Source organism: Podarcis tiliguerta (genome assembly GCF_965153285.1).
Source record: "Podarcis tiliguerta genome assembly, chromosome: 4".
Lineage (NCBI taxonomy): Eukaryota > Metazoa > Chordata > Lepidosauria > Squamata > Lacertidae > Podarcis > Podarcis tiliguerta.
Window position 1 is genome coordinate 10,749,917 of NC_139537.1, and position 288,358 is coordinate 11,038,274.

Consider the following 288,358-nt stretch of genomic DNA (forward strand, 5'->3'; position numbering starts at 1 on the left):
CCTCTAAGGAAGGTTAACAACAGGAAGATTTACAGGAACTATTGGAAAGACTATTCAAGGCAGCAGAGATATGAGATGATCAGAGCGCCCCCCCCCCCGGAACTTGAAGCATGGGAAGTCCCAACAAAAAAAAAAATAATTTCGGCAGAATATTTGGACGATTTGATATGTATTTGTATAATTTGGAACATTCAATGTGATTTGATTGGATTGTTAAAATGGGAAACTTAATAAAAATGATTTTTTTAAAAAAAGTCCAAACTCCTCCTCCTCCTCCTCCTCCTCCTCCTCCCCTTCTTCTTCTTCTTCTTCTTCTTCTTCTTCTTCTTCTTCTTCTTCTTCTTCAGGCCCAGGGATAAAATTCTGATGAATGGTGGGGAAGTAGGGACCCAACGTTTTCCTACTAGCCTTCAACCACAATTCTGTGGGGAGGGTGGAACAGGGTGGATATCCACATGGCAAATTCTGTCTCAAGGAAAGGAGAAATGGATCTGGACCATATTTCAAAGTGAATCAACTGATTTGGCCCCTGCTTTGTATGAGTGTCAGAAAGGCAGGTATCAGTCAGATGATGTGCTTCACAGAGTATTGTGACTCAGTTGAAAATATGCAGGCAAAAAATGGTATTCTTGTGGGAAATGCATAGAAAAGCTTGCCAAAAAATATGTATTTTAGAGGAAGTGTTCTGAGCCCCACAGTGCTGTTGGGAGGAAGGAAGAAATTGGGAGGAAGGAAGAAATTGGGTTGGGGGCTGATTAGGAGGAATCCTTCAGGGCTTGCTATGTGAGTCCCACCCGGAGTAGCTATGGGATGGCCCAAGAAATAAGGACATGCTAAAAAAATCAATTCAGTTCCCATTTAAAGGCAAACCCTTTAAAGGCAAACCCTTGCATTTCTCTGAATTTCCAGTGCACCTTTCCAGTCCAGTTATGTGTACAATGTTACATTCACTGGAGCAAAACATTCATAAATATGCATGTATTGGAGAAAGCAACAAACAGAAATGCATACGATTTGGGAGAATCGTTTTGCCAAAACAAGGGCACCAGGCAAGCTTGCATAGAAATGTGTGTCTTGAGAGAAACTTGCACTAAAATGATGATTAATTCTCATGAGGGCTTTTTGTTGATGTGGCAGTGTGAAGAACAGAATGTAAGACTGCAAAAATAAGAAACCGAAACGGACGGATTTATTCAACCCTACCTACAAATCCTACCTACAAATAGGGATGCGGGTGGTGCTGTGGGTTAAAGCCTCAGCGCCTAGGGCTTGCCGATCGAAAGGTCGGCGGTTCGAATCCCCGCGGCGGGGTGCGCTCCCGTTGTTTGGTCCCAGCGCCTGCCAACCTAGCAGTTTGAAAGCACCCCCGGGTGCAAGTAGATAAATAGGGACCGCTTACTAGCGGGAAGGTAAACGGCATTTCCGTGTGCGGCTCTGGCTCACCAGAGCAGCGATGTCACGCTGGCCACGTGACCCGGAAGTGTCTCCGGACAGCGCTGGCCCCCAGCCTCTTGAGTGAGATGGGCGCACAACCCTAGAGTCTGTCAAGACTGGCCCGTACGGGCAGGGGTACCTTTACCTTTACTTACAAATCGGAACCAAAGTTATTGGTTCAAATTTCGCCTCTGCTGCAAACCCGATAGATGGCTTCTATTGAGCTACTTCCTCTTGACTTTGGTCACGTCCCTCACATCCAATTTGGGAACAATATTGCTGGTCAACCTTGCAGGACTGTTGTGAGGACCCACGACTTTTAACAACCAACTCTTAATTCAATTTCACATCAGTGTTTGCACCAGACAATTGAAAGGATTGGTTGCCTTCACGTTTCCCAGCTCCTCCTGCCGCCGCCATATGATGAAACCCGCAGCATCCCTTTAGCTTTTCTTAATTGCCTTTTCCCCAATCCCTAAATTGACTCTTTATAAACAGATCCAGGACTCAGACGCTGCAGCCCCACGCTGGGCTGATCTGCTACCTGTTTATTATATGCAATTAGAGAATGCAACGGTGACTTTGAAGTGCCGAAGAAGCCTGAGGAATGCAGATATATTGTTCCCAACTCATTTTCAACATACCTACACACCGAGGCCTGTAATTTTCTTAATCTTCTTAGACCTTCTTGCTTCTCTCTCTACAACCTATTATTATTATTCTCCCACAGAATTAGATAACACTTGCTCTCCCCCCCCCCCCCAAACTGACTCTTGGTTATACGTTGCTGGAGAACAGAGAGAAATGAAAAGGCAACTGCGTGGGTAAGATTCTGCATTGGTGGGATGTTTTAAATACCTTTGAATTTTTTTTAAATTTTAGTGACTTTTTATTATTATTAAACAAAGGTCACAATTCCTCCAGAAGCTTTTATGGAGAAAAACCTTTCCAATTAACTCTATCATACTCTCCAGCATTTCTCTGATGAAAATAGGGATGTCCTATTTAACAACAACAACAACCCTCTTCTTCTTTGGCGATCCCTCGTAGCTGAATAAGATTGTCTTCCATGGACACAGTCTAAACAGTGAGTCCGTAAGTCACCTTGGGGGCCAATTCTGGATCCACACATCCTTCCACAGTGGGGACATTGGTTTCTGGGCAGGAGTTGATCACAGTGAAGGTTTGCCAAGCATGCCTTCCTCTTTGCACATTTCTCCCTTGCATCCTGAGTTCGAGTGTCTTCAAAACTCATAGCACCTTTGGTAAGGGCTTTTCTTCAATTGGAGTGCTCGCAGGCCAGTGCTTCCCAGTTGCTGGTGTTTATACTACATATTTAGATTTGTCTTGAGAGAGTCTTTAAACCCTTTTGTTAACCACCAGCATTAAACCTTCCATTCTTGAGTTGGGAATAGAGTAGTTGCTTTGGAAGACGATAATCAGGCATCCGCACAACATGACCAGTCCAACAAAGTTGATGTTGAAGAATAATAACAGCACACTGCCTGTCTGACTGAGTTGCCCCAGCCACATAATAAAACATTAAAGGTAAAGGTAAGGTACCCCTGCCCGTGCGGGCCAGTCTTGACAGACTCTAGGGTTGTGCGCCCATCTCACTCAAGAGGCCGGGGGGCAGCGCTGTCCAGAGACACTTCCGGGTCACATGGCCAGCGTGACATCGCTGCTCTGGCGAGTCAGAGCCGCACACGGAACGCCGTTTACCTTCCCGCCAGTAAGCGGTCCCTATTTATCTACTTGCACCCAGAGGTGCTTTCGAACTGCTAGGTTGGCAGGCGCTGGGACCGAGCAACGGGAGCGCACCCCGCCGCGGGGATTCGAACCGCCAACCTTTCGATTGGCAAGCCCTAGGCGCTGAGGCTTTTACCCACAGCGCCACCCACGTCCCAATAAAACATTACACAATATAAAAAGCTTCCCTAAATAGGGTTGCCATCTGATGTCTTCTAAAAGTCAGATTGCTGTTTATTTCCTTGAAATCTGATGGGAGGGCGTTCCACAGGGAGGGCGCCACCACCGAGAAGGCGCTCTGCCTGGTTCCCTGTAACCTCACTTCTCATGGGGAGGGAATCGCCAGAAGGCCCTCGGAGCTGGACCTCAGTGTCCGGGCAGAACGATGGTGGGGGTGGAGATGCTCCTTCAGGTATACTGGGCTGAGGCTGTTTTGGGCTTTAAAGGTCTGCACCAACACTTTGAATTGTGCTCAGAAACGCAGTGGGAGCCAATGTAGGTCTTTCAGGACCGGTGTTATATGGGCTCAGTGGCCACTTCCAGTCACCAGTCTGGCTGCTACATTCTGGATTAGTTGTAGTTTTCAGGGAAGAGAAGTTTAATGGAGAAGGGAGTGAGGCTGGAAACCCTTCCTGGGCTCTGATTTTGATCCAATCCGTAGAAGAATTCAGGACTTCTAAGCCTCGCTCCTCATACGAGTGGGCTTTTGTGAACTATTTAAGTTCATTCCTGAGACTGGCAGCAGAGACCCACCCCCCAAACCGCCCAGTTTTGCAATAACTCAGCGAGCGGCAGATGACTGCAATTTCTCCCATATCAAACGATCAAAACCTCCCAGAGATTTGGCATTCAAAATAGCCACCAATGCAGAACATCTCAAATTTGCCAAACATGGCTGATCTCATTTTGGACCATTCAGTGAAAGCCTATTAAATATACATTTTTGCAGTGTCCATTAATCATGGAAAGACCTGCTTTGAGTTACTCAATCATCTGACATAATGTATTCTCCTCCTGCACCTTGGGTGAGCAATCAAAGGGAGATTGACTTTCTTCATTTAGTCAAATAGATTTATCTGAGCCATGTTTCAAATGACTAGATTAAGCGGGGTAATGCTTATTCTTTTTGTCAGTAGAGGGGAGGAGGGAAGAATCCATTCAGTGCAAATATTCCTTTGATTTCAGACTAAGAATCACCATTAAAAGTATTAGGGTCCTTTTTCTGTTGTTCTCGTTGTCTCTCCTTGTACTGCAAACTAGTGACTATTCATCACGTATGCCAACTTTGCAAGGGAGAACAAGCAGACTCTGGACCAAAGGAACACCTTGAAGGTTGCTAGCAAATGCATCACTGGAATGAGAGGCTTTTGGAGGAACAGGCCAGGGGAGGCCAGTCTTCAGCAGAATTAGCACTAGGGTGCAATCAGATTTGGGATGCTGTCAAGTGAAGCTGGGGCTTTAAAAGGCTCAGTTGTGGGGTGCCACGGATAGAGGAAATAATAATAATTTCATAATACTATTTCCCAGTAGTGATGCATAGAAGTGAGAGCTGGACCATAAAGAAGGCTGATCGCTGAAGAATTGATGCTTTTGAATTATGGTGCCGGAAGAGACTCTTGAGAGTCCCATGGACTGCAAGAATATCAAACCAATCCATTCTTAAGGAAATCAGCCCTGAGTGCTCACTGGAAGGACAGATCCTGAAGCTGAGAGACTTCAAAGAAATGTGCCTGGCCCAAGGTCACCTCATGAGAAGAGAAGACTCCCTGGAAAAGAACCTGATGTTGGGAAAGATGGAGGGCACAAGGAGAAGGGGACGACAGAGGATGAGATGGTTGGACAGTGTTCTTGAAGCTACTAACATGATTTTGACCAAACCGTGGGAGGCAGTGGAAGACAGGAGTGCCTGGCGTACTCTGGTCCATGGGGTCATGAAGAGTTGGACATGACTAAATGACTAAACAACAACAACAACAATACTATTTCATTTTGATTATTCCCTTTTCTTCTGAGCCTATAGCCTGCTAAACTGAAAATGCCTGTGTCTGCCTTGTAAAGTACAGAACTAGTTGTTTTCAGGTACTGCATGCCTCAAATGTTCATTCCAAAACACCAAAAAGAATAAACTGTTACAATCTATGGTATCCATTTGTTTGCACGGAAGAAAATTGTTGAGGCATGGCAATTGTGATTAATCTTGGATTGCTTTGTAGACAGACGAAAGCAGATATTGGGAGACATTTAATGAATGAGAAAATTAGTCAAAGTCTTAATAAGGAAAGACATTTAAAAAATGATTATAGTGGTACCTTGGTTTACGAACTTAATGCGTTCCGGAAGTCCGTTCTTAAACCAAAACCATTCTTAAACCAAGGTGCACTTTCCCTAATGAGGCCTCCCGCCACCTGTGCCCTTCCACTGTTCGGATTCCATTCTTAGACCAAGGTAAAGTTCGCAAACCGGGACACTACTTCCGGTTTTACGGGGTTAATAAACCAAATCGTTCATAAACAGGGCTGTTCTTAAACCGAGGTGCCACTGTATATATAATCATATGATTTTGTGATGAGGAGCTAAATGATTTTGATTGGTTCAGCATAGTGGTGTTGAGCTGCAACTATGAAGACTGCTGAGATCCTTTGGTGAAAAGAAACCACATGTGTAATCTGGAAGAGTATAAGAAACATTGCTTTGCATGTAGCTCTTTGCACCCTTCTCTTTATTTTTGAGGCTGACCCTATGCATATTTGTGTTTCAACAAAGGCCTATCTAAAGCCCTAAACGGCCTCGGCCCAGTATACCTGAAGGAGCGTCTCCACCCCCATCGTTCTGCCCAGTGCCAAGGGCCTTCTGGCGGTTCCCTCACTGTGAAAAGCCAAGTTACAGGGAACAGGGCAGAAGGCCTTCTTGGTAGTGGCGCCCACCCCTTGGAACACCCTCCCATCAGAAGTCAAGGAAATAAACAACTACCAGACTTCTAGATGTTTAATAGACTGTTGTATTTTAATATTCTGTTGGAAGCTGCCCAGAGTGGCTGGGGAAACCCAGCCAGATGGACGGAGTATAAATAAATTATTATTATTATTATTATTATTATTATTATTATTATTATTATTATCATCACTTGGAATCTGTATCCTTTTCTTTTGGGGTTCTTCAAGGGATGCCTCCAGTCTAGAAACACCTTTCAAATTTCTCCAGTGAAGAACAATTCCCTGGCCTTTAATGATCTCCAAACATCTGTCCCTTGAGGGGGTCGGCCCACCCTGCCTCACCGTAGGGAAAGCACTTTTTGAAAAATGAGTGCTAGAGATGCCGTTTGAAGCTGTGTGAGTGAATGTTTAATGGCCGGAATATGATTGTGGGAAGGAAACCTTTGCCAAGAATTGATTTCCTACAAACAACCAAGAGAACTTGTTTTAGGCATTCATAACTCCATTAGTCCCAGTGATCTCTGCAGGTGACGAGTGCAATTAGGCTGCTTTGGGAAGCCTGGTTATTTCAGCATGTCATTTAAATAATAGCATGGGTTGAAAAATATGGCGTATGACTTGAGCTCCTGTTCAAGGCCCCTGCCAAACTTATAGCTCCCTGTTTTTTTCCTTCTGCAAGTGACACACTACATTCCAGTCATAAGCTCAGTTCCTAATATTTCCACATCAGTTTGCGATTTCTTTTTGAAGTCCGCCTGAAATTTCCCCAAATTTCCTCTGAATATACACTTATTTGTGCATTTATTTTTGCATAGCAGTTTTGCATGCTCTTTTCAGTAATATATTCATACATGTACACATTTTACCTGGGTATATGCAGTTTTGTACTGCTCTGCAAAATTTGGAGACGTAAAACGTTGAAAAAATGGCTGTGTTTCAGTTTGTGTTTTGTTTCATAAAGAGCAAATTAGGAAAGTTTGCCTTTAAATGTGAAATTTCTCCCCACGTTTCAATAATTGGCCTTCTCAGGGAGGGCAGAGGGCTGAATGCGAAACACCCACATTTTGCATAAAGGTAAAGGGACCCCTGACCATTAGGTCCAGTCGTGACCGACTCTGGGGTTGCGGCGCTCATCTCGCTTTACTGGCCGAAGGAGCTGGCGTACAGCTTCCGGGTCATGTGGCCAGCATGACTAAGCCGCTTCCTGTGAACCAGAGCACGGAAACGCCATTTACCTTCCCGCCGGAGCAGTACCTATTTATCTACTTTCACTTTGACATGCTTTTGAACTGCTAGGTGGGCAGGAGCAGGGACTGAGCAACGGGAGCTCACCCCGTCGCGGGGATTCGAACCGCCGACCTTCTGATCAGCAAGTCCTAGGCTCTGTGGTTTAACCCACAACACCACCCGCGTCCCATACATTCTGCATAGTGAATGCTTAAAGCCAAGTGAATCAGAGCAAACCCCAAAGACGTTGATGAGACTTATAGATTCCAGACCCTTTTATTTGTTTCTGTTCTAGTTTCATTGCACTTTAAAAGACAATTAAATGGGGCTATTTAGGAGTTAGTTTAATGGCCTCTGCAATAGTATACTTCCCAGCACCCGGTCATAGTCAAAAGCTTTTCCTAAACTGTGTGTATATCACCTAGTAAAACTTTTGTGTACTTGAATACAACACAGAGATCATTTCAATGAATGTAACTGCTGAGGGTGCAGCGTTAATTACAAAATTGCATGGGATGCGGGTGGCGCTGTGGTTTAAACCACTGAGTCTCTTGGGCTTGCCAATCAGAAGGTCGGCGGTTCAAATCCTGGCAAGGGGGTGAGCTTCTGTTGCTCTGTCCCAGCTCCTGCCAACCTAGCAGTTCAAAAGCACACCAATGCAAGTAGATAAATAGGTACCGCTGCGGTGGGAAGGTAAATGACATTTCCATGTGCTCTGGTTTCCGTCACAGTGTCCCGTTGCACCAGAAGTGGTTTCGTCCTGCTGGCCACATGACCTGGAAAGCTGTCTGTGGACAAACACCGGCTCCCTCGGCCTGAAAGTGAGATGAGCGCCGCAACCCCATAGTCGCCTTTGACTAGACTTAACCGTCCAGGGGTCCTTTACTTTTTTTACTAATTACAAAATGTTCTTGGCTTCTTCTTCTTCTTTATGAAATATTTTTATTGGATTTACAAATACAAAATGCAAATAAACACAAACTATAAAAACAAATGTGTATAAAGAGATTCTCCAGATCTCGAGACTTCCCCTCATCCCCTCCATGGGATCTCATTTTAAACATCTACAACTGCATATTCATCCAATTTTTATATCAAACCATATTATCAATAATATTTTTTACACTACAAGTGAGTCAAAATCCTACTCTTGTTTCCATCTGCTTACAGTGGCCTCCTAAATAACTAATTTTTCCTATTCTTTTGTAAAGTTTTTTATCCTCTGGCTTCTTCTTCTTTTGCTTTTGGAAGAAAAAGAAGAAGAGTAAAAAGAACAAAATCACTTGGACAAAGAGATGAAAGGTGTGTGGGCCAGATGTAAATAAAAGGAGGTTACATTGTCTCAGTGATTCACAATCCATTACAAAGACTCTGCCCTATTATCCATTGGCTGAGGAGGTCACCATCAAGAATGCTGACACAATGCACTAAATCCTGAGGAATCATATTAAGGGGAAAGGCGCTTTAATGGACTAAACAGTTCTTTGGATCAAGAGTAAATGAAGAGACGGTGGAAGAAGATTGGAAAAAAATATATAAAAAATTATTTAGAGAAATATTGTATAATTAATGAATGTTAGGAAATGTTGGAATGAAATTACATGACTTTAGTAGAAATATTATAAGGAGTTAAGTATAAATAAATTTTAAGGTTTTGATGGTAAGATGAGGTTAAAATAAAGTAAGATAAAATGATAGAAAGCAGTGAAAGACGGAAAGGATTTGCTGATATAATTAATAACTGGAATACAAAAATGGGAGGTGTGAGGAGGTCGAGGAAATAAGTTAATGAAAGATAAGGATAGTTATTGGATGTGTTTTTAATTGTTTTTGTGTTTTTTTGTGTTTTGATGTATTGTGGGGTTTTTTTTGCTCTCTTTTTATGTAATTTTTTATTCTCTTCTTTTCTTTCCCCCCCTTTTCTCTTCTTTTTTCTTTTTTGTGTAACTTTTAAACTTCTAATAAAAATTATTTAAAAAAAATGTTTTGCACATCTTTGCAAAGTGTTCCGTGCAGATGAATACAGGTTGAATTGGATTGGAGTAAAAACAACCACCACTTTTCTAGTGTGTCTGTGTTTGTGTGTGATGAATTTTATTGTCCAGGTCAAAAACATGACTCTGCTTTCAGTCTGCCCTCCATGGGGCAGGGGGAGGTCGTGGCTCAGGGCCAAAGCATCTGCCTTGCATGCAGAATGTCCCAGGTTCAATCCTGGGTATCTCCAGGTAATGGCTGGGAGCGATTTCTGCCCAAAATCCCAGAGTGCCCTTACCTATTAATGTAGACAATACTACTCGAGCCAGATTAATGGCCTGACTCAGCATAAGGCAGCTTCCTTTGTCTCTCGCCCTTACCGCACTGTTTGCAAAACTATTTGGGTATTTCCTTGCATTTCTCAATCACACAGTTGCCCTCATTTCTGAGCACAGTTCAAAGTGTTGGTGCTGACATTTAAAGCCATAAACGGCCTCGGCCCAGTATACCTGAAGGAGCGTCTCCACCCCCATCGTTCTGCCCGGACACTGAGGTCCAGTGCTGAGGGCCTTCTGGTGGTTCCCTCACTGCGAGAAGCCAAGTTACAGGGAACCAGGCAGAGGGCCTTCTCGGTAGTGGCACCCGCCCTGTGGAACGCCATCCCAGCAGATGTCAAAGAGAAGAACAACTACCAGACTTTTAGAAGATATCGAAAGGCAGCCCTGTTTAGGGAAGCTTTTAATGTTTAACAGACAACAGCATTTTAATACTTCCTTGGAAGCCACCCAGAGTGGCTGGGGAAACCCAGCCAGATGGGCGGGGTATAAATAAATTATTATTATTATTATTATTATTATTATTATTATTATTATTATTATTATTATTATCTGCAACATCCCCATGCAAGCATCATTTGATTGGCTATACGGTCACAACAGGATCCCTGATTGAGTAGGAATGCTTAAGGGTAGCCCTGGGGAAAATAAGGGCACTAGCTGTAGTTGTAGCTGTGGTGGGGACAATATTACCATTCTAAGAGAACAAGGAAGGTGTTCACGGTGATTTCTCGCACTTCTTTTTCTAGAAAAGTAGCACTATCCGATTCTATTACAGATTAAGTGTGAACTGTCAGTGTTCGAAAAAGAAAGGGTTCTGACCTCCTTTTCACTCCTTTGCCTAGTCCTCAGACCTTAGTTGGCACAAAAGAGTCTTTGAGAAAGAGTATTCTTGCAGAGTATTGCTGCTTTTATTCATAAAAAGTCTTGTTCTCCACCCATGACTGACAGCTTTTACACACACCAAACGCAACCGGCTTTCTACCATCCAACCAACCCACACTCAACACTAACATTGACCACTCTGTATATACAGGTACAATTTGGTGAAAGGTTGCATGAGTCATTGTAGGCCGCTGACTCATGCTGACTTAGGTCTTTAGCGTTAAAGAATGGCCAGTTTTTAGCAGTGACATGAACTGGCTCCAGATTTACCACATGTCAACTGTAAACACCTGTGTGGAAGGAAAGAAGTGCACAGTGCAGAGGTGAATGAGGCCCTTTTCCTTCTGTGTATGCACTTACTACTGTATTCTTCCAGATGCACTTCCATACTTAAAACGTAAAGGACCCCTGACAGTTAAGTCCAGTCGTGAACAACTCTGGGGTTGTAGCGCTAATCTCACTTTACTGGCCGAGGGAGCCGGCATTTGTCCGCAGACAGTTTTTCTGGGTCATGTGGCCAGCATGACTAAGCCGCTTCTGGTGAAACCAGAGCAGCGCATGGAAATGCCATTTACCTTCCCTCCAGAGTGGTACCTATTTATCTACTTTGACGTGCTTTTGAACTGCTAGGTTGGCAGGAGCTGGGACAGAGCAACGGGAGCTCACCCCATCGTGCCCATGAGCTCTGACAATACTTCCTCCTTGCCTGGATAGAGGATAGAGAAGGATGCAGGTGTATAGCCTAAAATTAGGATTAATTGCTCTGCCCACGTTGACTCCTGGTCCTACCCCCCCACTGGAAGGTACCCCAGAAAACTATGCAGCCCTCACATTGAAAATGCTTCCCCACTGCCTAACCAACACAGGACAGGCAAGGCTACAGGTTGGAAAACTCCAGACAACTTTGCTGCACAAATGTAGGGGAAGCAGAACTTTAGAAAACTTCTCTTCTCGACGCATCTCCTGTGCGACCTCTCAGTCATCCTTAGGGAAGCTGGTTCTTAATTTGCTTGACTTTTAGTTAAAGAGCAACTCAACTTGGCAATCAATTCCTGCCCTTTGGGGATTGCTTGCGGTAGGTTTCCCTGTGCCTTTAATTTGTGCTATTTCTATAAAGACAACTTCAGGAAATTAGCACCAAGTAGATCCCAGGCATTAAATCACGGAGGATGAGAATCAGAATAGGGCTGTGGAGACTTGTCTAAATTCTCTGTTCGTTATGCTGCAGAGTTATCCTGTTCAGTCATTTCTACTGGGTAATAAGAGATCGACATCAGGTGGATGGGTAGAATATTGTTATATTATCTATTGCTTGTTATTGTTTTAATTAACTCACTGTTATACTCGGTTGGATCCGTGCTCTGCTCCCACTAGTGGGAAGGTCAGCTGAGAGAAATTCTAGTTGCTGGTATGTGGAAATATGGCTATTGCCAATTTCCCCATTCCCATCTAACATCTAGGGCCACTTCTCATAGTGTGAGAAGTAAAGCTGGGAACTGCAAAGGGAGGAGGAAATTGCCAAATGTTGTGTGAAACTGCGCCCCCCACATCAGCCATTTTGCGGCTGACAGCCACAGCAATTCCTAAACATTAAAAATATTGCCACTGACCCCCCCCCCCCAAAGTTGGCAACCCCTGCCATTGGCCACCACCTTATATTATACCAATCTCCTTCTCCCCCGCCACAGATCACCCCTGAAATGTGGGAGCAAATTGGTTTAAAATTATATATTGGGGATTGCCTGAACCCCTATATCCCAGCTCAATAATTGAGTGTCTCTGGCCATTCCCCGAGTTGGTGAGGCTCATTTGACAACAAAGAGAAACCAAGCCTTCAGTGTGATTGGCCTAGTCCTGTGGAACACCCTGCCACTAGATATTCGGCGGGCACCTCCTATGCTAATTTTTAAATGCCTGGTGGATTCCCCCCCCCCCTTCCACCAGGCCTATGCAAGCAATTAAGTGTACATCGCCCACAATGGTCTACTGGTGTTTAATTTTAATTCTTTAATTTTTTTATAGTTTTATTGTTTATATATTGTTGTGAACTGCTGTGATATTTATGCATGATACAGCGGTATATGCATATTTTTATGAATGAATAATGGATTGAGCAGATTTATGAAGCAATGCTCTCTAAGCACATGAGCAGTTGGTCAAAGGAATATGCTCTGTGGAGTTTCCTTCCTTAGAGAGTTCAAGGGATGGGGTTGTGTAACAGCTCTTGGTCTTGCTCCAGGGACTGGCAGGGTGCTAACTTAGGGTAGCTGTTTGAACCGTATAATTTGTCAGATCTCTTCTAAGTAATTATTTGCTGAGTTCCTCTCCCCTATCTCATGTTGCAATTAAGTATTTAAATCATTAAAGTAATTCGAGCATTTACCTTTTGATTTCCGAGCAACACAGCCATTTATAAAAATATTACCTGGGATAGGAATAAAACCTGACAAAAAAGCAATTAAATTTGCTTCTAAAAGAGACGAATTAGCCACTTAAAAGTTATATGAAAAATGACTCCCCACCTCATCCCCGCTGAATAATTTTAAGGTGCAAAATGAAATTAAAATCAAGCGCTCAATGTATCTCTAAAAACAGAACCTCGGGCCCAGGGGCCAAATGTGGCCCTCAAAACTGTTCTGTCTGGGCTTCAGGACTCTCCCCAAGTCACATCCGAGCCACACCTTTCACCAGCCCTGCTTTGCACCTTCCTTGAGTGTTTTGCTTTGGTTGAAATATGTCCTGGAATTCCAAAAATTGCCTGCCAGGTTGATTGGATGGAGGGTGGTGAGGGACAAATTTCAAGTTCATTGCTCCATCCACTTTCGCCACTGGCCCTGCCCAGAATTGGCATGCAGAACCTATAAGTCTCAGGAACTGGCTGGTTGGGAAAGAGTGGTGGGTGCTGCCCACCCAAGGATGACTCAGAGGAAGAAGACTTAGACCTAGCAGAACAGTGGTGGGATACTGGAGGAAGGAGGGAACAAGCTGCGAGATGGTAGAAGCAGGAAGCATGTGTGATTATGGGGAGTCAGAAGACAAAAGTCTTTCAAGGACAGGTGGGGTGCCGAGGTTCTCAGTGTGAGTTCAGACTCTGAAAGACAGGACAGAGAGGAGGAGGAGGAAGAGGAGGAAGAGGAGGAGGAAGAAGAGGAGGAGGAGGAGGAGGAATTTGGACTTGATACCCGCCTTTCACTCCCCCTAAGGAGTCTCAAAGCGCCCAACAATCTCCTTTCCCTTCCTCCCTCACAACAAACACTCTGTGAGGTGAGTGAGGCTGAGAGACTTCAGAGAAGTGTGACTGGCCCAAGGTCACCCAGCAGCTGCATGTGGAGGAGCGGGGAAGCGAACCCCATTCACCAGATTACAAGTCTACTGCTCTTAACCACTACACCACACTGGCTCTCAACAAGACACTGTTTCAGCTTCATATCAGTCCAAAATGAGCTCTCCTGCTCCCTCCACACCGAGAACACAAAGAGCATTGCATTTTGCTGAGCAATGGGCCAGACATGCCCAGAGAGGAGGTTTCTCCTCCTTGCCATAGCTTACGTCTGCTTGGGAGGAGTCCAGAGGAAGAGGGCTAGAGAGTGAAGGACAGGCCAAACATCAGTCCCAGCAACATCTTCTCCAAGGGCAGTTTTGTTGTGGGCCCCTGGTCATACACCATGTTTTTCCATCCACGCAGTTATTGAAATGACATGTTGAAATAACTATACAGTGGTACCTTGGGTTACAGATGCTTCAGGTTACAGACGCTTCAGGATACAGACCCCGCTAACCCAGAAATAGTACCTCGGGTTAAGAACTTTGCTTCAGGATGAGAACAGAAATTGCGCAGCAGCGGTGCAGCGGCAGCTGGAGGCCCCATTAGCTAAAGTGGTGCTTCAGGTTAAGAAGGTTAATATGTGCATTTATCTCCTTTTTTTGGTGGGGAAACAGCAGCAGAACCACTTGGAAGGCTGGGGACTTCCTGATCCACCTTGTTAAAGGGATAGTCCAGCTCTGAACTTTCTGGGTCTATTTGTTTCATTATTCAGGGTGAACATAGAGGTGATGAATGCCCCTGGAATGCCATTTGAACTCCAGGTACACTTTGCTAAGATGTTGCAACAAAGAACAGTGTAGTAACTGCAGCAATCAGGAACATAGAGGAGATATTGATGGAAGACCTAATTACTTATGAACATGCCAGAATGGAAATGCTAACAAGTCATTACTGGAGGAACTGTAATTACAATGCATTGGTTCAAGTACCCAAAACCTGATTTTCATTTTCTTTGGGGAACAAAGGTCTCCGTAATGGATAATCGGTTAAAAACCCTCAAAAGGAAATTGATGCCATCAGTGGCTTTATTAATGCCGACAATTGCATTCAGGTCATGATGCCTGTGGAGTCCATAAATGTGTGTGTGTGTGTGTGTGTGTGTGTCTGCTTGTTTGCATATTGAAGGCTGCAATCCTGTATACACTTACCTGGGAGTAAGCAACACTGAATTCTGTGGGTTTTACTTCTGAGTAGACAGGTAGAAGCCTGTACTGTTAAAGGCCCCATGCAACGAGTGGTGTTCCTATAAATGTCTACTCTGAAGTTTGTTCCACTTCGTGTGGTGTGATGTCTCCTCAAGTGAGTGTGCATAGGATTGCATGACATATTTAATGTCGGGAAGACCTGCTCAAATCCGATTCACCATTATAATGTGTGATCTGTAGGTATCTGGAACAACAATTTGGAGTCTACCGTGCCCAAGGATTAAGGCTTTCTGCGAGACGATATATAATGAAATGAAAAAGGTATTTAAATATACCTTTCCGAAGAAACCAGTGGCCTTCCTCCTGGGCATGGTCGGCCATTTGGTGTTAAAGAAGGACAGAACTTTCTTTATGGATGCTACAACAGCAGCAAGAATACTTATTGCAAAGTATTGGAAGACACAAGATCTACCCACCCTGGAAGAATGGCAGATGAAGGTGATGGACTATATTGAATTGGTGGAAATGACTGGCAGAATCCGAGACCAGGGAGAAGAGTTGGTGGAAGAAGATTGGAAGAAATTTAAAGACTACTTACAGAAACATTGCAAAATTAATGAATGTTAGAATGATGTTGAATTGAAGTTAAGTGGTTTTTAGTAATAATGTCATGAAGGGATATGTAAAAACGGATTGTTAACAGGTGAAAATTCAAAGTTATAATATATTAAGATCAAAGATAAGGACAGAGGTAAAGAAGGAAAGGATTTGCTGAATAAATAAATTGAACCGGAATACAAAGAGGGGAGGTGCGGGGACGTCCGGGAAACAAGCAAATGCAAGATAAGTTATGAAGGATCAATTGTTTTTAATTGTTTTCTATTTTTGTATTTTTTTTCTTTTTCTTTTTTCTTTTGTAATGTTTTGAAAATCTTAATAAAATATTATATATATATATATATATATATATATATGCAGGTTTTGGTGTCCTCGGGTGTCTTCCCGTGTAAAAGTTGGGGTGTCTAGGCGACGTTTCGACGAGGTCTCACTCGTCATCTTCAGGCTGGTGCTTTCGGCTTCTTGTTACTGGAACAAGAAGCCGAAAGCACCAGCCTGAAGATGACGAGTGAGACCTCGTCGAAACGTCGCCTAGACACCCCAACTTTTACACGGGAAGACACCCGAGGACACCAAAACCTGCATTCCTGTACCCGTGAAAATCTACGAAAGCATATATATATATATATATATATATATATATAAAACTATATAACAATTTGGAGTCCACATTAGGTTCTAAACAGATCAGGCCTCTAAACCAGGGCACTATGTTCAGAACTTGGAAAATTAATTTTGGAAAGGAACTAGTTGTAGGTGAGTTTCAACATGTCTGGAAAGGACTTTGGTTGGCCAATTGGGGAGGGTGGACAGCAGGGTGAAGCCTTGTCACTAGAACCAAGTGCTTGTTTACATACCCTCCAACATTTCTCTGACAAAAATAGGGATGTCCTATTCAACAACAATTCTACTGTTTATACTCTGCCCATCTGACAGGGTTGCTCCAGCCACTCTGGGAGGGTTCCAACATATATAAAAATATAATAAAACATCAAACATTAAAAAAAAACCCTTCTATATACAGGGCTTCCTTCAGATGGCAGGGGGACAGGGGTGTCGCATAACTCCATAGCCTCCAGGTAAAGGTAAAGGGACCCCTGACCATTAGGTCCAGTCGTGACCGACTCTGGGGTTGCGGCACTCATCTCGCTTTACTAGCCAAGGAAGCCGGCGTACAGCTTCTGGGTCATGTGGCCAGCATGACTAAGCCGCTTCTGGCGAACCAGAGCAGCACACAGAAACACCATTTACCTTCCCGCCAGAGCGGTACCTATTTATCTACTTGCACTTTGACATGCTTTCAAACTGCTAGGTTGGCAGGAGCAGGGACCGAGCAACGGGAGCTCACCCCATCGCGGGGATTTGAACCGCCGACCTTCCGGCTGGCAAGCCTAGGCTCTGTGGTTTAGACCACAGCGCCACCCACATCTATTAACATATTGCCTGGCAGTGACTCTCTAAGATTCCCAACGGGAATCTTCCCCAGTCTTACCTAACAGAATTTAAGACCTTCTGCATGCAATGCATGTGATCATCCACCAAGCTATAGCTTTCGCCCATAGGGATCTATGGAACACCCTGGCAAATCTAGCTTAATCAAATCTCTTTTCACTGCCCATGAAATTCCTTAAATGCTTCGCCTGAGGAGAAAACTGCCATAAAATTTTGCTTTATATGAAATTTGGGGACAAGTCAGGACAGTGTTTTAACGCGCAGCTCCTTTGTGTTCTTTTAAAAATATTGCCTAATATACATTTATATTTAAAATGAAAACCCTATCCAACCATCTTAAGCTTTAGACAAACACAGTTCTTTAATTTTGATGCCTGCGAAAACAATTGTACAGTTTGAAAACGACAGAGCTGGAAAGCGGCTAGCGCAACATAACTACAAATGTGCTTTGTTTAAACACAGCCATCTTATCAGACAAGTACTCAATTATCATCTCCATTTGAAAATATCTGAGCCTTATTTGCTCGGAGCAAATATTAATTTCAGCACGCATAATGGACCAAGCTGAGGATTGTGAAGTTCTGTTTTTAAAAAGGTTTGGAATCTTTCAGACAATCAAGCTGGCAATTCTGATTATTAAAATGGCTTCCTGCGATGATTACCGAGAAAGACGTGAGGCTAAGATCGCTCAGCAACTCTTGCCTGTTTCTTAATCTGTAATTACTATAGTTCACACTGAGTTTCCTTAACATCTGATGCTAATGCGGAGGGTCCTGCACAGGCAAGGCACCTGCGGAAGTGTTAAGAGAAGTTAATTTTTGTATATATGAGAATATTTTCAGATAGATTTTCAGTGTGTTAGAATCCAGAGAAAGGGGATCTAGTAGAGATAGAAAGGTGCAGAGAAGAGAAACCAGAATAATTAAGAGGGAGGAATGACTCATTCCTCTAGCAAATAATTGTTACAATGCCTGGGGCAACAGAAGAAAATGCAAGTGATGGGAGACAGGAGAAAGATGTATACAATCAGGGCCATCTTTGCCAGGGGGTGCAAGGGGTGCAGTGCCCCCAGGTGCTAAATTCTGGGGGGTGCCCACTGCTGAAGCCGCCTAAGCTCTTAACCACAATCCCTGGGTGATTGAGGTTGATGGGTCATTTGTCAGTGTTTTTGAAAAAAAATATATGGAAAAAGGTTCTGACCTTCTTTGCCTGGTCCTCAGACCCTAGTCGGCACAAAGAGTTCTTGAGAAAAAGTACTTTGCGGAATGCTGCTTTTATTCTAAAAATCATCTTCTTCTCCAATTACGACCAACAGCTTTTATACATATCAAACGCGTGACACCATTTCCGTTCTGTTTTATGGAAGAGCTGCAGAATCAATGTACCCGGTGGCGCCCCTAGTGGTGTCTTTCATTTTCTCATGATCTCAAAAATGGAAGGAAGAGTTATCGCTGCCGCTTTTTATTTTTTCATGTTAGTGGTTTTCACTGTTCTCTTCTCAACAGTTTGCTTGCTGCCCCCCTAAAAAAAGCTCAATAACTTTGACTTGGCCCCCACCCAAAAAATACATACATAAATAGCGAGGAGAAAGTGAAGAGGGCAATTTTCCCCTCCTCTTATAATACCACATCCAGGGGGGTCATATAATGAAGCCAAAGGATGGGAGATTCAACACGTGCAAAATGTAGGATTTCTTTACATGGCTAAACTAGTAAATGTAGGATTTCTTTACATGGCTAAACTAGTAAAAACCATAAGCATAGCTGAATTATGGAATTTGCTACCATAATATTTGGTGATGGCCACCAATTTGAATGACCCTGCAATGGGATTGGGCAGATTCATGGTGGGCAAGGTAACTGTTGACTACTAGTCTTCCTAGATCAAATATGGTATGCCTCAAAAGGGCTTAGAATTTAATTTCATTAGAAGCGTATCTCCAGTCGGACGAAGATAGGAGAGAAGCTGTGAGCTTGCCAAGAAGTTGATAAGGTCCATTACTGAGTTATTTGAAGTTCGACAGCTTGATCCCCCTCCCAGGGCAAAGAGAAAGATGGTGAAAACTGGAAACTGATTGGGACCATGTGACTTTTGTAGCTGTAAAACAATGGAGATCCTCTGAAACAACAGTGGGACACTAGCACCACCCAAGGCATGCTGGACAACAACAATTGTCAAAAGATAGACCAGGCTTCCTCAAACTCGGCCCTCCAGATGTTTTGAGACTACAATTCCCATCATCCCTGACCACTGGGCCTGCTAGCTAGGGATCATGGGAGTTGTAGTCCCAAAACATCTGGAGGGCCAAGTTTGGGCTAAAGGAGTAATGCAACAAAGGGACTATCTCCTTACGGGATAGATTCCACGTGTACAATGGTACCTCGGGTTACAGGCACTTCACGTTACATACACTTCAGGTTATAGACTTCGCTAACCCAGAAATAGTACCTCGGGTTAAGAACTTTGCTTCAGGATGAGAACAGAAATCGCACGGCGGCGCAGCAGCAGCAGCAGCAGCGGGAGGCCCCATTAGCTAAAGAGCTACCTCAGGTTAAGAACAGTTTCAGGTTAAGAACGGGCCTCCAGAATAAATTAAGTTCCTAACCCGAGGTACCACTGTATATACTTTTGTAACCTAAGTCTGTCTTCAGGGATCCATCTGTGAACTGAATGTGTGTGCGTAAATTTGTTTTATACTTTTTACACAACTTTGTGTCGTGTGTATTCTTTTTAAGAGGGAGTAAAGGGAATCACCAGGAATCCTATATTTAGAAGCTTAAACAAGCTTGCAACAAGCTAACAACTGTGCGTTTAAAGGGGAATGTTTAAAACTCTGCTAAGTTATAGAACTTACTAACACAAGTTAGGAAAGGATATTAATAAACAATATATCCTCTCCTGCCTCCCTGAACATTCCCACAGGGAGGAGGCACTTCTGAAGCACCTTCCTCACTTGCCTTAAAAGGCTCACCTAGGCCACTGCCCCTCCTTGCTGCTTGCTTGCTCACTTGCTTGTCTTCTGTTAGTCATGCAAACTACAGTGTGACAACAGCCTTACAATTCTATGTATATAGGAAGATCACGTGTGTGTCATTTTAAACAACTATCACACATGCATACTTGATATTTAAATACTGCATTGACCAATCTGGTGCTCTCCCCCCCCCCAAAAAAGAGGGGGAGTTGCAGAATCCACAAAAAAGTATAGATTTCCTACAAAGAGACACAAAACTTTGATTCCCGAGTATGCTAAAGCTATACAAGAAGTGCTGGCAAAGGCAGCAATATCTAATCATATGATGATATATGTTGCTGTGTATTTAAAATGAATAGAAATTGGTTGGTAACCTCTGGAAGTTGGAAAAGGTCCAGTTCAGTTGATTGTTGTTGTACATATATGTCTGCTTGCTTATTAGTAAAATATTTGTTCTAAATTATTACAGTCATACATCGGGTTACAGCCGCTTCAGGTTGCGTTTTTTTGGGTTGCGTACCGCCAAAACCCGGAAGTACCGGAACGGGTTACTTCCGGGTTTCAGTGGTCGCACATGCGCAGAAGCGCAAAATCACGCTTTGCACATGCGCAGAAGTGCCAAATCGCAACCCGTGCATGCACAGACGCGAGTTGCGAATGCTTCGGGTTGAAAACGTGCATCCTGCATGGATCATGTTCGCAACCCGAGCGTCCACTATACATTAATTCTGGAACTTTATATAGACAATAGTACATGGTACCAGGAATGAAATACTTTGTGTGAAGGTATGATGGGACATTTGGAGACTCCCCAGCTGACTGGGGTTGATGGGAACTATAGTTCAAAACACCTGGAGGGTGTCAGGTTGGCAAAGGCTGTACTATATCCTCTTCAAGTGAACATCTTTATGTGCTGTTCTGTTAGCCCACACCAGCTAAATCCAAGATTTGCATGTAATGATCCACACAAGATTAGCAGTAAGTTGATCCACCCTTCCTTCTGGCTGATTGATTGATTGCCATAATTCTGGAGTATGGGTGGTTATGAATTATTCGTCCCCTCAGGGAAAGCGAAGTAGAAAGGGTTATAAAAACAGAGCCCCAAACCGTAATGCAATCTCTCCTAAGTGTGTGTATGTGTGTACACTAAGTGGCATTACCGAGAGAAAGCGGGTCACGGCAAAGGAAATGTATGTCCATTAATAACACAAGATAACAGCAAGGTTAAGACAACCCAGCAGAGGTGAATTTCTGAGCTTCAGAAAATATCCTGAAAAATAATGAACTCATCATTGGAAAGTGCCATTTCTCGGACAAGACATTATTCCCCCTTTTTGCTGGCAGAGTGGTGGTGCTTTTTTCAGCCTGAGGACTATAATCCCCTCGGGTGCACCCTACCCATGAGATATAATCAAAGAATTGTAGAATTGGAAGGAATGTCAAGGGTCATCTAGTCCAACCCCCTGAAATTCAGGAACCCTGACAAATGGCCTAAAAACTGCCAATGAATGAGGTAGTCTGTTGCACATATGAACAGCTCTTACCACCAGATGTCTACCTCCAACACCCCTCTCCTTTCATAACTTTCTAATGCAGTTCCTATTCTCATAAATGGATGGACTGATATACCTTAATATCAGCAAGACAAAGGAGATGGTTTGGACTTTCGGAGGAAGAGAGGAGATCTAGTCCCGCTGTACATCGGGGAGGGCTGTGTGGAGAGAGTCTCTTCCTTTAAATTCCTAGGAGTTTATCTCAGTGAAGACCTTACTTGGAAAATAAATACAACCCAGGTGGTTAAGAAAGCCTCAGAATATTGTGAAACCACTATGTCAATCAACATTTGATGATCTCCTTCTACTGGTCAACAATAGAAAGTGTCCTTTCATACTGCATCACAGTGTGGTACGCTGGTTTGACATCATCTGATAGGAAGTGCCTACAGAGGGTGGTGAATACAGCACAATATATTATGGGCTGTCCCATGAATCCGCTGGATGAAATAGTGGAAGAACATTGCCTCAGGAGAGTGAGGAAAATTCTCAGGGATGAGTCACCCCCTGGCCGGCACTTTCTTGATCTCCTGCCCTCAGTCAGAAGATATAGAAGCATGATTAGTCACACCAACAAGGTAAAGAACAGCTTCTATCCGTGGGCTGTTAGGCTGCTGAATTAAAAGATAACAACAGGGCAACTGGCTTTCGGGTTTGGTGGGTGTGCGTCAGTAAACGAGGGGAATTAAGACTAAGAGAGCTGAGTGGGGGGTGCTCATGTGATCTCACTGTATACAAGTTGTACAAGTGACAATAAAGTATTTCAATTTCAAGAAAAGGCAGGAGTAATGCTCATCACAGCAGTAGCAAATTCAGAAGTAAGTCTCATCATGGTCAGAGTTTTACATCTAAGGAAGTGGGAACGAGATTGCCATGTCGAGCCCTGAAACAGCACACAAGCATAGAGCCCAGGTAAGAGAACCACAAGAGCTTAAGGAATTTGAGCCAGCCCCATTTAATACTTTCTCCATGACAGACAGGGGCTGCCTGTTCTCTTTCAAAGACAAACTTATAAGCTAAAAGAGAGAGAGAGAAATCAATGGCAAGTTGAATTTGTGCCTTGAGTTCTCTGACATATCACCCATTTAATGAAAGGATTTGACCGGTCAGAGCCACACGCAATAAATACACCACGGTTTACACGCTCCCATTTAACAAGGTCATTTTGAAATGATCCATCAAGCACGTCGTGCAGGTGCTTTAGGAAGATGGAAGGAAATGGAACATTTCACGCAATGTTCCTTGACCAACAAAAATGTAGGAAATTGCCTCAAGGGAAGAATGAAGGAGAACCTTAATCTGAACGGCATTGGGCATGGAATGGGAGACCTTCCTTTTCAACAGGAGTGGGGAAGCTATTTCAGCCTGAATACCATTTCCCCCTTCTGGGTAGCTTTCTGGGAGCTATGGGCCATTGGTGGCCAGAGAGAAAGGCTGAAGTGGGCACAGCGATGGATGGAAATGTTACCCTTGTGCAATAGGCTAGCTCCAAGTCTCTCGGTTTCTCCCTCTCTAGCCTTCATCCAGGCAAGCAAGAAGCAACATCAGAGTTCAAGGACACATCCGAACCAGGTTAAAACAAACAAACAAACAAACAAACAAACAAACAAACAAACCCTCAAGCATGGAACAAAAGGAGGCAGGTAAGGAGAGTCACAAGGGATGCGGGTGGCGCTGTGGTCTAAACCACTGAGCCTCTTGGGCTTGCCGATCAGAAGGTCGACGGTTCGAATCCCCATGACAGGGTGAGCTCCCATTGTTCTGTCCCAGCTCCTGCCAACCTAGCAGTTCGAAAGCACACCAGTGTAAGTAGACAAATAGGTACCACTCCGGAGCGAAGGTAAACAGTGTTTCCGTGCGCTGGTCTGGTTTCACCAGAAGCGGCTTAGTCATTCTGGCCACATGACCCGGAAAAACTGTCTGCAGACAAACGCCAGCTCCCTCGGCCTGTAAAGCTCGATGCAACCCCAGAGTCGTCTGCGACTGGACTTAACTGTCAGGGGTCCTTTACCTTTTTAAAGGAGAGTCACAGGGGTCAGATATAAAAGCCCGGGAGGGCTCATTTGGGCCCCATGGCTGTGGTCCTCATCCCTGGTTTAATACATTTGTATTGCATGATACCACATTCTGATTTCTAGATCACATGAGAAAGAACTGTAATGGGACACACACACACACAAACACACACAGAAACACACACACTGCTCCGAAGTGCAATAAAAGGCTAATGAACAATTAAATGCGATGCCATTTCCACGGGCTGTTGCATTGATTTCCAGGGTACCGCTTTACCAGAAGTGTGCTGATAAGTGGCATGGATTTCAGAGAATGAGGACTAAGATGAGCAAATGATTGAAAACATTTACGTAAGAGGGGATGCAAGTGAGGTTGATAGGAGATAGGCTAGCATATGGGACTCTTATGTGGTGCGTTCCACAGGCCAGCTGAATCTGTGAATGGCATCATTTTAGGGGTGGGAGCAAGTTATTTGGTTAAACAAGAAGAACTCTGGTTTACATATCTAGAATGTTATGATCAGCTCTCTTTGGAAGCAGTAAGAAACTACAAATTGGCAAAAAATGTACAAATAAAATACAAAGATAAGCTGGAGGTGCAAACAGGTTGAGGGAACAATGTACCATATGTGGTGGGGGTGTTCAAAAATAATTAAAAAATGGGATATCATTTATGAGGGATTATTTTTTTTGCAAAAAAACCCCCAGAAGCCTTTCTTCTAGGCATTTTGACAACAGATATCCCAATTGATAAGATAAGAGTATTCCTATATGCAACAACAACAGCGAGAATGTTGATTGCTGAGGATTGGAAGGCAGAGAAAACTTCAACATATATAAAAACATAATAAAACATTAAACTTTTTTTAAAAAAAAAACAACAACACACCCTTTCTTATACAGGGCTGCCTTCAGATGACTTGGGGGTCAGATGAATGCATACCCTTCAACATTTCTCCAGTGAAAATAAGGACACCCTATTCAAAACTACAGTAAAGGTTCGCTATCTATGCTAGCATTCGATTGACATTGGAGAGAAACTGAGTTGAGAAATAAGACCAAGGGTACATATTGATATAGGAATGTGTTAGATAAAATGTAAAGAAATATACAATAATAAGAGTACATTCATTTGACAAAAAGGAATATACAAGGGGATAGACAGGAAGTCCAAAGTGTTGGTATATATATGATTTTGGAGTAGTTTTTTGCCCTGTTTTTCTTTTCTTTTAGTATATAAACTTTGTACAGTCATACCTCGGGTTGAAGTAGCTCCGGGATGAATATTTTTGGGTTCCGCTCCGCGGCCACCTGGAAGTAACGGAGCGTGTTACTTCCAGGTTTCTCTGCTCGCACATGCACAGACGCTCAAAATGACATCACACGCATGCATGGAAGCGGTGAATCGCGACCCGCTCAAACATGGGTTGCGTTCGCTTCAGGATGCGAACGGGGCTCCGGAACGGATCCCATTCGCACCCAGAGGTACCACTGTATACATGTTGAAAATTATAGTATAATAAGCCTTGTGATGTAATATGATGTTTACCAATGTAATATAAGAACTTTAATAAATACATAAAATTCAAAAAAGAAAAAAAGGACATCCTACCATACCCTTCAACATTTCTCTGATGAAGATACGGACGTCCTAAGGAAAAGCGAGACATTCCAGGATCAAATCAGAAACCGGGATGGCTTCTATAAATCCAGGACGGTCCCTGGAAAATAGGGACACTGGGAGGGGCAGGTTGTGGACTCTCCTTCTTTGGAGGTCTTTAAGCAGAGGTTTGATGGTCATCGGTCATGGATGCTTTAGCTGAGATTCCTGCAGGTGGCCCTCGGGGTCCCTTCCAACTCTACAATTCTATCATTCTAAACATTGTTGTTGTTGTTTAGTCGTTCACTCGTGTCCGACTCTTCGTGACCCCATGGACCAGAGCACGCCAGGCACTCCTGTCTTCCACTGCCACCCGCAGTTTGGTCAGGTTCATGTTTGTAGCTTCGAGAACACTGTCTAACTATCTCATCCTCTGTCGTCCCCTTCTCCTTGTGCCCTCCATCTTTCCCAACATCAGGGTCTTTTCCAGTGAGTCTTCTCTTCTCATGAGATGGCCAAAGTATTGGAGCCTCGGCTTCACGATCTGTCCTTCCAGTGAGCCTTCTAAACATTAGGAAGTATTTTCCAATGGTAAAGGGCTGTTTGACAGTAGAATAAACTATATTGGGAAGGTGATGGAGGAGAGTCCATTGGGAAGGTGATGGAGGAGAGTTTTAGGTTTTTAGACAGAGGTTGGATGACCACCTGCCAGGGATTCTTTAGCTGCGATTCCTACATTGCAGGGGGTTGGATTAGATTACCCTTAGCAGAGGAGGAATTAGGGGAGTGCTGTTGGCTCACCTGCACTGGGTGCCAAGCCCAGAGGGTGCTTCAGGGAATGCCACAATAATGATGAACAACAGAAGGCGAGAGGCAGGGAGCGCCAAATTTTGGCATTGCACAGGGCACTGATGAAATTTTAATGCCCAAAGTCCGCCAGTCCCTTTAGCATCCCTTCCAGCACTTCAATTCTAGGACCGTATGACTTCCATATAAGCTGAACTTGTGCTGAATTCCTGACCTTGCAGATGTTAAAATAACCGTGTGACTGTTAATGATTGATAAACGTTTTAAATAAACAAGTAGAAACTGTTTAGAACTTTCTGTTTTCACCATTAAAATCCGATTGTGCATTCATTCTGAACACTATATGAAGGCACGCTAATTGACTCATTGCATCACCAGGTGATAATGTATAAAAATCTATTTGTTAACTGACATCTCAGCTGTGAAATGAATCAGATGAGAGAAGGATTTGAGAATTTTAACTAGAGCCGAGCCAAATTTTCACAGGTTTTAATTTTCGTCTTGAAACCGGCACGTTCGATGAGGGGAAGGGATCCGAATCACACAAAACTGAGGAAGTGTTTCTTTGCTGCTGATTAGTCCTGAATACTAATCACAGCTCAGAGAGGGCTCAGGTGGGCTTTAAATACTTCAAGACACTGCATAGTCCAGAATTATGACGACACCTCCAGATAGTGCTGAGGATCCTGTGGATCTTGCTGGATTCTAATGGGCAGATTCATTGGGGCAACCAGTTTAGGATGCAGCAGGTCTTTGACTCACCTAGCAGATTCCTGGCACAGCTGGGCTCAGCCAGTCCCTGTTAGTATTTGTACTGGGGCTGCCTTTGTTAGGGAATGTATTTTACAAAGAATAAATTGTACTGGGGGGTAGAAGAAAACCTATGTAACAGCTGCAGAATCTTGTGACTCCAATTAAGGTCACAGGAATGTTTAATCATTGCACTGTTAATTTGCTAACTCTCTTTAAAAGTGAGTGAGCGTGTGTCTTAGACAGAAGGGGTGCGGGTAAAGGTTGGCTGGTTGTCTTGCTGTTGTGGGAGTAAGGAAACTTCAAGCAGTTACTGTGTCCAGGAGAGTTTGTGGAGACAGAGAAGCTATGGGCTGATCACATATGTATTGCTACAAAGGAGTTTTGGAAGCAAGAAGCAAGAAAACCCTCTCTTGGGCTCAAAGGAGGTCAGCACATTGTACAGTCATACCTCATGTTACGTTTGCTTCATGTTATGTTCTTTCAGGTTATGTCCCATGGTGACCTGGAAGTACCGGAAAGGGTTACTTCCGGGTTTTGCCGCTCGGGCATGCGCAGAAGCACAAAATGGTGTCACGCACATGCACAGAATTGGCGAATTGCAACCCGCGCATGTTGCAACTCTTTTCATGTTGCGAACGGGCCTCCGGAACGGATCCCGTTTGCAACCAGAGGTACCACTGTATTGGACTCGATGTGCATAAACACTACTGCTTGTTAATAGTTGCCATCCTGTAAGTAAAGAGTCATCTTCAAGGTCTTGTGTGTGGAGTCTGCTTCATCACTAAGGCTTCGAGGGTGAAGCCATGACTCAGCAAAATAGCTAACAGGCCCCCAACCTCAGGTTAGCCAAAAACAAATCAGCATAACTTTATCACCCCAGCTGAGTCTGACTGAGGCTGGTGTAATTTCCCCCAAAAGAATGTGCAGGGGAGGATGGACTTGGGCTGGACCCAAAGCCTTTTCGGCTCGGTAACATGATCTGGCAACCAAGCATATCCAAACACTATCTTAAAGACTTGCTTCCCCTCTGTCAGGCTCAAGCTTAGCAGCAACAGCAGCAGTCCCATCACTGAACAGGGTTTGGATCAGGCATCACCTTATCCTTAACTTACACCGCCATGCTTTATGCCCGCTTTGGGTGCAGAGGATTGCCTCCTAAGTCCCATAATTCCTGGTCACTGGTCATGCTGCCTGGGGCTGATGACTCCAACAATGTCTGAAGAGTCACTTCCTTATGCTACCACATGGGACACAGATGGCGCTGTGGGTTAAACCACAGAGCCTAGGGCTTGCCGATCAGAAGGTCGGTGGTTCGAATCCCCATGACGGGGTGAGCTCCCGTGGCTCGGTCCCTGCTCCTGCCAACCTAGCAGTTCGAAAGCACATCAAAGTGCAAGTAGATAAATAGGTACCGCTCTGGCGGGAAGGTAAACGGCATTTCCGTGCGCTGCTCTGGTTCGCCAGAAGCGGCTTAGTCATGCTGGCCCCATGACCCGGAAGCTGTACGCCGGCTCTCTTGGCCAATAAAGCAAGATGAGCGCCACAACCCTAGAGTCGGTCACAACTGGACCTAATGGTCAGGGGTCCCTTTACCTTTACCTTATGCTACCACACAGAGAACTAAAGGACCGAACTAAAGGACAGAACATTTGTAACACAACTTCCTTTTCTTGGAGGTCTCTGATTTGGTCAAATGATTATAATTTTATTACCAATTACTTAGAAATGTCCTATAAACAGTGGCTCCTTCTTGGCCACTGTTCACATGTGGAAGTGAAGCTTGTTTTAGCCTAGGGATTTCCAATCCACATAGCAATGAAACACAGCTAGTCTTCTTTTCGAATGGCATATCGGGTACAGTTTAGAGAAGCATTCTCGTAGTCAGTGAAGCCATCATATTACGCTGTCAATATCAGCATCCCAGAGGGGATGGGCTCCCTCTCTCCAGTCTTCATTTGGACATACCCCTTTTATCCAAAACAGTTCTTTCCCACGGTCTAAGCCAGAATGCAAGATAATACAAATGTATGATTGGCCTGGGGCCATCATGGATAGCCATTTAACGTTCCTTGTCCACATCACTTGCATTTGACAAGCCAATTTCACTTGAAATTTAGAAATAGACTAACTTTCCTCTTTTACTCTTTAATTTACACCCAAGGTGTACCACCACTAACAAGAAAAGAGATACCCACGCATGCGACGACAACTTCTCATTTCTTGCTTATTGACAAATGCCACGTTCTTTTCTCTTGCTCCATTCAACTGTGACCTTTAAAAGCTCATGCCAGGCTTTTCAATCAAATTAAATATTTTCAAGCAATCACCGCATCCTGCTGATCGAACACAGCAAATTATGCTCAATGTGGAGAAAGTAGATGGAGATTTCTCTCTTGTGCACACTTTTCTTAACACCCAGAACTCCAGCAACTAGAATTCGGAAGCATAAAAACCAACTCCTGGGGCCCAGGTCCCTTCTCCCCCCACCCAAGAAAATAATTGATGGGCTCTGCCATTCAAATGGTGTGCATGCACCAAATCTTGTGATTGATTATGCAGGATGGGGCTTACCTGCCCACCCGCCAATATTTTATTCAAGTTGGCACCCCTGTTCAGAAACATTGCTGCCTCCAACAGCTGCCTCCAACTCTTCCAACAAGACTTTTAAGTTTCAACCTTTCCAAGTTCGTATCCCTATTTTAATTGTTTTCAAGAAGTTTTTAGGAAGGTTGAATCTTTTTATTACTTGCTGCTGTTTGCCACCCTAGGCTCCTTTGGAAGAAAGGGCAATATATAGGTTGAATAAATAAAATAACACAGTGAATTAGGAACCGACCGGCTTATAAACATTTCATTCAAAGACTCTCTTTTTTTATTAGATCACCTCTAGTCTTACAATTTCCTGCTAACAATCTAAAGAATGATTGACTTTTGTGGGTGCAATTACTTCCAGTGGCACAATGAGATAATTTGAAACCCTGGAAAGAAATGGTCTGAAGTGGTGTGCCACCACACTAGCTTCCCGGCAGGTGAGTTGCTGTTGTGGGGAAAGAGGTGGGGAAGATACCATGCTGTGGGGAGGTCAGCAGGGCACAAGCACACCATCAGGGAGTGCCCCTTCCTGATTGGTTAAGCAGCAGCAGCAGTCCACCTGCCAGGAGATTTGCATAATGGTTCCGTCTCCACGTCTCTACTAAAAAGTAGAGACATCACCTTGCCAACAAAGGTCCGTATAGTAAAAGCTATGGTTTTCCCAGTAGTGATGTATGGAAGTGAGAGCTGGACCATAAAGAAGGCTGATCGCCGAAGAATTGACGCTTTTGAATTATGGTGCTGGAGGAGACTTTTGAGAGTCCCATGGACTGCAAGAAGATCAAACGCATCCATTCTTAAGGAAATCAGCCCTGAGTGCTCACTGGAAGGACAGATCGTGAAGCTGAGGCTCCAATACTTTGGCCATCTCATGAGAAGAGAAGACTCACTGGAAAAAACCCTGATGTTGGGAAAGATGGAGGGCACAAGGAGAAGGGGACGACAGAGGACGAGATGGTTAGACAGTGTTCTCGAAGCTACAAACATGAATCTGACCAAACTGCGGGTGGCAGTGGAAGACAGGAGTGCCTGGCGTGCTCTGGTCCATGGGGTCACGAAGAGTCGGACACAACTGAACGACTAAACAACAACAACAACAATCCGTCTCCACCTGGCAAGCTGCTTCTGGGAGTGAGGCTTTAGATGGGCTTGTATGCAGCACACAAAGAACATTTCTCTTCTCTTCAGCTCCACCATTCCATGCTCTGCAGCTTCTTCTATGTCCCTGAACTGATCTGTCAAGCAGTTGTTATGTTCTTACATCACGTTCGTCCTTTGACAGCTACTATGTAGTGAGACCAGTCAAATGCATAGATAAGGAGTGAGCAATCGTTGGCCCTCTGATGTTATTGGAGTTCAGATCCCATCAGCCCCAACCCAGAGGCCAGTGACAATTGGAGTTGTAGTCCAATAAAATTCGAAAGGCCCCATGTTCTCCATCCCTTATGCAGATCACTTTGCCTTGCAAAGAATGCATTCGCCCTCAAGCTTTTAGGAGTGATCCTCATGGAATCATCCTCACACGAGCATCTGCTTAGAATGGAAATAAATGAAAAGCAATTGAAAGAACGCCTTGACTCCTCAGTACTTGGCCTTGGAAAAGAATGTGTGTCAGAGCTGGCTCCGGGTCCCAGCTCACCAAGGACCAACGCTAGCCGGTAGTACAGTATCAAAGTCTTTATTGAAGAATAGTGTCCATTTACAAGTCTCAGCGTCCCAGCTCTACGTCTGAGCTTTAGACCGGCGAAGCTCTATCTGGATCTCCGCCCCCTGTGCACCAGCTTAACACTCTAATCTTACTCCACCTCTTCCTTCTCTCTCTCTTCCTCTGGGTCTTACTACCCCCCGGTGTCTCTTCCCTCCTGGACTCTTCTGACGCAGAGCTTGACCCCTCTGACTCCTCCCCCTCTCTTCGGCGGGCTTTAGGACCTGGCTCCCTACCCGGGCTGCTCACCTTGCCGCCCTCCTGTACATTTGAACTTGGCGCGCGCGCGCGTTTAACTTTCCTGATGACCGTTTCCTCGCTCCCTGACGAGGGTGTGGCCACTCCTGCCTCACGTTCTCCCTCTGCCTGCGCGCTCCCTGATCCCGATGTCTTGGACTCCTCCCCCCTACTGCACTCTGGGGGGGAAGCTGGTCCGGATTTCCAGCTGCTGCTCTCTGAGTCCCCTCTGGCCCCTTCTTCCCGAGGTGTCCCCCTTGCCCTGACCATGGGGGCCCCTTTCTGTGAATCCTCCGAGTCACTGGAGAGACTCAGAGACCTCGGACTACTGTCGTCGCTGACATTTCCTTCAGACTCCTCCCCCTCGCTCTCCGTTTCCTGCCTCTCCTGCGACTCTTCTCCTGAACCCCTGACATCCATCCCCCCCTCGAAGCCCCCCCTTCCCCCCTCCCCTTCCTCCGGCGGGGGTGCTGGGTGCTCCGTCGTTGTGGGGGTGAATGGTGGATACAGTTCGTCCCCCGTGGCGTGCATCCAGTTAGAGAAATCCGGCTCGTCCTCCATGTCTTCGCCGACCTCGTCCTCCTCTGCTTCCATCTCCGTGCCGCCATGCTCAAACCCCACGTCCTCCCCCATCACGTCCATGTCCCTCTCCCCCTCGTTCCCCTCTGGGTCCGTTGCCTGCCAAGGGCCCCTCAGCCACCTCTCTTCACCTCGATTGTCCCACCAAAAGGAGCGGTCTGAGGCAAACCCCGAGGGCGAGCCCTCCGGTGAACGTGTTTCTAATGCTGGTTCTTCGTCCGAGGTGAATCCCTGGAACGTGCTGGTAGAAAGCGTGGGTGTGAAAAGCCAGTCGTCGAAATACTCGGCTGGCATGGGCCTGTGTGGGAACAAGGCATGAAACTCCTCTTTGAGGAGTGGCTCGTCCAGGGCATAGTCCGGCACCCAACTGTTGGCGCTGGCCGGGGTACCTTCCCTTGCGAGAAAATATTCTACTCCGTCTTCCCCCCATCTCGAGTCCAAAATCTCTGTGACCTGGTTGATGGGTTCCCTACCTGGCGACTCCCTCCTTGGGGGGATCTCCCTATACTGGTCTGGTGCCGTGCCCTGCGCCTGAAATCGGTGAGGTGCTTTGTAAGGCGTGAGCACCGACCTATGGAATACTGGGTGCATTCTGGATCCTTCCGGAAGTGTCAACCGGAAGGCCACCGGATTGATCTGTGCCTCAACCAGGTAAGGTCCTAGCTGCTTATGTCCGAGTTTCTTCTTAGCTAAGGATCTGGTCGGCACTGCGTGGGCCGCTAACCACACCCAGTCACCCACCTGTATGTCTTCCCCCACCCTTCTGTGCTTGTCAGCCTGCAGTTTGTATGCGTGCTTTGCAAGCTCTAACTGCCGCCTAAGCTGCTCGTGGACTTCCTGCAATTCCGCCGCCAAGACTTCCGCTGCCTGTGGCTCCCCCTCCCCTAGTCTCTCCAATCCCGGGAAGGTTCTGGGATGCCTCCCGTTGTTGGCGAAGAACGGCGTCACCCCTGTGGACACGTGCTTCGTGTTGTTGTAGGCGAACTCAGCGAGCGGCAGGTAGTCCACCCATGTCGTCGGCTGTTGATTTGCATAGCATCTCAGGTACTGCTGCATGATGGCGTTGACGCGCTCCGCTTGTCCGTTGGTCTGCGGGTGTCTCGCCGACGCTAGGTTGATCTTGACGTTCAGGAAACCCATCAGCTTCTGCCAGAAGCTCGAAATGAACTGGCGCCCCCTGTCGGACAAGATAGACCGTGGCAGTCCATGCACTCTGAAGACGTGGTCTATGAACAGTTTGGCAGTCTGTTCTGCCGTGGCCACCTTCGCGCACGGAATGAAGTGGGCCATTTTAGTGAACATGTCCACCACCACTAGCACTGCCGTTTTACCCCTCGAGCTGGGTAAATCCGTGACAAAGTCCAGTGCCACCCTCTCCCACGGTTCGCTCGGGGTCTGCAGCGGTTCGAGCAGTCCCGCCGGAGGTTTGTGTACTGACTTGGCCCTTTGGCAGGTGTCGCACCTCGAGACGTACTCCGCGACTTCCCCCCTCATCTTGGGCCACCAGAAATCTCTGGCAACGAGTTCCGCCGTCTTCTCTTTGCCGAAGTGCCCGGCGGTTGGCGCGTCGTGTAACTGTTGCAGCACTTTCGCACGGAGCTCATCTCCCGGTACATAGAGTGCTCCTCTGCGGATGAGCAATCCGTCTCGTATTTGGAACTCGTCGTTTTTCACCGTGCCCTTGCGCACCTCCTCCATCTTGACTAGAGCGAAGGAGTCCTCCTGCAGTGCTCGACGGACCGCCTCTATGTCCACAGTAGCAGAAGCGCACGCCCAGGCTTTCTGGGCGAAAATGTGTTTGGCCGCTGCTGGCGCCGCTTCTTCGAGGTATTGCGGCTTTCTGGACAGTGCATCTGCCATGATGTTGTTGTCGCCTGGGATGTATTCTATCCTGAAGTCGAAATCCGCAAAGAACTCCGCCCATCTGATGTGCCGCTGGTTCAGGAACCTTGCCGTGCGCCAGTACTCCAAGTTCTTATGATCCGTGCGAACCTGCACCGTGTGTTTGGCCCCGATGAGGAAGTGCCGCCACGCCTTGAATGCTGCATGAATGGCCAGCAACTCCCTGTCCCAGATGGTGTAGTTCTGCTCTGACTTGCTGAGCTTCCTGGAGTAGAAGGCACACGGGCGCCAGTCCCCCTGTGGGTCCTCCTGCAACAGTACGGCGCCCACGGCTCTGTCTGAGGCGTCCATCTCAACCCTCAGCGGTTTGCCGGGATTCACATGCAGTAGCTGCCCTTCGGACGAGAAGAGACGCTTGAGGTTCTGGAAGGACTGCTCCGCTTGCTCCGTCCAGATGAACCTCTTCTTCTTTGAGCTGAGCGTGTCGGTAATGGCCGCTGTCTGCATCGCGAACCCCTTGATGAACTTGCGGTAAAAGTTGGCAAACCCCACAAACCTCTGGACCTCCTTCCGATTGCGCGGGCTCTTCCAATCCAACACCGCGCGAACCTTGGCGCTGTCCATGGCGAGCCCCTTGTCCGACAGCTTGTAGCCCAGGAAATCCACCTCCTTCCTGTCGAACTGGCACTTCTCCAGCTTGGCGTATAGCCGATGCTCCTGCAGTCGCTGCAGAACCTCCTTGACGTCCCCCTCGTGGGTCTCCTCAGATTCTGAGAATATCAGGATGTCGTCCAAGAAGCAGACGCATTTCTTGTAGAGAAGACCCGCCAGGACGTGATGCATGAACGCTTGAAAACAGTGGGCGCCATTTTGTAAACCGAAGGGCATAACTCTGTATTCATATGTGCCCAGGGGCGTGAACATGGCAGTCTTCCACTCGTCCCCCTCCCGTATGCGAATCAGGTTGTACGCCCCTCTCAGATCCAACTTTGTAAAAACGCGTCCTTTCCTCACCGTTGCAAGCAGGTCATCTATTTTGGGCATTGGAAAGGCTGTGGGCTTGGTCTTTGAATTTAAGAGCCTGAAATCCACTACAAGTCTTTTTTGGGGCGTGTCCTTTTTCTTCACAAAGAATACAGGACTGCCCCCCGCTGCCTTCGACTCCCGGATGAAACCGCGCTTCAAGTTGAGGTCTATGAACTCCTTGAGCTCCTGCAGCTCGTCTTCAGACATGGAATACAGTTTCCCGGCTGGCAGCGTCGCCCCTGGCAGGAGGTCAATCTGGCAGTCATAGGGCCTGTGGGGAGGCAGCTTGTCCGCTTCCTTCTCGCAGAAAACCTCCAAAAACGCTGCGTACTTGCGTGGCACTGCTTGCAGCGTGCTCAATTGTAGCTGCGTGTCTTCCCCTCCTTCTTCCGGGCTATGAAGAATGCAATGTTCCGCGCAATAGGAGGAACCGAAGGTCAGTTGGCGTTGGTACCACGCCAATGCTGGACTGTGCCTGTGCAGCCAACTCATGCCCAAGACTACCGGCGTGCCTGACAGTTTGGTGACGTTGAAGCTGATGACCTCTTGGTGGTTCCCAATCCGCATCACCATTGGTTGCGTTTGTTGCACCACCTGCCCCCCTAACAAGTCTCTGCCATCCACTGTGACAACCTTCAGGGGCAGTGTGGCTGGCAGCAGTGGTATATTGTGTTGCTGAATAAAATCCAGTCCTATAAAGTCGGCGTTGCTGCCGGAGTCAATGGTGATCGGCACTTCCAGAGTGCTTCCGTTGGGCAGTTGGAGAGACGCTGTAAGCTGCACCACTGGTTTGGGTGGGAGGGGGTCCGTGGGCTGCAAAATCTCTGGGGATTGTTTCATTGATTTGTCTGGCTGGACCCCAGTACCTCTTCCTCCAGCCAGACTCTGTCGTTTCCCTGCTGCGTTGCTTCTGTCACTGTTGCCGATGCTGCAGTATGCTTGTGGAGCCTCTGGGGACACTCTTTCGCCATGTGTTGAGCACTGTCGCAGATGTAGCACTTCCTGTTCCCTCTAGGAGGCTTCGGTTTGACTGCTCCCGGCGTGAGGGCTCTGGTAGCTGACTGAGCCCTGGCACCTCCGAGTTCCATCGGTTCCTCTCCCCCTCCCTGTGAGGGCGTGGACTGCGCACGCGCTGCTTCTTTGGGATAGAAGGGAGGTGCTCTGGCTGGTGCCCTTCCCCAACGTCCTTCTTCTCTGTTGTAAGGACGTTCCTCCACATGCACCCCGATCTCCAGAGCCCTCTGGACCACTTCCTGGGTGCTCCTTGGCCTCTCCCCCCTTCCAATTTCAGCTTTTACTTCTGCATGCAAGCCCTCCCAAAAGAGATCTCTCACTGGCGCAGAAGCTTTGTCCCATCCCAGTGCATGAACCAGTCCGAAGAAACGCGTATGGTACTGCCTCACGCTGGCTTTGCCTTGCTTAAGTCCATGTATGTCTCTCCTGGCAATATCAACGTCTATCTTTGATAAAAAACACGAGTCCATAGCTTTAATGAAAGCCTTCGCGGCTTGGAGCGCCGGATCATTGTCCCTCCATAAATTTCTCAGCCACGTTTTGGCTTCACCATGCAAATGGGATAGGATAAACCCCACTTTCTCTCTTTCATCTCTAAAGTCTTTGTCAAGCAGATCCAGCGCAAACAACAGGTCTGCTCTAAAGTTGGGGTACTGCTGTAAACTCCCGTCAAAATGGGATACAAGGCTGCCTCCCCTCTTTCCCAATCCAATGCCCTCTGCTCTGGATCCAGGTGGCCCCTGTTTGGAAATCACGTCCAATCTTACTTGGAGATCCCGGTAGGCGCTACTCATTTCCTCCTCTCTTTTTCTGGATGCAATTACCTCCGTGCTGAGTCGTGTCACAGCTTCTTGCAGGGCTGATATCTGCTCTTCCGTCGTCATCTTGCCTGAGTTTTGTGAGCTGGAAGCACCCCTCCTCTGCCCTCGCTGCGTCAACTCACGTGGCGAGGTTCTTGGTGCCAAAACTTTAAAATTTGGAGATAGAGCTTACTGTCAGAGCTGGCTCCGGGTCCCAGCTCACCAAGGACCAACGCTAGCCGGTAGTACAGTATCAAAGTCTTTATTGAAGAATAGTGTCCATTTACAAGTCTCAGCGTCCCAGCTCTACGTCTGAGCTTTAGACCGGCGAAGCTCTATCTGGATCTCCGCCCCCTGTGCACCAGCTTAACACTCTAATCTTACTCCACCTCTTCCTTCTCTCTCTCTTCCTCTGGGTCTTACTACCCCCCGGTGTCTCTTCCCTCCTGGACTCTTCTGACGCAGAGCTTGACCCCTCTGACTCCTCCCCCTCTCTTCGGCGGGCTTTAGGACCTGGCTCCCTACCCGGGCTGCTCACCTTGCCGCCCTCCTGTACATTTGAACTTGGCGCGCGCGCGCGTTTAACTTTCCTGATGACCGTTTCCTCGCTCCCTGACGAGGGTGTGGCCACTCCTGCCTCACGTTCTCCCTCTGCCTGCGCGCTCCCTGATCCCGATGTCTTGGACTCCTCCCCCCTACTGCACTCTGGGGGGGAAGCTGGTCCGGATTTCCAGCTGCTGCTCTCTGAGTCCCCTCTGGCCCCTTCTTCCCGAGGTGTCCCCCTTGCCCTGACCATGGGGGCCCCTTTCTGTGAATCCTCCGAGTCACTGGAGAGACTCAGAGACCTCGGACTACTGTCGTCGCTGACATTTCCTTCAGACTCCTCCCCCTCGCTCTCCGTTTCCTGCCTCTCCTGCGACTCTTCTCCTGAACCCCTGACAATGTGGGTTGCTGCTAAAGTGAAATCTCAACCTCTCCCATTGTGTACAAGCACAAACAGAGAGAACACATTGCTGCCGTTCCCCCTCTTTGAAAGGCAGGCTGGAATGGAGAGAGACGGTGGACGCTTCCATTAGAGATGTCTTGTCGAAATCATCAAAGTACATATTTGCCATTCATTGTAGCGGCGTTTGCTCTAACGTGTTCTATAAATAGAGTATGTTTACAAGGAAGAACTCAGAAGCAAGGTCTGTTTGGCCATTATGGCTAACAGGTTGCAATCCAAGTGAAGAACAGCAAAAAAACATCGTACAGGGGACTTTTCTTATAGTAATATTTCACCAAAGTACGGGAACATGTGCAGTGCTTTTAGCTTGACCTTGAAAGAGTCTAAAGCAGAGCCCAGCAAGATTATTTGTTCAACAAATGAGCCTCAGAAGCACATCTGTCTGAAACCCTGGAGAGATACACTTGCCAGTCAATGTGGACAGGACTGAGCTGGTTGGACCAATAGTCTGACTTCAGTATAGAGCATCTTCCTATGAAATCATCCTGAGCTGCCTTCTGCTCGGATGAAAAATTGTTCCATGGATCTGAAGGGCGGAGCAAGTAGAATCTCTGGCTTAGTGAGATGGAACAGGCCAGAGTAATGGAGTATTCCACTAAGTTTTACTCAGATTAAATTGATTGAAATCAATCCCAGTACATTTCCGAGCACAATTCAAAGTGTTGGTGTTGACCTTTAAAGCCTTAAATGGCCTCGGTCCGGTATACCTGAAGGAGCATCTTCACCCCAATCGTTCATCCCGGACACTGAGGTCCACTTCTGAGGGCCTTCTGGCAATTCCCTCACTGTGAGAAGCCAAGTTACAGGGAACCAGACAGAGGGTCTTCTTGGTAGTGGCACCCACCCTGTGGAACGCCCTCCCACCAGATGTCAAAGAGATGAACAACTACCAGACTTTTAGGAGACATCTGAAGGAAGTCCTGTTTAGGGAAGGTTTTAATCTTTAACAGACCACTGTATTTAAATATTCTGTTGGAAGCCGCCCAGAGTGGCCGGGGAAACCCAGCCAGATGGGTGGGGTATAAATAATAAATTATTATTATTATTATTATTATTATTATTATTATTATTATTATTATTATTAGTGACTTAGGGGCAGAAGCATAACAGGTGCTTATGAAAGTCAGTATACAGTCACAGGAGGTCCACTTCCCCTTCAGCATCAGCTGCTCTGCCTAATTTTAACAAATTATCAACAAATTTAATTCAAATTTAAAAACTGACTTTCCACTCCACTACCTTGATGACTTCCAACCCTTATTTGCATACGTTTCCAAATTACATTTCGAAAACATAAAATATTTTAGCTTTTTGTCCTTTACAATAGTGTTCTGTGCCAGGGCGCATGACTGAGCTGAATAGGCTTAGGATCCAGCCTAAATCTCCCTGCTCCCTGCTCCAACCCCAGCCATGCCCGTACCATGCCCCCTTGGCGGGGGAAGTTACATTGGCTTCAGTTCAAGGCCTCTTTAGAATATGGTTTTCATGACCGGAATTGAACTCTTGACAATGGAAATTCTAGAGAGGGACAATAGTAGGCTGTGTCATACTTAAGTGAGCCCAGCCGTGTTGTAGATTGTACTTTACTGCCCCAGTCTCTGAGGTTGCTTCTCTTTTTAGAAATACTGTCTTTGAAACCTCTCGCATTCAGTTAGAAAGGTGCTTAGCATTCTCCACGACTGGCTAAGCTGACATCAGACTCCTTTAAAGCCTTTGATCGAGTTAAGTGGCTCTTCTAGGCTGATGGATATCTAAATTTTGCTCCCAAATTTGTAGGGGCAATATAGCAACAACTCTTTTTTAAAAAAATCTTACTACCCTATATATAAAGACTTGTACATGGGAGCTTCTTAGAGGCCTATTGGTTTGTTAGTGTGGTCAGAGGATGTAACTGATACTGCTCTGCGGCTTGGAAATGTGTTGTAAGTTTTTCTACTTTGGAGTATGTTATAAATAAAAATGTATATGTGTGTAGTGCATTGAATAACACCACGACAGTGATTACAGCGGTACCTCAGGTTACATACGCTTCAGGTTACAGACTCCGCTAACCCAGAAAAAGTACCTCGGGTTAAGAACTTTGCTTCAGGATGAGAACAGAAATTGTGCTCCGGCGGTGCGGCGGCAGTGGGGGGCCCCATTAGCTAAAGTGGTGCTTCAGGTTAAGAACAGTTTCAGGTTAAGTACGGACCTCCGGAACGAATTAAGTAATTAACCCAAGGTACCACTGTATCTATATTTCATCTATATCTATCTATCTATCTATCTATCTATCATCTATCTATCTATCATCTATTTATCTATCATCTATCTATATCTATATCTATCTATCTATCATCTATCTATCTATCATCTATCTATCTATCTATCATCTATCATCTATCATCTATCTATCATCTATCTATCTATCATCTATCTATCTATCTATCTATCTATCTATATCTATCATCTATCTATCATCTATCTATCTATCTATCTATCTATCTATCTATCATCTATCATCTATCATCTATCATCTATCATCTATCTATCTATCATCTATCTATCTATCTATCTATCTATCATCTATCTATATCTATCATCTATCTATCTATCTATCTATCTATATCTATCTATCTATCTATCATCTATCTATCTATCTATCATCTATCTATCTATCTATCTATCTATCGATCATCTATCATCTATCTATCTATCTATCTATCATCTATCTATCTATCATCTATCTATCTATCTATCATCTATCTGTCATCTATCATCTATCATCTATCTATCATCTATCTATGTATCTATCTATCATCTATCTATCTATCTATCTATCTATCTATCATCTATCTATCTATCTATCTATCTATCATCATCATCTATCATCTATCATCTATCTATCTAATCTATCATCTATATATCTATCTATCTATCATCTATCTCTCTATCATCTATCTACCTGTCTTCTATCTACCTGTCCACCCATCTACCTATCTATCTATCTATCTATCTACCCAGATTTCTTTTCTGCAGTCTCCTTGGGACACAGGATTGTATTCAGTGAAAGTCCCAATGCAAACCGAACCACTGAAATCAATGGGTACAACTAACCTACATTCACTGATTTCAATATGCTTACGCTCCATGGAAGAAGAAACATTGGATGCAACCCCCCGATTTCCAACTCTCTAAGGACCATTATATTTTCCTGTGCACTTTGTAAGATCACAATACATCTATTTGTCTGTCTCTCTCTCTTGCTCTCACCAAGCAGCCATCTGACATGGTTACAAATTTATGCATCCCAGAAATATCATTTCCTGCCATATTTATAGTAATTATGTCAAATGGCAAATTTAAAGCATTTGATTTGATTACTGCTGGTTTGGGAAAACACACGGTTTGATCTAGTCACAAGCTGTAATTACTGTATGTGGAATGCAATCACATGGAATATTTTTACAATAAAAAGGTTGGGAAAGTGATATATATAAACGGTGTGAATTCGAGGGCAGAGGAAGAAAAAGAGCCTTAAAATTTTCCCAATTGGTTTGGGCTAGGTGATGCCATCAAAATATTGTCTTATATTGTGTTATTTTTTTTTTCTTCCCCATGCAAACATTAGTCAGTAATTTGTCATTAGGGCCGCTGGGGGATTCATTCATCCCAATTCAGCAAAGGACTATGTGAGCAATGCAGTAGATTTCCACAGAATGGTGTGTGCCATGCAAAAAGGTCGTTGCACCTATTCTGCTCTTTCCAGATCCAGCAGCTGGAGCTCTGTATACATAACCCTTAGAACAATGCTGGAGCCCCTGTGATTGGCCATTTGAGACGATGAGTGACAGCGGCCTCAGTTCCATCATTCCTGAATAAATTGGCTGACCCCACTTTTGTGAAAATGGCTGCATTTCCGCAGCCCCATCTATGCCTGGAGGTGTTATTTTTGTACTATGTCTTTGCAGTACAGTGGTACCTTTGAACAGCTTAGTTCACGAGCAACTTGGAACCCAAATGCTGCAAAACCAGAAGTAGGTGTTCCGGTTCTTGAACTTTTTTTCGGAAGCCGAACCTGCTCTGTTTTGAGTCCCCCTGTGTTTCCTGTTGCACTGCTAATTCCCCCCCTCCCCCCATTGTTATTCAAGCCTTCCCTTTCCGATTGCAGTGTTCTAAGGTGATATTTGGAGCTTATATTTGGTACTTTTGTTTTTGCTATTTATTTTGAGTTTTTTTGTTTGAGGCTTTTTCAGTTAATTTGTTTTTGTGACTGTGTGGATCCCAGTTCAGCTACTGATTGATTGATTGATTGATTGATTAACTGTGTGACTGCATAGATGGATAAAAGCCCCCCATCCAAACGACTATCATCAATGCAGTTAAGAATTATTAATTTTTTTTTTTAATTTTTATCATCTACAATACTGTTTTATTTATTTTATAGTACAGCACATTGATTATTGCTTTCATTTTATGGATCAATGGTCTTGTCAGAGGTCAGCAAACTTTTTCAGCAGGGGGCTGGTCCACTGTCCCTCAGACCTTGTGGGGGGCTGGACTATATTTTGAAGGGGGGGAAATGAATGAATCCTATGTCCCACAAATAACCCAGAGATGCATTTTAAATAAAAACGCACATACATACAGCATACAGCTTCCGGGTCATGTGGCCAGCATGACTAAGCCGCTTCTGTTGAACCAGAGCAGCACATGGAAATGCCATTTACCTTCCCGCTGGAGCGGTACCTATTTATCTACTTGCACTTTGACGTTCTTTCGAACTGCTAGGTTGGCAGGAGCTGGGACACAGCAACGGGAGCTCACCCCATCGCGGGGATTCTAACCGCCGACCATTTGATCAGCAAGTCCTAGGCTGTGTGGTTTAACCCACAGCGCCACCCGCGTACCTTTTGAGACTTACACCAGTGTAAATTATATCAGCTTAGGCTATGCTGGCTGAGCCCTGACTGAGCCACTAAAGCCCGAGACCTGCTGAATCCAAAATCTCTCATCCCAGCATATCTTGGGTTTGGATCATGTTGCTAGTCTCTTTTCACATTGTTACAAAAACATCCCCAAGGGAGGATTTGAACCAGAGACTCCCCAGTTCTACCCTTAAAGCACTGCCCCAACTCTCTTAGGTTGGACTGGAGTAATCAGCAGTCAAATTCGAGTTTATTAACAGGGCAACTAAGTACAGGCTAGACAGCATCTTAAAAAGCAGAGACATCACCTTGCCAACAAAGGTCCGTATAGTTAAAGCTATGGTTTTCCCAGTAGTGATGTATGGAAGTGAAAGCTGGACCATAAAGAAGGCTGATCGCCGAAGAATTGATGCTTTTGAATTAAGGTGCTGGAGGAGACTCTTGAGAGTCCCATGGACTGCAAGAAGATCAAACCGATCCATTCTGAAGGAAATCAGCCCTGAGTGCTCACTGCAAAGACAGATCCTGAAGCTGAGGCTCCAATACTTTGGCCACCTCATGAGGAGAGAAGACTCCCTGGAAAAGACCCTGATGTTGGGAAAGATGGAGGGCACAAGGAGAAGGGGACGACAGTGGACAAGATGGTTGGACAGTGTTCTCGAAGCTACCAGCATGAATTTGACCAAACTGTGGGAGGCAGTGGAAGGCAGGAGTGCCTGGCTTGCTCTGGTCCATGGGGTCACAAAGAGTCGGACACGACTAAACGACAACAACAACAACAACAAAGTACAGGCTGCAGCCAAACAGGAACATCGGAACATAAAGTATATTTTCATACAGTTTTGTTTTTTACCTTTTAAGTAAAACAAACACAACCACCACACAAACCGCCACGGAAATGAGCTGAACTGAACCTGAGATTGGAGAAATAGGAAACTGAGAGAAACTGAAACTGGCAGATCCATCCATCTCTAAATTAAAAGAAAAGAAAGGCGAAATGAGAGCCTTTTCCTTGGGGTTGATATATGTAAAAGTAACCAGCAGGTAAGCCCATTACTGGAGAGCTTGTGAGCTTTCTCATCTAACTTCAACACTGGCCGAAACCTAAACAGGATTATTAAACCATTTTGCCCTCCATTCTCCACTTCCCTCTTCTATTATGATGATGAATTCTTGCCCATAAAAACATAACACAAATTGGAGATCAGTGCAGCCACAATCTGTCTGGATTATATGAGGTGCCCTAAAGGTCATATTTCTACCTACATAAAAAAAAAAATGAGGTGGATTTTCATTACCTCCCAAGTACACATCAGTCAGTGATACGGCATTAAAAGATTCCACCATGGAGAACGCTAGAATGGTACAGACAAGTGTCAAGGCAAAATTAAAATTGAATAGCCACCTGGAGAGACTGTATGGCTTCCTACTCTAAAAGTAACCTTTTACAGGACGCCTCGCCTTGTAATCAAGGGACGGAAGCAATGGCCTTTCGCATACAAAAAGAGCCTACTTATCTGGACATTTTTATATTAAAAAAATGTGTTCCATTGACCTTTCGAAATCAGCAGGTCAAATCCTATCAATTGTTGGAGCTGCCTAAATCACTCATTATATTTTTAACTTCAGATTGACAAAGGTAATTTGGCATGCAGGCAGGTTTTACAGGAGGAGGAGAAGAAAAAAATGCATGAGTAATAGAGCAGGGGATACTCTCAGGTGAGGGGAAATTGAGGGGGGGGGACTGGGGGTGTGGGCCCTGAACTGGATCTAATGGTGTGCAGATATAAAGGATTGGTTTCTCACCAGTGGAAGGTGGAGGCACGCCTATTAGGGCAAATGGGGCACTGATCCACCCACCTTAGTCTGCCCTCAGCCAGCTTCCTCCTGTCTGCCTTCTTGCAACCAGTCCTGAATGGCTCCAAGCACACCAACTCCAGGGGGGCTAGGTGTTCTTGGACCCCTCAAAATCTCTGCACAAGGGACCAGGTCTCCTCAATGTTGAGGGAGTGGAGAATTCTCCTGACATTCAGCCTTCTGACCATCAACCTCCTCCACAAGCCCAGAGAACCAGTGATGGACAAGAAGGCACGTTGAGCTCAACTGCAGGGTCACATATGATTTCTGAAGGACCAGCACTCTGGACTGACCCTTTGAGGAGCCCAGCACACTAGCGCCACATGTTTGTGATGTCACACGTGCATGATGTCAACCACATAATATGCGGGGCCCCGCAATGTTGGGTGCAACTGAGCACCTCTGAGTAGCTCACATTCACACCATACATTCAAAGCACTATGATACCATTTTAAACCCTTATAGCTTCCCCCAAAGAATTCTGGGAGCTGTAGTTTGTTTATGGTGATGAGAGTTGTCAGAAGACCTCCCTATTCCCTATTTTCCAGGGATATCCCTGATTTAGAGAAACCATCCCGGTTTCTGATTCGATCCCGGAATGTCCCGCTTTTCCTTAGGATGTCCCTATTTTCATTGGAGAAAGGTTGGCGGGTATGGTGTGATCTTACCCCCTTGCTGGCTGAAGGCAATCCTGTATAGGGAAGTTTTTGAAAAAATGTTTAATCTACATGGTGCATAGAGAATAACTTGCACCTAAATATTAGCAAGACAAAGGAGATGGTGTTGGACTTTCGGAGGAAGAGAGAGGAACTAGTCCCGTTGTATATTGGGGGAGGGCGTTGTGTGGAGAGAGTCTCTTCCTTTAAATTCCTGGGAGTTTACCTTAGTGAAGACCTCACCTGGAAAAACAATATAACACAGGTGGTTAGGAAGGCCCAACAGAGACTCCATTTTCTCAGGGTCTTGTGAAAGAACAATGTTAAACAACAATTGATGACCTCCTTCTACTGGTACTCTCATATTGTTTCACAGTGTGGTACATTGGCTTGCCAGCCACAGACATAAAGTCTTTACAGAGGGTGGTGAACACAGCACATGATATCATGGGCTGTCCCCTGAGCCCGCTAGATGACATCGCAAGGGATCGTTGCCTTAGGAGAGCAAGAAGAATTCTCAGGGACGATTCACACCCTGGCCAGCACCTCTTTAATTTTCTACCCTCGGGCAGGAGATATAGAAGTATAATCAGTCATACTAACAGGCTAAAAAACAGCTTCTATCCGTGGGCTGTAAGGCTGCTGAACAGAAAATAATATAGTGCAACTGACTTTCGGGGTTGGTGTGTTGTGCGACAAGCACACAGAGTGCAATGAGACTGAGTGTTTGGGGGGAGGCTCAGTTAATTTCATTGTACACAGGTTGTACATTGACAATAAAGGTATTATTATTATGTTTTTATATATATTGTAAGCTGCCCAGAGTGGCTGGGGCAACCCAGTAAGATGTGTGGGGTATAAATAGTAAAATTATCATTATGGAATGGGACATTCCTATTTTCATCGGAGAAATGTTGGAAGGTGTGTATTCCCCTCACAGAGCTACAGTTCTCAGACTGTCCAACTTCCTGGGGAACTCTGGGAACTTTAGCTCTTTGGGGGAAATCAGGGTCTTCTGACACCTCTCAGCTGCCATAACAGACTGCAGCTCCCATAATTTTGGTGGGGAAAGCTGTGGTTGTATCATGTTGCTTTAAGTGTATGGTGTTGATATGGCATTGGTCTCTGTGCCTTCTCCCCAACCATCACCAGCAGGTACCAGCCACCACTGCTGTTAAATTTGGATGCTACTGTGCTGCAATTGGGACGTGGGTGGCGCTGTGGGTTAAACCACAGAGCCTACGACTTGCCATTCAGAAGGTTGGCGGTTCGAATCCCAACGACGGGGTGATCTCCCGTTGCTCGGTCCCTGCTCCTGCCCACCTAGCAGTTCGAAAGCACATCAAAGTGCAAGTAGATAAATAGGTACCGCTCTGGCAGGAAGGTAAACGGCGTTTCTGTGCGCTGCTCTGGTTCGCCAAAAGCGGCTTAGTCATGCTGGCCACATGACTCGGAAGCTGTACGCCGGCTCCCTCGGCCAATAAATCAAGGTGAGCGCCGCAACCCCAGAGTCGGCCACGACTGGACCTAATGGTCAGAGGTCCCTTTATCTTTACTGTGCTGCAATGCCTGAAGATTGAGAGTTGGCAGGGAATGGGATATTATTTAGTGAAGGTTCTGGTGCTGGTAGGGAGTGCACATGGACACTGTTTTGGCTACATAAGGACAAGCACTCAGAGAATTTGAATATGTTGATCGTTTTAGGTAAACATTGTAAACTGCTTGGCCAAAAGGCAGGATATCTATCTCTCTTTCTGTGTGTCTGTTATCAATATCCATATTTCAATAAACGGAAAAAGGAAGAGCCCTAGCTTTAGAATCATAGAATTGTTGAGTTGGAAGGGAACCTGAAGGTCATCTGGTTCAACTCTCTGCAGTGCAGGAATTTCAGCTAATGCATCCATGACAGATGGCCACCCAACCTTGACTTTGAAACTTCTGCTTTACGTGCAAAACATCCAATTTCTGTCATCTCCAGGTAAGGCTGGCAAAGACTCCTGTCTGAAACCTTTGGGAGCTGTTGCCCATCAGGGTAGGACAGGGATAGTCAACATGCTGCCTTGCAGATGTTCCTGGACCACGATGCCCAACTTTCCTGAAAAAGGGCCCTGCTGTAAATAACTGATGGAAGGTGTAGCCTCCTGAGAATATATGGACAGTATCCCATTGGCTACCACTGGTGTACAATGGAATATTTGGCCTGGCTTGGTGTAAGATAGCTCTCTCTATGTTCCCAAAGTTGCAGACAGATGTATAGTGCATTCCAACTACTATCAAGGTAGTTTAAAAGATAAGGATCAGGTCGGTGGCTCACCCATCTAGTCCAGCATCCTGTTCCCGCAGTGACCAACCAGATACCTATGGGACATCAGTAAACAGGACCCGAGTGCAACAGCACTGACTCCACTTGAGGTTCCCACCAACTGGTAGACAGAGGTATACAATATTGGAGGTAGTACAGAGACACAATGGCTGGTAACTACTGATAGTCTTATCTGCCATGGTTCTCCCTCAACCCACCACATGGCTCTGCCCACTGGTCAAAGACATGCTTATCCTTATTATCCATCACCACTGAGGTTCTTCTAAAGTTCTTCTAAAGTCAATTGTCATGGTAAACTTGGAAGGATTGTTGAGAAGAACAGAAAGGGGCTAGCACTCTTTCTCATGAGTATTCAAGGCACATCTTGAAAAGGCAGCAATAAGTAGATGGCAAACTATTCCTCTCCACATCTAACACTTGGGAGGTTCTGAATATATATATATATATATATATATATGCTTTCGTAGATTTTCACGGGTACAGGAATGCAGGTTTTGGTGTCCTCGGGTGTCTTCCCGTGTAAAAGTTGGGGTGTCTAGGCGACGTTTCGACGAGGTCTCACTCGTCATCTTCAGGCTGGTGCTTTCGGCTTCTTGTTACTGGAACCCATATATATATATATATATATATATATATATATATATATATATATTACACACACACATACTTGTTTAAAGTTTAGTGACATCTTTGTTTCCTTCCCCTTTCAACCCTAATTGGTTATGTCTTTGGTATAATTCATTAATTATGAGAAACCTTTCCAATTAATTAAGAGGTGCCGTTAGCACAGTATGCAACGCTGTAGCTAAATTAATTCATTAATTCTGGGAGCGAGAGAGGAGGGGGGAAGAATGTTTTTTGGTTTTTTTTTAAAGCCCAAATGTGACCCTCCTGGAGCTCTCCTTAATGTTCCACACCAAGTACTGTAAAATGTAACTAATTAGGCAAAAATGGCACATCCCATCCATTATTGTGGAGTCAGCTTGTCATGGAAGCCATCTGTCCTGATCAACCTATCTGGGATCGCAGGTTCTGTTCTCTCCATCATTGACAACAAAGGCATGTGTTCAGTTAACTACCTTGGGTTTTTCCAAAAGCTAACATGGTAGACCCAGCTCCTGAACACTAGGGATGTCTGATAATTCCTTCAGAAATGGCACAGGGAGAGGAAATTTCTTGCAACTTGCATGTTCGGGGTTAGGAATAGAAATTTCTTGCAACTTGCATGTTCAGGGTTAGGAATAGAAATCACACCACTTGATATGAGTGGTAGAATCATAGAATCATAGAGTTGGAAGAGACCACAAGGGCCATCGAGTCCAACCCCCTGCCAAGCAGGAAACACCATCAGAGCACTCCTGACATATGGTTGTCAAGCCTCTGCTTAAAGACCTCCAAAGAAGGAGACTCCACCACACTCCTTGGCAGCAAATTCCACTGTCGAACAGCTCTTACTGTCAGGAAGTTCTTCCTAATGTTTAGGTGGAATCTTCTTTCTTGTAGTTTGGATCCATTGCTCCGTGTCCGCTTCTCTGGAGCAGCAGAAAACAACCTTTCTCCCTCCTCTATGTGACATCCTTTTATATATTTGAATTCACAGGTATTTTTTAGTTCGCAAACATTGAATTTATGTTGGACTTCTGACATCCCCCCCCACAAACGAAATGCATTGAAACTTATTAAGTAATTAATTGCATAAGTTTTGGCCACAGCAGACAGCGAGATAACATAATGTAGGTTTTGGCAGAAGCAGAAACATAGCAGAAGGGAAACAGTGTTGATAGTGTTGAGGAACCCAGGAAATCACTTCTTCCTTACTTATTTACTGAAGATAAGGGGAGGAAAACAAAGTCAATCAGCAAGAGTTGGAAGAGGGTTTCAAAGCCATCTAGTCACAATATACTTGTGAAACATATTTCATAGATATATACCCTGCATTCCCACGATACAGGTCAGGTGTGGGGGACTGTTTCCAGCATGAGGTTCACATTCCCCCAAGTCACATTCGCAGGTCACCATGCCAGTGCTGGTGGAGTCACAGCGGGAAGAGCAATCGATGTAACTCGTATCATTGTAAGAGACGCTGCATCCCAGATATGCAGAAATCATAGGTTTCAATGCACTCACCTCTCCATACAGGTGAGCAAGAGGCATTATCAGAGTCCAAGGACACTTTTCAGCCAAGTGAAAAGCCCAACCAACAAACAAAAGAACCCAAACACACTCAAAAAGGGTGTAGAGCAGGCTTCCTCAACCTTGCCCCTCCAGATATTTCTGGCCTACAACTCCCATGATCCCTAGCTAGCAGGACCAGCGGTAAGGGATGGTGGGAACTGCAGTCTCAAAACATCTGGAGGGCCGAGTTTGAGGAAGCCTGATGTAGAGCAAGGCTGGTGAGTGGTGTGGTACAGGGAGAAGGGAGAGCCTTGGCAGAGTTCTGAGCATCACACAAAGAAGCCTGTCTTGGTCTTCATGATGCACAAAAAAACACATCACCCCTGGAAGCCCTTGCTGCCCCTAGAAAGAACCCTGGCTACCAAATTCAGTAGCACAGCAGAGAGCAATGTCCAGGTCAGGTCCAGAGAATGACATCTGTCACACAGTTTTCAGTAAACCCCTGGCTACAAGTTGGTGGGAATCACAAGTGCTGAGAGTGTCTGTTGTGCTCAGGTCCTCCTTACAGGCTACCCAGAGTCATCTGGTTGGCCACCATGAGAACAAGATGCTAGACTAGAAGGGACACTGGCCTGATCCAGCAAGCTCCTCTGACGTTCCCAACTGCCTTGATGGTAGTTGGAATGTACTTTGCATGATACGTTGTTGTTGTTGTTGTTGTTGTTGTTGTTGTTGTTGTTGTTTATTGAATTTCTATGCCACCCTATACCCGGAGGTAATCGGCTTAGGAATTTTCCCAGAGCTTGGTTAAGCAAATGTCTGGGTTAAGCGAGTACTGGGCTTGCATGCCAATCCCTAAAATCTTTTACTTTTTAAAAAAATCCTATCTGTGGTTGTTTGTTTAGCCAGGGCACAATTGAAAAATGGGTGAGATGTTAAGCTAATTGAATGTGGTGCGATCAACACCTATGAGCTAATTTAGATCAATCTTTTCCCTGAACATTCTCAAGGAATACTCCTAAGTGCTAACCTATTTCCAAATCAAATTTGCTCATCACAAGTTCACTTGCACTTCTATTTAAATTGTACCCACTAATTAATTAATTAATCAGGGAAAAAGCAGGTGGTGGGTCAACTCAGGCTGTGATCGAAAACCCCTTCATGACCCAGCTGGGGAGAATTTGAACTGGGCAAAAGGCAAGAGCGGCAGGGCTGAGCATGTTGCAATGTTTTCCCCCCACTCCTCAGATGCATTCAGCCCAGTTGGGGTTGGGATTGTCATGTAATAATAATAATAATAATAATAATAATAATAATAATAATAATAATAATTTATTTATTTATACCCCACCCATCTGGCTGGGCTACCCCAGCCACTATGGGTGGCTTCCAACAAAATATTAAAATGCATCAAACATTAAAAGCTTCCCTAAACAGGGCTGCCTTCATAGGTCTTCTAAAAGTCTGGTAGTTGTTGTTCTCTTTGACATCTGGTGAGAGGGTGTTCCACAGGGTGGGTGCCACTACTGAGAAGGCCCTCTGCCTGGTGTAAGATCCTTTAATGCATAATTTACAACTCACCAAGCTTGTTGTGGATATTAATGGAGATGGGGAGAAGGAAATATGTGTGAGTGTGGTTGTGTGTCTGTTTAAATTCCAACAGATTCATTTAGTCCATTGAAATTGTCGAAAGTTTCACCTAGAAACCAATGACTTAAAAATAATAATAATCTTACATTCAAAGGCACCAAGTTGCCCCTAAGATTTTGGGGGCCCAGCACAGGTCACATGTGTGTGATGTTATGTGAGTGGTGTGGTGTGATCTCATTGTTAGAATTCCTGCTCCCTGACTGGAGTCATGGGATTGTTGTCTTTCACATCACATGTTTTGACTCCACAGAGTGGGAAGTGACAGAGACAGGATGTTTGTGTTACAGTACTGTGTTCCGTGAAGTGGGACTATTGTCCTTTGTTCTTTTTCTCTTTGCTGCCTGATGCTAGAGAGAGAGGGAGCCATGTTGCAGTGCTCCATGTGTGTTTATATGTAAATAAAGTAGACTAGCCAAAATGCTGAGTTGCTGAGGTCTGTCACGCAACTGCGCAAACTCTTTTGATCCCTAAGTGTGTCGGTGTTGGTTGGCATTGGTTGCTGTGATGTTCAGGCTGAAGAAAGCTTTTGAAGCTCCCGAACGATCGACCAGGAGGGAGGGAACATGCCAGTTGGGCATGTGTCTCTGCCAGGGTCCTACTCAAGTGACAGTTGTGACTTCTGAAGAAGGTCAAGCCCTTTGGAGGAGTTAGCCACTGAAGCTGTACTGTGTTAACCTCCTCCACCCACTCAACATTGAGGGGGCCCAGTCCCCTTCCAACAAATACTTAAGGGGCCAAAGACACCTTGGCCCCCTAGAGTTTACTTTTATATCCAACTCATGGAATCGAAGGCAGGCTACACGTGGAAGGATCCCAATCCATCACCCATTCAGACATTGACCAGATCATACCTGCTTAGCTTCACCAAGGTGGTGGCCTCACAAATGCTCACAGGACTGTTCTTGAAGCGATCTCTTTATTTTTATTTAAGCCACCATCAAACAAGATTAAAGGTTCCCATCCGTCATCTTTATCATTGCCCCTTTTGGAATGATTTAGATGAACAGAACCAGATCTTTGAGGAGAACGAAATCAGCAAAGGTGCCAGCTAATTAACAGAGAGGAGGAAGGATTATTTGTGAAGGTCATACAGGCTAATATTATAATTTCAGAAGCACTGGAAGTAAATATTATCCTTGGATTACAAACTGAAACTTCGTTCATTTTGCCGTGGTTTCCCTAGTTGAAAATGCTGCTGGGGTGAATTTCTAAAGTTAGCAATCTCTGTTTGATCCTGAGAAAATGAAATGATGATTTTAAAAAGTGAGATCACAGAAGGGAGACAACTGCTTTACTTCTACAGTAGAGCTGCATGTAACAGTGGCTCGGAAAACCCAGCCAGATGGGCTGGGTATATATAAAATTATTATTATTATTATTATTATTATTAGGTTTAAGACTTACTTTTTTAATCAGCTTATTTGCACTGTATTCTGCATAGCTCTTTAGGGGACTGAGTTGTGTGCTTGCTTTGCTTTCTATGTTGTTCTGCCTTCAACAACCTGATGCCTGTCAACCCAGAGCTACAACGCTGTACACCAGGTAGACAAAAGCTGAGCTAGTGTAATAGATTGTTTGCATTCTTCTAAGTCCCGAATTTTGGTCCCTGGACTGCCAATGGTCCACAAGCTCCATTCAGGTGTTTCATGGAACACTGATAAAAACAGACAGGAGCAGCAGGTGTGAATGAAGGATGCAGCGTATATTCTGTCATTCATAGAACCTGCCCAGAAGGTTGAGTGGAGAGAAATACACACTTGAGAGGAGTGAGGGAAATAAGGAGTAAAGTTAATGACAGGCTAGGATTAAGGAGACATTTAATCTCAATTCAATTAGAAATCATGTAGCACCTAGCAGGGTACATTGCAGTTGCTACTAAAAGGCAGAAAAAACATTAGGCGGTTCACCAAGACCCTCAGCAATCTTCACTTTAAAGGTTTGCCAAAGACACCGGCGACTGTTTCATTGTTAAGCACAGTGGTAGCTCGGTCTACGAACAGTCCTGTTAACAAACTATTCAAGCCAGTGTGGTGTAGTGGTTAAGAGCAGTGGACTTGTAATCTGGGGAACCGGGTTGGCGTCTCCGCTCTTCCACATGCAGCTGCTGGGTGACCTTGGGCCAGTCACACTTCTCTGAAGTCTCTCAGCCCCACTCGCCTCACAGAGTGTTTGTTGTGGGGGAGGAAGGGAAAGGAGAATGTTAGCCGCTTTGAGACTCCTGAAGGGGAGTGAAAGGCGGGATATCAAATCCAAACTCTTCTTCTTCTTCTTCTTCGGGCAACGAACTCCCCAAAACCGGAAGTAGGTGTTCCGGTTAGTAAACTTTGTCTCAGAAGACGAATGGTGGAAGGTCACCGGTGGCGGGAGGCCTCAATCGGGAAAGCTCGCCTTGGTTTAAGAAAGCTTTGGTTTAAGAACAGATTTCCGGAGCGAATTAAGTTTGTAAACCGAGGTACCACTGTATAATGGGTTAAATCACACAGAAACAAAAAAATGTATATGTATTAAAGAAGGTTTGAAATAGAAAATAGCTAAATGTGTGTTGCTGGCACTGGGGTTTTTCCACTAGTTAATGATTGCCTGTTGATTGTTTCTCTGCTCTGTAGGGAGTAGTGAACCTTTGATCATGTGATGAAGGTATTGAGTTGCAAACTTGCCATCTTGAAAGGGTGGTGGCTGTTAGGCTTTCTCTGAACATGACAGAGAACAAAGCATGTAATAATGGCTCTCCTGAAGGGAGTGCAAACAGCCAGGAGGATGGAAAGCAGGCTGCAGAGAGAGAGAGACCTTTGCGTATACGTCTGATTGGATTATTTCATATTTTGTAAGATGCTGAGCCTGTGCTGGGCAGCACAAGGCATTGTATGGATATTTTTGATGCACACTTGATGTTTTAATTCTGTTATGAAGAAAGTTCTGCTAGTGAAATTTGAATAATATTTACATGGGATGGGACACTGTTTCATTTCCAAAGGAGTCAGTTCTTAGACTTCCAGTCGCTTCAAACTGTACAATGTTTAATATCCGCAACATCATCCACCCGCAATAGACAGCTTTAGATGAGGTGAGGCTGTCAGCTCTGTTACTATACTAAAGGGTTTGCCAACCACCCACCTGATTGCCTAATTAAGCCCACCTGGCCTTCCCATTTGGCCCACAAAGACATTTTGGCCAAACCATGCCTGCCTTCCCTACACCCGATATCATATATGACAACAGCTGTGGGGCATGTAAAGATGGGGCTGGTCTGAAAATCGTGTCTGCAGGTACCACTGATCACTTTTAAATAACCATTCTTGCGATAAATAAAGGCTAAGCAGTACTGTAATGTGTTTGATTCAAAGCCCGTTTGAGATTCTTTTGGGCAGGAAATTTCCATAAGGGTTGGGAATAAAACTGGCCCATAGCGTAACACCGTTTTACAAAGCTATGGTGAGCCTGCACTTGATGGTTCTAGACACCTCACACCTCCAAAGGAGGTGAGTTTATAGTTTTAAAACTGTAAACTTAGGCATGGCACAGAGGAAGTGGCCACATGACCTGGAAGCTGTACGCCGGTTCCCTCGGCCAATAAAGCAAGATGAGAGCCGCAACACCAGAGTCAGTCACGACTGGACCTAATGGTCAGGGGTCCTTTTACCTAGGTAAAAACCACATGGCCAGTCCCAATTTGCCAAGTGGAAAAATTCCTACCAGGCCCCTTAAGGGCGACCAACCGAGGTCCTTAGCAAGAAGCCCTCTGGCTCTCGCCTCTGTTTAAATGGTCCCGGCCATGCCCCCTAGCCAGCGGATTGACTGGCCGGGCTCTGACATGGCCAGGATCCCCCGGGCAATGGGGGACTAAGTCCACCGCCCCCAGTAAGGAGTGGGTGGCCACACGGACCACCGTAACTCCTCCCCACTGGGAAGTGGAGCGGATTTGCTGGAAACTGCAGGAGGGAACAGTGCTTAGGGCTCAGGACCTTCTTGGGAGTTTCCCACAGGGTTCTGAAGGAGATGAGCCACTGGTCTGCTCTAGCCAGCTGCTCGTATGTTCTTATGCCTACCCATGCGTACCTGCCCCCAAAGTACTGACCCATCTTTGTGTCTGAGTGGTTGGGAGGTGGGGTAGGAGAAAGAAGCATTAGCAGTAGGAAGATGCTGCAGTCCCTGGCTACCCAGACATTTCTCTGTCTTCTCCAGGAGTCCTTGCTGCCCGGGTCCAGCCACAAAATTCAGCTGCTGTTTGCTGTGCACATAACCAGACTGGACCAGTCTGCATATTCTGTGTGGCTTTGCTCTCCTTGCAGACTATTTGGGACTCCTCACAGCATCTGGCCCCTGTACAAATTACTCATGTTTCCTGTAAGAGCTGACCCGAATATGCTTCACTGGTCAAGTTCAACCATCAAATTAATTGCTTCACCCTCTCGACTCACGAAAACCCCCCCATCAGCTCCTGCCATCCTCCCCAAGTCTCAAATTCTTAATTGATTTTGCACACTTGCGTACACCCAAGGGGATGTCCAGGATTTGCAAAATGAGCATTGTGCGCACCAAGTGTGCTTACTTCGGTGATCACGGCCAGATAGGAGGGAATTTATCCAGAGGAAATTCTAGATGCCTAAAGAGGGAGATATGTGGGTTAGACCCATATGAATGCATCAAAAATGGGTTAAACCTTATACGCCGGTGACAGTCATTCCAGATGTGGAGTTTTGCCCCTCTTTGCTTGCTTCTGAAGTGGATAAAAAGGGATTACTAACATTTGCTTCAGTATTAATCTTCTGGCCCTTAATAATGTCCAGCAGATGTGGCTCGACTGCATATTACGTAGTAAATGGAATAAGAAAATCAACACAGATTGATGGCGCCTTTGTTCTAAGCATTTTGTGGCATGATTAAGAGAGTTGGTTCTTTGAAATACAAGGGGGATGCAACTTGGGAATGTAGGGCACCGAGCAAGATGGGGGGGTGTGCCCTACCGTTCATTACATTACGTACAGAAAGTGGGATTATTTGCAGTATTTGATTTGATGTGACAATGTTATCTGGTGCCTAGTGCTACAGAAAATATTTGTAACTTTTTATTCAAATGCCTAAAACAAACAAAAAGCATGTCAGCTGTATTACACATGGCAAATTGTAAAACTTGAAAGCCTTGTTATCACCTCATGGGCTTGCCCAAGCAAGGAAGATTCATCATTTGCCCTGGTGCTGTGGCAGTTGATGTCATCAGCCCTGCTATGTGAAAAAAACATGTTCTGGAGCTACACTCCTAGGAAAAGTAAAAGAGATCCACCAATCTCTTACTCGGCACTGTTTCCTTGTTTTGATGCTTGCTTGCAGCCATTGTTCTCAGTATGCTGTTCTTTGTTGCCATCATTTCACCCTCTCTTGAACAAAGGTTGCCTGCTATCATTTAGGCCAGGTGCTGTTAGGGTGTGTGCATGCTAATAAAGCATATTAAAATGTTAACGAACAGCATTTGTGGATGCACATAAAAATTTGGCCTGTCTTTTTTTTAAAATAATAATAATAATCCCATGCTGTTTTGTAATGCACATGAAGTCTATTTATATTTCCTCTGAGCATTAAAATAACTGCTGTGCATAAACCCAGGCAGGACATGGGTGGAGCTGTGGGTTAAACCACAAAGCCTAGGGCTTGCTGATCAAAAGGTTGGCGGTTCGAATCCCTGCAACGGGGTCCCTGCTCCTGCCAACCTAGCAGTTCGAAAACACGTCAATGTGCAAGTAGATAAATAGGTACCACTCCGGTGGGAAGGCAAACAGTGTTTCTGTGAGCTGCTCTGGTTCGCCAGAAGTGGCTTAGTCATGCTGGCCAGGTGACCTGGAAGCTGTACTCCGGCTCCCTCGGTCAATAAAGCGAGATGAGCGCCACAACCCCAGAGTCGGCCACGACTGGACCTAACGGTCAGGGGTCCCTTTACCTTTATAAACCCAGGCATGCCTATGCAAGGTTAGCTCAAGGTGACCTTACTCCCAGGTAAGTGAGCATTACAGCCTTGCAGCAGCATCCTAACTGTGTCTCCTCAAAAGTAAACCCCTTTGAATTCAGTGAAGCTTATTCCCAGGCAGTGCTTTTTTCCAGTTGGACCTCACCGGAACTCAGTTCCGGCACCTCTCAGGTGGGTGCCATTGCCATTATCACAAGGGAGGTGTTCATGGTGAGTTCTGGCACCTCTGTTCTAGAAAAACAGCACTGCTCCCTGGTAAGCGGTTATAAGATTACAGCTTTTTTTTGGGGGGGGGGGTGTTTCTTAGCAAATGAAAGTGACTGCTTCATTCAGGATTTCTCTCTCACACACAGGCAGTGGCAGATATTTCTGAGCATGTCATACTGAAAAGAAGAGTGCTTTTCAGTCACTAGGAATCAAAAATCCCTGCCCCAATCAATAAGTAGTGGCAAATCATTATTAGCTGCAGCAGTAGTACTTGAATTACTTTATTTTCCACCCACCACAAGTGCTTGTGATTGGCTAAGCCAACTAATGGTTGGGGGGGGGGGGAGGAATAGAATGTGAATCTCATCAGGGAACAAAGGACATGAAATATTTCCAAATGGCAAATAGCCCATAAAGGCCCCATATTTTAACACAGCTGAGTTTATGGATTTGGATTTTGAAGAGTATAGTGCTTGTTGAATCGTTTCATTGGAGGTGTGTGGGCTCTTTAATGAACCCACTGGATTTAACTACCTGGCTTTATGAACACACTTTCCTGGCAAGGAGCAATCCTTTCTTAGTCCAGTGGGAAGTGCTTACCTGGGCTGGCCTACTCGTGAGGCAAAGTGAGGGGACTGTCACAGAGGCAGCAGATCTTAATTGTCCACTAATGCTGCTGCCAACCAAGCAGTTCGAAAGCACATCAAAGTGCAAGTAGATAAATAGGTACCGCTCCGACGGGAAGGTAAATGGTGTTTCTATGCGCTGCTCTGGTTCGCCAGAAGAGGCTTAGTCATGTTGGCCACATGACCCAGAAGCTGTACACCGGCTCCCTCAGCCAATAAAGCAAGATGAGCACCACAACCCCAGAGTCAGCCATGACTGGACCTAATGGTCAGGGGTCCCTTTATCTTTACCTTAATGCTGCTGCCATGACAATGATGGCTGAGGCATGCTCTTATACCCTCCAACTTTTCTCCGATGAAAAAAGGGACTTCCCATTCCACCATCATCATCATTTTACTATTTATACCCCTGCTCCCTGACTCGGTGGCTTACATACAGGGCCGGATTTAGGTTTGTTGAGGCCCTAAGCTACTGAAGGTAATGGGGCCCTTTCTATGTCCAGCTGTCCTTTGTCAACAACAAATTGTCGCTGTTTTTTGTGTTGAATACATGCTATATGGTGATTTATGGACCTAATATGTATCTAAGGCCATTTGCACACAAGATATGTATTTTATCAAAGTAATTGTTGAACTGAAATACAATTAAGAAGAAGTATATTTTTGAGAAGCCCCCAAGAGAGTGGGGCCCTAAGCTATAGCTTGTTTAGCTTATATGTAAATATGGCACTACTTACATATATAAAAACATAATAAAACATTGAACATTAAAAAAACTTCCCTATACAAGACTGCCTTCAGATGTCTTCTAAAGGGATTGCATAACTCCATACCTGCCAACATTTCTTCAATGAAAATAGGGACGTCCTAAGGAAAAGCAGGACATTCTGGGATCAAATCAGAAACTGGGATGGCTTCTATAAATCCAGCACTGTCCCTGAAACTAGGGACACTTGAAAGGTCTGTTCTGTGAGTGGCACATCTGCCACCTCCTTGGCACCCCCCCCCCACCTTAATTCCGCTTCTACAGAGGGCTCCTGGCAACTAGGAGGTGCTGCTGGTCTCCTCCCACCCTTGTTCCCTATGTAGATGTTTATTCCCCTCTTGCTCCTGATGTAGATCTTCACTCTCTCCTTTTTCCCTGCTGGGGGGCACATTTTGTGGTTCGTCTCAGGTGCCAAAATGTCTTGGGTTGGCCCTACGATACGATAATCTTTCTTGTCATTGTCCCATACAGTACAACGAAATTGAAAAAATCTACATCAGACAATCAAAAACCAACAAACCTACTATCCCAGCTATCCCAGCTTGGTTAACCCCCTAAAAACTCTGATACCCCATAATTAAATACAATATACTCCCATAGAGACTACCTTACACTGTGTTTAAAACCAAAATCGCATTTGGATAGAAACTGTTTCTCAGGCGGCTAGTCCTAATCTTTATAACCCTGTACCTTCTTCCAGAAGGCAGAAGCTGAAAGAGATCATTTCCGGGGTGCGCACTATCCTGCACTATCTCTGCAGGTTTCTTATGGCACCTGGAAGCATAGATTTGATCCAAGGTGGGAAGAGTGCACCCAATTATTCTCTCTGCAGTCTTTACAACCCTGGACAGCGTTGTTTCCCCCCTGACCGTGCAGCTCCTAAACCACACACATGGACCATGAGTTAATACACTCTCAACAGTACAATGGTAAAATGCCATCAACAGGTCCTTTGAGAGATTATTTTTCCAGAGGAATCTCAGAAAACATAACCTCTGCAGTGATTACACGCTGGAGAACACACAGGAAGACAGTGATAGGGCCAGGATTGTGTAGGTGAAAACTGGAAGTCTCTTGCACTGGTGCCCAGATTGAGTCCTGGGGGCCTGATTGGCAGGCCTGGAGGGCCGTATCTGACTCCTGACTCCTTGCTGTTCGCCAGCCTGGTCTTAGGATCTGTCCAACTTCTAATGCTCCATCCCAAATCCATTCCCAAGCGCTCAGCACTGTTCATGCTCAATTGCCTCAATTGTGGATACTTTTTTTGTGGGGGAGAGAACAGAGCAGTTCCTATGGGCGGACTAAGGCAAAATGCCAAGCATGCCCTATTGCTCATGCCTGCTTTGCAGCCCCTGTCTTCAAAGCATCATCTAACGTGCTGCTTTTCTCCTCCCGATACTTATGACAATAGTAAGCTAATAGACTCGTGTCTCAACAACGCTGACCTTTCGTTGGTCTTGATCCTTTTGTCAGGGAAAAGATGCCGTGCGTCGCCCTGCTGTATAATTTCGTCAGTGCCTGACAGTCTGAGCTGCCTCCGGATGAGGGAGAGCTTATGCTTATGTCCCTGCATTGTTGCCCTTTGATTAACTTCTGACTTTTGGAGGCACTTTCTAAAACAAATCCTTCCCGGGGAAAATTGCTGGGTGAAAAAACTTGCGCAGCAAAACGCCCAGCTTCTGTGAAAGCCACCAGCAAGGAGCCCATTGTTCGAAGACTTAGTGCAAAGAGATGGAAAGGGAGTATATTCTCTCCTCTCTTCAACCCTCTCTCAGATTCAGCTATTGAGTCCCATCAACAGAAGCCCCATGCAAGGATTTCTGTTTGGGCAATGGAGTTTCCTCATCTCCTCCCCCTATCCCCACAATTTTATTTGTTTTGCTCTAGTAGGGTCATGAAAACCCCCGAAACATATAGCCACTACAATTAGCCACGAGTAGCTTCTTGATCAGGGAGCTGGGCATGTTTAGCCTGGAGAAGAGGAGGTTAAGGGGTGATATGATAGCCATGTTCAAATATATAAAAGGATGTCACATAGAGGAGGGAGAAAGGTTGTTTTCTGCGGCTCCAGAGAAGCGGACACGGAGCAATGGATCCAAACTACAAGAAAGAAGATTCCACCTAAACATTAGGAAGAACTTCCTGACAGTCAGAGCTGTTCGACAGTGGAATTTGCTGCCAAGGAGTGTGGTGGAGTCTCCTTCTTTAGAGGTCTTTAAGCAAAGGCTTGACAACCATATGTCAGGAGTGCTCTGATGGTGTTTCCTGCTTGGCAGGGGGTTGGACTCGATGGCCCTTGTGGTCTATTCCAACTCTATGATTCTATGATTCTATGATCATTAGAAGAGCTTGCTGGTTCAGGTCAGTGGCCAAGCTAATCCATGTGGTAAGAATTTAGTTGTACACCACTGTGTTTGTTACCCAGGTGAAGGACCACCTCTGAAATAAAACACAGAAACAAGGAAATCAATTCAAGTGCAGCATCCAGGAGGGACCCAGTGTTTATAGTAGCTATTGCAATAGGGCATAGCACTTTCAGCGTCAGATAGGGTTTCTTCTTTATGGACTAGAAAGCATAAGGTTGTAAAATGCAGGCCCACAGGAAACTTAAGAGGTCAAATGCAATTAAAAAGCGATCGATCAATCAATCTATCAATCTATATTTCTTTATTCTTTGACGATCACTCGTAGCCGAGTAAGATCGTCTTCCATAAACATGATTCTGTTCCAACGCTCAGCTTCATTGGATGTCCTGGTGTTGAAGGAGAGATCCTTCATGATTTCCTCCCTGATCTCCTTTTCAAAAGGAGATCTAAGCCAATGGCCACCATTTTTCCCTTTCTTTGTAAGACTTGTGAGGAGATCCGAAGAGCCCTTCTGAAGCAGCCATTGTCCTGTCTAGCCCGGCATCCGACCTCTGAGAGTGGCCACCAACATTTCTTAGGTAAAGAAGACATGAATCATAGAATCATGGAACTATAGAGCTAGAAAGGCCATCTTTTCAAACCCCTACAATGCAGGAATCTTTGGCTGCAGCAGCACTCTCTCTCTCAGGATCTCCTGCAATCGGCATACTATTTCTGATACTGTTGGTAAAATACCGTCATCAATGACTTTATTGTCCACTCCTTTGTCTAATCCCCTTTTAAGCTGACGGATATGTGGCGATCACACAGGGTCCCGGGACGTTTAACGGTCTATTGATCCCTGTGCCACCACTGTGATCGCTTCCCCGCTGCCACCAACCAGTTACTCTCTGGTAAAACACTGAGTCCAGTCAGTTGTTAACAGTGAACCAAAAAAACAAGTTTATTTTACAAACATTAACAAGTTTATGGTTTCTCAGATAATATTCCTGTCAGTATCTTAACTTTAGTTTCTTTACCTTCCTAATACCTTCTGACTGATTATCTCAACTGTTTGACTGACTCCTCATAACAAATTCTATCACTCTCTCACACCAGACTAGCCCAACCCACAGACTTATCTTCCCTCTCTCGTCTAATTCCAGACTGCCTTCTCAAACACTCCAACTCCTCTCAACAAATTCTCTCTGTGCTTAAACCTTATACATAGTTAACTCTGCCCCTTGGGTTCACATTGGTTAGTCATTTTACAATTAGTTAACCCTTTCCCTATGAACCCAGTATGATGATGATGATGATGATGATGATAATAATAATAATTTTTATTTATACCCCGCCCTCCCCAGCCAAAGCCGGGCTCAGAGCGGCTTATAAGCAATAATAAAAACAAGTTGAATGATTACAACTTAAAAACGAAATTAGAATACAACATTAAAATATTGAAACATTAAAATATTAAAAAGTAGCCTCATCGCAGGAGGAGAAGGAAAAGAAAAAAGAAAGAGAGGGAGGGAGGGAATCAAATTGGCTCCAAGCCAAAGGCTAGGCGGAACAACTCTGTCTTACAGGCCCTGCGGAAAGAAATCAGGTCCTGCAGGGCCCTGTTCTCATGAGGCAGAGCGTTCCACCAGACCGGAGCCAGTGTTGAAAAGGCCCTGGCTCTGGTTGAAGCCAATCTAACTTCCTTAGGGCCTGGGACCACTAGGGTGTTGCTATCTATAGACCTTGAGGCTCTCCATGGGGCATACTGGGAGAGGCGGTCTCATAGGTACGAGGGTCCTAGGCTGTGAAGGGCTTTAAAGGTCAAAAGCAGATGTCACACACATAGGAGGGCAAACGCCACAGGCTATTTCACTACATGCTCTCTTAGCACATGGAATTCCATATTTTTGAACTAGGACCTAGATGGCTGACTTTTATTATTTTCATTATTATTTATTGAAGTTCTACACCGCTCTTCATCCGAGGATCGCAGGGCGGTTTATGATATAAAAACACAAAACTACATCTTGGCTGCGATTATGCATCATGATACCATATGCTTTGTTGGAGGCTGTTGTTAATTTAATCTTTTGCTGCTAGTTCGATATGATGTGTTAGGTTTCCTACTGCAAACTGCTAAATAAATTGCTTAATGTGGGTTATGAAGTTGATATTATTGGCACTGGATATTGCTAACTGACCTATTGGTATGTTTCATGCACATTTGCACTCTTGACGAGTTTTAAATGAATTGTAAGTGTTGCAACATCAATGGTGTTTTGTAATGTATTGTTTTTATTATGATTTGCATTGTACTTAAATCGTCTTCTGTGAATCACTTTGCGTGCAATGTATTTATGAGAAATGCAATATATAAATAAGCTGACGGTGTCAGAATATCTTTTTGGTGTCCAGCGTGCATATTAATTTGTGGCAAATGCTGACTCTAGATACTTTCGTTGAATATTCTTATCATTCCACCCATTTATGTTTTCAATTTTTATTTCATTTCGACCCAGTAAACATTTCTATTTAGTAAAAAGAGCAGAAAGTAATCAAAGTAGAATTAAAGACTCCCCCCACTCCAATAAAACAAACAAACTCTGGGGTCCAGAATAAACCAGCTAGGAGAAAGACAGCAATAAAATGACAACAACAGTCTTAAAATGCTTTCCCCTGAAAGCTCAGGACAATAAATAGTATCAAAATTACAATTTAAAGCAGTAAAAGGAGCAGTCGGGTGGTAACTTTACAAACAAGATTGTCAATGCAGCATAAAGTGCTGCAGCCTTCAAATGAAGGACTAACAACCTGGACAAAATGAAATGTCTTGGTTCAGCGTCATCAAAGCAGGCACCAGGTGAGCATCCTTGGGTAGAGAATATCAAGGATGGGGTACCTTAACAGAAAAAAGACTCCTCCCCCTCTTTGTCATCCACCCAGTTGCCATCCACCTGGAAGAAGAGTCTTTGTTGGCCATCATAATATATCTAGTCAAAAGAATGTGGGAGCAAGTAGTCGTGAGCAGGGCCGGATTTAGATTTGATGAGGCCCTAAGCTATTGAAGGTAATGGGGCCCTTTATATGTCCAGCCGTCCTTTGTCAACAACAAGTTGTCGCTGTTTTTTGTGCTGAATATATGCTATATGGCAATTTATGGACCTAATAGGTATCTCAAGCCATTTGCACATATTTTATCAAAGTAATTGTTGAACTGAAATACAATTAAGAAGTATATCAATAGTGAAATAATTATTAAGCTCTAACTTAAAATGATTTTTTTATTCGTAACAAACTTAATAATGCAAACACATTGGCATTTGGCAATAACAAAGGTTCCTTTAGAAACACAATTTGCAAAGACTCATAATCTAGCCTCTAGAAACTTGCTGTAACATGAAATAATAATGGGTGTAAATATACAATGCAAACTACTAATAATTATAAATAGCAGAATAGAGGCACCCTATATATAGAAAGGAGCAAACCAGTGATATTTTAGGGAGCAGGCTAGCAGTCAGGACCCATTACTTACATCATAGGAGCCTACACAACACTGTTGTTGTATGTAGGTTTTATTTTATTTGCTTTTTATCTTTTATTTTGGAAATGTATATCCAGGTTTTTTTCCTTTAATTTTTTTTGGGGCCCCCAAGAAAGTGGGGCCCTAAGCTATAGCTTTTTTAGCTTATACGTAAATCCGGCATTGGGATGCGGGTGGCGCTGTGGGTTAAACCACAGAGCCTAGGACTTGCTGATCAGAAGGTCGGCGGTTCGAATCCCCACAATGGGGTGAGCTCCCGTTGCTCGGTCCCTGCTCCTGTCAACCTAGCAGTTCAAAAGCACACCAGTGCAAGTAGATAAATAGGTACCGCTCCAGCGGGAAGGTAAACGGCGTTTCCGTGTGCTGCTCTGGTTCACCAGAAGCAGCTTAGTCATGCTGGCCACATGACCCGGAAGCTGTACGCCGGCTCCCTCGGCCAGTAAAGCGAGATGAGCGCCGCAACCCCAGAGTCGGCCACAACTGGACCTAATGGTCACGGGTCCCTTTACCTTTACCTAAATCCGGCATTGGTCGTGATACACTATACTTGCCTAAGAAACCTCACATCAGTGTGTAGCTGACAACCTCCTGCATATTCATCTCCTTTTTCAACCAGCCTGTTTGATGGATACCTGGCGGAAGCCTAATTGCAGGAAGGGGAGCACAAAACAGATTTACAAGAGCTAACAGGCCACTGTCTTACCTCTGACACATTTCAATTAAAGTATTACATGCAGCTTAGTCCCTAATTGGTATTTCAGCAAAAGTGCTGACAACCCTAATGCTGCCTTTAGGATTGCTAGGATGTCTCCGGTTCCCCCCAGTTCCTTTCCTCCTCAGCAGCTGTCTTTCAAGCCATAAAATACAAAACATCACACACTGCACCACAAATGTCCCTTTAAAAACCCACCCAGACCCCCAAGGATGAAATACAGCCACTTGATCTGTTTGTTGTGCCCATTCCCCATTTTGGGTGATAGCTTTTGATCATACGCAAGCTAGAGATGGAAACAAGTCTTCTTAATTTCTTGGAGCAGGCAGCCAAATAATCTGTCCTGCTCTTCTTAAAATAATACAGCATTCAGCAAAACAATCTCTTGGCTTTCGATGGTGGAAAGATAATTATTTTCATTTCATGCAATAGAAAGGGGGGGGGGTGAGATATGGTGTTGAAGGTTCTTCCTCTTCCTAATAAGTGCTACCAATAGGCAACAGCTTTGTAAATAATGTTGTGAGGTCAGGGGGGGTCAGGCTACATGATGCCCTGAGCTCCTTCTAATTCTTGGGTTCCTGTAAAGTATTCTGCTTTATTTAGCAAGGATTATCTCCACTCCCCACATATGAAAGTTACTGCTTCATTCATGATCACAAAGGAACCTCTCAAATGTCAAATATTTTTGTTTTGATTTAACACTTCATCCTGAAAAGATGGATTGTTTTCAATTGTACGGAATCACAATTGTCAGCCAGCTCCAATCAATATGTAGAGGCAAATTATTATTATTACTACCACATGAATTACTAATTTGCTATATTTTCTATTCACAAGAAGTGCTCATAATTTGCTGGCAGAGTCAACCAATGGAGAAAAACAGCCTAAATCTCATCAGGAGACAAAGGGCTCCAAGTATCAGCAATGGCAAATAGCCTATAAATGGTGCTTATTTTAAGAAAGCTTTTATTATCTATTTACATGGGTGTACTGGCAATATAGAGGATGGGGAGCAAAAAGAGGAATGAATAGGGATATTTTGAGGCAATCAATCTTTGTGTATTCTGATACAAATGGACCTGATCACCACCTCCCAGAATAATGTGGGGATCAAAACATAATTGTGTTTTGGATTTTGCATTTCTGCAAATTTTGCAAGGTAGTTCTTGCTGAGTAGAAGTAGGGTTGCCATATTTCAGGAAGTGAAATTCCGGAAACAAAAGTTGTTGTGCTTTTTTCAGCCTGGCCCAAAGTTGTAGAACTTTTTGGGCAAACTCACAGATTTTCACCTGGACACTGTTTCCGATTGTAGTGTTTCATGTAAGCCCGGGAAATTCCAGATGCAAGGCAACCCTAGTATAAGCAACTTTGTGTGCCTGCAGTCAGTGGAGCAAAGCATTGAGATTGTACACTTCGTGGTTTCTATCTAAACACCTAAGCTCTGCACCTTCCTCTTGCTCTCCCTCTCATCTTCCTCTCTCTTGCGTGAGGATGTCATGAAACAAGTTCCAGTCATACAGCTTAGAATCTCAAGCCATCCTTGTGAATAAGAGGAACTGTAAGTACAGAACCTTTTTAAAAAAACCAATGGGACCCTTGAGATTTTTACTTTTCCCTTTTAAGCAATGCTAGTAGTGTGTGAAAAGAAACGGAACAGGTGGTGTGAGACTGGGTAACTCAAGGCAGATCAAGCTTCAGTGGAACTCAGTAACTTAGCTTCATTGGTTTCAATCTGAGTATGACCTAGTTGAACGTCACCTACAAATCGGAATATGATTTTTTATGCATTCTTTCTTTAAAATGCAGATTAATGCATAAGCAGGGAAGTATGGGCATAAGAAGGGATGCAGGTGGCGCTGTAGGTTAAACCACAGAGCCTAGGGCTTGCTGATCAGAAGGTCGGCAGTTCAAATCCCCACGACGAGGTGAGCTCCTGTTGCTTGGTCCTTGCTCCTGCCAACCTAGCAGTTCGAAAGCACGTTAAAGTGCAAGTAGATAAATAGGTACCGCTCCGGCGGGAAGGTAAATGGCGTTCCCATGCTCTGCTCTGGTTCACCAGAAGCGGCTTAGTCATGCTGGCCACATGACCCAGAAGCTGTACGCCGGCTCCCTTGGCCAGTAAAGCAAGATGAGCGCCACAACCCCAGAGTCAGCCACAACTGGACCTAATGGTCAGGGGTCACTTTACCTTTACCTATGGAAATAAGAATTAATGCATGTGAAAGTGTCATGGACCGGAAAATAAATGAACTATCCAGCTGTATGAACGAACCAACGGAACTGAATGTGTGGTCAGAAATTCCAGGTTGAAAAAGGCAAAAGAGGTTTTGCAATACAGTGTTTCTGCCTGAGAAACTTGGCCGGGCAATCTGGAATCCCAAAATCCAGGGAGAAGTTTGGGTTAGGAGAATTCAAGAAGCATTCCCTGATTATGGTTTAGTGATGAACAGGGCAGGTGCCTCACAACATCTGATTCTTAAGTGCCTAAGGTTAATAATAAGGTTGGCCACTGGACATGTGAGAGTAATGCATTTTTAGATGGGATCAGTTATGAACTGGTGCAACTTCTAGCTTTGCTGTACTCCCAATGATACTCTCAAGAAAATGACCAGCCCTAAACACCTGATTACACTGTTGGAACATGCCTGGGGGGCACACGGATTGAGACAAACCTCTCTGGGTGTCTTCCTTATGAAGCGCAGCTTGGGATGTCCATAAATCTTCAGTCCCGGCACGCTTCCAGTGACACATATCAGAAGACTATGTGCACGCTCACTCAGCAGAGTTCAGCAGAAATGAAGTGGAGCATCTGTGTGTGCATTCTAAGTATTTATTATGGTGTCTCTCCTCCTTCTTCCCCGAGAGAGAGAGAAAGAAAGGACAAAAGTACCGTAGAATGGAAGAGATAAGACTAGCTTCCATTCTCACACTTTCCAAGCCTAGAAAGTAAACACAGACATGTGATATAACAATCACATATCCAGCAACAGTGGAGTGAAATGCTAACATACACCTCAATCCCTTCCTGATCTGGATCCTCTCTGCAACATCATGCTTCTTCCAGGAAAGGTGAGTGAAACCTGGAGAAGACCACAACCAGGCTAGGAAAGGCTCACTTTTCAAAAAGGTCACCATGACCTACAACTGATGGAAAGTGCAGTGCCAGAACATGAATTGGTTGAGGATGAGACGCGGGAAACCTCCTTGGTGGAGCAACCACTCCCAGCCAAAGGACACAACCTTGTCACTCAAAGGATGAGTTCCCTGCAGTTCTATTTTCTAACTGGCCGTGCAGAGCCAAAGACTGCAAAATGAAACAAGGGCCCACACAGCTAACTTCCTCCAGAGACGTGGTACCAATCCCACTCCAAGTCTAACCTGCTCTCCTAAAATTTAGACCTGCCCCCCTAAAAAAGGTTTGACCACTCTGAAGAAGAAGAAGAGTTTGAATTTGATATCCCGCTTTATCACTACCCTAAGGAGTCTCAAAGCGGCTAACATTCTCTTTTCCCTTCCTCCCCCACAACAAACACTCTGTGAGAAGAGTGGGGCTGAGAGACTTCAGAGAAGCATGACTAGCCCAAGGTCACAGAATCACAGAATCACAGAATCATAGAGTTGGAAGAGACCACAAGGGCCATTGAGTCCAACCCCCTGCCAAGCAGGAAACACCATCAGAGCACTCCTGACATATGGTTGTCAAGCCTCTGCTTAAAGACCTCCAAAGAAGGAGACTCCACCACATTCCTTGGCAGCAAATTCCACTGTCGAACAGCTCTTACTGCATGTGGAGGAGCGGAGACGTGAACCTGGTTCACCAGATTATGAATCTACTGCTCTTAACCACTACACTACACTGGCTCTCTCTGAACTCCCCCATCCCCCAGAAAATGGGTAGATCACTGCCAGCATTTTTCTCTGGGAGTAGATCGCAGTCTCTTGGGAGTTGGACATCCCTGCTGTATCTGATTTAGTAGCAGGACCCATGGGAACTGTCCAAGGACCTGTACGCTCTCTCTGCTTGAATTGGGCTCTTGACTCTGTCGTGTGGGACTTGCTCTCAAGGAAGTGTGCGGAGAACTGTAGCCTAAATATCTTGTTCCCCGCAAGGCAAACACACGGCATTGTCTTTTCAGTGGACATTGTGCCTTTTCGTTGGGAGACGAATTGTTCAGGGCATTGTCAATTTTTACATGTAGCCTAATGTAGCTTGAATAATACTTCAGGGCTGCGGGAACTCACTGATCTATAAAATGCCTTAAAATGGGTAATCATTTTCTAATGAATAGATGTTCTTTCCCCCCCAAAAAAAGTGTGAAACAGAAATACATTGCGGTAACGTTAGGGGGTACTGATTTAGTCACATTAAAGTAATGAAATTCTGATTTATGTCAAAGCATCCTTTGGAGGCAAGGTATTTTAAGGATGTGTGATGTTTAAAGTGACACTTGCCGAGTGAGTTATGCTTGCCCTCAAGAAAAGCCCCAGACACTTGGAACTGCCCTCAACTTCAGATTTGATAAAATGGGGAGGGGGTGGCTAGGGACTATATGCCTCATGCTTCCGCTTTTTCATTCTTCCATCCTTTGTAATTTCAGAAGGTGAACAGGAGTTGAAAAGGCTGTGTATGTGAAACTTCCCCTTCTTTTCTGCAGGAGCTCACCTTAGGGTACTTCAGTAGAGACTTCGGCCTATTGTTTCCCACCAAGTAAAGTGATTCTACAAGCAGGTAAAATAAAAAAGATAATAAAACAATAACATTACAAAAATAAAAATGTATTAAAAACAATTTAACAATATAATGCAATATTAATGGGGCTACCAAAATGCCCACTGAAGTGTTAAAAAATCTCCCCCAGATAAGACCATATGTCAGAGCCCAAAAACTTTATGTAAATATCTGAAGGGCTTTCATATGGATAATGGCACAAACTAGTCTACTGCTGTTCTAATGGATTTAAATTACAAGAAAGAAGATACTGGCTAAACATTGGAAGTACTTTATTTAGGTAAGAGTTGTTCAAAAGTGGAATGTGGCAGACTCTCCTTCATTGCGGCAACTAGGCTGGTGACTGTGAGCGGCCACCGAGACCACATAACACCGGTCTTGAAAGACCTACAATGGCTCCCAGTACGTTTCCGAGCACAATTCAAAGTGTTGGTGCTGACCTTTAAAGACCTTTAAAGACCTTGGTCCAGTATATCTGAAGGAGTGTCTCCACCTCCATCGTTCTGCCCAGACACTGAGATCCAGTGCCGAGGGCCTTCTGGCGGTTCCCTCACTGTGAGAAGCAAAGCTACAGGGAACCAGGCAGAGGGCCTTCTCGGTAGTGGCGCCTGCCCTGTGGAACGCCCTCCTATCAGAGGTCAAAGAGATAAACAACTACCTGACATTTAGAAGACATTTGTAGGCAGCCCTGTTCAGGGAGGTTTTTAATGTGTGACATTTTGATGTATTTTTAATCTTTGTTGGAAGCCGCCCAGAGCGGCTGGGGAAACCCAGCCAGATGGGCGGGGTACAAATAATAAATTTATTATTATTATTATTATTATTGGAAGTTTTTTAACAGAGGTTCCAGCTGGCCCTTCCTTCCCAGCACAGGACCATTCCACCAACAACTGCATTGTGGGAAGGATCCTAATGACTATAGTGACATTGATGTTTTCTATAAATGTATTATAATATTTCTTATATTAAATAACAACACCCTAGTAGTCCCAGGCCCTAAGGAAGTTAGATTGGCTTCAACCAGAGCCAGGGCCTTTTCAACTCTGGCTCCGGCCTGGTGGAACGCTCTGCCTCATGAGACCAGGGCCCTGCAGGATCTGATTTCTTTCCGCAGGGCCTGTAAGACAGAGTTGTTCCGCCTGGCCTTTGGGCTTGGAGCCAATTTGATTCCCTCCCTCTCTTTCTTTTTTCTTTTCCTTCTCCTCCTCCGATGAGGCTACATTTTAATATTTTAATGTTCCATTATTTTAATGTTGTACTTTACTTTTGTTTTAAGTTGTAATCATTCATCTTGTTTTTATTATTGCTTGTAAGCCGCTCTGAGCCCGGCCTTGGCTGGGGAGGGTGGGGTATAAAGAAAAAATTATTATTATTATTATTTGTCAGGGGTTCAGGAGCAGAGTCACAGGAGAGGGAAGAAACGGAGAGCGAGGGGGAGGAGTCGGAAGGAAATGTCAGCGGCGACAGTAGTCCGAGGTCTCTGAGTCTCTCCAGTGACTCGGAGGATTCACAGAAAGGGGCCCCCATGGTCAGGGCAAGGGGAGTGCCCAGGGGGACACCTCGGGAAGAAGGGGCCAGAGGGGACTCAGAGAGTAGCAGCTGGAAATCCGGACCAGCGTCCCCCCCAGAGTGCAGTAGGGGGGAGGAGTCCAAGGCATCGGGATCAGGGAGCGCGCAGGCAGAGGGAGAACGTGAGGCAGGACTGACCACACCCTCGTCAGGGAGCGAGGAAACGGTCATCCGGAAAGTAAAACGCGCGCGCGCGCCAAGTTCAAATGTACAGGAGGGCGGCAAGGTGGGCAGCCCGGGTAGGGAGCCAGGTCCTAAAGCCCGCCGAAGAGAGGGGGAGGAGTCAGAGGGGTCAAGCTCTGCGTCGGAAGAGTCCCGGAGGAATGAGACCCCGGGGGGTAGTAAGACCCAGAGGAAGAGAGAGAGAAGGAAGAGGTGGAGTAAGATTAGAGTATTAAACTGGTGCACAGGGGGTGGAGATCCAGACAGAGCTTCGCCGGTCTAAAGTCCAGACGTAGGGCTGGGACGCTGAGACTTGTAAATGGAGACTATTCTTCAATAAAGACTTTGATACTGTACGATCGGCTAGCGTTGGTCCTTGGTGAGCTGGGACCCGGAGCCAGCTCTGACAGTAAGCTCTGTCACAATTTTAAAGTTTTGGCACCAAGAACCTCGCCACGTGAGTCGACGCAGCGAGGACAGAGGAGGGGTGCTTACAGAGCTCACAAAACTCAGGCAAGATGACGACGGAAGAGCAGATAAAAGCCCTGCAAGAAGCGGTGACGCACCTCAGCACGGAGGTAATTGCATCCAGGAAGAGAGAGGAGGAAATGGTTACCTCCTGCCGGGATCTCCAGGCCAGGTTGGACGTGCTTTCTAAACAGGGGCAAACGGGATCCAAGGCAGAAGGCATTGGCTTGGGGAGAAGGGGAGGCAGCCTTGTATCGCATTTCGACGGGAGTTTGCAGCAGTACCCCAACTTCAGAGCAGACCTGCTGTTTGCGCTGGATCTCCTTGACAAAGACTTTAGAGATGAGAGAGAGAGAGTGGGGTTTATCTTGTCCCATTTGCATGGGGAAGCCAAAACGTGGCTGCGGAATCTATGGAGGGACAATGATCCAGCGCTCCAAGATGCGAAGGCTTTTATTAAAGCAATGGACTCATGCTTTTTATCAAAGGTAGACGTCGATATTGCCAGGAGGGACATACATGGACTTAAACAAGGCAAAGCCAGCGTGCGGCAGTACCATACTCGATTTTTCGGACTGGTTCATGCCCTGGGGTGGGAAAAAGATTCTGCGCCAGTCAGAGACCTCTTTTGGGAGGGGTTGAATGCAGATGTAAAAGCGGAGATTGGAAGAGGGGAGAGACCAAGGAGCACCCAGCAGGTAGTCCAGAGGGCTCTGGAGATCGGGGTGCATCTGGAAGAACGTCCTTGGAACAGGGAAGAAGGGCGTTGGGGAAGGGCACCAGCCAGAGCACCTCCCTTCTTTCCCAGAGAAGCAGCGCGTGCGCACTCCACACCCTCGCAGGGAGGGGGAGAAGAGCCGATGGAGATAGGAGGTGCCAGGGCTCAGTCAGCTAACAGAGCCCTAACACCGGGAGCAGCCAAAACGAAGCCTCCTAGAGGGAACAGGAAGTGCTACATCTGCGACAGTGCTCAACACATGGCGAAAGAGTGTCCCCAGAGGCTCCACAAGCACACTGCAGCCTCGGCAACAGTCGCTGAAGCAGCTCAATTGAAAACGCAGCAACAGTTAAACGACGGAGTCTGGCTGGAGGAAGAGGCACTGGGGTCCAGCCAGACAAGTCAATGAAACAATCCCCAGCACTTTTGCAACCCACAGACCCCCTCCCACCCAAACCAGTGGTGCAGCTTACAGCGTCTCTCCAACTGCCCAATGGACGCACTCTGGAGGTGCCGATCACCATTGACTCCGGCAGCAACGCTGACTTTATAGGACTGGAATTCATTCAACAGCACAATATACCACTGCTACCAGCCACACTGCCCCTGAACGTTGTCACGGTGGATGGCAGAGACTTGTTAGGGGGGCAGGTGGTGCAACAAACGCAACCAATGGTGATGCGGATTGGAAATCACCGAGAAGTCATCAGCTTTAACGTCACCCACCTGTCGGACACGCCTGTAGTCCTGGGCATGAGTTGGCTGCACAGGCACAGCCCAGCATTGGCGTGGTACCAGCGCCAACTGACCTTCGGCTCCTCCTATTGCGCGGAACATTGCATCCTTCCTAGCCCGGAAGAAGGAGGGGACGACCCGCAGCTACAATTAGGCACGCTGCAAGCAGTGCCGCGCAAGTACGCAGCGTTTTTGGAGGTTTTCTGCGAGAAGGAAGCGGACAAGCTGCCTCCCCACAGGCCCTATGACTGCAAGATTGACCTCCTGCCAGGAGCGACGCTGCCAGCCGGGAAACTGTATTCCATGTCTGAGGACGAGCTGCAGGAGCTCAAGGAGTTCATAGACCTCAACTTGAAGCGCGGTTTCATCCGGGAGTCGAAGGCAGCGGGGGGCAGTCCTGTATTCTTTGTGAAGAAAAGGGACACGCCCCAAAAAAGACTTGTGGTAGACTTCAGGCTCTTAAATTCAAAGACCAAGCCCGCGGCCTTTCCCATGCCCAAGATAGATGACCTGCTGGCGACGGCGAGGAAAGGACGCGTTTTTACAAAGTTGGATCTGCGAGGGGCGTACAACCTGATTCGCATACGGGAAGGAGACGAGTGGAAGACTGCCATGTTCACGCCCCTGGGCACATATGAATACAGAGTTATGCCCTTCGGTTTACAAAATGGCGCCCACTGTTTTCAAGCTTTCATGCATCACGTCCTGGCGGGTCTCCTCTACAAGACATGCGTCTGCTTCTTGGACGACATCCTGATATTCTCAGAATCTGAGGAGACCCACGAGAGAGACGTCAAGGAAGTTCTGCAGAGACTGCAGGAGCATCGACTGTATGCCAAGCTGGAGAAGTGCCAGTTCGACAGGAAGGAGGTGGATTTCCTGGGCTACAAGCTGTCGGACAAGGGGCTTGCCATGGACAGCGCCAAGGTTCGCGCAGTGTTGGACTGGAAGAGCCCGCGCAATCGGAAGGAGGTCCAGCGGTTTGTGGGGTTCGCCAACTTTTACCGCAAGTTCATCAAGGGGTTCGCGATGCAGACGGCGGCCATTACTGACACGCTCAGCTCTAAGAAGAAGTTCATCTGGACGGAGCAAGCGGAGCAGTCCTTTCAGAACCTTAAGCGTCTCTTCTCGTCCGAAGGGCAGCTACTGCATGTGAATCCCAGCAAACCGCTGAGGGTTGAAACAGACGCCTCAGACAGAGCCGTGGGCGCCGTACTGTTGCAAGAGGACCCGCATGGGGACTGGAGACCGTGTGCCTTCTACTCTAGGAAGCTCAGCAAGTCGGAGCAAAACTACACCATCTGGGACAGGGAGTTGCTGGCCATTCATGCAGCATTCAAGGCGTGGCGGCACTTCCTCGTCGGGGCCAAGCACACCGTGCAGGTTCGCACGGATCATAAGAACCTGGAGTACTGGCGCACGGCAAGGTTCCTAAACCAGCGGCACATCAGATGGGCGGAGTTCTTTGCAGATTTCGACTTCAGGATAGAATACATCCCAGGCGACAACAACATCATGGCGGATGCACTGTCCAGGAAGCCGCAATACCTTGAAGAGGCGGCACCAGCAGCGGCCAAGCACATTTTCGCTCCGAAAGCGTGGGCGTGCGCTGCAGCAACCGTGGACTTGGAGGCGGTCCGTCGAGCACTGCAGGGGGACCCCTTTGCACAAGCCAAGATGGAGGAGGTGCACAAGGGCACGGTGAAGGACGACGAGTTCCAAGTACGAGACGGATTGCTCATCCGCAGAGGAGCTCTCTATGTACCGGGAGACGACCTCCGGGCGAAGGTACTGCAGCAGTTACACGACGCACCCACCGCCGGGCACTTTGGCAAGGAGAAGACGGCAGACCTCGTTGCCAGGGATTTTTGGTGGCCCAAGATGCGGGGGGAAGTCGCGGAGTACGTCTCGAGGTGCGACACCTGCCAAAGGGCCAAGTCAGTGCACAAACCTCCGGCGGGACTGCTCGAACCGCTGCAGACTCCGAGCGAACCGTGGGAGAGGGTGGCCCTGGACTTTGTCACGGATTTACCCAGCTCAAGGGGTAAAACGGCAGTGCTAGTGGTGGTGGACATGTTCACTAAAATGGCCCACTTCATTCCGTGCGCGAAAGTGGCCACGGCAGAACAGACCGCCAAGCTGTTCATAGACCACGTCTTCAGAGTGCATGGACTGCCACGGTCTATCTTGTCCGACAGGGGGCGCCAGTTCATTTCGAGCTTCTGGCAGAAGCTGATGGGTTTCCTGAATGTCAAGATCAACCTAGCGTCGGCGAGACACCCGCAGACCAACGGACAAGCGGAACGAGTCAACGCCGTCATGCAGCAGTACCTGAGATGCTATGCAAATCAACAGCCGACGACATGGGTGGACTACCTGCCGCTCGCTGAGTTCGCTTACAACAACACGAAGCACGTGTCCACAGGGGTGACGCCGTTCTTCGCCAACAACGGGAGGCATCCCAGAACCTTCCCGGGATTAGAGAGACCGGGGGAGGGGGAGCCACAGGCAGCGGAAGTCTTGGCGGCGGAATTGCAGGAAGTCCACGAGCAGCTTAGGAGGCAGTTAGAGCTGGCAAAGCACGCATACAAACTGCAGGCTGACAAGCACAGGAGGGTTGGTGAAGACATACAGGTGGGAGACTGGGTGTGGTTAGCGGCCCACGCAGTGCCGACAAGATCCTTAGCTAAGAAGAAACTCGGACATAAGCAGCTAGGACCTTACCTAGTTGAGGCACAGATCAATCCGGTGGCCTTCCGGTTGACACTTCCGGAAGGATCCAGAATGCACCCAGTATTCCATAGGTCGGTGCTCACGCCCTACAAAGCACCTCACCGATTTCAGGCGCAGGGCACGGCACCAGACCAGTATAAGGAGATCCCCCCAAGGAGGGAGTCGCCAAGAAGGGAACCCATCAACCAGGTCACAGAGATTTTGGACTCGAGATGGGGGGAAGAGGGAGTAGAATATTTTCTCGCAAGGGAAGGTACCCCGGCCAGCGCCAACAGTTGGGTGCCGGACTATGCCCTGGACGAGCCTCTCCTCAAAGAGGAGTTTCATGCCTTGTTCCCACACAGGCCCATGCCAGCCGAGTATTTCGACGACTGGCTTTTCACACCCACGCTTTCTACCAGCACGTTCCAGGGATTCACCTCGGACGAAGAACCAGCATTAGAAACACGTTCACCGGAGGGCTCGCCCTCGGGGTTTGCCTCAGACCGCTCCTTTTGGTGGGACAATCGAGGAGAGGAGAGGTGGCTGAGGGGCCCTTGGCAGGCAACGGACCCAGAGGGGAACGAGGGTGAGAGGGACATGGACGTGATGGGGGAGGACGTTGGGTTCGAGCATGGCGGCACGGAGATGGAAGCAGAGGAGAACGAGGTCGGCGAAGACATGGAGGACGAGCCGGATTTCTCTAACTGGATGCACGCCACGGGGGACGAACTGTATCCACCATTCACCCCCACAACGACGGAGCACCCAGCACCCCCGCCGGAGGAAGGGGAGGGGGGAAGGGGGGGCTTCGAGGGGGGGATGGATGTCAGGGGTTCAGGAGCAGAGTCACAGGAGAGGGAAGAAACGGAGAGCGAGGGGGAGGAGTCGGAAGGAAATGTCAGCGGCGACAGTAGTCCGAGGTCTCTGAGTCTCTCCAGTGACTCGGAGGATTCACAGAAAGGGGCCCCCATGGTCAGGGCAAGGGGAGTGCCCAGGGGGACACCTCGGGAAGAAGGGGCCAGAGGGGACTCAGAGAGTAGCAGCTGGAAATCCGGACCAGCGTCCCCCCCAGAGTGCAGTAGGGGGGAGGAGTCCAAGGCATCGGGATCAGGGAGCGCGCAGGCAGAGGGAGAACGTGAGGCAGGACTGACCACACCCTCGTCAGGGAGCGAGGAAACGGTCATCCGGAAAGTAAAACGCGCGCGCGCGCCAAGTTCAAATGTACAGGAGGGCGGCAAGGTGGGCAGCCCGGGTAGGGAGCCAGGTCCTAAAGCCCGCCGAAGAGAGGGGGAGGAGTCAGAGGGGTCAAGCTCTGCGTCGGAAGAGTCCCGGAGGAATGAGACCCCGGGGGGTAGTAAGACCCAGAGGAAGAGAGAGAGAAGGAAGAGGTGGAGTAAGATTAGAGTATTAAACTGGTGCACAGGGGGTGGAGATCCAGACAGAGCTTCGCCGGTCTAAAGTCCAGACGTAGGGCTGGGACGCTGAGACTTGTAAATGGAGACTATTCTTCAATAAAGACTTTGATACTGTACGATCGGCTAGCGTTGGTCCTTGGTGAGCTGGGACCCGGAGCCAGCTCTGACATTATTATTATTATTATTATTATTATTATTAGCTGCTCTGGAAGCAGAGGTGGATTATGGGGAGTGTGGATTGATGACCTTGAGAACATAGTTGTGTTAAATAGGGGCAGATGGTGTGCTTTGTTGTTGTTGTTCAACAACGATCTGATTACCAAGGAGGAATCAACCTGAATCCACATTAGGGTACGACCCCATCCTCATCTTTTTGGCACCATGGCTGAAATCAGTGAGGTCTTCTTGGGACAGAGGCAAATAACAATTGGCTTGTGTGGAAGAAATCATGCTTTCCAAATGGGTTCTTAGCCACCTCTGCCTTGCACTGGCCAGAATCCATGCTTGACAGCCTCAATACAATAATATGGCCAATGCAATCTGAATCGGTTGGACATCCGGTATGTTTTTCAAAGGCGGCCCGTCCAACAACACTTGCAATGTTGAGCAAGAAAGGTTACAGGCGGAAACACAAAAGGAGAAAAAGTGGGGCAGGGGAGTAGTTATCAGGTAACCCAGGCCAGGTTGTCAGGAGTAGCAATAAGATGTTTAAAAATGTTAATAAGATGTGGAAGCAAGGCTTTCAGTGGGGCTGCCCCTGCTTTGTGGAACAGCATCCCTCACAGGGATACTCACAGACAACCTCTATTTGTAGTTTCCAGGGAAAATTGAAGAGATGTTTGCTTCAAAAAGCTTTTCCAGCTGGATGATTTATTGTCTTTTCAAGGTCTCTGCCTTGGATGTGTGCGCTGCTTTTAAGCCTGTCGTTGCTCTTATTGTGCACTTGCAAATAGCTTGATACGAAAGGTAATAATAATAACAACAAGAGCAACAACAATAATGGAAAACAACCACTCTCTCTCTCTCTCTCTCCCCTTTTAGCTGATATGTTCTGATTTTATTTCATTTGAAATAATACAGGCAACCCAACTGATTAGCCTTCCCTGCGATCAAAGCAGATAATTGGAGGAGGGGGGCAGTTACCGTACAGAATTTTTTACAAGCTATCATGTATTAAATGCTGTTGCTTCTCCTGCCCAGGTATTCGAAGATCACAAGCTACTTCAAAAGGGCAGGTGCCCTGACACTGTTGGACAAGACCCTTGCTGGGAATGCACTCCCCTCCCCCCTAAGTTTTCTAAAGGCCTACCGAACTTCCCTTCACACTTAATTACTCTCAATTGAGCCCTCCCACCTATGGAGAGGTTGCACTCTGTCGTTAGCATGCATGGTGGGATAAGATGTCACACTGTCGGCTTCCAGAACTAATTGGCGCCGTTGCCCCATGCAGCATCTAGCCCACCCACTCAGTGGAAGAGCTTGGATCTCGTACCATCACTGCTGATTTAGCCCACCCACCCACCTCCCATAGCATTTTGACTTAAGCTTCGCCAGTAAAAGAAGAAAGGGAGAGGGAGAGAGCAATTTAAATCATTTTCAAAGTTATCATCAAATTATGAGGATGAAGAGGATGGAACTGGAGGGGAGCCATGTTAGGATCACCTAGATCCTTGGAAACCAGATTGAATAATACTTATTATTAATAATATTTTTTTATTTATATCCCACCCATCTTGTCAGGTTTCCCCAGCCACTCTGGGTGGCTTACAACATATATAAAAACACAACAAAGCATCAAATATTAAAACAAAAACAAAATATCCTATACGAGCAACAAACCAACCAACAAATCAATAGAAGCCAATGATAACAGCAACAATAATAGCAATAATAAACAGTTTGCAGTTATACTGATATTAAAATAACCACCAACCCCAACTAAACATTTATCCAACATCAACCTGACAAAAACAAAACAGAGGAACCAAAATTCGAACTCCAGTGGTGCCCCGCAAGACGAATGCCTCGCAAGACGGAAAACCCGCTAGACGAAAGGGTTTTCCATTTTTCAATGCGCTTCGCAGGACGAATTTCTCTATGGGCTTGCTTCGCAAGACGAAAATGTCTTGCGAGTCTTGAGATTTTTTCCCGCTCCCCACCCCCTTTTTCTAAGCCGCTAAACCGCTAATAGCCTTTTAGCAGCTAATCCGCTAAGCCTTTAATAGCCTTTAATAGCCGCTAAACCGCTAATAGCGCTAATCCACTGATCTGCTGATAGGGTTGCTTCGCAAGACGAAAAAACCGCTAGACGAAGAGACTTGCAGAATGAATTAATTTCGTCTTGCGAGGCACCACTGTATTAAAAACATTTAAAAACATTTTAGCCAGTTGCCCCAACCCAAAAGCGCATGCATGAGAATGTGGGGGATTTCTAGATGTGAATGATCTGACTTCTAGCTTTGATGTTGTTGCATCTTGATGGCACATTGCAGCTTATATCATTGGAAGAATTGAATGCTCTAAGCTTTACATACAGTTGATACATTTTCCCCCCATTACAAGAACTCTCCCCGCCCCGCAAAAAAAACAAAACAAAACCTGAAGGCTGTGGGTTTTTGTCTGTAATGTATGTTCTTTCTCCCACTGAAGGACCATTATCAATTCCATTCATACATAAAAGGCATTAACAAGAGTGTATAATGAACAAAGTGCACTCCTTTTCAGTAAATGGCCTATTGATTTCCAGCTTTTCATGTGAATCACACCACTTGAAGAGCACATCTTGCTCAAACTCGCTTCCTCTCTCTTTCTGACCATGCATATTGAAAAGAAATAGTTTCTCTTCTTTACGATACCCGCCAAGACAGAAAATAAATATTGACTGTCCTGTGTGCACCCATGGCTTTAAAAAACAAACGTGATCATGAGTCTACTGAAGCGAGAGCAGCAGTCGTGGGGAACAACACTGGGATAACTTGGTAGGGTATAGTCAACTCTAAGCCATCCCAAGACATCTAGGCCAGAGCGAAGAAAACAACATCCTGCATTCCACTGTACTTGTTATTGTTGTTTAGTTGTTTAGTCATGTCCGACTCTTCGTGACCCCATGGACCAGAGCACGCCAGGCACTCCTGTCTTCCACTGCCTCCCACAGTTTGGTCAGACTCATGTTTGTAGCTTTGAGAACACTGTCCAACCATCTCGTCCTCTGTCGTCCCCTTCTCCTTGTGCCCTCCATCTTTCCCAACATCAGGGTCTTTTCCAGGGAGTCTTCTCTTCTCATGAGGTGGCCAAAGTATTGGAGCCTCAGCTTCAGGACCTGTCCTTCCATTGAGCACTCAGGGCTGATTTCCTTAAGAATGGATAGGTTTGTTCTAGGAGTTGAATATTACTTCAGCACTGGTGATGGGACAGCAGGAGGAATGGGTGAATCTGCCATTTCCAGCTTCAATCTTTTGCACATTTTCTGAAATTCCCTTTGCCAACATTTGCACATCTCTACCCCTGTAAAAATCCTCATTTCTCCCCAATACACAATTCCTCCCCCAAGCAGTTTCCCCTAACGTATATTGACATGTACAGTGGTACCTCGGGTTACAGACACTTCAGGTTACAGACTCTGCTAACCCAGAAATAGTACCTCAGGTTAAGAACTTTGCCTCAAAATGAGAACAGAAATCGTGCGGCGGCGGCACTGCAGCAGCGGGAGGCCTCATTAGCTAAAGTGGTACCTCAGGTTAAGAACAGTTTCAGGTTAAGAACAGACCTCCAGAACGAATTAAGTTCTTAACCCAAGGTACCGCTGTATACTTACATGTTGTATGTTTGTCTATTTATTTATTAATTACTGCCCTTTCACTCCAAGATCACGGGGCGGTTTACGCTATAAAAACATACACAAAGATATATAATAACCAAGCAGCAACACACACTCACACCCCACAACACATTTAAGAGGTTTAAATGGTCTGGTTATACAGTGGTGCCCTGCAAGACGAATGCCTCGCAAGACGGAAAACCCGCTAGACGAAAGGGCTTTCCGTTTTGGAGGTGCTTCACAAAACGAATTTGCTATGGGCTTGCTTCGCAAGACGAAAATGTCTTGCGAGTTCCTGTGGGGTTTTTCCCCTCCCCCCCTTTTTCCCAAGCCGCTAAGCCACTTAACAGCTGATCCGCTAAGCCGCTTATCAGCTGATCCGCTAAGCCCGCTAAGCCGCTAATAGCGCTAATCCGCTAAGCCGCTAATGGGCTTGCTTCGCAAGACGAAAAAAACCACAAGACGAAGAGACTCGCGGAACGGATTCTTTTCGTCTTGCGAGGCACCACTGTAGTATCCTTCAGGTATACAGGACTGAGGCCATTTAGGACCTTAAAGTAAACAACTCCTCTAAATAGTTAAACGACTGTTAAAAGTCACAGAATCTCCCTCACTTTGGCTAGTAAGGCAATTCTGTAGTTCCATGTTGATGCATGGACTTTCTCCTCGAAGCTGTAGCTAATTCAAGCACTTATCTAAGATGTATGAAATTAGTTCCCATCTACGAGCTCTGTTATGAGCAGTACCCAGAAGCGCTGCTTTCCAAGAAATGTATCAAATTGAGCTGAACTGAATGTGTGGAGACGGCAAGAGAGATAAAATTGCTCAAATGCAGCTGAGTTTAATGTCTAGAATTGGGTCTTTGGGGAGGCTTTCAGAACATCTTCGGGCTGGAAAGGACTTGTGTGCCAAGGCCCCATGACCCGCAGATCCCTAATGGATCCTACACGGCCCCGGCAATATGGCGGCCGATATTTGTCTGCAGCAAGCTCATATCAGAGAAGAGCATGGAAACAGGGTGGGTGGGTTGGGAGATCTGGCAAAAGGGTGAGAGAGGAAGGGCCCCCCAGCTGCACTGTGGTTAAATCTCCTGCAGCCACACCCCCTACCAGCACTGATTGGCCAGCAGGGCCACACTGGGTGTGGCCCCGTGCAGTGCCGGCGACACAGCTGGGACTACATGGGGGGGGGGCTCAACTCTCTGCCCCCATGCCAGATCACTGCAGTCCTGTATGCCTGGCCACAACACTATCCACTGGAAAATGAGAACAGACTTTTCCCTCTGGGTGTGGTGCTGCATGCAAATTCTCTTCCAACTCAAGCCTTTGATCCCATCCATTGAAGAAGGGCAATTGGATTTCAGGATCATGACACTGCCCACCCAGCGATGGTGGGGTCTCTACCATGGTGGAGCCCCACCCCCAAAAAGGAGAGGGGAGGCGTTCCTCCTCTCTGTTGACAGGAGCTGGTGGAGAAGCAACTACAGTGGTACCTCGAGCTACAGACACTTCAGGTTACAGACGCTTCAGGTTACACACTCTGCTAACCGAGAAATAGTACCTCAAGTTAAGAACTTTGCTTCAGGATGAGAACAGAAATCACGCGGCAGTGGTGTGGTGGCAGCGGGAGGCCCCATGAGCTAAAGTGGTGCTTCAGGTTAAGAACAGACCTCCACAACGAATTAAGTTCTTAACCTGAGGTACCCCTGTACATGTTACACTCCCTCACCAGCCATCAATTTAGAAGGCTGAATATTGCACTCGAAGGCCAACCTCAGAATGACCTGGGCAGAAATGTCACAAAACAAACTACGCTAGCGGTAGTCCTGTGCTACTGCTTGATCATGGGAACCTTTCCATTTCTCTCTTTGGTTCGCTTTCATTTTGTCCTGATATAGAGACACATTTTGTTTCTGCAATGCTGTTCTGCCTCTGTTAAAAAAATATTTCTTTCAGACACTATGCAGGAGAGCAGCAAATGTCTTGGAAGATCTGGAAAAGCCCCCCACCCCATGACACAAGTGCACACATTAAACCAATGTTGGAGACACCCACACCCACAGGCCCCACTGCAGCAGCAAAGTCCTGTCCACCACCACTGGTTCCACACCCAACATCATTGCCCGCCTGGGCAGACTTGCAGGCAGTCGTGACAAACAGGAACAGTATCCTGATACAAGGTTGGATGGCCACCATTTTAATTAACCACAATGCACTGGTGCACTCTCACTCTGGAGCACCATGGGATATTTTAAAGTGGCAAATGGCTTTCATCTGCCCATTGTCCCTTCCCAAAATCCGGCAAGCGCTTATTGGGCTTTGAGGAGATGACCTTCTTGGCTGTTCATCTGGTGCAACCACATTACTCTCATTGCCCTAAGCCTGCCCCAGCCACCTTCCTTGGGGCAACCTTTCAGCATTGATTAGCAACACCAAAATATATCCCATAAAAAGCCATGGTCTCCATCTTCATTTTAAAAAGGAGCATGCATCAAATTCCCAACCACCAGGGCTTGTATGTGCAATTTCCCTGGTGCTATTGGACAGAAACGTCCTCCTGAGATATTGACCTATCAGAAGCATTATCCATCTTCACCTGGTGGCTCAGGGGACATTGGCCAATGCCACAAAGCCTTTGGAGTGAGTGGAATTAGGGACAGTGATGGAAAGATTGACTGTTTGGGTTCTTTTAAATTTGGCATTTTTTTCCATTAAGATTTAACTGAGCTTTGTTTCAGGGTAGTGGACTGTGAAACTAAGATGGGACGATTAGACTAAAGGGGAGCTTTGTATGAAATATGACTATGACAAGGGTTTTTGCTGCTAGTTTGTGATGTGTGAAATGAAATCTCTACTCAATGTGCCCAGACAACGCAATTAGTGCTAGGGTGCTATATTGGCCGGGACTTGTTTCTTCCCTCTTTTTTTTTGGGGGGGGGGGTGGAATTGAAGGAAGTTCACCCTGCAAAACAAAGTACAAAGAATGAGCCTGACATAATGTCTACAATCTTGCAAACGGCATTGCCTCTCCTAAAACAAGAGATGCTGGATCTGAATAATGGAGATTTGTCTGCCTTGAATGCGGGGAGTTCAACATTTTTTCAAAGAAGTTTTGCATGTTAATTTGTGGCTTTACGCAGCGACAAATTGACATGCAAAACTTTCAGGAAATCAGTCGAACTCCTCACTCGCGAGGCAGACAGATCTCATTATTCAGATTTCCAGCATCTGTTTTATAATATATACCATCTGACGAGAGATGTGAATCTTTTTGAAAGCATTTTAGAGGGCAGCGGGTGAAATGGCTTCTTCCTGCAGTCTGTGAGGTTCTTCTGCAGCCAAACTGCAACAAAGGATGGCAGTCAACTTAAGTTTTGCTTCGAGTAGACCCATTGAAATTAATGAACAGCTGGTCAGCCTCTGTGAGAACACAATACTGGACTAGAAAGGCCAGCTGGCCTGATGTTATTAACATGACCACATTAAGTCTATTCATCTCAGTGGGTCTTCTATGAGTAAAACTTAGTTGACTATCACCCACAGGAACAAAGGAAGCTTCTTTATATTGAGTCGGGCCCATCTTGCTCAATATTGTCTAAAGAAACTGGCAGGGGATCTCCAGGGTTTGGAAGACTCAGGACAAATAAAAGTGATGATGATGATGTATTTATATGCCACCCATCTGACTGGGTTTCCCCAGCCACTCTGGGTAGCTTCCAACAAAAGATTAAAAATATATTAAAACATCAGTCGTTAAAAACTTCCCTAAACAGGGCTGCCTTCAGATGTCTTCTAAAAGTCAGATAGCTGTTTATTTCCTTGACATCTTATGGACAAGAGTTCCACAAGACGGGTGCCACTACCGAGAAGGCCGTCTGCCAGGTTCTCTGTAACCTCACTTCTCGCAGTGAAGGAACCACCCGAAGGCCCCCTCCACCTGGGGGTGGAGATGCTCCTTCAGGTAGACTGGGTCGAGGCCGTTTAGGGCTTTCAAGGTCAGCACCAACACTTTGAATTGTGCTCGGAAATGTACTGGGAGTCAGTGTAGGATCCTTTAGGACTGGTGTTATATGGTCCCAGCGGCCGCTCCTAGTCACTTCACACAATGCTTAGTTAAACTATGGGACTCACTCCCCCAGGTACGGAATATCAATTTAGAGGATTAGAGGATTAGATGGATTCATGGACAGCAAGTGTATCAATGGCTACCAGTCATGACTGCTAAGTTCTGCCTCCACTCTCAAAGGCAGTTTGTCGTGGAATACCAGCTGCTGGAAGCCACATCTGTTGAACTCATGTCCTGGCTGTGGGCTTCCCAAGGCCATCTGCTTGGCCAGTGTGCTAGCAGGATGCTGGAGTAGATGGGCCATTGGCAGGGCACTTCTTACACACCTACATTCTTACATGCAAAATCATACATGTGCATGGTTGCCCTTCCACTGAAATGAATAGGCAGCACAAAGGGAACTCTTTGGAGCTCGTGCGTTGGCCACAAATGACTGCATAGGAGCAAGAATGCATTTGAAAGAGCAATTTCCTTTTTCAAGCAAAGGGAGTCAAGAGTTCAAAGCAAATAGAAGATTAAAATATGAGTAAGCAGGCAAATGGACCTTTCTCAGTCGAATGAGTCACACACAGTTCTTTGCAAAAAGTTGCCATAATAAACCCGGGGATGCTCAGGTGGTATTTGGGAGAATGATGCTCTTGTAGAGACAAGATTATAAACCTAATTGTAACACCATTTCCCGCTGAGGAATATCTGTCAGGTGGCTGCACAAATCCTTTACAAAGGCATAGTTTCAAAGCGGTGACCTTTTTTTTATCATTTCTTGTCTTTTTCATTTAAATTATCTCTCCAGACATATCAAAGCCAGTTTCACAGAAATCAGAGAGATTAGAGGCAGGGTGGAGAAATGAAAGAAAATGTACAATAGGAATATTTACTTATTTAAAAATTACATTTACTGCTAAGGATTTTCCTCCCATTCACATCCATACCAAACATTTAAAGCACTCTTACATCACTTGAACAGCCATGGCTCTCTTGCCCCAAGAATCCTAGGAACTGCAGTTTGGTAAGGGTGCTAAGAGCTGCCAGGAGACCTTTTGCAGAGCTACAGTTCCCAATTGCACAGTTTAGGGATCCTAAAAGCAGTGTGGGGGACCAAGAAGTTGACCTGTCTCTCACAGAGCAGAGTGGTGCATTTCTGCCCCTTCATCATTTTCCATCTTGCAAAAATATAAACAAATTCCAGTTCCGAATCATATGCAACAAGCGCAGCAAGAATTTTGTTAGCCCAAAGATGGAAACAACAGGAGTTACCAATAAAAAAAGAGTGGCAGTTGAAGCTGATGGACTTTGCAGAACTGGCGAAACTGACGGGAAGAATCCAGAACCAGCGAGACCAAGCATTCCAAAAGGACTGAAACAAATTTATACTATACTATCTGAAAAAGCAGAGACATCACCTTGCCAACAAAGGTCTGTATAGTAAAAGCTATGGTTTCCCCAGTAGTGATGTACGGAAGTGAGAGCTGGACCATAAAGAAGGCTGATCACCGAAGAATTAATGCTTTTGAATTATGGTGCTGGAGGAGACTCTTGAGAGCCCCATGGACTGCAAAAAGATCAAACCGATCCATTCTGAAGGAAATCAGCCCTGAGTGCTCACTGGAAGGACAGATCCTGAAACTGAGGCTCCATTACTTTGGCCACCTCATGAGAAGAGAAGACTCCCTGGAAAAGACCCTGATGTTGGGAAAGATGGAGGGCACAAGGAGAAGGGGACAACAGAGGATGAGATGGTTGGACAGTGTTCTCGAAGCTACCAGCATGAGTCTGACCAAACTGTGGGAGGCAGTGGAAGACAGGAGTGCCTGGCGTGCCCTGGTCCATGGGATCACGAAGAGTCAGACATGACTAAATGACTAAACAACAGCAACATATTTATATTATATTTGAAAGACAACTGTAAGCAATTAACATCATTAGCAGGGTTATCTGCAGATTTTTAAGATGAAATTGCTACCTATTCAGGTTGAGTAATATAATATTTCTGGTAATGATATAACAAGGATAGGAAACGAAGCGGAATGTAAAGATGTAAAGTTTAAACTTTGTAAACCATCAGACGGGAGGGAGGGAAGTCGTTAGGTTCAGTTGAGCCAAAGAGATAAAATAAGAGCGTACGATGTTATCTCATGTGATTATGTGTAAAATCAATAAAAATCATATATATGTGTGTTGATCTGTCTCTCACAGAGCAGAGTGGTGCATTTCTGCCCCTTCATCATTTTCCATCACACTAATAATAATAATAATAATAATAATAATAATAATAATAATTCCAACCCATTGCTGCTATTGGGAGGAAAATGCACAATGCCAGCTTCAAAACTGATTGTGACCTGGTCAGGGGACGTGTCAAGGACTGAGGCTCCATTGTATTATTTGTATTATTTGCTAGGAAACAACTTAGCAAGGCACACCACTCGAATTACATCTTACTTATAGCTGGAGAGGGATTGTCCTTTTACCACCACCACCCCTTACAGCCATCTAGGAAACTGTCAGATCTCTAATAAAAGATTCCCACCTTCCTCTTAGGAGATGGATATCGGAGCGGAACCTCAAATAGCCAGTCCATGGAAAAGAAGAAGGATTGCTCTAAATGGGAATTGATACAAGGATAAATGCTCGGCTGGTAAGCAAGGTTTTTAATATGCTCACTTAAATAGGAAAGATGTCTCCCCCCCCCCTTTCTCTTGCCTTCTCTGGATGGGGGGGGGGGGTCACACAGGTTCATAGTTTTGGGGTGGTGCTGAACTAGCTTTTTGGTCCTCAAACTAACTTATGAAACCATGATTCTATTCAGAATTATAGAATAGTAGAATTGGATTGGACTCCAAGGGTCATCTAGCAGGAATCACAGCTAAAGAGTTATTGACAGGTGGCCATCCAACATCTGTTTAAAAATCTCCGATTAAGGAGAACCTTAAGGGAGTCTGTTCCACTAAACAATGTTTACTGTCAGAAAGTTCTTTCTAATCTTTAGCTGGGATATAATTTCTTGTCCTTTGAACCCATTGGTTCAGGTCCTAACATCTGGAGCAGCAGGAGAAAAGCTTCTTCCATCTTCCTTTGGTCTGTTTTGAATCTCTGAACATCCTTGGAGGGATGTTGAGATAGAAAGGTGACCAATATTATTCTGAGACAGAGAAAATCCCATCCCACCTTTCACACTTTGAATATTCCAAGACACTTGCAAAGCTTCTGAGAACCACATTCTTCTCTGATACTGCGATTGTTAACTAGTGAACTAATGGGTAGCTCTACCCAAACAGTATAGAAATTTATTTATGTATGCAACTACAGCTGCAAGAAAGTTACTTGCCCAAAAATGGAAAGAAGTAGTAGTCCCAACGAGAGATGAATGGATACAAAACCTTATGGATTATGCAGAAATGGCAAAACTTACTGGAAGAATAATAAATCAAGATAAACTTTTTTCTATATAAAAGAATGGAAATGTTTTATTGAATATCTACAAACAAATCGTAAACAGCTAAAGACACTGGCAGGATTACTGAAATAACCTACAGCTTCAAAAGAATATATAATCAAAATAGATGAATAAAAGAATAAGTTAAATTGATTTAGAATATTCAGGAAATGATAACATAGATTTAAGGAACTGCAGAAAGAGGAGGAAGGAAGTTGAGGTTTGAAATGTTAGAACTATTGTTGAACTATTGAAATGTATATAAGTGGAAACTATAAATAAAATTATGATAAGAAAAGCAAACAAGTGAACTAATGAAGAACTCAACTTGCCATTCCTTATGTGTCTGTCTCACTTTCCCTGAAATGCTTCTAGACCAATTATGCTACTTCTGCTGTAAAGTGCAAGGCTTGAGGAGCCTGCATCTGTTCAATTGCTGTTGGACTTCAACTCCCATCAGCTCAAGTCAGAAGATGGTTTATGGCCAGGGATGATGGGAGTTGTGGTCCAACAACATCTGGGTACTTGCCATTGTTGTTGTTGTTGTTTAGTCATTGAGTCGTGTCTGACTCTTCGTGACCCCATGGACCTGCAAGCACTCCAGTTGGGAGAGCAGCCTTTACCAAAGGTGTCATAGACATTGAAGACGCTCAAACTCAGAACGCAAGGGAGAAACGTGCTAAGAGGAAGGTATGCTTGGCAAATCCACACCGTGATCAACTCCTGCCCAGAAACCAATGTCCCCGCTGTGGAAGGACGTGTGGATCCAGAATTGGCCTCCACAGTCACTTACAGACTCATTGTTAAAACTGTGTTTATGGAAGACAATCTTACTCTCCTACGAGGGATTCACCAAAGAAGAAAGGAGAAGGAGGAGGAGACAACTCTAAATCCTACTTCCGACTTCCGCAGCATTTTAGGAAGTTTCTCCCTCCCTCTGACTCCTTTGCTCTCTGATACATTCGGACCTCCGAGTCCATGGTGAGGGGGGGGGGGTCCCCAGTCGGGATGCACAGAATTCTGTGTGACATAGTAAGTCTGCAGGCTTGAGTTTGCTGGCTGATGCAACTGGCTGATGCAATCAGCCTGCAATACTTTCTATGGAGGTGCTGGGTCAGAATGACTCAGCAGTAAAGTGATGACAGTTGATTGGCTGTCACTGGTTTAAAAGGGAAACCTGTCCAGCAGTAAGTGTGGTGTAGTAGAGTGTGGTCAGAGAGAGAAAGGTCTTCCTGTTTGCCTTGGGGTGCAGCTGGGTGCTCTGTTTGACTGTGTGAACTGCCAGTGTGTTGTAGTGGTTAAGAGCAGTGGACTTGTAATCTGGTGAACCGCGTTCGTGTCTCCGCTCCTCCACATGCAGCTGCTGGGTGACCTTGGGCCAGTCACACTTCTCTGAAGTCTCTCAGAGAGCCAGTGTGGTGTAGTGGTTGAGAGTGGTAGTCTTGTAATCTGGGGAACCGGGTTCGCGTCTCCGCTCCTCCACTTCCTTGAAGTCTCTCAGCCCCACTCACCTCACAGAGTGTTTGTTGTGGGGGAGGAAGGGAAAGGAGAATGTTAGTCGCTTTGAGACTCCTTAAAGGGAGTGAAAGGCGGGATATCAAATCCAAACTCCTCCTCCGCCTCCTCTTCTTCTTCTTCTTCTTCTTCTTCTTCTTCTTCTTCTCAGCCCCACTCACCTCACAGTGTATTTGTTGTGGGGGAGGAAGGGAAGGAGAATGTTAGCCACTTTGAGACTCCTTCGGGTAGTGATAAAGCGGGATATCAAATCCAAACTCCTCTTCTTCTTCTTCATGTATTGTGGCCTCTAGATATCTGTATATGTGGCTCACAATGAATACAGTGCACTGAAGAGCCTGGAACTCTGAGCATTTCTGCTGGGGCGCTGCAAAGAATTTGTGACATCCCCCACACTCTCAAGTGATGTCTCGACTAGTTGTCCCCTCCCTTCTGGTTCTCTTGGCATTATCTCATAACTGGGTAACACCTCCCTAAGTTGTTCAGCTTCTGTCTCTCTCTGCTTCTGAACATGCTGTGGACAAAGGGGACAACTCTTCCCCCCTCCAGCTCTCCATCGGAGAGAAGCCAGTCTGCCATAGAATGCATTCCCCAGTCCTCAGCTTCAGACCATTCCCTGATACCTTCACTTCTTATTACTTCTTGCGAACACCCCCGAAACAGGAGCACGGGCATGAGATAATAGGAAGAAGCAGCCCTTGATGGTGTGACTCACCCTGTGGCGACCTTTGTAGGATGAACGTCAAACTGCCTCTAAGTCATCCTATCCCTGACAGAAATCTGGATCCACCTGCCTCTCCACCTCACATTTTCTCCAGGTTACAAACAGCCTCCACTCTCAAACAATTTGTAACTCCAAGGTTCTACACTTTCCCTCCGTCACAAAAGGTGTATTTCAAAAGGTGGGAAGCTAATAGGTTTCCGTGAGAGGTTGTTCCTCACTTATACTGCCTCTTTTGTCTCCTAGAGCTGCGTCGTCTCTTTGTGGAAAAGAGGAAGAAGTAAACACCTTATATCTTTCATCGAAGGCAAGCTTCAGATTTTGTGGGTCACAGGTCTGTGAAAGTGGCAGTATTTATTAAGGGTATCAGAGGCTAAGAAGAAGAAAATAAGATTAGGACAATGCCCAGTTTGCTGCGGGAGAAATCAATAGCAGAAAAACTTAAACCTCTTATTGACCTCACACTGTCCTCTCTACAACATGGGATCCAAGCTCATCTTGGCGGCAAGATGAGACAAATGTCCCTATCAGCACCAGTGAACCAAACCATATCCCTCATAAGTAATACCTGTTCTTTCTCTCTCCCTCCCTCTCCCTCTCTCTCTCCAGCAGGCACAGGACAAGGGTGGATAACCTGTTCATCACAACAATGTTAAAAAAAGAGAGATTTGATCTTTCTGGTATGTTGGACACAAGCCATGTAGGGCTTTATAATCAGCACTTTGAATTGTGTCCGGAAATGGACCGGTAGCCAGTGAAGTTGTTTTAACAAGGGAGCAGCATGCTTTTTTTTGTATCCAGTCCAGTCAGCAGTTTGGCTGCAGCATTCTGAACCAGCAGGAGCTTCTGAACACTTTTGAAAGGCAGCCCCACGAAGAAAGGCTTGTTGTTGTTGCTTAGTCGTTTAGTCGTGTCCGACTCTTCGTGACCCCCTGGACCCGAGCACGCCAGGCACTTCTGTCTTCCACTGGCTCCCGCAGTTTGGTCAAACTCACACTGGTAGCTTCGAGAACACCATCCAACCATCTCGTCCTCTGTCGTCCCCTTCTCCTTGTGCCCTCCATCTTTCCCCACATCAGGGTCTTTTCCAGGGAGTCTTCTCTTCTCATGAGGTGGCCAAAGTATTGGAGCCTCAGCTTCACGATCTGTCCTTCCAGTGAGAACTCAGGGCTGATTTCCTTAAGAACGGAGAGGTTTGATCTTCTTGCAGTCCATGGGACTCTCAAGAGTCTCCTCCAGCACCATAATTCAAAAGCATCAATTCTTCAGCGATCAGCCTTCTTTATGGTCCAGCTTTCACTTCCATACATCACTACTGGGAAAACCATAGCTTTTACTATACGGACCTTTGTTGGCAAAGTGATGTCTCTACTTTTTAAGATGCTGTCTAGGTTTGTCATTGCTTTTCTCCCATAGCAGTCCAATTGGGATTTAACTAAGGGATGTGTGGCTAGGGCAATCCAGCCAGATGGGTAGGGTATACAACAACAACAACAACAACAACAACAACAACAACAACAACAACAACAACAACAACAACACTGTGGCCAGTAAATGATGGGTTTCCATTCAAGCTCAGTTGTTTATTTTAAAAAAGAAAACACTTATCAATAACTTTCACAAATAGAGTAGTTTTATAATTAATATTCTCAAAAGGCGCACTCAAAAGCCTAGCCTGGTCCTAGCCTGGTTGCTGAGATACCAATTGACAAATGGGCTGCCACTCAATCACATGTTCTGCTGTCATTGAAAGAGAGAGGGAGAGAGAGAGCGTGCAAGGTGACCTCAGCTGCTCAAAAGCATGAACTAAAGTGACTTTTAATAAGATTTCCTTCATTGCCTTTGATCTTTCCAGGAAAGGGAAAGTGTGTCTATGAGCAGAGTAAATTCCTCGGAGCAAGTTGACAGAAGTAATCCTTGATTTTGAGCTATAAATCAATGTTTCTTCCAACTTTACAACTTACAGATATATTAAATCCTCTCTTGGGTAAAAGCCATTTCCCATACTCAAAGTGAAAGGAAGTTGTCTATGTTTGGTACGTTTATACTTGCATGCTGTAGTGGTCGTGAGTGCTGAAGACAGCCCTGTTTAGGGAAGTTTTTAATGTTTAATGCTGTATTGTGTTTTTAATATCTGATTGGGAGTTGCCCAGAGTGGCTGGGGAAAGCCAGCCAGATGGGCAGGGTATACATACATACATACATACATACATACATACATACATGTCATTGCTTTGGGGTTTCCCATAGGCATCTGTTTGACACCGTGAGAACAGAGGACTGGACTAGATAGGTCTCTCATCTAAGCTTCCAGGGCTCTTCTTATTGATGTGTATTGTTCTCTCCATTGTCTTTTATTCTTAGGAGAGTACTGGGTGGCGTCAGTGGGTGACACCAAGATAAACAGAGCTAGTGGAGAGGCAGGAAAGGATCTGGTGTGTTATTAAAGGAGAAATTAGGTTTGCTAGGAGAAATAAGAACTTCTGGGATCTGATTCTTAAGCGAATCATATATGGATGGTAGAATCATAGAACTGTAGAGTTGGAAGGGATCCTAAGGATCCCAAGAATCATCTAGTCCAATCTCCTGTAAGGCAGAAATCACAGCTAAAGAATTCTTGACAGGTGGCCATCCAACTTCTGTTTAAAAAACCTCCAATGAAGCCACCTTCCTAGGTCGTCCATTCCACTGTCAAACAGCTCTTCCCATCAGAAAGTTCTTCCACATGTTCAGTTGGAATCCTCTTTCTCGTCATTTGTTTCCATTGCTTCGGGCCCTACCCTCCGGAGCAGCAGAAAGCAAGCTTGCTCCACCTTCCATGTGATAGCCCTTCAGATATTTGTAGATGACTATCATGCCACCTAGGGACGCGGGTGGCGTTGTGGGTTAAACCACAGAGCCTAGGACATGCCAATCAGAAGGTCGGCGGTTTGAATCCCCGCGACGGGGTGAGCTCCCGTTGCTCGGTCCCTGCTCCTACCAACCTAGCAGTTCGAAAGCAACATCAAAGTGCAAGTAGATAAATAGGTACCGCTCCGGCGGGAAAGTAAACGGCATTTTCGTGTGCTGCTCTGGTTCGCCAGAAGTGGCTTAGTCATGCTGGCCACATGACCTAGAAGCTGTATGCCGGCTCCCTCGGCCAATAAAGCGAGATGAGCACCGCAACCCCAGATTCGGCCAAGTGTGGACCTAGTGGTCAGGGGTCCCTTTACCTTTACCTTTATCATGCTTGTTATTCTTGCCTATGAGGCTACCAGAGGGGGAGATGACTCTCCACACCTGACAGTATCTATACCAGGCATAGGCAAACTCCGGCCCTCCAGATGTTTGGGACTGCAACTCCCATCATCCCTAGCTAACAGGAATAGTGGACAGGGATGATGGGAATTGTAGTCCCAAATATCTGGAGGGCCACAGTTAGCCTATGCCTTGTCTATACTGACAGCAGCTCTTCAGGATTTCAGAGAGCGGTATCCCACAGCTCTATTTTGAGTTGCCAGAAATAGAACCCATGACCATCTGCATGCAAATCAGATGCTCTACCATTGATCTATACAGTTCCCTATGTATGTTGTTGTTTAGTCATTTAGTCGTGTCCGACTCTTTGTGACCCCCTGGACCAGAGCACACCAGGCACTCCTGTCTTCCACTGCCTCCCGCAATTTGGTCAAACTCATGTTTGTAGCTTCAAGAACACTATCCAACCATCTCGTCCTCTGTCGTCCCCTTCTCCTCGTGCCCTCCATCTTTCCCAGCATCAGGGTCTTTTCCAGGGAGTCTCTTCTTCTCATGCATCATAGAATCATAGAATCATAGAGTTGGAAGAGACCACAAGGGCCATCGAGTCCAACCCCCTGCCAAGCAGGAAACACCATCAGAGCACTCCTGACATATGGGTGTCAAGCCTCTGCTTAAAGACCTCCAAAGAAGGAGACTCCACCACACTCCTTGGCAGCAAATTCCACTGTCGAACAGCTCTTACTGTCAGGAAGTTCTTCCTAATGTTTAGGTGGAATCTTCTTTCTTGTAGTTTGGATCCATTGCTCCGTGTCCGCTTCTCTGGAGCAGCAGAAAACAACCTTTCTCCCTCCTCTATGTGACATCCTTTTATATATTTGAACATGGCTATCATATCACCCCTTAACCTCCTCTTCTCCAGGCTAAACATCACCAGCTCCCTTAGCCGTTCCTCATGAGATGGCCTATGTATAGTGTGCACTTAATAACTTAAAGGATGGCTTAATAAATAATAATAATAATAATAATAATAATAATAATAATAATAATAAATTTTATTGTTTATATGCTGCCCATCTGACTGGGTTGCCCCAGCCACTCTGGGTGACTCCCAACAAAATATTAAAAACACCATAAAACATTAACCATTTGAAAGAAGAAAGAGTCCCGACCAGAGAAGAATGGCAGATTAAGTTGGCAGACTATGCCGAATTGGCAAAAATGACCGGAAGAATCGGAAACCAGGGAGACCAAAATTTTAATAAGGAATGGGGCGAGGGGGAATGCATAATTTACCTTAAAAACCATTGTAAACAATTGAAATCATTAGTAGCACTGGAATAACATTTGTAGTTAAATGTTGAATTTTGGGTATAATGGAGATTTAAAAGATTTGGATTAGTAGAAAAGATGCAGGAGGAAAAGGTTAATATAAGGACCCACAAAGGGGAGGAGGGATGTTCAGGAGATCCTTTGGAATCCTCTTTTTATGTTGGTTGTTGGATAATTGATTGTAAATTTCTAAAATCCGATAAACTAAATAAAATTATGAAGAAAAATAATAGAAACTTCCCTGAACAGGGCTTAGCAATCAATGGTCCTGAGAGATCTCCTGTGTGGGCCCAATGTTGGTTTTGATTACTTTGGCTCATCAGCCTGAGGCCTTCAGACATGAGGCGCAATCCCATACATATTCACACGGAAGTATGTACCAACTTAGTTCAATAGTCTTGCTCCCAGGAAGAGATGGAGGAGAAATCTGGCCCTGATTGCATTTTCCCTAAGTGACTGTATCTAATTCGCACTTCCTGGAACTATCAGGAAACTGAACTATAGCTATCTTTTGAAACTGGCACGTCTCTGAATATCGCAGTGGCGTGAAGCTAAACTCAAATGGGGTCTGTAGGTTTCATTGGAACAACTTGAAATTTACACTCAGCGCTAGAATCGGGGTAAGCTACAAGAATGACACCGAGCCCAGCTAATTAGCAGTGCTGTAGGGTTACCTCCGGAGGTCTCCAGTTTTTTAATGGAATAATTATAATGATATTTTATCCACATATCATTCTTAAATAATTACATAGTATCAGTTAGTCTGGTTTCCTCTACATAGCAGGCCAGTCACTCTGGGAGGAACCAGGACAGGAAATATTAATAGATGTCAGGCTGGTTCCTGCAGCTATTATTAAACACGCGATTTGGCTAGAGGAGGTGGGAAATATTGTTAGATACTTATCCCAGAAGAGCAGGCATGTTAGCAGGTAGGACAGGCAAATGTCTATGTCTGTTTATGTCATAGAATAATAGAATTGTAGAGTTGGAAGCAGTGTTGGATTTACGTATAATAATAATAATAATAATAATAATAATAATAATAATACAACTTTTATTTGTATCCTGCCCTCCCCAGCCGAAACTGGGCTCAGGGCGGCTAACATTGGTATAAAATCAGACAATAATAATAATAATAATAATTTATTATTTGTACCCCGCCCATCTGGCTGGGTTTCCCCAGCCACTCTGGGCGGCTTCCATAGAAACAAAAAATACAGTAAAACAATAATTAAATTACCTCCTAAAACCAAGTCAGGATCATATTAAAATCTAATTAGATGGCTTTCCGCAGGATTAGGGTTGGGGTATAAGCTAAACAAGCTATAGCTTAGGGCCCTACTCCCCCCCCCCCAATTCACTATTAATATACTTCTTAATTGGATTTCAGTTCAACAATTACTTTGATAAAATGCATATTTTGTTATGTGCAAATGGCTTGAGATACCTATTAGGTCCATAAATTACCATCTAGCATATATTCAACACAAAAAACAGCGACAAGAGGACAGCTGGACATATAAAGGGCCCCATTACCTTCATTAGCTTAGGGCCTCATCAAACCCAAATCTGGCCTTGCTTGGGAATACCCCAAGGATCATCTTGTCCAATCCTTTGCAATGCAGGAATATCTGCTATAGCATCCATGACAGATGGTCATCCAATCTCCACTTAAAAACCGCCAAGGAAGGAGAGTCCACCATCTCTCATGGGAATCTGTTCCACTGTCAAACTGCTCTTGACATCAGAAAGTTCTTCCTGGTGTTTAGTTGGAATCTCCTTTCTTGTAACTTGAATCTGTTGGTTTGAGTCCTATCCTTCGCAGCAGGAGAAAACAATGTCAGTTCATCATTTTTCTAATCTTGAGTTCAGCTCTCCAGATTGCGGGGTGGAGAATAGTGATTTGCAATTATCGGTGGTCATTAGAAAAATAGTCTATTGCACAGAAGCAATATTTTGTCATGCATTCAGACCTGTTAGTTAGTCAGTCAGTTAGTTAGTGAGGGAGTTAGTTATTTCATACAGTTTAAACATTGCTTGATTGTAAAAAAACAAACAGACCCACCCTCAAAGCAGTTTAGATGGGCTGGCTGAAGACACACCTATTTACAAAAGCATTCCTTTGCTCCCAACCCAAATCTCCTGTTCAAATCACTATATTCTTTTAATTGAATTTAATATGTATGTCCATGGAGTTTTCTTGGCAGGGATACTGGAGTGGCTTGCCGGTTCCTGCTCCAGGTGGATCACGTTTAGTCAAAACTCTCCACTTTGACCTGTCCGTCTTGGGTGGCCCTGAACGGCATAGCTCATAGCTTCTCTTATTCAAGCCCCTTCACCACAACAAGGCAGTGATTTTGACCAAACTGCGGGAGGCAGTGGAAGACAGGAGTACCTGGCGTGCTCTGGTCCATGGGGTCACGAAGAGTTGGACACGACTAAACAACAACAATATATATGTGTGTTTTAATTATGGGGATTTATATTTTAATGGGATTGATTTATTGGGTATTTTAATTACGGTGCATTTTTAATTACTGTGCATTGCAACAGTGTTTGCTAAAATGCTTAGGTGTCTACTTGGCATTCAGCAGCACATTCCTTCAATCATCATCGCCATCATCTGGTCCAAAGAACTAAAGAGCCAGGCCTTGTAACTCTGGTGATCTGGGGCCTGGAGTAAGAGCCAGGTGGTCTATCCCCACAACAAGTTACCCAGACTGAGGAAATGAGCAGAGCTGAGATCTGGTTGCATCAGATTGATCCTTCTCTAAAGGCAAAATTTCTACTAGGAGAGAAGTCACCAGGGACGTTCCATACAGATCAGCCCTGGGGCTCATTATTTTTTGTATTCTATATAAGGTGTGGGGAGCCCCTTGCCCTCTCTATCTGTTCTTTTGGAGGGTACACCCTCTTCCCCAGTGGCTCCCCCCATTCCCAGGCCTTGCCGCTCACCTGCCTCACTTTGCACCCTCCTTGAATGTTTTTGACTGGCTGAGATGTCTCCTTGAACTCTGATAAAGCTTCTTGTTTTCCTGAATGGACAACAGAGGGATGTGCATGTAGGAACTAGCCTGCTTTGCAAAGGTAATTTTTTTTAGGACCCTTAGGACCCTCGTACCTACGGGACCGCCTCTCCTGGTATGCCCCACAGAGAAACCTACGGTCTGCAAATAAAAACATCCTGAAGGTCCCAGGCCTCAGAGAGGTTAGGCTGGCCTCAACTAGAGCCAGGGCTTTCTCAGCTGTGGCTCCAATCTGGTGGAACGCTCTGTCACAAGAGATTAGGGCCCTGCGGGATTTGACATCTTTCCGCAGGGCCTGTAAGAGAGAGCTGTTCCACCAGGCCTTTGGTCAGGGCGCAGCCTGACCCCCTCCTCTGGCAATCTGCACAGAATCTCGCTTAATGGTTGCCATCAATTTGATTTTAATTAATCTTTATAATGAAAGGTTTTTAGAATGTTGGATTATTTTGATTGTTGTTAGCCGCCCTGAGCCCAGCTTTGGCCGGGGAGGGCAGGGTATAAATAAAATTTATTATTATTATTATTATTATTATTATTATTATTATTATTATTATTTTGCCTCCTTTTGCCTTTGGACCCACCCACCACTCACATGTAGCCCCTGGGAGTCTTTCCGGAAGAGAATGCGGTCCTCAGACTGAAAATGCTTCCCCACCTCTCTTCTGAATGGTCACCTCCAAATCTACTTTTCCATAAGAAGCAGTTGGAGTATCGAAAACCTATCTGTGCACGAAACAACTTGCATGATCTACCTGTGATCAGCTGGGGGAGGGAGGGAGAAATAGGAATTTTAAAGGGCTTGGCCTTCAGTGTGATGGGAGCAGAGAGGACGCTGTTGAAAGCAACCAAAAGTAGAGGATTAGAGCAATCATAGTCTCCAGAGTAATCTTCTTTGAGAATTCATTGCTATGATTGCTTTTTTGATATTAGATTATTTAAGTAAATAAACTTTGCTTTTATTATCCCACATATTGGCTACTGGTTGTTTAAGGCTGAAATCCTAAACACACACATACTAACTGGACAGTAAGCCCAGCTGAACACAATGAAACTTACTTCTGAGTAAATATCTTTAAGGTTGCATAATAAAGGGCAGGTCCAAGTTGATTGGAAGAGCTACTCTAAGCTTACACTTAACACATAATAGTGATCGCATCAGCTGCTTTATAGAATTGCCTTAAAACCGATGAACAGAATTCGAGTTTCAAAAGTGAAATTTGATAATGTTCAGTTTTGTGAAGTTCTGAATTTTCTAACATGTTTGCTTCATCTTTTGTTCCACCCAAGTCTTCTATCAATCTGGAAAAAAAACATTAATAGACATATTTTCACCGGTGGACACTCTATTGATAATGCAGGAGGCGAGTGCTTTTATGTATTACTGTACTCCAGTTCTGGGTTGTTGATACTGAAATAAGGCAAAGGAAGCTAGACATGGTGAACCTGATAGGCATTTTCTTAAGTGCAAATGCTATTGTGCCGCCTTCCGCTCTTGACACTATCGTCTCAAAAGCCTCAATGGGCTTCTAATCTGAAACTGCTCCAACTGACAGCCCAATATCTCCACTGATAGCCTGCCAAAGTCCCATAGATGCTGTAATTAATGGGAGTGTATGAGCAGCTGTAATTGACGTTCTAATCAATAAAGGTTTACTCAACAAACCTGCAAATGGCTTTCAATCGGTTCCCGGGAGCCGTCTTAATGTCAGTGGAAGGGTATGATTGTCCACAAACAGTTTCAGCTAAAATGGTGAGTGAATGCCAAGCATAAGCCAGAGTTCAGGTGGCTGGTATACTCCATTCATTTTCATTAGAGCATACCCGCCAACATTTCTCCAAAGATAATAGAGTTGTCATTTTGCTATTTCTACCCCGCACATCTTACTGGGTTGCCCCAGCCACTCTGGGCGGCTTCCAACATATATAAAAACATAATAAAGCATTAAACATTTTTTTAAAAAAAACTTAACTACAGTGGTACCTGTAGTTACAGACACTTCAGGTTACATACGCTTCAGGTAACAGACTCTGCTAACCCAGAAATAGTACCTCAAGTTAAGAACTTTGCTTCAGGATGAGAACAGAAATCATGCAGTGGCAGCGGGAGGCCCCATTAGCTAAAGTGGTACCTCAGGTTAAGAACAGTTTCAGGTTAATAACTAACCTCCAGAACGAATTAAGTTCTTAACCTGAGGTACCAATGTATACAGGATTGCCTTCAGATACCCTGGGGGTCGGATAACGCCATACCCTTCAACATTTCTCTGATGAAAATAGGGACGTCCTAAGGAAAAGTGGGACATTCCAGGATCTATTCAGAAATCAGGGACATCCCTGGAAAATAGGGATACTTGGAGGGTCTGTTAGAACACTGGGGAAAGTGGGAGGTCAGATTCACACTTGGAATTGCCCGTTCAAATGCAGTCCTGCAGAGCAAAACTACGAAGGAAGAAATGTGAATGCATAGAGGCAGGAAGTGTAGATTGCAGTGAGCACTGTGAGCAGCATGGTCTCCCAAACAGCTCAGAGGGAACCATAGAATTATAGAAGTTGGGGCTCAAAGTTGTGGGATGTGAAACACAAGAGCAGTAAAGTACAACATTCCTAGAGTGAACATGTTTACATATGGGGAGGAATGTTTGTCCAGCCAGCACGTAAACTTCCTGTCTGGGCTGGGACAGACTTCCTCTGAATGTGGCTAGAGGTGGCCGTGGCCTCACCTGTGCAAGTAACGACAAAAGCACAGGGCAGGGCAGCCATGTCTCTCTTTTTGACTACATGCATCTAAGAAGCAAATCTGCTTAGCCAAAGATGCTCTCTTGGCTTCCAGCCAAGAGAGGACAAAGGGGCTGTCTCCTTATGAGATAGTTTCCAGGTGTATGTTACATTTCTAAGCTAAGTCTGCCTTCTGGGCTCTGATTATGAACAGAATGTGAGTAAACTCTTTTTATACTTTTGTAGAAGACTGTGCCGTGTCTTATCTTTTATGAGGGAATAAGGGGAAAATACAAGGACAGTTATTATAGAGGCTTTAGCGAACCTGAGCAAACGCATCCGCTGCAAGTTTAAAAAGGGGAATGTTACTCTGCTAAATTGTGAACTTATTAACACAAGGTGGAAAGGCTATAAGCAGACAATATAAGCTCTCCTGTATCCCTGAACATTCCCACAAAGGGTCATCTAGCCCAACCCACTTGCAATGCACGAGTCACAGTTGGGGTACACTGTGCCACCAGGTCATGCTGAAGGAACTGCACACAGTTGGTTGTTCTTTTGTGCAACTGTGCAGCAGCTATGTATGTACCCTGTTGGAACACACCTGGGGGGCACACGCAGTCCCGGGATGAGACAGACCTCTCCGGGCACCTTCTTGATGAAGCGCAGCCCCGGGACATTCTCCAATCTTCAGTCCTAGTGCGCTGTAGCGACACACATCAAAAGACATGTGCATGCTCACTCAGCAGAGTGTAGCAGAAACAATGGTGGAGCGTCCGTGTAGCATTCTAAGTATTTATTAAGCAATATATACAGGACAAAGCAATCATGGCGTCCTCTCACTTCTTCTCGGAGAGAGAGAGAGTAAGGAAGCACAAAAGTACGGTACAAGTGGAAGAGATAAGATTGGCTTCCGTTCTCATACTTTCAAAGCCTGGAAAGTAAACACAGACTTGTGATATAACAACCACGCATCCAGCGACAGAGGAGTGAAATGCTGACATCCTCCTAGATGTGGGGAAATCCCCCCCCCCTACGGACAAGCTTCTGGGGGATCTCATGCTGGTGGTGGGCGGGGCCAGAGGGAGAAGTGGGTGGGGAAAATGAATGCAAATGTACTTCTGTACAGTAAGTACAGACTGCAAGTATTTTGTGGGATGGATTCAAGTACCGTATTTTTCGCTCCATAAGTCACACTTTTTTCCTCCTAAAAAGTAAGGGGAAATGTCTGTGCATCTTATGGAGCGAATGTGTGGTCGATCGCTGGCTCCGTTTCTGGCCTCACCCCCTTGCCCAGGCCTCCATTGTTGAATGTTCTGCAGACGGAGGCTGTTTGTTCCCCAGTGACATGTGACTGGCTGATTAGATTATCTGTCTGGAAACTGTAGAAATGGCTTCCTTTCCTTTCCTAATGAAGCTGCAGAACTGTGAGCTGACCCCCCCCCCCACCAAAACAGGATTTTTTCCCCTTTGCAAAGTAAGCTCAACAACTTTGAGCTGATCCTCAAAAAAAGGGGCTTTTCCCCTTTGCAAAAGAAGCTGCACAACTGTGAGCCGATCCCCCCCAAAAACACAGCTTTCCCCCTTTCCTCCCCTATAAACTAGGTGCGTCTTATGGTCAGGTGCATCTTATGGAGCGAAAAATACGGTAAATACCAGTGACATGCTGGCAATATCCTGTCCCCATTGATTGTTCGGCCACAGTTTTTTGCACCATCTGGAGCCTCCAGAACAGGCTGAAAGGTAGCCCCACATAGAGTACACTGCAATTCCTAACCTCTCCTGCTAACATAATCTAAGAAGATCCTGCTGATTCAGACCAATGGCCCACCTAGTCCAGCATCCTGTTCTCACAGTAACCAACTAGATGTCTATGGGAAACCAACAGGCAGGATTCAAGCCAGGGGTGCCAACTGGAATAAAATATTGCAGGGAAGCTAGGTGAACACTGCCCCACATGATCAGTCACAAAATGTGGCTCATGCACAACATTTGAATATTGCATTGGATTGCCGAAAGTACCTCGGCTCCTAGGAGTTGGCACCTATGATAAGAGCACAAGAGCACTTTTCCCTCCTGCAGTTTCCAGCAACTATTATTCAGAAGCATTGCTGCCTCCAAATTTGGAGAGAGAGAGCGCATAGCCATCATTGCTAGTAGCCTTCGATAGCCTCCACAAGTTCAATATCTAATCCTCTTTTAACTCCATCTAGGTCAGTGGTTGTCAATGCCTCCTGCGGGAGGCAGTTCCATATTTAAACTGTGCGCTGCATGAAGAAGTATTTCCTTTTAAATAAAATTAAATAAATAGTAAATAAAAAAAAATTATCTGTCCTGAACCTGCAGTAGTTGGACTGGAAAAGAACGCTGGCCAAGACCCTGGGAAGGCACTTTACAAAGGAGCAGATTGCATTGAGCTAGTCAGACCAATAGCCTAAGTAATAGACAAAGTATGGCTGCTGACATCTTAACCTAAATCTCCCACCCTTTCTCCTAATGAATTCCATTTCATTACTATTCCTCCGGCTGATGAGGTCATCCAATTTATCCCGCATAATTCCCCAGTCCTTCTCTGTAACGAACAATGCCTCTTAGCTTGATACCATATGCAAAGTCTCATCAGCGGAAGACTTGCTTCCCCTCTCCCAGGTCACAAACACAAATATTGAATAAAATAAGGCCTGAGGCTGATCCCTAAGGGATGTCACTGGTGAAGTTCTCTCCAGGTAGAAAGTTTGCCTTTTAGCAAATTCCACTGTCTTCCTCCCTTGAACAAGTGCCTGGCAATAGTCATGCCAATACCCATCATTAAGCAGTTGAAGAAATAATTTATTTCTGAGCACTGAATAGACCAAGATTCCAGATCTAGATCAGAGCTGTCAACTTTTTCCTTTTTTAAAAGGGACATTCCCTCATTCCGAATAGGATTCCTCACAAGAAAAGGGAAAAGTTGATAGCTATGATCTAGATTATTCACTTGGAAGTCTGGTTGGACACAATTCTGCCTAGGGCTGAGCCAAAATTCCTTAGTCAAGAATTTTCTGATAAATAAGTTTGAAAACTTCCCTTCTGGAGTTCTGGGTGGAAGGGGAGGGGACAGTTTAGCCATTCCAACAGTTTGATATTGTCTATGCAGTAGAGAGGCAGAGTCAAAGACACCAGTGTGAAATGAAGTTGCCCCCCAGTCCTTCTGCTTGTAATCAGTGCTGGATTTATGTATAAACTAAACAAGCTATAGCTTAGGGCCCCACTCTCTTGCCCCCCCCCAAAAAAGGGGGGAAAACTGGATGTACATTTCCAAAATATAAGATAAAAAACAAATAAAATAAAACCGACATACAGCAACAGTGTTTTGTGTTGTGTAGGCTCCTATGGGTCCCGCCTGCTAGCCTGCTCCCTCAAAGATCACTGGTTTGCTCATTTCTATATATAGAGTGCCTACATTCTGCATGGACTGGTTGCATGACAACATGTGCAAATGGCTTGAGATACCTATTAGGTCCATTAATTACCACATAGCATATATTCAACACACACACAAAAACAGCGACAATTTGTTGTTGGCAAAGGACAGCTGGGCATATGAAGGGCCCCATTACCTTCAGTAGTTTAGGGCATCATCATCATTATCATCAAACCTTTTATTGGCATCACATACATACATCCAAAACAAATTATACGTTTTCTATTCCTGGGGAATGATTAGGAGCTCACCAAGTTAGTGGCTAAATATCTCTATTTGGTTTTCTGTCATCAAAGTACACTGCAGACGTCTGATCTCCCTGGAGACCTAGAGATGTGACGATAGACTTCTCTGCCTCCTTTCTTTTAGCAAATGTTTTGTGCCACTGGGGAAGTGGTAATTCTGTATTCATTTGTTTTAGGGCCTCATCAAAACTAAATCTGGCCCTGCATGTAACACAGATCATCTGCCACTAAAACACACACCTTCCTGTAGTCCTAACTCCGTCTTCTCCTACACATGGCAAACTGCTGGGCTAGGAGGCATTTTAAGTGGGCACTCAAACCTGGACTGTTTCTTTTTTTTAAAGATTTTTTAATTGATACAAGAAAAAACAAAAAAAACCACAAATACCAAATTACACACAGGAATAACTATAGAGACATAATTTTCTTACCCGACCTCCCGTCTATTCCATATTTTGATTTCATAATACTTATTGCCAATACACACTTTTATCATAATCAAACTTCTTCTTAATATTTCTAATTTCGTATATCTACCTTGCAACTATTACTGAAGTTCCTCGAATGCTGCAACAGAATTTAAACTACTATATTTTTCAGATATTCTTTGAAAACCTCCCATTTTGAAACAAATTCCTGTTTTGATTTATTCTTTATTTTTTCTGATAGACCATCTAATTCGGCATATTCTGTTAGCTTTTGGATCCAATCTTGTATAGAGGGGATTTCATTACTCTTCCATTTTCTGGACTGTTTCAAGGGAAAAGAACCATCTTGGCTTCTTGCCTGATTCAACCAACTGCAAACTGAGCTCCGTCTTGAGGCTGTCAGGTGCTCTAAGAGTTAAAGAGCGGCAGACGTAGGAAAAAGCCAGGAAAGGAAGTACTCAGAAGAGGCACGGGGAAGCAGCCCCATTAATTGGACCCAATCAATGCCTGCAGTGCCAAGCAATGGCCAAGGGGAAGAGGAGAATGGTATTGCTTCTGAGGGCACTTTCCAAGCCAATTCCCCCAGCACCTGTGGCTACGGCTTGAACCTTCAAAAGTGCTGCTCGGTCCCACTGGAGGCTGTGGATACAGGAGTGCTTCAATTCCAATAAATCCAGAAAATTGACATTTCCAAAAATAGCCACCTTTCAGTCTATTTCCAGATAATTACCACCCTTGAGAATTAGAAGCATTAAGTCTCCCGCAACCTCCAGGGTATGAGTCAGCTGCCGGTGGCCACACCCCTTTCCTGTCTCCGCTGGCTAATTATCAGATTTCTGCTTTCATGCACAGGCTGTCGAGGAGCTGCCGAAGACGAAAGCTTTGCAAACTTTGGGGGGTCTTCAGCTACGGGCCCTGCAAAGGGTAGGGAGGAAACTGACCTCGGCAGGTTCAGGTTTCCAAATTGGCGGAGCTTGATGGATTGGAGTCAGTGTGCGCAAGCTGGGATGGTGACAAACCAATTTCAAAGAGGGAAGGGCTTTTGATCCTTTGTAAGCCGAGAGGCACAAAAAGCCCCATTGCTGGAATGTAGGTCTACGCAAAAAAAAAGACCTCAGAATATGCACACACCCCTCCTCTTGAGGGTCTGGTCTGTGGATAAAAACCAGGGAAATGTCACAGTTTTACTGAACACCACATTTTCCACTTTAAGTTCATGTCCTGTTACTTTACAGCAAGGCCTTTATAAAATTTGGGGGAATATATCACAGAGCTATATCCCAAATGCACAGTGCTTTTGCCGGCAAAAGGTTGCATCCAATGGACACCTTGTGCAGTCATCTTTCTGTTCCCCTTCTCCTCCTCTGAAGTTCCCCTGCAAAAAAAGCGTCTTTAGGTGGCTGGGGTTTTTACTCAGAGTAGACCCACTGAAAGTAATAGACTTAAGTTAAAAAGTAAAGGTAAAGGTACCCCTTGTTGGGATACTGCCAGGGAGACAAAGTCCATCATGACTCCACGTTGTGTCCGGACGTCCATTGATCTCCCGTAGACACGCAGTATCAGCAATTAGCGACACGAGCTCCAGAAATAGCTTGCCACATTCCAGAGCCGTGCACGCTCTATCAGCAGATAATGCACAGCGAAAGATGCACTCAGGAGAGCATTATTTACAAGTTTATTTCTGCGTTGATCAGAACAAAGAAAAACATGACTGCCTGCTTCAGTGTTCCGGCTCCGAGAGAAACGTAAACAAAGACACAACAGAAACATCCTGTGAAAACAGGAAATACGCAGACTCTGTGACTCACAAGGCCTGCTCCCTTTTAAGGTGGAACGGAAATATCCTAACACCCCTGACCATTAGGTCCAGTGGTGGCCGACTCGGGTTGTGGCGCTCATCTTGCTTTATTGGCCGAGGGAGCCGGCGTACAGCTTCTGGCTCATGCGGCCAGCATGACTAAGCCGCTTCTGGCGAACCAGTTGCAGTACCTACTTATCTACTTGCACTTTGACGTGCTTTCAAACTGCTAGGTTGGCAGGAGCAGGGACGGAGCAACGGGAGCTCACCCTGTCACGGGGATTCGAACCACCGACCTTCTGATCAGCAAGTCCTAGGCTCTGCGGTTTAACCCACAGCACCACCCACAGTCATGTGACCAGCAGGACAAAGTTAATCATGTTCATTAACCTCAGTGGGTATACCCAGAGTAGGACTAACATTGGCTGCAACCTAAAGTATGTGCTCTATCGCTGAGCTAGACCCCTTCACCTCCACCCAGTTTCAGGCAACCCTGTATAACATAGCCCACAGTTCAGCAGACCTCCCTTCCAGCCCCACTGGGGAAGCTCTCTGGGGCCTGCAGAGGGAGATGGGGCAAACAGAAAGTTCAAGCGCATGAGCTGCCTTCTACTTGTGCAACAGTTCTCCTTCTTTATCCACTATTGCTGCTTTGCTTTGTTGAGTCAGCAATGGTATAACTGCAGTATGTGATATGGTAGTATAGCAAATACAGCAAATTATCGGTTCGTTACTTAGCTGGCACCATTCCTTCCTGCTCTTTGTTACGTGGGTCCCTGTCTGTTAGATTCCTTACACCCTAGGAACATTTCCCAGGGCCTGCAAGACAGAGCTGTTCCACCAGGCCTTTGGCCAAGACACAGTCTGACCCCCTCCTTTGCCAATCCTCACAGAACTCTAGTCCAATGGTTGCCATTAATCTGGTTTGAACTGATTTTATAATGAAATGATTTTAGAATGTTGTATATTTTACTCTTGTTAGCCGCTCTGAGCCCGGCTTCAGCTGGGGAGAGTGGGATATAAATACAATTTTATTATTATTATTATTATTATTATTATTATTATTATTATCATTATTAGCCTTTGAGAGGCATTAATCTCAGACAAACTGACTGCTTTTCCTTCCCCCACAGAAACTTCACTGCAAGCAGATATATTCCTTGAGCATTCTGTGCCATCACAAAGCCTCAACCAATAACCAAAGGCATCACAAGTGCCATACAATCTGGACTGTGTATGTGTCTTTGTTATGAAATACTCCGGCTGTATTTCTTAGAAGTTAAAATTCAAAGGTGTTTGAATTACCAGTAGCTTCTTTTTCCCCACTTAGCTTTCTTGCTGCCGCCGATGCTATAAAAACGATGTTTTCAATAATATATGGCCTTTCAGATAGTCAGAACTCTCTTGGTGAAATATAGATGAGAACACTCCATCCAACCAACGGCTATTATTCATTTATCATTGTGTGTTTTGCAAAGGATGCTGGGAAGTCCAGTCTAGCTTTTGGTGACTGCTGTTGTGGTCCTGGACTTTATCTGTCATCCATCCTCTGGCTTGTAACATAGTAACATTGCCACATGAACATTTTTACAGTGTGCCAACCGTGATGAAAGAGAGAGAATTAAAATGCACAGTGGCTGCATTAATTCTGAGTTTCCATCCAGGCTCATTAAGTAAGTTGCTTTGACTGGGTCAACCAAAAGATTATGCACCCAGCGTTCAGATTTTGCTGTTGACCTTCTGTGCTCATACGTTACAATCAGTAATTTCACTGCTAACCTTTCATTCCGGGTATATAAATAATACATCACCCAAGCCAACAATAGATAAAACATGAAAGGAATATATCTGAGCTCCGGAGTGATGCCTTTTTCATCACCAAATGTTAATTATTGCCAGCCTTTTGCAAGAGGAATTAGAGGAGGGGAATAGAAAGGTGTGTGTATGAACATATATACAGGCTTATTTATAGATCAGATTTATCTGTATGTCAGTTTTAAAGCCTTGAACAAGATTCAGAAACTCTGATAAATGGCGAGCAATGCTTACCAACCTTTTAGAACTTCTTTTCTTTGCATTGAATTACCCTCTTGATCCCAAATGAAGCAGAGATGTACACCCACCCACCGCCTTAAAGATGTTCAAGTCTTATCAGATAGCTTTTTAACTTCTTAAAATTCCTCTGATATTTCACCTGGGTGAAACCTCTGTAATAGCCTTGACTTTCACTTTAGGTGAAACCTGATAACAGCTTAAAGACATGAAACTCCCCTCCCTTTATTGCAAGCAGCCCCAACCTGCAGCCCTCCAGATGTTTTGGCCTACAACTCCCATGATCCCTAGCTAACAGGACCAGTGGTCAGGGATGATGGGAATTGTAGTCCAAAACATCTAGAGGGCCGAAGGTCGGGGATGCCTGCTTTATAGTCAACAGATGACTATTCAGCTTCTGCTTGAAGACCTTCCCTGTAGAAAAGTCTACCATGCTTCTCGAGAATTGGGTCCACCGTCAAACAGTTCTCAACATTAAGGGTCTCTTAATATTCAACTGCCGTATGCTCTCCTGTTAAGTTAAGCCAGACATAGGCAAACTCGGCCCTCCAGATGCTTTTGGCCTACAACTCCCATGATCCCTAGCTCACAGGACCAGTGGTCAGGGATGATGGGAACTGTAGTCCCAAAACATCTGGAGGGCTGAGTTTGCCTATGAATGACTTAAGCCCATGTATGAACATAAGAAGATTCCTACTGGCCCATAGCCCATTTAGTCCAACATCATATTAACACAGCAGTCAGCCCATATGGGAAGCCCAAAGCAAGACTTAAGCACAACAGTTTGTGAGTCCTGGCAACTGTGTCAGAGGAGGCCAAGTACAGAGCCAAGTGTGGCACAGTTTCAGTGACCGGCTCCTCTCCTCATTGCAGGAGATCTTGGGCCCTTACCGGGCCCTGATGGTGCAGTGGTTCCGTTAAATTGCAAACAACCTGAAAGAGTCTCCTGCTGCTGTTTTCTGCAGATGCAACAGAGGCGGTGAAGAAGGTCCTCTTTGCCGTCGCCATTTGGTAGGCTCGACATTGAGCTCTAACCCATGTCCGGTCAGATTCAGAATGAGTTTTCCACTACTGGTGCTGTAGGTGTCTCAGCGATGTTTTCATTGCCCTCAGCTCTGGGGGAAACCACAGGGCTGTCCAGGCCCCATGCAGTCGGAGAGGGCGCTTTGGAGCCAGACAGTCAATAGGTAAAGGTAAAGGTACCCCTGCCCATACGGGCAAGTCTTGACAGACTCTAGGTTGCGCGCCCATCTCACTCTAGAGGCCGGGGGCCAGCGCTGTCCGCAGACACTTCCGGGTCACGTGGCCAGCGTGACAAGCTGCATCTGGCGAGCCACCGCAGCACACGGAACACCGTTTACTTTCCCGCTAGTAAGCGGTCCCTATTTATCTACTTGCACCCGGGGGTACTTTCGAACTGCTAGGTTGGCAGGCGCGGGGACCGAGCGACGGGAGCGCACCCCGCCGCGGGGATTCGAACCGCCGACCTTTCAATCGGCAAGTCCTAGGCACTGAGGCTTTTACCCACAGCGCCACCCGTCAATAGTCAATAGTCACAGTCAATAGTCCTGGTTAACTCCACATTCTAGTGGGCCACCAGGGAATCAGCTGAAAGGCCATCAACATGGGATAAAACATCCCCCACCACTCTCTGGAAACCATTTGGATCCATTAAGTGGTGGGGGCGGACCATCCGAATCAGTCCCACCTCCCTGCAGAAGCATGGCATGGCTTCCATGGCTGGCAGTTCTCACGGTGCTAGCCATGTAATGGAAAGCCAGGGGAAGTATACCCCAGGAGGTGGTGTTGGCCGCTGCAGCAGCAGGAGGACATGAGAGAGAAGGATCCACCAGCCATTGAAGCCACACTGCCGCCCTGTTTGGCTGCACCCCCTGGCTCCTCCTAACATACTGGCATGGTACATGTGGCATCCCGATAATAATAATAATAATTTATTATTTATACCCCGCTCATCTGGCTGGGTTTCCCCAGGCACTCTGGACAGCTCCCAATCAAGTGTTAAAAACAATACAGCATTAAATATTAAAAACTTCCCTAAACAGGGCTGCCTTCAGATGTCTTTTAAAAATAAGATAGCTGCTTATTTCCCTGGCATCTGATGGGAGGGCGTTCCACAGGGCGGGCGCCACTACCAAGAAGGCCCTCTGTCTGGTTCCCTGTAACCTCACTTCTCGCAATGAGGGAACCGCCAGAAGGCCCTCGGCGCTGGATCTCAGTTTCCAGGCTGAACGATGGGGGTGGAGACGCTCCTTCAGGTATACAGGACCGAGGCCGTTTAGGGCTTTGAAGGTCAGCACCAACACTTTGAATTGCGCTCGGAAACGTACTGGGAGCCAATGCAGATCTCTCAGGACTGGTGTTATGTGGTCTCGGCGGCCGCTCCCAGTCACCAGTCTGGCTGCCGCATTCTGGATTAATTGCAGTTTCCACGTCACCATGTTAGAGCGCATTGCAGTAGTCCAAGCGGGAGATAACTAGATGTCACAGATATGTCATTCTCCTCCCCAAAAAAATATTCTGCACAAGTTGGTGCCTCTGCTACCATGCTATAAAGCAAGGGTGGGAACCCTGTGGCCCTATGAATATTGTCAGACTTCCATTCCTATCATTCCTTCCTGTTGGCCATGGCAGCTGAGCTGTGAAGAGTTTGAGCCCCACAACATCCAGAGGGCCACAGGCTCCCCACCCCTGCTGAATAGCTGAATGAAGACCTCAAATGCTGAGCTAGCCCTTGCAATGCTAGCGGAGAAATGTCTCAATAAATAATACAGCAGGAAGGGAGGAGGTTCCCAGTGAGTGGGGAAAGCAAATTTTACATCATGGTAGGCATCTCTTTGACCCTCATCTCGACCCTTCTAGGGAAGTAGAAGCTGTTTACCTACTTACGCTCTTTATTCATAACCTGTCCTTCAAGAGGTTCAAGGCTGGCTTGCACGTCACTAAAATCACAAGAAAACAAATTAAAAGAAAAACATGAAAACAAAGACACTGGAGTAGACCCTGATATGGAAGAGCAGCATAAAAGGTGCTAGAAGCTTGAGCACACCAAGTGTTCTTCTTCTTGTTGTTGTTGTCTCTTACACTCACTCACATTCTTTCACTCCTATTGACACTCTAAGCCATGGGTAGCAAACTAAGGCCCGGGGGCCAGATCTGGCCCAATCGCCTTCTAAATCCGGCCCACGGACAGGTCCGGGAATCAGGGTGTTTTTACATGAGTAGAATGTGTCCTTTTCTTTAAAACGCATCTCTGGCTTATTTGTGGGGCATAAGTGTTCCTGCTCTTGAATTTGGGATTGTAGGATTCCTCTAGGGATCTGGTTGGCCACAGGATGCTGGAAAAGGTGGACCATTTGCCAGATCTAGCAAGCTCTTCTTAGGTTACTAGCGAAGTGCATTATGACCTGTGACTCCTGTTTGTACTTGGGTCAGCCTGTTCTCCTCTTGCATAGATTTGTGTTTTGCATTGAAATTTAAAATGCCACAAACCGTGATATACCACTATTCACCCATAAATTACAGTTTTCACTAATTTGTGAGTTGAATCCAAAATCTGCCTCTGGGATACTGTTCTGAATTACTGCCTCCCTGAGCCACTGATATCCTGTATTTATTTATTTTCACACACACAAAAAAAGCTTTCTCACATTATTGGGTACAGTAATGAAACAACTTCCTTTCAGACGCTGATGAAAAACAACTCCAATTCTGACCCTCAATATGTTCTTTTGGGTATCTTCTTTTTATTTAAAATGCATACCGTGGCTCAAAAAAGAGATTTCATTTCACCATGTGGAATATAATTAAAACTGGTATTGTTGCATTAGACAATTGTATTTGTCCGTGTTCAAGAGAGAAGCAATGTGAACCACTTCAGATGTCTGCCAGATTTGCATAGTGACAAAAGTCATTAAGTGAGCTAGAGTTAAAATGGCATTCTCTCTGCTCCCTGTGGGAAATAACCTGGGCTGGAAGTCTGTGGCATTTTCTGAAAAGGAACCGTTGCTTTTATGCATAGGATATGCATACTGCATATTCTGCTGGCTGGCAGAACACTATTAGGATTTAGTTTGACAGTGACATGGCAATTATAAATGTGCCCTTTTCTTTTTAAGGGCACTTCCTCTCGGCAGTAAAACTCATGCAAGTGTCTCCAGGAGTGTAAAGGGCTGACACCAAGCTGGAATGTGAAAAGCTGGCTTATACTGAGTCAGACCCATTGATCCATCTAACTCTATTGTCTACACTGACTAGCTGAAGCTTTCTTTGAAGATGGCCAGTAGAGGTCCAAGATTCAGCACCATGGAGAGCGGCCATAGTTCAGTGGTGGAGCAGCTCCTGTGTAGTGGCAGCAGTTTTTAAGCATTCCAGCCAGGCCTCTACTGCTTCAGGGACACGGGTGGCACTGTGGTCTAAACCACTGAGCCTTTGGGCTTGCCGATCAGAAGGTCGGCAGTTTGAATCCCAGTGACGGGCTGAGCTCCCATTGCTCTGTCCCAGCTCCTGCCAACCTAGCAGTTCGAAAGCATAACACTGCAAGTAGATAAATAGGTACCGCTGTGGCGGAAAGGTAAACGGGGTTTCCGTGCGCTCTGGCTTCCATCACGGTGCCCCGTTGCTTCAGAAGAGGTTTAGTCCTGCTGGCCACATGACCAAACACCGTGGACAAATGCCAGCTCCCTCAGCCTGAAAGCGAGATGAGCACCGCAACCCCATAGTCACTTTTGACTTAACTTAACCATCCAGGGCTCTTTTACCTTTTACCTTTCTACTGTTACACACAGGTGCATTTGCACAATCGCCCTTCCGGGTACATTTATTTGACCTGCACCAGAACCAGGGGCGACCCCCCCCAACCAACTAGGAAGACAGCTTGTCGTAGTTTTTGCCACCTCCGCAGGCTGTTGTCAAACCGGCGTCTGTTCAGGGCTGCCCCGAGTCAGCCAGAGACTTACTGTAACAACTTCTTGCTGAGTTCCAGCACCTATTTTTCTTGGTAAAAAACACTAACCCACTACTCTTGTTTGCAAGGTTTATAAGGTTGTTTATAAGGTTTGCACAACTACCGTGGCATTTTCTCAGACAGTTGCAACCATACAGATCCTGACAAGTGTGAGCCCACTTCCAGTGCAGAGGTAGATGTTTACGTAGCCAGGGACAGCACCCAATCCCTGTTGTGCTGCAAGCCTGCTACTGAGCTTGAACACTTCCACAGAAGCAGTGCTATTTTTTGAGAGGTTCCAAGACTCACCACGAATGCCACCCTTGTTCTCTCATAACGGCAATGGCAGCTGCCTGAGAGGTGCCAGAACTGAGTTCCTGTGAGTTCCCCCTTTTAAAAAGCCCTGCACACAAGGATATCAAGAGGAGTATAGCATCTAGATCAAGGGAAGTAATAGTGCCACTGTATTCTGCTCTGGTCAGACCTCACCTGGAGAACTGTGTCCAGTTCTGGGCACCACAGTTCAAGAAGGACACTGACAAACTGGAACATGTCCAGAGGAGGGCAACCAAAATGGTCAAAGGCCTGGAAACGATGCCTTATGAGGAACAGCTAAGGGAGCTGGGCATGTTTAGCCTGGAGAAGAGGAGGTTAAGGGGTGATATGATAGCCATGTTCAAATATATAAAAGGATGTCACATAGAGGAGGGAGAAAGGTTGTTTTCTGCTGCTCCAGAGAAGCGGACCCGGAGCAATGGATCCAAACTACAAGAAAGAAGATTCCACCTAAGCATTAGGAAGAACTTCCTGACAATAAGAGCTGTTCAACAGTGGAATTTGCTGCCAAGGAGTGTGGTGGAGTCTCCTTCTTTGGAGGTCTTTAAGCAGAGGCTTGACAACCATATGTCAGGAGTGCTCTGATGGTGTTTCCTGCTTGGCAGGGGGTTGGACTCGATGACCCTTGTGGTCTCTTCCGATTCTATGATTCTATGTGTGTTTGAAATTGCAGATTTCAAACATGTAAACCAGCTCAAAGTCCAAATGAAATAAAAACAGGACTCAAAATCGGTAACTCGGTGTTTTTGAAGACAATCTTGCATGAACTTCGCACCTCTCCCTTGCCATGCATGCATGCTTCCCATTCCTCATTATAATTCACATCTTAGGCCTGCGAGTGTTTGGGGAAAGAGAAGAAAGGGTACATTTTGCAAAGTTACATCAACCTCCGACAAGAAAATGAGGAGCTCTTCTCTCAGATCTGACCTCTTATCTCCCATCAAAGCTCTAGTAATTACATTCTTCTCTGTGTACTGACTTGCTCTGACAACATGGTGTGCCTTAAAAGACTCCTGGCAGAGTCTATGTCAGCCTGAGTCTACGCCAGCCCAAACTCTCCAAGGCCCCGGCAAGCCACGAGAATCTCTCATTAAGGAAATTAAACAGTGTGATTATTGACATTCCGAAAGACAAATATCTCTACAGACTCGGCACTTGCTCAGTACTGTGTCGTAAATCACAAAGAAATGGGTTCTATTCCCTTGGTCGAGAGCTAAAGTGAACAGTCCCAGATTTTTAATGGGGTTTCTGTACCAGCACAAGCACAGCACCCCAAAACATGGTCACATTACTAAGAGACGTGGTGGTGGGAGTTTATAGTGGCACAGCTGAAGGTGGGGCTTGGGGTAAATGTTTACCTTCCCGCTGCAGCAGTACCTGTTTATCGACATGTGCTGGTGTGCTTTTGAACTGCTAGGTTGGCAGAAGCTGGAACAGAGCAACGGGAGCTCACCCCATCACGTGGAAGTGAACCACCGACCTTCCGATCGGCAAGCCCAAGAGGCTCTATACCAGAGAATATTATTATGCCATCCCTATACCAGACAGTAGGGACGTGGGTGGCGCTGTGGATTAAACCACAGAGCTTAGGGCTTGCTGATCAGTAGGTCGGTGGTTCGAATACCCATAATGGGGTGAGCTCCTGTTGCTCAGTCCCAGCTCCTGCCCACCTAGCAGTTTGAAAGCATGAAGTACAAGTAGATAAATAGGTACCCCTCCGGCGGGAAGGTAAATGCTGTTTCTGTGCACTGCTCTGGTTTGCCAGAAGAGTCTTAGTCATGCTGGCCACATGACCCGGAAGCTGTACACCGGCTCCCTCAGCCAATAAAGTAAGATGAGCGCCGCAACCCCAGAGTCGGCCACGACTGGACCTAATGGTCAGGGGTCCCTTTACCTTTTTTTATACCAGACATTAAGAAGAAGTTTCACTCTAAGTCAATGAAAATCGGTGTGTAGCTAAATGGTGGAACACCCACCCCCAGGAGGCAGTGATGGTTATCAACTTAGATGGCTTCAAAACAGGATTGCACAAATTAATGGAGAACACAGCTGTCAAGAGCTGCTTGCCACGATGGCTACAGTCTGCCTCAACAGCTGGAGAGAGTATTCTGAGTACCAGTTTCTGGGAACCATGGAAAGGGAGAGTACTGCTCGGGTCCTCCTTGAGGGTTTCCCACAGCAGTGGCAGACTTTCAGTGGTGCCTTGGGTGAAGCTAAAATTCAGCAGCCCCTCTTTGGCATCAAAAGAAATCTGCAGACAGGACAGGGAGAAGAGTTAAGAGCCTCAGATAGAAGAGCACCAGGTTGATGGACTATATGGAACTGATAGAAAAGACTGATAAAATCCGAGACCAGGGAGAAGAGACGGTGGAAGAAGATTGGGAAATTTTATTCAGAGTAATATAGCATAATTAAGGAATATTGGGAAATGGTGGAATGAAATTATATGACTTTAGTAGAAATATGATAAGGATTTAAGTACAGATAAATTTTAAGATTTTGATGGTAAGATAAGGTTAAAATAAATTAAGATAATTGAACGATAGAAAGCAGTGAAAGATGGAAAGGATTTGCTGATATAATTATTAACTAGAATACAAAAATGGGAGGTGGGAGGAGGTCGAGGAAATAAGTCATTGAAAGATAAAGATATGGAAAATGGATGTGTTTTTAAATGTGTTTGCTTTTTCTATGTTGTGTTGATATATTTTTTCTTTTATTTTTGATGCATTGTCTTTTAATTTTTTTAATGTCTTTATCTTTTCGTCTGTAATTATAAAACCTTTAATAAATATAATTTAAAAAAAAAAAAAATTCAGCAGCCCCAAGCTCTCATGCTCTCTTCTGCACCATTGTTGCAGTGTTCCCTTGCAGCGCAGTGCTCAGTGTGGCTGAAGCAGCCATGGTACCCTAAAACTGCCTCTGCTGACAAGTATCTGGATGGTTCCTGGACTAAATGGATGCTGGGCTAGATGGGCCGTTGGCCTGATTGAGCAGGCTCTTATGTTTGTCAGGATAGCAGATCAGGATAGCTCTACAGTCATACCTCATGTTACATTTGCTTCATGTTATGTTCTTTTTCATGTTACATCCCATGGCGACCCGGAAGTACCGGAAAGGGTTACTTCTGGGTTTTGCCGCTCGCGCATGTGCACAAGCTCTAAATCATGCTTCGCGCATGCACACAAGCGCCAAACTGCGCCGCGCACCTGCGCAGATACGGCGTTTCAGGTTGCACTCTTTTCATGTTGCGAACGGGCCTCCGGAACGGATCCCGTTTGCAACCAGAGGTACCACTGTACATGATTGGCTCAGGTTACTGGATGCTGAATGCAAGAAGTCTGAAGTTGAAAGACAGAGGCAGTAGTTGAAATAGCTATACATCTCAGATTAAATTAGGGCGAGATGTGTTGGCGATTGGTTAGCTGGCACAGGGGAGCAGCTGTGTACGTGTGTAATATTCAGAGAGCGCTGTCAATGTTGCTTGTTAAACATTACTGAAATAAGCACGGAACATCTCCATATCGTTCCTCCTCCTTGGTTTCTGAATATAAAAATAACAGAGGTGATGCTTGGAGTGGAGGTGGCAGTGAAGGGGGGGGGGAAGCATCATTAGTTTTGGTTCACAGAGTTTTATACAGACGGAGTTCTCAGTTCTGCTTTTCACCTTTTGTTTCATTTCAGTGTCATTAAATGAATGGTAGCAGCTGAAAGAATGAGATCTAAGCTCTGGTGCACGAGGCAGGCATCTCATTCATGTGGACATAAAATGATGCCATTCTCCAAGTTTGGCAAATCTATGGCTCTCTAGATATTGCGGTACCACAACTCCCATCAGCCCCAGCCAGCACGACCAACGGCCAGACCAACGGGAACTGTAATTTGACAATTGGTGGAAAATGTTCTCCACCCCTGATTTATATTTACGTAGGGACGCGGGTGGCGCTGTGGGTTAAACCACAGAGCCTAGGGCTTGCTGATCAGAAGGTTGGCGGTTTGAATCCCCGTGATAGGGTGAGCTCCCGTTGCTTGGTCCCTGCTCCTGCCAACCAAGCAGTTTGAAAGCATGTCAAGTGCAAGTAGATAAATAGGTACCACTCCGGCGGGAAGGTAAACGGCGTTTCTGTGTGCTGCTCTGGTTCACCAGAAGCGGCTTAGTCATGCTGGCCACATGGTCCGGAAGATGTACGCCGGCTCCCTTGGCCAGTAAAACGAGATGAGCGCCGCAACCCCAGAGTCGTTCGCAACTGGACCTAACAGTCAGGGGTCCCTTTACCTTTAGGGTCACCTGGAGCAGTATTGTCTACATTAACTGATGATGCTCAGGCAAAGCTCTTTTGAATCATACAATCATAGAATTGTAGAATTGGAAGGTACCCCAAGGGTCATCTAGTCCAACCCCCTGCAATGCAGGATTCTCATCTAGATCATCTAGACAGGTGGCCATCCAACCTCTGCTTAATAACCTCCAAGGAAGAAGAGTCCACAACCTCCCGAGGGAGACTGTTGAACATCTCTTACTGTCAGAAATTTTTCCTGATGTTTAGTTGGACTCTCCTTTCCTGGAGCCTTAAGCCATCAGCTTGAAGATAGCTGTGTTAGTTGTGCCTTGTGTTAGTGGATGATACTGGATGAACAAACTAAGTATTACCAACCCTAGTTCTTAGATCTCTGAGTTCTTAGGTAGAAAGTTGCATACCCCTCAACTGAACATCCTGTTTTGGGGGCTCTCTCATGTGAGATCATGACTCTAAAAGCCAGCATAGTATAGTGGTTAAGAGCGGCGAACTTGTAATCTGTAATGCAGCTGCTGGGTGACCTTGGGCCAGTCACACTTCTCTGAAGTCTCTCAGCCTCACTCACCTCACAGAGTGTTTGTTGTGAGGGAGGAAGGGAAAGGAGATTGTTAGCCGCTTTGAGACTCCTTAGGGTAGTGATAAAGCGGGATATCAAATCCAAACTCCTCCTCCTCTTCTTCTAAAAGGCACACATTTTGGGGCACAGTGCCCTCACACGATGCATGTGATTCGTGTGTCCCAGTTTTCCTCTGGATTTGCTTGGCATGCATTTTTGTGGTATGTGAGGTTAAACTTCATAAAGCTTTTTTGAATCATGTAGTAAGGAAAGCAGTGTATGAAGTACAGGAAAAATATAAAAAAATATTGTAACAAAAAACACCATGGTGGCTTTCTCCGCTGGAGGTGATATCCATTGGGGGGGGGGGGGGATATGAGAAATGACTGGGTATCTTATAAAGAAATAGATCATGAGCTGAAATTAAAGAGGTTTGAAGATATAAGAGGATTATTAGCAGATAATTTGCATGCAGGATGTCCCGGGAGAGAACTCCAGACCTTAATTCATTGTAGTCTTTTGACCTTCTCCATATCACTCACCCACAAATGTGTATGAGACCTAGGCCACATTCACACCATTTGTTTAATGCACTACGACGCCACTTTAAGCAGTCATGATCATCGCCATTATCATTTTATATGTATGCCGCCTTTCCATAGTTGAAACTAAGCTCAGGGCGGCTTACAACATGACAAGATTTACATAATTGCAAACATAACCATAAACAATAAATAAAACACATTGCAAAGCACACAACCAAAAGGAAACCATTTCCACGTAAATCATAAGATCTAAAACTAAAGATACAACAATAGTATCAGTAACAGCAACAGCTCTCTCAACCCCCCCGTAAAGCTTCAGCTTTTGTAGCTGGAGTCAGTCCGCACTCCACTCTCCAGGGCCAGGTGGGAAAGGGCCAGCAAGGCAGGGTGCGGGTCGCCCAGGGCTCACAGGCAAGATGGTCTCATTTAAGACAACACAGATAAAAATAAACAATTTAAAAGCAGCTGCAGTCCTTGTGAAGCCTGCCAAGCCCTGCCAGGTGGAGAGAGGCAAGGGCAGGGTCCTTCAGGCCCTCAGCAGGTGGTCCTCCTACCTCCAGCCATGGCTTCCCCCACAGAATTCTGGGAGCTGTAGTTTGTTAAGGGCACAGAGAGTTGGTAGCAAAAGTAAAGGGACCCCTGACCATTAGGTCCAGTCGTGACCGACTCTGGGGTTGCATTGCTCATCTCGCTTTATTGGCCGAGGGAGCCGGCGTACAGCTTCCGGGTCATGTGGCCAGCATGACTAAGCCGCTTCTGGCGAACCAGAGCAGTGCACGGAAACGCTGTTTACCTTCTCACCAGAGCGGTACCTATTTATCTACTTGCACTTTGATGTGCTTTCGAACTGCTAGGTTGGCAGGAGCAGGGACCGAGCAACGGGAGCTCACCCCATGGCAGGGATTCGAACCCCCAGCCTTCTGATCAGCAAACCCTAGGCTCTGTGGTTTAACCCACAGCGCCACCCACGCCCCTAGAGAGTTGGTAGGAGGCCCCTATTCTCCACAGAGCTAGAATTCCCAGAATTCCCTGGGAAGAAGGATTGAGTGTTAAACCATTATGGGAGTTGTATCCCTATGAAGTCTCTAGTGGTCTCTTATTAACTCCCAGCACCATATAACTCCCAGAATACTTTAGGGGGCAGGGACAGAGTCATGGCTTTGAATACATCATTGGCAGCACATTCACCCACACATACAGTGGGGCAGAGCAGGAATCTCTACACTGATGGAGGGGCGCTTGTGTCACAGTGAAAGTCTAGATGTGCAAATCAGTGATGCAGGGAAGTGGCAAGGCTGAACCATCTAGCTGAACCTGTTTCGAGTCACCCATCCTGTGATGAGTCAGTGCTCAAAGCAACTCTGGATAAATAGCATCTGCAGAACCCACTGGCATGAGATGATGCTCCATGTGCCCAGCTCTCGTTCCCAGATATCTCCCCCTCCACTTCATTATTCTGCCAATCAGTCAGAAGCAATTTGTAATCAGTTTTAAGCAACGGCACATCATCTTCGGTAATTGGCACGATGCATCTTTGACAAGAGGAGAAATTGTGGCTGATGCCAATCAACATTGAATGGAGTTGGAGAAGACAACCTCGCTTTCATAGGGAACCCGCTGTGGGGGCCCCGGCCTCAACACGGGGAAATTTTATGTGGATAGCTATGCATTCATGGCAAAATTATGGGATGTACCTGCGGGTGAACATCTGCCACATACAGTCTGCAATATAAATAGTGCATATTGGGTTTTGTTGAGGGAAATGTATCAAACATCCAACATTTTCAGAAATATGGTCTAGGTTTTTATTTTTAAATGGTGAATAGTTCAACTTATTTCTAAGCCAATCCAAGTTCTGACTGAACTCAACCCATCTGAAACTCTGGAGAGTTGCTGTCAGTTAGTGTAGACAATACTGAGGAAAGTGAACTGCATGCCTCTGGATGCCACTGGCTGGGAATAACAAGTAGAGTGTTTTTGGGCCCATGCCTTGGTTAATGCTGATAATCACAGTTCTATTCTTCTCCTTGGGCAATAACCTCTCACCCCCACCCCCCACGAAATAATAATGAAAAAAATCGCCCCAGATGTTTTTTCCTGGGCGGTTTGCCGTTCTGTCAGTGCCTCACATTTGACTTTGTGATTCACTATGCACTTCTGGGTTGTGCTGTATTCCTTGAAGCGACTGGGCTGCCCGACCCTTTTGCCTACTTTGTAATCACTGGAAGATGCTCCCTGGATGAGCGCTTTTCATTCTGTCTCACTTTCCCCGTGTCAGTCTTCCTGGAGAAGTGCTAAATCACCGAGATACAAAATGAACTGACCTTTGCTTTCCTTCCTCAGGCAGATGCCACATCAGTTGGTAGGCATTTCACTTGCCAGTTATTACAGGTGCTTCCCAACTGTCGCCATTATCCCATGCCAGTCTAGCTCAGGTGTCCATTAACAACAACAACAAGCTATGACCAGGTGCTCTCATGATTTGCAATATTCTCTGAAGGAGTTTTTGTAAGGCGAAGAGGTATCTAAGGAAAGAAGCTAAAGACACACTGACCACAGTGAGTCTGACCAGGAGCACAAATATGCCACACACACAAATACAATGTCAAACAGTGGGACCAATCAGCCTATATGAGCCACATAGGCTAAAGCAGAGGTTGGCAGCTAGCCTTTATGCCTTGTTGTGGAAAGAGTGGATTTGATAGGTTTGCTGTTGAACGTGAACAGGATTGTATTTCTTCTCCATACCTAACCTTAACACACACACACACACACACACACAGAGAGAGAGAGAGAGAGAGAGAGATTGGAATTTGCCACAAAGGGATGTACAATGGTGAGCTATCTCACTCAGGAGGCAATACATCACAGAGGACATGAAGTTATGGCTGAATCTCAGCAGCCTGGAGAAGGATGAAGGGACATTGGCCCACCAAGAAGGAATTCTGCTTCAATAAGTGTTCTCTCCCCCTCTCCTCCCTCTCTCTCTTCCCACCACTCCCATCTCTCCTACCTTTCCACCCCAGTAAGGTCTCCAGGAGCCAAACGATATAAGACCTAGTAGTTTCTGGCTAGCACAGCCTTTCCCAACCTGATGCTCTACAGAATGTGTTGGACTCCTGCAAACCCTACCAGCTCAAGGGCAGCGCAGCTCTGTCCTTGTTCTCTGTCACTCTGAATCACAGCTCTTTTCAGAAGAAGGATTGCAGCCTGGAGGGCTTGGTCATGCCTTGCATTGTCTTTTCACCTCATCCATACCATCTTTTATCACAGTCAGATTCAACCTTCCGTTGACTCTTCTTCCAAAACTAAGCGTACTAATACCTGCATTTATACATTGCTTCCAGCTAATAAAGTTGAAGGTCGATTAGCATGAAAGTACGCACAATAACAATGCGGTCCAAACCATCTGGAGGGCATCAAGTTAGTGAAGGATGGACTAGAGTCTTCACGGGGGAAGAGCTGGATTAAAATATCTGGATGGCTGCAAAGCTTACTGGGTGAGCTCAGGCTAGTTAAAAAGGTAAAGGTACCCCTGCCCGTATGGGCCAGTCGTGACCGACTCTAGGGTTGCGCGCTCATCTCGCTCAAGAGGCCAGGAGCCGGCGCCGTCCAAAGACACTTCCAGGTCACGTGGCCAGCATGACGAAGCTGCAGCTGGCGAGCCAGCACCAGCGCCACACACGGAAATGCCGTTTACCTTCCCGCTATAAAGCGGTACCTATTTATCTACTAGGGTGCTTTCAAACTGCTAGGTGGGCAGGAGCTGGGACCGAATGATGGGAGCTCACCCCGCCGCGGGGATTCGAACTGCCGACCTTACGATCAGCAAGTCCTAGGCACTGAGATTTTACCCACAGCACCACCCGCGTCCCTCAGGCTAGTTACTTCCATACTATCCAACTTTTCCAAAGCCAAAATCAGGATACACGGCTTCTGGAAAATGCTTCTGGGTGAGTCACATGACTTATGCCACACTCTCAACCCCCTCAAAATCCCTTTTGGGGGGCAAGAGCATGGCACAAGAGCATGGCACCCAAAATGGCCACAGCAATATTGTGAGAGAAAACAGAGTGTCCCATTTTTTCCAGGGCACTTGGTAGGTATGTACATCCTCTCGGGCTCATCTGGAAGTGGGTGGGTATGGATGGCAATGAGAAACCAAGCAATGACAAACCTAGACAGCATCTTGAAAAGCAGAGACATCACCTTGCTGACCAAGGTCCATATAGTTAAAGCCATGGTTTTCCCGGTAGTGATGTATGGAAGTGAGAGCTGGACCATAAAGAAGGCTGATCGCCGAAAAATTGATGCTTTTGAATTATGGTGCTGGAGGAGATTCTTGAGAGTCCCATGGACTGCAAGAAGATCAAACCTCTCCATTCTGAAGGAAATCAGCCCTGAGTGCTCACTGGAAGGACAGATCCTGAAGCTGAGGCTCCAATACTTTGGCCACCTCATGAGAGGAGAAGACTCCCTGGAAAAGACCCCGATGCTGGGAATGATGGAGGGCACAAGGAGAAGGGGACGACAGAGGGCGAGATGGTTGGACAGTGTTCTTGAAGCTACCAGCATGAGCTTGACTAAACCGCAGGAGGCAGTGGAAGACAGGAGTGCCTGGCGTGCTCTGGTCCATGGGGTCACGGAGAGTCAGACATGACTAAACGACTAAACAACAACAACATGTATGGCACCATTAGTTTTTTGGAGGGGGGGACAAAACAAACAAATATATCAGGGCTTATGGTTCACCTTTCGTGGTGGTGGCTGCGATTGTAGCGTTGACATAAGAACATAAGAAGAGCCTGCTGGAAAAGACCAGGTGACCATCTAGTCTAGTACCCTATTCTTACAGTGGCCAACCAGATGCCTTTGGGGAACCCTCAAGTAGGACCCAAACACAAGAGCAATCATCCATCCTGAAGTTTCCAGCAACTAGTATGGCAAAAGCATTCCTGCTTCCCAGATCATCCCAGAACTTTACACTTCATGAGAACTGACAGCCTTGAAACAGCTGGCCAATCAGAGAAGAATCAGTCCCTCGTGAATTGACTTTAAAGTCCGGTTCTGACAGAGTCACCACAACAGTTGCTGCAGCATCTGTGGCTGCGGTCAATAAGGCATTTGTCTAACAAAATGTTAAACTACTTTCCCTTCCATTCATTATGCACTTGACTGATTCTGATGTTTTAGAGTAATTGTCTTGCTTGTCGAAGAGTACTTTCTTGTCTCCACATTTAAGATAATTTTCCTGACAACCATATGGATAGGGTTTGTTTCTCTTACGAGAAATTTTCTTACAACATGATTTCTTTTTTAAAAAAAGTACATGGAGCAGAAGGATTTGAGAGGAACGGTGAGGTGAAGGACTCTAAAATGTCTTCCATTTTGAATATGACGCCAGGATGTTCCAAATCCCAAGTTTCTGTGTCTGAAATCAGACCACTGGCCCATTGAGCCCAGCCTTCCCAACCTGGTATCCTATAGATTTTTTGCACTGCAACTCCCATCAGCCTCAGTCAACCTGGCCAGTAGTCTGGGATGATGGGAGTTGCAGTGTAAAACCAGGTTAGGGAAAGTTAGTCTTGCCCAATATTGTCTCCACTCCATTTAAGATGCTTTTAACTGGAGATGCTATAGGTCAGGTGTAAGAACCCTAGACAGCATTTTAAAAAGTAGAGACATCACCTTGCCAACAAAGGTCCGTATAGTAAAAGCTACGGTTTTCCCAGTAGTGATGTATGGAAGTGAGAGCTGGACCATAAAGAAGGCTGATCGCCGAAGAATTGACGCTTTTGAATTATGGTGCTGGAGGAGACTCTTGAGAGTCCATTGGACTGCAAAAAGATCAAAGCTATCCATTCTGAAGGAAATCAGCCCTGAGTGCTCACTGGAAGGACAGATCGTGAAGCTGAGGCTCCAATACTTTGGCCACCTCATGAGAAGAGAAGACTCCCTGGAAAAGACCCTGATGTTGGGAAAGATGGAGGGCACAAGGAGAAGGGGACGACAGAGGACGAGATGGTTAGACAGTGTTCTCGAAGCTACAAACATGAATCTGACCAAACTGCGGGTGGCAGTGGAAGACAGAAGTGCCTGGCGTGCTCTGGTCCATGGGGTCACGAAGAGTCGGACATGACTGAATGACTAAACAACAACAAGAAGCCTTTGGTCCTCGAAAGATTCCATCAATGGTGTCTCCAAAAAAAATTTACACATCACTTGGGAAGACAGGAGAACTAATATCAGTGTCCTGTAAGAAGCAAAGATCACCAGTTTTGAAGGAATGATTCTTCAACATCAACTTTGTTGGACTGGTCATGTTGTGCGGATGCCTGATGATCATCTTCCAAAGCAACTACTTTATTCCGAACTTAAAAATGGAAAGCATAATGCTGGTGGTCAACAAAGGAGGTTTAAAGACTGTCTCAAGGCAAATCTAAAAAAATGTAGTGTACACACTGAAAACTGGGAATCACAGGCCTATGAGCGCTCCAGTTGGAGAACAGCCTTTACCAAAGGTGTCATGGACTTTGAAGACACTCAAACTCAGGATGTAAGGGAGAAACATGCTAAGAGGAAGGCACGCTTGGCAAATCCACACCATGATCAACTCCCACACAGAAACCACTGTGGAAGGATGTGTGGATCTAGAATTGGCCTCCACAGTCACTTACGGACTCACTGTTAAAACTGTGTTGATGGAAGACAATCTTGCTCGGCTACAAGTGATCGCCGAAGAAGCAGCAGCAGCTATAGATCAGGTGTAAGAAGCCTTTGGTCCTCCAGATGTTGCTGAACTACAACTCCCAACAGCCCCACAAGCATGTCCAATGGATGATGGGAGTTGTAGTTCAGCCACATCCAGTGGGCCAAAGGTTCCCCACACGTGCTATAGATGGAACCCTTGTACCCAGCTGTAGAGGCTGCAAAGGCACCTGATAGGGAGCCATGCCTGGGTCAGAGCTCAGAGCTAACTGCAGAAGATAGGAAAACCATTGCATCTGAGGCGGTTGTACAATAAGTCCCAAAGGAACCACCTGGCCCACCAGAGCCTGGAATTTCTCAGACACCTTCTCCTGATCCTGAAGAACCAGGTGCTACATATCACCAGTCCAGCAGTGCACCTGATATGAGGCTATGAATGAAGGAGCAATGCCCATCTTCAGGCCAGAGGTTTAACCTTATAGTGCTCTAAAGAGAACTCAAGGGAGTGGAGGCTGGAGGAGGTAGTCTGCAGACAGAGTCATAAAAGGCCTCTGCCCCCCAAACTTTGTTGGAGCAAGTTGCTTGCTTGAAGCTGGAACAATCCTTGCTGCAGGGCACGCTACAGAAACAGGACAGAGTTGCCTCCCCTTCCCTTCCCATCATATAGACAACCAAGCCACCTCTCAAGTAGCTCTATGTGCCAGCAAGTAACAAAGCAAGCACTGCAGAGAGACAAGTCCCACATTTCTTCTCTCCCTTCAACACCCATTTTCAAAAAGTGCCACAAGCAGCTGCCTGCCACATGGCTGGCAGGCAGCAAAACAAATAACCGAATATTCCCATGCTTACCCCACCCGTTTAAAATACACACATTTAAAAGTAGCTGCCTGACTATTGTTCCATGTGGCTGACAGACAGCAAATCAAAACAAATTGAGCAGCAAATAGTGGATCCTGTGCTTTTTCCTCCACACACCTATTTTCCAAGAACAACTCCATGGACAGAGCAGCTGGCTGCTGCTTGCTCCACAAGGCTAGTGGGCAGCAAAGCACAATATTGCCCATGTGTGTGGAATTAACATGTGAACATGTTCAGAAGCCAAAATTATTTTTACAAATTCTTCTAGTAAAATCAGCATTCAGAAGGGGTTATCCTTAGAACTCAGAATCAGGGAGTTTTCTCTTCCACCCTACTCCAAAAGTAATATTTCGATTTATGCTGTATGCTTTATGACCCCAGTCAAATTTCTTTTGCTGACAAGTGAGTAAACAAGGAGAAATGCAGGATGCAACTGATACAGAAATTAAACTAGTCACAAAAGGAATTAGAATCAATAAGCTGTTACCAAGAAAGAATTTGAAAGGACCCAAATAATGAGAGCAATTAATGATGTCTCTGAAGACTATAGAAAGGTCAACTAATTAAATTGTCTTCAGATGAACAATAATGACTTCAAGGTGTACGGCTTTTCAAGTAAATGGCACAAAGCTTGGACCATTGTTGAGAAGGCAGTTATTCAATGCCAAGGAATATTGGGTGGCAATGAATTATTTTTTTAAAATTGTTATTTTTCTAAGAGAGAACCCCCTACAAATTAGCATTGTGTGGAGAACTTGATGTAAAACTTCCTGACAATGAAAATCACCAGCATAATGAAAATTGATCATTTATTCAGTTCACTGTGTGGCATGTAATTCTGAAAAGATTGCGCTTCCAATTTGCAAAACAATCTTTTATGAATGGCTTAAGCCAGGCCATGCCAATCTAGTGCCCTTGATATGTTTCCAGCTACAGTACCCATCAGCCCAGTACTAAGATTGGATCAATCGCTTACAGATCTACAATGGGAAATTCAAGCAATTCCAAATGTGGAGGCTAGGGCTTAAAAATACAGAGTAGTTTCCAACTAAGTTCAAGTCAGAGTAGACCCACTGAATTTAATGGATCTATTAAAGTAAATGGGTCTACTTTGAGGAGGACTTGGTTGAAGACAACCCATAAGAAACACACTGCCTATACTGTATCAGGGAGAGCTTGGGTGGGATTATTTATCTAATTTCATAGTTATATCCCACCATTTTTGTTAATTACGGTATATATTCCATGGCAGCCAACGACAGACACATAAATGCAAAGGTCAGAAACTTTGTGCTTTTGCATTTCTTTGGTTGACTGTATTTAAATTGCCCTAACCCTTCTGCCTTCACAGTTACTCTGCACTGAATGGAGGGTTTTTTTGGCCATCAAATTCTATTTGATAAGTGCCACATCCTTCTTCCAAGGCAGCCATGTGTTATTACCCAAGATGTCAGTAGATTAATACATGCCAGCTTGAAACCACAGGTTTGGAATGTGCATTAATATAACCTTGTTCAATGACTGCTAGATATTTCTTCGCAATGTGTGTTGCCATATCTCCATCCCTCTCTCTCTCAAGAAAGATGTTCATAATCCTTGAAGGGTCCTCTGCTCTGGCCAAGAACAGGCTGGCCATACTTTAATTCAGTAGCTTCCCACTTTTCTGTTCTAGTTCATGCCCCAGATAACTTCCCACATTGACCCTATTTCTCTTTTCTGGTCTTCCACTCTGACACTTCACCCCTTTGCCTTTATCATAAGAACCATAATAAGAGTGTTGGATCAGGCCACAGTGGCCTATCTGGTCCAGTATTGTGTCCTCACAGTGGCCAAACAAAAGCCTGTGGGAAATCTGCAAGCTCTGGCAATGAAGGTAGCACATGGCCATTGTGGCCAGCAGCTCTTGATAGCCCTCACCTCCATGAATTTATCTAGTCCTCTTTTAAAGCAAGCCCAGTTGGTGGCAGTCACTGCCTCCTTGGGAATGAGTTTTGTAGTTTAACTCTGAGCTGCATGAAGAAATTAAATCATTCACAACTCACCCACCGCCCTTTGAAGACTCTTTCTTGAGCAACGCTGGCTTTTGGTCTGCTCCTGGGTCCAGCATGGAGTCCTTGTCCTGACCATCCCAGCAGAAGCAGTGCGCCAGGTGGGAAGGAAGCTTCTCGCAAACTATCCAGCAGGTGGGTCACTGTTCTGTTGATTACTGGGAGGGGGAGGGACAAGGCAGATGGGAGACTCAGGTGGTTCAAAGCACTGGCAGAGCCAGTCTGGTGTTCCTGCATTGGCACTAAACAAACATCCTCCTTTCCTTGCCCATTGCCCTTTTCCCTCCTGGGAAGCAACACCAGTTACGAAGGCAGGGGTCCAAGGATCAAAGAGCAAGGGGTCACGAAGGCAGGGGTCTGAAGGTAAAGAAGCAAGGAGTCACAAAGGCAGGGGTCCAAGGAGCAAGGAGTCAAGGACCCAAATGCAGCAAGGCAGGGAATGTGTTGCTGTGGCAAAGAACTGAAGAGAGATGCTGACCTTATAACCCTTTCCAACTCTTGCCACCAGGTGCTGTGAGTTACCAATTGGCTTCACCTGTGAGACCGCGCCTTGCCTCTTCAGAACAAACTTAGGAAGGCCCCAGTGCTGGTCACAGGGCCTGGCTCCTGCATACACACCTAACAGCAGGTAGCAATGCTTCTGAATACTAGCTGCTGGAAAACTCAGGAGAAGAGTGTTCTCTCTTGCCGCTGGTCTCATGGTCTCATGCTGGCCACATGACCTGGAAAGCTGTCTGCAGACAAACGCCTCGGCCTGAAAGCGAGATGAGCGCCACAACCCCATAGTTGCCTTTGAATGGACTTAACCGTCCAAGGGTCCTTTACCTTTTTACCTTTTGTGAGAGGCAAGGGGTGCAGAATTTTGTTGTTGCACAGGGTGCTGCTGAACGTTGAGACCACAAGGTCTGCCACTGCTGCTCTTTATCATTATCACCACCATTATTTCAGCAGGGTTTTTTTAAAGCAATATTTCCACCCCCTGGTTTTATGGCTATTATAAAATGGTTATTATAAAATGCATTCCCCGCTGCACCCCACTCCACTCTGCAAAGGTAAGAGTCCCACCCATTCCCCTGCCCACTTTTACCCTGACCACTGCTTTCTTGTGGCCCCTGGAAGGTTCCTTATCAGCAAATGTGGCCCTCGGGTTGGAAAACAAATCCTGCCCATCCCTGCTTTAGAAAATGGCCTGGGAATTTGTCAGCATATTTCTTTCCTACAGTTCCTTTTCATAATTAGAGCGCTGAGCACTTAACTGGAGGATGATAAATTTATTCCCACTCTTAAAGATAAGTAGCCTCCAACCACAATTGCAGCTTCGCCGCTAATTAGCTTGTACCCAAGGTATGTATTTTTTGAGGTGCTAAATGCTTCATCCTAGGCTTATTTTTGGCAGCCCATTAATACCTGACACAGGTTTACGGGCAAACTGTGTACCCTCAGCTAAGTGAGAAATAGCTGTTTGGTGGTGCATATTTATTTTGAGGTGCCACATTATGCTTAAGTTCCAACACACAAGTCTATTTTTGAGTGGAAATAAATTATGACTCCTCTGCAATTGTCGGAGGTTGGATGCTCCAGTAGTTCCACGAGTAGGAGCCTCTGCTTGTGGTGACACTACTATAGCACAGCATATTAAATACATTTTGAAATGCTGTTTTTAATTGCATGTATACAATTTCTTTTTCTAAAGAAAGAAAGAAAAAGTCATATATTCAAGGGGAGAGTTGAGAATTTTCAGAAAAGGGAGGAAGGTCTGTAGCTTAGCAGAGCATTATTATTATTATTATTATTATTATTATTATTATTATTATTATATTTGTAACCCGCCCATCTGACTCAGTTGCTCCAGCCACTCTGGGCAGCTTCCAACTGCATGCAAAAGCACTAGAAACCAGGCTTTTAGTGTTGCAGCTCCAGCCATCTGGGCAGTGAGTGCCCAACACTGGCATTCAACAAAATGTGGGCGTGTTGAAAGTCTGTATGTTCAATGTAGGAGAGGCCAAGCCAATGCAAGCAGGAACTGGGAGAGCAATCAGTCTCTCGTGCTTTGCTTTGAGTCACCCTTTTCTGGAGGGGAAAGGCTGGGTACATGTTTTTCAATAAATAAATAAATTGGTGTTGGAGGATGCTATTTCAATTTGCAAACCACTTAATCCAAGAGCTCTCTAAACGGTCCACAAAACTGTTAAAACACAGACACGAATACACATAAAAGAACTACAGGGGTACCTTGGTTCTCAAACTTAACCCGTTCCGGAAGTCTGTTCCAAAACCAAAGCGTTCCAAAACCAAGGCGTGCTTTCCCATAGAAAGTAATGCAAAACTGATTAATCCATTCCAGCCTTTTAAAAACAACTCCTTAAACAGCAATTTAACATGGATTTTACTATCTAACAAGACCACTGATGTATAAAATGAAAGCAATAAACAATGTACTGCAGTCACACAATCAATCAATTAATCAGTAGCTGAACTGGGTTCCACACAGTCGCAAAAACAAAACAAAAAGAGCCGCAAAAACAAAAATGCAAAATAAATAGCAAAAACAGACAGGCCTCAGCGTAACACTCAAAACGGAAGTGTGGCACTCAAATCGGAAGCGTAACACTCAAAATGGAGCACATTCGGCATCTGAAAAAAAGTTTGCAAACTTACGTCCGGGTTTGCAGTGTTTTGGTTCCAAGCTGTTTGAGTACCAAGGCGTTTGAGAACCAAGGTACCACTGTATATTAAAAACACAGAAAAAATCAGGAGATTAATGTGTCACATACTAGTAAAGGGACCCCTGACCATTAGGTCCAGTCATGGCTGACTCTAGGGTTGCGGCACTCATCTTGCTTTATTGGCCAAGGGATCCGGCATACAGCTTCCGGGTCATGTGGCCAGCATGACTAAGCTGCTTCTGGCGAACCAGAGCAGCGCACGGAAACACCGTTTACCTTCCCGCCAGAGCGGTACCTATTTATCTACTTGCACTTTGACGTGCTTTCGAACTGCTAGGGTGGCAGGAGCAGGGACTGAGCAACGGGAGCTCACCCCATTGCGGGGATTCGACCGCCAACCTTCTGATCAGCAAGTCCTGGGCTCTGTGGCTTAACCCACAGCGCCACCCGTGTCCCTATACAGATACTAGTGATACACAATTTTCATCCTGCTCCCTCACTAACGGCAAATGTTGACTCGGTGAAACTCTTTTCCTTAGGAAAGTAACAATGGCATTCACTGGGTGAGGGGAGGGAAGTGTGGCGCTTAAATAAGCGGTGTGCTTTTCAGTTACCGTGGAAAGAATAAGCACACAATTAGAACGGCATTGCTTTGGAAAGCTGAGCAGGAGTATTTGCAATTCTGAACCACTTGTGACAGTTGACATAAGAAAGTCGCTGGGATCCTGTCAGGTTTGCTTTGGATTTAAATGAAATTATTACAGTAATGAAAAACACTGACTGCTCTGTCATTCCCTTTCCTTTTTATAGCAATCCGTGAAGATCACAGGATGGCAGCGGACACAATAAGTAATGTATTCCTGCCTCCGATGGAGTTCGTACATTCATATCGCAAGATATGCCTTGGGAATAAGGAGTTAAGCTATGCTGTGCTCACAAACTCATGCATTTGTATGCTCTTCCGCTGAGCTGTGCTGCATTAGCAGTCGGTCATAAGCTATTAATTAGGGAAGGCGCCAAGTTGCCTTGCTAGCAATAAATGAGGATCAAGTTCATGAGCAGGAGGGTTCATGAAATGCATGATAGGGTGGAAGGAGTACAACTTGACCTGTGCGGGGAGAATTTCGGTTCTTGATTTCCACTTCCTGAAACAATATGCAAATCAAGGCTCAGCCATCCTCTGAAATCTGCGCCTCTCCGAATTTTGCACTGCACTTCTCTAGCCAGGTAATGGGTACAAAATTTGTATCGGCTAGGAAAAAGTCTGCACAAAATTGCATATGAATTTTAAATAATAACAAACAGAGGGAAATTCTATAAGGGAAGGTTGCTGGCAAAACCTGAGTCTGTTAGGCAAAACGGCAAACAGAAATGTGTATATTAGGATCTGTGCGCACTGCATGGTGGTGAATTTTCACGAGGACTTAAAAAAAATTAAGTGGAGATGTGGAAAACTGAATTTGAGTCTGGAAAAATGAGACGCTGAAGGAAACAACAATTGACAGATTATGCCATCCACAGTTGTGATTCAGTAAACGTAGATAAATACAGCCCCCCAGGTAGTGTACGAGACACTTAATTTCAAGGTCATGGGTTTGAGTCCCATGTTGGGCAAAAGATTCCTGCTGTGCAGGGGTTGGACTAGATGATCCTCATGGACTGTTCCAATTCTCTATGATTTGATGATTCAAAGCTGTGTCTGGCAGGGCTACAACAGAATCCATCCCCCAATTTATCCAAAGTGTTTCTCCCCTGCACAGAGCTGGATTAAGACCTTCAGAGACCCTAAGCACTGAAAAGATTATGGTACCCCCATATGTAATTCAAAATAAAATAAAAGCTACAGTAGTCCGTAAAATGAACTTTGAAAATAAAAACAATATACATAGATTTATTGCTACACACGACAGGACCTGATTTCATTGCATTATTTCTTTCTGTGTTAGTAGGGTGGCTCCTGGTTTTGGTGGGGATAAGTAATAATAACAGTAATAATATCAGCTCCGTGGGGTACTGGTCTGTTCCAAGCACTGGTCTCTTTCCAAGTAGGGAAGCGGGTGGCACTGTGGTCTAAATCACTGAGCCTCTTGGGCTTGCCGATCGGAAGGTCAGCAGTTCAAATCCCCTCAATAGAGTGAGCTCCCATTGCTCGGTCCCAGCTCCTGCCAACCTAGCAGTTGGAAAGCATGCCAGTGGAAGTAGATCAATAGGTACCACTGCAGTGGGAAGGTAAATGGTGTTTCCATGCACTCTGATTCCCATCACGGTGTTCCGTTGTGCCAGAAGCGATTTAGTCCTGCTGGCCACATGACCTGGAAAGCTGTCTGTGGACAAACGCCATCTCCCTCGGTCTGAAAGTGAGATGAGCACCACAACCCCATAGTCGCCTTGGTCTGGACTTAACCATCCAAGGGCCCTTTACCCAGTGGTGGAGCAACATGCTGCAGCCCCCAGAGAAGAGAACAGGTGGGGGCATGGCTGGTGTGCAACCCAAGGGTGTGATGTGTCACCCGCGGGGGCGTGGTGTGCATCCCAGGGGCATGACGCATCGCTCGCGGGGTTTCGCAGCGTGCGGTGCATGTCCTGGGGGGGCAGCCGCTATGGCACCCTTTCCCCAAATGGTACCAGGCGTAGTGCGCTCCCCTGCCCCCCTTTGTACACCGGTGTCTTTACCTTTACCTTTCCAAGCATTATTCAAATTGCTGGTTATAACCTATAAGAGGTTTGTATAGTTAAAGCTATGGTTTTCCCAGTAGTGATGTATGGAAGTGAGAGCTGGACCATAAAGAAGGCTGATCGCCGAAAAATTGATGCTTTTGAATTCTGGTGCTGGAAGAGACTCTTGAGAGTCCCACGGACTGCAAGAAGATCAAACCTCTCCATTATGAAGGAAATCTGCCCTGAGTGCTCACTGGAAGGACAGATCCTGAAGCTGAGGCTCCAATACTTTGGCCACCTCATGAGAAGAGAAGACTCACTGGAAAAGACCCTGATGTTGGGAAAGATGGAGGGCACAAGGAGAAGGGGACGACAGAGGACGAGATGGTTGGACAGTGTTCTCGAAGCTACCAGCATGAGTTTGACCAAACTCCAGGAGGCAGTGGAAGACAGGAATGCCTGGCGTGCTCTGGTCCATGGGGTCACGAAGAGTCGGATACGACTAAACGACTAAACAACAACAAACCTATAACACCCCACATGGCTTGGGCCCAGGATATCTGAAAGACTGTATGCACTGAGATCTTTTGGGGGAGACCTTCTCTCACTTGCATCACCCACGCAGGAATGCTCGGTGTGTACCTAGGAGAAGACCTTCTTCAGTGGTGGCTTCCAGACTTCGGAACACCCTTCCTAGAGATGCTAGACTGACTCCGTCCTTATAGTCCTTCCAGCTAAGGAAACATTGAGAAGCCATCAATTGGAGGTTGGTTCTCACAGCACCAGTGGCACACTGACGATGCCTCCACTGCTAATCTGCCATTTTCTTTCCACTCGATTCTCTGGCCAACATAAGCAGGAATGGAGGCTGATGCAGAAGCAAAGGCCTTCAAATATGAAAATCACCATATTAGCATTTATCCAGATTCCTCAGCTGTGCCCATCAAGGCAGGAGCTTGTTTTAATCACATCAAGTTGATGCCTTGTTCTCCCAGAGTTCGTTACAAGCTGGGAGGGGGCCGAGCCGCCCTCCCCATTCTCCCAGTCAAAATTAATGGCTCGGCCAAAGAATTAGATTAGCTGAAGCAAGCAGCCTTTGAAGATCTCAAAAAAGGGGGGGAGGAGACCCACTCGACATTTTCAAGTTGTCACCCCATGAAATAGAAACTTAAAAGCTAAATCCCTGGTGAGCTGATACTCTTGTCTGAATTACTCAATCTTCACTCTAACCTCCTTAATGCTTGCTATGCGTGGTTGAAATATCTTGAGCGTTCCCTGTCAAAACTCAACCCCCCCCCCCCCGCCCCACCACGCATCTCTGAAAATGTTGGTTTAGTTCGAGAGCTTTCACTGTTTGCTTATTTCTCTTACCTCTCTAGGGTTAACTCTGCAAATGATAAAATGCAGCCCAGTGGTTGCACAAGACCTATTTTACATGAAATGAATAATGCGGACATCCCTTATCTTCAGCGGAGGCTCTAACAGTGGGTTTTGCTGTGCATTATGCATTGCATAAGCCGTTAGGAGTTTTGACTCCTCTCTGATTGCTAGGGACACACATTTTATTACTACTGCCTGATCCTGGCAGGACATAGCCTGACGTATCATCAAGGCACTTTCTGCACCTATTGGTTCCTCTTCACTTCTCTTGTCCATTACAGATTCACCTGTCTGCTTTAAAGTGATTGGCGCTCAGCTGGCAAATGCAAGTATCTTGCTGAGACTTTGAGGAATCCCACAGTGGCCTGCTTTGATTCCTCCCACCCCACCCCCACTTAGCAGAACCAGCTGCTCCAGCTCGTATTTCTGATGTTCAACCTCCCCATCTATTGAGGTTGAACACATTTGGTCCTCTGTGTTGGTATTTATCAACAGGAAGGTCTGCAGTTTATTCTTTTAAGAGGGATATAAGGGAACTTACCAGGAACCTAATAGTGAGAGGCTTACACAAGCCTGCAACCAGCTATCTGTTGCGCATTAGAAGGGGAATGTAAACTCTGCTAAGTAAAGGAACTTGCTAGCGCAAGTTAGGAAGGATCTTAATAAAAAAAATATCCTCTCCTGCCTTCCTGAACATTCCCACAATTTACGTGCTGGATAATTTTTAAACCGTAAACTGCCTGGGATGCCTGGGCAGAAAGATGACACATAAACACAATAAATAAATAAAGAGTGAACAAGCAGGGTTATTCATGAAGCAGACCTTGTCCCAACATCAACCCATACAATCCAAATTCTGATGTCATACACCTGCAAAACAAATGGGTCAAAATGCCTTGAGAGCAAATAAAAGCCACATTGCATGGAACAGACACAAGCCGACTTCATTCCATCTCCTCTTCTCCCTTCGTCTTAGAGTCCATGCTGACTCCTCCCAACTCCTTGTTGTTGTTGTTGTTGTTGTTGTTGTTGTTGTTGTCGGTGTTTCTGCACTAGCTGTTGCTGCTGAAGCAGCAGGGAGTTCATAGAATCATAGAGTTGGAAGAGACCACAAGGGCCATCGAGTCCAACCCCCTGCCAAGCAGGAAACACCATCAGAGCACTCCTGACATATGGTTGTCAAACCTCTGCTTAAAGACCTCCAAAGAAGGAGACTCCACCACACTCCTTGGCAGCAAATTCCACTGTTGAACAGCTCTTACTGTCAGGAAGTTGGACTAGATGGCACTTGGGGTCCCTTCCAACTTAACAATTCTATTGCTTGTTGTTGGCTTTTGTCTGTTTCCAGAGGCAATGGAGTGTGTCTCTAGGGTTGAAGTCAAACTGCTGCATTAGCAGCACCAAAAGTGACCTACCCAGGGTGCAAGCCTGGGCAGTGTGGATGAAGGTCCTGGGCTGCCCAGGCAACAACAGCCCCCCCCCCCCCCCGCCTCGCTGATGTGGCCCAAAGGAAAGCAGAGCAATAAGCCTGGCAGCAGTTTGGCTGCAGGAGTTGCCGGAAGGAGGCGTACAAGATGCCATCCAACTGTCTTAGGGACTCCACTTCAGATTTGTGTAGGGTTTACTCCTTAGCCTCTCCTCAAGATAACCCACAAGGCAGCAAGGTTTAGGATCAGAGTTTTCCTCCTAGATAGGCTACCTTTCCATCTGCCCTTAATTCACTTCTTCTCATTCTAATTCTTCTTCCTCCTCCTAGCCTGCCTTTTTTCCAGAACAGGACTTAAGGTGGCTTACACAAATTAAAACAACACGGATAAAATCCAGAAAGCTAAAAACATATAGGAGATAATAGTTTAAAAGTAATTGAACTTTAAAAGAATTAAAACAATAATTAAAACAATACAATAACTGACCTATTAAAATACAGATATATTATAACCCCTTTTCTTAAAAAACAAACAGTCAGTTCCCAAAGGCCTGTCAGAACAAAACAGTCTTCACCTGCCACTGGAAGGACAACAAAGAGGGAGCCAGCCTAGCTTCCCTAGGAAGAGACTTTCAAAGTCTGGAGCAGCCACCGATAAGGTCCTCTCCTGCCTTGTTTACATTCAGTTCCCTCCAGCATCCCTCTTTGCATCTGTCTTTTGTGGGAATGTTCAGGGAGGCAGGAGAGGATATATTGTTTAGTAATATCCTTCCTAACGTGCACTAGCAAATTCCTTTACTTAACAGAGTTTACATTCCCCTTCAAACACACAACAGATAGCTGGTTGCAGGTAAGCCTCTCACTATTAGGTTCCTGGTAAGTTCCCTTATATCCCTCTTAAAGGAATAAACATGCCACAGTCTTGTTCTTATCAGTTTAATCTTGTTTAAAGCATATAAAAGTAGTTTACTTATATTCAGTTCACAGTTGGATCCCTGAAGGCAGGCTTAGTTACAAAGTATATACATGTGGATTCTATCCCATATCCTTGCCCCACCCATCAGCCATCGGAGCTCCAGGAGCCTTCAGAAGGAAGTTGCTACCCATAACCATTATGTGAACGTTTCTTTGGGTGGAAGACTATGGCTGGATCTACATTCACCTTTTAAACATTATTAGAAAGATGCCTGCTTCTTGGGAGAAAAGCAATGACAAACCTAGACAGCATCTTAAAAAGCAGAGACATCACCTTGCAAACAAAAGTCCGTATAGTAAAAGCTATAGTTTCCCAGTAGTGATGTACGGAAGTGAGAGCTGGACCAGAAAGAAAGCTGATCACCGAAGAATTGATGCTTTTGAATTATGGTGCTGGAGGAGACTCTTGAGAGGCCCATGGACTGCAAGAAGATCAAACCGATCCATTCTGAAGGAAATCAGCCCTGAGTGCTCACTGGAAGGACAGATAATGAAGCTGAAGCTCCAATACTTTGGCCACCTCATGAGAAGAGAAGACTCCCTGGAAAAGACCCAGATGTTGGGAAGGATTGAGGGCACAAGGAGAAGGGGGCGACAGAGCACGAGATGGCTGGACAGTGTTCTCGAAGCTACCATCATGAGTTTGACCAAACTCATGGAGGCAGTGGAAGACAAGAGTGCCTTGCGTGCTCTGGTCCATGGGGTCACGAAGAGTCGGACACGACTAAACAATTAAACAACAAGAACGGTATTAGAAATGTCATTCTAAAATGTCAGTCCCATCTGGTTTCTTCGTTTCCTTTCTACAAGGTCTACCCCATTCATGATAGCTAGTTACTCCACAGCGCCCTCTGGTGTCACATTTTAACAATGCAGCTAAACATAATGTGACCTTACATTTTGAAACGTTTTCTTAACCCTTTCCTAATGTTATAAACCACAAGTGCAGATCTGCCATATGAGTCACAGGGATGGGGCAAGAGTGTGCATTCAGCAGCGCCTCGTTTGTTTTTGGTTGCTAACCTGTTCATGTTGTTACCCTATTCTTTTGTGGATTATGAGCGCTGTAACGCTTCGTGGTTGGGCTCTTTAATCTATTTTTTAACTTCTTCTGTTTATAGTGTTTTATAGAAGGTGGTTGCTTTGCTGATGACTTGTATTTGTTTTGCGGATAATCTGTTAAGCATTTTAGAGGATATGTGTTGCAGTTGTGATGTTCTACCATGTTATTATTTATGGCATTTAAGCCCTTTGTGAGTCATGCGCTTGAAAAGTGGAATGAAAATAATAAATGAAATGAAATGATAGCATTTGGGATGCTCTACAAAGCCCCTTTTGCTCAGACTATGCAGGAACTGAGAAAGCCTAGCTGTGATTGGGAGTCTTGTATCTGTAGTCCTAGGAATCCCTCATTGCTGTTACTTCTAGTAAAGGTAAAGGGACCCCTGACCATTAGGCCCAGGCGTGGCTGACTCTGGGGTTGCGGCGCTCATCTCGCTTTATTGGCCGAGAGAGCCGGTGTACAGCTTCTGGGTCATGTGGCCAGCATGACTAAGCCGCTTCTGGCGAAACAGAGCAGCGCACAGAAACACTGTTTACCTTCCTGCCGGAGCGGTACCTATTTATCTACTTGCACTTTGATGTGCTTTCTAACTGCTAGGTTGGCAGGAGCAGGGACCAAGCAACAGGCGCTCACCCTGTCGCGGGGATTCGAACTGCCGACCTTCTGATCGGCAAGTCCTAGGTTCAGTGGTTTAACCCACAGCACTGCCCACGTCCATTCTCCAAATGTTTGGAGAAGAGCCCTACCCCTTGTTTTATTACACCCGTCAGGATTTAGACACAGAATATTAGAAAATAACATTTTTTTTGTTGCTGTTCTCTTGCCCAAGGATGCAGATATTGAATTATTAATAATACAAATGACTCCCTTAACTGCTGTTTTATTTCAGCACTTTTTGCATAATTATAGGATTTCTTTCAGGGCACTATTAGTTTTTTGTTTTGTTTTTTAAGAATCTTGGTTTCACTGTGTTCTAAGCAAACATAACATTACAAATGTTACTATTATAAATACAAATCGTAAGCAAAAAGAGGTTAGCCTTCCTGGCACACTGGCTAGGAAAAATAAACGAAACATCTGTCCAGATGGGATAAATATTCTTCAGTATAATGAAAAGCCAAGACACCAGTGTGTTTTATTCCAATATAGAAACATTAAGTTACACTCTGTGGTATATCTATTATGCATAGTTTAAAAACACAGAATTAACTCATTGGCTAATGTGTAGTGTTGAGGCGCGCATCACTTAATAATTTTAGTGAAATACTTTTAAAGTACACAAGAGCATTCACTGGGTAAAGAAGGCATAAAGACTGTTAGGGCATAAACAGAGGTCATATAGTACCACTTAGTCTAACACTCTGTTTTCAACAAAACATAGACAAATGCTTCCATGAGGTCCACAAAGCAGTCATGAAGGTAAAGGTAAAGGGACCCCTGACTGTTAAGTTCAGTCGCGGACAACTCTGGGGTTGCAGCACTAATCTTGTTTTACTGGCCGAGGGAGCTGGCGTTTGTCCGCAGACAGCTGCTCATATGGCCAGCATGACTAAGCCCTTCCGGCAAACCAGAGCAGTGCACAGAAACGCCGTTTACCTTCCTGCCAGAGCAGTACCAATTTATCTACTTGCACTTTGACGTGCTTTCGAACTGCTAGGTTGGCAGGAGCTGGAACCGAACAACGGGAGCTCACCCCATTGCGGGGATTTGAACCGCCAACCTTCTGATCGGTAAGCCCTAGGCTCTGTGGTTCAGGCCACAGTGCCACCTGCCAGAGCTTTTTTTGCCAGCTGGAACTCGGCGGAACTCAGTTCTGGCACCTCTCAGCACCATTGCCATTATAAGAGAACAAAGGAGACGTTCATGGTGAGTTCTGGCAAAAACAGCACTGAAGGTAGCTGCACTCACCTGCTGTTTCCCTCCGCCCCCTCCTTTTGAACATGGAGATACCATATTGCCATCATGACCAATAGAGAAAGACTGTTGGTCAGTGGCAGAACACATGCTTGTCATGCAGAAGGTTCCATACTGAATCCATGGCATCTTCAGGTAGGGCTGGGAAAGACTCCTGTTTGAAACTCTGGAGTCAATGTAGAGCAAGGACGGGTAACCTGTGGTTCTCCATAAATTGTTGGCCTACAACTCCCATCACCCTTGACTATTCGCCATGTTGGCAGGGGTTAGTGGTTGATGGGGTACAACAACAGCTGGAGGGCTGCAGGTTCTCCACCCCTGGCATAGACAGCACTGGCTACAGGTTCAATACAATACTGGCTAGACAATGGGATGGCCTCCATGTGTTATTGTTGGACTACAACTCCCATCATCCCTGACCATTGGTCACATTGGCTGGGACTGATGGGAGTTGAAGTCTGATGCCAGCTGGAGGGCACCACATGGTTGCTTCTTAAACTAGATGGATCTGTGGTCTAACTTAATATAATGCCGTTCCGAGCTGTAGATAAACTCATCCTCCATCTTTTTTCTCTCTGTCTGTATCTTGGAGCCCCATTCTATCATAATTTGTAAAATTTCAGACTGTCAACTGACTAGAGAATGCTTAATTGATCAATTATCTTCAGTTTAACTAATTAAGTGATTAAAATGTTTTAGTTCATTAATTGACTCACCAGATAAAGGGCAGGTGATTAATTAATCAACTAACCGCTTTAACATCTATTGACAACCCTAAATTGTAAATAAACTTGCGTGTTATCAAAATCTCGCTGCAGGTGTCTTGCGAGATACCGATGGATGTGAATGATTAAAAAGGTGTCATGCCATTTTCGAGAGCAAAGATGGAAGAACAGCCCCTCCTTTTTAGAGCAGTGGTGGGCAAGCTATGGGCCAGGAGATCCATGTGTCCCACACCCCACAGATGAGAACATGAGAAAAGCTCTGCTGGACCAGGTCAAAGACTCATCTAGTTCAGCATCCAGTTCTTACTGCAGTCAATCAGATGTTTGAAGGCAGCCGGCAGGCAGGACCTAAGCACAGCAGCCTTCTTCAGAGTGGTCTTCTGGTGGATTCTGCCTTCAGTGATGAAGGGATAACAAGAGAGGCTCAACTCTGCCAAATTTCAGACAGATAGACTAAGGACTCTCTGTGCTAGCCACTTTTAAAATTTGTTTCCCCCTCCAAATTTTTTTTTTCAAAAGTAAAACATAAAAGTAAAAAGCAAATAGCCTAGGTAGGTGGTAGGTAAGTACTGGACAGGAAGGAGGGAATTATAATTGCCTAGGGAGGTGAAACACCATGGTCAAAATTGTGGAGCAGGAATTGACATTGCCCAAGAACTGAATGTGGTGGACTCTCCTTCATTGGAGGTTTTCGAACAGAGGTCGGATGACCATCTATCAGAAATTATTATTATTATTATTATTATTATTATTATTATTATTATTACTATTACTATTACTATTATTATTATTATTAAATAATTTATTATTTATACCCCGGCCATCTGGCTGGGTTTCCCCAGCCACTCTGGGTGGCTTTCAACAGAATATTAAAATGCAATAGGCTATTAAACATTAAAAGCTTCCCTAAACATTATTATTATTATTATTATTATTATTATTATTATTTTATTTGAATTTATATACCGCCCTATATCCAGAGGTCTCCGGATGGTTCACAGTAACCAGCAGTAATTCCTGCATTGCAGAGGTTGGACCACACGGCTCTTGGCCGGTACCTTCCAACTCTATCATTCTATGAAAACAAAGGCCGCATACACGCCAACCCGTTCGTGGCACAAACATGTACCTTTCCTCAATCCAGAATCCTGCATGCTCATCTTCAACATGCTGGCTTCAATCTAGATTGATTCTAGATCCTGCTGTCCACAAGGAGCGTTGTGGTGACTTGGTGCACACTTGAAAACCCTCCCCACAATTAGGTTATCCATGGTGAATGAAGGAGAGATAATGGCGACCTTGGAATAAGCCGATCCACAATGTCTTTGGACAGGTGTGACTATATCACACACACACACCCATCGCCTTGGTGGGACTGCCGACATCTCCTTTCATCTGTTTGCAAATGGACGCACTGTGCGGTGATGCAGAACCCCTCTGCAGTGTGCTTTTACATTTGGAATGTAACCAGTATCTCAAGAAGCAGGATTTGGGACAAAAAATATATGCAGCGGATCGATACTGTGTGTAGAATATTAAGGAAAAAAAAGTACTCTGTTTCCACTGATCCTAGATTAAAATGTCCTATGTTTACACAACTGATGTTCCCCCAAACTAGACTGTCCCATAGCCTGGGGAGTCTTAGCAATCAGCTTGTTATTCCTGCTTTCTCCCCATGGCCATTGAATTTTAAGTTAAAGATTTCTAATCCAAGTGCAGTTTATGTATCATGGAAGATTTAATCGATTTGCTGTATTTCTCTAGCAGTATGCAAGTCTGGGTTTAACTGCCTCTCTCTTTCAGCCATTTCAGGGATAGCAGCAACCTCCCAAAATATAACATTATCTAGGCCAACAGTCTGTGCGGCTGCATTTTACAAACAATTCCCTTTTTAAAAAAGACATGGATCACTATTTCTGCAGTGGAGACGGACCGTGATTCCACCCACACCAACAAATGCTGGGCCTGATATTCGGCTATTTGGAAAAGGAAATCAGTTTATTAAATTTTTAATCACAATTTTCGTTCCATGTTATCACATTAATTATTCCTGTAGCCGTTGAGCTCCTCAGAGTTCTCCGTAGCTGTCACACCTTTCATTAAAACGGCAAGTTAATTGGCCTTAAAATATTTAAGATGAATAAGGGAGGCGCTAGGCTAGGAAAATGATTGAAAATGAAAAATTAATTCAAATTGGCTTGGATGCGAGTGTTCCATCAAAGAGACAGAATGCTGGCAGAAGCAGAAACAAATGGCAAATCCGCATGTGGGTGACAGTTCTGATAGCCCTGGAGCCATCCATGAGACTAGGCTCAAATGCTCTACTTTCCCCTGTTTATCCATCCCAATGAACCACTGTTTCCTTCAATCTGTCTCTGGTAAGCCACAACCCCTAAACTAGTCCCTTTTTTGTTTGGTGGTAGTGTTGCCAAGTCAGGAGCACCACAGACCCTGAGTTTTCAAGGCCCAAACTTGAGACTTAGAGGTGGCTCCAGTGATGCCATGGGGGTAGGACCTGGAGACGGAGGTTAATTGGGAGTGTCAGTGGCGTAGCGTGGGTTGTCAGCACCCGGGGCAAGGCAAGTAATTTGCGCCCCCTAACCCATGGATTTGCGCCCCCTAACCCTAACCCCCAGGTGTTGCACCCAGTGCGGCCGGCCCCCCCTGCACCCCCCACACTACGCCACTGGGGAGTGTCTGTGCTATAACTTGCAGAAAAGGGAGCCCTAGCTCTTGTAGCAAGAACCTCACCCAGTATATACCTTGAAATAAGAGTATTGTTATAGCCAGGGTACCAGAGTCTGTTAATTAATGTCAGGAATTAAAACATGGTAGGATATTTGGCATATTGAAGGGAAGTTACAGGCTGCAGCAGTTCACCTGAACTGCGCCAAACATGGAAATTCCTGGGATTAGCCTGTGCAAACAATCCTGGCTGAGCTGATTGAATGTAAGCTGTTATGAAACGATGACCAGGCACCTACACGTTAGAGAAGGTGTTTGGGTCTCTGCCAAACAGGGGGTTGCCAAGGTGAAGGGGAGGGGCCCAGGGGTGCCAACTTGAATAAAATATTGTGGGGGCCCAGGTAAGCCCCTCCCTACATAATAGATCACATGATGAAGTACACACACCCTATTTGAATGGGAATGCCCATCAACTTTGTAGGGGCCTGCCCCCCTCAAATATTTTATTGTGGGGGCCGATCCCCCCCATGGCTCCTATGAAGGGGCCTGATGCCATACAGGAAAATTATCTCCTTTCACTTGAGCCTTAGAAGAAGTGGGGGCGAGCACATGGAATGGAAGGTGTTGCATTTGTATACAACTAATCCAGAATGCGGCAGCTAGACTGGTGACTGGGAGCGGCCGCCATGACCACATAACACCGGTCTTGAAAGACCTACATTGGCTCCCAGTACGTTTCCGAGCACAATTCAAACTGTTGGTGCTGACCTTGAAAGCCCTAAACAGCCTCAGCCCAGTATACCTGAAGGAGCGTCTCCACCCCCATCGTTCAGCCCGGACACTGAGGTCCAGCTCTGAGGGCCTTCTGGAAGTTCCCTTTTTACAAGAAGTGAGGTTACAGGGAACCAGACAGAGGGCCTTCTCGGTAGTAGCGCCCGCCCTGTGGAACACCCTCCCGTACAGATGTCAAGGAAATAAACAACTACCAGACTTTTAGAAGACATCTGAAGGCAGCCCTGTTTAGGGAAGCTTTTAACGTTTGATGTTTTATGATGTTTTTAATATTCTGTTGGGAGCCACCCAGAGTGGCTAGGGAAACCCAGCCAGATGGGCAGGGTGTAAATAATAAATTATTATTAGTAGTAGTAGTAGTAATAGTATTACCTCCACCACAACTGGATTCTCAATGGAAACATGACCCTGGGTGAGCACCCAGGAACCCCTAAAATCGCATGCATCGCTCAACAGAGATTGGGGGTGGTGGGTGACCTTTGTAACAATATCTTGGTCCTCTGAGAATCCTCAGTGGCAGGGAGTATAGAGTGTGGACGAGCATAGAATGAACAAACTACGGGGTCCCCTCTCCTAACATAAAGGTAAAGGTAAAGGACCCCTAACAGTTAAGTCTAGTCACGAACGACTCTGGGGTTGCAGCGCTCATCTCACTTTACAGGCCGAGGGAGCTGGTGTTTGTCCGCATGACTAAGTGTCCAGCATGACTAAGCCGCTTCTGGCGCAACAGAACACTGAATCCAGAGCAGTGCACAGAAACGCTGTTTACTTTCCCGCCAGAGTGGTACCTATTTATCTACTAGCACTTTTTGGCATGCTTTCGAACTGCTAGGTTGGCAGGAGCTGGGACAGAGCAATTGGAGCTCACCCCATCGCGGGGATTCGAACCGCTGACCTTCTGATCGGCAAGCCCAAGAGGCTCAGTGGTTTAGACAACAACACCACCCGTGTCCCTGTTCTCCTAACATAGTTGTCTTCTAACCACGGTGACATTTCCCATCTTAATGAACCACCCACTATGCCGTATGCTTCTCAGGCGGCGGAACAGATTTATTTTGCGTAAAATAATCACCAGCACTTCCTCTAGTCCTTTCTCCCATTCTGGGAAACAAAGCAATAATTTCTTGCTATTACCTTTGCTATCAGCGTACCAGGAGTCTGCCAGCTTCCCCTTTTCACCTTTCCCAGCTTTCCGCTTTCTTCTCTGAATGCACTTCATCATTTTTAAATTTTCCTTCTGGCGGATTCAATACCCAAATAACTATTCCTTTACAATGCACACATAGCAACCCCAATTTTCCGTTTGCAGGATTTTCTTCGTTTCCACAGGGAGGGAAAGCACTTCATTATAGATCTAGTCATCTGTATGTCAGGTGAAGTAAGCTTTTTTTCTTTTCATTCTGGTGTGAATCTGAACAGAATATCTTTTCTCCCCTAGCAGTGGTGGAAGAATGTGGAGTAGCAGGCTGTTCCCTGGGTACACTGGAAAATTGGATTGTGAATATTTGGCAGAGGGTCACTGCTACATCACCCCTGCAAGAAAGCAGCAAGGTATGTTAAAGAGGAATCCTCTGATTTCCCTCCACCCCTTCAAGAAATGCTGCTTCTCCTATCAAGAACTTGATTGCTTCCCTCCAAATTTCACCATGCCATGCAAGAGCGTTACATTGAAATTGCCTTGAGATCCTGTCCAGTTTCCTGTTTTTCCTTAGTGGCCAACCACATGTCTTGGGGAACCCCAAAGGCAGTACAGACTGTGGAACAACAAGAGAAGCCACAACAGGAATAACAATTGCATGGGCAAAGAAATCTTGTTGCATAGGTGGTTTTAGGGTAGCATGACCAGTGCAATCGCACTGGGTGCCACACTGCAGGGGCATGCCAAAACAATGCTATGGAATAGAGTGTGAGAGGCAGGGGCAGCAAATATAATAATAATAATAATAATAATAATAATAATAATAATAATAATAATAATAATAATTTATTAATTATACCCTGCCCATCTGGCTGGGTTGCCCCAGCCACTCTGGGTGGCTTCCAACAGAATAATAAAATACAATAATCTATTAAACATTAAAAGCTTCCTTCTAAACAGGGCTGCCTTCAGATATCTTCTAAAAGTCTGGTAATTGTTTTTCTCTTTGACATCTGGTGGGAGGGCTTCCACAAGGTGGGTGCCACTACTGAGAAGGCCCTCTGCCTGGTTCCCTGTAACTTGGTTTCTCACAGGGAGAGAACAGCCAGAAGGCCCTCGGCGCTGGACCTCAGTGTCCAGGCAGAACGATGGGGGTGGAGACGCTCCTTCAGGTATACTGGGCTGAGGCCGTTTAGGGCTTTAAAGGTCAGCACCAACACAGGGGATGGGCTGTAGCTCAGTGGTAGAGCATCTGTTTTGCATGCAGAAGGTTCCAGGTTCAACCCCCAGCATCTCCAAGTTGGGCTGGGAAAGGACTCCCATCTGAAACCCAAGGGAGCTGCTGCCAGTCCGTGTGGGCAGTACTGAGCTAGATGGAGCAATGATCTGATTCAGCGCAAGGCAGCTTTCTATGTCCCTAGCTGTGATGCTGCTCCTTGGCCATATGTGCGAACAGCACTGATGCGCAGCAGGGAGCAGGTGAGCTCTTCTGGCAAGCTGCCATGCTGGTGGCACAGAGAGGAAGGTGCCCTCGTCTGGTTGCCAGAGGTCCTCCGCCCCTGGTTCCTTACTCCTGATGATTGCATTCAATTCTGCAATGTGGCCTAGAAAAATAGAAAGCCTAATCTAGTAATGCATAAAGGCAAGAGAGTGGTTATTTCCAGCAAATTAATTTAATTGGCTCTACTACAGGAGCAAGAATGAGCCATTTACAGTTCCTGTGGGAGGAGTATTTGAAAGTAGCTCAAGGAAAGTAGAGGAGGGGAGGGTGGAAATCTATTGAAGATCTAACATCATGCCAAAACCCCACTGTTTACAGCACTACCTAATTGCAACTGCAATTTTACATGCTAATGTGTTGTCTCAGTCCTGTTTTCTTCTTTTAAAATAATTACTTGATGCACCCATGTAATTAAATATGTCCCCTTTCAAAACCCATTTGGAAAAGAGAGAGAGAGAGAGAGAGAAAGGAAAGCTAAATAAAGGCACCGTGTCAAATCAGTCATAAGATTAAAATTGCTCTGATTTTCATATTAATTTGATAATGATGTATCTGCTCTACATATTTTCTTGCCAAATGCCCTGCAAAATACCTTCTCCAAACACACCATAGTTGGGAGGCACTCTCTGTTGACGATGCTGTGGATTTTGCTGGTGTGACTTCTCTTACAAATGGTGGGTGGATAATGTCATGTATGCAGTTTCATCACCAGATGGCGCTGAACTTAGTTGTAGTCAGCAGTTTCTCTCCTGCTGCTGCTTTGCTCTTTTTGGAAAGAGACAACAACATCTTTCTGTAGCTCATGGACTGATATATGTCCATGTTAGGTGCTGCTCAGTTTCATCCAAGACAAGTCAAAAAACAACAAACTAGGAGGGGATGTTTTTTTTAAAAAAAGGCATGGGAGGGGTGTTAAAGATAGAAATCTGCCTTATACCAAGTCAGATTCTTGGTCTATCCAGCCCAGCATTGTCCACAATGGCAGTGGTTCTCCAGAGTTTCAAACAGGGCTCTCTCTCAACTCTTCCTAGAGATGTCAGAGGTTACATGGGCTACATTTGGTTTAGACTGAGGTCTTCTGAATGCCATGGTTCTGAATCTGAACTAAGTTTTGGAGAACTCTTGCCTCAATGCAAAGTCAGAGTTATTAGGGATCCCTCAAGAAGAAGCTAATTCTGTAGAACAGGGGTGTAGAACATGTGGCTTTCCAGAATGACAACCGCCATCATCCCTGACCATGCCAACTGCTGAGGCTGATGGGAATTGGAGTCCAATGACATCTACAGGGCCACAGCCCTGCTGCTTTGAACTCTCCTCTATTATGCGAAGGGTCAGCACACCAGCACATCTTTTGCTCGTGTTGCTATAATTTAGTATTAGTACCAAATGAATGGAGGTTCTGCTGGAGAGAACAATCCATTTCCTTTGGATGTTCAGATCCTTAGAAGATTAGTTTGTCAAATAATGTATAAAAGAACGAGGCAGGTTTAATCAAAACAGAAAACAGCAATCCTATAATTTCATGGGCGTCAGCTCACAACAACATCAGGGCTGATGGCCAATCAATAGCTTTTTCTATGCTAATTTTGAAATTATTAACAGAGACATAGAGTTGTAAAGAGACTCTGTGCTATTCTATGTTGGTAAACAAAGTGGGCTGCTCTAAGCACTGTCTGCACTTCCTACAATATTGCCGAGATGTGACAGGAAGTCGGATGTGGAGCTGTGCACTAGTTCAAAATTACAAACTTTGGACCTTTGTTTTGAGCCGTCATAGCAATTCAACTTTATTTACGTTTGTGTAACTATGTACCTATTACTTCATGATATTATTATTGCAATTAATTTATTAATCATCTTCTAAACCACCAACCGCGGTGGGGTGAGCTCCCGTCTTTCGGTCCCAGCTCCTGCCCACCTAGCAGTTCGAAAGCACCCCTAAGTGCAAGTAGATAAATAGGTACCGCTTTATAGCGGGAAGGTAAACGGCGTTTCTGTGTGCTGCGCTGGTGCTGGCTTGCCAGAGCAGCTTCGTCATGCTGGCCACGTGACCCGGAAGTGTCTCCGGACAGCGCTGGCTCCCGGCCTCTTAAGAGAGGTGAGCACACAACCCTAGAGTCGGACACGACTGGCCCGTACGGGCAGGAGTACCTTTACCTTTACCTTTAAACCACCATCAGCAAAAAAAGCTAAAACAATTCTAGGCTTGCATCATCAGAAGTGTAGTGTCCACATCGATGAAAGTTATAGTACCGCTCTACTCTGCCTTGGTCAGACCACACCTGGAATACTGTGTCCAGTTCTGTGCACCACAGTTTAAGAAGGATGTTGACAAACTGGAACATGTGTAGAGGAGGGCAACCAAGATGATCGAGGGTCTGGAAACCAAGCCTTATGAGGAATGGTTGAGGCAATTGGGTATGTTTACACTGGATAAGAAGAGACTGAGATAAGATATGATAGCTATCTTCAGGTATCTAAAGGATTGTCACATGGAGGGTGGAGCAAGCTTATTTTCTCCTGCACAGGAGGATAGGACGCAAAACAATGGATTCAAATTAAAGGAAAGGAGATTCTGACTAAACATCAGAAAGAACTTTCTGCTGGTAAGAGCTGTTCAGCAGAGGAACAGACTACCTTGAGAGCTGATGGACACTCCTTCGTTGGAGGATTTTAACCTTGGATGATGATTTTTCATGGATTCTTTAGCTGTGATTCCTGCACTGGAAGGGTTGGACTAGATGATGCTTGGGTTCCTTCCAACCCTACAATTCTATGATGTGCATGTAAGATAATAAAACTGGTAAGAACACACAAATAACAAATACAGTGCTACCTCGGTTTACATATGCTTCAGGTTACAGACTCCGCTAACCCAGAAATAGTACCTCAGGTTAAGAACTTTGCTTCAGGATGAGAACAGAAATTGTGCTCCGGTGGTGCGGCAGCAGCGGGAGGCCCCATTAGATAAAGTGGTGCTTCAGGTTAAGAACAGTTTCAGGTTAAGAACGGACCTCCGGAACTAATTAAGTACTTAACCCGAGGTAGCACTGTACCTTTGAAACAAGACTAAAGCCCTAGCATAGGAGCAGACTCCTAGGGGCCGAGGTCCCTTCACCCCCCTGATAAAATATCTGAGGGGGCCAGGGGGACCCAAAATTAAAGAGAATTGCCATTCCAATGGTGTATGTGCACCATGTCTTGTGATTATGTTGGGCAAGGCTTACCTGGTGCCCCTGAATATTTTATCAAGTTGGCACCCCTGAGCCCTAGCGAGTGGACATTTGTGGTGCAGATCCGTTTACCCAGGTGGCAATGACTGTTAAAACAAAAATGTCTGCAACTGTTTTGGGAAAGTGCCAATAGTGGGTGCCTGTTGTACCTCAACAGGAATCCTGTGCCACAGAACATGGGCAGCTAGAGCAAAAGCCCAGTTCTGAATTACTGTGGCTTCTGAGATCTTTGGAACTTTCAAGAGAAATTATCCCACAGACCACAGTGACCCACTGGATATACAGTCTCTGTGCTGACACACAGCTTGTCAGATGTACCTGCTGGAGCCAGGAGCCAGGCCCTGTGACCAATAGGACTTTGCAGGACTGGGGCCTTCCTAAGTTTGTTCTGAAGAGGCAAGGCCTCACAGGTGAGGCCGATTGGTAACTCACAGCACCTGGTGGCAAGAGCTGGGAAGGGATATAAGGTCAGCATTTCCCTTTGGCTCTTTGCCACAGCAACACGCTCCCTGCCTTGGGCTTCTTTCTTCCTGATCCTCAGACTCCTGACTTCGTGCCTCCTTGCTTCCTGACCCTCGGACCCTTGGCTTCTTGACTCCTGGCTCTCTGACCCTCGGACTCTTGGCTTCCTGACTCCTGGCTTCTGGACTCCCATTGCTGCTCCCACCCCGCCATCTTGCCCCTGGTCCCGATGTCCCCAGCCGGGACTTTGATTGCTCGTGAACCGGACTGTGACACAGCTGAACCTGCCCTGACATAGTAGCAAACTGGTAGCCAGGACACAAGTAAGGTGCTCTATAGATGATAGTCTTTATATACTGCTTAATATGCAAGATCACTCATCAGATTACATAAAACACAATAAGATGGTGTGTGGGTCTTTAAGCAGTAATGCATACTGGTTTACATACTTCAAAATGAAGTCAGCTAGTCTTGCTGTGTTGCCTTCTCCTCCCTGAGTGGTGGCCCCAGTGTCTTACCTCAACAGTACTATCAGCTGGAGGCTGCACTGAGACATTTGTTGCCTGCCCCTACCTTAATGTGATTGCACAAATATAATTTATGTTTGCATTATAACCAACCAATTCACTATTTTGTTTTCCTTTACAATTCCCCCATCTTGAGCTTCTGTAATCAATTAAGTAGAACCAAAAACGCGTTATTTATCCATTGGTGAGCAGAACAATGGACTTCTGTAGCTCAGTGCTTTTCACAAATTTCATCGGCGATCTCAAGAGTTTACAAGATTGCATTTCAAATAATGAATATACAAATGAAGAAAAACGAGGCTGTAAATTTGAGGGCGGAGGGGACGTGGTGGAGATTGCTGAGATACCTGTACAAAGGTACAGAGGGGCTGATCAATGAAATCTGATGTTTTAGCATGAGACTGTGAATGGTGAGCAAACCAGACCGGCCCATATTATGTCTGCGATTTTTCAAAATGACAGAATAATGGATCATCTTGAAACCTATTATTTAGCATTAATGAATGTTCAGAGGGATTTGGCAAAGGGGGAGAAATCAATTATGATAGTATTGAGATATGCTGGCCTGCTTCTGTTCATCCAAAAATAAATAACCGGCGCTGGCTTCAAAGGTACAAATAAGCCATATTCCTTTGAGAAATGTAAGCATCACAGATAAAACAGCCACTGTAATTCAATGTTTGCTGCATGTAAATTATGTAGCAGCTCAAGACAAGTGCAGCAGACATTTAACCCATACAGCTTGATCCAGAGATCTGCACAGGGAAGGGCTGTAATGCACAGATTAGGAAATCCCTAGCCTCATGCAGTAGAGTATAGCTTGACCACAACCCCCTAGGTTCACAGGCCTGCCTCTGGATTGGATCGCTGGACCATCAAATACAACAACATGTCTTGTTCCCAGAACACTATCAATGGACTGGTAGACCTTTTAAGAAGTAGTAAGCTCTAGCTAATACTTTGGCAACCATATCTGAAGCCAGTTGATGTTTCTGAACCCTTTATAAGAGCAGCCCCATGAGAACATTATATATTTGGTGGTGGTGGTGGTTCTGAAAAGGTTTGTGAGGCAGGGCTTTCCCTTCTTTGAGATGCTTGGCTATTTTATCTTGAACAATACAGTGGTCCCTCGGTTTAAGAACAGTCCAGTTTAAGAACAATTTGGTTTACGAACTCTGGAAAAGCGGAAGTAGTGTCCCGGTTTGCGAACTTTACCTCGGCCTAAGAACGGAATCTGAATGGTGGAAGGGCACCGGTGGTGGGAGGCCTCATTAGGGAAAGCACACCTCGGTTTAACAACAGTTTCGGTTTAAGAATGGACTTCTGTAATGGATTAAGTTCATAAACTGAGGTACCGCTGTAAATACTTTCCACCAGTTTCCCCAGAACAGATGTTAAGCCAACTGGCCTTTAATTACCAGCATTCCCCCAGATCCCTTTTTAAAAATTGGAGTTGTATTGGCTATTTTCCAGTCCTCAAGGGAAACGCTCCGCATTTTTGATCGAAGATCAGCAATTTCACTTTTGAGTTCTTTGAGAACTCTTGGGTGGACGCCCTCCAGACCTGGCAATTTGTCAGTTGTTATTTTGCCTGTTAGGTCTAGAACTTCCTTTCTTGTCACCAGTATCTGAGGCCAGTGTCACATGCAGTAGAGTATAGCTTGACCACAAAACTGGGAAGAAACGGTTTAGGAGAAAACTATCACTGAAGGTTAGAGCCAAAATCAATGCCAGATAAGGTACAAGGAGAGCTCTGTATGTACAGCAAAAATATTGGTTTGAACAAGTCTTTTCAAGGACTGTGGTTGGGTGAGGGATGGTGAGGTGCTGGGGTGTTAGAAGGTGGTTAACTAAAGATGAACCAGCTAAGATGACGTATGTTTCCTGTGCAGGATTTGTGCCAATGGAAATGATCTCACAGTCTTTTTTTGGACTCTGTCAAGTAATGCATTGCTGAGTAAAGTCTGAATAATTGGGGATTTGGTGTGAGCCTATGTACTGAACCCCAAAAGGGAGTTTTCTAACCTCAAGGTTCAATTACTGCAATGTGTTATATGTAGGACTGTCTCTGAAGACTAGGCAAGGGCAAACTCGGCCCTCCAGATGGTTTGGGACTACAACTCCCATCATCCCTAGCTAACAGGACCAGTGGTCAGGGATGATGGGGACTGTAGTATCAAAACATCTGGAGGGCCGAGTTTGCCTATGCCTGCTGAAGACGGTTCGGAAACTTCAGCTAGTGTAGAATTCAGCAACCCGGTTACTCACTTCTTACTCACAAGACAGTTTGAGCATATTACACTGATCCTGGTCTGACTGCACTAGCTACCAATTAGTTTCCAGGCCCAATTCAAAGTGCTGGTTTTGACCTACAAAGCCTTAAATGGCTCAGGACCGCAATACCCTCAAGAAGAGTTTGGATTTGATATCCCACTTTATCACTACCCTAAGGAGTCTCAAAGTGGCTAACATTCTCCTTTCCCTTCCTCCCCCACAACAAACACTCTGTGAGGTGAGTGGGGCTGAGAGACTTCAGAGAAGTGTGACTGGCCCAAGGTCACCCAGCAGCTGCATGTGGAGGAGCGGAGACGCAAACCCGGTTCCCCAGATTACGTCTACCGCTCTTAACCACTACACCACACTGGCTCTCATGGATCGCCTCTTCCCATATGAACCTACCTGGACCCTGAGATCATCTTCTGAGGCCCTTCTTCATGTGCTGCCTCTATGAGGTCCGGAGGGTGGCAACACAAGAAGAGGCCTTCTCTGCAGTGGCTCCCCATCTCTGGAATGCACTCTCCGGGGACATTCGCCTGGTGCCTTCATTATACACCTTTAGGTACCAGGCAAAATAGTTTCTTTTTAACCAGGCCTTTGGCTGATTTGATTGCCATCCTATGCCCTTTTAAAATGTGGTTCTTTTTGGGTGTGTGCGTGTGTTATAGGGTGGTTGTCGTTTTTCTTTTGATTATATATATTGTGGTTTTATATTTTGATTTTGTTCTGTGAACCGCTCTGAAACCTCTGGGTATAGGGTAGTATATAAATTCAATAAATAAATACAGTTAAGTACTTAATTCGTTCCGGAGGTCTGTACTTAACCTGAAAATGTTCTTAACCTGAAGCACCACTTTAGCTAATGGGGCCTCCTGCTACTGCCGCACTGCCGGAGCCCGATTTCTGTTCTTATCCTGAAGCAAAGTTCTTAACCTGAAGCACTATTTCTGGCCTAGTGCAGTGTGTAACCTGAAGCGTGTGTAACCTGAAGCGTATGTAACCCGAGGTACCACTGTAATAAATATTTTTTTCTCCCGTCTTGGGATATGCAATGAATTGGTCAATCTGTCCAAACAGCCAGACACCTCATTGGCTGTAGTAACTAGGAAACACAAAGGGGGGAAAAAACACACACTATCAGGGGCAATTAGAAAAGTATAGTTTTGTTGCACCTCAGCAGCTCAGTGGCAACAAACTTGATATTTGGGGCAAGAGAAGATTGCAAGCATAATCAGTCTTGGAAGCAAATGTCAAGGCGAGCACTCATCTAAATTGTTTGTCTCGGGGCATAGATAGGATAAAGTCTCACTAGAACTTTTGTCATGAAACTCAATACAAATTGGAAGTGACTTGGCTTTCCATTATGCCAGCTCCTCCCGGTAATGTAAACTGATCCCCAAGGAGTGTTTCTAATAAGACTTTTGACAAATTTATCTGGGGAAACTAATCCCCTTTGATTATGAGCTGCAAAGAGTAGTTGGAGGTGGTTTGGGTTCTTTCCTGTAGCAATGAAAGTCAAAGGAAGTTTTGCCCCTGATTTTATTGGAGTTGCTGCAAAGCAGGAAGCCATTTTGCCTGAAGTCACGAGGTCAAAAAAAACACTGCTTTTATTTGGTCTTGACTTAGAACGAGGGATGGGGGAGAATTGAAACTGAAGCTGGCATTTAAAGGTGGACCTGCTTAATTTGCAGGTTCTGAAAGAAGGCACAAAGAAAAGAAATGCAGACTTCTGAAATTTGCACTTCTCTGATTTTTTCCAGTGTGGTTCTCCAGCCGAGTAATGCATCTAACAATGTATCTAGTAAGGTAAAGGGTTTGTTAAAATGCATATATGGCTGCAGTTTCCTTATTGAGTATCGCAGAATGCTTCTAGAACCCAGCAAATATCATGTTGGGATTCACACCCATTTCTGGATATTAAAAATGGTAGGGGTTTCCAGCTCCTTTGCTCAGCACATCTCTTGTCTGTTTCTAATTCAATTGCTCAGTTGGCTGTTCTTTCAACTGATGTTTTTAAACACAATCTCACCGAGACCACATAACACTGGTCCTGAAAGACCTACATTGGTTCCCAGTACATTTCTGAGCACAATTCAAACTGTTGGTGTTGACCTTTAAAGCCCTAAACACCCTCGGCCCAGTAGACCTGATGGAGCATCTCCACCCCCATCGTTCAGCCTGGACACTGAGGTTCAGCTCCGAGGGCCTTCTGGCGGTTCCCTCACTGTGAGAAGCCAAGTTACAGGGAACCAGGCAGAGGGCCTTCACGGTGGTGGCGCCCGCCCTGTGGAACACCCTCCCATCAGATGTCAAGGAAATAAACAACTATCTGACATTTAGAAGGCACCTGAAGACAGTCCTCTTTAGGGAAGTTTTTAATGAAACCCAGCCAGATGTGTGGGGTAATTAATAATAATAATAATAATAATAATAATAATAATAATATTATCATCACCACCCTTACCTTCACTCTCATCATCATCTCTCACACACAAACACACATGATGTATATATGTTTCAAGCTTTCATGTTTTGATTGGTTATTTTGCATTTTACGTTGCATGTTACTCTTATTGAGCATCACTCAGTGAACAAGCGGGATACAGTGGTACCTCTAGATGCGAACGGGATCCGTTCCGGAGCCCCGTTCGCATCTAGACGCAAACGTAACCCGTGTCCACGAGGCTGCGCCTGCGTGAGTCACGTTTCGGCGCTTCTGCACATGCGCGTGATGTCATTTTGAGTGTCTGCGCATGGGCAAGCGGTGAAACCCAGAAGTAACATGTTCTGTTACTTCCAGGTTGCCGCAGAGCGCAACTCGAACGCACTCATCCCAAAGCACATTCAACCTGAGGTATGACTGTACAAGCTTAACCATGAAATTACTACCTGCCCTCCAAGGACTTGACTGAAAGGAGCCTTTGCATTTATTTCTCGCAACACCCTGCCCTGCATTCACTGGCAATAGCTTTCTATGGCCACAGCCCATCCCCATAAAATGATGGCTTCCAGGTTAACAACCAGAAACTTTAGACCCTGAGGCGGGATCCTGGACCCCAGATGAGATCCTAGAATCTGTGTTCCACCCTTAGGCTCAGCAGGGAATAAGGGTGCTCAGTTTTAATCTCTGCTGCTGGCAGGAAATATGCAACTGTGTGAGTTACTTGAGCTCATCGTCCAATGCAACAGAACCTTCCACTTGTGGTATTTCAAGGTCCAGCTAATACAACTCTCAGTTCTTTTAGCATTTGACCTTAGCATCACTAGCCTGGCAAATGTACCCTCTAGGTTAAGGGTAGCCAATGCAGCATCCCATCATCTCTGACCATTGACTATGTCGGAAGTAGTAGATGGGAGATGAAGTCCAACAAAATCTGGAGGGTGCCACATTGGCTGTGCCTGTGTGGCTATCATCTCCATCAAGTGTCGCTAGGGTGCTTTGGCAGGCATCATACACTCTTAAAATGACTGGCTTAGTACTTCTGGAATAATGACAGGATGTCAGGCCTGCATCTCTCCCAGGCATCTTTTCTGTAGCAGTAGGAGCAGAGATAGAAGTGCCATTGGTTTCCAAGAATAGCTCAAACGGAAAGAACTGCAGGCTCAGGGAAAAAAGAAGAGGAAGGGAGGAAGAGATGAATTGAGGGGGAGGGCAGAGATTGCAGATCTTAATGAGGACATGTCCCCATTATTTCAAACCTGCTTTAGATCCAAATGTTCTGCCCCAGCAGTAGCCCAGTAGGGTTCAGAGGATATTTTCTAGCAAACAGAACCTTCCTGAGAGAAAAAATAAAACATACCTGCAAGAATTCACTTGCTGGGCAGATAATAATGCAGAGCAGGTGCTGATATCTGTGTGCTATTCCTAATGCACAGAGAAATCTGCAGATGTTTCTTGTGGGTTTTTTTCAGTGTGATGGAACCCAAGAAGGCCTCAGGCATTTTTGGAAAACATCACTATGGGGCTTAGTTTACCCAAAGAAGCCAATGACATATTGTTTCTCTGAGCAGGGGAATCATCTCGCCCTCAGGATTGTGGGTGCCCACCACCGTAACACGGACATGCAACATCACACGCACATGCCTGCACATAGTACATGTGACGTCACATGCATGGTTGCTCAAGCAGCTGCCCCCTGAAGTTGGTGCCTATGTCTTTGAGTTCTGGAACACAGGGGACTATGGGGCAAAATGTCCTGTATGGAAGTACACCAGATCCCAAGCCAGATCCCAAACCAAATTGGGTCAATTGTGTTGCCTGGACCAGGTTGAGCAGTCCTGGATCCCAACAGATCATGATGGGTTCACCCAGTGTGTTCCAGGACAGTCAAAAGTAGGACAGTTTGGTGGTCGTGCAGTCAACTTGTGTGCATATTCGTTTTTTGTGAACACCTGTTTAATCTTAGTTTAAGCTTGGAGACAGGAAGCAATAGAATGTCCCTAGTTTCATGCAGAATGTTGGATGGTATGAGTTGAACTTAGGAAGCAGCTTTAAACCAAATCAGACAATTGGTCCATCTAGCTCACTATTGTCTAAACTAACTGGCAAACTCTCCATAGCTTCTGACAGGGCCAAGACCTACCTGGAGATGTTGAGGTTCTGGGGTCTCTGCATGCAAACCAGATGCTCTACCACTAAGTTTTTATCTCTCTCCCCTCACCTCGGGAACTGCTTTGGGAGAGGAGTGTACCCAGAAATTTTTGGGTAGAATGTTGCTCCCCCAAATGGCCCAACAGCATGAATGTGGTGATTCCAAGAAGTGGGGCCATCACTGAAAAGCTCTGTTACTAGTAGAGTGGTACCTTGGTTCTCAAACTTAATCTGTTCAGGAGTCTGTTCGACTGTTCGACTCCTGAAACCATTCAAAAACCAAGGCACGGATTCCGATTGGCTGCAGGAGCTTCCAGCACTCAAGCGGAAGCGGCGTTGGATGTTCAGCTTCTGAAAAATGTTCGCAAACCGGAACACTTACTTCTGGGTTTGCAGCGTTCAGGAGCCGATTTGTTCGGCAGCTAAGCCGTTCGGGAACCAAGGTTTGACCGTACACAGTTTTTGTACTAGTTCAGGTAAAATGCTACTGCCTCATTTATTTATTTATTTATTTTTATTATTATTATTATTATTATTATTATTATTATTATTATTATTATTATTATATTTTTTGCCCAAAGTCTACCAACTCATGCTCGAACTCTCCCCTACTAGTCAGCATTCTTAGCCCTGTGGCTTTTGCATCCACGTCACGGAATCCAGTATGATAATTTACATTTGGTTAGGGGATTTGATGCATGGTGAAATATTATGAATATATTACAGTTCCACCTTACTTAGAAATAAGCCATTGAGGAGGATCAGGAGAGTTTGAAGCAGTGTGTGTACATTTTTGTATTTACGGCATGAATTGCCTTGTTTAAAATTAAAATTTTAATAACCTTTCAGACAGAAAGCCTCAGGGGAAGCCGTCTCTTTCATAGCAGCTCAAAAGGTTTAGGGAGGGGTCCGTTCCAATTCAGCTTTTAAAATTTGATACAATCCTCTCTTTTTTGTTCTGGAAAATGCCTCTTTTGGAAGGAACAATCGTCTTCCGATGCAATGATCATAATGAGGAAATGATACTGAGCCCGACTTCAAAGGCAGTGTGGTAGGGGAGAAGATACAGAGGCTTTATGTGATAAATGTACTAGCTGTGATAACCCTTTTGCTGACTTTCCTCCAGGGTATTCTAATTTGTATTAGCTTCCAGAGTCATCAGAATCACACGTAGTTGTCTCTGAAGCTGGAAACCTAACGCACTTGGTTTAAAAGTCCTCCTCTGAACAGTAGTGGTTTTAATTAATTTAAGAAACACACAGCAAATTACATCAGAGGTTTGGACCAGAAGCACACTGCTGTCGAAACAATGCCTCTCACTGCTGCTGTGATGGCGCATGTTTATCTGTGACTTTCTTGCTTTGGGCCATAGAGGACCAGCTGACAGTGAGTGACCAGTTTCAGGGGTTGAACATTCGGAGGGTTAAACCATGCATCACTGCAGAACAAGATGGGGTCAACAGCTAGGACAGGAATGGGAACTTGTGGCCCTCCAGATGTGGCTGGACTCCCATCAAGAGCATGGCCAATGGTCAGGAATGATGTGAGTTGTAGACCATCAAGATCTGGAGATCTGTGAGTGAAGAGAAATGAAAGGTTTGACCCCGGGTGCAAGGAGTGTGACTCAGATGATGGCTCAAGAAGCAAGAGAAGCCGGGAAACCATCTTGGAAGCTGGGGAGTCTGGGTTGGAGATAACAATCTGTATGATACAGATACATACAAGTGCAAACTATTGCAAAATAAGAAGTAGGCAACACCATTGGAAAATAAGAAACAACCAGTACCATTACTGGTGGCTTAGGAAAGATTTCTCAGCCTAGAACAGGCATAGGCAAACTCAGCCCTCCAGATATTTTGGGACTACAATTCCCATGATCCCTAGTTAACAGGACCAGTGGTCAGGGATGATGGGAATTGTAGTCCCAAAACATCTGGAGGGCCGAGTTTGCCCATACCCGGCCTAGAACCATTGTTATTGGCTCAAGATCAGCAGAAGCCAATTACAGTCATCTGAACACGACTTCTTTCATCTTTCCCATACAGTTCTATACAGAATGTTATTTATTTTTGCCGCTCAACATGGTGTACATATGAAGACTGTATCAAAGTGGGTTGGGTTTATAGAATTTGGAAGGTTCAGGATCTCACTTCCCTGATTTGGGAAGCCCCAGGCTATTGCAAGCTGAGCTCATATCCTCCTGAAGTTCAGGCCCAGCTCATAAGGGGTTTACACTGGGACCAACGTTCCCCACCATCAGACAGCCTTCTCTGCGGCAGATTCCCCCCTTTCTTCAGACTTACTTCTGGAGAATGACGTACAGTAGCAGCCAGGAATGCTGTTGCAAAGCACTTGCAGGAGCATCATCAAATAGAGGAACTGGTACTGTCTGGGGAACCATCAAAAGCAGACATGAGTTTCCCCATCCAAAAGAGTCCAAGAAATCTCAAGGAGGGGGTACAGGCTAATTGGGAGGAAAGCTGGATGGGCAGCTGCTCCATACCAATTTCTTATGCTGCCTGGATTCCCCTAAATCAAGCCGGCCCAAACCTTGCAGCAATATTTCGCATACGCAATTCATTCATCTCATCTCTAACACTGCATATGCTCACAAAATATACCTCCTTAAACTCCAAGAGAATGTTAATCAAGCTATGTAAATCTTCACAGACAGGAAAATTCCCCAAGGGATTCTACGGAACAGACTTTTTTTCTCCTCCTCTTTAGCAACAAATTCATCTTCACTCAGGACACTTCCACTTCGTGTTCTGATGCGACACAGCTTGTGTGTGTTTTAAAAGCATATCATGAATGAATGAATTTATTAATACGGTCACAGACCAGCTTCAACACACACAATATCACAAATCATAAAAAATATCAGAAATACAAGGGACAATATGACAATGACAAGGATTTAAATATAAAAATTAAAATTAATTGTTAACATGCCCCTGTAATTAACATTTAGGGGATTGGGCATTATGGGATACCACTTGCTTCCTGTGATTGATTGCAGACGCACAGAATTTAGCTACATTTAATGTAGTCTTGGGCTTCTTGTCCTCTAGCAGTAGTTTTAGACTATGGTATTCCGATTCTTTCCTAAACTTTTGCAAAACAGGTGTAATAAAGGTCAAACGTATATCCTCATAAAGACGACAACGTAATAGTACATGTGAAGCAGTTTCAACTTCCAACGAGCCACAAGGACAGACCCGTGTTGTGTATGGTTTACCCTCAAATCTGTAAGGCAGAAGGGAGAACGTTAAATCTGGCGAGGGTAAAAGACCGTCTGTATTTGGGTATCTGTAGACCTGACAGATAGTTAGCTGGAGAGAAACCTCTCCCATGGCCCCTTATTGCTGGATGTTTGATCATTTTGCTCATGTGGCATTGTAATTCTACGTCCCAGATATGCTGGCGGATTGTAGTCCTAGCTTTCTCGAAGCCTGTCGCTATCAGGGTCTGCTGTGGGATCCCCAAGCCTTTAAGCTTTTCCAGCAGTGTAGCTTTCCATCTGGATTGGTAGGTATCTAATAAGGTTAAAGGTGCCAGCCCAACCGGGAAGAAAATAAGAAAAGCATATCATGTATAGTGCTGGTTATACTTTGGAGTTTTCTGAAGACCTATTGTGACTGCCTAGTGGCAGACTCAGGGTTAAGAACCTGGGCTGCAGTTCCTGGCTTTGGGGATAATCCAAACCCAAGATCCACCAGGATGAGATAAGATCTCACAGATTTCTGGCTCAACTACCCCCTGACAGTCCCAGATTCTTCCAGGTGGCCCAGCCCAGAGCAGTCCAACTTGGCCCAAGCCCATGTCTCCCTGATTCTCTTTGGGCTTTGGATGGATACAGTTCACAACCATAAAAAAAAGGAGACTTCTTCATTTCCTAGGCATTCCTTCAAATTAACAGTCTCCAAGGCTTCATCACTGGAGTTTGCACCAAGTTGCACCCCAGAATGGGATTTGGTAGCAGGTTTTATTATCCCATTGGACGTTTTTAGCATGGAGCTCTTGATAAACCTTTACTTATGTTCATAACTTGAAAAGTTGTTGGCATAACCAAAGAAATACGTCTTGCCTCTAATTCTGGGCTTTTCTCTGCCAGCTCATTAAGCCCTGTTACCTCTTCAGCTTCCAATACTTCCTCTTCCCAGTCATCTCCCTCTGAGCACTCATCATTGTCCCAGCACCACTCCCCAGGATCTGAGCCCTCTGCCCTTGGTGGTTCCACAACTGGCTCCTCCCACCATTCCTCTGTATTCAACCTGTCCATGACATCAGGAGGCTAATAAGGAACCAATGGCTTCAAGTTACCAGAAAGCAGATTAAAACTAAACTTCTGGAAGAACATTCTGGCAGTAGGAGCTCTTCAGCAGTGAAACAGACTCCTTCGGAAGGCAGTGGACTCTCCTTCCTTGGAGGTTTTCAAGCAGAGGTTGGATGGCCATCTGTCATGGATGCTTTAGTTGAGATTCCTACATTGCAGAGGGTTGGACTAGATGACTCTTCCAACTCTGTAATTCTATGATGTTTCTTACAGTCAAGTGGTGTATACATTTTATTTTTTAAAAAAATTGCAGATGTCTTTGGCTGATCATAATTTTCATTTTTTTAAATGATTTTGTTTCATTGTTTGCTAATCCTTTGTTGCATCCATTGTTGTTGTTGTTGTTTAGTTGTTTAGTCGTGTCCGACTCTTCGTGACCCCGTGGACCAGAGCACGCCAGGCACTCCTGTCTTCCACTGCCTCCCGCAGTTTCATCAAACTCATGCTGGTAGCTTCGTGAACACTATCCAACCATCTTGTCCTCTGTCGTCCCCTTCGCCTTGTGCCCTCCATCTTTCCCAAAATCAGGGTCTTTTCCATGGAGTCTTCTCTTCTCATGAGGTGGCCAAAGTATTGGAGCCTCAGCTTCAGGATCTGTCCTTCCAGTGAGCACTCAGGGCTGATTTCCTTCAGAATGGATCGGTTTGATCTTCTTGCAGTCCATGGGACTCTCAAGAGTCTCCTCCAGCACCATAATTCAAAAGCGTCAATTCTTTGGCGATCAGCCTTCTTTATGGTCCAGCTTTCAATTCCATACATCACTACTGGGAAAACCATAGCTTTAACTATACGGACCTTTGTTGGCAAGGTGATGTCTCTACTTTTTAAGTTGCATCCATACAGTACATTTAAAGGACATCACCTCTGCCTGGGAACAGAAGTTTTAAAAAGGTGTTGGGAGTTGTAGCTCTGGGAAGGGAAAACTGCAGTTCCCTTGATTCTTTTGTGGGGAGTGGATGTGTTTTAAATGTATGGTGTGTATGAAGCCAAAGTGAATCGTGGTTACAGTGAGGCGGCAGTATATATAATGGAGATCGCATCCGAACTGAGAACTTCCTAGTTCCCACTAGCTCTGTCAATTTGTATGAGTGATATTTCTGCTCCTACGAAAGTCACACATCTCCCTGCTTCACGCAGCGCTCCCTCCTGCCTCCTCCTTTTCCAAGAGTGAATCTTATTTTTCTCGGGAATTGCTTCCAAAGCAGTGGATCAACAGCCACCCTACACCGTTCCAAATGCACCTGCAGCCATCTCCACCCGCTTAGGAAACCCACCCACCCACACACAAATGTGAAAACGAAAACAGTGCCACCCTCGGAGAGAAAAAACCCGCTGAATTATGCACGAGGAAGCCTCATATTTCAGCTTGAATGAGGAAAATAAAAAGTGATGTCAGGTATTAAGAAAACACATCAGGTTCAGAGGTCTGTAATTAATCTTGTCAGTGCATGCCGGAGGCTAGACCTCTGCAAACCAAGGCATCGTCAGGGGACAACTCTCTCATTTACTTGCGCAGCGCAGAGCCAAGAAGGAGCATCTGGGATCTGAACCCATTTCAGTGATCGGACACAATTATAGTCAAATCCCTGCTCTTTGCATACCACTCCGCATACTTAGGCGCATTAAATATTTAGCTAACGAGTTCATAAATATTGCAGGGAGGGGGGAACACACGGGCTTATGGAATACATTTTCATTAGCTGCTCCCCGAGAAAAGGAGACACACAACCAATGTTCCACCCACCCCCAAAGACAGATAGTCACTGTGGCAAAAGAACAGAAGGATATGTTTATCTAGGATTTCTCTCTGTAATTGGTGTTTTTGGGCTATTTCACAGGGGCACAAGCAAAGCAATTAGCTTCACCAATTAAGCTTTGTTAAACAACGTGACACCAAAGGAAGCATGATTATTATTATTATTTTTTCTATTTTAGCGGTTTTAAATAATCATTGCTGCGGCACATTTGGGTTGCAATTCACAAGCTGTGTATTAAGAAGCAGTTTTAGGGCTGACTCAGGCATGTAGATGAGACGAGAACAAAGGAGTCTTGTAGCGATTCAGATCATTGGTCCATCAAGCTTAGCATTGTCTACATGGATGGGCAGTTACACTTCAGGATTGTAGGTGGGGAACATTCCCAGTCCTACCTGGAGATTCCAGACCCTCCAAGTGTCCCTATTCTCCAGGGACAGTCCTGGATTTACAGAAGCCATTCCGGTTTCTGATTTGAAACCAAAATGTCCTGCTTTTCCATAGGACATCCCTATTTTCATTGGAGAAATGTTGGAGGGCATGAGATTCAATCTTCTACATGCGAAGCAGATGCTCTGCGAATGAGCAAAAGACCTTCCTCGCTTGAAAAAGCACTGCTGGGTGCCTTCAAAGTCCCATCTCATCTAGCCTTCTCTTCTCACAGCGGCCAACCAATTCAGCTCCTTGATAAGCAAACTCTCTACTGGAACCAACTGGAACCTCTCTTTCCAGCATTGCTATACTGACTACCAGGTGAAAAGGTAATGCTGATCACAAATTAACCTGGTCTTCCAAAACTTCTGGCCTCTTTCCAATTGGCACAACAAGAGATATTGGGGCGAGAGGCTTAGAAAACGAAGCTGCTTATGTCCATTGTTAATGTATGCAGAGTCATGTTTAAAGACTCTCTAGCTTCCAAACCAGGGAAAATATGCTGACCACCCTAAGGCAGCAATTTAACCCTAATATTTAAATGCAGAGCTTTCATTGGTACCACATTGATATTATGAAATGGCAGGAAGACGTTTTCCTCAAAAGCAAAAGGAGATCGTCATTTTTCGGACATGTCCAGGCATTTTTGCTGAGGTGCAGGGAGATGGTTTTGGAGGCTGAGACAGGGGCCAGTTACAGTGATCATGAAAGCTGTTGGATGTGGATGGGTGAATTAGGTCACATTCACCTGACTGGAGTCCAGTTTCCCAGCTTTATAACACAGTAAGCGTAGGTAATTAAAAAGGAGGATTCATTGCAAAAACAAATAGATAGCTCTGGACAGCTCTAACACAGCAGCCGGCATTACCACTCAAGATGACCTTTCTGATGACTCGTTCCGGTGTCTACAGAAGATATTGAACTTTCACCCTTTACATCTTTTGGTTTTGCTTCCTATCTACTCCCATTTGTTGACTTTTCGGACTTATTGGATAAGCTCCAGCCTCTTCCTGCTCTGACAGATTATCTCCTTGTCTGTTTGTGCCTGTTTGAACTTCCTGAGAGCTTTGGCTGTGTCCAAGCCCACTCTCAGTCGTTCCCTCAGCAACCGGCATTCCAAGGGGCGGGGAAGCCTCACTGTGCACTGACCACTGTTCAGCCTGTGTCAGATCTAACCCTCTCTGTTCTGCAGAAGGCTGTAAAGTTCCACTAGAAGCTGGCTCATTCCTGACATCACCATACCGGGGATTGAACCTGCGACCTGGAGCAATGAGGATGTTCCATCACAGAGCTATGGCCCCTTCTGCTGGCCATGCTGGTTAGAGCTAATGGGCAATAGAGTCCAGCAAACATTTCTCTGATGAAAATAGGGACATCCTATTCCATCCTCTCCAACATTTTTCAGATGAAAACAGGGACACCTTAAGGAAAAGCAGTACATTCCATGTTCAGATCAGAAACCATGACGGCTTCTGGAAATCCGGGACTGTCCCTGGAAAATAGGGACCCTTGGAGGGTCTGCAAACCACACATGCAGAACAAGAAGGCAATAGTTTTCATTCATTGCTGCATTTCCTGGAGGAAAAGAAATCAGACTTCAGGACTACATGGACCTTTGATCTGAGCCAGCAAGGCTTTTCTCATTTTTTATTTTTTTAAAATTCTATGATGCTCTCAACAACTCTAATCTTCTATTACCAACTTGATATGGCACTGGAGTGGCACAGATATTAATTGTTTGGGAGAAAGTATTATGAAGGCACTCAGATTTCAGAAGTTGGTTCAGCCTGCCCTTGCATGTCATTATAACTTTCCCCTTCCCGTCAATATTATCGATGGGACCATGTTCTCAAACTACCAAGGTGCTCGCTGTCCTCTTCAAGTGGCAATGGATCAATGACCTCATCAGATTGTAATCTGAAGCCCTCCCCACTTACCTTCAACTAATCAGCATCAGAGAATACTTATCTAGCCCAAACTTGCATGCAGATGCCATTTTTATTTTGTGAGAAAGCATCGCAATCTGAGCCAGACATACGATCACTTAGATTAACCACACTGACTGTTTCAAATTGTCCTTTTATGATACTGAAGTAGGGATATTATCCTCCTCTTGGCTATATTTGGATGTAGATCTCCTGGCCAGCACCTAACAAATAGGTGAATTTCAGAGTTCACTAGATTTTGTGTAATGTTCTGTGTGGTGGGGGGAGGAGGGCTAGCTGAACTTAACTTGGGACAAAATTTTGTTTTAGTCATTCAAGCTCTGGTGACATCCAGCTTAGACTACTGAAATTTGTTAAAAATGGGGCTTTCTTTGGAAACAACCCACTGACTTCAGTTTGTTCAGAATGCAACTGTCCTATCCAGGGCTTTTCTTTAGCCGGAACTCACAGGAACTCAGTTCCAGCACCTCTCAGGTGGGCGTCCTTGCCATGATAAGAGAACAAGAGAGGTATTCATGGTGAATTCTGTCACCTCTTTTTCTAGAAAAATACCACTGGTCCTATTGTGAACTGGGACAGGGTATTACAATAGTCATTCTTGCTAGCGCTAATACCCCAGCAGAGCTGGGTACGTGAGTTTTATCAAAGGCTAGAGGAATGATACCACACCTTTGGACAGCCCCTTGGATGACAATCTGTGCAAATTAGGGGGAAATAAGAAATCCCAGCATTAGAAGATTGAGATTCTAAATGACTTGGAATGACAGTTTGCACATGAAATAAACCAACATCGGGGGACATTCAGCCTAACAATATCATGACTGTATAACGGAGCATATTTATTATGTATTGGCACAACCAAGTTGAAGAAATCGCAGTGTCAAATATAATGTTGGGATCACTGTAAACAGGGAGGAAAAAAATGTATTCAAGTTATTGTACATAACATCATCGCCATAAGTCTGAAGCCTGACTTGATAAACAGAAAGCAAGAGTGTTGCAGCTTATGCAGTGTTGATAAAGCCGTGTTGGTCTTCCTTGCTTCTAACAGTTCAATATTCAGGATTTGGAAATGCATTCCTCAGCATGTCTCTTTGGTAGCCCCTGGAGCCACCTTCAAGTCAGGAGGACACTGTTTTGGTGTTGCCAGAGTTGGGCCCTACAGTGCTAAAAAGAAGAAACTGGCCCAGTTCCTAGGCTATGCCCATCTTATTTAGATTTCAGTGATACAACAGGAGGCAGCGGACTGTAACACCAGTGGGCCTCACTTGCGATCAAATACACCATAATAATTACTCCAAAGGAAAAGCCTAGCAGATGCCTGGATGGGCAGCCAGCAGCCAGAGACATATCTTCTCGCTCTTTGCAATTTGGCATGTATCACAGCAGATTCGCCTGGAAAGCAAGACACTGACCCATGATTCTAGTCATGGAATCTGTTCAGAACTGCAATATTCTGAATAGCATTGTTGGTGATGGCATTGCCACTCGAGGGTGACCAGAACTGGAAGGGATCCAGTCCGAGATAGGACACAGACCTAAAGATTTGCCATCAATTTCCTACTGTCTAATATTTCACAACTGAAAACAGAGACATGCTTACAATTTCCTTGTTATCATGTCAAGAATCAGGCTGGATCTTGACACATCAAAAAAACTGTTTCAGGAAAACACGTTGAAAAGCTCATAATGGGAAATCAAGTTGCGGAAGGATTGGACTCTACAGCATCATCTGGTGTCACAGTGTTGCAATGGTACCTCGGGTTACATACGCTTCAGGTTACAGACTCCACTAACCCAGAAATAGTACTTCAGGTTAAGAATTTTGCTTCCGGATGAGAACAGAAATTGTGCTCCGGTGGCGTGGCAGCAGCAGGAGGCCCCATTAGCTAAAGTGGTGCTTCAGGTTAAGAACAGTTTCAGGTTAAGAACAGACCTCCAGAACGAATTAAGTACTTAACCTGAGGTACCACTGTATAACACATAGAATCATAGAATCATAGAATCATAGAGTTGGAAGAGACCACAAGGGCCATCGAGTCCAACCCCCTGCCAAGCAGGAAACACCATCAGAGCACTCCTGACATATAGTTGTCAAGCCTCTGCTTAAAGACCTCCAAAGAAGGAGACTCCACCACACTCCTTGGCAGCAAATTCCACTGTCGAACAGCTCTTACTGTCAGGAAGTTCTTCCTCATGTTTAGGTGGAATCTTCTTTCTTGTAGTTTGGATCCATTGCTTCGTGTCCGCTTCTCTGGAGCAGCAGAAAACAACCTTTCTCCCTCCTCCATGTGACATCCCTTCATATATTTGAACATGGCTATCATATCACCCCTTAACCTCCTCTTCTCCAGGCTAAACATGCCCAGCTCCCTTAGCCGTTCCTCATAAGGCATCGTTTCCAGGCCTTTGACCATTTTGGTTGCCCTCCTCTGGACACGTTCCAGTTTGTCAGTGTCCTTCTTGAACTGTGGTGCCCAGAACTGGACACAGTACTCCAGGTGAGGTCTGACCAGAGCAGAATACAGTGGCACTATTACTTCCCTTGGTCTAGATGCTATACTCCTATTGATGCAGCCCAGAATTGCATTGGCTTTTTTAGCTGCCGCGTCACACTGTTGGCTCATGTCAAGTTTGTGGTCAACCAAGACTCCTAGATCCTTTTCACATGTACTGCTCTCAAGCCAGGTGTCAACCCATCTTGTATTTGTGCCTCTCATTTCTTTTGCCCAAGTGCAATACTTTACATTTCTCCCTGTTAAAGTTCATCTTGTTTGTTTTGGCCCAGTTCTCTAATCTGTCAAGGTCGTTTTGAAGTGTGATCCTGTCCTCTGGGGTGTTAGCCACCCCTCCCAGTTTGGTGTCATCTGCAAATTTGATCAGGATGCCCTTGAGTCCATCCTCCAAGTCGTTGATAAAGATGTTGAATAAGACCGGGCCCAAGACAGAACCCTGTGTCACCCCACTAGTCACTCTTCTCCAGGATGAAGAGGAACCATTGATGAGCACCCTTTGGGTCCGGTCAGTCAGCCAGTTACAAATCCACTGAGTGGTAGCATAGTCAAGACCGCTTTTTACCAGCTTCTTTACAAGAATATCATGGGGCACCTTGTCAAATGCCTTGCTGAAATCAAGGTAGACTACATCCACTGCGTTCCCTTCATCTACCAGGCTTGTAATTCTGTCATAAAACGAGATCAGGTTAGTCTGACATGACTTATTTTTCAGAAATCCATGCTGACTATTGGTGATCACAGCATTCCTTTCTAGGTGCTCACAGACTGTTTGCTTAATGATCTGTTCCAGAATCTTCCCTGGTATTGATGTCAGATGTAATTATTTGATGTAATTATTTGGGTCCTCTCTTTTCCCCTTTTTGAAAATAGGGACAACATTTGCCCTCCTCCAGTCTGCCGGGACTTCGCCTGTTCTCCAGGAATTCTCAAAGATGACTGCCAGTGGTTCTGAGATCACATCTGCCAGTTCTTTTAATACTCTTGGATGCAGTTCATCTGGCCCTGGAGACTTGAATACATCTAAACTAGCCAAGTATTCTTGTACTATCTCCTTAGTTATTCTGGGTTGTGTTTTCTCTGCTGAATCATTTCCTCCAAATTCTTCAGGTCGGGCATTGTTTTCTTTATCGGAGAAGACTGAGGCAAAGAAGGCATTGAGGAGTTCAGCCCTTTCTGTGTCCCCTGTTTGCATTTCTCCATCTTCTCCTCTGAGTGACCCCACTGTTTCTTTGTTCTTCCTTTTGCTACGAACATACCCATAAAAGCCTTTTTTGTTGCTTTTAACCTCTCTAGCAAGCCTGAGTTCATTCTGTGCCTTAGCTTTTCTGACTTTGTGCCTACATGTGCTGGCTATTTGTTTGAATTCCTCTTTGGTGGTTTCCCCCCTTTTCCATTTTTTGTACACATCCTTTTTTAATCTTAACTCAGTTAGAAGTTCTTTAGATAGCCACCCTGGCTTCTTTAGGCACCTTCCATGTTTCCGTCTCATTGGTATTGCCTGAAGTTGTGCTTTTACTATCTCCCTCTTAACAAACTCCCAGCCATCATGAACTCCCTTTCCTTTTAGTATTACTGTCCATGGGATCTCACCCAGCACTTCCCTAAGTTTTATGAAGTCGGCTTTCTTAAAGTCAAGAAATTGAGTCCTAGTATGCTTGGCTGCTCCTTTCCGCTGTATAGTAAACTTCAGAAGAGCATGATCACTCGCGCCTAATGATCCTTCCACTTCTACCCCACTAACCAGGTCATCAGCATTGGTTAGGACCAGATCTAAAATGGCTGTTCCTCTTGTTGCTTCTCCCACTTTCTGGACAATGAAGTTGTCTGCAAGGCCAGTGAGGAATCTGTTTGACCTTATGCTCTTGGCTGAGTTTGACATCCAACAAATATCCGGGTAATTGAAGTCCCCCATTACTACTATCTCCCTTCCTTTTGCATGCTTGGCCATCTGTTCCAGAAAGGCATCATCTATGTCCTCCGTTTGGCTTGGGGATCTATAGTAAACTCCCACAATGAGGTCACTGTTATTATTCTCTCCCTTAATTTTGACCCAAATGCTCTCACTTTGGCTTTGAGGTTCTAAATCTTGGATCTCTTCACAGGTATACACATCCCTGACATATAATGCCACTCCTGCTCCTTTCTTGTCTGGTCTGTTTCTCTGAAATAGATTGTATCCCTCCATTATTACATTCCAATCGTGGGACTTATCCCACCAGGTTTCAGTGATGCCTATTATGTCATATTTAGTTTGCTGTATCAAGAGCTCAAGCTCATCTTGTTTATTTCCCATGCTTTGCGCATTAGTGTACAGACATTGAAGTCCATTAATCATTCCCCCGTGTCTCTTATTTAAGGATTTTTTCCTCCCACCACCAGATCTGCGTGCTGTTTGCTCCATTTGGTCTATGACATTTGGATGATCATCTTCATCAGTTGATAGACTCCTACCTTCAGGAGCACTGTCTCCCTCCCCCACATTAGTCAGTTTAAAGCCCTCCTGATGAGGTTTCTGAGATTTTTGGCAAAAACATTCCTCCCAACCATTGTGAGGTGCAGCCCATCGCTTGCCATCTTCCAGAAACTGCAGTCCGTGATCGAAGAATCCAAACCGTTCCTGTTTACACCATTTGCGAAGCCAGCTGTTCACTTCCACTATTTTTCCCTCTCTCCCTGGGCCACGTCGTTCAACTGGGAGGACAGATGAGATGACAATTTGTGCATTTAATTGCTTCAATTATCTGCCCAGAGCCTCGTAGTCTCTTTTGATCTTCTGGAGGCTATTGCAAGCAGTGTCATTGGTTCCCACATGAGCCAAGAGAAAGGGGTATTTGTCAGTGGGTTTTATGATTCCTTGCACTCGTTCAGTTACATCTTGGATCTTAGCCCCGGGGAGACAACACACTTCCCGAGACATCTTGTCAGGCCCACAGATCACTGCTTCTGTTCCCCTCAGTAGGGAATCCCCTATCACCACTACATGCCTCCTCTTAGGTTTGGTCGGGGTTCTTCCATGAGCTGTCCGTTCCAAGGTCGCCTGCACATTCCCTGAGGACTGACTTTGCTGCTCGTCTTCATATACCTGATCGACTGTAATGAGGGAGAGATCCTCAAATGGAGTCTGCTCTTCGTCTTCCATGCTAGGGGAGAGGACCTCAAAACGATTGTGTATTTCTAAACAATCAGAGTGAACCCTGGGCCTCCTACTTCTTTGAGTCACGTTTCTCCATATATCTGGCTCCTGTGTTGGTGAACTAGCCTCCTTCTCAGGGGAGTCCACTGTCTCCTCCTTGGTGGAGACGGTGTGCTCTGTTGCTTCCAAGAAGAGCTCCAGCTCTCTAATTCTTTGGAGCGTAGCTACACGTTCCTCCAGTTGCTGGACTTTGTCTTTTAGGAGGGCAATCAACATGCAATTGCTGCACGTAAAGCTGCCTGCAACCTTTGCAAGATGGCAAACATTTCGCAGGAACCGCAGGCGACTGCAGCTGTTCCCTCCCCCTCCATCTTGAGAATGTGTCGTTGGGCTTGAGACTAGCTCCCCTAAATCTAAAAGATGGTTCAAACTGCGCGCGCCGAAAATCTTTTGGCTCCTTCTTCAGCCGCTGCCCTGCAAACTCTGCAAACATTTAAAACACTCTCTCTCTTTCTCTCTTTCTCTCTAGCTTAGTCCACAGTCTTAGCTCCCTCAGGGTGAAAGACCAGAAAATAATGTCTCACCTTGGTAAATATTGGCCCCAGAGCAAGACTTTCCTTTGAAAGGAATGGCATTCATGTAATTCATTTATTTCCTATATTTATATACTGCTTAGTGCTTTAGAACTGTCTCTAAGCAGTTTACAAAAAGATAACAACCATAGGAGTGCAGGAAAACAATTCATGCTGTCACTACTATTATGATTGAATTAAGTTTCAATCCTAACCCTACTTACCTGAGAGTAAGTCCCATTGAATCCAGCAGGATTTGATTCTAAGTAGACATGGTTAGGCTTGCACTGTTCAACACAAATCACCGCACAATATTAATGATTCCTGCATTGCAGCGGTCTGGACTAGATGACCTTCAGATTTTGATAGCATTTTAGTAAACATTGTTACCCATCTGAGAGACAGAGAAAGAAGGAAGGAGTAGAAGGGAAGAATGCAAGAAAAATCCATCGTCTGAATTGCAAGTTCCTAATAATCTACGGTTGATAGAAACTGTGTTATATTTACAGTGGTACCTCTGGTTGCGAACAGGATCCGTTCCGGAGGCCCGTTCGCAACATGAAAAGAATGCAACCCGCAGTGGCACATCTGCACATGCACGGGTTGTGATTTGCCACTTCTCTGCACGCGCATGATATTTTGCAGTTCTGCGCATGCGCGACCGACGAAACCCAGAAGTAACCCTTTCTGGTACTTCTGGGTCGCTGCGGGACATAACCTGAAAGAACGTAACATGAAGCAGATGTAACATGAGGTATGACTGTATTAGTAATTTAATAATAATAATAATAATAATGAAACTTTTTTTCATGGGCAATGTCATTTGCCAAGTCACCATGTCTGTGTGAGGGAAATGTTATTTTATTCATGTAGCATCAAACTGAGGAAAAGACTAAGGAGTGGACGTCTTTTCAGCAAAGAGGTGGTAAGACCTGTATCTTGGGCAGAGATGAAATATACACACCGACAAATCAGTTCCACTCTCAACCCAGGCGCTCTTGAAGTTTCTCCTAACAGCCCGTGAAAATCAACACAGTGGAAAACATTGTCAGAGTGCTCCCAGATTCTAGCGCCGTGAGAACGTTGCCACTTCGCTTCATCAATGGAAACTAATTGAAAGGAGCCGTGTCTCTTCAAACAGCTTTTGGATAATTACTGGGAGTCAAAGAGCTTGGCACCCAAGAGGCACTTTTACTCAGCCTCCTTGATGAAGAGCTCTCTCTTTCTCATGCACACACACACACACACACACACACACAACGCGACACACATATGTATTTGCAGGAATGAAAAATGACTTGCCCAAGCAGCTGAGGGGTTGAAAGTGAGGTGCTGGAGGGCAGAGGTGGGTCCACCGCATGCTTTGTCTTAAAGTAAAGGTAAAGGTAAAGGGACCCCTGACCATTAGGTCCAGTCATGGCCAGCTCTGGGGATGTGGCGCTCATCTCGCTTTATTGGCCGAGGGAGCCGGCATACAGCTTCCGGGTCATGTGGCCAGCATGACTAAGCCGCTTCTGGCGAACCAGAGCAGTGCACGGAAATGCACTTTACCTTCCCGCAGGAGTGGTACCTATTTATCTACTTGCACTTTGACGTGCTTTCGAACTTCTAGGTTGGCATGAACAGGGACCGAGCAACAGGAGCTTACCCCATCACGGGGATTCGAACCACCGACCTTCTGATCAGCAGGTCCTAGGCTCTGTGGTTTAACCCACAGCGCCACCTGCGTCTCTTGTGTGTCTTAAAGTATCCTGGACTAATATGCTGTCCTCGGGTGCAGTGGAGTACACTGACCCATCACCGAGGTGGGAATGCCTAAAAGGTAGACTCGCCCCTTATACACCCAAGTGATTATTGCACTCTGCAGGAGAAGGCCTCCCACAGATCTCATCGCACCAGGAGGTCCATTCCGGATGATGGAGAATTTGGGTCTTTAGTGGAGCATCACTTGCCCTTTGGATCTCTCTCCTGTTGCACATCAGACAGGCACTGTCTCTCTTATCTTTTCGGGCCCCCATGAAGACCTTTTCCAGCAAGCCTTCTAAGCAGCTTTCTTTTATCCCAGTATGTATCTCTATTGGGTCTGCAACCTTTTTTAAACACACACACACACACACACACACACACACAAATCAAATGCTTTTTAGCTGTTTGTATATATGGAATCATTTTTATGATTGATGTTCTTACAGTTCTGTGCATGGGGCTGTATGCGCAAAAACTGCATCAGCTGGGTTCTCCTGGAGTGTGGCCAAAACAGTTTCTTGCAAAACTTCCATGGGAATTGAAAGCAGCTATTCTCCATTTTCTTTATGGTGGGTTTTAAATATTTAAGACTTCGAAAACGGTCGCCTTTAATCTTCTTTTCCCTAAACTAAGCATACCTTTTTTCCTCCCATTTCCCCTCATACATCTTGCATCCAAAGCCCTTTATCATGTTTGTTGCTACTCTCCTGCAAGTCCTAGCCTTTTCCTTAAAAAAAAAAAAAAAGTGTCCTAAAAAAGATTCAGGGCTCTGGATGAGGACAAAGTAATGTAATTTAAAACTGTATGGATTAAGTCTCCTTTCTTCTGCAATCTCTCCTCAAGAGGTCCATTTACAATAAAAATTATTATACATACAATGTAATGCCAACTTACTGTTACCACAATGATCACCATAAATCTCTTACATCAACATCATCAAACTGACAGGCTGACTAAGACAAGACGTTTTTCTGCTATGTTTTCTGTTGTGTGACTTCTTGTGCTGAGGTAGCAAGTCTCAGGCAAGCAATGTAAGCAGCCATTTTGTTTGTTGCCCAAGAGTCATTAAAAAAATTCTGTCCTTTCCGTCCTTGTGCCCTTCTTGTTGAATGCAGAGTGCATTGTAAAGTCACCTTGCCTTCAAACCCAGAAAGGAGCCACAAAGTCAAGCAATGAGTTACTAAAGAGTCCCAACTTTATAATCAAAACAAGGATCTGATTATTATTTGAATAAGGATTGGGTTTGAGCAAAAATTGAATAACTTGGTCCTTGCAGGCATCTTTCTCTGGGGACGTATGGGATGTTAGGTATAGTAATTTAATTCACTGAAATTGTAAATGTTTCTTTGAGTTCCTATGTGTTTAAATTTGATTGGCTGGTAACTGAATTCTAGAGAGTTCTCTAATAGCTCACGTAGGATTGGGCAACATTGGTCACATGGGAGGTATCTAACAAAGAAGGGACTCCATTTTATGTGAAGCAAGATAACTGTGTTTTAGAATGCACTGTGAACACTGCTAAGTTGAATAGAGTGTGGGAGTGCTTCTTCTCTGCTGGAAAGAAAGAGAGCAGAGCTGCAGGAGAAGAGGAAAGTGGAAATCTCTCATAGGAGATGCAAGGCATGGCCTAATTGAGATACAGAAGACTGAGTGCTGAGCTCTGAAAAGAGAAAAATACAGTTGCTTGGAAGCTAGAAGAAGAAATGGTAAGCAATGCTTGGGGGAGGTTTTGACTGTAAATACAGTGGACCCTGTTGTCTTCGTCCATGGAGTCTGTATAGTTAAAGTTATGGTTTTCCCAGTAGTGGTGTATGGAAGTGAGAGCTGGACCATAAAGACTGATCACCTTGCCATGGACTCCAAGAAGAAGAAGAAGAAGAAGAAGAAGAAGAAGAAGAAGAGGAGTTTGGATTTGATATCCCGCTTTATCACTACCCAAAGGAGTCTCAAAGCGGCTAACAATCTCCTTTCCCTTCCTCCCCCACAACAAACACTCTGAGGTGAGTGGGACTGAGAGACTTCAGAGAAGTGTGACTAGCCCAAGGTCACCCAGCAGCTGCATGTGGAGGAGCGGGGAAGCGAACCCAGTTCACCAGATTACGAATCTACCATTCTTAACCACTACACCACACTGTAGATCAAACCTATCCATTCTTAAGGAAATCAGCCCTGAGTGCTCACTGGAAGGACAGATCCTGAAGCTGAGGCTCCAATACTTTGGCCACCTCATGAGGAGAGAAGACTCCCTGGAAAAGACCCTGATGTTGGGAAAGATGGAGGGCACAAGGAGAAGGGGACGACAGAGGACGAGATGGTTGAATAGTGTTCTTGAAGCTACCAGCATGAGTTTGACCAAACTGCGGGAGGCAGTGGAAGACAGGAGTGCCTGGCGTGCTCTGGTCCATGGGGTCACGAAGAGTCGGACACGACTAAACGACTAAACAACAAAAGTGGACTCTCTGGATTTCCAACACTTAATTTGTTCCAGGGGTCCTTACGTACCCTGAAAAGCCTGCAAGATGAAGCTCCACCTCTGCACATGCGCACAGTGCAATAGACCCCTTCCATGCACACACGCAGTGCACAGAGCGCTTCTGCACATGCACGCGCAGCAAATCCCAGAAGTATACACTTACAGGTTTGCTGCATTCACAGCCTGAAAGTTACGTTACTGGAAGGTAACGTAACCCGGTGTCTACTGTATAATGTTTTAATTCATCTATCCTTACGTCAACATGGGAGCAGTTCCTTCTGTCTCACTCTTGGCTGGCTAGCTAGGGCTGTAGTGGTCCTGGGTTGCAGGAGGTCAAAGACCCACTAGTATTTCTGCAGTGGGGTCCCATGAAGGTCCCTGTCTCCAGCATCCTAGACCTGCCCAATCAGCATGAACATTGAGCTTTTTACCCAGTGAGAAAGTGGGCACCTTTCGTTCTGGACCCAATCCATGGTGAAATGAGGTGAGTCAGCATGGGAAGAACACCAATGAGTTGTCCTGTGCATTCCAAAGCTTACCATTTAGGGATACTGGAAACACAATGTGCTTCAGTGTCGAGGTCATGTTGTGCAAGTTCTTTTACATGCAGTAGCACTTCAAGGAAACCACTCCAAAATAAAATACAGTCATACCTCCGGTTGCAAATGTGATCCGTGCAGGAGGCACGTTCGCAACCTGCAGCGTTCATAGCCTGAAGCACTGCATCTGTGCATGTGATTCGGCACTTCTGCGCATGCACGTGACATCATTTTTGTGCTTCTGCGCATGTGCGAGCGCCGAAACCCCGAAGTAACCCATTCCGGTACTTCTGGGTTCTGCACAGTCCTCAACCCAAAAATGCGCAACCCGCAGTGTTTGTAACCTGAGGTATGACTGTATTAGGTAAAGGTAAAGGTACCCCTGACCGTACGGGTCAGTCTTGACAGACTCTAGGGTTGTGCGCCCATCTCACTCAAGAGGCCGGGGGCCAGCGCTGTCCGGAGACACTTCCGGGTCACGTGGCCAGCGTGACATCGCTGCTCTGGCGAGCCAGAGCCGCACACGGAAACTCTGTTTACCTTCCCGCTAGTAAGCGGTCCCTATTTATCTACTTGCACTTTGACTTGCTTTCAAACTGCTAGGTTGGCAGGCGCTGGAACCAAGCAACGGGAGCTCACCCCGTCACGGGGATTCAAACCGCCGACCTTTTGATCGGCAAGCCCTAGGCACTGAGGCTTTTACCCACAGCGCCACCCGTGTCCCTGTATTGACTGTATTGGAGCATTCCAAATATAATACACTTGCCCATATAAATGCACAAGCTGAAAGGCAACGCATGGAGATTGTATTGATCATTGCAGTACATCCTTCATTATTATTCTGGTATAATTTTATTATTGTTGTATAATCTTAGAGGGTGTGGAGCTGTGCCAATAATAAAAGGACCCTGAATTTTCCACTACCCTACTGGTGCTAGGTTGGCAAAGCCTGCCTTAAGGTGAATAAACTCTTCCTTAGTGTTGCTAAGGTTCATATGAGGACACAAACGAAGAGACAATCTCCCTCCCCATTCTTTGTTTTAAAGTGTGTGTGTTGGGGGGGCGAGCGGTGAGAACACTCACAGTCAACAAAAGGTACCATCCAAATGATAATGAGAAAATAAATGTTAATGCAGTTTTACAAGAGCTTTAAAATGCAAATGCCACCTTTGCAAAGAAGTAGTGATGCTTTTAGTGTACTCTGCAATTTCCATTACCAGCAAGGCCCACTAATCCTTCAACACCTTCTGGTTGGTAATAACAGAGTGGAAAGAAGCAAAGTTTTGATTACAGGACTTGGCGGGGAGAGAGAGAGAGAAAGAGGGAAGGAAAAGAAAGTTGATGTGCAAATATGAATGATCTATTAGTATCCTTGCTCCAGAAGATTTGAAATGAAAGCCACAAAGCAAGATGGTGTACAAACAATATTGCTTTCACCCTCTGATTTATACCGTATTACGCTATTGCTATGGATTATAACTTTACAACTGTGGCTTAACAACAGAAGTGGAGAGGGAATATAGCGCTCAGCTGTATCAGAGATATACTACACTCTTTGAAGACATTTTACACACTCCCAGCATTTTTCAGAACAGAACCTACAAAGATTCCAGAAAGGCTTCCCAATGCAGGTTTTGGGGGTACAGTCCTAATATTCCCAGTACTGTCACCCGAGATAGATGGGTGCCAACCAATGTGTAGGAACTAGCCAATCACAAAAAAATTGCATCCATTGCTCAACTCACTTTTGTCTCTGGCCCAGCCCACCACTGGCTTGTGGCCCTCAAAAGGTTTTCCAGAAGGGAATGTGGACCTCAGATTGGAACAGCTTCCTCACCCAGCCCTGGACAATTGCGAAAGTGTTTTGCAGGTCACCTTCCATTTTGGGGAAATAGCCTTCCAGGCTTGAAGGAAGTGAAAATAGAAAAAATGGAGCAGGAACGGTGACAGTTTATATGCAAAAGAAATAAGAACCTGCTGTAATATTGAAATAAAGATCGTTTCATGCACGCAAACACACACTTTCTGGAAGTGCATGTGCTTTGCCTACAGTTCATTACTTCCAAGTCTCTGCAGTTTAATGCAGCTAATCATTTTCAATGACATCCCAATTTGGGAAACAATAAGCTTTAGTGCTTCTCTTCCTGCATATTCACCTCTCTCTCCCCTCTCTTTCTCTCTCTCTGTTCTTTTTCTACAGTCTCTCCGAGCTGTAATGAAAGGTAAAAAGGGACGTGGGTGGCGCTGTGGTCTAAACCACTGAGCCCCTTGGGCTTACCGATAGGAAGGTCGGCGATTTGAATCCCGACAACGGGGTGAGCTCTTGTTGCTCGGTCCCTGCTCCTGCCAACCTAGCAGCTCGAAAGCACACCAGTGCAAGTAGATAAATAGGTACTGCTCTGGCAGGAAGGTAAAAGGCGTTTCCATGTCACAATCCTCCATGCACCAGTAGTGGTTTAGTCATGCTGGCCGCATGACCCGGAAAGCTATCTGTGGACAAACACCAGCTCCCTCAGCCTGAAGCGAGATGAGCACCACACCCCATAGCTGGATATGACTGGACTTAACCATTCAGTGTTAAAGGTACCTTAATTAAAGGTACAATTCTATCCTCTCTTTTTTTTAAAAAAAAAAGTGTGTCATAATCTGCAATCGCTCTCATGTGAGTGCTTTGCTAAAGTGAAGGAAAAAGGCAGCTGTATGAGGGATTATTTTCCGAGGGTCTCTCTAAGCATCTAGCATTTGTTGGCAATTAAAAAGTAAGCAAGGAACAATGAACGGTACAGATTGGAGAGGTGTGTAATTGTTCTTTGCGCTCATCAATTATCAGTTGTCTGGAAGAAGGACGATGAACCCAACGCGGCTGGAATACATTTTCAACTCCCATGGTGAACTTTTTAGAGTGGCTCTTTCTCCACCCACCACCCTCCTCACCCCACCAGTATGTGACAATGGTGGGAGGAAAAGCTGGAATTTGCAACAAAGCGATAACAACCACAGCACACCAGAGTCTTCCTTCCCAGAGACAGAACGCTAGGCTCTTTATTATTACCCCCAGTTCCCACGTGCCCCTTGCAGCTCGAAACGAAATGGCTTTTGCAAAGGGGAATGACACATTAGCAAGACCCCAGAGACAATATGAATTGTGCTATTGCAAGGGAGTCCCTGCTTAAATTATGGTAATAAACCTTCAGGCCCCAATGAAATTATTTATCAGAACTAGCAATGGGCCCCGGAATTTATTATACATTGTCAGCGCTACGTACCTAGAGTCCCTTGTGCCCTCGGCAAGGAACTGTACGGGCACCCCACCATGAAAACAAACCACATTACTGCAACAGCCATATTAGAAATCACTACATTTTACATGACCCAAGTACTCAAAGTGTGCTGGTCCCATGGGTTACCTGAGAGACGAGGTCCGGTCCGTGGTCAAACGTGGAGGCCATCCGTAGTAGCTGAAGCTGGGTTGCAGGGCAGGGAGCCGGGTGAAGTCAGGAACAGGCTTGCAAGCAAGGAGCCAGGGCGGGTCAGGAGCTCAGGCAGGAAAGCAGGACAGGGTGCAGGCAGGAACAGGCTAGCGACAACGTTGCTCCCGCAACTTGGGACTGGGGCTGGCCGGCTTTTATCTGCCCCGAGGCATAGGGCGGCCCAGATCCTCTGGTGACTCGCCTCTCCTGGCCTGGAGGCGAGCACTCCTCCTGCGGGAACTTAGTTCCCTCCGCCTCTCTGCCCTGAGCCTCTGTAGCTCAGGAGAGGCTGGAGGGTTACCGGACCCAGAGGCAACCTCAGCTTCCTCTGACGGGGCTGAGAGTGGAGCACCTGCAGGCAATGGGTCCTCCATCACCTCAGGAGCCAGAGCAGACTCAACTGATGCCTGCACCTGAGGATCCAGCACAGGTGAGGACCCTTCAGGCTCATGCCCCAGCCCCGGCTCAGCTGGTTCTGGAGGCGGGGAATCCTGTGCAGGCTGGGATCCCTCAGGTTCAGCATCTGAGTCCGAATCCCAGGCCATCACAAAGCATCCAGAGTGAGGCCAAGGCAAGAAGGAAGGGCGGAAAACAATAGCACAGCTTTGTGCTGCAGTGCAAGAAGGAATAGAAGCTTCTCTCGTGTTTGACCTCTCCACAACAGCGGTGGCACATCGTGACACATAGTCGAATTTTTGTGCCTGCCCCTTTGGGGAATCCAATCCCCCTCCCTCATAGCAGGCTGCCAGCAATGGGAAAACAAGAAGCTCTTACCAAGCTATTTTATTTATTATTCACAGAGAGGGACGTAGGGTATATGGCATTGCTCCAAGTAAAGTCTCACACCCTCCATCTCTCCTATTCTACATCATCCCTGTGTCGGCTGATCTGTGCCTTCTGCCTCTGAGCTTTCTGTTCTCCTACTCTCAATGCCCGCCTTGTCCTGGGAGGGGGGGGTCAGGAATGCTTTCTAAAGACACTGATTCTGTCAGCTATCTCTTTCCTGGTGGGGCTTCTTCTTCCTCTTGCTCCTCTCCCAATATTTTTGAGCTTCTCCCCTCTGCAGCCTCTGAACGATGACCTTCTGCAAACCACTATTCTAAATCTATATTGCCTTCCTCTTCTCTGGAAGGTTCAGGAGGAGGAGGGGGAGGAGGTCTCCACCACTCCTCCTCAGCATAGTGTAGTGGTTAAAAGCGGTGGACTCGTAATCTGGTGAACCGGGTTCGCTTCCCTGCTCCTCCACATGTAGCTGCTGGGTGACCTTGGGCTAGCCACACTTCTCTGAAGTCTCTCAGCTTCACTCACCTCACAGAGTGTTTGTTGTGGGGGAGGAGGGGAAAGGAGATTGTTAGCCGCTTTGAGACTCCTTAAGGGGAGTGAAAGGTGGGATACCAAGTCCAAACTCCTCCTCTTCTTCTTCTTCTTCCCAGTCCAGTCCCTGACAGCCCCTGGGAAAGGGCCAGTTTCACCCACCCCTGGGTCCATTGTACAGAATGCACGCCGTAATCACATCTGACGTTCTCCCCCAAGGTAATGATATTTGTTCTAGACCAACGTATCCAGGACATTTTCTGGACCAGTGCATCTGGCATATTTGCAAACCCCGAGGCAATTTGCAGAAAGGGAATGTCCAAAATTGCTGCGGCAGGGAGCTATATGAACTGGAAGCCTCAGGACTGCGAGTCTATGTAAAGGCCTTTCTATTGCCTGGCTACCAGGGCTCTCAGTTTGAAGACTAGAATAGGTCACAGATGCTTTACTTTCTGTGCTGTTTGGCAGCTGGCCAGAAAGAGAGAAGCACAAGTTCAATATCAAGCCTGTTCCATTGCGCCACCATTGCAAATGGCTAGAAAGTGGCATTGCAGCTACCGTTTGGAAGACATCTGAAGGCAGCCCTGTTTAGGGAAGTTTTTAATGATCAGCGGGGTATAAGTAATTAATACAGTGGTGCCTCGCAAGACGAAATTAATTCGTTCTGTGAGTTTTTTCGTTCTACGAGTTTTTTCGAAGCAAGCCCATAGGGAAATCCGTCTTGCGAAGCAACTCAGAAAACAGAAAACCCTTTCGTCTTGCAAGTTTTTCGTCTTGCGAGGCATTCGTCTAGCGGGGTACCACTATAATAACAACAACAACAACAACAACAACAACCAGCCTGGCAGGGATCAGGTGATGCAAAGAGCCCCAAGCGTCCCGTGTTGGGATATGTAAACCGCTTTGTGATTTCTGTTGAAATACAAAGCGGTATATAAATTCACTTGCTAAATAAAATGAAATAAATATGGCCCTACAAAACTGCTGGCTCTGCTCAGCCATAGATCGAGCTGGTCACAGGCAACCTATCCAATGCTTGACTGCCGGCAAAACTGTCTGCCTTCCTCCAGATAATCAGCATGAGAAAACTCCAATAACGAACCCTGGCTGCCGAATCAGACTTAGACGTTACCCATGCAGCCTTTTGACTGGCCAAGTTGGACCACTGTTGTGATAAGCTCTCACGCTTTCCTAAGTCACCTATTTGTTTCAAGCAACTGAGTAACACTTTTTACTGGCAAGAAAGTCCTTAGTTTAGTTTCAGTTCAAACTTGCATTTCTCCAAATTTTTGCAGTGCAGTTTTCCAACTGTCTACAAGTATGCCAGGGTAAAATATCCATAAAAATGCATATATTTGTGAAAATAAAATACAAAATTCCATTCTATTCAGAAAAATTGCTTTGGGGGAAAAAAAGGTATACATTATTGTGGTTGTTGCTATTGTTCTTAATTTATGAATGACTTTGGTCTGCAGGAGAGCTTCCCCTACAAGCAGATCACAATAATAGGCAAAATTGCATAGAAAAAAATGTGTATATTGGGGTGGGGAGAATGCAGGCATTTTTGTAAATGTTGCTTGGAGAACTGTCACATTTTTTAAAAAAGAAGTGCAATTTTTGATCTTTTCGCATTGTTTCAGGAAGCGTGAATTATGTAGCCTTGTCTTTAAATGCAAACTGAATCCAGTTATCCCCCTCTTTCCCAGTACCACATTTGTGTTGAGCTCAGCTGTGCCCTTTAAAAAAAAACTTCCTGAGGCTACTTTTTGGGGTATATTTGAGAAGTGTCTGTGTTTTGACACAATTAGCACCTCCGGGATCCAAGCTAATTTATCTTAAAATGACATCAGCGCTGGGTGAAATGAAGATCAGCATTAGTGCATCAATCAAGGCTGGATACAGAGTAGCATTTACTTTTAAAGATCACTCGTGCCAATTTGAGTCATGCTATTATAACAACAGCATATAATATAACTGATGGTGAACACAATGGAACGATGTGTTTGGCGGGCAACAGGAGGCAGAAAGCTGAATTGTGAATGCTCAGGGAAAATGCTGCTGTCGCAGCTCTTAAGTTACAATAGCCCGAGTTCTATATTCCGCTGTTGGCACAAGCTTAACGAGAACCCATCACTCCATGTAATTTTCCTTTTCTTCCTCCAAAATGCAATTATCCAATGGTGATTAGTTGATCCAATTCCAAATTGTATTCAAATGAAAGCAATTTGGCCAGAGGTGCAGAGGCCAAAAGGTGTCACTTTTGGAAACGCCTTGAAAAATCAGACATTCTCACCTTAATTTTCATTGCAAAAAGAATGGTCCCTCCTCCTTCTACTACCTGCCCCCCTCATTTCTTTTTCTGCATAGACAATTTGATTTCAGCAGTAGAGACTCTGACGGCTTCACAGATCTGGATTGTTAACACATTTGCTTCCTGAAGCAAAAAAATTGTCTTCCTCCAGCTTTAGGAATGGAGTGATGACTTAATGCGTCACCAAATAACGGAGGGGAAAGAAGGCACAGATTTGCACACACATAAACGATGTGGACGCAGGTGGCGCTGTGGGTTAAACCACAGAGCCTAGGGCTTACCAATCAGAAGGTCGGCGGTTCGAAACCCAACAACGGGGTGAGCTCCTGTTGCTCTGTCCCAGCTCCTGCCAACCTAGCAGTTCGAAAGCACGTCAAAGTGCAAGTAGATAAATAGGTACCGTTCCGGCGGGAAGGTAAATGGCGTTTCCATGCGCTGCTCTGGTTCGCCAGAAGTGGCTTAGTCATGCTGGCCACATGACCCGGAAGCTGTACACCGGCTCCCTCGGCCAATAAAGCAAGATGAGCGCCACAGCCCCAGAGTCATCCACGGCTGGACTTAATGGTCAGGGGTCCCTTTACCTTTACCAATGCATATGCTATTTTAGGTATGTATAAGATGAGCCTGCTGCATCAGGCTAAGTAGTCCAGTATCCTGTTCTCACAGTGGCCAACCAGATGACTGGGGAAACCTTCAAGCAAGACCTGAGGACCAGAGTGCTGGGTCCAGAAATAAATATCTCACATACATGAAGGTTCTCACTGCACTGATTTAAAATGTGAGTCTTGTCCAATGAAGGAAACATTCCATTCCAAGAGCTTTTAGCTAGGTGATGAATCAATGACCATGGAAATCAATAAATCTGAACAGGAGGCTCATTTCACAAGGAAGAAGCAACTTACTGTGGAACGCCCGCCCATCGGATGTCAAAGAAATAAACAACTATCTGATGCTTAGAAGACATCTGAAGGCAGACCTGTTTAGGGAAGTTTTTAATGACTGGTGTTCTAGTGTACTTTTAATCTTTTGTTGGAAGCCGCCCAGAGTGGCTGGGGAAACCCAGCCAGATGGGTGGGGTATAAATGATAAATTATTATTATATTATTACTGAAACCAGAGAGGGCCGCAACTATGGAGCTATATCCGTTTGTGCTTCAAAGCAACAAGTCCAAGCAACCTAGCAAATCACATCTGATTTGGTACCAGAATACCTAAATATTCTTGTTCTTTACCTACCCAACCAATCACAGCACTCTGGCTCTCCAGAAGAGGGGCTCATGCAAATACCATCTCATCAGAAGATCTGTTCTGTACGATGTCAGAGTTAGGAATTTAGTATGGTGGCCCCAACCATCGGAAATCCATACAGTTACACACCAGACAGCTGCCATCTCTATCATCTTTTTTCACTGAGGTTTTGTCGTGTGGTTGACTGGTGTTTCTCAGTTGTATCTAAGGACTGTCTTCTGCTAGTGGTCGAAAGATGGTCTTTCTAGCCATCCAAATCTAGTTGCAGCAGCAAGGCTGGATGGCAGAATGATCTGAAATTATGGGGTAGAATTAGAAAAATACACATGCAGGCACCATGTTCCCTTGTTTTTGTAACCCGACCAATTTTTAAAATTTTTTATTAAAACTCCCAATTTCCTGTCATGTCACACTGTATTTCTTTTTAATTCATTCAGATGAAAAGAACCTGAAAACCTATCAGATACTTTTGTCTTTCTTACTTCTCGTCACTCATTAGTGACATTCTTAGACATGTATTTTTACAGCTTCATTGTTTTTAACTTTAGTCACCCTTTTTAAAAATGAATAAATAATATAATATAATATAATATAATATAATAAATATAATATAATATAATATAATATAATAAATACACAAACATACGGTACCTCTGATATGTTTTTCTTTCTTTTAACCAATTTATATCCATCTTATATGCCTTTCTTTAATCTTTTCTTCCATTTTTTTCTTTAACCAATTCAACTTTGTCACTGGGCTGTCCTAGATGCCTTTGGGTAGTCATGAAAATTGCCTTATTGCTCTTCAGTAAAAGACAATTAACGGGGCTCCTGACTTCTCATTTTGAGCCAATGTTTCAGAGTTTTAGCCTCCCTAGAGTTGGGCCAAAATTCCTCAGGAAAGATCAGGTTGAGAAGTGCTCAGAAATTTTTCCTTCACATCTTTGATAAATGCTAGAACCCTCTCTTTTCCCAGAGAATACTTTGCAAAGTCCCTGCCTTCAGTTCTCTGGCCCCACCCCAGCAAATAGCATGGAAAATTTGGTTGCAACTGTGGATCCACCCCTTATTTATGTATTTATATCCCATCCTGCCTTGACTTTGAAGCTCGCTGGATGACTTTGGGGCCAATCGCTGCCTCTCAGCCTAACCTCTCTTTCAGGGCTGTTGTGAAGATTTAAAGAGAATTGGGAGAACGATGTCTGCCACCTTCAGCTCCTTGGAGAAAAAGGCTGGATAGAAATGCAATAATTAAATAATAAAAAATCAGATCTAATCAGACCCAAGGTGTTTGGTGCTTCTGGTAAAGAGCAAAATAACTCTCTGTGCTCCCAATTTCTCATACAGAAGCTGAGTGGACTGGAAGTTGAATTGTGCTTGAACATTGCTGATGGGACAATGGCACCCAAGGTCACAAAGCAACATTACTGAGTTCAGGAACATGCGTTTCTGCTTTCTCCAACTTTCCATTCAGTTTGAAAACTTTTTGTGGCAAAAAAAAAAAAAGTCACCATGATATTGTATAAGCATTTTTTTATTTTTATTTTTTGCATAAATACACATTTTGGTCACAATATTCCACCCCATAGTGCATTTTGCATGCAACAATATATGCATTTTTCTGTGAACACTTTCCCCTTGTATATGTGAGGTGATGCTTTGCACACATACAGTCTGGCTGGAGAACTGTATTGCAAAGTTTGGAAGCGTGCAAATTTCAAAGGACATCTGCTTTTGGGTCGATGCATCACTTTGGGAAGTCTGAATCAGGTAGGTTTGCTTTAAAAAGTGAACTGAACTGAACTTCTCACTCATTGCTACTCAGTACAAGCCTTCATCCAGTAGTGATGTATGGAAGTGAGAGCTGGACCATAAAGAAGGCTGATCGCCGAAGAATGGATGCTTTTGAATTATGGTGCTGGAGGAGACTCTTGAGAGTCCCATGGACTGCAAGAAGATCAAACCAATCCATTCTGAAGGAAATCAGCCCTGAGTGCTCACTGGAAGGACAGATCCTGAAGCTGAGGCTCCAATACTTTGGCCACCTCATGAGAAGAGAAGACTCCCTGGAAAAGACCCTGATGTTGGGAAAGATGGAGGGCACAAGGAGAAGGGGACGACAGAGGACAAGATGGTTGGATAGTTTTCTCGAAGCTACCAGCATGAGTTTGACCAAACAGCCGGAGGCAGTGGAAGACAGGAGTGCCTGGCGTGCTCTGGTCCATGGGGTCACAAAGAGTCGGAAACGACTAAACAACTAAACAACAACAACAAGCCTTCATCCCGGACTATGATCCAAACTGATATTGGACATTGTGAAAGGCCCTCGTTAATAACTCTTGCTATGAAACAGCTGATGGGAAAATCACCTTGAACTGTGTTGTTGTTTTAAAAAAAGAAGAAATAAAGAAGCCCCAAATGGATTTTTCATTGGGTCATCATTCGCACACATGAAATTGTCATGAAAAGTGAAAGATTTATTCTGAGATCTTGCAGCGTATATGTGGGTGGAGGGAGAACACCCAGGAATAATCTACATTTTAATGAGGGAACAGCACTGAAAATGATTAGTAACACTGCCACCTTGTGCTTGAAATATTGAATTTTTTTGTGAGATATACATCGGGGTAAAAATAAAATACAGGCCAATTGGCAGTTATTGATATAAGTGTGAGATGCAGTATATGAAATATTTTTATTTAACAAAATCTTCTGCTAAGGGGATAGGGTGTACTTAATATTTATTCATTTATGTAGTTTCTTTATATGCTGCCCTTTGCATAAGCTACAAGACAAAATCAAATAAGGCAGAAATAATAGATCAAATCCCTAAAATAACGTAACAATGACGCAACTTATAACAAATCACTAAACAGCAATCAATAGCAGCAGAAGCAGCAGTAAATGCATTTTGTGTACCATGGGTTAAGTACTTAATTCGTTCCGGAGGTCCGTTCTTAACCTGAAACTGTTCTTAACCTGAGGCACCACTTTAGCTAATGGAGCCTCCCGCTGCCACCACGCAATTTCTGTTCTCATCCTGAAGCAAAGTTCTTAACCCGAGCTACTATTTCTGGGTTAGCGGAGTCTGTAACCTGAAGCGTATGTAACCCGAGGTACCACTGTACACAAAATACATTTACTGCTGCTGTAATTTGTTCTTCGCTCCCTCAAAAACCCATTGGAAAAGATAACCAACCACTTAGAAGTCCACTCCACTTCACTGCGGGGAGGAGTTGCGGTGGACCCTCCCTCCCTCCCTATTTTACAGGTTTTCCTCATTGGCCTTGCTATGGACCTCGGTTGGTCGCCGTTGAGGGGCCTGGTAGGAATTTTTCCACTTGGCAAAATTGGCAGGGGCCATGTGGTTTTCACCTACCTCGTAGCAATCGCCACAACTTTGTAAGGTTTTGCGGTTAGGCATTGTTTGACCTTATGATGGGGAGGGGAGGTGTGGCCATCACCTGCCCCTCCAAGCTTAAGGGTATGCCGGTAAAGGAATCCGGGGCTGTGGATCTTGTCCGAAGCCCAGGGAGGGGCTAGGGCAATGACACAACTCTGACGGGAACACCAGGGGGAGCTCGAGTTGGTTTGCATCAACAGGACTCCCCCTTCTGAAGAAGAAGAGTTTGGATTTGATATCCCGCTTTATCACTACCTGAAGGTGTCTCAAAGCGGCTAACATTTTCCTTTCCCTTCCTCCCCCACAACAAACACTCTGTGAGGTGAGTGGGGCTGAGAGACTTCAGAGAAGTGTGACTGGCCCAAGGTCACCCAGCAGCTGCATGTGGAGGAGTGGAGACGCGAACCCGGTTCCCCAGATTACGAGACTACCGCTCTTAACCACTACACCACACTGGCTCTCTTCTGGTGGTTTACCCTTACTGAACTCCCTGCACAATGGGCAGGATTCAGATATAGTCGGGTCCATTCAATGCCTAAGCCAATACCGCTTGCAGTCTGTAATCAATAAAGTTGTGGCTGCATTTTCCTGCACTGCAAGGAGTTGGACTCGATGATCCTCAGGGTCCCTTCCGACTCTATGATTCTCTGATTCTTCTTCTTCTGTGATCTTCACCATCATCACCGTAACTATCATTATTTGAACCCACAAGTTCTAAATCCTTATATACAGTGGTGCCTCGCAAGACGAAAAGAATCCGTTCCGTGAGTCTCTTCGCCTAGCGGTTTTTTCGTCTTGCGAAGCAAGCCCATTAGCGGATTAGCAGATTAGCGCTATTAGCGGTTTAGCGGCTATTAGCGGCTATTAAAGGCTTAAGGGATTAGTGGATTAGCTGCTAAAAGGCTATTAGCGGCTATTAAAGGCTTAAGGGATTAGCGGATTAGCTGCTAAAAGGCTATTAGCGGCTTAGATCAGCTGATAAGCGGCTTAGATCAGCTGTCAAGCAGCTTAGCGAACAGCTGTTAAGCGGCTTAGGGGCTTGGGGAAAAGGGGGGGGAGGGAAAAAACACCCCAGGAATCGCAAGACATTTTCGTCTTGCGAAGCAAGCCCATAGCAAATTCGTCCTGCGAAGCACCTCCAAAATGGAAAACCCTTTCGTCTAGCGGGTTTTCCGTCTTGCGAGGCATTCGTCTTGTGGGGCACCACTGTATACTTTACTTACAGGCGCACACCTGGCCCAGGAGAGTCTGCAAGGATTCATGCGGCGGTGGGCGGGGGAGGGGGAGCTGTCTGTGCAAACCAGCCTTTATACTTAGGGTGCAATACAATATTAAGGGTATTTTAAGACGCAGCTCTGAAATTTTACAAAACCTGTAAGGGTAGTCGTGTCTGATGTTTGCTTCAAACTCATCTCTATCCTTGAGCTTTCCCCGCTTCGCGCACTTAACAGCCTTTGAAATTTATCAAGCCAGCTTTTCCATATAAACACCTGGGAACATGTTTTCCTGGAGATATTTGTTCATATTTTCTAAGCTGTTTGCAGACCAACTGCAGAAAGGAAACCAGTCATCTCTCTCCCCCCCCCCCCCACAGCTAAATTATGGGCTGGCTTTGGAGAGCAGTGATATATATATATATATATATATATATATATATATATATGCAGGTTTTGGTGTCTTCGGGTGTCTTCCCGTGTAAAAGTTGGGGTGTCTAGGCGACGTTTCGACGAGGTCTCACTCGTCATCTTCAGGCTGGTGCTTTCGGCTTCTTGTTACTGGAACAGAGCAGGATCTCAGTGTTTGAGTTCCTATAAATACTGTTGAGGAGGTGTGGTGTATAGCCTCCAATGTTCTGGGCAGAGAGGAGGTTCCCAGGCTAGTGTGCCTTTTCTTCTTTTGTTCCTTAATTACTTGAGGGATATCTTGAGTGATTTCTTGAGTGATTTCCTGAATCCCACTTAGGTGGGTCATTAGGTGTGGATTAGTTGCTAAAGCCTTCGTGTCTTGAACTCTTGAACTTTGTGAAGAGTTTTTCTGAGAAGATGGCTGTACTGCACTTGGTTGTGCTCTGGCTTGGCTTCGTGTATAGGGGCGAGCTGTGGTTTTGTGGCCTGTGCCAGCCAGATCTGTGTAGGGATTGCAGGGGGGTGCAGCATCCGGAGGTGCCACCCTGGTTTGGCTACTGGATGGTGTCTGTAATTTATCTGTGGAGAGGGTCTGGGTTTGGGTCTGGTGTGGTTGATTGGTGATGGCGTTCTGTGTGCCTCTGGATCTGGTGTCAGATTTTGTGGGGAGGGCTAATTTCCAGATGTCTGGCAAGCGGGATGTGTCGTCACGCTTGTTCATGTTGTGAGGGTGTTTCTCTATCTCGATGGCTTCCATGATTATTCTCTTGTGGTGATGTTCCATGTTAAAGAGCAATTTGGAATCTGCAAAATTAATTTCGTGTCCTGTTTCTTTCATGTGTTGGAAAAGAGAGGAAGTTTTTTCTTCTTTTTTGACGGCATTCTTGTGTTCTGCGATCCGTGCATTTATTCGTCTGTTTGTTTGTCCAATGTACGTGGCTGGGCAGACTTTGCAGGGTATATATATATATATATATTCTAAGAGAGATTCAATTTTATGTGTTATGATTTACTAGGAGTGCCTGCCAGAATGGTGTTTGCATTTGTGAAAACGGTGCCCTGCTACTCCTTTGATAGGAAGGATAAATAGGATTTTTCATTGTGCCATACACTAGAAGTAAATGCAAGTGCGCTGTAAGCCAGAAGATTCCATTTAATGGTCTTACTGGTTGGAATTTGTTAAGTAACATTTATGAAATATTAAGGAAGGGGAATTTATCCACTGACCTGGAAGGCAAACTTGAACGAATAAGCCTGAATGTTGCACAAGGAAGGACTGATAAAGATTTGACCCAGAAAAGAAGATTTTTATCTGCTTGAATAATACACTGTACATAAAATGGGGGCAGTGACTCATTGGCTTGGCAACCGGCACCTGATATATCCTGTTCGGTGCCCGTGTCACTCTCCTGTGTGACTAAGTAATGAAAGCCAAGGCCCGGACTCAGCAAACTTTTTCAGCAGGGGACCGGTCCACTGTTCCTCAGACCATGGGGGGGGGGGGGCAGACTATATTTTTTTGGGGGGGGAATGTATTCCTATTTCCCACAAATAACACAGAGATACGTTTTAAATAAAAGCACACATTCTACTCATGTAAAAACACCAGGCAGACCCCACAAATAACCCAGAGATGCATTTTAAATAAAAGGACATATTCCACTCATGTAAAAACACACTGATTCCGTACTGTCCATGGGCCGGATCCAGCCCCCGGGCCTTAGTTTGCCTACCCATGGCCAAGGCTAAATGGCGCATATGAAAAACAAGCCATAATTCAAAATTAGGCCATTCCTACTCAACTCCAACTCACTTAGAGAATCCCATGGCTTTCACCAGGGTTTTCCTATCCTACTAACTGCTCATCTGGTCATTGGGGAGAAGAAGAGCACAGTGATTTTGTGTCCTTATGTGTGCATTACATACATTGTACATGCATCCGCCCCCCCCCCCCCCCATTCTGAGATTTAATTTTTGGGAACTAGGAAGAATGGAACCTTGAAAACTTTAGCACTTGTGCATGCAGATTATTAGATAATACCATCGTAACATATGACGCAGAACCATATCATTGGTCCAACAGTAAAAAGGTAAAGGATCCCTGACAGTTAAGTCCAGTTGCGAAATACTCTGGGGTTGCGGTGCTCATCTCGCTTTATTGACCGAGGGAGCCGACGTTTGCCCGCAGACAGTTTTTCTGGGTCATGTGGCCAGCATGACTAAGCTGCTTCTGGCGAAACCAGAGCAGCGCACGGAAACGCCGTTTACCTTCCCGCCAGAGCGGTACCTATTTATCTACCTGCACTTTGATGTGCATTCGAACTGCTAGGTTGGCAGGAGCTGGAACCAAAGAACAGGAGCTCACCCCGTCGCGGGGATTCAAACCGCCGAGCTTCCGATCTGCAAGCCCAAGGCTCAGTGGTTTACACCACAGTGGTACCCACGTCCCTGGTCCAACAGTAGTCTTCTTTAATTGGCCAGTGACTCCTGGATATCTTAGGCGGGTGCTAATCCCAAATCTGCCACCTAAGGGTCAAACTAGCCAGTATGTTTTCAGTATGGATGCATTCAATGTGTCTGCCATCCACCACCATCATTCATGGGCAAACATGGTCAGATGACAGTTTGTGGGCAGCACTTAAGCTTTCCCAGCCCTTCTTAAGATGCTATTCACCCAGAATCAGTGTTGACATTGACACCCCCACCAGATTTGCTTCAGGCACGGAGAACAGCTTTGAGGTGGGTTAGGGTGGTATCAGAACCCTTATATTTTAGAGAAATGCTTTTGCTTGGCCATGTCCACAGAATGGAAGATGGCAGGATAGAGTCCAGGAAGGGCATGGGTCCTACCTAGCCTTTCCTGCAGATGCCAGGGATGGATCCCCTTTGCATATAAACATATGCTCTAGCACTGAGCAACAGCTCTCCCCAAGTCTTCTTGGAAAGACACCTCCTTCCTTTGCCTATTTGCTTGCTTCTTGAGATTTCTGCACAGCCTCGTAGCACCAGGATTCCCTGGGGAAGGCTAGCTTCAAAGGGCCTTGTCATGGGTGGTGTAATAGGTAGGATCTTTGCAGAACAAGGGCTGATGGAGTTATACTCCAGCTGGGGCTCAGATACCTGGCCAGTGTCTGCCTCACCCCGAGTCTTTCATCTCTCTGTGTCTTGGTCACCCAGCTGGAAAAGGAAGATAAGAGCACTGTCTTGCCTCATTGTGAGGATTAATACATTAAAGATTATGAGGTGCTCAAATATTACAGTAAAAGAGAAGCGGGTACGTACGGACCACGGATAGATAGATAATTCTCTCTCCCACTGTACAGTAAAGAGAAGCTTAAGCACTTGAGGCAATGAAATGTATTAAAGTTACAGTCTGCTGACTCATGGCTGCGGAGCGTGGGGAGGAATTAAATATTTAATGCAGTATAACAAGAGCAGTGAAGTGTGTAGCGTTTTACCCCTTGCTTACAATCCCGGCAATTACTAACTAAAACAGGAAAGACATTGCCAAAAAGAAGAAGAGAAAAGAGAGAAGAAGAAAGAAGAAAGAGGAAGAAGGAGCCCACTGCCAAGCGCTGATTCAGGATACATGGTTCACATATTCTGATTAGGCCCACCATTTGATATCATCCTTTTGTGACTCCGGGCCAGACTTACCAGGGTAACCATTGCTTCAGCTTCCTTCTGTAGGTCCCTTTTCAGTTTAGCCATGCTGGCCACATGACCCGAAAAGCTGTCCACAGACAAATGCCGGCTCCCTCGGCCTGAAAGCAGAGATGAGCACTGCACCCCAAAGTTGAATTTGACTGGACTTAACTGCCCAGGGGTTCTTTACCTTTTACCTTTACCTGTTCGCCTTATAAAAACTCATTCAGAGAATATCAATCAATCAGTCAATCTTTATAACGGTCCAGAGACCCAACAAATCGTTGCAAAGCAATGCACAATTCTACCTCCAGGTTAAACAAGCATTTTGTTCAGACTTAAAGATAGGGATCATTGGTTCTTGCAACTACCGATAAAAACTTCACCACTGCTAATGTTCTAGCATTTGTCCAGTCTTCCAATAGGAACCTGACATAGTGAGCCTCTGATTTTCCCAGGAAAGGTACCAGCAAGGGTAATATCAGTTCAGCCCTGGCTTGCTCGTATTTCGCACAGTGCAGAAAAATACGTTTTATAGAATCCATGTCTTGAGCACACGAACAAAGTCTGTCCTGGTAAGGAACTCCTCTCAACCTGCCATTCAACACTGCAGAAGGAAAGACATTTAGTCTGGCTTTGGTGAATAACCTTTGACAATTTGGTACTGTCAGTTTTTTAATGTAAGGTGTTAACTTAAAGGCATGCTCATATTGTACTCGACAAGCCTAGACAGCATCTTAAAAAGCAGAGACATCACCTTGCCGACAAAGGTCCGTATAGTAAAAGCTATGGTTTTCCCAGTAGTGATGTATGGAAGTGAGAGCTGGACCATAAAGAAGGCTGATCGCCGAAGAATGGATGCTTTTGAATTATGGTGCTGGAGGAGACTCTTGAGAATCCCATGGACTGCAAGAAGATCAAACCTATCCATTCTTAAGGAAATCAGCCCTGAGTTCTCACTGGAAGGACAGATCCTGAAGCTGAGGCTCCAATATTTTGGCTACCTCATGAGAAGAGAAGACTCCCTGGAAAAGACCCTGATGTTGGGAAAGATGGAGGGCACAAGGAGAAGTGGATGACAGAGGAAGAGATGGTTGGACAGTGTTCTCAAAGCTACCAGTATGAGTTTGACCAAACTGCAGGAGGCAGTGGAAGACAGGAGTGCCTGGCGTGCTCTGGTCCATGGGGTCACGAAGAGTCGGAGATGACTAAACGACTAAACAACAACAACTTCGAATGGACTACAGACTGTGTGTGATCGAGATCGCAAGTCACTGTGTGTATTATCCCATAATCTTTGCTTCAACGTCATTCAGAGAATATTGCAAACCATGAGAGCACCTGGTCATAGCTTGTTGTTGTTGTTGTTAATGGACACCTGAGCTGGATTGGCATGGGATAACGGTGACAGTTGAGCATCTGTTGGGAAGCACCTGTAATAACTGGCAAGTGAAATGCCTACCAACTGATGTGGCATCTGCCTGAGGTAGGCAAGCAAAGGTCAGTTTATTTTGTATCTCGGTGATTTAGCACTTCTCCAGGAAGACTGACACCAGGAAAGTGAGACAGACTGAAAAATGCTCATCCTGGGAGCATCTTCTAGTGATTACAAAGTAGGCAATGGGTCAGGAAGCCAATGAAGGAATGTATCTGATCTCAAAAGTGCGTAGTGAATCACAAAGCCAGATGTGAGGCACTGACAGAACTTCAAACCGGGAGAGAGGGAAGCAATCTGGATTGGTTTTTAATTATTATTGGTGGGATTGCCAGAAGGCCAAAGCAGAACAGCATTAAGCCCCTGTGATTGGAAGGCAGTACAGTGGTACCTCAGTTTAAGAACTTAATCCATTCCTGAAGTCCGTTCTTAAACCAAATCCGTTCTTAAACCGAGGCGCGCTTTCCCTAATGAGGCCTCCCACCGCTGGTGCCCTTCCACTGTTCGGATTCCGTTCATAGACTGAGGTAAAGTTTGCAAACCGGATCACTACTTCCGGTTTTGTGGAGTTCATAAACCAAATTGTTCATAAACAGAACTGTTCGTAAACCGAGGTACCACTGTATGAAGCTTTCAGATAGCGCAGTCAACTGTGGACTTCGTCTACCTCAGGGCCCACAGGTGTCTATTTTTTGAACTTTTAAAAAAAGTAATTTTTATTACATTTTCAATTTTTTGTAACCACAATATCCATACATAAATCAATAAGCTCAAACATTGTTCTATCCGAACATCTACCTCCTCCCACCCCTCTTTCTGACTTCCATACATATTTACTTTATTCTTACCATTTCTATAACCACTTTTTGTACCTTCCCTCTTATTTTTATATTTCCCCTTATTAAACGTAAATCAGTTCCTTATATTGTCATTACAAAACATTTCAACTCAAAGCTACAAACGTTTTCAGAAGTTTACAGTATTCTTTCATATATAATATAAATTTGCTCCAGTCCTTTTGAAACAGTTCATCACGCTGATTCCAGATCTATTTTTTGAACTTTTTATTGTTTTCACTAAACATTACATACAAGTAGAACACTATATAATTACCGTATTTTTTGCTCTATAAGATGCACCAGACCACAAGACGCACCTAATTTTTGGAGGAGGAAAACAAGAAAAAAAATATTATGAATCTCAGAAGCCAGAACAGCAAGAGGGAACAGAACAGCAATCCCTCTTGCTGTTCTGGCTTCTGGGATAGCTGCACAGCCTGCATTCACTCCATAAGACGCACACACATTTCCCCTTACTTTTTAAGAGGGAAAAAATGAGTCTTATAGAGTAGAAAATACAGTATTTCACCTACGAACTTGTACAGAGCAAAGCATAGCACCCAAACAAGGCAAGTATTATTATGAGTGCTCTGCTCTCATGTATGTGGAGATTCATCTTATTGCAGAGATCTTGTGCCTATGCATTACCCCATTTTCAGTGGGTTCCCTACAGCTTCTCCACAGAGGAACCTGACAGACTGGGGTGTATAGAGTGTGCTCTCCCATATTTATGAAAGAAGAGAACAGAAACCAAAGCTCCTCAAACCTATCCCCTTTTGACATACTTCTGGTGGCTCTCCTTCCCTGTCTAAGGTCATCAGAGACAGCTATGACCTATACAATGCATGCAGGATCGGGGCAAAGGCCTATCCAATTCAGCATCCTGTTGTCATGGTGACCAACCAGAGGCCTGTGGAAAACACACAAGCAGGGTATGAGCATAAGAGTACACTCAACTCCTGTGGCTTCCAGCAACTGGGTTTTGGAAATATTATTGCCTTCAACTGTAGAGGCAGAGCATAGATTTTATGGATAGTAGCCATCAGGGCCATCTTAAGCATATGTGCTGCCGGGGTGCAAAGATCCGCCTAGCGCCCCTAAATTTAGTTAATTTCACGTGCTCGATGCCATTGAGAATGACAAGCACCGTCGTTGAGTCTGACAAGCGCTGCAGTTGTGAATGACAAGCGCCGCCGCTAGCCTGACACATCTTTGCTAAATGAGCGCACAGAAAGTCCTTTAGTGAAACAGTAGGTATACATTTCAGTAATAAAGTGGTACCTCAGGTTACATACGCTTCAGGTTACAGACTCCGCTAACCCAGAAATAGTGCTTCAGGTTAAGAACTTTGCTTCAGGATGAGAACAGAAATCATGCTCAGGCGGCGCAGCAGCAGCAGGAGGCCCCATTAGCTAAAGTGGTGCTTCAGGTTAAGAAGAGTTTCAGGTTAAGAACAGACCTCCGGAACGAATTAAGTACTTAACCCGAGGTACCACTGTACCTACTGTAGGTATATATGTATTTTGTTTTTCTAGCTTGATCAAAATTATTTATTATTTCATAACAGGTAGATAGTTAAGAGCTTAGGCGGCTTCAGTGGTGGGTGCCTGGAGCCCCCAGAATTTGGCACCCAGGTGCCCCACACCCCTAGCACCCCCGGGTAAAGATGGCCCTAGTAGCCATCAATAGTCTTTTCCTCCATGCTTGTTTTTCTGGAGTCAATTAATGCATCTCAGGCTCTAGAAATTGACTCTGGACTTTTGAATACACGTCCAAGTGCCTCACCAGATGAGAGGATACACAATCAAGTTGCCCACAGCCCTAATCTCGCCCTAAATTTATTATCTCATGGATACATTAGATAATTGAAACATTGCACCTAGAATATCGCTGCGTTATTGGAAAATGTCAAGCAGGAGTAGCTTTGAAATTCCATCACCGAGGGCTTTCTGCGTATCCTGCAGCTGAAAACTGTATAATTAGTAGTTTGTGTGTAATTTAAACAGTGTCGACTACAAAAACGGAAGGGGGGGGACCATATTTACATAGCTCCCATAAATTAGAGTCTCAAACTGTAATTTGTTTTTGCTGAAATTCTGCAGAAAGCTTTGCATTTTATATAAGGCATTCAGATGCTAAGCTGTGGATGTGCATTCCATAAACAGACTTTGCTGGAGCATTTATAATTCATATCGATGGGCTGGAAGATTTATTTTGGTATTTATTTAGGGGGGGCAAGGGCTTTGGAGGGAGAAAATGTACACGGAAACAGCCGGTACAGCCGCCAATTCAAGGGGGCAGGGCTGAGGGCCATCTCAATACATTATGTTGCCTGGGGAAGGATCCCGAATCTCCCCAGGAGCAGGGAAGTAGTATAGATTTGGAACAGTGGTTTGCAGAGGGACATAGTTCAGAAGGCAGAAGTGGGGAAGTACAGGGTGGGGAACAGCTATGAGGAGGAGAACTGGGAGAGAGACAGTTAACAGGCTTGCTGTCACTGGAAAGCATCCAGCCACTCAGCCCAAGGTCAAGGAGAGCAGATAAGGTGGCAGCACAGAAAGCCCAATGGTTGTGAGATCAAGTTACAAGACATGATAGTGAAGTGCGTGACTAGGGAGGAAGTAAGTGGAACCCTTAATTAGGAGCACCTTCATTCCGAGGAATGGATTCTTTGTTCTCTCTCTGTGATCATTAAAATTGCTAACTGGTAAGAGACTCCTTTCGTTTTGTTCTGTTTATCTACTGCCAAGGGGGGTGGGGAGCCGAGTCCCTGAAGCCTGACACTTTCCATCCCTGGCATTTCCAGGTATGTAGCAATGAGACTCAGAAGTGGGGCAGTGGGGGTGGTCCGCCCCGGGTGTGATGGCCTTGGATTCGGACTCGGATACTGAACCTGAGGGATCCCAGCCTGCACAGGATTCCCCGCCTCCAGAACCAGCTGAGCCAGGGCTGGGGCATGAGCCTGAAGGGTCCTCACCTGTGCTGGATCCTCAGGTTCAGGCACCAGCTGAGTCTGCTCTGGCCCCTGAAGTGATGGAGGACCCATTGCCTGCAGGTGCTCCACTCTCAGCCCCGTCAGAAGAAGAGGAGGTTGCCTCTGGGTCCGGTAACCCTCCAGCCTCTCCTGAGCTGCAGAGGCTCAGGGCAGAGAGGTGGAGGGAACTAAGTTCCCGCAGGAGGAGTGCTCGCCTCCAGGCCAGGAGAGGCGAGTCACCAGAGGATCGGGGCCGCCCTATTCCTCGGGGCAGATAAAAGCCGGCCAGCCCAGTCCCAAGTTGTGGGAACAACATTGTTGGTTGATATTTCCTGCCTGAACCCTGCGCTGCTTTCCTGCCTGAGCTCCTGACCTGCCCTGGCTCCCTGCTTGCAAGCGTGTTCCTGACTTCACCCGACTCCCTGCCCTGCGCCCAGCTTCAGCTACTACGGACTGCCTCCATGTTGCACCTTTGACCACGGACCGGACTTGGACCTCACCTCTTGGGTAACCCATGGGACCAGCACACCGGGTGTCATCCCTTAGGGTGTGACAAAATCCTGGCTGGGCCCAATTGCAGCTGTGCTGGATCGCACCCCCTGCCCTGGCCGCTGCAATGGATCGTGCCCCCCAGCTGGGCACAATCGCCCTGCTCCCTAGGTCAGGAGTTGTGGGTGGGCAGTTTACCATTACCCCACACTCCCGGCTGGAGGAGGCAGGCAGGCAGGGGAGAGGACGGGAAGGAGGCAGGTGAGCAAAGAATGGAAGGGGGCAGGAATGGGCATCGCATGCCTCGTCCCATCCCTATGGGTGTCGTGTGCCCCATCCAGTCCGTCCCTATGGCCACTTCACCCCACCCCTGGATGTGCCGCCCCAGGTACCTGAGAGGCTTTCTCCGCCGCTGCTGAGCCTATCTCATGCATGACACCCTAGACGGCCTCTGAAAGCCAGTGTAGACAGTAGCTAGATGAACCAATGGTCTTACTCAGTTTAAAACCTCTTCCGATGTTCCTACAGCCTTATTGCAGCTTTGTACACTGGGCGAGCCATGAGTTGCACAGCCTGCCAAACCTAGTATGTTTGCGCAGGCTTTCTCAGGAGGCTTCTTCGCCAGCTGATTCAGCATATTCAGATATGCTCTCTGCTCATCACCCAGAAATTGTAGTGGACATTTGTTTACACCTAACAAGTTGAGGGGAAAGGTAATTTCAATCTCAGCAGGCAAATCACATGTGTCACTAGTATATCTAAGCAAAGCTTTGAAAAGTAAAAGTTAATTAGGTTGCCTTCTTTGCATAATTTGCCAAAAATGACATGCTTTTCTAAAAGCGATGGGGGAACCAAATAGCTGATTATGAGGTAAAATTAATTGCCACCACACGGCTTGAATAGATAAATAATTTTTGTCTGGAGCTGCCAAGCTAAATCTGACCCTGAGCTGAATCTAAGTATCTAAGAAGAACCTCTTATGGGGAAGTAGAGAATTGACTGTTCTCTGTGGGAGAAAATTCCCTCTGGGGGTTCAATATAGAGGCTCAAACTAGATTCCTGATTAGTAAGAATTTTATTCAGTAATGCATCACAGGACAGAGATCAAAAGACTGTGTGAGAGTTTTCCTATATAGGAAAAATACGTCATATTGGCTTTTTTTATTCTCTAGTCCTTTACCTTCTGCCACCCCTACATTTTACCATCTCGTCATACCACCATGGGACGCGGGTGGCGCTGTGGGTAAAAGCCTCAGCGCCTAGGGCTTGCTGATTGAAAGGTTGGCGGTTCGAATCCCCGCGGCGGGGTGCGCTCCCGTTGTTCGGTCCCAGCGCCTGCCAACCTAGCAATTCGAAAGCACTCCCGGGTGCAAGTAGATAAATAGGTACCGCTTAATAGCGGGAAGGTAAACGGCGTTTCCGTGTGCGGCTCTGGCTCACCAGAGCAGCGATGTCACGCTGGCCACATGACCCGGAAGTGTCTCCGGACAGCGCTGGCCCCCGGCCTCTTGAGTGAGATGGGCACACAACCCTAGGGTCAAGACTGGCCCGTACGGGCAGGGGTACCTTTACCTTTACCATACCACCATAGTCCTTGAAAACTTATTCAATCCAAGTTTTTGCTGTATGTACAGAGCCCTCCTTGCATCTTATCTGGAGTTGTTTTCTAGTTAGGTTCTTCCTAAACTGGTTCTAACTGATTTGGTGGTCAGTGGCGCTGTGGGTTAAACCACAGAGCCTAGGACTTGCCGATCAGAAGGTCGGCGGTTCGAATCCCCACAACGGGGTGAGCTCCCATTGCTCGGTCCCTGCTGCTGCCAACCTAGCAGTTCGAAAGCACGTCAAAAGTGCAAGTAGATAAATAGGTACTGCTCCGGCAGGAAGGTAAACAGCGTTTCCGTACACTGCTCTGATTCACCAGAAGCGGCTTAGTCATGCTGGCCACATGACCTGGAAGCTGTACGCCAGCTCCCTCGGCCAATAAAGCGAGATGAGCACCGCAACCCCAGAGTCGGTCACGACTGGACCTAATGGTCAGGTATCCCTTTACCTTTACCTTATGCACTCGAACACAGCACACCCCACAATTGTCCTGGAAAAACTGGGATGTCCCATTTTCCCATGTGAGAGGATGGTGGCCATTTTGGACGCTGTGATCTTGCACAATTTAAGGCTGAGCTCTCACACCGAAAAGCACTTTATCTCTCACAATGTCACAAAATGTATTAAATGGTATGAACTGTTTGACAGTGGAAGAGATGGAGACTAAAAACAGGGGCCTGTACCTGTAATAGGCACTTTGGTAGTAGATTTCCTGTACTAGGTGACCTTTGAAATTGACCTTTGAGGTTCCTCCCAACACTTTCAATTCTATGAATCAACTGTTCATTATCGTTTCGACTCCTTTTATGGTCAAATAAGAGGGTTTAAGAAAAAAAAATCCCTATGACAAATTCAATTCGCATGTGAGGGATAACAGATGATCTAGTTTATGAGTTTTGAGTCTTATTCACTTGAAAGCAAGCGACGGAAGACCAGCCTGAGGCAGCACATTCTGAGGTACTTTAAAAGGGCAGCACATTGACAATTATTTTAGTTTAGCTAATATATTTTTACCACTAGTGTGTGGGGGTGAGGAACGGCATTTGGATTTTCTGCCTCCGGCACCAAAACATCTTGAGCTACCTCGGTGGTGAATTTTCCATTCTTTATTTCCATTTTGTCTACACGCTCTTCCATTCCTCCTCCTCCCCCCCCCCCAGTTCTTTCCCACCTTGGGCAACTTGTACAACAATCAATTAATAACTTCATTGTGTTGGGTGGGAAGACAGAGAGAAGCAATCTCTGAGGTGGGAGACAAAGGAAATAACAACCATAAAGCCTTTGTTTGTCTCCCTCATAATTTTTTGCGAGAGACTCTTCAGAGTTTGTATTATCACACAACTGTCAGAGATAATTTGCCCTACTTTGGCTAATTGTTCTCCTGTGAGTTTTCAAGGCATGAATAACATTTTGTACAAACTGTCAGGTGGGTAAAAAAAAAAGGAAGGAGAGGAAACGTTCAAGGCAAACCACGGTGGCACCTGAAATTTGCCTTCTGAAGCCAAACAGATAACAGCTTATTTATAACCGAGCAGTGCCATTCATAAAAGCTCAATAGAAACATTAGCATGCTTGTGAAGACACTACTTCTGAACTGATACACACACAGAGAGAGTTAAACACTGTTGTTAGCTGGTTAGAAGTTTGATTTTTGGGGAGCGGAGGAAATGCTTCAAGAAACGTCGTGAACTGATTCATTCATTTTGCTATTTGACAAAACTGCTACCTCAACAGAGGCGCCGACTTGCGCCAAAGATTGGGGGCAGCACTGTGCATGACTCCACATGTGCAATGTGCAACATCTCACAACATTGGGAGAAGCCAGAGGCAGAGCCAAATGTGATGCCACCATAAGCTTCAGTGTCTGAGGGCTCCTCTTCTCTGGCTCTCTGCCTCCTCCTGCTGCTGCCATTGGGGAGAACACGCCCCTCCCCCAATGTGGGGAGGGGAGAGTTCAGCCCCTAGGAGATGCTGCCCCTGTATCTGAAATAACATTTGTGCAGTCCTTGGCATGGGCTGCGTTTATGCACAGGTAGGTTGCAGTGATTTGATTTTTCTGATAGTTCTTTGGTGAACATTGGTCCACACATGAGTCCACACATTGGTCCACTTGCAAATGGAAAGCGTAATGCTGGTGGTCAACAAAAGAGGTCTAAAGACTCTTCCAAGGCAAATCTTTAAAAAAATGTAGTATAAACACTGACAACTGGGAAACACTGGCCTGTGAGCGCTCCAGTTGGAGAACAGCCTTTACCAAAGGAGTCATGGGCCTTGAAGACGCTCGAAGTCAGGACGAAAGGAAGAAATGTGCTAAGAGGAAGACACGCTTGGCAAACCCTCCCCGTGATCAACTCCCGTCCGGAAACCAATGTCCCCACTGTGGAAGGACGTGTGGATCCAGAACTGGCCTCTATAGTCACTTATAGACTGACTGTTAAAACTGTGTTTATGGAAGACAATCTTACTTGGCTACAAGTGATCACCAAAGAAGAAGAAGACGACGACACATGGGTGCCTTCAGTTGTGATTGTTGGAAGATCCAGGACAAGTGAAAATACAGTGATATGTCGGGTTACAGACGCTTCAGGTTACATACTCCGTTAACCCAGAAATAGTACCTTGGGTTAAGAACTTTGCTTCAGGTTGAGAACAGAAATCCTGCGGCGGCGGCGTGGTGGCAGCAGGAGGCCCCATTAGCTAAAGTGGTACCTCAGGTTAAGAACAGTTTCAGGTTAAGAACGAACCTCCAGAACGAATTAAGTACTTAACCCGAGGTACCACTGTACTTCTTCTCACAGCACATAGTTAAACTATAGAATTCATTCTCATAAGAGGTAGTGATGGTCACCAATTTGGATGACTTCGAAAAAGGATTAGATAAATCGATAGAGGATCAGTCTATTGATGGTTACTACCCACAATGGCTAGGTTCTACCTTCACTGTTAGAACACCTCAGAATGCCAGTTTCTGGAGAATAGTGGGAAGAGTGTTGTTACAGTCACATCCTTCCCATTGAGCCATCTGGCTGGCTACAGTGAGAACAGAATACTGGACTCAGTGGTCCAGCAGGACTCTTCTTACGTTCTCATGCCACTCCCCACAAGTTACCACCTGAGGCAGCTGCATCACTTTGCCTAATGATAGGGCCAGGACTGTGCTAGCCTTCTCCTGTGATATCACCACTGCTTGTCTCCTCCTAAAACCCAGAACCATTAGACCATAACAACACACTACCACCAAAGTTCTCCTCCTTGACTTCTTCCTAGCATGCAGCCTGCAAAGGCAGCCATCATTCTTTCGGCTCGGAGAAATGAACTGTGCTTAAGGCTATCCTCAGTCACACGTTAGGTAAGAGCTAGGAATTATGGCACGCTGCAGGCTTGGTGAAGAGGAAAAATACGGAGAGGCAGGGAAATGAAACACAGCTGGGGGGAGGGAGGGAATTCAATAGATGGGCAGAAGCAGAACGAAGATGAAAAGACCAAGAGGAAGCTGCATTCTGTTTACAGCGCGCTGGGCTTTATCCGAACTCAATAGCGACGCCTTTCATTTTTAATTTTTGCATTTGTGTTTGATCACAGCCCATGCAGATGTTGTTTCATGCTTCAGGTGTTTAAAATGACTAATTTTAAGGAAGTCCAGGGGGCATGCATCTTTTAACTGCTCCAAGCAGCTTTTCACACTTCGCCTCTCTCCCACTCTGCAGGCTCCGGGAGTTGTTTCTTTACACTCGAAGGCGCTTTTGTTAAGTGGCCTGGAAGGGGGATTTCTCAACAAGATTTCTTTGCACATTTACACCGAGGCTGAAGGGAATGAGCGGGTGGGGCCAGCTTGGAGGATAACCGGTGTGCTCTTGCAATGCAGACATCCAGCGTCCATTTTGAGTTGCTGTCTGTAGAAGCAGACCCAGGTGCCTCAGAAATATACTAAACATTTCTAGTAGGGTGGTTCCCCATACATTATGGTACCGGTGTCTTTCTCCCCTCTCTTTCCCTCAATGCCTATGGCATTAGTGTCTCATACCAAATGTAAACGAACTGTGAGAAAGACTCTATGAATTGAAAACGGAGACGCTATATGTACTTTTCCTTGTTTATTAGTTTGTTTTGTATCACAAAAAATGTTTAATAAAAAATAATTAAGAAAAGAAATATACCAATGAAGCCAATGAAGTTCTGTTTACTGAAGGTGGGTGATATCTATCTATCTATCTATCATCTATCTATCTATCTATCTATCTATCTATCTATCATCTATCTATCTATCTATCTATCATCTATCTATCTATCATCTATATATATGGAATAAAAAGCATGGATGGGCTACACATGCCGAAAAGAGAATCAGACTAGATCAGGCATAGGCAAACTCTGGCCCTCCAGATGTTTGGGACTACAATTCCCATCATCCCTGACCACTTGTCCTGTTAGCTAGGGATGATGGGAATTGTAGTCCCAAACATCTGGAGGGCTGGAGTTTGCCTATGCCTAGACTAGATTCTCTTGCTCACTTAAAGTACCTAAATGTTCACCTACAGCAAAAAATAAAGGTCTGTGCAATGATTAGGCTGAATCGTGAATTGAATTGGTCTGTTGCTGGGTGGGGTGTGGATGATGCTGATGCTGATGATTTTATTTATACCACGCCCATCTGGATGGATTCCCCCAGCCACTCTGGGTGGCTTCCAGCAGAATATAAAAACATCATATAGGCATTGGTCAAGTCAGGTGGTGGCAGCCCCCCAATTGCTCTGTGTTGGGTTGACTGCTTGGTGCAACCCAGGAATGTCATGGGGCAGGTGTTGGGTGGGAAGGTTCAAGCCACATAAATTCAGGCTACAGTGCCAGCCCGGGGATGAGGCAGACGGGAGCAGTTGCCTCAGGTGTGGGATCCACAAAGGCAACACATCTTGCATCCTCCTATCTCTGCTGCTGTTCAACCTGCCTGCTGCCTGCTGCTGGTTTCCCACAAGAAACAGCTCTGTTGAATTCTGCAGGCAATTCCCCTACCCTCATGCCAGGAGAAAGCCCTGAGAAGAAACCTAGAAGTGGTTGACAGCAGTGGGCACTAATCTAGGAATAGCAGAGACCATAGAGTGTTCTTGCAGTGGCTGGCCATTGGGTGCCCCAGCAAGTCCTTGCTTGCCTCTAGAAATGCCAACCATCCTCCTTTTTCCTCCCTGGCTTCCTCCGAGCCAACAGAGGCAGCACTTCTTGTTGGGAAACTGTGTACGTGCAGCTACTCACACAGAGGCAATTAAGGTTTGGCAGACAGCCAGAAGGCAATCTGAAGGAGTAAGTCTGCCTGGTGATAACAGAGGCATGGAGACAGCTCCCTGATTGGTCAAGCTCTCTCAAGGGAGTAATAATTAATGGCCTACTAACTGGAATGTGTTAGTTCAATAGTTCAGAGGTTCAGAGTTCTGTGTGTCGGTGTAGGAGTTGTGAGTCATGTCAGAGAGAGCTAGCAGAAGATCCATGTTTTGTTCTGTAAATAGTCCACTGTATATAATCAACACCTAACTACAAGTTCCTGGTTCCTGTTTTGTCTATCCTGTCTGCAGCCAAGTTGCCAATTGCTTCCGTGGATTCTGCGTGTACTCTGCTAGGTCTGGCTAAGGTCCTGCAACTAGTCAGAAAGTTGCGAAACACCAAATAGGTTTTGCCAATACTTCTTTCTCAACTGCTGTTTTTGCCTCCTACGCCTCCTTCGTCACCACCCACTTTTGGAACCACTGATCTAGAACTTTGAGCTTGATGCACCATTTTAGATCAGGGACTCCTGAAGAAAGACAGTGGGTGAGCTCTTGATGGGCTGATCCTTCTTGCAGTGGCGGTTGTGAGTCATGCATAACCCAAGCAAGAGCTTGGAAGGAGTATGGATTAACATGCAGTGACAGCAACAGAGTAGGACTCCAGGGCAGATGTCCAGGACTCCTCTCAGCAGACTGAGCAGCAGGGCCTCTAAATGCAGCAGGGCTGGCTTATCACAGTCAAGTAGAGCACATTGCTGTCAAACGAAGGAGACGGGATTCATAGAATCCATTACACCCAGAGTCTAAAAAATTACGTAACTGCACCGCTGCATGAAAGACAAAGCAGTCAGGCTGCACTCCCCATGTGAGACGGTAGCCCTGACTTGGCAACTGAAATAGAAATAAAAAAGGAAAGTGTTTGTGTGTCAAAAGCCATGGTTTTTATTGGCTCTGACTTCTTTTTTTCCGGAGCCAGCAAGAATGCAAAGGAACGGAGTGGGAGAGGAACGGCTGAGCATCGTGTTAAACTTGGAGAGGTTTTGTTTTGCTTTGCTTACAGTAAGCAGAAGATGGGGCCCCCCAGGGACTCAAACCCCTCACTGGAAATAATTGAATCTCATTATCAAGTGCTCACTGTGACACTCTTTCATTTAGTCCCAATCAACCATTAAAAAGGGGCCTTCAGTTCCTTGTCTCGTCCTTGGCAAGTTGACCTTTCAGGGTTGTTTCAGACGAGCACAAATTAACGCAAGCGAGGGACCGCCAGTTAAGAAAACTTAATACAACCAGGGAGGGTCGGAAATCAGCATCATTTTATTTATTTATTTTTCCTGGCAGGCTTTTGTACTAGTGGATCACGAATTTCAGATGTTAATGGTGCACTGGAAATGAGCTGGAAAGGCAAACAGTGGTACCTCTGGTTAAGAACTTAATTCGTTCAGGAGGTCCGGTCATAAACTTAAAATGTTCTTAACCTGAAGCACCACTTTAGCTAATGGGGCTTCCCGCTGCTGCCACTGCCCAATTTCTGTTCTCATCCTGAAGCAAAGTTCTTAACCTGAGGTACTATTTTTGGGTTAGCGGAGTCTGTAACCTGAAGCATCTGTAACCTGAAGCGTCTGTAACCCGAGGTACCACTGTATAGGTAAGATAGCTATGGCAATGGCTCACCTATAGCTCAGCTATGGCAATGAGAGCCAGTGTGGTGTAGTGGTTGAGAGCGGTAGTCTTGTAATCTGAGGAACCGGGTTCGCGTCTCCGCTCCTCCACATGCAGCTGCTGGGTGACCTTGGGCCAGTCACACTTCTTTGAAGTCTCTCAGCCCCACTCACCACACAGAGTGTTTGCGGTGGGGGAGGAAGGGAAAGGAGAATGTTAGCCGCTTTGAGACTCCTTAAAGGGAGTGAAAGGCGGGATATCAAATCCAAACTCTTCTTCTTCTTCTACCTCTCCAGAAGGGCATGGGAGAATGTGATGCTAACATCACATACAAAGATAAAGGTCTACCAGACTCAGTGCCGTCTTACCCATAGGTGCTAGGTGTGCGGGGCACCTGGGCACCGGGCTCACAGGGACACCAGGCTGAGAGTCCAGGGCCAAGAGTTGAGTCCGGGGAAGAGCCCACCCGTCAATCTTTGCACCCCGGCACCTCATCTGCTTAAGACAGCCCTGACCAGCCTTGCATGTTGAGCATGCTGCTTTATGGGAGCGAGATGTGGGCAACATACAACAGCCAGGAGCAATGCTGCAATGCCTTCCACATGCACTGCATCAGGAAGTTTTGGGGAATCACAGCACAGGGCAGGGTCTCAAAGAAATATGTGCTCTCCCAAGTCCACATTCCCCACATGTTCACACTTCTATTTCAGTGATGTCTACACTGGCTTGGCCATGTCCTCAGAATGGAAGACATGTTCTATGGGTAGCTGGCTTCAGGCACCAGGCCCGTTGGCAGACCCAACTCTGCATTACAAAGATGTCTGCAAAGGAGACATGAAGGCAGGCAACATCAACTCTGCCCTGTGGTGATCCCTTGCAGATGTCCACAATGCCTGGATATGGTTAGACTGCATATCCACAGAAGGGACTAGAGGAGGAATGACTGCTGGGAGGAGTGCAGAGAGAAGAAAAGCCATGGGGCATCTGCAGCAGCATAACCAGATGCTTTCATCTGCCCCAGCTGCAACAAAGCATGTCTCTCATGCATTGGTCTCTACAGACACAGCAGATAGAGATTCAGCCCTGATTCAGGCTCAACACAAGTCAAAATAGGATTTGCAAAGGTTGGTCAGCTGGCTTCCTCTTTTGGCCTAGTCCTGGTTGTGAGCAATGCCTGAACTGAGGGAGATGGAGCACAAAATCCAGCAAGATCATTTGTTGTTGTTGCTGTTTAGTCGTATCCGACTCTTCGTGACCCCATGGACCAGAGCACGCCAGGCACTTCTGTCTTCCACTGCCTCCCACAGTTTCGTCAGGCTCATGTTTGTAGCTTTGAGAACACTGTCCAACCATCTCATCCTCTGTTGTCCCCTTATGCAAGAACATAACAGTGTGCAAAGAGTCCTGCTGAGTCAAGCCAAAATCCCATCTAGTCTCACATCCTGTTCTCACAGTGGCCAGTTTAGGGGAATGCTTTCCCATGCATTCATCCATGAAATTTGAATTCAGTGTATGTCCATTTCCCCCTAATATTCACATGTGTGTGTGTTTTAGTTATTGTTAACAATGCCTGTAGAACTTCATGGCAAAATTCAGAGCAGTGCGAATTTTGAAGGGTGGCTGTCATTCAGTTCTAGAGTGGAAGTGTGAATTAAATGGGTTCACATTAAAAGGTGAACTGACCTGAATTTTCCCCTCTTGCCTACTGCACAGTGCTCTACTCCCAAGGATCTGTGTTTATGACTGAGATACTAGTAAGTTCAAAAGCTGGGTTTTGTTTGGTAGGTAAAGAGTTTCATGGTTATCCCTCCCCACAGCCTCACCTTAGATTCCTTAAAGGAAACAAAATTAAGTACAAATCTTCTAGAACAGTCGTAGGTTTCACTTGAGACAAAAAAGACCCTAAAATAATCCCTTGGAGTCTCAAGGAACATCACAGGATATGCCAAGTCTTTGATAATACCCAGGAAGGAAATAAATATATAAGAGTTCTGCTTTTTCAAAATATATATAAAGTAGCTTTGGGCTTATTAGAAGAGAGCCCACTAGAGAATTTCCTGTTATAGTAACTTGGAAAGTGGATAACATTTACCTTGTTGGTTATAGCTTGACTCCACATAGGAAATATTAGTCTTTGGGAAATGGTGGCAGATAAAAAAAAAAAATAACAGACTGTGCAGGCACACACTCAGTGACGCACAAAAACACATCGGGGCCAGATTTAGCATATGCTGTATTTGGCATGTACGCCAACTGCTGGGCGCTGGTGCTCATTGAAACTGACAGGGTAGAATACAGGGAGACCAACACTAGGTGGAGCCAGAGCTCTGACTGGTTGAGTCAGAGCCAACGAGAGGCACAACCATAGAATCATAGAGTTGTAGAGTTGGAAGGGATCCTGACTGCCATCTAGTCCAACCTCCTGCAATGCAGGAATAATAGCTGTCAATTTACAGATTTGAAAATAAGGGACCAGCAGCCTCGAAAATAAGGGATCAGCAGCCAAAATAAGGGATTTCCCAGGCACAGGTATGTTCAGCTTTTGAGCCCTTCCGAGCTAAAGGCAGAAAGCCCAGCCAGCAGCCAAATGAAGCCTCATCAATAAGGGACAGCAGCGGGCCATGGCACTGGGATAAGGGACTGTCCCGCCAAATAAGGGACACTTGACAGCTATGGCAGGAATCCTGCCAAGAGCGGTCTCTGGATGGGCTCAAACCACCAACCTCCTGGTTAACAGCTAAATGCACTGACCCACTGTGCCACAGAGATTCCAGTTCTACTTTTGTCCCCATTCTCTGGCTCCCTGCAGCTCTACAAGGGCAACACTAAGACTAAGGAGGAGGGATCTGTCAGGTAATGCCACCTGACTGGTTGTAGGTAAGAAACCAAGCAGGTGAAAGCTGACTGGAAGAAGACTGACAGCTGATGGCTTGGAACCTCATTCATTCATTCCAGCTGAGTGATATCTACTGCCAGGATCTATCTTGATTTTCTACTACAGTGGTACCTCGGGTTAAGTACTTAATTCATTCCGGAGGTCCGTTCTTAACCTGAAACTGTACTTAACCTGAAGCACCGCTCTAGCTAATGGGGCCTCCCGCTGCCGGAGCACGATTTCTGTTCTCATCCTGAAGCAAAGTTCTGTTCTCATTCTGAAGCAAAGTTCAGTTTGAAAGCACGCCAGTGCAAGTAGATAACTAGGTACTGGTGCAGCGGGAAGGTAAATGACATTTCTGTGCACTCTGGTACTCGTCACCGTCCTCTGTGTTCCAGTAGCGGTTTAGTCCTGCTGGCCACATGACCCGCAAAACTGTCTGTGGACAAACGCCGGATCCCTCGGCCAGAAAGCGAGATGAGTGCTGCAATCCCAGAGTCTCCTTTGACTAGATTTCACCATCTAGGGGGTCCTTTACCCTTTTACCTTTATCTAGAACGACAGTGGGACGTGGGTGGTGCTGTGGTCTAAACCACAGAGCCTAGGGCTTGCCGATCAGAAGGTTGGTGGTTCAAATCACTGCAACGGGGTGAGCTCCCGTTGCTCGGTCCCAGCTCCTGCCAACCTAGCAGTTTGAAAGCACATCAAAGTGCAAGTAGAAAAATGGTTACCCCTCCGGCGGGAAGGTAAATGGAATTTCCTTGTGCTGCTCTGGTTCGCCAGAAGCGGCTTAGTCATGCTGGCCACATGACCCGGAAGCTGTACGCCGGCTCCCTCGGCCAATAAAGCAAGATGAGCTCCACAACCCCAGAATTGTCCACAACTGGACCAAACGGTCAGGGGTCCCTTTACCTTTTGGAACAATAGTGTTTCATACAAGTAAACAAACTGTGGGGGGAAACTCTGTATAAATTAAAAATGGAGATGCGATGTGTACTTTCCCCCATTTGTTTTGTAACCCAAGGAAATCTCTAATAAAAACTAGAGTGCATAGTTAAACATGGACCTCACTTCCACAAAAGGCAGTGAAGGCTACTAACTCAAATGGCTTTAGAAGAGACTGGGCAAATTAAGAGAGGTTAAGGTCATCAATGGCTGCTTCCATGGTCAGAGGCAGAGATGCATCTGAATGAAGACCAGTTGATGGAAACCAAAGGAGGGGAGAGGGTTCTTCTGCTTGGTTCCTGTTGCAGGTTTCCCATAGGAATCTGGGTGGCCACTGTAAGAACAGGATGTTGGACTGGGTGGTCCACTGATCTGATCCAGCAGACCCTTTTACATTCTTAATTGATGGATACGTGGCCTGGTGGACCGAGTTGGTGTGCAGCACATCCCCATGTTTCTCTCCTGCTGTGATGGCCTGGGACTCGGGCTTGGAACTAGAAGAGTCTCAGTCTGCACTGGATCCTTTGCCTCAGGCATCATCTGAACCAAGTCTGGGGCCTGACCCTGAAGAGTCCCAGTCTGCACAGGTTCCCCTGCAACAAACATCAGCTGGGCCGAGTCAGGGGCCTGAGCCTGCCCTGGCTCCAGATGCGGGGATGACCTCGTTGCCTTCAGCTGGGCCATCACTTACAGCTGCTCCACTACCGGTTGGGTCAGGGGAGGCTGAGGCGGCCCCTGCGTCTGGTAACCCACCCACGTCTCCCGAGCTGCAGAGACTGAGGTCTGAGAGAAGCAGAGACCTGAGTACTTGCAGGAGGAGTGCTCACCTTTGGGCGAAACAGGGAGGTGAGTCTCTGGGGGATCAGGACCGGCCGTTACCCCGACAAAGATAAAAGGCTGTTGGACCCTGCCCCAGGTTGTGGGAGCAACGTTGCTGTATGCCAGATCCTGCCTGAGATCCTGTACCTGTCCTTGCCTCGTGTTCTGCCTTGGCCCAGTCGGACTGACTCCTAGTGAAAGTCCGCTCCAGAGAAAGTCTGCTCCTAATGAAAGTCCGCTCCAGAGAAGCGGACACGGAGCAATGGATCCAAACTACAAGAAAGAAGATTCCACCTAAACATTAGGAAGAACTTCCTGACAGTAAGAGCTATTCGACAGTGGGATTTGCTGCCAAGGAGTGTGGTGGAGTCTCCTTCTTTGGAGGTCTTTGAGCAGAGGCTTGACAACCATATGTCAGGAGTGCTCTGATGGTGTTTCCTGCTTGGCAGGGGGTTGGGCTCGATGGCCCTTGTGGTCTCTTCCAACTCTATGATTCTATGAAACCTTCAGATTCTGGACCAGTCCTGGACTGCGTTTCACGGGTTACCCCCGGGCCCAGCACACCTGCATCACCCCATTGCAGAGTTAAACAGAAAGAGACAAAGAGTTTGAAAATGAAAACGATCAGGAATCATGAAGGAATGTAAGATTCACAAAAACATAAGGAAGTCAATGTGCATTTTTTTTATAAAAAGAACGATAATTAAACAAATGCAGGGAGGTGGAGTGTGGACACATAACTCTACATTGTTAGCATGATGGAAATCAGCAAATGCACTTAAATGAAATCAATTAATTTTTGGATTAGAGGTAGGTGACTAATCTCAATTCTCAGTTCCATAGTTAAGCTGGCTAGGTATTGTGGCATTGTTCCCATCAAAGGACCTTTCCACTGCTCTCTGAGCCATTCAGGATGAATCAACCTTTCTCTTCCCTCAAACCCCCCCCCCCACACCTTTCTTTTAATGCTGCATAATTGTGTGCCAGAAACTGACTCACTCGCGGACTGCGGGCTCCTGTGTGAAGGCATTGCGGTGCTGTCCAACGGCAAAGCCACTCCTGCTGATTCTAATGAAAGAGATTTTTCTGCTCACCAACCTGAAGGCACACACAGTTTGAAGCAATTGGCCTTTTTGCAGATTGCAGCGCCATAGGCAAGACAATGTTTTGAAGAGCAATTTCCATACTATTTCACATTGCCATTCTGGCTGTTTCAGGAGGCCAAAGATTTCTGTGTTTTCTTCTTCTTCTTCTTCTTCTTCTTCTTCTTCTTCTTTTTGTTTTTGTTTTGGTTTTTTGTTTTTGTTGCAGTTTGAATACCACTGATGGGTTCTACTCTGGATTATATTTAGGGATGTCCTCCTGAGAACTCTTAGGGATTCCATCATACTTTCTTAGCTTAAGGATGGGGAACCTCTGGATTGGGTGTGAAATGTGGCCCTTCAGGGTTCTCTATCTGGCCGCTGGGTCTCTCCCCAGGAGGCATACTTTCCCTAGCTACATACCTCATCATCATGGCTTTGTAGCCTCTTGGAATGTTTTTGCCCGGTTGGATTATCAGTAATATATGCAATATATATATATATGTGTGTGTGTGTGTGTGTGTGTGTGTGTGTACAAAGGTAAATGACGCCTGGAACTGTTAAGTCTAGTCAAAGGCGACTATGGGGTTGCGGTGTTCATCTTGCTTTCAGGCTGAGGGAGCTGACATTTCATGTGGCCTGCAGGACTATACTGCTTCTGGTGCAACGGGACACTGTGACGGAAACCAGAGAGCACGGAAACACCGTTTACCTTCCCACCACATCGGTACCTATTTATCTACTTGTGCTAGTATGCTTTCAAACTGCTAGGTTGGCAGAAGCTGGGAAAGAGCAACAGGATCTCATTCCATCATGGGGATTCAAACCGCCGACCTTCTGATCAGAAAGCCCAAGAGGCTCAGTGGTTTAGACCACAGCGCCATCTGCTGTGGAGACCCGCCCTATAACATTGTGGCCTCCCACTCCGCACAGCTGCCAAAGCAGGGGTGACTAAAGGATGCTCTTGCCCTGAGGGGAATGGAGAAGCAGAAACATCATTTTCCCCCTAAACAAACAAGTTGTCTTATCCATTCAGTTACAGCTTTTATTTAAAGTGGCATAATATTGCATTGAATGCATAGTGCAAATGGGGCCTCAGATGTGTCATTCCTTAAGCAATATTCGTTTCCTCAGCCAACATTGTGGGGATGGGGCGTTCGTCTACAGGAAGGTTTAAGAAAGCCCACCTGCACTCTAAATTTCTATCAATTGTCACTCAATAGCTTTCTGCTAGTTTCATCCTTCAGGGCATTTTCAGGTACAAAAAAAGGACCATTCAGAAGAGCTGTCATAAAGGAAAGCAAAGGGCATTATGTTTTGGCAAAAGAGCCCGATTTTCAGAGAAGATAAGCTTGTTTTGACTTTTGTATCCTCCAAAGACCAGTGGCAAAATCTATGATGGTAGCGATGTGCAGCAGCCCTCCGCAATCTGTTTCCTTGTTGTGTTCTCAATACGCAGCGTAACAGACAAGTTTATTTACAACGCCTCCCTCTAGGCTGCACCGCGGAGAGGATCAAAACTCTGCGCCTAAAGCAGCTGCAGCCAAGGTTCTGTACTTTGGTAAGGTTGTGATATTCTGTCTGATTGATGCAGCGACCTTTGCGGACCTCATTCTATTTCTGCTCAGGTGAGAAAAGGGCCTGATCTGTGCAGGCCGCCGAAAGAGGTGGGCAAGAGGTGATCAAAGTCCTGAGGCTGTAGAACGGGCTGTACTGTTGCATCAAATGGTACAGAAAGTTATAACAGCAGAATGCTTTCTCCTTATCTTATAATACATCTAACACTTGGTCTGCCCAAATGGAACGAATGAGTGGGTGGCAGAATGGAATCTTGTCTTTTCAATGTGTGGATGAAGGTCCCATATTTGAGCATTCCCTACAAGAGGGGGAAATTAAATGAGCACAACATTCAGATGAAGGGTAGTATAGAAATTGAATGAATGAATGAATGAATGAATGAATGGAGTTTGCAATGCAACTCTCCAGCAAATTAATGTGCAAAAAAAATGCATCCTAGGGTAAAGTGTTAATAAAATGCATCTCTTAGTGAATAGAGCATGCGCAAGATACATTATATAAAGGAAAATTGTGTTGCAAAAAATGTGGGTGGCAGGGAAAATGGCAAAAAAAGATTATTAGGAGATATTGGCACGAAAACGCTGCAATGTTTTTGTGAAGACTGATGTGAAAATGTGGAAAACAGATCATTAGATTGGAAAAATGAGAAACTACAACAAACTGAGTTTCTATCTGTACTTATGACCTGAACTGCTCAGACCCATTCTACATCACAGAAACGTATTCATTCAAGTTTTATTTTTCATTTATTAAAATGTACAAGAGTTTTATGAGTTTTGATTTTGCATCTTTGACCTTCATGGTTAATCTTAGAGACATGCAGCAAGATTCAACTAAATTTATTTAGAGTAGAGCAACCGAAAACAATTTAGTCATGTTCATGAATGTTAGTAGTTCTACTCTGAGTAAAACATAGTTGAATAGCTCCCATAGTTTTGCTTTTGACAGACACATGTCCGCAGCTTTTGAAAACAAAATGTCTGGATTGATGGGGCCACAAAACTCCCAGGGGTCTCTGCTTCAACTTTTGCCTGCATCATAGAGATCTTGTCTCACAGAAGCCCCAAATCCTTCTGAGACATCCGTTTTCAACTTGTCATCTGAAATTTACACAAATCATGGCTTGCTCTGTTGAACTGTTGGGAAACTGTGGCCCTCCAAATGTTGCTGGACTGTCAATTCCATCATCCATGACCATTGGTCATAATGGTTAGAGGTGATGGGAGATGGAGTCCATCAACAACCAAAGATCTGTAGGTTCGCCACTCCTGTTCCAAGGCTTTGGTTCCTCAGGTGGAACAACCCATTGCTCACCTTGCTCTACCTGCCTTCCAGGATCTGAGCCTCGGCCTATTTTTCACCATGACACCCTCCTCTGTCCTCTCTAATCTTTGCTTGCCTACCCCAGAATCCATTCATCACCTGTTTCAGTTGCCTCTGGACTCTCGATTGCTGCCTTTCAATTCTTCCTTGCTCGCCTCTGAACTCACTTGACTCCAAGCATTTCGTAGGAATGATATGCCACAAATAATAGAAATTATCTCTTTCCTGAAGGAGCCAATACATGAAGAGAGCCGCACCATTGCACCATTGGCTGAAACTGGGGGCATTTTGCGGAATAGGATTTTTCATTTTACAGGGTATTTTGTGCCGGTATGGTCAAATAAACACCTTCCCTGCACCACAGCAAATGTATATATATCGTTTCCAGCTGACCTTTTTGTAACCTCTATTAAGGGGCAAAATGCAACTCAGATTTCACATTCAATGAAAAAGATGCTCACATCCTTCTAGCTGAATGCATTAAGCCTGGCAGTGGTGTCAGGAAGCCGCTTTGCACTGCATGTTAATCTTGCCTTTAAATTCCATTTCTGAGCCTTCTGAGTTCAGAATGTATCACCTTTGTTTATTCATGAGCCCTGCACTGTCCTGATAGAAAGTCGCTGGAAGTTCAGGAGAAGGTTTCCTGGCCACAACTCGGTCAGCGCTATTTGTCAATAATTTTGAAATGACACATTTCTGAAAAGGCAGCATCTCAACTCAGCTGGGAATTTCTTGTGCGCAGCTCTGCTCTGATGTGGCAAAATGAGAAGAGCCGCCAACTTTTTCTCGGAGTGAAACCGAGGCCGCATCTGCACCTTCCATTTGAAGCATACCACTCAGAGTGATTATCCTTCTTGGAATTGTAGCTCCCTGAAGAGAGTAGGGGTCTCCCAGCAGCTCCCAGCACCCTTAACCACCCTGAGATCTTATGATGAAGGGCGGTATAAAAAGCTAATTAATTAAATATATATATTGAAAATAAACAAACTGCAGTTCCCAGGATTCTTTGGAGGAAACCATGTATGATACGCTTTAAATGTAAGGTACAGATGTGGCCTTAGAGGTGAAGACCTTGAGAAAATCCTCTGGATGATTCTATGAAGACATAGAATAACAGTGGTGGGAAGAATACCAACTCACTGTTTGTTGCAGATATTAATATTGCGCAGTTTGAAACGACTGGAAGCATAAGAACTGACTCCTTTTGGAAATGATTCATTGTCCAAGCCTATAAAAGTATTGTTCAAACAGAGCCTGAGAACAAAGACTCAGCCGCCATCCTTTCAAGATGGTGAATCTGCAGTTCAATAGCCTCCCATGTGATCTAATGTTAAACACTCGCATGTTAGCTAGCAGAGAATAACAGTTAATTATATCAACCCATCAAGGAGCTCAGAGAGCCCTTCTTACACTACTTTAACTTCAATGAAATCTTCCAGCATTATCCATTTCAGTGTCAATTAAATAATTAGGCTTAACATGTTATCGTGTACTTATGTTCTGAGTGCCACGCCTTACATGAAGGAGGCTGCAGGTTTGATTCTTGGTATCTCCAGTTAAAAGTCTCAGGTGACCAGTAAGGGATACTCTGGAGAGCTGCTGCCATCAGAGCTACCAGTACTGAGCTACTGCTGTTAGATGGCTTCCTGTCTTCTACCAGCTTCTTAATTCATTTTTTAAACTAAATTAAAATCTCCCTTCATGTGCCATCGCCCTCTCCAGTTGTTTTTTGGGAGTGGTAGGTAAATGCTTCATATTTATCTGCAAGGCCAATGTTACCTCTTTTTTAAAAAGCCCTTAAAACATACTATTTTCATTTCTGGCAAGAGGGACACACAACCCACGCCTTCAGGGGGGGGAGATGAAAAGGGGGGGAAAGCTAAAGGAACATCTGGTGGTAGATATCATCAAGGGTTTCCTCAGAATATTTAAGCTCTCTGAAGTCCGTTTGCATCCACGGCAAGATTCTCATGAAAGTGATCATCATGAAAACACTTATTTCTAAAAGCCAGCGTTAACTCCTTGCGGCCCAATTCATTGTGTCAATATCAGCACTGTGCTGAAATCTGTCCTCCGGTTTCCTGGAAATTTTCCTCCTCTGTGAAAGAGGCTTCCATTTTTCTGCCTCGACTTTGTTTAGCTCTTTGTTGAGCCTTCCTAAACCTGTTGCTTTCCAGATTGTTTTGGATCGCAACTCCCAGTGGCACCAGCTAGCAATAGGCAACAGTGTGTGTCACTGGGCTGGGTTGATGGGAGTTGTAGTCCAAAATATTGGGAGGGAGCCAGGATGGGGAAAGCTGCTCAAAGCGGTAATCAATGAAGAGGAGAGCATCTCCATTCAGACTCAGAAACTGAGCTGAGAAAAGAAGAAGAAGAAGAAGAAGAAGAAGAAGAAGAAGAAGAAGAAGAAGAGGAGGAGGAGTTTGGATTTGATATCCCGCCTTTCACTCCCTTTAAGGAGTCTCAAAGCGGCCAACATTCTCCTTTCCCTTCCTCCCCCACAACAAACACTCTGTGAGGTGAGTGGGGCTGAGAGACCTCAAAGAAGTGTGACTGGCCCAAGGTCACCCAGCAGCTGCATGTGGAGGAGTGGAGATGCGAACCCGGTTCACCAGATTATGAATCCACCGCTCTTAACCACTACACCACACTGGCTCCTAAAACTCAGATAATTGGTTGATTCATTCTGAGTCTAATTATGTCCTTCTTACACACACACACACACACACACACAAACACAAACACACACACCAGGTGTCAAGTGTGTAAAAAAAGAAAAAACTCCTTCCACTCACTGACCCATCTACTACAATTTAGGAAGGGGCAGAAACTCAGTTCAGTTCACATTTTAACAGAACTTACCTAATTTGCCCTTCCCTACAAATTATCAGAACCAGAACACATCGACACTTTGGAAATCTGAAATCCTCTAATGTTTGTGATGCAGTTTAAAAATCTTAATGTGTTTAAAAATGTGTATGTTAGGGTAATGTGAACATACATTTGAAGCAGTGCTGGATTTACGTAAAGTGGTACCTCTGGATGCGAGCAGGATCCGTTCCGGAGCCCCATTCACATCCTGAATAGAACGCAACCCACATCTGTGTGTGCACGGGTCACGATTCACCACTTCTGCGCATGCGCGTGACATTATTTTGAGCGGCTGCGCATGTGCGAGCGGCGAAACCCAGAAGTAATGTGTTGCATTACTTCCGGGTTACCGTGGAGCACAAACCAAAAATGCTCAACCTGAAGCAACTTTAACCCAAGGTATGACTGTATAAGCTAAACAAGCTATAGTTTAGGGCCCCATTCCCTTGGGGGCCAAAAATATTTAAAGAAAAAAACTGGATGTACATAAAATAGAACCTACATGCAGCAACAGTGTTTTGTGTTGTGTAGGCTCCTATGATGTAAGTCATGGGCCCCGCCAGCTAGCCTGCTCCCTAAAATATCAGTGGTTTGCTCCTTTCTATATATAGGGTGCCTACATTCTGCATGGACTGGCTGAATGGCAACATGTGCAAATGGCTTGAGATACCTATTAGGTCCATTAATTACCATGTAGCATATATTCAACACAAAAAAACAGCAACAATTTGTTGTTGACAAGGGACAGCTGGACATATAAAGGGCCCCATTGCCTTCAGTAGCTTAGGGCCTCATCAAACCTAAATCTGTCCCTGACTGGAACATATCAGTAAAACTATCAATCCATCAATCTTTCTTGTTGCAATCACAGAACAGCCAATAAGTTATAATCAAACAAATGCAGGTGTTGCCATGGTACAGGGCAGCAAAAGATGGTTTGGGATTAACAGTGTGGCAGAGAGGTAAGAAATGTGTGAGTGGTGCCACAATCACAGTAGAATGATTTGAGGGGTGCCAGTGTGGTTGGTAACCTGATGGTGACTTTGTTAGGGATGTCTGATGAAAGGAAGGGCAGTGTATATGTATGTAGTTATATATATAGGAGCCAGTGTGGTGTAGTGGTTAGGAGTGGTAGTCTCGTAATCTGGGGAACTGGGTTCGCTTCCCCGCTCCTCCACATGCAGCTGCTGGGTGACCTTGGGCTAGTCATACTTCTCTGAAGTCTCTCAGCCCCACTCACCTCACAGAGTGTTTGTTGTGGGGGAGGAAGGGAAAGGAGAATGTTAGCCACTTTGAGACTCCTTAAAGGGAGTGAAAGGCGGGATATCAAATCCAAACTCTTCTTCTTCTTCTTCTTCTTCTTCTTCATATATATATATATATATATATATATACATGGCCATTTTGGTTTGCAGTAGTACCTACTTTGAGACATCACGGGCAACTGCTGTTCACTCAGGACGCTTGATTAAACAGCAGACGCGGGACCCGTGGAGCAAATTATGATAAATTGCGAATATTGATTGCTTTTAACCAGATGGGTGATACCTTCTGGCGTTTAAATATAGGAATGGAGCCAACGATACCTTGACCTCACCTCTGCACTGAGAACCTGCATGAAATTAATTTGAGCTGTCATTCAGGTAGCAGTCAGAATTATGTGATAGCTGATTTATTAATTTAAGAGGGGGAACTGCGGACCAGATGTGTTCTCTATTGGAAGATGACTCCAGTGGCTTTCGGTGGGTAACTGATGAGGAACTTCAAGATGTTGCCCATTTTGGTTGGATCCGTTATGACATATTGCATTTTTCACATTAATTATCATGTACTTTGATACGCGATAAACAACTTAAATTCCTCCTCTCTCTCTCTCTCTCTCTCTCTCTCTCTCTCTCTCTAAATGTTTTAGCTAATTAGACGTTCTACTAAATATAACTAATCACTGTTTGCTTTTCAAAGTGTAGGTGCTTCTCCAGCGATAATGAATTGATAGCACAATGTTTGGTTCAAGAACCACCACATATTTCATGTGTTTTCTACACAGAAAGCACTGACCATGTTGATAATAATATGTAGATGTGGAAGGGGAGTTGCGATCATAACAAGTCCATAGGGCTGCCAGAAAATCTAATGACGTTTTTGATGAGTTTTCAGGGTTTGGGGAACATACAATGCTGAGTTCTACCAAAGCAGAACATTGGTCCATCTAGCTGGGCCAATGGACCAATGTTTGTGCATGCTGTAAAGGCTGAACTAGATAGGGCTTTGTTCTGATCTAGCAGGACTTATCAGGTTCTTATCACTTGTTGCCTTGTAGCTCAGTGGGAAGAGTGTGAGACTCTTAATCTAAGGCTGGTGGGTTCAAGCCTCAGGTAGGACAAAAGATTCCTGCATTGCAGGGGGTTGGACTAGATGACCCTCTGGTCTCTTCCAATGCTACAGTTCTATGATTCTATCTCATTATTACATGCAGTGACTGGTAGCAGCTCTTCAGGGTAGATGTCATAACATTACTGTGAAGTATCATGAGTTTGAAACAGGGATCTTCTGTAATGCTGAACATGTTCTCCACCACTGAGCAGTGCCAACCCCACAGCACAAAGCTACATGAAAAGGCATTATTTAGGGAGGTGCTTCTTTTATCTGTATCACATTCTCTGCTCCTTTCATTATGTGGCCATAACAACATAGCTAACATATGAAACCAACATGCAGATGACTGTAGGCCAAGCCATACGGAGATAGTCAATGAATTCATTCTGTCACTTGCATTGGAGCATCTGCTCAAATCCTACTTGAGGGTTTCTGACATGCATCTTGTTCTCAGAACAACTGAAGCAAATTTAAGAGCAGATATAACCAAATCATATCTCTGGGAATTACAAAGTGTTCCATAGGGAAGGAATGGCTCCTTGCCGAAAAAAATCCGAATAGTTAAAGCTATGGTTTTCCCAGTAGTGATGTATGGAAGTGAGAGCTGGACCATAAAGAAGGCTGATCACCGAAGAATTGATGCTTTTGAATTATTGAGCTGGAGGAGACTCTTGAGAGTCCCATGGACTGCAAGAAGATCAAACCTATCCATTCTGAAGGAAATCAGCCCAGAGTGCTCACTGACAGGACAGATCCTGAAGCTGAGGCTCCAATACTTTGGCCACCTCATGAGAACAGAAGACTCCCTGGAAAAGACCCTGATGTTGGGAAAGATGGAGGGCACAAGGAGAAGGGGACGACAGAGGACGAGAGGGTTGGACAATGTTCTTGAAACTACCAACTTGAATTTGACGAAACTGCGGGAGGCAGTGGAAGACAGGAGTGCCTGGGGTGCTGTGGTCCATGGGGTCACGAAGAGTCGGAGATGACTAAACGACTAAACAACAACAACAAACATTGTGTGGCACTTGCAGAAGTATAAGTTCGAAGTGATTGAGTCGGCATGTGTGGGGTAAGGCAATCCCTGAAGGAAACTTGTCCCAAGACATTAAGAGCTTTCTATACAAAGAGCAGTAACTCAGCCTGTTGGCAAACTGGCAGCCAGCACAGAGCTTTGAGCACAGGTGTAACATGCCGACATAACTCTTACTCAGGCCAGCAATCATGCTGCAGCGTTTTGCACTAACTCCAGTTTCAGATCAGTTGCAAGGGAAACCCCATGCAGGGTGCATTACAGTAGTCTAGACTTGAAGTTACCAATTCGTGAACCACCATGGTCAAGGTGTTTGTGAAGTGGGCTCCACATTTTGTCTTGGCACCATTGCAAATTGGGTATATTGCATCACTGAATTTATTCCCCCTTAAGTTGTTAATGGCCTTGACCTTAGGAAGAATGGATCTAGATTCAAAAGGAGCTTCAGGATGGACACCTTGCAATACCTGTGTCCACATGTGTGTGTGTGTGTGTGTGTGTGTGTGTGTGTGTGTGTTCTCCATATGTTCAGAATCTCACAATGTCAGATGAAGTATGAAACTATCTCACTTTTAAGGACAGACCAACCGACATTTTGTTCTGTGCCAGCTCTAAGAAGATGTGTATATTATTATCTTGAATATTCAAAGTGAAACTCCCACTCCCCAAGATGTTTCTTTGGGACAAATCTTTTCTCTCTTCCTTACATAATACATTTCTTCAGGTCTTAAAGCTCTTTGTGAATTCACGGTCTCACTGATAGCATTTTATCTTACATCTCAGCCTCCTTTGCTGTTATCAGCAAGGCTAAATCCTTCTTTCTTCAGTTTGGTCTCTTTGGCAATGCATTCATCCTAAGGTCCTTTTCTTGTTGGTAACAAAAACTTTTTTTTAAAAAAACACACCTTATTGCCTAGGAAAAAAATGTATATCTGATGAAATCTCTCAGTTATTGTCTTGACTTAGAAGCATTCAGCTCAGCTGTTGGGAGGGGAAAGGGGGGGGATGTATTCTCAAGAGCTGTGGAATTGTATGACTTCAGCACACAACTTTTTATTAGTTTTGCAAAAGTCAACCTGAAGAAGGAGGGGGAAAACACAATCATCTTCAGGATGAGTGTTAGACAGATTGGAAACACCTGTCAGTTTGCAGGCTCTGAAACTTCTCTTGCTGTGTCAAGCTCAGATATGTTTGAACACTGGTGGTCTGTGGAGTTATAGGAACATTGGAAGATGACTCAGGGCTTCGCCACACTTATCTTTCCTTCGCTCTTTCCAGGCACGAATTGAAGCAAAAGGCAATCCTAAAGAAAACCCAATTTGACATTTGCTCTGATTGAGCACTGAAGTAGGGAGAGAGGGGCCCATCACGATTTTCCCTCTCCCTTTCTCTCTCTCTCTATCCCAGCTTTTATCTGAGGAGCTCAAGGTGGTGTACATGGTTCTTTCCCTCCTCATTTTAATCTCCACAACAACCCTGTGAAGTAGGTTAGGCTGGGAGGGAGGCCGTGACCCAAGGTCACGCAGTGAGCTTCACGTCTGAGTAGGGATTTCAACTCTGCTCTCCCAAGTCCACGTCTGACACTCTAACCACTGTACCACACAGGATGTGTGTAATTTGATCACTTGGAGATGCTTCATAAGAAGCAAACCATAAACGAAATTTTAAACGAGCAGCAATGGAGTGCTTCATTATCTTCCTCAAAATACAGGGTGAGGCCAAGTATTTATTTATTTTATTGTTATTTTTGTAAACCGAAAAGCTTGCAGTGAAAACAATCACACTGAATACACGGATAAAGATTTGTGTGTTTATCGTCAAGACTGATTTCTGTGTCCCAACAATGTATTTTTTGGATAGTCAATACTATGCAATACTTAACTGCTCTTAACATAATAAATTTACCCAGGGTGGGAGGAGGGGACTATGGCAGGAATATTTGCATGGAAGTCTATTCCCCCAGGGCTGCTGTTTGTATACATGATTTAACTGTCACTCCCCAACTATATAAACTGCTCTGATGGAGAAACCCTCGATTCCCCCCTGGCTTTGGCTTTTTGTCTTTTCGTTTCCCCCTCTTCCATTTGCAGCTGTCCTCAGCCGAGCCGTGGAGATAAGGCAAGGCTTGACACTGACTTAACACGGACCCACTGCCTCGCATCAATCACCCTCCCAAACGCTCTCTCAGAGAGGCATCGGCGCCACATTTTGCAGTGGCTCTCGCAGATGGTTTGGCAGCAGCAAGAACCTGCCAAAAGCCAATGGCTGTGATAAGTGAGGACGTCAAAGGGAAGTGACAGAGAGCAGCCGAGACAAACCGGTGGGAGCGATGCGAAAATTGCAGGACCGGAATATTCGGGACCGGAGTCTTTGATCTCCATTCAGACCCCAGTGAAGTCCTCCAGACTGAACAACTGTCATGGAAGACGGGGTCAGAACTCAATGGCAGATCACACAATGCTTTGCATGCAGAAGGTCCCTGGTTAAATATGGGATCATGCTGCACAGGGGTTGGGAACATCATAGAAGAAGGGCCTACTAGATAAGGCCAATGGCCCATCTAGTCCAGCATCCTGTTCTTACATCGGCCAACCAGATGCCTACAGGAAACCAACAAGCAGGATTTGAACACAAGAGCCCTCTTGCCTCCTGTGGTTTCCAGCCACTGGTCTTCAGAAGCATCGCTGCTTCCGACTGTTCAAGCAGAGCAGAGCCATTGTGGTTAATAGCCGTTGATAGCCCTCTCCTTCTCCAGGAATCTGTCTTATCTTCTTTAAATAACAAATAAAAGATTTCAATGGATAACAAAGGTGCATATGATGTCTCTGTTTCCAGCTCATAGAGTGCTAGGACCCACGTACCTACGGGACCGCCTCTCCTGATATGCCCCGCAGAGGACCTTAAGGTCCACAAATAACAACACTTGGGAGGTCCTGAGCCCCAAGGAGGTTAGATTGGTTTCAACTAGGGCCAGGGCCTTTTCAGCACTGGCCCCGACTTGGTGGAACGCTCTGTCACAAGAGCCCTGAGGGACTTTTCATTTTTCCACAGGGGCTGCAAGACACAGCTGTTCCTCCTGGCCTTTGGTTTGGACTCGGTCTGACCCTTATGTTTCCCTCCCTTTATGGTCTTGATTTATCAGCTACTTTAAAATGAGGCTGCATTTTAAATTGCATTTTAACCTGTATTTTAAATTGTGTGTTTTTTCTCTCCCCCCCCCCTCTTTCCCCCCTATTATGCTTTTACTGTGATTTTATTGGTGTTAGCCACCCTGAGCCCGGCTCTGGCTGGGGAGGGCAGGGTATAAATAAAATTTATTATTATATCATTATTATTACTTTATACATGTCAGTTACATTCAATGTAAAACATTGCAGTCTTATGCATTGTGAGGGGGAAGAGAGAAGAGGGGGAGAAAGGGAAGAGATACCAATCTTTCATTCTTTTCATAGAGTATGTGCAGAGTTTTGGTATCAGTGTCATGTGGAGAGGTTCATTATTTGTTTATTTATTCATTTCCGTTGGTGGTGCAAGAGGTTGTGGGACTCAGAGCCCAATTGGTTGCCTTTGGTTGCTTGCAGTTGGTTTTTGTCTCTGTGTGTGAGGGGGTGGGGTGGGGGGTTATTGGGGTCAAATTAGCCATATCGATTCATATGCTGTTGGGAAGGTTAGGTCACTGTCTTGTTGGGCTGTATATGAAATAAAGAGGAGCCAGTTTGAGGTCATCGCAGTTGGAAGTACTTCAGGTCTTGGGGTCCAATGGGTCTCTCTTTGGTCCTCAGGGGGTCTGTAAGTATGTATAGAAACCAGCCTATTGCACATTGATTTCTCCACCCACTTTTGCTCTGGCCCCACCCACCACCAGCATATGACCTTTGCAGTCATGCCCAAAAGAGAACGAGGTCCTGTCATCGTCATGGACGTAGATCAAGAAATACAGCAGCGAATCTTTCACCCATGCTTTCAGGTCTGCCTCCTTCCATATGTAGCTACCTAAGCACTTCTGTCAACATCAGATGGCTTGCTCTGTGTCCTACCATTGGCTGAAGATTGGCAGGTGGTGGCAGGGCCTTTTGGGATGATGTACACCAGTCATGGGATGCCCTCCATTGCAATCTTTGCCTGTTTTCAGATAGCACCAAAGCAGCAGCAGTTAGGAGAAATGGCATCTTAAGGAAAATAGCATGGCTTGTGGGGCAGTATTTGGGGCATGTTTGTTCTCTGGGGGTCCCTCTCTCCTCACTATATGTTTAGATGATGGGCTTACCTGGTGACAGGAAGTAATGAGTGCTGGTCAGTTTGGAACAGCCATTTGAGTATTCTACCATGTCCTGGTTCAGACCTCATAGAATCATAGAATTGTAGAGTTGGAAGAGACCCCAAGGGACATCTACTCCAACCCCCTGCAATGCAGGGATCTTAGCTAAAGCAACCATGACAGATGGCCTTCCAAACTTTGATTAAAAACCTCCAAGGAAGTAGAGCCCACAACCTCTTGAGTGAGACCGTTCCACTGTCGAAAAGCTCTTAGTGTCACAAAGTTCTTCCTGATGTTTCATCAAAATCTCCTTCCTTGGAGCTCGAAGTGATTTGTTCGGGTCCTACCCTCCAGAGCAGAAGACAAGCTTGCTCCCCCTTCCATGTGACAACCCTTGAGATATTTGAAGATGGCTATCATATCTCCTCTCAACCTCCTCTTTTCCAGGTTAAACATACTCAGCTCATGTCCAGTTGCTCCAAAGCATTATAGGAAATTTAAACTGTGGTTCCAAGCTGCTGAGTGCTCATTAGAGAGGGCCCTAGAACAAGCATCTGTGGTTGGGTCCTGGTGGGATACAGGAGCCCTAGAAACTACCTGAAGGTTTTGGATGCTGACACAAGCCCTGCTTTGGGTTAATCCTGAAAGTACTACTGAAACTTGAACACGGGCAAACATCCAGCACACCCCTAGCTGTGGAGTAGCCTTAACAAAGTTGTCATATTTCTGAAGTTATATTATCAGACTTAATCTTCTCTGAACTGTGTCACAGTGGCAAGAAATAAATGGGGACACTGTTGTCAAGGCCTTCTAATTTCCTGCGACAGCTGTCACTGGTTCTTCCTTACACACCAGCCACATTCCTGATAACAAAAATAGAGTTGCAAACCACTTGTGATGGGCAGCAGGAGAGGCACAGCAACTGTTTGAGAAAGAAAATGTGAAACTGCTGCAATTAAATTTGGCCCAGTGACCTTCTTGTTAGGTATTGATTTTACTAACTAGTATTTATAAATCACTCCTGAGTCTGTAGACCTACGGGAAGGACAGACTTCTTTCAATATTAAAAATTAGCATTTATGTTGCAATTATTATTATTATTATTATTATTATTATTATTATTATTATTATTATTATTTGTACCCCACCCTTCTGATTGGGCTGCCCCAGCCACTCTGGACGGCTTCCAACAAAAAACATAGTAAATAAACATAAACATAACAAATGAACTTAATAAATAAAGCCCCCCTTTGGAGGGGGGTTGATAAGCCCTGTGCACATTGGCCTCACAGACCTTACTCTGTAGTGTGCAGATCTCTGAAGGGGGGGGGGGGTTCTAGCTGTGTTCTAATTAAGACCCTTGGAAGCCTCCCCTTGAGCAAGAACGTTGCACAACCAGGATTCCAAAACACAAGCAGGTCTATGCATGTCCAGCCAAATGCATGAAGAATCCCTCTTGCACACAATGCATGAAGGTTTGTTATAAAGCTGGAAAGAACAGTGCACTCTGCAGGATTGTCGATCTGGAAGAGACCCAAAGGGTCACCTAGTCCAAACCCCTGGCTTTGGAGACACTGGGGGCAATATGTGTGACTCTTTACAGTAATGTCAGTGAAGGAGCTCAAGAGCAGGGGCGTCGCAAGAGGAGTGTGGGGTGGGGTGTCCGTCCCGGGTGTCCTGCCTGGGGTGTGTGTGACAAAATCCCCCCCGGGCAGATCCACATGGTGGTGCTCGCATCCCCGGGGGTCAGATTTTCATGCTAGTCATGATCGTTGCCATGAAAATCTGCCCACTGATCATGCAAATACTGTCTGGTGGTGGTGGGGAGGGTGTGAGCATGGCTGGTGGCGCACGGCGATGACGTGACAGGGCGCTTGCGGCAGCGTTGTTGTCAGGGGCAGCTCAGGAAGTACAGAATGGAGAAACTGAACCTTGCAGCAACAGAAGATGCAGTGCAGTACCAGTTGCCCACAAATGTCCACATAGTTAAAACTATGGTTTTCCTAGTAGTGATGTATGGAAGTGAGAGCTGGACCATAAAGAAGGCTGATCACGAAGAATTGATGCTTTTGAATTATGGTGCTGGAGGAGACTCTTGAGAGTCCCATGGACTGCAAGAAGATAAAACATACCCAATTTGAAGGAAACCAGCCCTGAGTGCTCACTGGAAGGACAGATCCTGAAGCTGAGACTCCAATTCTTTGGCCACCTCGTGAGAAGAGAAGACTCCCTGGAAAAGACCCTGATGTGGGAAAAGATGGAGGGCACAAGGAGAAGGGGATGACAGAGGACAAGATGGTTGGATAGTGTTCTTTAAGCTACTAACATGAGTTTGACCAAACTTCCAGAGGCAGTGGAAGACAGGAGTGCCTGGCGTGCTGTGGTCCATGGGGTCACGAAGAGTCGGACATGACTAAATGACTAAACAACAACAACCAGTTGTTCTTAACACATGAACCAGAAGACCCTGCGCACTTTCAAAAAATTCTTCAACAATACATTGAAAGAATATTAGCACACCTTGCACCCATGGGGTTTCCTATATTTGGCAAAGGCAACCATTTAATCTGAAGTACAAACCTGCCAAAGAACATATTCCTGCTCATATTGGTGGTCTCACAATGTTTGGGGATAATATTGAAGATGAATGGTTTATTGTATACCTTATCAAGGTAATTACAAAAGAGTTTCCAGAATTAGCAGCCAGGGTAGACGATAAGGATCATGCAAATACGGCCGGCGGTCAGCCTGGCACCCCCTGGCAGGCGGTGTTCGCATCCCTGACGCGCGGTTTTATGCGATCAGCGGGTGGCCCAGTGCTAAAAGAAACTCCACAACTTTGGGGTATCCTCCCTTTAAATAAAGCTCAGCAGCTCTGGGCAACGTTCCCAAAAATTGCAATGTGGGAGGGGTGACAAAAAAAATTCACACCGGGTGCCACCTGACCTTGCTACGCCTCTACTCAAGAGACAATGTTGCAGAAGCAGTGGTGCAAAAGATAGAGCCACAGGAGGGGAGTGTTCTCCTGTGCTCAGATCCTACGTGTGGGTTTTCCACAGGCATCTGGTTGGCCACTGTGAGAGCAGGATGTTGGATTAGATGGGCCATGGGCCCGATCCATCAGATGCTGGTTGTCAAAGAATGTTCCGTTATTCTATGCATAGAATGGAGGGCAACCAAAATGGTCAAAGGCCTGGAAACGATGCCTTATGAGGAACGGCTGAGGGAGCTGGGCATGTTTAGCCTGGAGAAGAGGAGGTTAAGGGGTGCTATGATAGCCATGTTCAAATATATAAAAGGATGTCACATAGAGGAGGGAGAAAGGTTGTTTTCTGCTGCTCCAGAGAAGCGGACACGGAGCAATGGATCCAAACTACAAGAAAGAAGATTCCACCTAAACATTAGGAAGAACTTCCTGACAGTAAGAGCTGTTCGACAGTGGAATTTGCTGCCAAGGAGTGTGGTGGAGTCTCCTTCTTTGGAGGTCTTTAAGCAGAGGCTTGACAACCATATGTCAGGAGTGCTCTGATGGTGGTTCCTGCTTGGCAGGGGGTTGGACTCGATGGCCCCTGTGGTCTCTTCCAACTCTATGATTCTATGATTCTATGATTCTATGAATGGGGTTGCATCTGTAGGTCCCCAAGCCACCCCTCAAAATAATTCACACATCACACATAATTTTAGTTTTAAGTTTCTGGGCACTATTTTGGCCACAACTTTATTAAAATACAAAATCAGTGAGTGGTTGCTTAGACATTGGTTATGACTATCTGTCCCCCCGCCTGGGACAGAACTGACATTCCGAACTCCATCGGAAGCCAGTATGAAGGGAAAGCCATTGTTGGGGATTAGTTGAGCTGAGCGTCAGTCCCTCACCGCTCACCCAACCAGCTCCCCAAGGCTTGCCGGCCCTGGTCCCATTTCAGGGATTGGACGAAATCGTGGCAAGCCCCAGGATTCCTTTAACGGAATTCCCTTCCAGCACCATTGGAGGGGCAGGCACAGCCTATCCTGACCCCTCCACCACCAGCATTTTTATAACCAATGCCTAACCGCAACCTTACAAGTTGTGACGAATTGCTAAGTAGTAGGCAAAAACCAAATGGCACTAGCCAATCACCAAATGGCAAAATTCCTACTAGGTCCCTGCCCCAAGGCAGACGACCCCATGACAGGCAAAGCAAGGTCAACCAGAACACAGGGTGGTCAGGCGGGTGATCCGATGCTCACTGCAAAAGAGAAAGTAGAAGCAGTGAGACCCAATATTTAAAGCCTATGGTCCCACCCACCGATTTGCTACATGCAATTTGCCCCAGCAACCCGGTCAGCCAATCATTGCACCAGGCAAATAGCCATTAACCTGCCTGGCAACACAGGGCTGGCCTGGCGGCCCACACCGCAACCCGCGCTCTCATTTTAGGGAGAACGCTTTCCCATTCACAGACCAGCTCTTCACGCAAACGGGCTGCTGCAATTGGAGATTGCCCTATGCTTTCTCCTGCCTTCTGGAAACCCCAAGCACCAGTTCCCAAACAGACTGGCAGGTAAATGGCATGAGAATGCCACCTTGGCAGCAGCGCACAGCTCTGTTGGGTCCCCAAGAAATTCCTTCAGCTGTCAGGCTGTCACAGCTGAGCCAAGCATTATTCCGCTCAAAGACACAGTCCTGATTAACACCTGGGCTGTCACTCTTCCTTACCTGGGAGGGAAGCAACAGGCTTGTTCGGCAGCTGTAGAGGTTAAAATGAAGAGAAAGGTCCTGGAGGAATACTTGCCATCATGCCTGTGTGGCTGCAAAAGCAGACAGAGCATTTAATGCCTCCCCCTCCCTCCCCAAGCCCATTTCTCTTGGGCACGCTGTCGGAGATTGTTAAGACAGGGCTCATAGAAATAACGGAATAGCAAATGAAGGAAGTTCAGAGTTGCCATGATGAAAACAAGAGGTAGTAATGAACAATTTATTCTGGTGAGCCGAGTCACAGGGGACGGCCGATCTGCTGGATAGATGAGATTTTAGGAGGAGCTGCCTGCAAAGCTTTGCCACCATGAGGGGAAGAAACTTGGTTCCCCCCCCCCCTTTTAAATTAAAGCTGAAAACATCAGGATGTCACAATCTGCAGGTGTTCTGTGCTTCCGGGTCAGGTTCTGAGATTGGGATAATTCCAGCACCCTAAACACCTTGGTGGTAGAAGGGAAAGATGCAAAGGTGATAGATTAAAAGGCGGGGGCACATCCAGTTCTTCGGTTTCATGTTTCCTGCTGATACAACATGACAGTAAGAATGTGAGTATTTCTATAGTTCTGCATCACAAGTATTTCTGGCGTATCATTCCTGCTTGTACAACACAAGTGTGTTTACTCTGCAAAGAGGACTCAGGAGTTTGCCCTTCAAGGGAGGGGGGTGAGTAGAGGAGATCTTCTTGCAGTCCATGGGACTCTCAAGAGTCTCCTCCAGCACCATAATTCAAAAGCGTCAATTCTTCGGCGACCAGTCTTCTTTATGGTCCAGCTTTCACTTCCATACATCACTACTGGGAAAACCATAGCTTTTACTGTACAGACTTTTGTTGGCAAGCTGATGTCTCTACTTTTTAAGATGCTGTCTAGGTTTGTCATTGCTTTTCTCCCAAGAATATAAACCTCGCCCCCCACAATGCTTTGCCTTATGAGACTTCTTTGTGGGTGTTAGGGCCACGAAGGTAGCTCAGAGCACCTGTTTTGCATGCAGAAGGTCTAAAGGTTCAATCCCCAACATCTCCAGATAGGCCTTGGAATGTCTCCTGCCTGACACCCCAGAGAGCTGCTGTCAGCCAGTGCTGACATTACTGGGCTAGATGAGCCAATGGTTTGACTCGGCATACGGCAGCTTCCTCTGTTCCTTTGATGGAGAAAACATTTGTGAACAGCTGTCACAGACCATGGACAGTGTGGCTCATAACCTGAGGCAGTATGAATAATGCAAACAAAATGCCTCTCATCGAAACAGGAAGTGGGTTTTGTCCATACTGTGACACCAGGCAGTACAAATGCCAATAGCTGACAGTTTCATACACCTTTCATATTCTGCATAATAATATCCAAAGCACCATCTGGTGTCCATAGATGAGGGCTCCTGAACTCAACACACGAATTCTTACAGCCGTATTGATGGAACTGGATATTTTCCACGATTTTCAATAAGTTTGGCAGAGAGGTGCCTTTTCTTTCTTTTTTTAACTTCCTAAGGAACAGGTCCCAGAATTAAAATTAGAAACAGCGATTTGGAATGAGTGGCGGAGGAAGAACAATGCCCCCTACCCTTTGGTAAGGTGTCCCGATTACTGCATGAGATGAGCCAAACTCCCCTTTGAAATCTGGCTCTGTTTAAAGTCAAGTTGCTGCGCCAATTCCTCTTTTACAGCTCCTTTCCCAAAATCATCTGTGGAATTGGGGGCAGGGAGGGGGGAGGATGGCAGTCAAAAACATTTGGGGCAGTCAGTGGCCCATTTTTAGCTTCCAGGTGTTGGTACAAAATGTAGACTTTGGGGGAATCTTTGGCAATAGGGAGAAGGAGGAGAGTAAGTGGAAGGTTAGATATGGCAAAGGCCTGGCAAAGGAGCTTCAGATTGATCTTTGCCTTGATCTCTAGTGGGTAGGAGGTCCAATGGAGCTTTCCCTTAGTATTCTGAGAAAGACTTGGCCATCTCAGAAGAGCCTGTGGGGTGAGGCCAATGGCCCATGTAGCCCATCCAGCCTCACATTGGCCAACTAGATGCCTGTGGGAACTCTACTAGCAGGAGCTGAGCACTGCAGCCCACCTGCAGATTCCCAGCAACTGATATTTGGAAATATCACTGCCTTCCAACCATGGGGGCAGAGCATAGCCATCATGGCTAGTAGACACCAATAGCCTTAAGCGACTCAGGACCGCAATACCTCAAGGACAGCCTCTTTCCATATGAACCTACCCAGACCCTGAGATCATCTTCTGAGGCCCTCCTTTGTGTGCCTCCTCCTCGAGAGGTGCAGAGAGTGGCGACACGAGAACAGGGCCTTCTCTGCAGTGGCTCCCCATCTGTGGAATGCTCTCCCCAGGGATGTTTGCCTGGCACCTTCATTATACACCTTTGGGCGCCAGGCAAAAACATTCCTTTTTAACCAGGCCTTTGGTTGATCTGTTTCACATCCTATACCCTTTTCAAATGTGGCTCTTTCCTGGGGTGGGGGGTTATTGGGTTGTTGTTTTTATTCTGATTATATATATTGTGATCTTTTCTGTGAACCACCCTGAGACCTCCGGGTTTAGGGCGGTATATAAACTCAATAAAGCATCATCATCACCACCACCTCCTCCATGAATTTGTTCAATCCTCTTTTAAAGCTTTCCAAGTTGGTGATCATCACTGTGGGGTTGAGTTCCTCAGTTTAGCTATGTCCTGCTGTGTACTCCTTCCTTTCATCTGTCTTGATCTTCCAACATTTAGCTTCATTGGATGACTATGAGTTCTAGTGTTATGCATCCAGCTGTTTCCTCCACCTCTATGTCAAGAGTCTTCGCCTTTTCACATTGTTTGTGACAATGATATCTACCTTCATCTTGATGGCCCACAAAGTCATAGAATCATAGAATCATAGAGTTGGAAGAGACCACAAGGGCCATCGAGTCCAACCATGTGATGGTGGTGCAAGGGCTCGAAGATGCAGCTTCTGGGCTGCCTCCACCTTCCCTGACCCCAGCAACTAAGCTGTGAAGGGAGGCTTCATGCTGCCTATCGGAGCAGCCTCCCAACTCCTACTTGTGGGATCTCTCAGTTAGAATCATAGAATCATAGAGTTGGAAGAGACCACAAGGGCCATCGAGTCCAACCCCCTGCCAAGCAGGAAACACCATCAGAGCACTCCTGACATATGGTTGTCAAGCCTCTGCTTAAAGACCTCCAAAGTAGGAGACTCCACCACACTCCTTGGCAGCAAATTCCTCTGTCGAACAGCTCTTACTGTCAGGAAGTTCTTCCTAATGTTTAGGTGGAATCTTCTTTCTTGTAGTTTGGATCCATTGCTCCGTGTCCGCTTCTCTGGAGCAGCAGAAAACAACCTTTCTCCCTCCTCTATGGGACATCCTTTTATATATTTGAACATGGCTATCATATCACCCCTTAACCTCCTCTTCTCCAGGCTAAACATGCCCAGCTCCTTTAGCCGTTCCTCATAAGGCATCGTTTCCAGGCCTTTGACTATTTTGGTTGCCCTCCTCTGGACACATTCCAGTTTGTCAGTGTCCTTCTTGAACTGTGGTGCCCAGAACTGGACACAGTACTCCAGGTGAGGTCTGACCAGAGCAGAATACAAACACACTATTACTTCCCTTGATCTAGATGCTATACTCCTATTGATGCAGCCCAGAATTGCATTGGCTTTTTTAGCTGCTGCGTCACACTGTTGGCTCATGTCAAGTTTGTGGTCAACCAAGACTCCTAGATCCTTTTCACATGTACTGCTCTCAAGCCAGGTGTCACCTATCTTGTATTTGTGCCTCTCATTTTTTTGCCCAAGTGCAATACTTTACATTTCTCCCTTTTAAATTCATCTTGTTTGTTTTGGCCCAGTTCTCTAATCTGCCAAGGTCGTTTTGAAGTGTGATCCTGTCCTCTGGGGTGTTAGCCACCCCTCCCAGTTTGGTGTCATCTGCAAATTTGATCAGGATGCCCTTGAGTCCATCATCCAAGTCGTTGATAAAGATGTTGAATAAGACCGGGCCCAAGAGACAACCCTGTGGCACCCCACTAGTCACTCTTCTCCAGGATGAAGAGGAACCATTGATGAGCACCCCTTGGGTCCGGTCAGTCATGATGGTCTGCTCTCTGCTGTCGTAAGGAAGAGCAGGGTTTCAACCCAGCATTTGCCTACTTGTGTTGTGCTGTTGTTGTTTTTGTTGTTTCTGTGCTGGCTGTGCGACAATAAGACACTGATCCTTGACGGAGGTTTCCGTTACAACTCTGACACAGATTATAAATAACACCACTTAGACCCTATCCTATTATTTGCAAATGTGTCTCATATGTTCCACATCCTTGATCCGTGAGAATCCTTAATTCCAAAGTTGCCTGTGGTCGTACGGGCCATTAATTACACATTTGCATCGAAGACACTTTCCGTGTGCAATTAATAATTCATCATAAGAAGGTGCCTCGCCATTTGTAAACAAACAAGGAGATTAGCTCCCTGAATGTGGCTAGAAATCTCTGTACGAGGCGCCGGGATTGTGAACTGCCATGGTAGGCTCATCCGGAATGCCAAAAACCAGCAGCCCATTCAAAGAAAAGCAACGGGTCTTAATTTCCCCCACAATGACTTGTCTGCTCATTGTCATTTCACAATTTGTGTTCGGGTGCCACGGGTCAAAGAGATTTAAAATAATTACACCAAGGATAATCATGGGAGAAGCTGTTTGCAATCTTCTCTTCGGAAGCACACATAGGCCGCGACATCAGAGCAAGCGTACCCTCAATTTTCTGCCATCTTTTCTGCGACCCTTTCTCTGGAGATTAGAGAATGCTGCTCCTCCAACCAGCACTCAGGGAGAGCCATTTGTGGCAGTATCAGGATAGAGGTAAGATGAGTTGATGCTGCAAAATGTGTGCGCACTTCCACAAACTTCTGGCATGCACCTAACCCACTCATAGTTGCAAGGAATTATTCTTCCAGGCACCTTGGAGCCTGAGTAGGAAACTTTTCAACCTGTCTACAAATTGGCCTTGCGTGGGACTGGGAAATTGGCAGGGGGAGCCAAATCAAACTTCTGGGCTTCATACCTCAAGCGCTCACAAATCGAATTCTATGCAATTTTTGTCCCCATATATTTACTCTGGCTGTGCTATCATGGGAACAAACAACACCAATGACCACACCATCAAGATATCCATGTGTACATCTTCTAATGTGATGAGCCATCCTTGATCAACTCCCAGCAAAGCTTTTCTGCCATTTGCAAAGGCAAGGAGTGAAGGACCTTCTTAGACTGAAGGCCACAATCCCCTTCCGTGAAACCTTCCGAGGGCCACATGCCAGCAACGGGTAAGGTGACAGGCAAATATGGCCAGAGCAACAAATGAAAATGCTTGTGTAGTATGCTAGTTTCAACACACACCAATGCACACCGCTCTATTCCTCATCCAGTCAACCAAGAGGCATTATGGGAATCCAAGGATACATTCCAGACAAGAAAAAAATAATGAGCCAGGAGGGTATGAAGTAGGGTTGGTGAGGGGTGAGGCCTGGGAAGAGGAGGTGTGGCTAAAGAGGTGTGTTTGCTTGGAGAGAGTTTCAAGGACCAGAAACAAAAGTCTGGAGGTCTGCCATTGAACTCCAGCCCTGAGGTTCTCCATCATAAGCCAAAGAGGTCAGTCTCTATGCAAGATAATCAGTGAACACAAATTGGGTTACAATCCGAAGCAGTGGGATATTCTTGAAATAAAGAAGAACCCCTCAAACTGCTATATTCCAACCTATAAGTTTCAACGAGAGATGCCACCATGAAACTGATTTGGAATTCATTAGCAAACTTGACACATTGGAACTTGATCCCAACAAAACCTGGGAGTGGCTAGTTTATCACTTTCAGTTTTTATTTACATTATTGATTGTGCTATACCCATTCATCATTATCAGTGGCCACCAGTCAGGAGAGGGTCACACACACACACACACACACCACCCACTGATGGGATATTTTATTCATTTGACTTGATTTTGTATTCATTTGGGCTCTGAAAACATTTTGTCACTCCTGTGGTGTCCTGCATTACTTGAACTTTCAGTCTAAATTTATAACACAAACACATATACCTCCTCCTCCTTCCACCACCAACAATTCAGATGGCTTTAAAAGAAGAGTAGTGAAATTCATACGGCTAACAATGGTTACTTGCTTTTGAATTATGGTGCTGGGGGAGATTCTTGAGAGTCCTATGGACAGCAAGAAGATCAAACCTCTCCATTCTTAAGGAAATCAGGCCTGAGTGCTCACTGGAAGGACAGATCCTGAAGCTGAGGCTCCAATACTTTGGCCACCTCATGAGAAGAGAAGACTCCCTGGAAAAGACCCTGATGTTGGGAAAGATGGAGGGCACAAGGAGAAGGGGACGACAGAGGATGAGGTGGTTGGACAGTGTTCTCAAAGCTACCAGCATGAGTTTGACCAAACTGCGGGAGGCAGTGGAAGATAGAAGTGCCTGATGTGCTCTGGTCCATGGGATCACAAAGAGTCGGTCACGACTAAATGACTAAACAACAACAACATGGTTACTCAACATGGTGGTTGTGTTCTACAGCTTGTGGACTCCCCTTCCCCAAAGTAAATCTCTTGACAACTGTTCTGTTGTAAAGTCATTTCCCAAAGTTTGTTCTCACACTACACAATAGGTAATGATGGAGTTGAGGTGGGGGGACGTGTTATGCAAGTACAGAAATGCATGGAGGGGGAGAGATATAAGCAGGTTTCAAATGTGTCAATGCCTCCTCTCCAGAATTCATCTTCTAAAAATGCTTTGCCTACCTAGGAAAAAGCCAATCACACAGTTAAAGCACCATCCAATTTCTTCTGTGCATTTAGTCACAGCAGACAGCTCCATATGAACCACTGTGGGTGCTTGTTGATTTTCAGCAATGGGTGAATGACATTTCAGCATCCTAGCAAGCTCTGAATATGTCAAACAAACCCATCAAACATCCCGATTACTCCCATGGCGATGACAACCCTCTTGAATGTCAACATTCTTTTAAAATTTACATTTCATTCATTTCTGTATATATTCTGAGGGCAAACATGAAGGACAGGAGGGGTACAGAAGAGTTACATAGTTCCATCTGAGAAGTGACAGTCAGGAAGATTGTCATCCTGGAATATTCAGTAGATACTCAACGGAAGTCTGGTTGGTGGTGGAGGAAAATAATGCTATATTTTATCATTCCCACGGAGTTTTATCCAATGTTGCATTCTACTCACACAACAATCTCTTGCTTGTGCAATGGATCTTCCCCTCCTGTCCACAACATCCCCCCATGCACCCTCAAATTCTGCCCCATGGGGTTCTGGGTAGTGCTTCAGAGTAGATGTTCTAGCTGAGGAGAATTCCCTCTTCTCATCTCCCAGAAATCATTCCCCACACCCCAAATTATTTATTTCTATGACAGAGGAAGTTAAGAACCACGTTCTCAAAGATGAGCTACAACAGCAGGGACATGTTCAGATTAACTGCAATGAAATTCAGAGTGATAAATGTATTAACTGGTCTCTTGACACTGTAGGTGGTAGTTGATTGTGTCCATTTTTGTCAAAGCAAACCAACTCAGGGAGAAATTCAATTCAATACACATTCAAAGCTGAATCTATCAACTCCACACTTCCAGAAACAATACATGAACGCAGCGGTCCTTTGAAATTCACACTTATCTGAATTTTGCAATGCAGTACTCCAACCAAAGGGTATTTACAAAAATGCATATTCTAGGTTCAAGAGTGCCAAAAAACGAGTATCTTTGTGAAAGTAGCGTAGAGAAATGTGTTATATTGTTCACAATATAAATTGTTTGCGAAAATGTGCACCTTAGTCAAAATTGCATACATTTTTTTTAATTAGGAAAATTTCAAACTAAAATACTGATGAATTTTCATGAAGACCATTTTTTGGAAGAAAAAATATCAAATTGCTGCAAAATGAAGAACTGAAGTTTAGATTGGGGAAAAATAGGGAAATGAGAGAACTGGAATTGACATAACCTTCTATCCCTAGACTGCATCCAAGACTGCATGAGAGGATTTCTGCTTGGGCAACCTTGGATGCAGCTTTGAAAGATATCCTGAAGAGCTCAGATTGATGGACAGAAATAAGATTTGCCTTCTGCTTCCTGAGCAACATAAACACTTTACCTGTAGAGTATCTTTGTTTGCTTTCATACAAATGGAAACAACCAATTACCGTTTGCTGTCGCAAAAAGCATTTAATATCATTATCACCCAGGATTTCATTACACTTTACTGCAATCTGAATATGCCCCCATTTGTTGTCCATCTTTGAACAGCTGGTTCTTAACCACCTCTGTCTTGTAGATAAAATGTACGAGACTGCTTTAAATGTACGTTCTGAAGGTGACATTGTCTCCTTCTGCAAATGAACTTCTGGAAACATAAGAGATCTTGGCATTCTAAGTTCCATTTGATAGGGTTGCCGTATTCCAACAAGTGAAAATTCAGACGGAAAAGTTGTTGAGCTTTCTTTGGCGAAGTTATTGAGCTGTTTTTCGCAATTTCTGCCTGGACCCTGTCTCCGACATCCGACATAGGGCAACCCTACATTGGGTAGTGTCGGGGAACTGCCATCGGAGCCAGAGGGAGAGGGAGGGCTCCAGAGGGATTCCGGAGAACGTCCCGGGAGGGAGAGAAGCAGCACATCTTATGGGGAAGGAAATCAGCATAGCACCAGTGGAGAAGGGGGGCAGATGGGGGAATCGGCGAGGTGGCTCCAAGACTCCTCGCCGGGGACCAACGGGGAGAGCACGGGTCCTCCGATGCCCACACCCTCCCTGCGCAGAAGGTTTCCGCGCAGGGAGAGTAGGCGGAGACTAGGCGTCAAAGAACTTTTATGCTGGAAGAAACGCCCACTGACGGATTCTGCCAGCAATTGAGACAGCCACGGGCGAGTGGCTGTCCAGACAGAAAGGGTTCACTCAGGCAACCCACCCAGGTGTGGCGCCGATTTACGCACGAGCAACCCCTAGAACCATTACAGGTAGGTTTGTGCAGCACAGCATAAGGCTTAAAGCATAAGTCTTAAAACTGTCAGAGGCGCATCTGCAAAAATACACAAACCAAGCCCTGCCTCCACCCACACCACTCACTAATGGAAACGTTTTCAACATGGATGTAAAGCATGCCTAGAACATCCTTGCATGGAAGTTTAGCCTTGCTCAAAACAGAGGGCAGCACTAATGTAATATTGTATAATTATACTGCTAAATTACAGCTTGAATTATTGATGCAATATTGACCCATTTAGTATAACCTTAATAACCAATTCCTAGCATACACCACTTACAAGTTAATACACCCTAACAAGGGATTAACCGAAGAGTAGACGGAACTATAAATTTGGCCTCTGTTTCACTCTATGTTTTATTAAAATCCATTACATTCTTTCTGTGTGCGCAAGGTCAGAGACTAAGAGGTATCCACCATTAGTTCAACCACATTATCAGGGAAATAAGAACAGGCTGAGGGGTTCATAGTGCCTTTGTCTTCAAATAAAGTACTCTGCGACTGGCAGCAAGAGTTCTGAAGAGGACACTGTGCTTTAACACGGAGGAGGGTTCACGACCAGTGTTCCACTCTCAGAGGCAATATGCTTCAGACTACCAGATGCTAGGAATCAAAAATGGAGAGAGAGAGTTATTATGATCCAGCCCTGATTGAGGGTTTCCTGGGGTGGCTTCCATCAAAATATAAAAAATAATAAAATGTCAAACGTTAAAAGCTTCCCTTGAACAGGGCTACCTTCAGATGTCTTCTAAAAGTTGTGCAGTTCTCCTTGACATCTGATGGGAGGGTGTTCCACAGAGTGGGTGCCACTACCAAGTAGGCCTTCTGCCTGGTTCCCTGTAACCTCACTTCTCGCAGTGAGGGAACTGTCAGAAGGCCCTCGGAAGTGGACCTCAGTGTCTGGGATGAACGATGGGGATGGAGATGCTCTTTTAGGTTTGTTTCCTCTCGTGCTTAACCAAAACCCATCACAGGTAAAGGTAAAGGTAAAGGGACCCCTGACCATTAGGTCCAGTCGTGACCAACTCTGGGGTTGCGGCGCTCATCTCACTTTATTGGCCGAGGGAGCCAGCATACAGCTTCCGGGTCATGTGGCCAGCATGACTAAGCTGCTTCTGGCGAACCAGAGCAGCGCACGGAAACACCATTTACCTTCCCGCTGGAGCGATACCTATTTATCTACTCGCACTTTGATGTGCTTTCGAACTGCTAGGTTGGCAGGAGCAGGGACCGAGCAACAGGAGCTCACCCCGTCGCAGGGATTCGAACTGCTGACCTTCTGATAGGCAAGTCCTAGTCCACCCGCGTCCCTATACCCATCACAGAGTCACGGTCAAATCTAGCTGCTGGGCAATGGCGGGTAGAGCAAGACCAGTGCTGGATCTAGGTTTTTATTTTTTATAATAATAATAATAATAATAATAATAATAATAATAATAATAATAAAAAATTATTTATACCTCGCCCCCCTTCCCGGTTCAAAAATTGGGCTCAGGGCGGCTAACAACAAATTTTAAACATTTTAAAACACTTAATTATAAAAGCATCATAATATACAGTATAAAAACATGACTAACAATAAAATTCAAAAGTCAATTAGATAATCCCCAGGGCTAGCTGGCTGAATTGGTCCTACTTGGGCCAGCAAGGTGGTCAGGGAAGAATTAGCTGTGGGGTCTCAGAGCGGATGATCTTCATAAAAGGGGAGGGGGAGGGAAGAGAAGGGAAATAAAAGATCAGGCTGAATTCAAATTAAAGGCCAGGCGGAATAGCTCTGTCTTACAGGCCCGATGGAAGGAGGTTAAATCCTGAAGGGCCCTAGTCTCATGGGACAGAGCATTCCACCAGGTCAGAGCCATCACTGAGAAGGCCCTGTCCCTGGTGGAGGATAGTCTGACTTCCTTAGGGCCCAGGACCTCTAAACTAAACTATGGTTATTCATGGACCTTTTGAGAAAGGGAGCGGTCTGTGATGAGTTAATGGCTACAAGCCAGGGTGGCTGTGTTGTTCCCCTACTTTCTGAGGCAGTAAGCCTCTGAATACCAGTTGATGGAAATCACCAGTGGGAATAGCACTGATGCACTCTGGTCCTGCTTGTGAGAACAGGAGGCTGGACTTCTTATGTGTTAAGTATAACTGGTTTAATTCACACTGAAATGAGAATGCCTGCGTCTATTGGGCTTAACTGGAAGATTCCACTGAAGCTAAACTAAGAGCAAAAAGAACTCTCTAAGCTGCTTTGATGGATTGATATTTAAGTGTTATTATTCTCAAGTAGCTCTGACATAGTGTTTTAACCTTAGATCACACGAGGTGTGTTGAATTGCAAATCTGCCATCTTGGAAGGGTGCTGGCTGGAGTCTTTTGTTCTCAGGCTCTGCGAGAGCGAGGATGTAAATGAAGCTCTCCAGGAAAACAGCTCCTAGCGGAATGGATGCTGTAAGGAGAGACACCTTTCCTTCTAGGTCTGCTGGAATTATTTCATATTTTGTAAGAACTGGAACTGTTTGGATGTATCATTTGATGTTTCTGTTCTGTTTTGAAGAAAGTTTTGCAAGTAAAACGCTGAATGATATCTAATGGGTCTGGGTAATGCATCATTTCAAAAGGAGTCATTTTTGTGTGTATCCAGTCACTTCAAACGGCACAATATTAATTTGGGCAATATTATGTTCTTAGGGCCAGTTGTGCATTTTGCCTGATCCAGCAGGGTTCTTGGACTGTTATGCTTACAAGGCAGCAAGCACACATGTGCAATACTGAAACGTTCCTCAGGCATTCATTTGAGCCTATGGGGAGCACTGCATGCAGAACCAGGAGTAAAGGGGGCATACAAGGTATGCCTCCAAGGTCCCCACATGCATGGGCTCCATTGTACCAATGCATGTTGAGCATTGAGGTCTGAAAGAGGCTTTTACGTGCATACTGGTGAATGTACCTTGCAATGTCTGCAACACTGGGAAACCCCTGTTCCTCCGCCAGTGCATCACCTCAGTAGGTGGCCGTAAGCATATAAGCAAGCTCTTTTCTCTTTCAGCCTCAGTCCCTGCATCTGAAAAATGGGTATAATAAACATTGAACTAGCAATACAGTGGGACCTCAGGTTAAGAACTTAATTCATTCTGGAGGTCTGTTCTTCACCTGAAACTGTTCTTAACCTGAAGCACCACTTTAGCTAATGGGGCCTCCTGCTGCCGCTGCACCGCTGCTGCACGATTTCTGTTCTCATTCTGAAGCAAATTTCTTAACCTAAGGTAATATTTCTGGGTTAGCAGAGTCTGTAACCTGAAGCGTATGTAACCCGAGGTACCACTGTACCAGAAAGCAGGGTGTTGTTGCAAGAATCACTGACATAACATACAATATTTCGAACATCTGAGGACATGTAAGTACTAACAATTATCACCATTACTTTCAAAGCCACTATTACCATTCAATTTAGATCATAATGCAGCATGATTTAGGATCTATTTGTGGTGTTCATCCTTTGGTGGGGCATTTGTGTTGTTGGATAAACACCTTTGGAATTTTTTGTCCTATTTATTTTCTTCCATGTACAGTGGTACCTCGGTTCTCAAACGTAATCCATTCCAGAAGACTGTTCAAGTTCTGAAACGTTCGAAAACTGAGTCACAAAGGGCTGTCTGCAAATTCAACTGAGAAAACTGAAAAACATGCAGCGAAAGCCTTTCTTCTTCCAAGGCGCTTTCAAAAACAGAAGCATTTACTTCTGGGTTTTCGGCGTTCAGGTTCCAATACATTCGTTAACGAAGATGTTCGAGAACCAAGGTACCACTGTATTTTGGTTTAAATGACTGACAAGCTGGTTGGTATTTTATACACATGCAAGTTGCTTTGAGACATCTTTTGTAGAAAATGATGACTAAATGCAACACATAACGATGGTGATACTAATACCAATACAGTGGTACCTCGGGTTACAGACACTTCAGGTTACAGACGCTTCAGGTTACAGACTCTGCTAACCCAGAAATCATGTGGCAGTGCAGCGGCAGCAGGAGGCCCCATTAGCTAAAGTAGTACCTCACGTTAAGAACAGTTTCAGGTTAAGAACGGACCTCCAGAATGAATTAATCCAACAGAACACCTGCTTGTTTTACTCCAGGGTGGGGGGAAATTAATACCTGCCAGTTTATGCAGACTTCAACTGCTTCACTTTCATCATCATGCAAATAACAACAGATAAACATGGAAATAAAACTAGGAAGACTATACGAACATCAGAAATATGAAGAAACCTTATGGGGTCCAGCTACTACAGCAGCCTCCTACTCACAGTGGCCAATCAGGTGCCTCTAAGAAGTTGACAAGAAGTTGACAAGGAGGGCATGAAGGCACCAGCCCCTTTCTTTGTCCCTCCCTAGCAACTGGCCCTTGGTGGCTGCTGGTGAGTTTTCCCCAAGAGTTTTCTGGAAAAGCTCATAAACACTGAACCTACTCTATAATCTAGAGCAGTGTTCCGCAACCTTGGGTCTCCAGCTGTTTTTGGACTACAACTCCCATCATCCCTCGCTAGCAAGACCAGTGGTCAAGGATGATGGGAATTGTAGTTCGAAAACAGCTGGAGACCCAAGGTTGGGGAACACTGATAGAGAGGGACGCGGGTGGCGCTGTGGGTTAAACCACAGAGCCTAGGACTTGCCGATCAGAAGGTCAGCAGTTCGAATCCCCGCGACGGGGTGAGTTCCTGTTGCTCGGTCCCTGCTCCTGCCAACCTAGCAGTTCGAAAGCACATCAAAGTGCAAGTAGATAAATAGGTACCGCTCCAGTGGGAAGGCGAACGGCGTTTCCGTGTGCTGCTCTGGTTCGCCAGAGCGGCTTAGTCATGCTGGTCACATGACCCGGAAGCTGTATGCCGGCTCCCTCGGCCAGTAAAGTGAGATGAGCGTCGCAACCCCAGAGTCGGTCACGACTGAACCTAATGGTCAGGGGTCCCTTTACCTTTACCTTACTCTATAATCTATTATCCACCACTGCATCAGTGCAGATTTTCCTCCCCTGATAACTCTTTGGTTAAAGAGGTTCCAAGGTTTCCCTGTTAGCACCTGTGTCCTTGTAATCAAAGGAGCCTGCCAAGTTCAAACACTCGTTTCTACAGCTGTTAACTCATTGGGTGGAACAAGGCATTGTGAGCCGAGATTGTCACCAAATTAAAGCTCAGACTGTTCTCCGGGGTTGCCTTTTTGTTTCACTACCAGTGACATTCAGCTAAGGAACATTCTCTGTGATTAGTCGTCCGTTATATGTAGCCATTGTCACAGAAAGGTATTCACTCCGGAGCTTCAGTAAGGTGGTCAATAAAAGTATTCACGTGAATTTAGCTTGCACTTAGAAGAAGAAAAACACAAATATGAATAATAGAATCAAAGAATTGTAGAATTAGAAGGGATCCAAAGGTCATCCAGTCCAACCCACTGCAATGCAGGAATCTCAGCTAAAGCATCCATGACAGATGGCCACCCAACATCTGCTTAAAAACCAACAAGGAAGGAGAGTCCACAACCTCCTGAGGGAGACCGTTCCACTATTGAACAGCTCTTTACCGTCAGAAATTTCTTCCTGATGTTGAGTCAGAATCTCCTTTCTTCTAACTTGAAGTCATTGGTTTGGGTCTTACCCTTTGGAACAGGAGAAAACAAGATCTTTTGGAGTGTTCATGCTGTGGGCCACTCCATCACATGCTCAGTGTCAGGAACATGCCCCTCCCCCCAGCACAGGGGAAGAGTCAGACTCAGAAATTGAGCTAAGTGGATGAGAGACTGACTCTGCAGATGAGAGTTGGCTGACAGAGTCAAGAAAGGGCAGTTCGACCCCCCTTCCTGGGGAAGACTCTGTTAGCTCTCAAGGGGAGGAAGAGTTGGAAGGCAGCCAGAGCATTGCTAGGCAATCAGCAGATAAGCAGAGATCTGAGACTGAAGTGGAAGTGGGGACAATGGAGGCCAGCCTCTCAGTCCCCATTCTAGGAAACTGGATAAGATCAGAAGGGCAAGAGGGCAAAGGTGGGAGTTTGGTGTCCTTCCTGCTGTGGTGGCGTGAAGATTCAGACTGACCAACTATCGTCAATGCAAGCAGGCAAGAAGTTGTGCTCTGGGGGGGGGGTTGTTTTTAGTTTTTGTAAAAAAACTGTTAGGAATGAGCCAGCTCCAAGCGAAGGTTTGCAGCCGATGGCAGAAAGCAGCCAGGAACAGAGAGGCTTAGATGTTAGTCAGGCAGGGGAGAGCCGGCAGATGCAGACTTTGGCTCTTCCTGACCTTGATGGGCAGGCTTATAAGGGAGTAGCTGAGAGCAGGCTGGAACACAGCCAAAGCTCGCCGGAAGTTCCAACAGGTGTGAACAAACTCAGAGTCAGCCTCTCTGAAAAGAAGAGGTTGGAGTTGATCCAATAAGTCCACACAGTTGGCGAGTGGGAGGGCTGCTAGACTGGAAGCAAAACAAGAGACGTAAGGTGCGAAAGTTCAATATATTCTGTAGATACCGGAGGGAGTCTTCAGAAGGGTCATTGTGAATAATGATGCCAGAAGCTTTGTTAGAACTGTCTGGAAATATGTTTGTTTTGGCAATAAATCCTCCTTTTTAATTACCTATGCTTGCTGTGCTATCAAGCCAGGAACCTGGACTCTTGACATAAACGTACATAAAACTGCCGGAGAGTCATTACTTCTTATCGTGGCTTGCTTGCCTGCCAGAAATCATTACACTCAGCTTGTATATATGTGTAAATAAAACCAATGACAACAAAACGTGTCCGATTAGTTCGGAAACCTCCTCTGCTCTGTTCAATTCCAACCTTCACTGAGTAAAGGACCACAAGAATTGGATGGGAATTGGGACATTATCCCGGCTGAAACACACACAGCCAGCCCCACAATATGAAGAACAGTTTAAAACAACTTACAATCACAGAAATAAGGCAGATCCTAAAAATATACACCTCAAGCATCGAAAGCCAGGGCAAAGAGGTTTGTAAAAAGAATAATATGTGAGAGATTTTACTTTCTTGGACTCGATGATCACTGCAGATGGTGACAGCAGTCACAAAATTAAAAGACGCCTGCTTCTTGGGAGAAAAGCAATGACAAACCTAGACAGCATCTTAAAAAGCAGAGACATCACCTTGCCGACGAAGATCCATATAGTGAAAGCTATGGTTTTCCCAGTAGTGACATATGGAAGTGAGAGCTGGACCATAAAGAAGGCTGATGGCCAAAGAATGGATGCTTTTGAATTATGGTGCTGGAGGAGACTCTTGAGAGTCCCATGGACTGCAAGAAGATCAAACCTATCCATTCTGAAGGAAATCAGCCCTGAGTGCTCACTGGAAGGACAGATCATGAAGCTGAGGCTCCAATACTTTGGCCACCTCATGAGAAGAGAAGACTCCCTGGAAAAGAACCTGATGTTGGGAAAGACTGAGGGCACAAGGAGAAGGGGACGACAGAGGACGAGATGGCTGGACAGTGTTCTCAAAGCTACCAGCATGAGTTTGACCAAGCTGCAGGAGGCAGTGGAAGACAGGAGTGCCTGGCGTGCTCTGGTCCATGGGGTCACGAAGAGTCGGACACGACTAAACAACACCAACAAGGCCATGGTTTAGTGGAAAAGTAACTGCATTTCATGAAGAAGATCTTGAATTCAATCTCTGGCATCTGCAGAAGACCCTCGCCTAAAAATCATGCAGAGCTACTGCCAGCCAGGGTAGTCAATACTGAACTAGGTGAGCCAAAGATCTGACTCACTATAATACAGCTCCCTAGGCTTCTGTTCCTGATTAGGTGACATTCCCCCCTCTGTTTCTGTTTTCACCCTTGCCAATACTGTACATTCAACATTAGAGAGCTCCTTGCATTATTGCTTAAACTGTACTGACATCTGGTGGCTCAGAATATTTCAGGATATTAAAACACATACACATGAAAACTCAATCTTTTCTGGCCATCCATCTTTCTCCAATGACTTATCCCATCCTTTTCAAAGGGAGAGGCTGCTTGGTCATTCAAACAGGTCAAAATTTCTAGACATTCCCCGCCCGTGAGAAAAAGATTAATGACATCCAGAGAGAGAGAAAGTATTTGATGGACTCAGTTGCTTTCATTCTCGAAGACAACAATTGTGTCAGGGTGAATACCTTTGAACATTTTGCATTTTAAAAGAGGCTGATTTTTTTCCCCTTTTAGCTATTAAATATGGTTTTTTAAAAAATAAAAAAAGCTTTGTCCAGTATCCAAATATCTGTCCAACTCATTTTGCAAACCCAAGGAGGCCTTCTGCTTGCATTCCTTGAAAGGCAGTCTCCTATATGCCATATGGCAGAATTTCTTTGAAGAATCCAAGGGGATTTTAGAAATAGAAGGGATTTTCATCTGACTTGGCAAATTTGACTGATATTCAAGGAGGAAAGCGGGGGGAATCTGTCTCACTAGGCTATTTGACATATCTATAGCAGCTCCTTGGAGGACGAAGACTAAAGGGGGAATCATAAAGCCAGGATGCGGAAGCTGTGACCCTCCAGATGTTCCTGGACTATCATCCCTGTCCATTGGCCATGCCAGCAGGGGCTGATGAACACTGCAGTCCAACAACATCCGAAAAGCCACTGACCAAAAGAATATTTTTGCTCTCTCTCATAATGCCAGAAATGTGCATTTGATGTGGATCAGGCCAATTCATACCAGAATTTGCAGAACAAATTCCTCATGTGCCCCCATTGGACATCATGGGGAATGGGGTGGGAAGGAAGCTAAGTGTACATTTAATATAATGTCTCATTAGGCTCTGGATGTGCCTTCAACTTTGTAAATATCACCATGTAAAACAATTCCCCCATCTACATTCCCATGCATACATATACAGTCTTACCTTGGTTTTCAAAGAGCTTAGTTCTCAAACGTTTTGGCTCCCGGACGCCACAAACCCAGAAGTCACTGTTCTGGTTTGCGGGCTATTTTTGGAAGCTGAATGTCCGACAGGGCTTCCGCGGCTTCTGATTGGCTGCAGGACCTTCCTGTAGCCAATCAGAAGCGGCACTTTGGTTTCCGAACGTTTTGGAAGTTGAACGGACATCTGGAACGGATTCCGTTCGACTTCCGAGGTACGACTAATATCCACCTTCTTCAGGAACACAGGATTCCCTGCTTAGCCATGAAGCTCATGGAGTGACCTTGGGGACATCACTGCCTGTCAGCCTAACCTATCTCACAGGGTTGTTGTGGGAGTGGAATGAGGAATGGGAGGGCCACATGTGCCACCCATGGAGAGAGAAAATGGGATATGAATGCAATAAATATTAATACACTTTCTTGGGCTCCATAATCACTGCAGATGGTGACAGCAGTCACAAAATTAAAAGATGCCTGCTTCTTGGGAGAAAAGCAATGACAAACCTAGATAGCATCTTAAAAAGCAGAGACATTACCTTGCCAACAAAGGTCCGCATAGTAAAAGCTATGGTTTTCCCAGTAGTGATGTATGGAAGTGAGAGCAGGACCATAAAGAAAAGAAGGCTGATCACCAAAGAACTGATGTTTTTAAATTATGATGCTGGAGGAGACTCTTGAGAGTCCCATGGACTGCAAGAAGGTCAAACCTATGCATTCTGAAGAAAATCAATCCTGAATGCTCACTGGAAGTACAGATCCTGAAGCTGAGGCTCCAATACAATACCTGAGAAGAGAAGACTCCCTGGAAAAGACCTTGATGTTGGGAAAGATGGAGGGCACAAGGAGAAGGAGACGACAAAGGATGAGATGGTTGGACAGTGTTCTCAAAGCTACCAGCATGAGTTTGACCAAACTGCGGGAGGCAGTGGAAGACAGGAGTGCCAGGCGTGCTCTGGTCCATGAGGTCACGAAGAGTTGGACACGACTAAACGACTAAACAAACAACAACACTGACTGCAGTGGCTCTCCAGGGCTACAAACAGAGAATACTCCCAGCCCTACCTAGAGATGTCATTGGAGATTGAACCTGAGACCTTCTGAGCAGCTCTGCCATTGCACTATGGTCCTTGCCCATTCTTCATGCACCTGAGGAAATGGACTCTGGGTCATACTGCAATGAACTCATAGCCCTTCAGCTACTTGCTAACTCTTTGTTGATCTTGCTGAAATAGACTAACATGCCTGTCCTTTGTCAGCTGATAAGAAACAGGAAGATAATCTAGCTGCAGAAGACGAGAGGCGGGAGAAAAATGGGGGGGGGGGAGGGAGGGCTCCCTTTAGCAATGAAATTGGCGCCATAAGGGAGGCGGAAGGCGACTCCTTTGGATGGCGAGGCAACTTGCGAGCAGCACAGCTGGACGCCTCAAATCGTGTACTCTTTAATGCGTTTGAAGTGTAGATTCCTGAGGAGAAAATTAAAAACAGAGTTGTGGAGGGAAAACCTCATCTATTTCAGACTTCCGCCGAGTTTGGGAATCAGTGGGGTATTTTTTATCCTCTTTTATTTCATGCGGGGCGAGGGAAAAACTTTCTGAGATTTCAGAGTAAGCGCAAAGCGTTCCGCATCTGATATGCTCTGCACGCTTCCCTGGTGATGACTGCTGATCTTAATTAAAACTACAGCTGTTCCACACTAATAACATCCCTTTGATCGTAGTCTAGGAACTCTGGAAGTGGCAAATACATATACCTGTGGGATTACTCCGCTGTCCCGCTGCCTTGAGAAATCTCTAGCATAGGGGTGGGGAGCCTCCATCTTGAATGTGGCCCTCAGGAGCCCCCTCAGGCCACACTACCTCCCCTTAGGCCACAACCCTCACTTACTGGTTCCCTCGACCTCCTTGAATAATTTTGTCTGGCTGCGGAGGTGGATTTAGGGGAGCATGAGTGGTACACCAACACTGGGCACCAGGTCAAGAGGGTGTTGCAGAGGATGCTGTGACAGTGATAAGAAATGGAACGTGAGAGGTGGGGGGCACCCAATTTTGGCGTTGCACAGAGCACGGCTGAAATTTTAAAGCCCAAAGTCCACCACTGCTGCCTGAACTGTAATGATGTACATGTTACAATATAGAAGCAATGATGCTGCGAGCTGATTGCTTGAATATGTCACATGATGTTGGGAGTGTCTGTGGGAAACAGACAGCACCGGAATTAGCTCAGAGTGTAATATGAGCTGCACAGGAAGTGTTTGTTTAGTCGTCTGCTGGAGTTTGAAGAGAGCAGACATGTTTTCTGTAACACTGCAGAGACAGAAATAAAGCCATGTAAATACATTTCTGTCTATCTCTTTCCCCTGCTGGGGGGGCAGGAAAGAGGGGTGTGTTCTTCTCACGCTGAGAAGGATCGCCTATCGCGACCTCTACCTGGTCCCTGCCGGGAAAGCACACCGGGAGGTCAACAGGAGACCAAGCCGGGTGCCTGGGAGAGTTGCCAGTTTCTCCTGATAAAGGCTTGGAATCCAACAGTACAGTGGTACCTCGCAAGACGAATGCCTTGGAAGACGAAAAACTCGCAAGACGATAGAGTTTTTCGTTTTCTGAGTTGCTTCGCAAGACGGATTTCCCTATGGGCTTGCTTCGCAAGACGAAACGTCTTGCGCCTTTTTTTTAAAACCGCCAATGCATTCCTATGGGAAACTGTCAATACACAGCGGTGCTTCGCAAGACGAAAAAATTCACAAGACGAAAAAACTTGCAGAACGAATTAATTTCGTCTTGCGAGGCACCACTGTATCTTGCTTGCATGGACAGAGGTTGGAGAGATGTGTGTGTACAGGAAGGAGTCTGGATTTTGCACCGCTGGGTTGCCTACTGTACAAAGATATGAGTTGCACCTGTTGTTTCATCCACTTTGGCCTCTGATCATGCCCACCAGTGGCATGCCACCAGGGCCAGGTTTAGGTTTGATGAGGCCCTAAGCTACTAAAGGTAATGGGGCTCTTTATACAGTGGTACCTCGGGTTACTTACGCTTCAGGTTACAGGCTCCACTAACCCAGAAATAGTACCTCGGGTTAAGAACTTTGCTTCAGGATGAGAACAGAAATTGTGGTCCGGCGGTGCGGTGGCAGTGGGAGGCCCCATTAGCTAAAGTGGTGCTTTAGGTTAAGAACAGTTTCAGGTTAAGAATGGACCTCCGGAACGAATTAAGTACTTAACCCGAGGTACCACTGTATGTCCAACTGTTCTTTGTCAACAACAAATCATCACTGTTTTTTTGTGTTGAATATATGTTATATGGTAATTTATGGACCTAATAGGTATCTCAAGCCATTTGCACATGTTGCCATGCAAGTGGTCCATGCAGAATGGAGGCACCCTATATATAGAAAGGAGCAAACCAGTGATATTTTAGGGAGCAGGCTAGCAGGCGGGGCCCATTACTGGCATCATAGGAGCCTACGCAACACAAAACACTGCTGCTGAATGTAGGCTTTATTTTATTTGTTTTTATTTTATATTTTGGAAATGTACATCCAGGGTTTTTTCCTGTATTATTTTTTTGGGGGGCCAAGAGAGTGGGGCCCTAAGCTATAGCCTGTTTAGCTTATACATAAATCCAGCACTGCATGCCACCACCTGAGGGAATCTGGCCCTCAGATTAAAAAAGGCTCCACTCCCCTATCACCTGGATAGCTCTTTGGTTAGAGTGTGGTGCTGAAAACGCCAAGGTTGCAGGTTCGATCCCCGTGGGACAGCTGCATGTTCCTGCATTGCAGGGGGGTTGGACGAGATGGTCCTCAGGGTCCCTTCCAACTCTTCAGTCTATAATTCCATTATTCCCCTGCTTCAGCTGAAGCTACTCAAATGGAGGTTGCAGGGCGTGCATGAAAACCAAGTGGTGAGAAATCACGAGTGTGGAGAATGCTGGTTCTGTTTGCAAGCTTTCCATGGGCATCCTGTTGGCAACCATGAGAAACAGTATACCTGAAGGAGCGTCTCCACCCCCATCGTTCAGCCCAGACTCTGAGGTCCAGCGCCGAGGGCCTTCTGGCGGTTCCCTCATTGCGAGAAGCAAAGCTACAGGGAACCAGGCAGAGGGCCTTCTCGGTAGTGGCACCCGCCCTGTGGAATGCCCTCCCATCAGATGTCAAAGAGATAAACAACTACCTGACATTCAGAAGACATTCAGAAGGCAGCCCTGTTCTGGGAAGTTTTTAATGTGTGACAACTTGGTGTATTTTTAATCTTTGTTGGAAGCCACCCAGAATGGAAACCCAGCCAGATGGGTGGGGTACAAATATTATTATTATTATTATTATTATTATTATTATTATTATTATTATTATTAACAGGATACTGGACTAGATGGGCCATTAGCCTGATCCAGCAGAGCTCTATTTATGTTCTTATTTCAGACAGAACCACTGCACTTTTAGGAGCAACCTATAAATGCCCTCATCTATGGTCATGGCAGAAAGATCCTTTGCAGACTCTGGAACAGCCCAGAACCTGCTGGAAATCAAAAATTTCTAACATTATGGAAATAATTTTGCAAATACAGGTTGCATGCTCTCCCCCCCCCCCCATTCGCCATCCAACCCTACCTCCCAGATATTGCAATTGTTTCTCAGCCCATTACAACCTGCAGGACTCAAGCAATTTCAGGTGGGTAATAGGGGTGGTCATCAGCCAAGCAAAAATCCAATTTGTATAGCCCTTCACTTTATCACACACCCCTCTTTGGGATACCAGCCTATGCAGCACCGATATGAGCCATCTATAATAAATGACTCAGAGAGAAGAGAGATTAATCATATTTGCAGTTGTTGGTTTCAGAAGGTGAGTCTTCTTGCGGGGTGAAGGGAAAAATTGCCTTGGTGCTACATATTGAGAAGTTTGCACACCTGAAGCCAAGGGATGAAGCACTGAATATATTTTGGAAAATAACTTTGTCTTTTCCCCATTCTGCATATTTTTCAAATGATGTTTAGGAGTATGCACAGCTTTGCAGCAGAAATGCATTGCGCTAGGGCTGCCATACACCCTGGATTTCCTGGACATTGCTGGCATTCATCTGTTGGAAGTAGCGTCCGGACAGAATTTCACGAAATCGGTAAAAATGTCTGGGAAAACTCTGGGCATATAGAAGAGTTTATGTTATGGTGACATTGTTAAAAATAGCTCAAAAACTTCAAAAAGGCTCAACAACATTTTGTCTGGATTTTCATTTTTTGAAATATGGCAACCCTACATTATGCTGTTATTATACAGTGGTAACTTGGGTTACATACGCTTCAGGTTACAGACTCTGCTAACCCACAAATAGTACCTCGGGTTAAGAACTTTGCTTCAGGATGAGAACAGAAATTGTGCTCCATTGGCGTGGCGGCAGCGGGAGGCCCCATTAGCTATAGCAGTGCTTCAGGTTAAGAACAGTTTCAGGTTAAGAACGGACCTCCGGAACGAATTAAGTACTTAACCCGAGGTACCACTGTACATATTTTCCACTCCACCTGGGCAGTATGACACATTCCCCAACCAATGTGTTCTCATATCTTCCGATGTCACTTGGAAAATGCATACTGCATAAATGCATACTGCATGGACATATCATCTCCCGGTCTCCTCTTTTCCAGGCTAAACATATCCAGTTCCTTCAACCATTCCTCATAAGGCTGTTTCCAGACCCTTGATCATCTTGGTTGGCCTCCTCTGCACACCTTCCAGCTTGTCAACATCCTTCTTAAATTTTGGCACCCAGAACTGGATGCAGTATTCCAGGTGTGGTCTGGCGAAGACAGAATAGAGTGGAACTATTACTTCCCTTGAACTGGACACTAGACTTCCGTTGACACAGCCTTGAACTGCATTAGCTTTTTTTTTGCTGCTGCATCACACTGTGGACTCATAGATATCTTTCACATGTACTGATGTGAAGCCAGGTGTCCTGCACCCTATGTTTGTGTACCTGATTATTCCTGCCTAAGTGTAGAACATGGACTGCAAGAAGATCAAACCTATCCATTCTGAAGGAAATCAGCCCTGAGTGCTCACTGGAAGGACAGATCCTGAAGCTGAGACTCCAAGACTTTGGCCACCTCATGAGAAGAGAAGACTCCCTGGAAAAGACCCTGAGGTTGGGAAAGATGGAGGGCACAAGGAGAAGGGGACGACAGAGGATGAGATGGTCGGACAGTGTTCTCAAAGCTACCAGCATGAGTTTGACCAAACTGCGGGAGGCAGTGGAAGACAGGAGTGCCTGGTGTGCTCTGGTCCATGGGGTAACAAAGAGTCAGACACGACTAAATGACTAAACAACAACAACAAGTGCAGAACCTTACATTTGTCCCTCTTTGAAATTAAAATGTGTTTTATTCATTTTAATTTGTAGTTTCAAATATTCTTAAATTCAGGGGGAAATAACAAGCAGAGGCACCTTTTGGGACTTCAGGTAAGGGGTCTAGGAGGTTTACAGTAGCAGGGCCAGGCATTCACAGCAAGGCTTGTGGAACCTCCTGCAGGATGATAGGCATGTGAAAATATTTACAGTAGTACCTCGGGTTACATACGCTTCAGGTTACATACGCTTCAGGTTGCAGACTCCACTAACCCAGAAATAGTGCTTCAGGTTAAGAACTTTGCTTCAGGATGAGAACAGAAATCATGCTCCTGCGGTGATGCAGCAGCAGGAAGACCCATTGGCTAAATGGTGCTTCAGGTTAAGAACAGTTTCAGGTTAAGTACGGACCTCCAGAACGAATTAAGTACTTAACCCAAGGTACCACTGTATATATATGAAACTTCTACCATATATGGTGGACATGGCACAAGGCAGAAAACTAGTGGTCTATGATAATTGCGGTGATAAAATAAAATATATCAAATAATCTCTGATATTCTTAATCTGAGGCCTCCTCATCTGAGGGAGCTTTGGAGGGTCGCAGCAAGAAAAAAGGCCTTTTCAGTTGTGGCTCCCTACTGGTAGTTACAAAGGATTTCTGGCTCCCAATTCTTTAACAACAGCAACAACAAAATGACACTTCTCCATACATACACAAATACACATACTACTAAAATGAAGGAAGCTGGGGGGAAGGCATACTCAGAAGCGACTTTTTCATTTGGAAGGGCTGTGGATTCAAAGCAAATCCCTGTGGTTAATAATTCTTTGGCACTGGGCTCTCTGCTTGATGGACCTCAGAGTTTTAAGAGAAAAAAACAAGGAACATCCCAGAAGTCCAATGCTGCCCCAACATTGCTGTACCTAGGGGATTTTGTGGGGAGTGGGGGCAATGCCGGCCAGGCTACCGTAGAGGAGTGCTGGCAAAACAGTTTAAGAAAAGTCTCCCTTCCAAAAACAATATATTTCACCATGCTTGCAATTTCTGAAATGCCTCCCTATCCCCACCCCCACTGCCCATCTTCCACCTAAGAATGGGCTGGCGAATTTTGCAACAACCACGAACCACCATAAGTTAGAGAGATAAGTCTCAGCCTCGAGCCCCATATTTCTTGATTCAAAACCCAGAGTCCCTGACGACATCTTCCATCTTCCATTCGATTTACTTGTCACTTGCTCATCAACAGCAAGCATCCTCATCCGTTCCCAGTCCTCAGTTTTTTCAACTCTAGTTCAGACATTATGTCTGTGGCGCAATCCTGCTTTTTTAAACATACTATACCACAATTTTAGTGCTGCTATTTTCATTGAAGGGAGCAGCCTGCAATCAAATGCAGCAGGTTTTGCCTTCGTTTGTCAATCCCTTTTGCGTAAAAAGACAGGGGGAGGGGGGGAAGCGCTGTGTTTCCTGCAACCTAGCAACGCAACTTACAGTTTTAAATACCTGGCAACAAAACAAAATGAAGTTCATTTGGACCTGCGTTTCATTAACACACCGCATAATGCAATCAAACACAGGTCCATAGCTTCAGGTTGTGCTGGTCTGATATGCAGCAAAATATGATATAAGGAAATAGTTGTTGGGATGCAGCGAAGGAATTGGGGGCAATAGGCAGGCCTCCAGCAGGCCCCAGCCCACCGGCTGGTGTGCCGGGCGATCTCCAGTTCCTGGATCAGCATGAAACTGCAACCCTAGCTTCAGAAGCCTTCAGAAGCTGGGCACACACACTCAGCAAAGTAAATAACACTGCACAACAGAAGTGGCAGGGAGAGGCTATGTTGAGCATATTTACAAGCAGTTTTTTCAGCATACACCAGGACAAAAGGAAAAACATGTCTTCCCCCCTTCATGTCCAAAGCAAGCAGCATAAGCAAACACTATACACAAACGGAAGTTCCCAGCAAACTGTGCTGGAGTGTAAACAGACATGTGACACACAACAGTCTCATTCCTGTCCCTTAAGGTGGAACGGAATATTCTAACAATAGCATGGGGGCATAGAGATAAGAAGGAGATCCTGCTGGATCAAGCCAATGGCTCATCTAGTTCTTCATCCTGGTCTCGCGGTGGCCATCCAGATTCCTGGGGAAAATCATCAAGTGGGATTCAAGCAAAATACCTTCATCCCCTCCTGTGGTTTCCAGCAGCTGGTATTCAGAAGCATCACTGCATCAAACTGTGGAGGCAGAGCCATCAATAGTAGCCATCAATAGCCCTCCCTTCCATGAATTTGTCTAATCCTCTTTTAAAGTCATCCAAGTTGGTAATCATCACTGCCTCCTGCAGAACTGAGTTCCACAGTTTACCTGTGTGCTGTGTGAAGAAGCACTTTCTTTTATCTGTCCTGAATTTTCCAACATACAGCTACAGGGAAGCTTCACTATACAGTGGTACCTTGGTTCTCAAACTTAATCCGTTCTGGGAGTCCGTTCGACTCCCGAAACCGTTTGAAAACCAAGGTGCGGCTTCCGATCGGCTGCAGGAGCAAACCGGAACGCAGCGTCTGGGAGCCGATTTCTTCAACAACTAAGCCTTTCGAGAACCAGGGTACCACTGTATTTACAATATAATACAGTGGTACCTCGGGTTACAGACGCTTCAGGTTACAGACTCCACTAACCCAGAAATAGTACCTCGGGTTAAGAACTTTGCTTCAGGATGAGAACAGAAATCGTGCAGCAGCGGCACGGCAGCAGCTGGAGGCCCCATTAGTTAAAGTGGTGCTTCAGGTTAAGAACAGTTTCAGGTTAAGAATGGACCTCCGGAACGAATTAAGTTCTTAACCCAAGGTACCACTGTATACCAGTACTTCCTATGTTCCAGGAATGTTTTGTTACACAGAACTGGGGAACCTCTGGCCCAGGGGTCAATTGGGGTCCCCAGTCCCCACGATCTGGCCTTTGATATTCTTTCTAGACCACACCCCTCAGCAGACTGAAGGTTACTGAATTGGTTACCGCAGCTCTTCCGCATGAAGACCTCAGTCACCTGGTGCTAAAAACGGAGTCTAATTCTGTCGTATGCAGGCAGCAGCAGGTGGCAGGGCAGAGTGGGGGGTTGCCAGCGTTTTTCACCTGGCTGCCCAATGCAGAGGTCACTTCTGGTGATTGAATACGGTAAGGGGCAGGTGGCGAGAAGGCCAGTATGGTGCGGGTGCGATGGTGGGAACAGTGCATTGGCTCCGCCACTGCAACCCCACTCTGCTGACCTCCTTATTGCTTCACCATTCCTCCTCTCTCCCTTTCAGTTACCAGTAGTGACCTCCATATTGCAAAGCCAGGCGAGCAACGTTGCCCAAGTCACGGCATGCCCGTCAACTGTTCTGGAAAAACAGGGACACCCCACTTTTTTTCATCCGAGAGTATGGACAGTACATTTTGGGGGTCTTGCTTTCTCGTGATTTTAAACTGAGATCTTGCCCAGCCCCCCTAAAAAAGTGTTGTGCTTTTGTTACACAATCTCATGTAGCACCCCCAAATGTGCATCTTGGGGGTCATGCCCCCCAAAACACCTTTTCTGGGTTTGCAATCTTGTGCAGCACCCCAAAAGATGCATTTTGGGGTGCCAGGCCCAACAACTGTGTTTGTTCCAGGTCCACGATCTCACACGGAATCACATGACCCGTGTGGGATTTTAGACCGGGAAGATGGTGTTCTGAATTGGGACCACGTTGTGTTGAAGGGTGCGACACTGCACACCACTGTTTGCAAGTAAATGCAGGCTATAGAGAAAGGAACTACCGTATTTTTCGCCCTATAGGACACACTTTTCCCCCTCCAAAAATGAAGGGGAAATGTGTGTGCGTCCTATGGGGCGAATGCAGGCTTTCACTGAAGCCTGGAGAGCGAGAGGGGTCGGTGCGCACTGACCCCTCTCCCTCTCCAGGCGCGCTGAGCAGTCGCGCCGGGGCTTTGGGTAGCTGTGCGCAAGCCGCGGGAGCCCTCCCCCAGCTTGCGCAGAGCTGCCTCTTATCCCGAGGCCCCGGCGCGCTGAGCAGTCGCTCCAGGGCTTGGGTAGCTTTCCGCAAGGCGTGGGAGCCCGGCGCTGGGCTCCCACGGCTTGCGGAGAGTTGCCTGTTCTGGGGGCTGGGGTTGGGGGAAGCTCGAGCTTCCCCCGCCCCAGCCCCGCGCCTGAGGGGGAAATAATTTTTTCCCCCTTTATTTCCCCCCCAAAAAACTAGGTGCACCTTATGGGACGGTGCGTCCTATAGGGCGAAAAATACAGTACTCAGTTTGTAAAAGCTCCATTATAGGCCACCTTCTCCACAATCTCCTTCTTCTTGTTTAGCACTCCCAGAACTTTTCTGCCATCAAAGGATCCAACCACCTATCTGCCACTAGAGACTTCTTCCAGGGTGTATTAGCAAGGGGTATACTGCTGCATTTAATATTGCAATCCCCACCCCAAAAAACTTACTCATAGTAGGACCAGCTCTTTTGGAAAACACAAGACTTGTGGATAACTAGGAATAGCTACAATGAAACTGGTTGGTTGTTTTTTCCAGATGCTGTTCCTATAGCTCAGCTCATCTGGATACTTTATACTTCAGGGTGCCTTGTTTTATACACACAACCATCAGCTTTGTTTATGAAGCACAAAGCACACACCAGCAGTTCCTTCCAACAGTGTAATGATTGAATTCTTAATTATTTACATGTTGTAGCTGACCCAGTTATTCAGGTACAAGAACGAGAGGGAGATAGCAGGCGTTGATAGCTCAGATCAGATTTGTCAGTCGGTATGAGTACAACCAATTAACAAAGGAAATTAGTACATTCTAAATTGTACTGAGATGAAAGCAAGACCTTCTTGTAAACATGTTCAACAGCAGTGAAAAGCACCATTCCTTCCTCTAATTTTTCACTGGTTGTTTAAAAGGAGGTGGAAGTATCCAGGGAGCCTCATCCTTGCTTGGAACGACATTTGCTGCCAGTGATCTTATCCAGACCAAGGTGATTGGCTAGCTACAGTTGTGACATCATCACATTCACCACGGGATTCCCAGTTGGCTGAGATTGCTGATGCAAATACTCGAAGAGGAGGAAGTTATCAGTGATGAGACAAAAATTGGAGCATTCAAATTGTTTCTGTTGCATTCAAGAATGCCTGTTGACAGTAAGTAGAAGACTCAGACTAAAGCCCTGTCTGTCAACGCAAAACCTACTCTGCATCAAGAGCAAAACTACAATTCCCATCATTTCCTTGGAGAATGCAAGGTGTGAGCATGCCCAGAAGCTTTCAAATGCCAGTATGGCATTATCACATACACAGCCCAACAGGACAATGACAATAATCCACCAACAGCATACAAATCAATATGGCTAATCTGATCCAAAACACCCACCCACCTCACTCACACACGAAAACAAAGATCACCACAGCCAGTCACAAGCAAACAATCACACCCTAGGCCAACCCCAACCTCTCTCACCACCAAAGGAACACAAGTCAACAACACAAACAACGCTGACCCCAAACTCTACATACATTAAACATAATAAAAACACCGCCACCCGACCCCACCTCCATCCATCTTCCCTCTCTCCACCCCCCCTTTCTTTTTTCTTTTCTTTTTTTTTCTTTTCTTCTCCCCCTAATGCCTCAACAAATGAAATGGATTTGTAAAAATGTTACATGGAAAAAACAACAACGAGGCATTACACTTATTTCTGTAAAACAAGAAAATCCTTAATAAAATATCAAGATAAATAAATAAATAAATAAATAAATATCAGGCTTTGCTTTTTCAAAAAAAGAAAAAAAAAGTCGGTAGCTGAAAACTGGAAAGTGATCAATCTTGGCTCCTTTGAGCCCACACAGCTGAAGTTTTTTGCTCCTCACCTTTCACAATTTGCAAGTTTAGGAAAGTGTGGGGAAGTCAGAGAAAAGTGACAAAACAAAAAGTTGATGATTTTGGAATAATTCCCCCGGGGTAGGTTGGAAAAACCTAGGCTATTCTGAACTGAGACGGGAGGGTTTCGCACAACACTACTTCATTTATATTAGCTAGCCGAGAAGTTGTTGTTTTTTAAGCTCCTCTGGTTTTTTGGTCTTTTTTATTTTGGATACCTTGTTCGTTATCTAGAGGATGAAATTCTATGCTTTTTATTATGGCCACAGATGAGCATAAATGCAATGAAAAACAGCATTATTCGATAAATCCAAACTTACTGCATTTGTAACTCCCCCCCCCCCCCGAAAGAGTCTCAATCTGACACCTGTTAAACTCCCAGTTAACAGATTCAGGCATTTCCTTAAATCCATCAAACATTTCAATCAATTTTTTTAAAGGCGGATAATAAAATAAAAACTGAATTTGACAGACCCACCTTCTGCAGTTCCACCAGAATATAAACAAACAGGGAGCAAAAGGAATACTATGAAATCTTCCTTGTAGCAGTACAGTAAAACACTGAACCCAGCTAATGTTAAAGCATGCCTAAATTTATAAAGATTTAGCACTTCTAAATATTTTGCTGCTTTAATCCCTTAACTGGGATTCACACCCACAAAGAACAGGGAACAGTTTTCCATTGCAAGAGATCATGTATTTTCAAGGTTTAAATCCCCATTCCTTTGTCCAACGGTAAAATGTTAGCCTGATTAGTTCCCATCATTATAAAAACCTCTGGGGGGGGGCACCCACAGTGTATATCTTGTTCTAAAGCACTTTTGATCCATGAAGAAACAAAAGTACCATTACTTATGTTTATTCCATCATTATAATCACATTAAATCATTATTATATAATCCCATTTGGACAGAGTCTGTTTTTAATGTATTTTATGAAGCACCTAGTGTGTGTTTTATGTACTCCACAAATAATGGCAATTAAAACTATTACTACATCCATCTGACAACCAAAGGATCAAGAATTATCCCCCCCAAAAAAATTCTCTATAAAAATCTCAGTAGCATAACCATCACCAAAATTGCCCAGGAATGACTGTTAAAACAGCACAGGAAATTCTTGATATCTAAAGCAGGGGTGGGAAACATGTGGCCCTTCAGATGCTACTACAACTCCCATCATCTCTGATCATTTAATAGAGGGGCTGATGGAACTTGGAGTCCAATAATAACTGGAGGGCCAGAGGTTCCTCACCACTGATCTAAAGACTCGGTACACAAGCATCATTTAACTGGGCCCGGTGCAAACTTCCTACGAGTGTCCTATCCTCAAAATCCCTTTGCTGCTTTGAAAAAATATGGAAACCCAACTGGCGTCCATTAGGTACATAGTATGACGTCACCACTCTCAACACCAAGTAAGCCTGTAAACATGCCCTGCTCTAGTGGGGATCCCATAACCCCATTGCTTAGCTGCACACAGTTGCTTCACAAGTAGACCCATCGTGTATTGCGTATCTGATAGGCCAGTTGAACTGTGGTGCATGTTTAACACACAACTGGCTTCTGGGTGTACTGTGATGAGGTTGCACCTTACAGTAAGAATAAGTTTCCAGTCCTGGGAATGCAAAGTATTCAAAGGCATTTGAGATAGCTATACAACATAATCATGGGGCATCTTTAGAGCAGACCTAGACACATCAAGCTGAAGACCACCACCTGTGGCCCTCCAGATGGAGTTGGGATCCACAAATCTCCATCATCATTGGCCAGTGATCAAGAATGATGGGAGTTGTAGTTCAGTAATAGATGGAGAGCCAGTGGTGGAGGAAGGGGGGTGCAAACCACCCCAGGTGTCATCACTGAGGGGGGGTGACAAAAATATGAGGGTTTTTTTAAAAAATAGGGCTCATGGAACTTTTTAGTTAAGTCAACAAATGTAACGAAATGTGGCTGCCACTGGGCGCCACGCCGCGGGGGCTGGTACTTACTGCGGGGCCTGCAGTGTGCCCAAGCCACATGTCTCTCCTGGGAGTGACATGGTAGCTTGGGCACTTGCAGGCTCCGCACTGCCTGAAATGGCAGCATGGGGCTTGCATCTGCCCACAGCCTCTCCCTCAGCCACCCTACAGCTGAGGGGGAGGCAGTGGAGAGGCTCCACGCAGCTTGCCCTGCCCCCATGGGTAGCTTGCCCCATCCCCAGCTGCAGGATATGTGAGTCGCACCGAGAACCCGAGCAGCTAGCTACGCCACTGTGGAGAGCCAGATGTTCCCCAGCCCTAATCTGCAACATCCCTTGGGTTCTTGATAAATCTCTTGCTGCAGCCACTGCCTGAAACTCAAAAAACAGAATAGGACCACCATACACAACTCCACACCCAACTGGTGGGCTAAACCCAGTTTGGTCAGTGACAACTTGCTCAGGCCTTCTTTAGAGGAGATCGGAGCTTTCCAAAATCCCACCAAGACATATGCCACCTTTATCAAAATCCGAATGTTCAGTAGAAGACAACATGCAAAGCAAGCCGTTCAGTCCAAATCAGAGATGTTTTCACATAATTTGTCAAAAAGCAATCCAGCAAGAATAAACCAACATCTAACCATGTGTGACTCACCAGGCTGTCATGGAAATGTCCATTCGCATCCCATTTACTGAAGTCTGTGGAAAGAGAAGACATAAGGGAGGGAGATTATTCAATGGGCAAGCAATGGGGGAATTGTGACTGGCCAAGTGACCTTACTGGCCAAGAGAAATTAGCAGTTTGATTTAATCTACAGATGATCCAAAATCAGGGAATGAGCTTTGCAAATATGTTTTCACGCTTTGAAAAGCAGCCTTCATTTTGGGTGATTTTTCTTCTTCTTCCAGGGGGAGGTCTTCAAAGGGGCTTAAACTTGTTCACACACAGAGAGGAAATGGATTCCTGTTGGCTCAAAAGGAACAGGGCTCCCTTTTGGAATCTGGAATTTGGAAAAACAGGAGTGTTGGATGTATGTTCACATTTTGATGCACACATCCAAATGGGGCCATCTTAAGCATATCCGGCGCTGTGGTGCAAAGCTCCCTCTGGTGCGGCCCCATTTCCCAGAGTTGTCAACCTTTTTTTAGGGAGGACAGCACTGCTGGTGGGGCTGGAGGAGGTTCTATGAAACAACAGCAGCAAGAATACTCATCGTGAAATATTGGAAGACACAAGATTTACCCACCAGGGATGAATGGCAGATGAAGTTGATGGACTACATGGAATTGGCGGAAATGACTGGCAGAATCCGAGACCAGGGAGAAGAGTCGGCAGAAGAAGACTGGAAAAAGTTTAAAGACTATTTACAGAATTACTGTAAAATTAATGAATGTTAGAAAAATGTTGGAATGAAGTTATATGGCTTTAGTAGAAATGTTATAAGGAACTAAGTATAAATAGGTTATTAGAGCATTAAAGGGAAAAATAAGGTTAGAAAGTGTTAAGATAATTACAGGATAGAAAACAGAGAAAGATGGAAAGGAATTGCTGAAACAATAGAAGTGGAATACAAAAAGGGAGGTGTGAGGAGGTCGTGGAAATTAGTGAAAGAAAGACAAGATATTGAAATTGGATTGTGTTTTAAATGGGTTTTGTTTTGTTTTGTTAGTTGTATGCTAGTGTTTTGTAGTGTTTTTTTGTATTGTATTGTATTTTTGTTTGTTTTTTCTTTTTTGGATTTTTGTAGTTTGTGTTCAATTTGTTGGAAAACTAATAAATATTATTATAAAAAACAAACAAACAAACGGGGCCGTCTTCAGCATATCCGGTGCTGTGGTGCAAAGCTCCCTCTGGTGCAGCCCCATTTCCCAGAGTTGTCAACCTTTTTTTAGGGAGGACGGCACTGCTGGTGGGGCTGGAGGAGGTGGGGGGCAGCGGTTGGAGGGTGGCTTCTCTGGCAGGGAAGAGGCAGAGGCTGGACGCGGCGTCTCCTGGCTCAGCTGGTCACTGGTGGCCATGGCAGACAGAGGCTCCAGGCACAGTGCTGCTTCAGTGTGGGTGGCATGGCGAAGGCGGGCAAGGGCAGTGAGCTGATGCCAGGAGGCGCTGCGTCCAACCTCCGCCTCTTCCCTGGCGCCCTCCAGAACTTGGTGCCCTGGTGCCCCGCAGCACTAGCCTCTATGGGTAAGATGCCCCTGAATCCAAATACAGTGGTACCTCAGGTTAAGAACTTAATTCATTCTGGAGGTCTTTTCTTAACCTGAAACTGTTCTTAACCTGAAGCACCACTTTAGCTAATGGGGCCTTCCTCTGCTGCTGCCACACGATTTCTGTTCTCATCCTGAAGCAAAGTTCTTAACCCGAGGTACTATTTCTGGGTTACTGGAGTCTGGAACCTGAAGCATCTGTAACCCAAGGTACCACTGTAAGCACATGAAGGCACAACCAAATGATGCTGAAACTGACCCCTGCTTTACTAAGGCCTCCTGATGGTGCTGTTTTCTTACATTGGAATCATACCTTGACCCTTGGCCATGCTGTCCGAGGCGGATGAGAGTAGGAATCCAACAACATCAGGAAGGGACCACATTGGCTACCAGTGGATTTTTTTAATTGGGTGCCCCAATGGAACAAAGGAAGAAGGCAGAGTATCGCTTGGTTGCCTTGGCAAAGTGGGGCACATCCCTTCTCTCCTCCAGTGATAATAATAATAATAATAATAATAATAATAATAATAATAATAATAAATTTTATTTATACCCCGCCCTCCCCAGCCAAAGCTGGGCTCAGGGCGGCTAACAACAATCAAAATAATCCAACATTCTAAAAACCTTTCATTATAAAAATTAATTAAAATCAAATTGATGGCAACCATTAAGCAAGATTCTGTGCAGACTGCCAGAGGAGGGGGTCAGGCTGCGCCCTGACCAAAGGCCTGGTGGAACAGCTCTGTCTTACAGGCCCTGCGGAAAGATGTCAGGTCCCGCAGGGCCCTAGTCTCTTGTGACAGAGCGTTCCACCAGATTGGAGCTGCGGCCGAGAAGGCCCTGGCTGTAGTTGAGGCCAGCCTAACCTCTCTGAGGTTGATAACATTCCCAGCACGCTCCCAATTCACCCTTCCTTCATTTGCAGCCTTGTCTTTAATTTAAACCAGGACTACGAAGATTCCAGCCCAAAGCCGGGCTTGCAGCTAGCAGTTTAAAACCTGGCAATCGGTTTAAGTCCTGCTTTCTAGTATGAAGCTCCCTAGTAGAACCAATCTTAGCAGGGCTGGCATTGGGTGCCCAAAATAAAGGATGCTGAATGCAAGTGTTCAAGGGGAACCCCTGGAAATGTGTTCTGTGACTCCAGGTTATTTCCTTGACAGGTGTGATATTACCTGATTTCACATGACCCCGACAGTCATGCCCTAGGTAAAGTTATTCAGTAGTTGAATGTGCTTTTACTATGTTAAACTGCAGCAGCAAGTCAATGAAACCTTTCAGATGTTGCCACTCTGCCCAACCAAATGCCCATGCTAAACCTCAGCAGGCTGGCTATTCTACCAGAAAACTTGCCTGGCTTTTCCGAATTGCAAAGGCAACAGTGTTTAAACAGTTGTTCGCACAGTACACAGTCTTTACAAATATAGGTAGAGCTGGTATTCAGAAACATTGCTTCCTCCACCTTTCAATATTTAGTGTGCCAGAGGCCAGGATAGGTCCCGATCGCTCCACCTGCATTAAGCCACCGATCGTCTTTGCGATATTTCCCCGTGAGGTTAGGCCACAGTGTCTGTTCCTTGCAAATGCAAAAGGAAAATAAGCTTCTTTTAAAGCCTATTATTTCTGAGCATACAGTACTAAAGGAGAGAGAATATGAAGTATTTTATAGACGTGGTTTAAGCAGATTCAAGAAGACCATTATGGGTATATTAAAGAGCAAGCGGAGAAGAATTTGGCACTATGTGGAATTTAATCCCAGCTGCGTTTCGCCTTAATACCACTCCACACGGCAGTCTTATCCTCTGCTAAAAAAGGCTTAAATACCTTTAACTGGGGGGCGAGAAAGCCCACTTCCAGCTACTTTATGAGCACATAATAGCAGGCAATATTCTGATCCACATTATTCATTTGCAAACGCCGCTAAACCGGACAGGATTGTATGCTATTGTTTTCCCCCCACAGAAGGGCAGTGAAGGGTCGTCTCTCACTGCACTGAAATGGAGATTTAAAGCGCTGTTGCTCAGCGGGTCTACAGAGTGACTCCAACTGATGTGATGCTCTTCCCATTGTGAAACCTATGCAGGCCCTTCATCCAGGTCCATGGCCACATTCACAGCATGCAATGAAAATGTTACGATACCACTTTAAACTCTCCTGGCTTCCCCCAAAGCACCTTGGAGACTGCAGTTTGTCAAGGGGGCTGAGAGATGTTAGGAGACTCTCCTGGTGGTGGACTTGGGGCTTTAACATAAGGTTACCAGATTTTTTTCAATGAATCCGGGGACACTTTAAATACATATATACACACATACATACTACATTCGGGATGTTGATGCTGCAGCAATGGCAGTGGCCGAGGAGCAGCCACTGCCTTGACCTCTGAGGCTTCTATCTCCTTTCTCCATGAGCCTTGGCCACCTCTGAGTTGTTCTTTGGTGGTGGTGGTGGGGAAGCGGTGTGCAGTGGGTCAGGCATGGAAGGCGGAGAAGGAGGGCTGAGAGCGGCAGTGGCAGCAAGGCTCAGGCAGCGCGATGTCTCCCTTCCCATCGGAGCAGCCCCAATCCCATTCCTACTTGTGTGCAAGAAGGAGGGGGCGGGGATCCCTTGGCTGGGAAGGGAGGAATCCCATTGCCTAACTGGTCAGACCTCACCTGGAGTACTGTGTCCAGTTCTGGGCACCACAGTTCAAGAAGGACACTGACAAACTGGAACGTGTCCAGAGGAGGGCAACCAAAATGGTCAAAGGCCTGGAAACGATGCCTTATGAGGAACGGCTAAGGGAGCTGGGCATGTTTAGCCTGGAGAAGAGGAGGTTAAGGGGTGATATGATAGCCATGTTCAAATATATAAAAGGATGTCACATAGAGGAGGGAGAAAGGTTGTTTTCTGCTACTCCAGAGAAGCGGACACGGAGCAATGGATCCAAACTACAAGAAAGAAGATTCCACCTAAACATTAGGAAGAACTTCCTGACAGTAAGAGCTGTTTGACAGTGGAATTTGCTGCCAAGGAGTGTGGTGGAGTCTCCTTCTTTGGAGGTCTTTAAGCAGAGGCTTGACAACCATATGTCAGGAGTGCTCTGATGGTGTTTCCTGCTTGGCAAGGGGTTGGACTCGATGGCCCTTGTGGTCTCTTCCAGCTCTATGATTCTGTGATTCTATGATTCTAACTGAGAGATCCCACAAGTAGGATTTGGGAGGCTGCTCCGATAGGCAGCATGAAGCCTCCCTTCGCAGCTTAGTTGCTGGGGTCAGGGAAGGTGGAGGCAGCCCAGAAGCTGCATCTTCGAGCCCCTGCACCACCATCACATGGGGACTTCTAAGCAGCTCCTGAAGCCAGCCAGAGCTCCGGGCTGCTGAGACTGCCGCTGCTACATTTCCCGGGGACATTAGATGAAATCCAGGGACATTCCAGGGATGGAATTTGTCTGGGGACTTATTTGCAAATCTGGGGACTGTCCCCAGGAAACGGGGACGTCTGGTAACCCTACTTTAACATTTCAGTGGGTGATCCTCGCTCAGCCATGAAGCTTACTGGGTGACCTTGGGCCAGTCACTGTCTCTCAGCCTAGCCTACCTAGCAGGGATGTTCTGTGGATTAACTAGGGAAGGTGAGACCCATGTACACTGCTTTGACCTCCTTGGAAGAAAAAGGTGGCATATTAATGGAAGAAATAAAATAATAAATGGAAACAGAATTAAGAAATGCAGAAACACAACAATAAAGCAAATATGGGGAGGGGTGAATATTATTGTCCAGATTCCACCAAGCCAAAGTGACTGAAAGGACCACTACTTTAACTTGTGTGATGTTGCTTTGTACTGGCATGAGACCCCAGGACCATTTAACCTGCTGTTATCTCTTTGGGGTCCCCCCCCCTATAATTTTTATTAAATTTCCTGTTTTACATTTTAGAATATTCATTCAAACAACCTTAAAATATCAGTGGCCTCCCTTCTTCCCTTTCCATGGTTCATTTGCAAAACATAAAATCCCTGCATATTTTATATAAACTAAACCATTCAGTATTCCATTATTACATCCATCAAAACTTATTTACACTGTTGAATTCATCTTAATGCTGCCCACGTTTTCAAATAATCACAACTTTCCTCCAGATATTCAATAAACATTTTCCAATCTTCTTTAAACCTATGTTTTTCTTGTTCTCTTATTCTGTGTGTCAGGTCCGAAAACTGCACATATCCCATCAGTTTAAGTTGCCATTCTTCTTTGGTTGGGACCTCGCTCATTTTCCATTTGGGGGCTAACAAAACACAGTCCGCAGTAGTGGCATACATAAATGACCTTTTTTGACACCTGGGAATTTCCGCCCGAATTATCCCCAACAAAAAGAATCCTGGTTGTTGATTTTTGGAAAAGTACATTTCAACAATTTTTCAGTTCATTATGGATTATTTCGCAATGCTCTTTTACCCTTTTACAGGTCCACCACATATGACAGAACATACCCTTGGTCTCATTACATCTCCAATACGTATCTGATTCAGTCTTATACATCCTTAGCAAGTCTACTGATAGCAACTCTCTAAGGTTTCAGACCAAGCTCACTCAGAGCTCTGCTACTCAATATCCTTAACTGGTGAGGCTGAAGATTAAACCTGACTACTTCAGTGTACAAAGCTTGCTCTCTTCTACTGAGCTATGGACCTCCTCTGCCACATTGATTGATAGGGCAAGTTTAATACAAAACAAAAGGAAAACCATGTTGTAAGATCTTCCGCTTCCATTCATCAAACGACGAAATGGCACGACCTGGATTTGTTCAGCGTATTTTTCATTGTAACAGCGTTTTAAGCAACAGGTTAGCAAATGGCTTTTGAAGTAGTCCTTGTTGCAGGAGATGCTGACACTTTTCTATTGAGATGCTTGGGTGGGAGGCAGGAGAACACCTGTGCATAAGATTGCCTATTTCTTTATTTTAGGAAAATTCCCATCATTATGCCAGATTGTGAATAATAATAATAATAATAATAATAATAATAATAATAATAATAATTTATTTCTACCCCGCCCATCTGGCTGGGTTTCCCAATCCACTCTGGATGGCTTTCAACAGAACAGAATAAAACTTCAAACATTAAAAACTTCCCTAAACAGGGCTGCCTTCAGATGTCTTCTAAAAGTCAGATAGTTGTTTATTTCCTTGGCATCTGGTGGGAGGGCGTTCCACAGGGTGGGCGCCACTACCGAGAAGGCCCTCTGCCTGGTTCCGTGTAACCTCACTTCTCGTAATGAGGGAACCGCCAGAAGGCCCTCGGAGCTGGACCTCAGTGCATGAGCACAGGAAAGTCTTGCTGGACTACCGTATTTTTCGCTCTATAAGACGCACCAGACCACAAGACACACCTAGTTTTTGGAGGAGGAAAACAAGAAAGAAAAAAATCTGAATCTCAGAAGCCAGAACAGCAAGAGGGATCACTGTGCAGTGAAAGCAGCAATCCCTCTTGCTGTTCTGGCTTCTGGGATAGCTGCGCAACCTGCTTTCGCTCCATAAGACGCACACACAGTTCCCCTTACTTTTTAGAAGGGAAAAAGTGAGTCTTATAAAGCAAAAAATACGGTATATTCGTGGAACTGACTTTGGGCCAATATCCATTCCTCAGTCTAACCTACCTCACCTAACCTACCTTTGAGGATAAAATGGGGAGGGTGGGCTTACATGGACCGTCTTGAGCTCCTTGGAGGCGAGGTCAGGTATCAATGTAGGTAAAAGGTAAAGGACCCCTGACAGTTAAGTCGCAGACGACTCTGGGGTTGCAACGCTCATCTCGCTTTACAGGCCAAGGGAGGTGGCGTTTGTTCCAGACAGTTTTCCAGGTCATGTGGCCAGCATGACTAAACTGCTACTGGCAAACCAGAGCAGCACACAGAAATGCCATTTACCTTCCTGCCGGAGTGGTACCTATTTATCTACTTGTACTTGATGTGCTTTCAAACTGCTAGGTTGGCAGGAGCAGGGACCGAGAAACGGGAACTCACTCCATCGCGGGGATTCGAACCACTGACCTTCTGATCAGCAAGCCCTAGGCTCAGTGGTTTAGAGCACAGCGCCACCCACTGTCAATGTAAGTAAGCAATTACCTACCTATCAATGTAGGTAAGCAATTACTTAATTTTAGATAGATGATAGACAGACAGATGACAGACGAACAGATAAAGGTGTCACCTTGAATCCAACTCAGAACAAACCCACTGAAATCGAGTCTACTCTGAGAATGGCTTAGTTAGATACAACACATATACTACCAGCCATAGATAAACAGATCTATTACATACCCTTATAAACTGTCTCATATTAATCCTTCATTTCATAACAGGGGCAGCAATATTGGTCCCAAATCTCTTTTATTTTTATTTGTGGCAATTTTAATCAATCTCAGTATCTATAGATGCATCTCAGGTTCGCATGCCTTCCAATAAGCCATTCATTTTGTTTTCCTTTCACCAAAACCATTATCAGAGCACATCATTAGGTGATCTTTTTAATATGTATTAAAAAAAAAAAGTCACTGCAGTTCAATAAAACTTACATTAGCTGGAGTTTCAGGAACATTAGTCTAATGTGCTTTAAAAGATCACCTTCTCGGAATGCTATAATAAGTTTGTGTGAAAAGCAGAAAGCATGTAATATGTAATAAAATCTGGCCTTTAATGAACCATTGTGGCACGGAGGCTGGTGGTATCATTCAGCAGAAAGTGTCCTTTTAATTAATGAATAAAGAAGCCAAGGGGATATTTTAAAGTGACCTCAATTGTATTGACCCCTGGTTGGCAGCTGGATTGGCCAGCGGGCCAACTGAAACCCAATCACTGGATAGACAGGCCATAAGCAAGGGAACACCCTTCTGTGGTTGCCCCTTTCCTGGTATTGCTTACTTTCACCCAAAGTTAACTATATCTCTTAGCTAAAGCTGGGATCTTAAAGGTTTTGCCATTATTGCCACCATGGTGAGAGCAATAATACCCTTGGGGGGTCTTTCCTGAGCTCAGTTCTGCCCATAGGTTGACTGTCCGTTGGTAATCCCTGCTGTAACTTCTCCCCTTTTAGAAACAACCACGGACACCTGATTTATGTTTCACAAGACGCCGAAGTGGAAATGACCTTGATGTAATGCACTATAAACAGTAAAGGCTTGCAGCTAATTAAAAACAAGCTTCTATGATTATCCAATCCATATGCAAAGCCTGCAGAATTCTCTGAAGTGGTAATTGGCAGTCTAAATTTAATAATCTTACCTAGATTTATGAAGCATCGGCTGTCACCAAGAGTTACAATGCTTGCACTCAGCAAATGCCAGGATATAGTCGTGTGACAGTTAATATGGCAAAGGCGAAGCTAAATTCTGCTTTTTAGGGTGTGATCACACATGCACCTAGATCAATGAACATGCTACCCAATGTGCCAAGGAAAAGAAGATGCCATCTAGGGCATTTTAACAGCGATAGGACAGACGCATCTCTTTGCACAAATCTTTTGAGCTATGCAGGGCCGTCTTAACCATAGGCACCAGTGGCGCGGGGCACCTGGGCGCCAGACTCTTAGGGGTGCCAGGCCAAGAGTCTGGGGCCCAAGAGTTGGAGTCCGGGAAAGAGCCCGCACGTCGGTCAGACCGCCATGGTGGGCTCTTCTACTGTGGGTGGCTCTGTGCCGTGAGTTTGGAGGTGAGTGAGCCAGTGAGGCTCTGAGGCGGCTGGCTGGCTCCACCCTCCTGCGTGCCTGGGATCGGTGTAGGGCTGTGGAGAGGCCCACTGAGCGCACGCTGCTAACAGCACGAGGCACCTGGCTTTGCTCAGTCACCGATGCCGACATTTTGGACTGGTGTGTTGTGCTGGTCTCCTTATGTTTCCTGTTTCCTTTTCCTGAGAGCGGAGATAAGCATGGTGTCAGCTTCCTAAAAAAAGGTTGACAATTCCGGGGAATCTTTCCTAAAATAAGGTTAGAAACTTTGGGGTCCCCCCTAAAAAAGGTCAACAGCTCCAGGCAACCTGGGTAGGGGCGCCGGGTGGATCTTTGCACCCTGGCACCACATATACTTAAGACGGCCCTGGAGCTATGCACATTCCCCAAGGCCTGTTGGAGACAATGCCAAATGAACAGAAGAAGAGCCTGCTAGATCTAGTCCAACTCTCCCCACATGAACAGGCCTGGACCCAGATCGTCTGAGGCCCTTCTTCGTGTGTTTCCTCCATGAGAGGTCTGGAGGATGGCAACACAAGAATGAGCCTTTTCTGCAGTGGCTCCCCACTTGTGGCTCCCCACGGGGAGGCTTGCATGGCACCTTTGATACATATCTTTAAGTACCAGGCAAAATAATAATAATAATAATAATAATAATAATAATAATAATAATAATAATAATTACAGTTCCCACTGCTCCTGGTACCTGCCTTGCCAAGGGACAGGGAAGGAAGATCTTACTCTCTTCCAACCATAGAGGCAGGGCAGACCCATTGTGAATAAATAATAATAATAATAATAATAATAATAATAATAATAATAATAATTTGTTTATACCCCACCCTCCCCGGCCAAAACCGGGCTCAGAGTGACTAACATCAAATATATAACATATTAACATAAAATAAGGCAATCAATTAAAATACATCCTAAACTCAAATCAGAATCAAAGTGAAATCCAACCAGATGGCAACCCACAGATTAGGGTTGGGGACCTTAAATGTTCAACAGCGTAACTGTCTGTACTGATCTTATATGAGCCTGTGAAAAAAGTTGGGGGGGGGGGCAATTTCATACAAGTTCTTATAAGGAGAGAGGGGGAGTCAGACCGGACCCCGACCAAAGGCCTGGTGGAACAGCTCTGTCTTGCAGGCCCTGCGGAAAGATGTCAGATCCAACAGGGCCCTGGTCTCTTGTGACAGAGCATTCCACCAGGTCGTGCCCAAGGCCCAAATGGCCTTGACTCTGGTCGAGGCCAGTCTAATCTCCTTGAGGCCCTGGACCTCTAAGGTGTTATTATTTGTGGACCATAAAGACCTCTGTGAGGCATACCTGGAGAGGCGGCCCCACAGGTATGAGGGTCCTTTAAAGGTTAAAACCAGCACCTTAAACCTGATACTGTAGTCCACCGGGAGCCAGTGCAGCTGGTATAGTACTGGATTAATGTGATCCCATGGCGAGGACCCCATAAGGAGTCTCGCTGCACCATTCTGCACCTGCTGGAGTTTCTGTTAGGATATTTCCGTTCCACCTTAAAAGGGAGCAGGCTTTGAGTCACAGAGACGTTTATGTTGTGTCTTTGCTTTCGTTTCTCTCTCTCTCTCTGCTGGAAACTCTCAAGCAGGCAGTCATGTTTTTCTTTGTTCTGATCAAAGCTGAATAAACTTCTATATAATGCTCTCCTGAGTGCATCTTTTGCTGTGCATATCTGCTGATAAGAGCGTGCATCGGCTCTAGAATGAGGGAAGCTATTTCTAGAGCTCCTGTCGCTAATTGCTGATACTGCGTGTCTACGGGAGATCAATGGACGTCCGGAGACGACGTGGAGGTCAAGATGGACTTTGTCTCCCTGGCAGTATCCCAACAGTTTCTGGGTCAGCTTCAAGGGCATTTATCTTCTCCTAGGCCACTGGCTAATAAACAATCCATGGCCTTTTAAACTGCTTACCGTTTGCCCTTCCCCAGCAGCTGACCAAACTGCTTCCCAGTACACCTCATCTACCCTCCATCCACACAACTCACCCAAATTCCATCTCCTCTTGACACAACCCCTTTTAAAGGAGATGGGGTGCTTAACAGAGCAGATTGCTAAACTGCTGTGTGAAGGTCACACCCCCCCCCCCACACACATAGACACTCCATTATACAGTTCGCCTGGATTTGCATGCTATTCCTCACACTGCAGTTGGTGTGAATTGCAGGGCGTGACGACAGCTTACATTTTAATGTATATAGGAAGAAAGGATAAGGACAGACATTACCGTGAAACTTTGCATTTTAGTGACTGGTAAACAAGCATTTAATAAACTTATTTGGTAGTTGTCACTGCCAATTTCATGTATAATATGTAAGTTCAGTAATATAAAAATTTTAAAAAATCTATATCCAATGCATAGTTCTAGTGATGTGTGTCATGAGTTGGCGAGACACCAAAGAAGGGGAGAAGGCTCCCTGCAAAGGGATTGGTACACACCTGGACAAGCTGAAGATGGGGAAGAGGAGGACTTAGAAGGTACTCATGGGACATCGGAGGATGCCGAGGGGGTAGCAGTTAGTTCACAAGAGCCAGGGGAAAGAGACACATCACCGGAACCAGAGGTGTCCCCTCTTCTATGGACACATTGGGCTCTGAATCATCAGGAACAGCAGGAAGTGCACTCCAGGAGATTGAAGCAGGCAACGGAACATGGCCCAGCTCATTAGTGGACCAGGTTGGAGATCATGGAACTCTTTAGGTCCGGGAGGATGCTGTGGTCACTCAGCTGGATTAAGCTCAGGGCCGATGAGGACCACTTGCTTTGTCAAGTGGAGAGGCACAACTGCTCAGCTGGAGCAAACACTGGTGCATCAATCAAGATTGGACTTCAATCCCAATCAAGTTACAAGAAAGGAGATTCCAACTAAACTTTCAGAAAAAACTTTCTGACAGCAAGAGCTGTTTCACAGGAAAACGGTCTCCCACGAGTGGTAGAAGAAGAAGAGTTTGGATTTGATATCCTGCTTTATCACTACCCTAAGGAGTCTCAAACGGCTAACAATCTCCTTTCCCTTCCTCCCCCACAACAAACACTCAGTGAGGTGAGTGGGGCTGAGAGACTTCAGAGAAGTGTGACTAGCCCAAGGTCACCCAGCAGCTGCATGTGGAGGAGCGGGGAAGTGAACCTGGTTCACCAGATTACGAGTCCACCACTCTTAACCACTACATCACACTGGTGGACTCTCCTTCCTTGGAGATTTTTAAGCGAAGGTTGGATGACCATCTGTCATGGATCCTTTAGCTGAGATTCTTCCATTGCAGAGGGTTGGACTAGATGACCCTTGGGTTCCTTCCAACTCTAAGATTCTAAGATAAAAGGGAAGCAAGGCAGGGACTCTGTATCTGCTCAGCTTTCTCTGTTGATAGACTGCAGCTTGGCTGCTTTGGGAACACTACTGGCCTGTGACTTTGGGACTGAACCCACGTTTTCCAACCCTGGATCTTCCGCAGAGGTGGGATGGGAAGCTGACCATACAGATTGACTTTGGGCTGGTATTTGGTCATCTGGAATGCCTGAATACTCTTTCGTGCTGCCCTTGGGCCTGTGTGCACTACCAGGACTTACCTCTGTGTACACTGAGGATCAGAACAATGTGTCATTTATTGCATTTCTTAATAGTAGCAGGTATATGCATTGTAAAAATTCACTTAACACACCATTTTCTTTAGTCCTTTTGTTAAACACAGACAACACCCCTAATAAACTGGGATTTCTTGAGTAGTTTATTTGCAGCTATTGAAAAATGTTGACTAAGCTCTATTATTTAGCATTTGCAAACGGTTCTAACCATTGTTGCAGCTAATTAAATTTCACAGAGGATTTTAAATCTTGCATAAGGGAGAACTCATGATGATTTTCCTCAAGCAGTATACAAACACGCACACACGTCAAAGTACATAATAAAAGGACCCAAGAGTTAATTGTGTAATGTTGCTTTTTCCAAGGTACAATAATCTGACTCAGAATCTCTCAAGCATAGTGAAAGGTAAATAACTTCTTCCTTTTGGCAGGAAGTGGTTGATTGAGAAGTTGTGGTTGGTGGGTTCTTGGGGGGGGGGGGGCACAGTAAATTCAGAATAGTGAAAAATCCATAGAGTAAACCAGAGAGAATCCATACAACTAACCCCCACTCCTTTTTTAAATAGATTTTTTCCCCACCTTAAATGCAGGGCTACCTCAGTACTTTTTGGATATCACAAGAGATGCTTGACTGAAGCCAGGCAAGTTCCCCTGGCTCATATATTACAATTAGATGCTACCCCCGTGGGATGGAGGGGTGAAATCCAGTCTCAGCACTCTTTCCACCAGCCCCTCTCCATAGAAACACACCAGCTGTCCAGAACTACAACACTCGCCTGCTACCTTGCTGCTTCAATAATTTCCATTATAGTAATTGTTGCTTAATGTGGCTATAATCTGTTGCTCAAAGGAAGCCTCACTCGCTTTCTTGAAAGCCCCTGCGATGACATTGGCTCCTTCGCCAGCAGGCCTGGAAGGTACTTCCGAATTAAGTTAACAGCTGAAGACAATTTTCACTGAAATTGAAGAGGACTTGAAATGAGCCAGGAGGTAGCGGCTTGCTAAGTGCAGTCCCATTATGAAGAACAAATTGGGGGGGGGGGTAGAAACATAGAAACATGTTCACCCTAGGGCTTGGCTGGTGATGGCTGGGAACTATTATGCCACCGTGCGGACAAATTGTTCGCTCCTGTATCCTGGTGGTCAAGAACTGGGATAGGAATTATGCTGCAGCATAGACTGCAAAGGGACGTGGGTGGCACTGTGGGTTAAACCACAGAGCCTAGGACTTGCCAATCAGAAGGTTGGCAGTTCGAATCCCTGCGATGGGGTGAGCTCCCATTTCTCGGTCCCTGCTCCTGCCAACCTAGCAGTTTCGAAAGCACATCAAAGTGCAAGTAGATAAATAGGTACCACTCTGGTGGGAAGGTAAACGGTGTTTCCGTGTGCTGCTCTAGTTCGCCAGAAGCGACTTAGTCATTCTGGCCACATGACTCGGAAGCTGTACGCCGGCTCCCTCGGTAATAAAGCGAGATGAGCACCGCAACCCCAGAATTGGTCACGACTGGACCTAATGGTCAAGGGTCCCTTTACCTGCATTATGACCAAGCATGAAATGAGGATTTATCTATTTTTTATTAGATCTGATTATTTTGATTTGGTCATTTATTTTCTATCCTGCTTAATATATATTTTTTAAATCTCTAAGTGGTGTCCTGAAAACTGAAGCAACAATGGACAACTTACACTGCAAAAATATGCAATTACATATAAAAATGTTATAGTAATAAAAAGTTACTAATATATATACAGTGGCACCTCAGTTTTTGACCGTCTCGGAAGCCGAACATTTCGGTTTTCGAATGCCGAAAACCTGCAAGTAATTGTTTCCGTTTTCAAACGCGCTTCAGAAGTTGAATGGCTTCTGAGGCACGTTTCTCCATTTTTTCAATCGATTTTGCCAACCGCCCATTGATCTTCAGTTTTCAAACATTTTGGAAGTCAATTGGTCTTCCGGAATTGATTACGTTCAAGAAACCGAGGTAACACTAAATAGCAATTTCTTTTCCTTTCAGCCTCCTGGTTTTCACCCAGGGTCCAAACAACTCTCAGATCCCCCCACAAAAGTCTCACAACAAGGAGAGTTCTCGGAAACGGTGAACATTACCCTAGTCTCTCATTCTAGACTTGTTTTTTATGGGCAAGTCCAAGGTTGGTGGTACCCTCTCAAGCTGCCCTTAGCTGCATCCCATTCAGCTGCCCTCTCCACATCCAGTTCTAGGTACAGCAGGTTTGTTGGGTTTCCCAGGGGGTCCAAAGGATGGGAAAATATTCTCCTTCAGCTCACAGCTCTTCCTTCACCCTCACTCCTCTCCTCCTCCAGCTGCTTCGATTCCAGTTAGGAATCGCTTCCCATAAAAATATCTGAACACAATTTCACAGTAAAAGCATCAACAACAAACACAATTCCATACATAAAAGCTATTCCGTAAAAATGATTCCATAGCTATAAAAAAAGTGAAGACAATAATAACACGATGATTTCTTATTATTTTGGTGCTTTAGGAACAGGATTCAGGCTTTCAAATTGGCAGAAAGTGGGTTGTTCGTTCGTTCATTCGTTCATTTTCGAATGAACCTGCGAAGGGGAACCTAAAATATCCTCCACCATTGTGTGTGTGTGTGTGTGTGTGTGTGTGTGTGAACGTCAGGGTTGGAAGCTTCACAAACAAACCAACACAAACAGACACACACACCCAGTGGTACCTCAGGTTAAGTACTTAATTCGTTCCAGAGGTCTGTTCTTAACCTGAAACTGTTCTTAACCTGAAGCACCACTTTAGCTAATGGGGCCTCCCGCTGCTACCGCACCGCCAGAGCACAATTTCTGTTCTCATCCTGAAGCAAAGTTCTTAACCCAAGGTACTATTTCTGGGTTAGCGGAGTCTGTAACCTGAAGCGTATGTAACCTGAAGTGTATGTAACCCAAGGTACCACTGTCCAATTTTGCTTTGCAAAATTCCCCCTTTGAGACACTGCTATTGTTTCCTGTACGCTCTCCAAACATCCTGGAGGCACCATTGTTGTAAATGGTGGCTGCCTCGAAAAAAATTAAGCCCAAAAGATAGCCCCGACCTGTGGCTGCCATTTTCAGACAGCCACAATTTTCATCCAGGAACCTCTTTGCCTTCTGATCCTAACCGTAAAAAGCACTGTCACCATGCTCACTCGCTGTGTGGTCCATTGATGTGGTCCAGACTCCAAGGGCTAGGGCTCTGAGCAGCCCTGTAATGAATTATCTCTGCTTTGGGTGCTGGTAGCAGAGGAAGGAGTTATTCCATTGCCAGGATAAGTGGTTTTAGCTGTTTGATAAGGCAGAGGATGGATGTGTGCTTAAATTGCTCTTGAAGCAGAGGGCTCCATTTAGAAATCCCTGTCTGTGCTCTGTCATGGTTCAAAAAGGATAACTGGTGTGTGTGGGGGGGGGGTAGGTGGGTGGGTGTGTGTGGAAGAGAACCTGAGGGTCATCTACTTCAACCCCCTGCAATGCAGCAATCTCAGCTAAAGCATCCATGACAGCTGGCCATCCAACCTCTGCTTAAAAACCTCCAACGAATTCCACCACCTTACAAGGGTGTCTATCCCAACTCTAACCATCAGAAAGGTGTTGCTTTTTAAAACCATTTATTTCCCAGTTTCTGTAAATTCAGTGGTGCCTTGGTTTACGAACTTAATCCATTCCGGAAGTCCGTTCTTAAACCAAAGCGTTCCTAAACCAAGGCGTGCTTTCCCATAGCAGCGGGGGACTCAATTTACAAATGAAACACACTCAACAGGAAGCGGAACATGTTCTGCTTCCAAGGCAAAGTTCCCAAACCAAAACACCTACTTCCGGGTTTGCAGCGTTCTTAATCCAAGTTGTTCAAAAACTAAGCACGCTTTTAAACCAAAGTACCACTGTTTTTATTTCAAAAATTCCCCGCACCCCATGAGAAACAATGTAAATGCTACAGCCTAACACCAAGCAGCTATGTGCAACAGTTTAGAGTTGATTGTATCAGCGGGTGGCACTGTGGGTTAAACCACAGAGCATAGGACTTGCCGATCAGAAGGTCAGCGGTTCGAATCCCAGCAATGGGGTGAGCTCCCGTTGCTTGGTTCCTGCTCCTGCCAACCTAGCAGTTTGAAAGAGCATAAAAGTTCAAGTAGATAAATAGGTACCACTCCAGCGGGAAGGTAAACGGTGTTTCCGTGCGCTGCTCTGGTTTGCCAGAAGCGGCTTAGTCATGCTGGCCACATGACCCGGAAGCTGTACGCCGGCTCCCTCAGCCAATAAAGCGAGATGAGCGCTGCAACCCCAGAGTCGGCCACGACTGGAACTAATGGTCAGGGGTCCCTTTACCTTTAACATCAAGCAGTTATGTGCAACAGTTTAGAGTTGATTGTATCCATTAAGTACCTTCCCTTCTCTGCCTTAACAGATTGTCCCAGAGTTTGTTTTGGTTTGTGCCTTGTTTCAGAATCATAAAATTGGAAGCGACCGTGGTGGTCATTCTTTTTGCCCAAGGGAGGCTCGTACCTACAACCCTGAGATTAAGAGTCTCATGCTCTACCAACTGAGCTATAAATGTGACTTATTAAGTGCAAACTTAATTGAATTTCTTGCCCATCCCTAGGCATAGCTTAGTGGTAGGGCAGCTGCTTTGCATCCAGATGGTTGACATCTCCAAGTGGCACTGCAGGAAAACTTCTGCCTGGAATCCCAGACAGCTGCTGCCAGTCAGTGTAGACAATACTGAATTAGATGGACCAATGGTCTGATTCAGTATTAGGCAACTTCCCATGTTTCTTCTCAAACTTTTTGTGTGTGGCCAGAATAGCACAGTTGCTCAGAGTGTGGTGGTGCTAACGCCAAGAAGAAGAGTTTGGATTTGATGTCCCACTTTATCACTACCCTAAGGAGTCTCAAAGCGGCTAACATTCTCCTTTCCCTTCCTCCCCCACAATAACCACTCTGTGAGGTTAGTGAGGCTGAGAGACTTCAGAGAAGTGTGACTAGCCCAAGGTCACCCAGCAGCTGCATGTGGAGGAGCGGGGAATCGAACCCGGTTCATCAGATTACGAGTCCACTGCTCTTAACCACTACACCTCACTGGCTCTGTAAGGTCGGAGGTTCAATCTGCATACAGGACAGCTGCATATTCCTGCCTTGCTGGGAGTTGCACTAGATGATCCTTAGGGCCCCTTCCAACTCCCCAGTTCTGTGATAATGAACTCCTGATGGCTTGAGCCACAGAGAAAGTTATAAAGGGGAGGAAGGAAAGAAGTCATATTAAGCATGTAAATGAGGGAACAGTATTCCAGACAAGGCCTGCTCATTTAATGTGGTATTGTTATGCTGCTCAGCATTCAATAAGACACGCGGGAGGAGATTTCAATTTGCCTAGGACAGCAGGAAAAATATATATATCTTGGACTAGCCTTGCCTGTTGCCCTGCTCTTAATGTGCACTGGACTAGCCTGATTACCATTTATCTGGCATTTGCTAAGCATGCTGTCCTAGTTCATCTCACGGTACCCAGCAATAAATCAACAGTATTTGCAATGCACATTCTTATCTTCGCAAGCGAGTACACTTTCAACCCTGCCAGCTGAAATCCCGTTACCTGCAATGCAACAACCTGAATCACCACATTTGAAATGAATGAGGCTTGTAATGCCTCGGGGATAATATTTTAGTGGCTGAAAAAATTGACATTACATACATTCGGAATATCTATAATCCCACGGTGATGCACACAGCATAAGGATCAGCCGCTGCAGTCCTCTAGGAAAGGTGGCTTTGAAAATTCGTGTGTGTGTGTGTGATACAGTGGCAAACGAAACAGAAATGTTAAATTCTTATAGCAAAACGTCTCAGCTTCTTCCTCCTTATCAGTTGCTCGGATAAAAACCATGCTGTTTCCAAGATGGCTGTTTAAGGCTTTCTTTACTATCTTTCTAAATAATAATGATAATAATAATTTCTACCTATTTCTAGTGTTCAAACTTTGACTGCTGTTTCATATGTCGCCGAAATGGCACCATTCATGCACAGAAGGAAGGGAAGTACAACAAAGAAACGTGAGAAGGAAAATGTGATACAGCAGGAGAGTGGGTTGAAATGTTTGGCAGGGTCAGGCTGAGTGACAGGTGGAGAATGTTGAGAATGACAGCCGAGAAGTTGTCAGAAACAGAAAATGAGATGGGACAGAAATTGGGGGGGAAATGAAAACATAGGTAAAAGTTAAGGTAATAGTGAAGGAGGAGACTTGGCTATTTTAGTTTAATGTGCTAGAAAGCTTCTTTTAGGAGGCAGTAGAGGGAGCTAACTTTGAGAGCTGGGATTTCCTGGCTTTGTGATGCACAGCCAAGTATCCTGGGCAAGATATTTTCAAGAAAGACCCAGCCAATTCTTGGATAGAAGAACTGGAAGCTGATGCTGGTAGGATGCCTAAGACTTCTGTGCGGGGCTCACGAGGGAAAGCTGTTATCTTTAAGCTCTGCATGTGGGCTTTTCGGAGACATCTGGCTGGATGTTGTTGGAAACAGAAGGCTGGAGAGGACAGGCCTTTTGGTCTGATCCACCAGGGCTCTTCTGAAATCCTTAATTTGGTTTCTGCCTGGCTGCAGATCTAAACCTCCTGTTCTTCAGTCAACGAGGTGCATGACACCATTTCTAGCCCCTTTAAAAGAGCAGCTGCAGCCTGCCCTCATGAAGAAACTCCACATAATTTTCAGGGTCAGGATCCAGATCATGCTATATGATTCTCAAATGATGGATGATTCCTGTGGCTGGATGCAGCTTGCTCAAGTCAACTACTACAATGCAGTTAGATTTCAATACACAGAAGAAAAGGGGTTCGGCCAATAGCATGACTCCATGCTCACATGCTGTTGGAACAACACAGGCAGTTTGCCTAGATCAGTTTTTCCCACACTTGGGCCTCCAGCTGTTTTTGGACTACAACTCCCACCATCCTTAGATACCAGGACCAGTAATAAGGGATTATGGGACTTGTAGTCCAAAAACATCTGGAGACCCAAGTTTGGGAAACACTGGCCTAGAGCTATGGCCCTTCCTTGGATACCCAGACAAATTTCCCCATGGTGCATAGAGATCATCATACATTAGAGCTGCTTATTTTCAATTTCAGGACTTGCTGTGATTGACATAGAAGGACACCACTGGGAAGGGCTGAAACAAAGGGAGGTCTGAAGTTCCTGATTCCCAAGGCAAAGATCAGCACCAAGGTTCAGGACCACGGCTAGCGCTCTTGCAGTATCCAAGATGTCTCAGCAAGGTCCTAGCAGGGGTCAGCAAACTTTTTCAGCAGGGGGACGGTCCACTGTTCCTCAGACCTTGTGGGGGGCGGACTATATTGAGGGGGGTTAACAAATTCCTAGGCCCCACAAATAACTTAGAGATGAATTTTAAATAAAAGCACAAATTCTACTCATGTAAAAACACGCTGATTTCTGGACTGTCTGTGGGCCGGATTTAGAAGGCGATTGGGCCAGATCCAGCCCCCGGGCCTTAGTTTGCCTACCCATGGGCTAGGTAGACATTGACTGGGGCCCCACACCCCTGAGTCCTGTCTCCTGACCAGTAAGAGGAGTAGTTGGTTCTTCTGCAGCTATTGGCTTCTGCAGGGTAATCAGGTTTCACTGTGGAGGATCTCTCTCAGGGATTTCTGGATTCCCCAAGGAATCTGTGAACCAGCCATGGGAGTCTGGTGGCAGAGATGACTTCTCAGGGAAGGGGAGAGAGACTATGGTGCTTATGAACCCACAGGAGATGGGCCTGGGAGTGGATCCATTTTCCCTCATGGCTACAGTTGCTGGAGAACTCTGTCTCTGAGGAGTCCTGATCAATACCATAGAAGGAGTGGGGGGCATAATTGGCTGTGGGGGATAAAGTCAACTCTCCCCCCTTCCTGCCCCTGGCAGCAGCTTTTGGTTGGGTTCTGCCTTGACATACTTGTTTTACCCAGTTGCCCCCTAGAATGTCCTAATGTGATGATGCAGCACTGCTGGGATGGGGGCTTAAAGGTTACAAAAAATTGCACCGTGTCAGTGTGTTCATGGAATCCTATGATTGAAGATGCCCAAAGGATCATCAAGTCGAACAACTAAAGA